Raw genomic sequence first — 288,358 nt, 5'->3', positions numbered from 1 at the left:
TTCTAACAAATTAATAATTTAGAGTAGATGAAGGGCATTATTCATTATAATAGATAAGTGTTACTAATTAGCACTGAAATTATGAGTAACAAATAACACGCGAGGACATCCGAGCCCACCATTTATACAGATATTGCCTACAGTAATCTTTATACATACTAGCATATCTTGTATTTTATAGCTAGCTATAATAGAAGGATATAGAGGTAAATAGATATCAAAAGAGAGATTATAGAGAGAGTTTTCCGAATTAGTGTTTTATAAGGAATATGTCTGATAAGGAGTTAAGGAATCACACAATGATGATTGTCATGCAAGCAGATGGACACTTAGGAGTGCTCAGGTGTACTTGTGGCCTGGGAAAATGTAAGCTTTTGATGTGGGAAATAATGATATTTCTCAGTGCCTCTTTCTGTTCTGTGTTCCTCTTTTCTGTTGCTTCTTTTTCTGCATCAAACACAAAACAACTAAAGGTAGAAAAGATCAACTGTGCTGACAGGGGGTCTATTGTCACGCTGAGTGTTAAGCCCCTGTTTTAATGAAGTGTATGTGTCCTTTATAAGTCTGACAGAAGCACCTATTTATTGGTTTAGTGCAGATCTTTGGGAATGTCTTAGCATATGTTAATGCCCCACAGAAAAAAAATGACTTTCATGTTGGCTATTAGTTACTAAATGACCTGAAATGCCAATACCGGGGGCTAGCATACACATTATTTAGCCATTACAATTAACTGGAGGGGAAACACCTCGATCTGACACAGTTTCTGCTGAGTGTTTTGACAAACTAAAAGTGTATATAAAACAAAGAAAAGCTTGACTGTCTACAGGAAAAACAAAATAAGATCGCAACAAATATGACTATCAGAAACACAAATGATTATATGAGTAAAAACAATTAATAGAATGTCATATAATTACAGACTCACTAGTCACATTTATCATGTTATGAAATAGATGGCGGAAATATAATAGTAATAATAATAATAATAATAATAATAATAATAATTGAAACGACAATAAAAATATCGTCATCACCAACCCCACATGGATTTACCTGAATTTAAATTTATTCAAGATCATAAACATATAGTTAATAATAATAATAATAATAATAATAATAATAATAATAATAATATTAGTAATAATTCTGTTTGTGTCTCCTGAGATTTAGAGATCTTCAATGTTAGTAACTTATTTACATTAATTATATATGGTTGTTATCTACTTATCATTCAACAATACACCTGGTGTGTACGGTCAGGAAACTATTTCCTGACAGTTGCATTTATGTTAGTCAAATTAATTTTAATGCAGCAATATACGCAGATTTTCTTTGATATATTACTGCAATCATTGTTAGATTTCTGCAGAAGGCAAGCGTTAAAATGATATGTACATACGAACATAACATTGTATAACAGTTATGTAGAAATGGAGGGATTAACAGCCACTTATCTTATCTCCATCAGATTAAGAACTAGCATCAACCTTGTACAAACGCTTTCCTCTATAACATTGTAACACTGCAATAGATCAGACACTGCTCGTGTTTAGATAACCAAACTGCAAACACGGACAAGTGCCTTTACAAGAATACACAGTGCACAATCAACAATTACTAATGTGTCAGTGTTTCGTTTCCACTAATTACCTGACCTGTAGTTTATTGTGAATAACGATCACCTGCCTGAATATAAAGTAACCTTAACAAAACATGGGCTATATATAATATCACTACCACATCACTACAATTAAGGGTAACTCTAATTATCCTACAACCACATTCGTCTCCACAAAGATAGCAGCGCATATGTAACCTATTTGCTTTTTATTTTCAATGTTAGCTCTTACACATATTATTTTGCATCATTATACACTCATGAAAATACATTCTGTATTATTAAATAATTATTAGCGTTTTTAAAACGAATAACTAAACATTTATAGTGATGTAATTATTGTAATTGATGCTTGCTTTGTTTATAGTTTGTTTTATTATAGTTATAATAATATTACAACCGGAGTAATTAGAACAATATTGTAACGTCTCGCTATTGTTTCGGAATAGAAATAAAAAAAATAGCTATAAAATAATATCACTTAATAAGATCGTTTAATAACGTTATATTGAATTACTGTATTATTAAGAATTATCTAATAACATCAGTACTAAATAATTATATTGAATGGAATTAGGCTTTGGATAATCGAGAATATATCTTGATAATACACCTCTAGCACAAATAGCATAACACAGCTTGACAATAAAACGAAAGATTCACCATCGAAGGAAACATTATAGTAATTTTGGTTGGAATATATAACTGAGAGAATGACATTTTGAAACCAGGAGGCAGCGGAATAGGACACCCCTGAACTGCTGATAAATTGCCGTCCAGCAACCACTGACAGTGACGGAAGGAGCAAGGATGGGTTTAGGAAGTCCCAGAGATATTACCTGCAAGTTCTCATGTGCTCTGGAGATGGCCAGAGCTTGGCTCCATCTCATCTTCCAAACGTGACTTTCCTTCTACACAGGTCTCCGGCTCTACTCAGAGTGGTCTACACATTAATTATATTTTAAAGTGTAACCCCCACCACAAAGAAACACAATACTGTTTGGTGAGGACGGAGCTGCAAAGAAGCCAGAAGTTTACCATTTGGAAATTTCTGAAATGTAATCTGCATACCTAATTGATTCCCAGAATATCACTTTAAAGCAGAAGATGTGTATCTGCATGATGGATATTACATTAATAGGCACATCCACTCAGGTCTACCAGTCACATATGCTCTTTGAAGATTACACTTCTTATTTAATGCCCACTTCACACATTTAATTCTCTGTTTACCTGCCCCCGTGTACTGTAAAGCAGTTTCTCACATAAATCCACCAAAAATAGTCTCTCATCAACGCATGTTTTCTCTCTCTCTCTCTCTCTCTCTCTCTCTCTCTCTCTCTCTCTCTCTCTCTCTCTCTCTCTTTCTCTTATTCCACCTCTCTTTCTCTCTCTCTCCACCTCTCCTCCCTCTCTCTCTTTTTTTCTCTCTCCACCTCTCCCCCTCTCTCTCTCCCTCTCCCATTCTCCCCCCTCTCCCCTTCACTCTCTTTCTCCCCCATCTCTCTCACTCTCTCTATCTCTCCCCCTCTCTCTCACTCTCTCTATCTCTCCCCCTCTCTCTCACTCTCTTGCTCTCTTTTTCTCTTCTTCCACCTCCCTTTCTCTCTCAGTCTCTCTCACTCTGTCTCACTCTTTCCCCACACTCTCTTTCTCTCTCCTCTCTCCCTCTCTCTCTCTCTCTCTCTCTCTCTCTTTCTCTCTAACTCTCTCTCCCTCTCCCTCTTTCTCTCCCTCTCTCACTTTATATCTCCCTCTTTCTTTCTTTCTTTCTTTCTTTCTTTCTTTCTTTCTTTCTTTCTTTCTTTCTTTCTTTCTTTCTTTCTTTCAATCTCTCTCCCCCTCTCTCTCAATATATGTATGCCTATTATTATATACATTAGTACATAGTAGACACGTGCATAGTTTTCTCATTAGTAAAATCTTGACATTTTTAAATCCTTTTTTATAGCACATTATTGAGTATAACAATACTTCAAAAGAAAATATGAAATATTATTTATTATCTGAATGCAAGTACTGGTATACTTAAGTCTCACTCTAACTCGAGAAAACCCCCAACGTGTGTAATCACAGCTTCTCTGTTCTGAGCCCTCTTACTAAAATCCTGTAATTATCAAACAGATTATTGAGTATAACGCTACTTGCAATCAGATAATAATATTTCAAAGAAAAATTATTTTACAGGGGTATTGTATTGTTAGTAAAGCTAAAACTATTCTACTATACTGTAGAAGAAAAGTTTGAGCTAGAGATTCTCCCCTCTTCTTGTATATAATAAGCACTGATATAATTCTGTGATGGTTGCAATAATTTATGCTACAGCATATATACATTATATATATATATATATATATATATATATATATATATATATATATATATACAAGTTAACCCGTGCATGATACTCATGCATTCTAGTCAAATCAAGCTACTTAAGGTGTTAAAAAGGTTCTTGTCATGCATTTGGGCCTAGCCCAGGCCTCCTCAGGGGAAGAGCATTACTTCCCGACGCAAGCGCCCTTTTTCAACGTGGTTTTGTCCACATGTCACCACCTCATCATTTTTCTCCATCACCTCATCCTTCATCGCCACATCCTTCATCAAGCTACTTAAGGTGTTAAAAACTCCCCAGTGTCACCCCCGGCAACCACCAACCACTCCCAACTGTCACTTCTCCTTCAAGAAATATATAGGTCAGTGTATAACTCTGCCCAGCAGGTGACGCTGCAGCTTGGTGTTTTTTTTTCCACACACGCCACTAGGCATTTATATAGTAGATATATATCTGTGTGTGACATTTACATGAAAGCGACTTTTATACATATCTTTGGTAAATAGAGCACTGTTTATGTATACGTACACAGACATACATTAACGAACGTAAATCCTGATACTGTATTTTGAGTAATATTGGTCTGCACATGCTCAGAAATAGACTATACGACAGTTCATCCAATTTATCCTCAAACATAACGGACTAGGCATTAATATCATCCTGATAAATATATTTCATGTAAAAAAAAATATTTTAATTAATGATTATATTATTAACATGTGGTAATATATTTAGGAATTATGTTTTATCTGCGCATCCTGACGGGACCTTATATATACAGATGCATTGTCTGTATCCTGCAGCGTGTCGAAATGTTCCTTGACATCCTCGTGTTGTTGAATTAGGGCGTACTTGCCTGCTATTTCTGTCCAGTTTTAAAAAGGCAAATTGCTTTTACTTTGCATTCCTTGATGACTCAGGCCCACTTTGTGCAACAATGAGGTAATTATTAACAAGTTGTAACTACTCAGGTGCTGTTCTGATGACCTCATCTATATCTTATCTCTCTTACTGCTCTCCTCCACATAGTGCCCTGTTTTTGTTTTTTTTCCTCAATGGCAGAGTTGAACACTTCTTCCATAAACATACAATAACAACGAAGAAACAGATAACAGGCTAATAAAGAATGAATAAAATGCTATCATAATGCTAAACACAGAAAATATTTTGAAAACGTACATTTTCCTTTCATGATATTTAGATAGAAGTTTAGATACTGTTGAAATATAAAAGAAAATGCCTATACCTCCTGCTTCAGTCTGTATTGATGGCATATAGAGCATAGACCCCATATAGCCATACTTTATGAAATATGATCTGGGGGCTGATTCATTAAGGATCTTAACTTGAGAAACTTCTTATTTCAGTCTCCTGGACAAAACCATGTTACAATGCAAGGGGTGCAAATTAGTATTCTGTTTTGCACATAAGTTAAATACTGACTGTTTTTTCATGTAGCACGCAAATACTTGATAGCTTATTTGTACACTGAAATTTAAAGTTGATATTTGTGTGCTACATGAAAAAACAGTCACTAATTAACTTATGTGCAAAACAGAATGCTAATTTGCACCCCTTGCATTGTAACATGGTTTTGTCCAGGAGACTGAAATAAGAAGTTTCTCAAGTTAAGATCCTTAATGAATCAGGCCCCTGGATACTATACAGCCATATATGTGCCTGTCAACCTTAATTGTACCTATTACAAAATATTTTGGCAAGTTGGAAAGCATAAAGAGTTAAAGTGGCTCTACGGCTGCTATGGAGCGCTGGTGGATTTATTTTTACCTTAACCATTGGGGGCCTGTTTTTGAGGTAGGAGCAAAGAAAAAAAAAAGGTGCAATTTTGCACCTGGGCAAACCATTGTACAACGCTAGGGGTACAGATTAACTTATTATTTTTTTGCACATAAGTAAATACTTGCTACTTGCTCACGTAGCACAAAGATACTTGATAGCTTTATTTTTACACTGAAATTAAAGTTGATCTATGACATGCCGTATCCTAAATATATATTTGTCCCTACATTTTAAATTTACCTGCCCCTCAAATGCAGCATGGTTTGGCCAAGGTGCAAATTTACTCCTTGTTTTTGCTTTGCTCCTAACTCAAAATCAGGCCCTGGATGTGGACCAATCTGCCAGATAGGGGAAAAAAGAATGATTTATGTCCCTGCCAGCAAACTCAATTGTTACAAAGCCACATGATCATAATTTATTTCCAAATAATACATTGACTGTCAGTAATATTTAGTTCCTGTTTATTGTAGCAAACATATTATCAACTGTTACAGAAAAAATATAAGTGTACACTGGCTAAGTGGCATACAAAGCGGGTCATGTAGAGATGAACACAATGTACACTTAACCCATAAGTATAAATTGTGTCCTGTTACTTACTTTGTATTCCAAGCCACACATGTCTTAAGGCAAGAGTGAGTTGGAAAGTGCGAAAAAAATACGTAGAATGATCATCAGTGGGAAACTTACACCAGGGAGAAAACAGCTACTTCCCACTCAGCATAGTGAGTAAAGAGCGCTAATGCAACCTTCCTGCAATATGCATACGCTTGCCCGCTCGCTACCTCCTCCATTTCACCTATCTAAGGATCTCATTTAGAATCGGACATAAAGTCCGTTTAAGAAGTGTAGGAGTGGGAGTGTGCCGTAGCTTGGAAGGGTATTACGAGTTGCAAGCAACCCTAATTGCGTCCCATTCTTAATACCCTATTGAGCTGCGAGCAGTTCCTGCAGCTAGCTAAAGCTTGCGCCACCTAATTCCTTCCGCACAGCTTTAGACCTGTTTTGACGTGTGTTGCTTCTGCGCCTCACTGCGACTAGGATGTATTTACATGGTCACGCCTTCACAATTCCGCGTTCCTCCCATTCTCTCGTAGTGAGTCGCAAGCTGTCGCAAGTGTAAATTGCGTCCAAGATGCAGGCGGATTTGGGGCTTTCTGCACATGCGTGGTAGTGTTTTTTGGTTAGATGCGCCTAAAACGGACTTTGCGTCCGACTCTAAATGAGGTCCTAAGTGTATAGATGTGCACTGTGGAAATACATCTTAGTCTAAGAACAGACTAAGATATAATTTTTTGTACTACACATGCGCTGCTGGGAAAAGCGCCTTTTGCACTTAGAAGCTGGACTTACATCTGACTCTACACCAGTGGCGGATCCAGGTGGGGGGGGGGGGGGGGCGATTGGGGCGATCGCCCCCCCTAGCAGGGGCTTGCTGCCGGCGGCTGCACAGTATGTGCAGGTCCGCTCGGCAGTGACAGGCAGGAACAGTGTGCTGCCCGGCTGCACTGATTTTGTCTTAAACACAATCAGAGCATCCGGGCAGCACACTGTCCCTACCTGTCACTGCTAAACGGATCTGCACATAGTATGCAGCCGCCGGCAGCTTCAGATGTCAAAAAGGGGGCGGGGCCTAAATCGCCCCCCCCCCCCTAGATCACCCCGGGTAGAAGTATTCTCTAGATACGCCCCTGCTCTACACGACCAACAGTATGTCCCTTCATAGACACTCTGTCCCTGTTACTGAAATCCTGTAATTATCACACACATATTGTCCCTGTGTATTGTTTTAATTTAATATGCGTGTGTTATGTGCATCCAGGCTTTTTTCCTCACAACTTAAATACCACTAATTCTAAATGACTTGTATTAATTACTGCTCATTATTAAACACAGGTATCATAATCATAAGTGAGAATAAACCACTACAGGGTTTCACAGTGAGAGCACAAACAAAATTGCTCTTGAGCGTCATAATTATTTTTGCTAATAAAAGGGCCACTGGGTCTTGGTTATCTATACATGTGTTTATGCGCCTATTAGTACTTCACCTCCTATAACTACCATATCATAAACGTGCCAGAGGTATAAATGGAAATGGTTGGGTCCTATAGCCATATCTTGACACCGCCTCTCAAAGCCAATCCCCAGCTTCTCTGTGTCACTAATGTCAGATATTTTCCATGGCAAAGCAAACAAACAACACACTATTTTCCTGAACTAGACATACATTCCTTAATTATCAACAGTAGCTGCCAAATCAGATTGCTGATCGAATAAGTCATTGAAAAGCATAAAGGGGCAATAGTTACATATTTTCCAATGGTTCCCATGACTTGGAAGTTTGGATAATGTTCATTATCTTGTTTTAGGAGTCTGCACCTCAAAATCATCAGAATGCAAAGAAAGTCCTCCACCCAAGGTCATTACAATATAGAAAACACTCTACTACCCTCACTTCATCTCTCTCTTCCCCTCGCTTTATCTTTTTCCTACTCTCGCTTTATCTCTTACCTACACTCGTTTCAGCTCTTTCCTACCCTCGCTTTATCTCTCTCCTACCCTCACTTTATCTATTTCCTACCATTGCTTTATCTCTTTCCTACCCTCGATTTATCTCTTTCCTATCCTCGATTTATCTCTTTCCTACCCTCGATTTATCTCTCTCCTACCCTCGCTCTATCTCTCTCCTACCCTTGATTTATCTCTTTCCTACCCTCGATTTATCTCTTTCCTACCCTCGCTTTATCTCTCTCCTACCCTCGCTTTATCTCTCTCGCCTACCCTCGATTTATCTCTCTCCTACCCTCGATTTATCTCTTTCCTACTCTCGCTTTATCTCTTTCCTACCATCGCTTTATCTCTCTCGTACCCTCGCTTTATCTCTCTCGCCTACCCTCGATTTATCTCTCTCCTACCCTCGATTTATCTCTTTCCTACTCTCGCTTTATCTCTTTCCTACCATCGCTTTATCTCTCTCGTACCCTCGATTTATCTCTTTCCTACCCTCGATTTATCTCTTTCCTACCCTCAATTTATCTCTTTCCTACTCTCACTTTATCACTTTCCTACCCTCGCTTTATCTCTCTCCTACCCTCGCTTTATCTCTCTCCTACCCTCGCTTTATCTCTCTCCTACCCTCGCTTTATCTCTTTCCTACCCTCGATTTATCTCTTTCCTACCCTCGTTTTATCTCTTTCCTACCCTTGATTTATCTCTTTCCTACCCTCAATTTATCTCTTTCCTAATCTCGCTTTATCACTTTCCTACCCTCGCTTTATCTCTCTCCTACCCTCGCTTTATCTCTCTCCTACCCTCACTTTATCTATTTCCTACCATTGCTTTATCTCTTTCCTACCCTCGATTTATCTCTTTCCTATCCTCGATTTATCTCTTTCCTACCCTCAATTTATCTCTTTCCTACTCTCGCTTTATCACTTTCCTACCCTCGCTTTATCTCTCTCCTACCCTCGCTTTATCTCTCTCCTACCCTCGATTTATCTCTTTCCTACCCTCGCTTTATCTTTTTCCTACTCTCGCTTTATCTCTTACCTACACTCTTTTCAGCTCTTTCCTACCTTCGCTTTATCTCTCTCCTACCCTCACTTTATCTCTCTCCTACCCTCGCTTTATCTCTCTCCTACCCTCACTTTATCTATTTCCTACCATTGCTTTATCTCTTTCCTACCCTCGATTTATCTCTTTCCTATCCTCGATTTATCTCTTTCCTACCCTCGATTTATCTCTCTCCTACCCTCGCTCTATCTCTCTCCTACCCTTGATTTATCTCTTTCCTACCCTCGATTTATCTCTTTCCTACCCTCGCTTTATCTCTCTCCTACCCTCGATTTATCTCTTTCCTACCCTCGATTTATCTCTTTCCTACCCTCAATTTATCTCTTTCCTACTCTCGCTTTATCACTTTCCTACCCTCGCTTTATCTCTCTCCTACCCTCGCTTTATCTCTCTCCTACCCTCGCTTTATCTCTCTCCTACCCTTGATTTATCTCTTTCCTACCCTCAATTTATCTCTTTCCTACCCTCGTTTTATCTCTTTCCTACCCTCAATTTATCTCTTTCCTAATCTCGCTTTATCACTTTCCTACCCTCGCTTTATCTCTCTCCTACCCTCGCTTTATCTCTCTCGCCTACCCTCGATTTATCTCTCTCCTACCCTCGATTTATCTCTTTCCTACTCTCGCTTTATCTCTTTCCTACCATCGCTTTATCTCTCTCGTACCCTCGATTTATCTCTTTCCTACCCTCGATTTATCTCTTTCCTACCCTCAATTTATCTCTTTCCTACTCTCACTTTATCACTTTCCTACCCTCGCTTTATCTCTCTCCTACCCTCGCTTTATCTCTCTCCTACCCTCGCTTTATCTCTCTCCTACCCTCGATTTATCTCTTTCCTACCCTCGATTTATCTCTTTCCTACCCTCGTTTTATCTCTTTCCTACCCTTGATTTATCTCTTTCCTACCCTCAATTTATCTCTTTCCTAATCTCGGTTTATCACTTTCCTACCCTCGCTTTATCTCTCTCCTACCCTCGCTTTATCTCTCTCCTACCCTCACTTTATCTATTTCCTACCATTGCTTTATCTCTTTCCTACCCTCGATTTATCTCTTTCCTATCCTCGATTTATCTCTTTCCTACCCTCAATTTATCTCTTTCCTACTCTCGCTTTATAACTTTCCTACCCTCGCTTTATCTCTCTCCTACCCTCGCTTTATCTCTCTCCTACCCTCGCTTTATCTCTCTCCTACCCTCGATTTATCTCTTTCCTACCCTCGATTTATCTCTTTCCTACCCTCGTTTTATCTCTTTCCTACCCTCAATTTATCTCTTTCCTAATCTCGCTTTATCACTTTCCTACCCTCGCTTTATCTCTCTCCTACCCTCACTTTATCTCTCTCCTACCCTCGATTTATCTCTTTCCTACCCTCGCTTTATCTCTATTACACGCTCGATTTATCTCTTTCCTACACTCGCTTTATCTTTTTCCTACTCTCGCTTTATCTCTTACCTACACTCTTTTCAGCTCTTTCCTACCTTCGCTTTATCTCTCTCCTACCCTCACTTTATCTCTCTCCTACCCTCGCTTTATCTCTCTCCTACCCTCAATTTATCTATTTCCTACCCTCGCTTTATCTCTTTCCTACCCTCACTTTATCTCTTTCCTACCCTCGCTTTATCTCTTTCCTACCCTCGCTTTATCTCTTTCCTACCCTCGCTTTATCTCTTTCCTACCCTCGCTTTATCTCTCTCGCCTACCCTCGATTTATCTCTTTCCTACCCTCGCTTTATCTCTATCACACGCTCGATTTATCTCTTTCCTACCCTCGCTTTATCTTTTTCCTACTCTCGCTTTATCTCTTACCTACACTCTTTTCAGCTCTTTCCTACCTTCGCTTTATCTCTCTCCTACCCTCACTTTATCTCTCTCCTACCCTCGCTTTATCTCTCTCCTACCCTCAATTTATCTATTTCCTACCCTTGCTTTATCTCTTTCCTACCCTCACTTTATCTCTTTCCTACCCTCGCTTTATCTCTTTCCTACCCTCGCTTTATCTCTTTCCTACCCTCGCTTTATCTCTCTCGCCTACCCTCGATTTATCTCTCTCCTACCCTCGATTTATCTCTTTCCTACTCTCGCTTTATCTCTTTCCTACCATCGCTTTATCTCTCTCGTACCCTCGATTTATCTATTTCCTACCCTCGATTTATCTCTTTCCTACCCTCAATTTATCTCTTTCCTACTCTCGCTTTATCACTTTCCTACCCTCGCTTTATCTCTCTCCTACCCTCGCTTTATCTCTCTCCTACCCTCGCTTTATCTCTCTCCTACCCTCGATTTATCTCTTTCCTACCCTCAATTTATCTCTTTCCTACCCTCGCTTTATCTCTTTCCTACCCTCGCTTTATCTCTTTCCTACCCTCGCTTTATCTCTTTCCTACCCTCAATTTATCTCTCTCGTACCCTCACTTTATCTCTCTCCTACCCTCGATTTATCTCTTTCCTACCCTCGCTTTATCTCTTTCCTACCCTCGCTTTATCTCTCTCATACCCTCGATTTATCTCTTTCCTACCCTCGCTTTATCTCTTTCCTACCCTCGCTTTATCTCTTTCCTACCCTCGCTTTATCTCTCTCCTACTCTCAATTTATCTCTTTCCTACCCTCGCTTTATCTCTTTCCTACCCTCGCTTTATCTCTTTCCTACCCTCGCTTTATCTCTCTCCTACCCTCAATTTATCTCTTTCCTACCCTCGCTTTATCTCTTTCCTACCCTCGCTTTATCTCTTTCCTACCCTCAATTTATCTCTTTCCTACCCTCGCTTTATCTCTTACCTACCCTCGCTTTATCTCTCTCCTACCCTTGATTTATCTCTTTCCTACCCTCAATTTATCTCTTTCCTACCCTCGTTTTATCTCTTTCCTACCCTCAATTTATCTCTTTCCTAATCTCGCTTTATCACTTTCCTACCCTCGCTTTATCTCTCTCCTACCCTCGCTTTATCTCTCTCGCCTACCCTCGATTTATCTCTCTCCTACCCTCGATTTATCTCTTTCCTACTCTCGCTTTATCTCTTTCCTACCATCGCTTTATCTCTCTCGTACCCTCGATTTATCTCTTTCCTACCCTCGATTTATCTCTTTCCTACCCTCAATTTATCTCTTTCCTACTCTCACTTTATCACTTTCCTACCCTCGCTTTATCTCTCTCCTACCCTCGCTTTATCTCTCTCCTACCCTCGCTTTATCTCTCTCCTACCCTCGATTTATCTCTTTCCTACCCTCGATTTATCTCTTTCCTACCCTCGTTTTATCTCTTTCCTACCCTTGATTTATCTCTTTCCTACCCTCAATTTATCTCTTTCCTAATCTCGGTTTATCACTTTCCTACCCTCGCTTTATCTCTCTCCTACCCTCGCTTTATCTCTCTCCTACCCTCACTTTATCTATTTCCTACCATTGCTTTATCTCTTTCCTACCCTCGATTTATCTCTTTCCTATCCTCGATTTATCTCTTTCCTACCCTCAATTTATCTCTTTCCTACTCTCGCTTTATAACTTTCCTACCCTCGCTTTATCTCTCTCCTACCCTCGCTTTATCTCTCTCCTACCCTCGCTTTATCTCTCTCCTACCCTCGATTTATCTCTTTCCTACCCTCGATTTATCTCTTTCCTACCCTCGTTTTATCTCTTTCCTACCCTCAATTTATCTCTTTCCTAATCTCGCTTTATCACTTTCCTACCCTCGCTTTATCTCTCTCCTACCCTCACTTTATCTCTCTCCTACCCTCGATTTATCTCTTTCCTACCCTCGCTTTATCTCTATCACACGCTCGATTTATCTCTTTCCTACACTCGCTTTATCTTTTTCCTACTCTCGCTTTATCTCTTACCTACACTCTTTTCAGCTCTTTCCTACCTTCGCTTTATCTCTCTCCTACCCTCACTTTATCTCTCTCCTACCCTCGCTTTATCTCTCTCCTACCCTCAATTTATCTATTTCCTACCCTCGCTTTATCTCTTTCCTACCCTCACTTTATCTCTTTCCTACCCTCGCTTTATCTCTTTCCTACCCTCGCTTTATCTCTTTCCTACCCTCGCTTTATCTCTTTCCTACCCTCGCTTTATCTCTCTCGCCTACCCTCGATTTATCTCTTTCCTACCCTCGCTTTATCTCTATCACACGCTCGATTTATCTCTTTCCTACCCTCGCTTTATCTTTTTCCTACTCTCGCTTTATCTCTTACCTACACTCTTTTCAGCTCTTTCCTACCTTCGCTTTATCTCTCTCCTACCCTCACTTTATCTCTCTCCTACCCTCGCTTTATCTCTCTCCTACCCTCAATTTATCTATTTCCTACCCTTGCTTTATCTCTTTCCTACCCTCACTTTATCTCTTTCCTACCCTCGCTTTATCTCTTTCCTACCCTCGCTTTATCTCTTTCCTACCCTCGCTTTATCTCTCTCGCCTACCCTCGATTTATCTCTCTCCTACCCTCGATTTATCTCTTTCCTACTCTCGCTTTATCTCTTTCCTACCATCGCTTTATCTCTCTCGTACCCTCGATTTATCTATTTCCTACCCTCGATTTATCTCTTTCCTACCCTCAATTTATCTCTTTCCTACTCTCGCTTTATCACTTTCCTACCCTCGCTTTATCTCTCTCCTACCCTCGCTTTATCTCTCTCCTACCCTCGCTTTATCTCTCTCCTACCCTCGATTTATCTCTTTCCTACCCTCAATTTATCTCTTTCCTACCCTCGCTTTATCTCTTTCCTACCCTCGCTTTATCTCTTTCCTACCCTCGCTTTATCTCTTTCCTACCCTCAATTTATCTCTCTCGTACCCTCACTTTATCTCTCTCCTACCCTCGATTTATCTCTTTCCTACCCTCGCTTTATCTCTTTCCTACCCTCGCTTTATCTCTCTCATACCCTCGATTTATCTCTTTCCTACCCTCGCTTTATCTCTTTCCTACCCTCGCTTTATCTCTTTCCTACCCTCGCTTTATCTCTCTCCTACTCTCAATTTATCTCTTTCCTACCCTCGCTTTATCTCTTTCCTACCCTCGCTTTATCTCTTTCCTACCCTCGCTTTATCTCTCTCCTACCCTCAATTTATCTCTTTCCTACCCTCGCTTTATCTCTTTCCTACCCTCGCTTTATCTCTTTCCTACCCTCAATTTATCTCTTTCCTACCCTCGCTTTATCTCTTACCTACCCTCGCTTTATCTCTTTCCTACCCTCGCTTTATCTCTTTCCTACCCTCAATTTATCTCTCTCGTACCCTCGATTTATCTCTTTCCTACCCTCAATTTATCTCTTTCCTACCCTCGCTTTATCTCTTTCCTACCCTCGCTTTATCTCTTTCCTACCCTCGCTTTATCTCTCTCCTACTCTCAATTTATCTCTTTCCTACCCTCGCTTTATCTCTTTCCTACCCTCAATTTATCTCTCTCGTACCCTCGATTTTTCTCTTTCCTGCCATCGATTTATCTCTTTCCTACCCTCGCTTTATCTCTCTCCTACCCTCGCTTTATCTCTCTCCTACCCTCAATTTATCTCTTTCCTACCCTCGATTTATCTCTTTCCTACCCTCGCTTTATCTCTTTCCTACCCTCGCTTTATCTCCTTCCTACCCTCGATTTATCTCTTTCCTACCCTCGCTTTATCTCTTTCCTACCCTCGCTTTATCTCCTTCCTACCCTCGATTTATCTCTCTCCTACCCTCGCTTTCTCTCTCTCCTACCCTCGATTTATCTCTCTCCTACCCTCGATTCATCTCTTTCCTACTCTCTCTTTGGGATCTATTTATGACCCTTCGTTTTTTTTACTTGATACTTTTCAATCCTTATCTCCTTTATAAGGATTGAAAAGTAACGGCAATGTATTAAAAAACTTCTCAGGGACACCAGTGCCAATAACCTGCTGTCCCTGAGAAGTGACTCACCTGATCATCGCAGTCTTTTCTCAATTTTGAAGGCTGCTCCTTTTTTTTTTCTTTTTTGCTAGTGCGCATGCACTGACCGAAAACTTGGTGCATGCGCACTAACATCCTGGAAGGCAAACAGTACAATAAGTGACAGGGAGGGATCACATGATCCCTCCACACATGCGCTGTCCAGCTCTGCTCTTCATAGCAGAGCTGGACAGCGCAAAAGTTTTCAGATATGTTATGTTAATAAAAATTTTATTTCTAAACACACCTTTTCTATACACAGATATCTGAATAGACAATATCATCATCATCACCATTTATTTATATAGCGCCACTAATTCCGCAGTGCTGTACAGAGAACTCATTCACATCAGTCCCTGCCCCATTGGAGCTTACAGCCTAAATTTCCTAACACACACACACACAGACATAGAGAAAGACTAGGGTCAATTTAATAGCAGCCAATTAACCTACCAGTATGTTTTTGGAGTGTGGGAGGAAACCGGAGCACCCGGAGGAAACCCACGCAAACATGGGGAGAACATACAAACTCCACACAGATAAGGCCATGGTTGGGAATTGAACTCATGACCCAAGTGCTATGAGGCAGAAGTGCTAACCACTTAGCCACCGTGCTGCCCAATATAACTAAATATGCTACATTTACTGTATTTTATAACTGTATAGATTCTATACGTAATCTTTGTCAGCATGAAGTTTGCCATTTTCTGGGCAGAAATTAATATTCATGAGTATTATAATGAGCCTATGTACTGGTAAGAGCATGCTCAGTGTGCTCCTGAGGATCTTGAGGAAGTTTACATTCAGTTTTCACGACAGACACCTGATTGGCTGGAAAGTTCACAGGAGACTAGTGTCACATGACTTTCAGTCCTCACAAACAGCTAATTTAAGTAATTCCAAAGACATTACTGCAAAAAGTACCTGATACACAGGCAGGGCCACAACTTTATTATTTTTTTTTTCATCAAGAATGGTATTATGTTAATAACTACATTGCAGTTTGGCTTTTACTCTGTACAGTTGATATTAATTTTTTTAAAAAACATTAAAAGGAAGTGCTATTTTGTGCCATTTTCTAGAATGTATTAAAACATTCTCTGCTTACTTCATTTGCCAAAAATAACAGTATAATCTCAACACAAAAGGCCACCGGAATAAATTGTGTATTTATTTTCTAAGGTCCCTCTACACTGAAATAGTCTCCAATGTGACTGTGTCATTTCATCTGTTCTATCCCCAGTTCACATCAGAGAGACAATTATGATTGGAATGAAAAAAACAAAACATTTATTTTACTGTAACTAAATGTGCTGTTACATAGGCATAGCTTTTTAAATATAAAATAGCCATACTTAATTTTCCCTTTGTATTTGTCTAATGTAATTAAAAAGATGAATGTATAATTATATACTTGTTGCAAGACTTTAACTTACTTCTATAAAGTTGTTGCAAAGCTGCCTCCAGAGTTTACCTTGCACTAGAGTGCCACTATTTTTGCATTTTTTTTCTCAAGCTCATTAAGGGAGTGAATACAGTTAGGGCAATTTTGAAATAACACTTTACATTGATAATGTAATTTATAGGGCAGCCCATTAAGTCAATGACTTTCTAAACACCAGACATGTCTGTACTGAGATAGTAACCCTCCTACAAATTGATAATTTTCTTCCAATCAGTGAAGGTTAAGTGGTCCTTGTCCCTAAGGACTCCATACAAATAAGAATCTGACTTTCAGCATCTCTTACTTCTGAGAATGCAGTTTATATGGTCAGACCATATTGGTCTTCATCCCATAATTCTTATTTCTTCCCGCTCAGATGCCGGCTGAGGGGACATGTGCCCCCCAGACTGGTCCTATATTGGACTGCTTTGGGCCAAATGGGTCAGTGTTTTGCTATTTTCTTAAGTGTCCCTAATAGGCCACTGGGACATTTGTGTTTGGCATCCCATACCTCTTCACAATTGGATGCATGCTGCCTATTGTCATATAGATGCAACACTAGTTAAGACTAGAATTATTAATATTAGGTTTCTATATAAACACAAATAATTAATAAATCATTTTTGAATGCAGTTCTTGTGAGACGGGTGATTTTTAATATAGCGCTTACGTAGCATATTTACTTTGTATAGTAATGCAAGCGCCCTGTGTGGATGGACTCCGCTCCCCTATACTGCTCTGGAGAAGCTATAGAGGAGAAGCTATCAGGCCAGTATATATGCTGCAAGGTAAGTGGGCCCTCAGTCAATGACAACTTACTTTTATCAGTGCCCCTGGGTCTTCATTTTTGTGGAACTACAACTAACAGCATGTCCAGTCAGAGGGCTAGCTGAAACTTGTCATTACTAAATAGGTGGAGAGCTATAAGTTACACTGGTATGCAGCAAGCCACATAATACACTTAGGGCCTGATGTTGAGTTGGGTGCAATGTACACTGAAATCACAAGCGTAAGTTGCATCCCCAAAATCCATGTGACTTAGAATACTATGCAAATTGCAGAAACACACCTCTTTATCTGCCTTATGGGTCAGTGTGCATAATACACTTAAGTGTATCAGTCACAACAGCCCTGTAAGGCAGATAAATGAAGAAATAAATGAATCTAAAAAAAATTGTACTCCCCGCATACCCAGCACTAGGGTTAGTAAAGCTGTTTGGGAGGGGGTGCAAAATGTACTTATTTTTTTTTTACTTCTTTTGTTATTATACAACATCTGTTGCACCACCTGAAAGCACCCGCAATAGATACGTCTCCTAGAGACCTATCTGTGGCTGCTCTCAACTCAGCATAGCATGTAAAGAGAGTGAACACACCTTTAAATTGCTAGGATCGCCCACTATCATCATCATCATTTATTTATATAGCGCCACTAATTACACAGCGCTGTACAGAGAACTCATTCACATCAGTCCCTGCCCCATTGGAGCTTACAATCTAAATTCCCTAATATAGACACACACTCACACAGATAGACAGGGAGACTAGGGTCAATTTTGATAGCAGTCAATTAACCTACCAGTATGTTTTTGGAGTGTGGGAGGAAACCGGAGGACCCGGAGGAAACCCACGCAAACACGGGGAGAACATACAAACTCCACACAGATAAGGCCATGGTTGGGAATTGAACTCATGACCCCAGTGCTGTGAGGCAGAAGTGCTAACCACTACGCCACTGTGCTGCCCACAATCTCCCTGTTCCACCTAAGTGCTTTTTGCGCTGATCAGTTGGACTTGCATCCAACTCTATATCAGGCCCTTAAAGTAGAACTGCCATTATATTCACAGTGCCTCAGATCACCTTAAGAGATGGCCCGTTGCTCCTGCACTATGGGGCAGTGAGTGCTGGGTACTCACCACCCAGGGCTAAAATTTCCCAGTCAGCCCCAGCTCCCACTAGAATGGCTCTATATGTGCATGGCATGTACACTTTAAGTTTTATGTTAAAAAGGGATTGATAGGTAGATTGGGGATTCAAACATCTGGACTGTGAAATAGTGATAGCAAAGTTGAGGTTATATATAAACAGCAAGAAGCGATTACATAAATAAACCAGAGTTTATAGCGTCGTATAATACAGCTTTTATTAGATGTAATATTGTTTCTCTTGCTTTAACTGATCTTCCTTCTTCCAAAAAATGGGAAGGTAGAACATTTAAGTTTGGGGTGGAAGACAAACGCCAGAAGAACTGGTAACAAGTGCAAGAAAGTAATCAGAATGAATCCTCTACACATGTTCTATACCTTTGAAACTGGGTATTTTTACTGGTGGAAGTTAGCTATACAATCATAATCATGAGGAATATAAATCAAATGGTTCTAAAAATCTTGAAATTGGTTATAGTATGCAGTAATAATGTGATATGTCTCTGGATCGTTACCACCAATTTAAATGTTGAATGGAGAGGAATATAATAGGTAGTGCACAATAGCCTCATAGACCTCACTGATTGGCTTGTAGTCACTAGATAAAAGATAAATTATCTGCATTAACTTCAATCTATGAAATGCATTTCTTCTATTTATGATGAAGGGAAAAAAATTATTCAATCACATATTGGAAACAAAGGAAAGTGGGTTTTAACATCAAACATTATATTTTACTTCCACATATGAAAATGACATAATTTGGGTTTAGTCCTCTAATTAATTTTTGGCACTTTTTTGAGTTTTGAATGTTGCTGCTCTCTCAGAACATTAATGGGCCTGATTCATTAAGGAATTAGTAAGGCGCAAAAATGAATATGTTTTCTCCTGGACAAAATCATGTTACAATGCAAGGGGTGCAAATTAGTTTATTATTTTGCACATAAAATAAATACTAGCTGATTTTTTCAAGAAGCACACAAATACTGCATAGTTTTATGTGTACACTGAAATTTAAAGTTGATCTAGGACATGCCCTACCCCAACTATAAATCTGCCATAATTTTTTAAATTTACCTCCCCCTCCAATGCAACATGGTTTTGCCCAGGTGCAATGTTACTTATTTTTTTTTTGCTTTACTTTCCTTAATAAATCAGGCCCTAATGAGCCTAGAGATGAGGATAATGGTAATGTAATGATAATGCATAGCAGAAAGCAGTTCATTCAAAGTTTTTCATCCTTATTCCTTATCTATGAAAATGAAAAGTTAGTAAAGAAAATTTCATAAATCGTTATTAATATAAAGCTAAGGGATTAATCAGATTTTTCTATATTCTGGTTCTATTTGATTATGAAATTATAGTCTTCTGTGACCCTTCAATGTGTTTCCTGGTAAACAGAAATTGCAAACAAAGCGAGAAATGGATAAAGTTATTGAGGTGCAACCCAACACTAGTTGTGATTTGGCTAAACCATTAAGGGCATCCTCGTGTTCTTCAAGGGCCACATGTGCGGCCTTCCAACTTTCAAAAGTTGAACGAGAGCACATTTCACGCCTTACTTCTGCTTGTGTCTCATGTGTGTGCCGTCAGGTAATGCCCACAGAGTATGGAAACACAGCACACTACAATCCCCCTCCTTGTGTCCCTTATGTGTGCCATCAGGTAATGCCCACAGAGGACGGAAACACAGCACACTGCAATCCCCCTCCTTGTGTCCCTTATGTGTGCCATCAGGTAATGCCCACAGAGGATGGAAACACAGCACACTACACTCCCTCCTCCTTGTGTCTCATGTGTGTGCCGTCAGGTAATGCCCACAGAGGATGGAAACACAGAACACTGCACTCCCTCCTCCTTGTGTCTCATGTGTGTGCCGTCAGGTAATGCCCACAGAGGATGGAAACACAGCACACTGCACTCCCCCTCCTTGTGTCCCTTATGTGTGCCGTCAGGTAATGCCCACCGAGGATGGAGACACAGCACACTGCACTCCCTCCTCCTTGTGTCTCTTATGTGTGTCATCAGGTGATGCCCACCGAGGATGGAGACACAGCACACTGCACTCTCTCCTCCTCCTTGTGTCCCTTATGTGTGCCATCAGGTAATGCCTACAGAGGATGGAGACACAGCACACTGCACTCTCTCCTCCTCCTTGTGTCCCTTATGTGTGCCGGCCCAGTAATGCCCACAGAGAAAGGAGATGTGTGCTGTGCTGCCCCTCCACAGCCTTATCATCTGCTTTAACAAAGCAGATAATTAGATCAGGATTAACTGGCTGGGGGACCACAGGTGAAGGCCACCCAGGGCTGCCATCAGAAACTCTGGGGCCCAGTACTAATTAATCTGGCAGGGCCCCCAATACATGCCTCCTCCCTCTTCGCCATACATGCACCCCCTCCCCAATCACAGTAAACGTCCCCCTCTCCCATCTCCCCCCCAATCACAATAAATGTCCCCCTCTCCCATCTCCCCCTCCAATCACAGTAAGTGTCCCCTTCTCCTATCCCCCCTCCAATCACAGTAAGTGTTCCCCTCTCCTATCCCCCCTCCAATCACAGTAAGTGTCCCCCTCTCCTATCCTCCCCTCCAATCACAGTAAGTGTTCCCCTCTCCTATCCCCCCCTCCAATCACAGTAGATTGTTCCCCTCTCCTATCCCCGCCCCTCCAATCACAGTAAGTGTCCCCCTCTCCTATCTCCCCTCTCCAATCACAGTAAGTGTTCTCCTCTCCTATCCCCGCCCCTCCAATCACAGTAAGTGTTCCCCTCTCCTATCCCCCCTCCAATCACAGTAAGTGTTCCCTTCTCCTATCCCCCCTCCAATCACAGTAAGTGTTCCTCTCTCCTATCCCCCCCCAATCACAGTAAGTGTTCCCCTCTCCTATCCCTCCCCTTCAATCACAGTAAGTGTCTCCCTCTCCTATCCCTCCCTCCAATCACAGTAAGTGTCTCCCTCTCCTATCCCCCCCTCCAATCACAGTAAGTGTCCCCCTCTCCAATCCCCCCCTCCAATCAAAGTAAGTGTCCCTCTCTTCTATCTCCCTTCTCCAATCACAGTAAGTGTTCCCCTCTCCTATCCCCCCCACTCCAATCACAGTAAGTGTTCCTCTGTTCTATCCCCTCCTCCAATCACAGTAAGTGTTCCCTTCTCCTATCCCTCCCCTCCAATCACAGTAAGTGTCTCCCTCTCCTATCCCCCCCTCCAGTCAGGGCCGTCTCTTCCATTGGGCACGATGGGCAGGTGCCCGGGGGCCCTGCAGGCAAGGGGGGCCCGTCCGAATCCTAAAACAAAAAAAAAAATTTTTTTTTTTCAAATACTTACCCTTCGGTCACATCAGCGGTGATCCGGCTCCCTCCCTGGTCCCTTCTTCCGTTGTGTGCTCGCAGTGAATGCTGGGCGTGATGTCACGCCCAGCATTCACTGCAACCACAGTACGGAAGAAGGCAGAAGAGGCTCAGCAGCGCAGAAAAAAGAAGAGGATCAGACTTAAGGTAAGTTAAGGGGGCCTTTATATATATATATATATATATATATATATATATACAAAATAGATACAAATGGCGCTAGGACAATACACCAGTAAAAAATATATTAATAAAGTCCAATAGCTTGAACTGGTTCCTTCATGTGTCACACTTCCCCTGTGCGGGCGGCTGCCAATCCTCTGAACCAAGCGGTGTAGCAGGAAAAAATCTAAAAAAGATGAAAGAGGAGGCGCACAATAGTGTAGTACAGTATCGTAATGGAGCCAAACAAGAAGCCAAGAAAGGAACCTAATCACCAGAGCAAAGTGAGCCAAAACTTTCCACCATGTGGATATCCACAGTATCTAAGGTGGATAAAAATAACATATATGGTGGGAAATCACACAGAGCCACGCAGTATTCAGGATAGTCCCATTAAGCAAAGTGCAAAAAATAGGGACAAACAAGTCACACCAGTGCAGATGTATGCGTACCAGAAACCAAAAGTTTTATGGCTTATCTGAAGGGATATCCTGTAGACTGCAATGAAGTATTCAATCTTCAGCCATCATGGGTTAACCGATTGGTTACCAGAGGCCCTCGCAAGGAGGTTTGGACTTTGCAGGTCACGGCCCTCTATGCTGACTCCAGGCGAGACGAGCTGGTATCAAAGTGCAAGAGAGTGGTCAAGGTAGCCGGGACTGGTACACTACAGACTGCAAAATGCCAAATATATATATATATGTAAAAAAAAAGTGATTATATATATAATCACGGTTTTTTTTACATACATATATATTTTTTTTACACACACACACACACTATTTATATATATATATATTTATTTTTTTAGGTGCCCGGTACACTGCATTGCCCGGGGCCCATAAAGTAGTTAAGGTGGCCCTGCCTCCAGTCACAGTAAGTGTCCCCCTCTCCTATCCCACCTCCAATCACAGTAAGTGTCCCTCTCTCCTATCTCCCCTCTCCAATCACAGTAAGTGTCCCTCTCTCCTATCTCCCCTCTCCAATCACAGTAAGTGTCCCTCTCTCCTATCTCCCCTCTCCAATCACAGTAAGTGTCCCCCTCTCTTATCCCTCCTCCAATCACAGTAAGTGTCCCCCTCTCTTATCTCCCCCTCGTCTATCAAATTAATGCTCATTTAACTTACCCTCTCCTCCATGATGCAGCTGCTCCTGGTCATGGTTAGGCTGGGAGCGCGTGGTGCAGTGACTTTGTCACTGTGACCAGCGCTTCCAGCCTATTAGAGCAAGGTCCGGTCGGTTACACTAAGGGACTCGGACAGTCTAGGGGGCCTGGACCCCCCTAGTCTGTCCGGGCCTCTCACAGCTGTACCGGCCATGGCGGTCCTGAGGCCACCTGTTAGCCTGGTTGCCCACTAATGGGCTAAACTCTCTAGAAATGTTACACACCAATATTGTGAACAAGAACAGATGGACACAATTCCAAGTTTCAAAATTCCAGACACAGATTTCCCAATCTATTTGACCAGTTCATTTCTGTTTGAACATTACATGATCACTCCCAGTTGAATGTTAAAGTTAACTGAGCAGCTCCTTCCCTTTAGTTGAGCAGATTTTTCAGACGCTCTTACACTGGCAAAAACCAATGGGGATGTGACCGTGTGGACCGTTATGAAGCCTCAAGTTGAGAGCTTGTGGCTTCCTATTGGTCTCCTGGGCCACATCCACCATCTGGTAGACATATTAGGGTAGTTAACACTTTTAACCAGCTGAATAAGCTGGGACCTGTTTCACGGAAGCGCAGGAGCCTCAGGAAAAATAGTTTCAGCGTGCATTTCCTGGGAGAGAGTAGCTCAGTTGAACTTTAATGTATAACTTGGAGTGTTCCTTTAATTGTTCCTTCATATAATCTAAAATAGTAAGAACAGGTACACAGAAATCCAGTAGTTTAGTTTTACAAATGTAAATTCACTAACTAGGCATCAGCCTGGTTAGTTTTGCTAATGAATGAATATGTTGTGCGGAAAGTATTGGTTTTGTGTGTTTGGTATGGATGTCTTGATTAGTAACGTGCTTAGGTTCAATTTACTGTACTGAAATAATCTGAACAATGGGGGTCATTTACTAACATGATCTACAGATCTGGTCACAGCAGCCTTATTCATCTTCTAAAATAGCTGTTTTGCTAAAAATACCGCTCAGTTATAGATACAACATGTCCTATACTTTTAACTGATTAAACATTCTGCTGCCCATGGTAGTGTGCCTGCTTGGGCTCTGTCAAGTTGTGTTGATAGATTATATTTATTTATATCCTTTCAGAGCAAAGAATAGGTCAGCTCCAATTTTCATTAGTATATAAAATATACAGATATGAACATATTTTGTCATTGAATAGTATAGGAAAATAAAACACTACTTGGCAAAATATAATATTATGCATCTCTAAATGTCTATCAATCAGCTAGTTAAATATCTCTGTGTATAGAAACGTGTGCATTTGTACAAAATACTAAGTCATACCGAACTGTCCTGGGTTTAAGAAACATAGACCTGATTCTAGCGGACTGGGTCGCCGTGTTCACAGTCTGAAACGTTGCGAGGTATGTTCAGCTCACGGCCACTCTACACACCTTAATGAATCAGGCCCAGAGTGTAGTTTAATTATATACCCACTTGTAAGATTACAGGGTTGGAGAAGGTGCATATGAAATGGGGCATGACCTGTTTAGCATGGGGCAGTATATCATTTTACTTCCCAAAACTGGACCTATTTTTTAGAGGTCCTCAGAAATGGTGGAACCCGGGCTATGGTCTATACTTACAAGGGAATGCTCCTTTGCACCTTACAGGTAAACTTTATGAACGTCATTTAGAGTCAGACGCAAAGTCCATTTTAGGCGCATCCAACAAAAAAACACTATCACGCATGTGCAGAAAGCACCAAATCCGCCTGCATCTTGGACGCAATTAACACTTGCGACAGCTTGCGACTCAGTACGAGAAAATGGGAGGAACGCGGAATTGTGAAGTCGTAACCATGTAAATAAATCCTAGTCGCAACACACGTCAAAGCAGGGCTAAAGCTGTGTGGCAGGAATTAGGTGGCGCAAGCGGTTAGCTAGCTGCAGGAACTGCTCGCAGCTCGGTAGGGTATTACGAGTGGGACGCAACTGGGGTTGCTTGCCACTCGTAATACCCTACCAAGCTGCGGCACACTCCCACTCCTACACTTCTTAAACGGACTTTGCGTCCGACTCTAAATGAGTTCCTATATGACAAAGTGCATTTCTTAGGGCATTTCATTCCAATATAATAACAACATTTAAACACCCAAAGGGGCACATGATAATAATAATGTCCCCTCACTCTCATGATTAATTTAAGGCATAAATGAGACTGAATCGAACAGTATTTTAGGAGGAAAATAGAAAAGTGTAAATGAATGAACAAGGTGGTATTAAAGTGGTGGTAGGATGGATTAGAAGTGACGATTGTACTTTTTCCATCACGTACATTCTAAATCGGACCAGCAATCTGTGCAGAGCGTTTCTAGAGCCAACAAGCAGAATGTGAGCATGCAAAGGACAAACAGGCATATATTTTGTGGTTAGTAAATGAACAGTAATATATACACAAAAGAACGCAGAATTTAAGGACATAGGACAGTAGTACAGTCCTCGCCGTCGATGACTCATGTACTACTTTTCTGTGGAAGTCCCAATAAAACTTAAGTGAATCACGAGGATAATGTCTCCCCCAAACCTCTATTCTTCATATGTTCAAAAAGGTTTTAACAGAAGCAGCTCTATCTAAGTTCTCCTTTAAGCTGTTAGTCAATATGCCCAGGGAATCTGTTTAGCTTTATGGCAGTGTATTTCTGTCAGATGTGTTTATGGGAAGAAGAAACAGGCCTAAAAGGAACAAAACTTAATCTGTTTGTGGCAAAACTCTGCATAGCTCAGAACCAAACATATTATATTGTTAATGAGATACAGTAAATGAGGCAGGCTCTAGATTTTGCTTTTCTGTTTCCAAGAAAAAAAAAAAATAAGAGCTAAAAAATTTTTGGGAAAAAAAAGAAAAAACATAAGAAGCAAATGACTTTCTTGGCATAAAATTGATAACTTGAGGAGCCTGGTCGCAGTTTGAGAAATGGTTGTAAAATGAGACAAAGGGAAGATAAGTAGTGGACGTTACATAATGGACTGTATCAAATTCTACATCTGGACTGGTCATTTACTTCCAACAATGTTCTTAACTGTAAAGATTACCAGCAGGGATAACTGGGTGTTAATGCTTATAATTTATCATCTGTATCAAATAGAAGGCAGCTGATTAATCAAACTCCTGTCAATGTCCACAGCCACAACGGAGCAGTAGATTTACTATATTCTGGATAGCGGTGACGGGTATAGTATACAAAATGTAGGAAAGCCATTCACTGGTTTACTAAAAGGTCTAGGCTTCGTGCCTCTCCTTTACCTTATAGGCCCATTCTGGTCAGTAAATCCAATTACAGACTCCTTGCATTGTATAGCATACCTACTCAACATTCCAATATTTGGAATCGGAATGGGGGTGTGGCCACTTGATGTGGGGGCGCGGCCAGAGCCATGGTGAGCTGGGCATATCTCACAACATTCCCATTCCTATACACTATGGGCCTCATTTAGAGTCGGACACAAAGTCCATTTCAGGCACATCCTGCACATTTCCACTGATGGGACACACGCAGTAAGCAACAGTTCCCTGCAGTTCCATCTGCTTTTCAGACGCAGCGTACACTGGGACAGCTTGCATCTCAGTACGAGGGAAAGGGTGGAACACGGAGTTATATAGGCGTGACCGTGAATAGTTCAGATACTATGGGTGTCTACCAGCAAAAACTACCCTAGTTGGATCAAGACGCAGACGGAACACACATCAAACAAGACTGAAAAGTGCGGCAGGAATTAGGTGACACAAGTAGTTAGCTAGCTGCAGGAACTGGTCGCAGCTTGGTAAGGTATTATGAGTGGGACGCAACTGAGTTTGCATGCCACTCGTAATACCCTACCAAGCTGCGCACATTCCCACTCCTGCTCTTTCATGTAAGTTTTAGAAGCACATTATGTCCGACTCTAAATGAGGCCCTATGTATGAAAAAGCCGCCTCTCAACTTCTGCCACCCCTAGGCACGGGCCTCTTGTGCCAAAAACTGGTCCTGACAATATTTCTTATCATTGGGATTTGCTTAAACAAACACTATCATGAAAATATTTTTGTGCTCTTCATTTTAAATATAAGACAGCACCTGTAATCAATGTGTCAAAAAATAAATATCATGCTAATGCTTTCCTTGCCGTTTTATTGATTTGGATTGTGTGCCCAGCTCCACCTTCTACCTGGTGATATCTTGTACTCCATCCTCAGTACATGACTCAGGATATTTACACAACTGAATGAGTTAGTTGGTGCTAATACCTCTAACCAGTGTTTTACAGCACAGTGACAAGCCATTGGGCTCATGCAGACAGGCTAGTCCGGCATCACCTTAACATGAGTGAACAGAAAGACTGGATTGTGTATTTTCCACACATTTTCCATATGGTAATGGAACATTGTTGGATGGAAAATGGACAGAGCCCCGTACACGCACTGTAACAGGATGCAGGACTGACGAGTCTGAAAGACTCTTGCCTGCATGTGCCTATAGAGACTAAGAGAAAAATGATCCAGAAATAACAGCTAAAATAACAAAGTGATGTAATGACAGTGATTCCAACAATAAAACAGTAAAATCGAAGACATGTTGAAAAACTTTAGAAAACAGATAACAACTATAACCTCACTTTACAGCATTGAGAGCGGGCACTAGAGGGATTAAACTCTGTTGTGTACATGGATTACTATCATGTTATATCATACATGTAGAAATGATTACCAGGGGGTAAATGTATCAAGCTGAGAGTTTTCTGGCGGGTTTGAAAAGTGGAGATGTTGCCTATAGCAACCAATCAGATTCTAGCTATCACTTTATAGAATGTACTAAATAAATGATCGCTAGAATCTGATTGGTTTTTCAAACCCGCCGGAAAACTCTCAGCTTGATACATTTACCCCCAGGTGTCTTCTTCATAAGCAGGGTAATGTGGAAAATTGTTCTCCAAATTACAGGAAAAGCCTTATCCCATACACAAACACTAAATCTAATTTAATGTGGCAATTATATTTTTCCCAAAAAAATCTCACCCTTGTTGAATGAAGCTCAGCCTATCTATGGTTTGTTCTAACATTTTCAGGCTGCTCTGAACTCTTTTATTTGTGGTTTGAAATCAGGAGTGAAAATACAAGCGGAGACCCCCAGCAGTCAGACTGTTCTATCTGAAACCTGTTTTTCTATGTATCACAGGGCTTGTCAAAGGCTGTGTCAGCGTGCAAACATTGGGTTTATGTACCAATAAAAACCTCTGACTGTTGATGCTTATAAATACCTTGTATCCTGAAATATAATACCCTACAACTGGAAATAAGAAAACCCCCCAATGATAAAATGTACAACTTAGGGCCAAATCCCGGTGGAGGGGATTCCCAATACCAGCTACCTGTGATCCTTGGCAAGTCATCCCGACCAATGGAGGGTAAACTAGACTGTAAGCTCTGAGAAAACTATGCCTAGAGGATTCTGTATAAAATTGTTTAAGTGCTATAAAATAAAATATGTTAGAATTTGTGCAGAATATGACTGATCACACAGTCGAATATAACAATGTATCCACATCATTTCTTCAGTGCATGTGGCAGCTTCTGCTTTCTCCAGGTTATAGAAACTTATTTCAGTTTACTATACAAGCCGGTGGCGTGTGTGTCTGCGCCTATTTCACCGGCATCCAACTTGATAAAAGCAGGAATGCATATCAAGAATATTAACCATAATCTGGCACTTTCTCAGACAGAAGTTGTATTCATTAATCTCTATTTTGCCTTAAGCCATCATGATTTCACCACTTATTCTTCCAAAGCTTTAGAATCAGTTTCCTTAGAGAAGACAGCTTCGGTCAAGGGGAATTTACACAACCTTCATACATCAAACAGCTCCACTGGCTGCATCCAGTTGTAGACAAAGGGAGCAAAGATGTTTTCTTTATGTACAGATGCTGGTTCCAGCATAGAGCAGAACCACAGCTTTGTACTATTTAAAGGAGCAGCATTGCCTTATATGAAAGCAAACTGAGGACAGTGACATTAAATCTAGTTCAAATAGAAAAGAAAGATAACTAGAATTGTTTTTATATTACAGAATGTACTTTATAATACTTCAATGTCTATAAAGCCTTGGACATTTTGTATAAAAAACTTAAAGTTATAATGTGATGTATTGGAAACAGAATCTTATTGGGCTTGATTCATTAAGGATCTTAACTTAAGAAACTTCTTATTTCAGTCTCCTGGACAAAACCATGTTACAATGCAAGGGGAGCAAATTAGTATTCTGTTTTGCACATAACTTAAATACTGACTGATTTTTCATGTAGCACACAAATATCAACTTTAAATGTCAGTGTACTAATAAGCTATCAAGTATTTGTGTGCTACATGAAAAAACAGTCAGTATTTAACTTATGTGCAAAACAGAATACTAATTTGCACCCCTTTCATTGTAAAATGGTTTTGCCCAGGAGACTGAAATAAGAAGTTTCTTAAGTTAAGATCCTTAATGAATCAGGCCCATTATTATTATTATTATTATTATTATTATTATTATTATTATTATTATTTTTATTGTTATTATTATTATTATTATTATTATTATTATTATTATTATTATTATGAGACAGAAAACAAGAGCTTATATTGTTTTTTAAAATCATATATTCCAGAGATTGTCAAACTGTAACTCTCTATTGTAGAACTACAAGTTCCAGCATGCCCTTACAGCCAAATCGTACATAGCAGAGGTTGGCAACCTGTGAGGCTCCAACTGATATGGAACTACAAGCCCATTCCTGTCCTGCCACACAAATAGTATTTATCAGATGTTGTCAGCCAGCTGTTGTGGAGCTGCAGCACTAGTGAGGCATGCTGGGAGTTGTAGTTGTAAAACAGCTGAATAACCGTTGTCCTATACATGATATATATTATGAAAGTTGTATTTTTTACTTTATTATAAAGTTACTAGTTTATTTAAAGTGCAAACAGAACTAGGTACACTTTTCAAAGTTTACGTTTTAAGGTTTGTTTGTTTTTCAAGATATTAACATCAGAGAAAAAAAAGCATAAAATGCTCATCCTTGGCAGGGAAATAGTTAAGTAATCAGTTGATTTTGCATGGCACTTGCAGCAAATCTGGAATCTATGACCAATATACCAAGCTAACCGTAAAACAATGATGCTGCTGTTTCACCTCGCTATATTGCTAATTGATTTTGGTGTAAAAAAAAGTGTTGCTTTTTTTTTTAAACACAACTATGTAAACGATTTCAGGGGATGTTTGTAAATTGAAAAAAGAATCCTAATATTGACCGTCTTTACAACTCACATCACAAGTGACTTATGATGTGTTGCATTAGTTTGCAGGGGCCTGCAGTGGTATCAGCCTAATATATATATTTTTCAGTTTGTTTTTTAAAATCAGCTTTCCTTTAAATTTTGGGTTATACAAATGACTCTATTAGTAAAATATAAAAAGTGTAAAAAGTTTTCCCTTGCCTCAGTGATGTCACTAGCGATAGGTGGCATTCTCATGAACACTGGCTCCGCCTACAAAATGGTTGCCTTTAATGGATCTTATTTATGTAGTGTACAAAGGCGCACCATAAAAAGTCTTGGTTTTCCACCTGTGTGCCTAAAGGGCCCTTCCAGCACACTTCATGGTACATGCCTACTCTCCACTGGTGGGAGACACCTCTGTTAACTAAAAGTGCACCTACAATTGCTGGAAGGTGGAAATATCTAAAGAGATGTATTGTGTAAAATTGTTAATGTCATATGAAAGTCCAGTCTGCTAACTCAACCACTCCTTGGGCCTTTGTTAGATGCAGCACAAAAGTGTTTTTGTAAGTACAAGCGTACACTCACTATCCCTTTATCTCATTTCAATGATTCTGTTGCATAAAATAAAGAGCTTGATAGTCGTCCTTTCTTCTAGAAGTCCCCGTACTTAGAAGTTATGTGACCCTCCCCCATAGAGGACTTCATTGACTGCTGCCTGTATGATCTCATGACCACCAGACCGCCGTTCACTATAAGCTGAGCTATCTGGAAATTTTATTATTAAAATTTGAACTCATTAGTTTAAAGCCATTGTGCATGATTGCACTGAACCAGAGATTGGTCAAGGTCTAGTTCTTCTTAGCTGAGATCTCTCAGTTTACAGGGAGCACCGAGTATTACCATGGCCATGGGCTGATCCTACAGGTCACCCACTGAGTGACAAGATCACATTATAATTTGGTCACATGTGAGTGGCTCCGAATAGATTGGGGCCTGTTAATGTGCCTATAATCTGCATTAACAGACAAGCCCAATAGGATCCACTTGATTTAGATTGGATTATTCTTGGGCCTATTTTGGAACCCCACTCACTGTGATATTGGTTAAAATGACTGATATAGCCATGATACTGACACGGCTCCCAGCTAATATAGTATCTAAAATAGCAGTGGGTCGCTTTGGCTGCCGGCACCCTTTGATTGTCAAAAAAAAAAGTTCTCACACTCACTTGAAAAATATGTTCAGATGTTTATCCGTGGAAAACGAAATACTTCCATGTTTATTATTGCTTAGTGGGGTCACTGTCATCTCACGCTAATATTTTTGGACACAGTTTAGCTAATTACTTATATGATCTACAAATCTAGATGTTAAAAATGATTTTCTGTAAATAATGTAGAGTGATGTCTCACAACCTTTAGGGGTGCAGACACCCTGGGTAAGAACAACTGTACAGCCATGACCAGTGTTGTATAAAAGCTGGTAAATAATGCAGCCAGCTCTGCTTAGAGTCATTATCTGTTTCCTGAAGGTATCCTATCCACAACTGGTCTATGCTTCCTACAAATCATCCTACAGAGCATGTGCAACTCAGAGTCCCCCAGCGCTTTCCCCTCCTGCTTATTTGTTTTTTCTATAGACCAAAATACGCTTATCAAGGCCCAGACTTGGTCAGAAAACACCAAGGTTTTGTGACTGCCGACCTCCCCCAAACTTCTGTTTGAATGTTGGTCTGTTTCTGTGTATGACTTGTTATACTGACTGTACAGCGCTGCAGAGCTTTCTGTGCCTTATTAATAAATCATGATGATGATGACCCCATTGTTCTTCACATACTTACACTGCTGGCAATTCACTTGCCAGCAGAGGTAGAAAAATGTTGACAGTCAGCCCATCACCACCTTCTTATTGAGCATACTATGTGGACAGTTGTATAGACACAGTATATGTAACCCAAGAAAGCAACAAGATATCAGACATTCTAAATGATCCTGCCTGTTGGTGTTGTTAGGGGTGGTGGGGTTTCACTCTAGGGTTCCTCTTTGATGTAAGACTAAAATGACACTTTTTGCAGGCATGTAGGATGGCCGCAGCAGTGTGAACATGATGTTGGCATACATGTGTGTACAGTCTTAGAAACAGCATGACAGATACACATGAATATTTATAGTGACTATATTAATTTCATAATTTACAATTGATTACAAAAAAATATTATCTTGTTTTATATAAGGATGGAGATGGACATCATTGTATCATTGTACAGCAAAATAGTTGGGGCCACCCCTGCCTACAGACCATTAGAGGCTAAAATGGTGCAACAGTGCAGTCACCCATATCAACCAATGAGACATTAATGCTCATTAGTCCAACTTGCACTGAACCAATTAAAACTTAATGCTGGATGCTATGGATTATCTGTACTTTTCTATCATGTTAGTAAATCACCCCCAGAATGAAAGGCTGACAGAGGGCCTGATTCGTTAAGGAAAGTTAAGCAAAAAATTGAGTAAGTTTTCTTACTCAAGTTTTCTGGACAAAACCATATTGCAATGTAAGGGGTGCAAAGGAGGTTATTATTTTGCACAGAAGATAACTACCTTTTCAGGTAGCACCTATATACTTGATAGCTTTATTTGTACACTGAAATTCAAAGTTGATATAGGACATGCCCTACCCTAAATATAAATCTGACATCATATTTTAAATTTACCTACCCATCCAATGCAACATGGTTTTGCCTTACTTACGTACTTTTACTTAACTTTCCTTCATTAATCAGGCCCAGAGTCATAGTCCCCCCAACTAACTACAAGGCAAAAGGTTCAAGTACTTCCAAAGAGTAGACGTGTAACAAATATTTTTTAAAACATACTTTATGTGAAATATAATAACAGGGTATGAACCCTACAGTGTTGTAGGACTTAAGAAACATGTTCCAGACAGCTAACAGGGAGTGTCTGCGTGGAGCCACAGCAGGCAGCGGAGGCGTGACACGGCACACATTTAATAATAGGATTATCAATTTTTCCCCTGTTTACATCATATTCCTTTTTCTTTGTTGCCATCAATTCAGCGGCCAGGTGTGGGCAGGCTCTAGTGTCTTGTGGCAGGATCATATGGCACTGGAAATAAAACAGAGAAAAAAAATCACAATAAAGAAGATGTTGGGATCTATGATCTTAACACATATCTACACATCATTTTTATATTTTCATCTAAGTATTTCCAACCTTGAGTCTTCATCATCATCATTTATTTATATAGCGCCAACATATTCCGTAGCGCTTCACAATTGGGGACAAACATAGTAAACTAATAAACAAACTGGGTAAAACGGACAAAGAGGTGAGAAGGCTCTGCTCGCAAGCTTACAATCTATGGAAGCCAGCGGTATTGGCTTATACAGCTTAATTTCCTATTAAATGCTGATCGGATCTTGACTTCATTCGCTACAGTAAACTGTGCCTTCTGTCTTGGAATAACGCAGACCACAGGCTGATATTGGTAGGATTATCTGGAATTTAAACTGCAGTAGATGCTGACGCTACATGGAGGCAGCCACGTTGTGGTGTGGACCAGTGCTTATATCATGCAGCAGCTCAATAGGAACCAGCAATATCACTGATAACACACCTGTATTCTTATTTCTTTTTGTCACTGGTTACTAGTGAACTGAGCTGCATGCTCAGGAAAGATATCACTCATGGAGAAGCCCATTGTTTCCAAGGGCAGAGACATTCCTATATTCATAAAGGACCCAGGCTGAGCTTCACATCCAAACAATTGTTGCAGCTGACACAAGCGCGTGCACAAGGTATTAAGGTAAAAGTGACACTATGGGGCCAATTAAATCCGGCCGTGTTATTCTAGGAATAACGTGACCTGCGCACTATTACCATTAGTACGGCAATTTTAACGCTGATTTTTGTTTTGCTCGCATCTCTCGGGGCCGTGAGTAAAAATCTGGGTTAAAATTACCATATTAAAGGTAATAGTACTAACGCCGCGTTAATCCTAGACTAACATGACGGAATTGAATCGGCCCCTCTGAATGGAATGTTGTGGGGTAGTGGGCATTCTTTCCTGGTGTTGGAGAGACACTATAGATTTGTCACATAAATTGCTATAATCAATTACAATTTTTTTTTGAAAATTGAGCCAAGACACTGTCTTGAAACCTGGGCCCTGGGCCCCTATGTCTGGCCTAGCAGCCACACTCATTCAAGGAAATTTAATTCAGCAATGTGCATTAGCAGGTAATATAGGAAACTGTTAGAATACATCTATAACTTGCCTTTCTGACACTTTGCTTTCATTTGTAAACCTGTTGCCAATGTCAAATGACAAAACAGCAAAACAGCCAAGCTTGCTTCATTTACAAGGGAAGTCTCAATTTTAAAAAGATACCTTAATAATCTTTCTGTCCCCAGAGAAGTGTTGACAACCGCCAGCAAATTTACTGACCATCTGTAAATAGAAGTCAAATTTCAACCCGTTATACTTCGTTCACACTGCTGCCCTGGCAATATCCCGGGTATATGAACCCGGGTGTTGCTGGGTGACAGAGCCTCCCACCCTGGCAAATTCCCAGATCGACTGAATTCCCGGATCACACTGAACCCGGATCTGTCCGGGTTTCCCTGGCAACATCACAAGAGGAGATTTGATTGGCTCCTCTTGTGATGTTTTTTTTTTTCTAACACTTGTCATTGAGACCCGTTGAAAAACTCGGGTCTCACGGTTCAGACTGGCATCTACCCGGGTCGGGATAGATGCCAGACCTGACCCGGGTTGTCAGGGCTCGTCCTTGCAATAATGGTTTTTGAGGCAGTGTCAACGGGGTATTAGTAAGAAGAAAAGAGAGCTCAGAAAAATCAGTACCCTCTCCATACTTCACAATGCAAATAGTGTCTCTGTAAATGATCAATATTGATTATTCATATTATTCCATATTATATGCTGCAAGGATATTTGTCAAGTGAGACCTGGAATATAAAACTTCATGCAATAAATCTGTCCACCTATATAATCATTGCTGTGTCCTGTACTTCACTGCAGTATTGTAATGGCTGAAACGGCAGAATCCCTGTGTGATGACGAATTCTTTGCTATGGTGGATATATTTGGTACGACTTAAGCAAATATCTCTTTAAAGGTTCTGCAAATATGAACACAGCTCCGGCAGAAATCTAATCCTACCATTATATAATCTACAAGCACAGATTGTCTCTCCCTGCTACACTTCTTACATTACCCCTGTACAAAGCAGTTGCCACAAACAAAGTCGAGATAGTGTTGACTTTTACATAAACATTCAGTAGGAACTGGTACACGAATGAGTAAAGCTACCCGGGGTTGGACATTTATTTCAGTCATTATTGGCCTTTGACAATAGACTTTTAGTTCTGTTGCTGACAAAGAATAGCGATTAAGAAAGAAAAACAGTGCTGTCTGTTGAGTCTATAAAATACCTTCCAGAGCCTGATATTATGAAGAGAGCAATAGAAGTATTTTATTCTCAGTAAGTAAAGATTTTTTTATTTGTACTTTTTTTTATTGTCATTCAGAAGAAAAATGATGGTAAAAAAAATATTTCCAAAGAGAACCACACTGATTTGCATATTTGCTTTCATTAAAAGAAATTTAAAAACATTGTATTTATTTCTCCAGTTGATAACAAGAGAATTTGCAGATTAGTCATTAATTTCTTTACCGTATCACATTGTTTCTAAAGTTTTTTAGAGTTTGGGCACCTGGGTTGAATGTGTCAGGCCTAGGAAAGGGAGAAAGAGTGTCAATCCAGGATTCATATAAGTCTACTAGTATCTTCAGTAAGCCAACAGCTACACTATATGCCGTATTTCCATCATAAGTCAGAAAAATGAATACAACTTTTTTCAAATAATTTTATTATTCGTTGGCTTATATTGATTTAAAAAAACACTGGGTTGAGTTCTCTATATTTATCTAATATTAGTGGGTGAATCCTTTATGGTTGCTTTGTTCAGGTTAAATAGACTATTACTTATAGGCACCAATAAAACACTGTCACCTACTGGTTACATTATCATGAGAAACTGAGGGGTTTTATTATTATTATTATTATTATTATTATTATTATTATTATTATTATATTATTTTAAAAAATATATTTTTACAATTAAAGCATAACATTATATTTAACATGAAGCTTGTCGTACTTAAAAACAAACAAACAAACAACTCAGTACAAATATTTTCCGTACATGACAACCCTAGTCCACTATATCAGACATGAGTCTGTTTTGTGGAGGTTTTCATTTTTGCAATCTCTTTTACAAAAGCATCTATACATTATTGAATAAGGAGTCACAAATACCCTATAGTAAATTAGGCATGTGTATATATCTGAATGTTAATGGTGGAATGTTTTAATTACAGTGCAGGGTAGATATAACACACAACCACAATGCTGGAGGGTTTCCATACCAGAACAATATTGTAGGTCCCCATGCGTACATTTGATGAAATCAATGCTGCTGCTGGACTTAGCGGTGCTGGAGTCATCTCTCTGGGTCCTTCTGGGAAAATCTCTGCAGTCGGCAATGACAATTCCATACAAGAAAGTGAACTGGAAGCTGGAATACTTGGAGATCAATGTAATATTTTTGTAGCTGTATATTTATATACAAGTATGAGATCTAGTATCTGGAATGCTTGGAACACAGGCATTTAGACACAGGCAATTTGTGATTTAGAAAAAAGTGCTTTGTCACAGAGATTTAGTATAATAGGGGTATAAATTGTAGAAAAGTGCAGTGACTAAAAGTCTGTGTAAATCCGCCCCAAGATATTCTATGTATAATATTAGACATCATCATCATCAGCTATTTATATAGTGCTGTACAGAGAACTCACATCAGTCCCTGCCCCATTGGAGATACAGTCTAAATTCCCTAATACCACTTTCATACTGCCGCCCCGGCAATATCCCGGGTAGTTAACCAGGGATATTGCCGGGGCACAGGGCAGTAAAGATAACAAGATTCCCGGGTCGGGCGGGTTCATACTGCACCTGCCCGACCCGGGTTTTAGAAAAAAAAAAGTGTTAAAAAAGATTTTAATAAAAAAAAAATACATAAGAAATGTTTACTTAACTTATTTTCAGCCAGCGGTGTCTCCGGTGCGTTGCCGGCTGTCAGGGGGACCTCTGGGTACTAAAATGACGTCATTTCTAGTCCATTAGAAATGACGTCATTTTAGTACCCAGAGGTCCCCCTGACAGCCGGCAACGCACCGGAGACACCGCTGGCTGAAAATAAGTTAAGTAAACATTTCTTATGTATTTTTTATTAATTAAAATCTTTTTTGTTTACTTAACAATTTTTTTTTTTTACAGTATGAATGGTGAGACCCGGGAATTACACGGGTTGCACCATTCATACTGCAGGCGAGCGGGGTCCAACATGGGAAATACCCCTCGCAAAATCCCGGGTCTAAGTCCCGGGATTTTAGACCCGGGATTTTGTGGTTGGACTATTCATACTGCACCAAGACCCGGGTTTTTCAGCGTGCCTCTGCAAAAACCTGGGATTTTGGTGCAGTATGAATGGGGTATTAGACACACACAGACCGAGAGAGATTGAGATCAATTTAATAGCAGCAGATTAACCTGCCAGTATGTTTTTGGAGTGTAGGAGGAAACCAGAGCACCTGGAGGAAACCCACGCAAACACGGGGAGAACATACAAACTCCTCACAGATAAGGCCATGCTTGGGAATCGAACTCACGGGCCCAGTGCTGTGAGGCAGAAGTGCTAACCACTAAGCCACCATGCTGCATTAACAGCTTTTTTCATTTTAGAACACCATGCTTTAAACATTAAATTCCAACTGAAAATGCCCCCCTGTATTCCACCACACTGCTCACTCCTCATTACCTTCGTCAGTAATGTCCCTGACAGTGACTGTAGTATGAAGGCTTCATCATATCTGTGTGACCCAGGAGCAGCAATTAGTGTTTTATCTCTTAGGTTAGCAGACCCTTCTAGATACTATCTTCTGATCCTGTATATCAAAGTCGTGTCACTGAATATTGTAGAGAATAATAATAATCATATTAGGCAAGAGCTATCTCTGACACAACAGACTCATTACTAGGATACCTATTGTAGATATGATATGTATCTTTCCTCCACATAACTGTATCCATCTGATAAGATTATACTACATAACTTACTTTTTAAGGCTGATGGTCATCTAGCTTCACACGTGTCTGCTTGTTTAAATAATATGTCTTTTTGGATCATCTTTACCTGAAGAAGGGAGAATATCTCTTGAAAGTTTGTTGAAAAAAATGAACTGGTAGTCCAACTAAAAAAGTATCACCAAATAAGTTATTCCATTAATTAATTAATTGTAATGGTATGTTCGCTGTATGTAGTTACTAAGCACAGAAACATTGCCAGCGTATATGTACTATATGGTCACTGATAATTGCTCCTTCCTAGAACCATCTACTATATGAACCTATGACACAGATCTCCTTATAACGATATCTTGCCCAGTATGACTGAGCTGCCTCTTATCCAACTCACAATAAAGAATTTTCCACTCCATTAATTCAGTGTCATTCATGATTTCAAACGCCGCAGCAGGAGCTATATTCTAAATACCAAATCAGATGTTATTGCATCAATTAACAAGGATGGAATTTTGTATGAATTGATGCAAAGCGTTGTTTGCCGACAGCAGATTCAATTATGAGGCTGGTAGGACAAATGTGATTTATATGAAGTGTCTAGTTTGTGTCTATAGCTGGAACTTAAGCAATAGGTCTGGGAATGTCAGTGGCAATGAAAGCATATGATGTAGAAACTCACTTTACGATAATGTCTGATGACATAATCCTGCATAGAAATTGTAAATAAACAGGGAATCTCATCAGGTCCCAGAAGAGTATAAATATAAGCAGATAGGGCCATTAGAAAGGGTGAACAGTATAAAAAAAAATCTACACATATACAGAGAAACAGGAAAGGTGGTCTATTGTGAGCTACAAAGTGTCACTTTTACTAGTACATCAGTCCTCTATGTAATATAAATGTACAGTGACTTGACCTAGTTCTATTAAACAGCAAAAGCCCTATTAACCGCAATAAATGGACATCCCGCCACAGGGCTTTTTTTTTATTAGCCCTATACATCAATGGGTTAGTAATGGTTATAGTACTTGTACCGCAGCAATACCTGTTCTGTAATTGGTGATAACAGATGAAAATCATTTTAAAAATGTGTCATTCTTTTATTAAAACACTTTTTTTTACTCTTTAAAGGTTTTTAAGTATATATATATATTATATTTTGTATCTATTGTTACCTTTTTTTTTATTTATTCTTTAACTAGTGGAACTGAGAGCCCAAATCTAAACAGCTGGCACAGGCGGCAGTCTACAGAGACTGGTCTGATAAAGTGGTAAGTTAACCCTTACCGCCCTGGGCAAGTATGGCCGCGGTCTGATAAACAGGCCCCTCTCTTGCCGTCTGTACTTTTAAACAATTTCATCATTGCTGTATGGCTATGTATTATTTGCAATCACAAGTAGCACCATGAAGTAGTTCAAATTGAAAAACAAAACATTCAGCACTTTTTTTTTTATATACATAACTCATTCTACCCGCTGATTGTAAAACTTATTTTGAGGATTCACTACCATTGCGAAAGTAGATTTTATTACACAGTATGTTTTAATTTTCAATAATCAACCAAAATTCTTAAGATATACGGTAAAGGGATAATTCAAACTAAAAGAGAGGTGAACCATAGTGACTACATTTTAATAATAGAGGTCATGTATGAATGCTGAGTCAGAAGCACCATTGGCTCTTACCTTGTGGTGCAATGTGCCCATTTATATCACAGTTGCACCTATTCTTATTAATATACACAACAAAGTGTTGCTGATTGTTCAAAAGGCATTTTACTTGCTCAATAGGACATGCTTTGCACCTTGGCAAAACCATGTTTCATTGGAGGGGAAGTAAATTAAAAATGTGATGGCAGATTTATAATTGGGGTAGGACATGTCCTAGATCAACTTTAAATTGCAGTGTAAAAAAAAAGCTATCAAGTATTTGTGTGCTACATGAAAAAACAGCCAGTATTTAACTTATGTGCAAAATAATAAACTAATTTGCACCCCTTGCATTGTAACATGGTTATGACCAGGAGAAATTAATCAGATCCGTAGTGTTTGTAATTAGCCCCAAAAATATTTTTAGTGCAAATTCAGAATTACATTTCTAAAACTGTAGAGGTGGAAAGTTGTTCTATTCTAATACAAAACAAGATTATGCACCAAATCTTAACTATGAATTTTAGAATAGTACTCAGTTTAAATTGTTGCCACAGAAGAACCCTCTTCGATTGCATGTAAACATGCTGTTGAAATGGTGACCAGCAGAGGGAGCTCCAGTGTAATATCCATAAAAAGATGCTGAAGTAAGGCTCTCTAATCTGTAGCGTGCAGTGTTTAATTAAATTTGTTTCCTCAATAAGCAGAGAACCAGAAAAAAACATATTCTGACGCAAATAGAGAAACAACATAATATTATATAGGTCTATTGTGTTAGGTCTTGACACAAATATTTATGTACTTGTACATATTTGGGATCTATTATCCCTAATGTTTGGAACATATTGTTTTTCACATTTGTTTTCCAATACACTACAACATATTTAAAAATGAAGCATTTTTTTCTCAAAATTCACCCTGCCATTTCCTTCCTCATGAAATTATTTAACAGAGCACCTTATAGTCATTACACTAAATTATTAGAATACCAGGAAAAAGCCAGTAACAAAGAAGAATGAAGGGCATTCATTTGGTAGTTTGGCAATGCATTCAGAACACTACCCCACGAAGAACCTACGATACCTAGACTAAGGTGGAGACACTGTGTGACACTGAATACACGGTAATGAGTCCATTCGCAGACAGGACACAGAAAGATTATACTTGCCAACTTTTCCTCGTTGGCTTCAGGGAGATCCCGAGGGAGGTGGGCGTGCGGGGGCGGGGCTTGATGAATCGCATAATTTTGACCCCACCCCTCAACGAATGTCACAATTTTGGACAATTACAGCAGGGGGCGGGTCTAAGATGACGCGATATGTGTGTCATTAAGCCCCCGTCACTTATCTATTGCAGGGATAAGAACCGGGAGGTTGCCCTGCTCTCCCAGGAGCCTGGGGGGTCTCCCAGAAATGCGGGAGTCTCCCAGACATTCCAGGAGAGTAGGCAACTATGCGTTAAAGTTAAGCAGCTAATGAATCTCTAGAGACTGAAGTGTCGTTTACATTTCTGTCTCCATTACTGAAGTCATGTTGTCTTACCTGTCAGTCTTTGATTAAATCTTGGTCTCCATGAAAATGGCCACCTTCATAGGCATTGATACATGGACATAGGACACAATTTCTGAACTGTGTCATCATGCCACAGATGGCGAAGCCAACCACGTCTTGTACTGGCTCAGCATCAGGGAGAATGCCAGACTCTTCAGGGAGTGAGAGAGATCACCCCTATTTCAGGGAGTCTCCCTGATATTCAGGGGGATTTGGCAAGTATGACAAAGATTGGCTCACACACACTAGCAGAGGAAAGTAGCTGTTACATTTACATACCCCCCTTTTCTCACACTTACCTTGGTCCAGCCGCTCTGTGTTGTGCGTACCATGTGACACCTTTCTTCAACAGGGATAGGAGGAGGCCACACATAGAGGAAGTGGGTGAACCACAGGAAAATGAAGGGCGTGGACGTTAAGAGGAGGGGCAAGCCTCCAACTACCACCCTGATGGAGTGGAGCCCAGGGTACGTGCCCCCCTTCCCCCCCCCCCCTGCCTTAATCCATCTCTATCTGCCCTGATTGGTTACTACTGCTTTAAATACTTGTGCTTAGATGCACAAAGTAAAGTTGGTCATTGAAGCACTCCAGTCCATAAAGAAAATTCTAAAATCAAGTTTATTGTCTTATTCTTATTAAAGTAGCCTATATTTAGTAATACAAACTTGCTTGTTTTGCTATACAGGTCCATTGAAAGGCACAATTGATTAAAATCAGAAAAGGAAAGAAAAGAAATAAATCTAAATTCACAAACGAACACTTCAGTAGAGCTGGATATAATGTGCTATTGTAGTGAGGATTTTATTGTTATTCAGTCATAAGTGTCCTATTCAGTATTGTTATTATTACAATAAATATTGATTTAATTGAGACTGAAATTGTTGTCCTTTTTCTTTATTAAACCTGTTATATATATATTTAGTTAAAGCACACATACATAATGTCAAAAAAGATTTTGCTTAAACATGTCTGATGTTGTAAGTTGGGGTGTAGCGGTATATCACAGTCAGGGCTGGAGAGTTATCAGTAACCTTAGAATCATTGTGGAGCTAGGGATATAAGCCAAGTTGTTGATTTACATCAGGTATTTCACACTTGTCCAAGGGAATAAATTCTATAGTTATTGTACACGATCTTATATCTCCTTATATATATATATTTCATTTGTTCTATTTATTTATTTTACAATGATTTCTCTGAAATCTCCAATAACAATATTAATAATTGATGCAAACATAAAAAGATGGTATATTTGTCCATTTAGTCTCTGATTCTATTTAGCTAGATCCGCACAAAACTGTTCTATATAAGGGTCAGCCTATTATTGGACCTATAGTGTTCTATGGTATTATTCAAACATTGTGAATGAACAGATAAGGTCATGTACCTTCTCCTGGTGTGTGGTTATATATTTAGCGTGATTCTCCCTTTATTACATTGCTAGCTTCAAATGGACCAAACATACCTGATTCCCTATTAAAGGATTAATCAATATTCAGAGCGGTCTTATTATATTCACGTTGGTACTCTATTCCCTATTAGGTCACAATGTCCCAAATAGTGCTTAATTCCCTATTGCCTGGTATATGGATATGAAAAGCAGTTCCTGTTATTCCAATATGATATATTATTGTATAGTCTGAATCTATCCAACTATAATATGACTATAATTCGTTGGTATCACTGTCCCTTAATGGTATAACTCACAGTAAACCACCATAATGAAAAGTAACTATATGTAAACAGGCATGATATTTACGGCTAAACGCCGCTCGCCGGCTCTGACTTCCAGGTTCACGATGTCATTAATAACATACTACCCGACGTGCTTTTCGCCCTATCAGCTTAGTCATGGGATTCAGAACATGTTGTAGATGAGAGCTTCACCTTTAGCAACTCCCTTTCCCATGGGACCAGATATGTTCACTGGTTGTCTCCAGGACTTAATCTCGAGTAGTGATATCTTAACTTAGGTAGGTGAGCAGCATAGAGGACTTGGTAGTGGAATGCTGAGCAGAGATCTCTATGGCAACAGGGATACAGGATGCACCTGGACTAGATTAAGTAGATATACTGAGTTTCAGTAGGATGTAGTACCAGCCTCCACCACCAGTATAACAACTTGGCAGTATAGAGTAGGTAATGGATGTAATGCCAGTTGCGGCCTGTGTTTTTATGGCGCTGGAGAGCTACACAGTGCAAGGGAATGTGCAGAGGCAAGATTGAACTATAAATCTGGATAGTGAAACACAGCTGACACGGAAAGGTTTAATGACGCAGATAGCAGGCACTACGATCCTATGGGTCTGTGAAGTGGTATCACAGATGATAGGCAGACTTAAACACCAGGCAAAAGGGTCGGTCCAGGCAGCGATTTACGTAGTCGGGGTCACAAGCAATAAGGTTAATCCAGGCAGCAATCAGGGCAGATCAGGACACAGGTAGAGATCAAAGCAGAGTATCGGACAAAAAGCAGAATATACACAGAAACAGGAGCACGGAGAAGCCAGCGTGTGAACGCTATAACCGGCAATGGTTCAGTGATGCTGACAGGTATTTAGAGAAGTAGTAGCCAATCAGGGCTGGTGTCAGATTAAGCTGCAGATAAGTGGAGTTCATGTGATCACACCCAGGATGACATCAACACTGCAGCAGCTATTACCTGTTGTTCCTAACAACTCTAATTCTCACAAAGTGACAAAACCCTGTGGAAATATGAAAACAAGTAAAGGATTCTTGTAATTCATTAGTTAATCATCATCATCAACATTTATTTAGATATAGCCAGCAAATTCCATAGCGCTTCACAATTGGGAACAAACAGGAATAAAACACTACTGGGTAATAAATACACAGAGAGGTAACAGGGCCCTGCTCACAAGCGTACAATCTATGGGACAATGGGAGTTTGATACACAAGGGTAAGTGTTAAATCATATTGCATATTGGTCCAGCTAGAATGTTAAAGTAAAAAGTATTTAGTGGGCTGTATGCTCAGTCACACAGTAATGTTGGTCAAAGGGTTGGTGTCTTGGGTTGACTTTGTATAGGGTGTTAATAGGGTAACCTAGGGAGATTAAGAGGGTTGATGAGGAATACTATAAGCTTCCTTAAAGAGGAGGGTTTTCAGAGAATGCTTGAAGATTTGAAGACTAGAAGTCTTATTTTGCGAGGGAGGGAATTCCACAGAATGAGTGCAGCCCAAAAAAAGTCCTGTATCCGGGAGTGGGAGGATGTGATGAGAGTGGAAGAGAGACGTAGATCTTGTGCAGAACTGAGGTGTCGAGTTGGGAGATATTTTGAGACAAGTGAGGAGATGCATGTTGGTGCAACTTTTGTTGATAGCCTTGTACATTAGTAGAAGAATTTTATATTGGATTCATTGAAAAACAGGCAGCCAATGTAGAGACTGACAGAGTGGCTCAGAAGAAGAAGAACAATTTCCAAGGAAAATCAATCTAACCGCTGCATGCAAAATAGATTGAAGGGGTTTGATTCTGATTTTGGGAAAACTGGTAAGAAGCGAATTTCAATAGTTGATGAGAGAAATGATAAGTGCATGAATTAAACATTTTGTAGTGTCTTGTGTGAGATATGTAAGTATTCTGGAAATGTTGTTTTATTTTTAATAATTTGAAATTTTCAATGGTCAGTCAAAAAAATACAGGCAGCAAAAAGATAATACTGTGTAAAATACACAGTGAAACCACAACAGTTATTGTGATATATCGCATACCAGGGAAACATCAGACAAAAATGACCAGTTTTTACCGTTTTAAAGAGTAATATAAGATGGGTGTAGGAAAAAAAGGGATTTTGGGGGGAGGGTGAGGGCTGGGGACCACAAAGATAAGGACTGTAAGTATTCAGAGGGTAATTAGGGTGTGTTGAGCCTAAGCAGAGAGGGGGGGTGCGTGCCAGGAGGAGTTATGGTCATCGCACATGGGTCAGGTTGAAATACACGGAGGGTTGAGCAGGAAAGGTGCTTTCCACGGCTATCCATGGAGCCCATACCTGATTGAAGACGTGGCCTATATCGTGGAGATAGTACGTAATCTCCTCCATAGCGGCCACATGCCAAATCTGCCTCTTCAAACGGGACGGAGGTGAGGTCTTTTCCATTTAAGGGCTATGAGTGATTTGGCTGCTGTCAGGATGTGAACAGCTAATTTCTTGGAGAATTTGTCCAGGTTTTGGGGAGGGTAACATAAAAGATGGAAATGTTTTTTAGATGTAGGTAACATGATTTAGATATAGAGTTGATGTGGGGAACAAAGGTTAGGCCTGAGTCAAGGATCACACCTAGGCAGCGAGCTTGCAGGGTGGGATTTATGGTCAACAGAAATAGAAATGTCAGGCAGGAGGCTTCTGTTGGTGGGTGAGAATATTATTAATTCTGTTGTTGAAAGATTGAGTTTGAGTTGGCGAGAAGACATCCAAGATGAAATGGCAGAAAGACAGTCAGTAACGCGAGACAACACAGATGGTGAAAGATCAGGAGAGGATAGATAAATTTGTGTATCATCCGCATAGAGATGATACTGAAAGCCAGAGGAGCTTATTAGTTTTCCAAGTGAGCTGGTATAGACAGAGAACAGCAGAGGACCTAGGACTGAGCCTTGTGGTACTGAAACTGATAAAGGAAGCAGAGCAGAGTTGGATCCAGGGGCATTAACACTGAAAAAGCGATTAGATAGGTAGGATGAGAACCAGGATAGGACAGTGCCTTCAAGACCTAGGGATTGTAGCGTTTGCATGAGGAGAGAGTGGTCAACAGTGTCAAATGCAGCAGAGAGATCCAGGAGAATTAGAAGAGAGTAATGTCCTTCAGTTTTTGCTGTGATCAAATCATTGACAACCTTGGTCAGCGCAGTCTCTGTGGAGTGTTGAGAGTGAAAGCCTGACTGAAGAGGATCCAATAGGTTGTTTGCTGTAAGAAAGTGTGTGAGGTGAGTGTAGGCAATTCTCTAAAGAAATTTGGAGAGGCATGGGAGCTGGGAGATGGGACGTTAATTTGAGAGAAAGTTTGGGTCAGAATTTTGTTTTTTCACAATAGGAGTAATCACTGCGTGCTTGTATAATGACGGGAAGTTACCAATAGAGAGAGATAAATTACAGATTCTAGTTAGTGGAGGATTGAGCACATTAGACAGGGTCCTACCAATTTGTGAGGGTATGGGATCAAGAGGACAGGAGGTAAGGTAGGGAGATAACAAGAGAGTAGATAGTTCCTCTTCATTTGTGGGATCAAATAATTTAAGGCTTGAATTATGTCACGATGCCCAAAATGAAAAAGGAGGTGTACTCGTTGATAGGCATGGTAGGGCATGGTAGTGCCAGACTTCTACCTCGGCTGGATTGAGATCACCCACAAAGGGTGGGAGTCTGATACATGGGATAAAGAAGTTAACTTTCCCAGAAGCATGGGACAGAGCTTTCCTCATTGGATGGACAAATATGAAAAGTTACTAATAGGAAGGGGAATTGTATGTTCACTGCCTCTGTGCAACCCGCTTCAGGTGTAAATACTGCTTGTATTGTATATAGCCTCTTCACTCTCGTTCTTCAACCTTCTCATCTGTACACCTGTCTCCAAAGCTACAAACTTGACCCTTGCTCCTCATACAAAGGTGGAAAAATACGTGAGCAGAGATTTATTGAAGGGATCAATATAATTCTATTACATTCTATAAACACATAAAACACTAAACCTAGTGTAGAGTGTAATTGATGGGAAAAAACATGTCATTTGGAAGTGATTTGGTAGTGGCTTTGTGCTAATTAGTTGTTTATTAATGAATAGTCATAGCTCCCAACAGTATCTATTGTAGCAGAACTGAAACAATATGCACATCACAAAACGGGCATAGCTTCTACATGAATTGGGTGACATTTGGGAAGATCTGGGCATGCTGGCAGTGTTCTTAAGAGTCTCCAATGACATTGTACTGTGCCATAGCTCACACAAAAACAAGAGAACTGGAAGTGTTCAGTGCTGAAACAGAAATAATAGGTATAATACTTTGTGTGTTGTGCAAGGTGTTGAAACGATTCAAAGTAGTCACCTGTGAAGTGAGTTCAGACACTGCTAGCTTGAGCAAAGTGATTCCCTTAATTCGACTTTTGGAAAAGCAACTTGAGAAATTAAAGAAGATGAAACAAAGCAATTACGCTAAGTATTGTGGACTTGTAGATCAAGTACTTTAATCGCTTTGCCAGGATCAAAGAGTTATCAACATCTTGAATTCGGATCACTACATTTTGGCGACTATGCTTGATCCTAGGTTTAAGAGCTGTGTCTTCACTTTATTTCCAACTGTCCCAGATCACAAGTGATGCAATGAGCTCCTGGTGAGCAAGTTGACAGCTGAAGTGGTACGTGACACGACGGCACCCCCTCCTTCAGTTTCTCAGGCGACTGCTGCTAGGAAGAAACTAAGCTTTACCAAGAGACCCAGGGATGATGCAGATGATTCAGCAGAACATTTTGATATCTGGTCTGGTCTAAAAGAATTGCCCAATAATTGTTGCACCTCTGCCGTAATGCCACCTGACCCTACTATCAACATCCAAAGAATGGTGGAGGATTATTATTATTATTATTTTTTTGTTAACGGTATAAAAACAACAGTTTAATTAACAAAGAACAACGTTGCTTGCAGAAGTAAGGTAAGCATGGATGTCTAAATAGATGTGTATATGTGTTACCTTCCACTTTGCTGCTGTTTCATCAGTATTGCACAAAGTGTTTGCAGTCTGCACTTTACGTCAAAGGTACCTAACTATATTTAAATTTTTGGGGGATTGGGGTCAATTCAAAGCTCAGAGAGCTGTGAATGTTAATTGCTCTTTTTAGTGCATTGTATGGAACAAGTTCCAATATACTCATATCAGAGTGATCACAGCCAATTTTTGAACACCTGGCGGATTTAACCTTCTTGTCAGGATGAGAGCATAAATCTGATATGCTGAAATAGAATATTGAATGTCAGGACCCAAATAAATCTTTGCATGAATACCTAAATTAACCTGATCCGTCAACTCAGATAAATGTGTGACCAAATGAGCCCAAGAACAGGTAATTGAGTTAGGCAAACCCTTTGTGCAGAGACCAGCTTAAGATATGCAGATCACAGACATCCATTGTATTTGATCATGTATTTCCCTAGCTAATTGACTTTCTTTCAATAGGTAATGTAAACACAAACTAACTCCTGGGTGTAAATTGGAGAACCATATGCCTAGGTGAGATCCTTGTAGACAAAGATAGCGTTTGAAGACTGCCTATAAAGATATATGGAAATATGGGTTTCAAAGGAAAATGTCTACATCGTTCACATTTTGGGAAATCTGGATGCCACTCCGTACTGAGGGGCAAAAACCACACAAGGGTCTTGAAACATAGATACCAACTACACAGGGAACAGCCATAGTCACATGTATTTCAGGATGAGATTGGATATTGTTGTAATTCCATTATGTTTGGTATTTAAATGTGCGGGAGATTATGACCGGTTTATTGAGGAGGGTGTTATTTCTCTGAAATAAATCTGTGAAGAATTACAAACAGGTCAAGACTCTGGGAATATTTGTGAGCAAAGTATAGTGACACCCAGGGGACGTTTCCGCCCCCACATTAGCATTCGCACTGCCCCTGTGAATGCCGTCCCATTTTGAGTTTGCTTTAAAATCTGTGTTCTGAGGGAAAAAACTGTCAGACTTTTGGGGAAATCAAGTTACATTGATAAGCTGTCCATCTTCTTAGCCAAATCCCCTTGGCCAGAATGCAATTCATGTAAGTGCAAATCTGAATGTAATCCTTTTTATTTTAACCTGTTTATGCTTGTTATGTCAAATTTATTAATTGTTATTCATTATTTTTGTTATCTGTATGCCCTGTACTTTTTGTATATTAAATCTATAATTTAATTAGCTGCGTCCTTGATACTCTAAAGAATCCATAGCCCGTTTAGAAGAGAGATTGCTCGACCAGGATGACCCTTGGAATGCCAGTGTGTGATTTGTTGATACATTTGATTAACAAGCTGTGTGCTCGTATTTACATTTGTGTAACAGTCTGGAGGTGTGAAGAGTTAACCCTGTGTGTGCTGGTGTGGGTCTTGTTAGTTTGTGGATAACTAAAAGCCTGTGTGCCAGTGTGGGACAGTATATTGGGGTCCTATTGCCCGTACCCAATAGGTGGTGGCTGAACCTTGAAATGTCTGGGGGTGTGAGAGCACTGTGTTTGGGGGCGATTCCGTAGGTCTAGAACCTGTGTGATAGGTGAGACAGACTGCGGGCTGAAATCGTGTGTGACCTCATACAGCAAACACCCCAAAGTCACGGCAGCTGGGAGCGTGTTTGTGACACTTATGAAGATTGTTTTCAATCATCCTTTCAATTGCTTCTCTCTTGTATGTATGACCACATACTTTGTTTTTTACTGAGTTCACCATCTCCAACTGTGTTATAGGACAATTGAAATTTGCAGTGCTCTGGATGACGGCGATCTCCTCGTCTTCATCATCCAAACCTTAGTCTGCAGGGGCCGGTGACGCACCCATTTGTTTTCTCTGGTCTCTTACCTGTTCTTTAAACTGGACAAATTTATTGTCCTGCCTTAGGGCCTCCTCTGTATTATTCTTCTGAAGCGCAGTGTATGTCTCATGTACAAGCTCTCATAAATCCAGAATGTCATCTGGTGGGTCATGTTTTAACTTAAGTACGGTCCCCTCAACTGCATCTATATATTGGTTTAAATCTCTGTTCATTGCAGCGTATTGCAGCATGATAGATTCCATGCTGCCCACATGTTCCGTGTCACAGTCTATCTGAAGAAGATCTATTGCCACTCCAGTTGTAATATACATTCCTGTGTCTACATAAGTTTGGCAGTTCTTCAGGGATGAGAGGGAGGAATCCACAGAGGAGAAGGAGATTAAAGATGCAGCACAAGCAGACATGGTTTAATGATTACCTGGACACGATGAATCCTCTATGACACCCGCTTTCGGGCTGACACATGCAGCACGCGCTTTGTGGAGGATTATTTTAACAACAGCATAGAAATAGACACGTCAGACAGTTCCTTTACATACTAGGAGGAAAAAAGGCAATTTGGAGACCCGAGTACAAACTTGCTTTGCAATACCTAAGCTGCCCACCCTCCAATGTGTACTCGGAAAGAGTTTTCAGCACAGCCGGGAACCTTGTCAGTGATCGGCGTAGGAGGCTACTTCCTAAAAATGAGGAAAATATGATGTTCATCAAAATGAACTACAAATTCCATGAAGAAGGCCTTTACCCGCAATTACATCAAAAGTACAGAGACTACTGTAATGGTGAATTCCAGGATGAGGACAGAGTGGACTGCAGGTGCTGGGATCTAGCTAAGACAAGGAAGGTAGCTGATGCTGGAAGACTTATTAATATTTTGGGTATAATGGCATGTTGGCAATTTTATGTTTTTCTACATTAAAGTTTCACCTTTATTAAAGATGTCTTTGTTAAAGATTTTATTTTACCTCATTACCTCATTATCACTGGCAAATTAAATCTTACTGGGCACAACAAATTATTTTTCTTTGGACACATAATTAACTTTCATTAATGATGATATTGTTTTCATGGGTTAGAGGCTCAGCCTATCTATACAATACTTATTTTGCTAAGTCACTTAAATGTATTCTAACAGTAATTTAAATGGCTATTTTTACGATGGCAACCTACATTATTTAAAGAAAAATGATGAGAAACAAGGAGCAGTCGGCACCCATGCCCACTTTAGGTCCTTTTGTCTTTCCCTCACATCCGGTCTGAACAGGGTGGGGTTCCACCTTCTACAATCAATTAGAGTATCACACTCTATAAATACATACTTGAATACACTCACATCTAAAATAGACACTAACAATTTTTGGATCTTGAAATTTCATCTTATTATAGACTAATTAAGATTTTGCAAAAAAAATAGTTTAAGTAACAGTTGACTTTTATGACCTTTTAAAATTATTGTAAAAGATCCATAAGGTCTATATTTATGCTGTACAAGTCAATCCTGCTGACGTTGGGTAGATTTAGCAAATTTGACGGCAGACATGTTTCCAAAAAATGCAGACTCTGCGTAGAGATCAGGCTGTTGGATTTCATCATTTTCAGGTACTTCTTAGATACACTCTACTAGTGAGTAAATCTAACCAAAAATTCAGAATACATTGGGAGCTTTGTTTAGATAATAGCCACTAATAAACTTTATTAAATCCACAAATGTGGATATTCCTTTACAATTGACTCAAAGTTCCTCCTAAAAATGTTATAAAAAAAACATGCATTTTCCCCTCTGCCATACATAATGATCTGTTTTACTGTCAAACAGGTGATTTTCCAGCTTTACATGTGCTCAAGTCTAATTTCGACAGCGCTTATGTCACATATGGAGAAAAACGAGCAATTTTACAGCTGACAGCTTATAATGAGCACTTTCATCGCTTTATCTGACAATGTCTGCTCAAATACAGTGGCTTTCATTTGGAGATTGTTGTTACTAAGCACTTTGGACACTTGATGGTTTGAGCGATTGAAGCACTTTTGCGACATCTTCTCCATCTTACAGAAATGATTCCATTGTGAAACGGTTACACTTTGTGCTTTAAATATGAAGTGAAAACCGCCTGTACAGCACCACTCTTCAACCAAATAAGAAAATTATCTTGTTACATTCTAAACTGATTTGTAGGCCATACCTTGTGGACTGTCAAACAAACAATAATGAAATAGGCAACACTGAAAGGAATACAGTAAAATGATACAGACAAGTGATCTCTATACCCGTACTATATGGTCTGTGGTTTTCTCAAAGGACTGAGCGTAAACCACTCATCAAGATGATTAATGTTTTCCAACTACGTTAGTGCCCTCAGTTACACTTACTTTGTATACACCATTTGCTGGATTCCCTGAGATACACAATGCATGCAATGGTCCTATTCAACGCCACTCACCTATTTCATAACATGCCAAGCAGGTGGTGAGGGGCAACGAAACCCGCTAGGCTTGGTAGAAGTACAGACCCATAGGACCATTATAGACATCAGGAAACCCGGTGGATTTGGCAAACAGACTTTACAAGATAATCATTTATATTTTAGCACATTGAATTTTACCAAATCAATGTGTTGTCATCCTTAATTTGAAAGAAGAGTTGAGAGTTGTCTAGGGCGGTGCTGTCCACGAGTCAGGTCTCACCAGCCTGCAAAGTATTAAAACTAAGGATGCACCTTTTACTCAGATTATCAAAACTTGTTGTGGGCATGACAACAATTTCATCCTTCATGTTTAACATGAGTAATCTTTGCATTCCCTTCATACACAAAAAGTTGTACATCATCGATCTAAGGAAGAATTTCCAAGCTTGTTTTAGAAGATATGGGACAACTGAAACCTCTTATTGTCAATTGGCACACCTTTTAAAAAAGATGTCATACTGAAACCATTGCTTATTTTGTAAACATAGTGCTTGCTCAAACCAGCATTTCATGTTAACTTTGTTTTTTACACTTTTCTGCTTTATTCTTTTGCATTTTTTTGTCCTTTCTATGCCTGAAAACAGCACAAAAAAACTGGAAAAAGGTGCTAGCAGAGGGAAGCTTTGTATAAAGGTTATTGGGCCTGATTCATTAAGAATCTTAACTTGAGAAACTTCTTATTTCAGTCTCCCGGACAAAACCATGTTACAATGCAAGAGGTGCAAATTAGTATTCTGTTTTGCACATAAGTTAAATACTGTCTGTTTTTCATGTAGCACACAAATATCAACTTTAAATGTTAGTGTACAAGTAAGCTATCAAGTATGTGTGCTACATGAAAAAACAGTCAGTATTTAAATTATGTGCAAAACAGAATACTAATTTTCACCCCTTGCATTGTAACATGGTTTTGTCCAGGAGACTGAAATAAGAAGTTTCTCAAGTTAAGATCCTTAATGAATCAGGCCCATTATTGTTATGTAGCCACCAAGGGTACTGTGCTATTTATTGGCTTCTATTGCTGATATTTAATTTGATGCAAATGTTTGTAACTGAGAATACTGCATTTGTATGTACAAGTAGAAAGGCAGCTCTTTTACTGGCACACAGCAGTGTGCTGGGGGACTTTTCTCTGTATTTATCCTTTCAAGCACCTGTTATGAACCTATAAATTGATTGAGCGACTTCCAGTTCTGTATTTAATTTGACCTTGTCAGCGAAAGTAACATAACAGCTCTCACTCATACCAATTAATAATAATAATTAGCAAGTCCCATTTTCACTTAATAAATTATTATTTGTACATTTTAAACTGATAAGCGACATTTTACCTATTTGCTGCATTTTTTTTAAGAATATTTACTCTGCTGTGCACCTTAATATCAATAACAGAAAAGAGAATGTAAACCAGCAAGAAACATAGAAGCCATCTTTTTTTTTATTTTTTTTAAAGGTAAATTAAATTTTCAGTTATGGACAAAAAAATGGGCATAAAAAGTGGTGTGGCATCACCATCCAGTATAATAAAATACCTTACATGTATATAAACTGCCACATAGATTCATTTGCACTTTATAAATAACCATTATTATAAATCAATGTTGCTGCTTCTGTACAACACAAAACATTTAAGTATTTACCAAGTGTGTGTAAAGTGCTCATAACATTTAGATACCTGTATCATGAATAAGAAAAATTGGAAAGCGTTTATGTCTTTGAGATCACCTCTGAAATACGCAATGTCGTTTTATGTTTAGTCAATACCCATAATTGTGTTATGTGCTAATAAGTTACAACTGTCTATCACATATTACTGCCCAATATCATCGAACTGCTTTACATATCATACATCCTTTGTAACCCAACCATTAAAGACAAATTGTACTTAAATAAAAAAATTACTCATATGACATCACATTTTTATAGATTCACATAAATATATTTTAGACCTAATCCACTTTTCTTGGGTATACTGTTTACTGCACTAAATTTAACTGCAAAAGAAAACTGCATCCCTAGGAGCTGTACACAATATATATATTAAGGTATGGAAATGCACACACATATTTTTGAACTGTATATAAAATGGTCTTTTTCATATAACATCATCCTGCTTTATTTTAGCTAATAACTTCCTAATATTGCTAATGGGTCAGACTAAGGCAGGGGTAGGCAACCTGCGGCTCTCCAGATGTTTGTAAAACTACAAATCCCAGCATGCCTTGCCACCTATCTGCTGGTTATCTACTGGCAAAGCATGCTGGGGCTTGTAGTTTCACAACACCTGGAGTGTCACAGGTTAGCCAACACTGGACTAAGGGAACTCATATAAACAGAGATCCTGAAGGATGGGTAAAACAATTGCTATAAAATACACATAGTTCACGATTGGGAAACTTTGGGGACTGTCCTATCAGTGGAGTCCTCAAGGGTCCCTCCGTTCTGACCCCCTGCTGCCCTCCCCGGGGTCCGGCCTGTACTTGAACCAACAGATAACCCATGTGACCACCACTGAGAACAGGGCCAGCACGCTGGCCACTGACAGGCAGATTGGTCCTGATGGGGAAGGCGCAGGGACTCCGCTATATCTGTTCACAAAGACCAGGCCGGCAAACAATAGAACCACCATGGCTATGAACGAGAAGATGACACACACGCAGCCTGCAGTCAGCACCGCTCTTTTGCAGCTCTGGCATCTTTCATAGCCTCTGCGGGGCAACGGGGCACTGGCTGGCTGTGGTTGGTTTAAGGCCGAGAACGATCCCTGGCCTCGGCTGGCTGCGGCCGCCGCTGAAGCTGCTTCTTGTCCAGCCTGTAAGGCATAGCGTAGTCCGGCGGCACCATGGAGCACGGCGCCACCTGCTGTGCCGTGCTGGTATTGCAGCCCACGTTGCGAGTGATGGTAGGTGACAGGAGGAAGGATGTCCTGGGGAAATGGGTCATCCTGTCGTACATACAAAGGGAAAGCTTCGGCCACCTTAGTGTTAACAGGTAACGCGTCCACTCTGGAATCCGGTACAACGGTGCGGTGGCGGCATATGGGGCAGGAGAGGCGCCATGGCCTGTCCTCCCTGCGGTGCAGGGTGTTCAGGCACTCTTGGCAGAAAGTGTGCAGACACTCCAGGAGCTTGGGGGCTCTTCTGTCCAGGTCAAAGTAATTATAGCAAATCTTGCACTCATACTCCTCATAGGAAGGAATGAGATCTGAGCTAGAGACTCCACTGGTTTGGTTAATTGCCATGTCACAATCTTAATCTCAAGGCCTGGATACCATCCTTAATATACCATGCTTAGGTCTGGCTCTTCATAAAACAATCCCTCCAAATTCACACTCGCTGAAACAAAGCAGTTTCACCCGTACAATGTATGGATTATGTGCAGCCAAAATATAAGCAGTTCATATTATTTGGAGTGGGCTACACTCAGTTCAGTAGAATGTAAGGCAAGCAGTTTGTTTTTGAGGTCCTGTAACCTGTCCACATATATCTGAGATGTCACTCACAAGACAATGCTCTGGTTATGTCAGTTTTGTCATTTGTAGAATAACAGTAAAATTATTCACCTGGATTGACTTGGAATGTCGGGCAGTATTACGTTAAATATACATCCACGGCAGGCAGTATTACTATACAATGAGTAATATGGATAGATTATCACTGATCAGAATGTAAATTTACTCACAAGAGCTGATATTCCCAGAAGAAAGATAACTGTCACTTATTGAAATGTATTGGCAGCCCCATCCAGCATTATTGAACACACGATTTGAGTGATACTTCACACACAGAAACCAGGCAGCTCTTCAAGACACTGATATGCTCAGAAATTCAGGTTATCAGTGTCCACAGTCGTTGGCAGTTTTTCTCTCCATTCTCCTCCTGTGCTTTCCTTTGTCTCCTCCTTGTGATGCTCTCTTGGAAAGATGATTCTTTTTTTTCCTCTTTTAAATTCATCTCATTCTCTGTGCCACCTCAAGCCTTTGTTGGTTCACCAGCGGCAAAAGCAGGCAATATTTCCTCCACAGGCTCACACTCGCTATATATTCCATTCCTCCAGTAACCGATGTCTTAATAATATTATAACAAAGACAGCAGCTGCTGTCCCTTAGTCTGTCTCTTCTGCGCTTCCTGCTCAGTAATGTGATGTAACGCAGAAGCTTTGTATGCAGGATTCCTCCTGCTAATGTGCAGGATCTGACTGGTCTGGAGGAGAAACAAATAGCAGCATCTTTCACCTTGCTGCCAGCTGGTTTATTTATGTGCAAAGGCAAAGATTTCCTTTACTAGGATGTTTATGTACTGTGCTGTCAATGTACACTGTACGTATGGTGCGTATCACCTGTCATTGGTTGGAAAGGAGCAGAGGGGAAAAACGCCATAGGGTAGAAATTCCAAATTTCCAACATGGATAGCCAGGCCGGGAAATATTTTAATACTATAAATTTTAACCCTGGTAACACCAGAGAAGTCTACCACAGACTGGCATACGGCTAGCTACACCGTAATATACATGTCCACCAGTCATAGAGCAGGTGGACATGTTAAGCACATAGCACTATGTTCAAAGTGACAAGGTATATTATTGATAAAACCCGATAATATCATGGAATTTATTGTGGATTCATGGAGTTCTAATACATTTATTATTCCTAGAGAGATATTTAGTTTGCAGTATCGGTTTCTTTTATTTGCTGAGAAGCTTTGATATCAATTTATGTAATTTTTACATTTTGTGGGGTATTTCCATTTATTTATATAGCGCCAGCAAATTCCGTAGAGCTTTACAATTGGGAACAAACATTTATAAGACAATACTGGGTAATACAGAGAGGTAAGAGGGCCCTGCTTGCAAGCTTACAATTTATGGGACATATGCATTTTTATGGGATTGTAATAAAATGATTTATATTTAGAATTGCTTTGGATGAACTCTCTTTTTATATAAATTTGATCACTAATCACCATGTGTACCTTCCCCTCTGCGCTGTGTGTATTTTTTCTTGTAGGGGAGAATGACACTATCTCCAACACAGCCACGTTAAGAAGTTCCATAGGGTGTAGCCTATTATAATGGCGCCAGATGAAGTTTGTTTTAAGGTATATTATTGAGTCATTTTTTGCTGTACAATTGGGAGCATAATATAGACAACTCATTTTGGAGAGTGACACCATATCCTGGACAGTTACGAAATAAAATAGCTTTACATTGGGAAACATAAAATATTCACAGAGTAAGGGACATACATTATGAAGGATTTAGTAAAACCTTTGGATCACATACTGTGCTTTTTAGTAAATTTTCGGTACAATGTTATAAATCAAAGTAGGTACCGCTAGCAGGACACATTTTAAGAACTTATCTAACTGATCAGTGATAGGTGGCTAAAATTGGCCTCACATATTCCAATGCTGTTTGCAAAAAGATCACATCTGTGGCCACAAACAGGAAAACTGGTTGCCCATATCTAGTCTTTGGTGCTGCTGCACAGTCTGATTGTAAAGGGACCCCTGTACTCGGGGGGAGGGGGGGTCTCCCAAACATTATAATAATGTCCTTATTATTTCTTCTGTTGCCAATATTTATATAATAGAACATTTGCCTCTTTTTTGTTATGGTCCCCATATAGTTTCTGACACTATTTTATGGTAAGGAGAACATCCCTATGGCTGCCAAAAACATCACTCTGCCTGATACATCAAGATGTCACCTCATGGTTACCGCCACTTGTTAGTAAATAGGCCTATAAGGGACATATTTATCATTGGGTGAAAACTTTGCTCATAGAGGTGCGAAGAGAGAATAACAAGTAACACGCTGCACGATGCTTCTGTCGCACTTCGCCGGTAGCTGATAAAAGTTCTATACTAAGTTTTGTTTAACCTACAGACTGCCATGTACTTAAAGTTCCAGACAAAGTTGCTGAATCTGCTATGTACTGGATAGACGACAAATAATCTGACAAGGTAGTAAAGTACATGTTTATAATCACATTTTCTTATATTTTATGTAAATAGAGAGGTGGAATTGTTGAGCCATAGTCACATTAGGCAGTATATCTAGGGGAGTATTAGCTTTAGTAGAGTTACAGCACAAGTTTTCTATGAATTTCTGTTACGTGTACAGCTTGGCAAATGCTTCTAACCTTTGTACAGAAAGTGGTATGTTTGGCGTTTCCTAGCAGCCAGTAACTGTGACTAACTTTGCACTTGCACTGCTTATGGTTTTATTCAAGCCTATCCAACTAATATAACGAGTGGGCCTGCCTTAAATTAAGTAAAAAGTGGTGTAATTAAGCAAGCCTGAAGACAATCCTTTACCATGCAGTCAGTCACAGAACTTACATTAGCACTGCATATGTTCAGCATGATACCATCCTACTAGACTGGCATCCTTCATCGACATGCATGCTGAGTTGTCCACATGAACTGAAATAGCCACACTCACACTTGCTGAAGCTGGCATATTTATTTGCCCTGTACCTGCCCTGTGCTCTCCTGTACAATAACTACTTCTTAAAGCACTAATCCCACATAGCAGGTTTATATTTATTTAAATAGTAAGTTAAGTACCTGCCTTAAGCATGTATTTTTCTTAGCTGTACTCCTACAAATCAGTATCTCCTTTTCAAAATCTCTCTGGAGGGCAAACAATTATGACTGCCAGTACACACACACAGACTCGACTCTCAGCATGTAATATGAAGGCAGAGGGGGAAGAAGCATGAGGGAACATTTTACAGTGCAGTCAGCGCTCAGATGGGTGTCCCAAGCCACTTTGCTCACTACATCATGTGACTGTTTTTGCCATGGTAGTCACATGACACTGGAAACTGTGCAGAATTATAAATCATTAATGGCAACCTGAAGAAAAAAAAACATGGTAATTACAAAGTTTCTTTTTATAGCGTGCTACCATGATTCATGCTAAAAAGCCACATCTCATTTTCATGGGATTGCTGCTTTACTGAGAGAAAATGTATTGCCTGTAATGTGAGATGAGGTTTGCATAAGCTTCAAAATGTTTTTTTTTAATTATCACTTTAATTTTATTATTTGAAAATTAGGTTCAAGTTCACAGTTTTATATCGCAAAATTATCTATACCACACAACAAAAACAAAATTAGAGCCTAGAGAAAACTGTGATCATACCCTTTTGTTAGAAGAAAGCTACTTGCATCCTTATAACATGACTCATGCAGACAATAGTAGCATGGCAATAAATGCACAGTCACTTCTGCTGTAAATCTGAAATCCAATGAAAATTTTGAATCATTGCCCTTATAGCCTTTGTACAAAGGCGAGTGCATTTATTCTTGCACCCACGGAGGGGATAGGCAAAAACCTGCTTAGAGAGCACAGTGTTTCTTCAGTGAATATCTGGCCTTGTCTTTAGCATGTACATGACATGAAAATTTGTGAGATAACCAGATATAAAAGTGACTACCAGGAAGGGAGAAGCCTGGAGTTTATATGCATATAAGGTAGTAATTTATGAAGCACAATACATCCACTCTGCAGTGCAAAAGCAGCGTGCAATTTATTTTGCACAAATACACCTAGATTTTTACCAAGGCGCATAGGTCTACAGAGCAAGATAGCTGTGTTTGCAGAGGAGCAGCAGTTATACAATTCATTTATCCTAGATAGGTAATCAGAAATTGCTTTGACAAGATCCAGAGTATGTACCTATTCATCATCATCATCATCATCATTATTATTAGTTGGCTATGGACAGAGCTTTGGGAGTATGATCTGATTGATATGAAAGTTGGACACTACTTTAGGAAGGTCGGATTAGTTCCCAACATGACTTTGTCTACATCGATGTTTAGAAATGGCCCTTTACACCACAGGGTATGTAATTCTCCCACTCGCTTAGCAGACTAGAGTGCCACGTAAGAGGGACGTCTTGCAAAGGATTCTTACAGCTAACCTTCCACAGGGACAGTAGTGGAACTCGGTCTTGCACTTCTAGGTAATGCCTGGTGGAAGTGAAGTCTGGAGAGTGTCATAGGGGAGAGGACTCAATTCTGAGCGAAGTGCCAGCAGACATCACTGCAGCTGCACAGAGAGGACACCACTTACTTTGGATCGCACCTCTATGAGTTTCGAGCAAAAATGAGTGGAAATTTCAGGCCTGGCTTCACAGCAGAATCTAGTATTGAGCCTTGCGGTACTCCCAACTGATAATGGAAGCGGAGCAGAGGTGGATCCAGAGAAATTAGTACTGAAAGAACGATTAGAAAGGTAAGATGAGAACCAGGATAGGATAGTGTCTTGAAGCCCAAGGAGTCTGCCAGTCTAGGATGGTATCAAGTAGTGTTTGTATGAGAAGAAAGTGTTCAACAGTGTCAAATGCAGCAGAGAGGTCCAGGAGAATTAGAAGAGAGTAATGGCCTGTAGTTTTAGTAGCGATCAAATCTTTGACAACCTTAGTCAACGCAGTCTCTGTGGAGTGTTGAGAATGAAAGCTTGACTGAACCGGATCTAGTAGGTTGTTTGCGGAAAGGAAGCATGAGAGGCAAGTGTAGGCAATTCTCTCTAGAAGCTTGGAGGGGCACGGGGGCGGAGAGATGGGACGGTAATTTGAGAGAGAGTTTGTGTTGTTTCAGAATAGGAGTAATCACTTCATGTTTGTATAATGATGGGAAGATATCAGTAGAGGTAGAATGAACATAGGAGGCAGGGATCTACCAATTTGTGAAAGTATAGGATGAAGAGGACAGGAGATAGAGTAGGAAGATAAGAGTGTAGATGCTTCATCTTCATTTGTGGGATCAAATGAAGAGGGGGTGGGTGCTGGTAAGCAATTGAGCTGATTGCTTTTCGAGGTGGATACCATTGCTAGTCTGATCTTATAAATTTTGTTCTTGAAGTAGGAAGCAAGATCTTAGGCACTGATAGTAGTCAGAGGGTTTGGGGTGGAAGTATTGAGAAGAGATGTAAATTTGTTAAACAGGCGCTTGGGGTTAAGTGTCTGAGCATCATCATCAGCAGCTATTTATATAATGCCACTAATTCCGCAGCGCTGTACAGAGAACTCGCTCACATCAGTCCCTGCCCCATTGGAGCTTACAGTCTAAATTCCATAACATACATAGAGAGAGAGAGAGACTAAGGTCAATTTGATAGCAGCCAATTAACCTACTTGTATGTTTTTGGAGTGTGGGAGGAAACCTGTGCAGGCGGAAGAAACCCACGCAAACATGGGGAGAACATACAAACTACACACAGATAAGGCCATGGTCAGGAATTTAACTCATGACCCCAGTGCTTTGAGGCAGAAGTGCTAACCACTAAGCCACCATGCATGAATGAGAGATTGGAAGTATGTTTATTTTGCAATGCCCAGAGCATTTCAATAGGAGTGATAGATAAAAGTATACATGAAGAAATCATTAGCGGTACAAGATTTACGGCAGTGACGTTCTGCTTTATGGGAAAGTTTTTGAAGATTTTATGTTAGTTTAGTGTGGCACGGCTGACATCGAAGTCGACGTGTAGTAAGAATATTTGCTGGAGCCACTTTATCGAGGGCTGTTGCTAGGGTTTGGTGAAAATAAGGTACTGCCAAATAAGGGGTGGAGAATGTAGAGGTTGGGGAGAGAAGGTGTTGGAGAGAGGTGATAAACTGTTGAAGATTAATAGTTAAGATTTCTGTTGGTATGAGGAGACTTGGGGTAGAGTTTGACAGTGGAAAGATTAAAGTAGTGGGGGGTGAGCCTGTAGCTGATAAGGTGATGATCTGAGAGCGGGAACGGTGTGTTAAGGAAATCAAAAACTGAGCATAGTCTAGAGAAAACAAGGTCAAGGCATTGGCCATCCCAATGAGTAGAGGATTCAACCCAATGGAAGAGGCTAAGGGAGGAGGTTAGAGAGAGTAGGTTGGAAGCAGCATTGGAACGTGTACTAGCAACAGGGATGTTGAAATCATCCAGGATGATGGTGGTGATGTCGGAAGATAAGAAGTGAGAGAGCCATGCAGAGAAATCCTCAATAAATTGTTGGCACAATCCATCATATCCAAAGACGCCTCACAGAGGAAGGCAACGCCCATTTTTATATCTTCAATAATCCAGTAAATAATGTATTTTTCTGCACATCTTTCCGCAAGGTGTCCATCTGTACCCTCAGTGCCCTGGAGACAGAAACTATTGCTACACCCGACTTGATTGTCATTCTCAAGGAAATGTGCAGTTTCTTGAAATGTCACGTTTCTGTTATTGGCACAACTAGACTGAGAGGTGCGGAGTCTAACGCACCCCTGGTGTTCACCAGGGACCCCCGCAAGGACTTGGCTGTGTGAGGTGCACAGGTCGAGGTTTTCACAGTTAGTCACCAGTGTAATGGAGTATACACAGGAGTAGTAGAACAACTGGATACAAGCCAGCAATGGCGAGGTACACAAGGGCTGATACAGAAGAGTGGTCACGGGTAGCTAAAGTCAGGAGCTTTGCGGACAATGAAGTACAGATTCACAAAGCAATGGCCACGAAACAAGCCAGAGGTCAGAATCCAAATAGCAAAACACAGGAACGGAACAGGACACTGGAACGCTGGAGATAGGTGAACCAATACTCTGGCAAGGTACATCTGAAAATGAGGTCCTTAAATAGGAAGTAAGCCCTAATATGGGAGTTATTTTGCTGTCAGCGCAGCTGACCGCCAACGGAGACCAGAACAAAGCGTCCTGCTGCCTAGCAATGTGACGCGGCTGAAATGTGCATGTGCGCGCTGTGAGAGGCAGAATCTGAAAGAGGGTCCCAATGCTAGACAATGGGACTGTAACGCTCCGGTCCCACAGATAGTACCTGTCTCGTTACCTGCAGTCCATTCATCTGGAAACTGCCATGTCCCAGCATCAGACATTCTCCAGTTTATTCATTCAGCTATATTCAGATCTGTGCAGGTGCAAGCCTCTTGCACTTCTGGACCTCCCTCTTTTTCATTGGCTAAGCCAGCGGTTCCCAAAGTGTGCGCCGCGGCTCCCTGGGGTGCCGCGGCGCTGTCACAGGGGTGCCGCGATCCCTAGCAAGGAAAAGAAGAAGAAAAAAAAAAAACTTACCCATCATCCAGCGCCGGATCCTCCTCCTCACTGACTGCCGGGCGTGACGTCATCACGTCCGTTAGCCTCAGTGAGGAGCAGCAGCAGAGAAGACGTCCAGGAAAGCAGGTAAGTAAAGGAAGTGAAGGGGGGCACAGAGAGACACCATGAAAGGACACAGACAGAGACACCATGAAGGGACACAGAGAGAGACACCACGAAGGGAACATAGAGACACACCACGAAGAGGGGCAGAGAGACACCACGAAGAGGGGCAGAGAGACACCACGAAGAGAGGCAGAGAGACACCACGAAGAGGGGCAGAGAGACACCATGAAGGGGGACAGAGAGAGACACCATGAAGGGGGACAGAGAGAGACACCATGAAGGGGGACAGAGAGAGACACCATGAAGGGGGACAGAGAGAGACACCATGAAGGGGGACAGAGAGAGACACCATGAAGGGGACGGAGAGAGACACCATGAAGGGGACGGAGAGAGACACCATGAAGGGGACAGAGAGAGACACCATGAAGGGGACAGAGAGAGACACCATGAAGGGGGACACAGAGACGCTGAAGGGGGACACAGAGAGAGACGCTAAAGGGGGACACAGAGACGCTGAAGGGGGACACCGAGAGAGACGCTGAAGGGGGACACAGAGAGGCTGATGGGGACACAGAGAGACTGAAGGGGGACACAGAGAGGCTGAAGGGGGACACAGAGAGGCTGATGGGGGGACAGAGACGCGCTGAAGGGGGAGACAGAGAGACACTGAAGGAGGAGGGAAGAGAGAGACACTGAAGGAGGGGGACAGAGAGAGACACTGAAGGAGGAGGGAAGAGAGAGACACTGAAGGAGGGGGACAGAGAGAGACACTGAAGGAGGAGGGCAGAGAGAGACACTGAAGGAGGGGGACAGAGAGAGACACTGAAGGAGGGGGACAGAGAGAGACACTGAAGGAGGGGGACAGAGAGAAACACTGAAGGAGGAGGGCAGAGAGACGCTGAAGGAGGGGGACAGAGAGATGCTGAAGGAGGGGGACAGAGAGACGCTGAAGGAGGGGGACAGAGAGACGCTGAAGGAGGAGGGCAGAGAGAGACGCTGAAGGAGGGGGACAGAGACGCTGAAGGAGGGGGACAGAGAGACGCTGAAGGAGGGGGACAGAGAGACGCTGAAGGAGGGGGACAGAGAGACGCTGAAGGAGGAGGGCAGAGAGAGACGCTGAAGGAGGGGGACAGAGACGCTGAAGGAGGGGGACAGAGAGACGCTGAAGGAGCAGGGCAGAGAGAGACACTAAAGGAGGGGGACAGAGAGACGCTGAAGGAGGGGGGTCAGAGTGTGAGCTGATGAAGAGGGACACAGAGTGTGAGATGGCGAAAAGGGGGACACAGGGTGTGAGATGGTGAAGAGGGGGACACAGGGTGTGAGATGGCGAAGACGGGGACACAGGGTGTCAGATTGCGAAGAGGGGGACACAGGGTGTGAGATGGCGAAGGGGATACAGAGTGATATGATAAAGGGGCACAATGTGATGGTGAAGGGGTCTAAATACATCTTACATCATTTTGACCCAACTACTTACACAACGGGACTACCCGGTAATTATTTTTGCTTAGGGGTGCCTTGGAAAAATTATGGTGACTCTAAGGGTGCCTCGAGCTGAGAAAGTTTGGAAACCACTGGGCTAAGCACTTCTGGAGCACTATTTAAACCTCCTGGATTCACCTGTCTGATGCCTGTTCTTCAAGCTCACTTCCTGCAGCCTGTGGTTCTGGATCCTGTTCTCCTTGTGGTTTGCCTGTGTTCCAGTCAGCTCTCAGTTCGTGGCCTGTGCTGAACCATCGCTGCTCCAGTACCTCTCTTACCATCTTCAGTGTACTTCATCGTGACAGCTCCGGTTCTCTCATCGCTACCACTCAGAGCCGCTATGTCACGGGCACTAGGAGTCTTTGCCCAGGATATCACCAGATGATGTACTTACCAGAGTAATATAGCTGGTACTATGGTTCTCTGGTAGCAGGGTGACAACGGAACAGGAGAATCAGCAGATGGTGAGAGAATGCTCAAAGAAAGTCTATGACTAGCAGCAACTGGTAATGAGTAGATGAATGTACACGAGGAACCAGATGGACAAGTAAACGTGAGGAGAGTCAGTGGTCTGCGTACAGCAAGTTGTACCACTGCTATAGTGAGGAGGAATGTCCAGGAGTAGCGAGGAGGTAGTGAGAGTCAGTGGTCTGCGTATAGCAAGTTGTACCACTGTCTATAGTGAAGGAATGGATTCCAGGTGCAAGTAGGTAACGGGGAAGTCAGTGGTCTGCGTATAGCAAGTTGTACCACTGCTTATGTGAGAGGATACTAGAAACTGGTGTCACAGGGAACAGGAGTCAGTGGTCTGCGTCAGCAAGTTGTACCACTGCTATATATATGTGAGGAGGGACACGAGGAGATGAATGTAATGCAGAGGATACACGGGGCACACGGAACTTGATCCCACGATGATATCCACAATACAATAATAACTGACAAGCGCTGCTTGAAGTATACAAAGTCACTAGAGCGATCCAGGTAATAGGACACAAAGTCAATAGTAACAATAGCTTCAGTAGATAGAAGACTCCGGAGATAAACACAACACAGTCCAGACGGATATGCAATACAAAAGCAAAGTCAATGGAAGGTATGCATACCGCGGTTCAGGAGAGCAGGCTGTCAGTGAGACGTGCAGGGATACCTGAACGGCTGAACGCCGGCAGGAGGAGAGACCACTGGAGGATGGAAGCGGTAATCAGGTTGGTGCAGCGCACGGCAGGTAACCAGTATCAACGGAGCAATACTCAGGAAGCAGTAGTAAGTAAAACTGGAAACATGATGAACACGGGAGAGTTGAGGCTGTCTAGTATCCAGCAGAAGTAGCGGAGGGAAGACACGCTGAACACGGGAGAGTAGAAGCAGATAGGAATCAGTGGAGAGCTGACACGATGAACACAGGAGAGTTGAGGCGGACTGGAATCCAGTAGCAGATAGGAATCAGCTGAGTCCAGGCACAATGAACACAGAAGAGTTGAGGCGGACTGGAATCCGGCAGCAGTAGCAGATAGGAATCAGCTGAGTGCAGGCACGATGAACACAGGAGAGTTGAAGTGGTCTGGAAACCACAAACGTAGTAGACGGGAATCAGCTGGAGCTGAATACACGAGGAAACACAGGAACACCTTCAGAGGCTCATGGGGAATGAGACTCCAAGATCAGGCAACCAGGTAATGATCACAGGTGGTTTAAATAGAGAGGGTTGCCTGATCATCCAATCAATAAAAGCAACAGGTACTGAAGGTTTAATAAGGGCTGCACATGCGCAGACCCTCACGATGGCGGACGGCCACGGTTCCTGAACACAGGAGAAATGGCACTCGCAGTCCGGTGAGTGACACGCTATTACACCTGTGACTCATCAGCTGCTATCACGAGTTACCTCTGCTACTCCAGCCTGCTTTCAGTCTCTGGCCGTGTTGAACTATCGCTGCTCCAGTACCTCTATTACCATCTCCAGTGTACTCTATTGTGACAGCTCCAGTTCTCTCATCACTACCGTTCAGAGCTGCTATTTCATCTGGGACTCACCAGCTGTTACTACGAGTTACCTCCACCACTCCAGTCAGCCTTCAGCCTCTGACTGTGTTGAACTATTGCTGCTCCAGTACTTCCATTACCATCTCCAGAGTACTTCATAGTGACAGCCTCTGTCCTCTCGTTGTATACCACAGAACACCTATTCTCCTAGTGACTCATTGGCTGCTGACCATCAGCCTATATTATTGTTGTGCCTGTATTTATACCACTCATCTGTGGACTCCATCGTCTCCATCCACTTCACCTGGCTCCCCCACATCGTTCTGCTGTAAACTCACGGGTCTGCGACCTGCAGACTTGGTGCAGCCAAGACCATACCTCCTTGTGGGGTTTCCTGGTGAAAACCACCTGTCTGTTAGACTCTGCGCCCGTGGGTGGGCTTAGCCATGTTCAGCAGAGCCTAGGGATCAATTTCCTGTAAGCCAAGCGTGACAGTAAGAACAAGCCAAATGTCTGATCCCCCGGTGGAGCCTTTAGCAAGAGACTTGCTACAGCATCTAGTTTCACGCATCGAGTAACAGGATAGCATCCAACAGCAACTGTTACAATGTTTCCAGACTCTGACCGGTCGCATGGACATTCTACAGGCTGCTCAGCCATCTGTTGCTGTCTCTCCTCAAGACCAGCACTCTACTCGGCAGAGTCCATCCTCTTCTCTGAGACTACCTACACCGGCAATATTTGATGGGGACCCCAAACTCTGTTGTGGTTTCATTAACCAATGCTCCATACAGTTTGAACTACAGCCCCAAAATTTTCCTTCCGATAGGTCTAAAATAGCTTACATTATCTCCTTTGTTGTCAGGCCTTGGCATGGGTCTCTCCCCTATGGGAGCGAGATGATCCTTTACTCAGCAACTATTTAGTCTTCTTAGCGACTTTCCGGCGTATCTTTGAAGAGCCCGGACAAGTTTCTTCAGCCTCTGCCAGCATTCTCAGGCTTCGTCAAGGTGCTAACACAGTCGCCCAGTATGTCATTGAATTTCGTACCCTTTCCTCAGAACTGTCCTGGAATAATGACGCTGTCACGGGCACTAGGAGTCTTTACCCAGGGATCACCAGGTGATAGGCTTACCAGAGCAGTATAGGTGGTAATATGGTACTCTGGTAGCAGGGTGATCACGGAACAGGAAATAGCAGATGATGAGATGCTCAGGAAAGTCTATGACTAGCAGCACTGGCAATATGGAGGTAATAATACACGAGGAACTGTATGGACAAAGGACACGTGAAGGTAGTCAGTGGTCTGCGGTAGCAAGTTGTACCACTGCTATAGTGAGGAGGAATGTCCAACAGAAACGAGGAGGTGATGAGAGTCAGCGGTCTGCGGATAGCAAGTTGTACCGCTGTCTGAGTGAAGGAATGGAATCCAAGTGGAGGTATCCGGGGAGTCAGTGGTCTGCGTTAGCAAGTTGTACCACTGCTATGTGAGAGGATACTGGAACAGGTGATACTGGAAACAGAGATCAGTGGTCTGCCACTAGCAAGTTGTACCACTGAAATATATATGTGAGGAGGTGCACGGGGAGAGACTGCAACACAAGATATACACGGGCACCTTAAACTTGATCCATAGTAATATGCACAATATATATATATATATGACTGAACAGCACTGCAATAATAGAAAGTCTCTTGAAGTAATCCGGCACGAGATAACACAGTCAATGATGGCAATAGACTCAGCGGATAGCAAACTCCAGAGGAGAACCGACACAGTCCAGCAAGATATGCAATACACCAGCACAGTCAATGAGAAGTATGCATACCGTGGTTCAGAAGCAGGCAGTCAGACAGGAGTGCAGAGATACCTGAACGGCCGGAGGCCGGCAGGATACAAAGTCCCTGGATGGGTGAAGCGGTGGTCTAGTAGGTGCAGCGCACAGGTAGGTAGACCAGCAGGGAAACAAATATACAGGAATCAGTAGAGCGTGGAACTGGACTCCTGGAGGACCCTGGAGAATGGCGATGGTCTAGCAGAGGGGAAAGTAGAGAGACACGAATCCAATGCTGACAGGCGGGTAGAGACCAGCGGGAACACAGGAAAGCGTGGAGAGCGGATCAGCAGTAGATGGATGAGTAGAGCTGAGGAGTAGCAGCAGCAGGTCTCTGCGGACACACGGAGGTAGCCAATAGCAACCAGCAGGTGCAGTAACGATGGCACACGGGAGAGCAGAGTTGAACTGGAACTGTTGATCACGGAGAGTAGCGGATAGCAATAGTGGCAGCAGTCTCGAGGAAACACGGGAGAGTTGAGATGAACTGAAGACTGAAGCGCACAGAGGCAGCGGATAGGAATCAGCCAAACAGTCACGATGAAACACAGACGAGTTGCAGGTTGAAGACTGTAGTGCACGGAGGCAGCGGATAGGAATCAGCTAACAGTCACGATGAAACACAGACGAGTTGCAGGTTGAAGACTGTAGTGCACGGAGGCAGCGGATAGGAATCAGCTAACAGTCACGATGAAACACAGACGAGTTGCAGGTTGAAGACTGTAGTGCACGGAGGCAGCGGATAGGAATCAGCTAACAGTCACGATGAAACACAGACGAGTTGCAGGTTGAAGACTGTAGTGCACGGAGGCAGCGGATAGGAATCAGCTAACAGTCACGATGATGAACAGGTGAGTGGATGTGGATTAAAGACTGTAGTGCACGGAGGCAGCGGATAGGAATCAGCTAACAGTCCCAATAATACATGGTAGAGTTGAAGTGGTTAGAAGACTGTAGTGCACGGAGGCAGCGGATAGGAATCAGCTCACAGTCACGATGATACACAGAAGGGTAGATGTGGTATGGGAACCACAGTAGTAGAAGTGGTTTGGAAACCACAGAGGTAGAAGTGGTTTGGAAACCACAGGAATCAGCAGCGCTGAATAAACGAGGAAACACCTTCAGAGACTCATGGGGAATGAGACTCCAAGATCAGGCAACGTGGTGTTGACCACAGGTGCTTAATATAGGGAGTGTTGCCTGATCTGCCAATTAAGTTAAAGGAACATACACTGAAGGATTTAGAAAGGGCTGCGCATGCGCAGTCCCTCAGGATGGAGGACGGCCACGGTTCCTAAATGTCCGGGAAGAAGCACTTACAGTCCGGTGAGTGACAGTACCCCCCCTTTTAAAGGTGGGCACAGAACGCCTGGAACCGGGCTTGTCCGGATTTTTGGAATAAAACTTCTTCAGAAGGGCAGGAGCATTAAGATCTTCACCTTTGATCCATGAGCGCTCTTCAGGACCAAAGCCCTTCCAATGAACGAGGAAACGGAGAACTCCTCGCGAAATTTTTGCATCCAATACCTCAGTAATCTCGAAATCTTCCCCCTGATGAACTTGAACTGGCTGAGGTGCTGAAGGAGGAGTCGAGAAACGGTTGATGATGAGAGGTTTGAGCAAGGACACATGGAAGGCATTGGAAATCCGAAGATTCTTAGGAAGAAGAAGTTTAACACATACTGGATTGATTACTTGAATGATCCTATATGGACCAATAAAACGAGGAGCGAATTTCATAGATGGAACCTTCAAACGAATATTTTTGGTAGATAACCAGACACGATCTCCAATTTTTAGTGGTGGAATAGCCCGCCTCTTCTTATCTGCGAAAGACTTATATTTGTTAGATGTCTTCTTTAAACAGGTTTTGACCTGAGACCAGATATTTTTGAAGGTCTGACAAGCAGTCTCCACAGCAGGAACTTGGGTGGGCGGGAGGGCAGGAAATTCCGGAAAAGACGGATGGTGACCGTGAACCACCAGCCCTTGACTTTTTGAAGATGACTCCTGAGATCCATCTTCAACGTCCGATGACGTCACGAACGCCCGACGAGGAGGAAGGCGTTCAGACTGAACCTTATCGCACAGATCCGTAGATGAAGGATCCTGTGGAGGAGGGCCTGGTGGAATAGACGAATGCTGTCTTTTGAATGAAACCACTTGAGAGAGACAACGATGATGACATTCAGCTCCCCAAGATGTAACTTGAGAAGTGCGCCAGTCAATCTGGGGAGAATGACATTGAAGCCATGGAAGGCCTAAGACAATCGGACTTGTCGTAACTAGAAGAATTAAAAACGAAATTTCTTCATGGTGCAGCACACCAATCTGAAGAGTTACTGGAGACGTACTCTGGGTGATGAGACCATTGATGAGACGTGATCCATCCATAGCAGTCACAGTAATCGGTGTTTTCAAAGTAATCACTGGTAGGGACCATTGATTCACTAGGGATTTAGAAATGAAATTTCCTGCTGCTCCAGAATCAATCAGTGCTTGAGACTCAAAGGATTTGGTAGCAAGGGAAATCGTAACATCAAAAGCGCAGGCTTTTAATTTCGTAGAAGATGGAGAGGACTCCAGGAACCCTAACCTTATCTCCCCAGTATTGGTTAGAGCCCGGCATTTCCTGGGACAAGAATTGAGCATATGCGTAGAATCGGCACAATAGATACAAAGTCTATTCTTTATTCTTCGGTCCCTCTCCTCTAAAGTTAATTTGGAGCGACCTATCTCCATGGGTATCACCGGAGATGAAGCTGGGTGAAATTGAGGATTTGAGAGAAGAGGTGTTTTAACCGAAGTTGTTTTCTCAGGTTCTCTTTCACGAAACCTCAGGTCTACACGATGGCAAAGAGAGATCAAATCTTCTAAAGAGGAGAGTAGTTCTTGTGAAGTCAGTGCGTTTTTAATTTTATCGGAAAGCCCCTGCCAGAAGGCGGCGATCAGTGCCTCAGCGTTCCACTGAAGTTCAGAGGCTAATATCCGAAATCGAATGACGTACTGAGCCACAGTGCGAGATCCTTGGCGAAGACGGAGAATGCTGGATGCAGCGGAAATAACACGACCTGGTTCATCGAATACACTTCGGAACGTGGAAATAAATTCGGCACTATCCTGTAACAATGGATCGTTTCTTTCCCACAGAGGGGAAGCCCATGCGAGAGCTTGTCCAGAAAACAATGAAATAAGATAGGCCACTCTGGAACGATGGGTAGAAAAATTTTGAGGTTGGAGCTCAAAATGGACTGAACATTGGTTAAGGAAACCCCTACAAGTTTTGGGGTCCCCGTCGTATTTTGACGGAGTAGGCAGGTGAAGCGTGGAAGCTGTAGACACCTGGGATGGCACTGGGGAAACGGAGGAAAGCACAGGAGCTTCAATATTAGTTGTAACAGTCTGTCCAGATGTTCCTTGGGAGGTTAACGATTGGTAACATTGAAGTAACAGCTGTTGGCGAGCATCCTGTTGCTCCACACGGCTGACCAGATGCTGCAGCATCTCTTTAGCGGTAGGTTCCGTATCTGGGTCTGTCATGGCCTGATCTTACTGTCACGGGCACTAGGAGTCTTTACCCAGGGATCACCAGGTGATAGGCTTACCAGAGCAGTATAGGTGGTAATATGGTACTCTGGTAGCAGGGTGATCACGGAACAGGAAATAGCAGATGATGAGATGCTCAGGAAAGTCTATGACTAGCAGCACTGGCAATATGGAGGTAATAATACACGAGGAACTGTATGGACAAAGGACACGTGAAGGTAGTCAGTGGTCTGCGGTAGCAAGTTGTACCACTGCTATAGTGAGGAGGAATGTCCAACAGAAACGAGGAGGTGATGAGAGTCAGCGGTCTGCGGATAGCAAGTTGTACCGCTGTCTGAGTGAAGGAATGGAATCCAAGTGGAGGTATCCGGGGAGTCAGTGGTCTGCGTTAGCAAGTTGTACCACTGCTATGTGAGAGGATACTGGAACAGGTGATACTGGAAACAGGGATCAGTGGTCTGCCACTAGCAAGTTGTACCACTGAAATATATATGTGAGGAGGTGCACGGGGAGAGACTGCAACACAAGATATACACGGGCACCTTAAACTTGATCCACAGTAATATGCACAATATATATATATATATGACTGAACAGCACTGCAATAATAGAAAGTCTCTTGAAGTAATCCGGCACGAGATAACACAGTCAATGATGGCAATAGACTCAGCGGATAGCAAACTCCAGAGGAGAACCAACACAGTCCAGCAAGATATGCAATACACCAGCACAGTCAATGAGAAGTATGCATACCGTGGTTCAGAAGCAGGCAGTCAGACAGGAGTGCAGAGATACCTGAACGGCCGGAGGCCGGCAGGATACAAAGTCCCTGGATGGGTGAAGCGGTGGTCTAGTAGGTGCAGCGCACAGGTAGGTAGACCAGCAGGGAAACAAATATACAGGAATCAGTAGAGCGTGGAACTGGACTCCTGGAGGACCCTGGAGAATGGCGATGGTCTAGCAGAGGGGAAAGTAGAGAGACACGAATCCAATGCTGACAGGCGGGTAGAGACCAGCGGGAACACAGGAAAGCGTGGAGAGCGGATCAGCAGTAGATGGATGAGTAGAGCTGAGGAGTAGCAGCAGCAGGTCTCTGCGGACACACGGAGGTAGCCAATAGCAACCAGCAGGTGCAGTAACGATGGCACACGGGAGAGCAGAGTTGAACTGGAACTGTTGATCACGGAGAGTAGCGGATAGCAATAGTGGCAGCAGTCTCGAGGAAACACGGGAGAGTTGAGATGAACTGAAGACTGAAGCGCACAGAGGCAGCGGATAGGAATCAGCCAAACAGTCACGATGAAACACAGACGAGTTGCAGGTTGAAGACTGTAGTGCACGGAGGCAGCGGATAGGAATCAGCTAACAGTCACGATGAAACACAGACGAGTTGCAGGTTGAAGACTGTAGTGCACGGAGGCAGCGGATAGGAATCAGCTAACAGTCACGATGAAACACAGACGAGTTGCAGGTTGAAGACTGTAGTGCACGGAGGCAGCGGATAGGAATCAGCTAACAGTCACGATGAAACACAGACGAGTTGCAGGTTGAAGACTGTAGTGCACGGAGGCAGCGGATAGGAATCAGCTAACAGTCCCAATAATACATGGTAGAGTTGAAGTGGTTAGAAGACTGTAGTGCACGGAGGCAGCGGATAGGAATCAGCTCACAGTCACGATGATACACAGAAGGGTAGATGTGGTATGGGAACCACAGTAGTAGAAGTGGTTTGGAAACCACAGAGGTAGAAGTGGTTTGGAAACCACAGGAATCAGCAGCGCTGAATAAACGAGGAAACACCTTCAGAGACTCATGGGGAATGAGACTCCAAGATCAGGCAACGTGGTGTTGACCACAGGTGCTTAATATAGGGAGTGTTGCCTGATCTGCCAATTAAGTTAAAGGAACATACACTGAAGGATTTAGAAAGGGCTGCGCATGCGCAGTCCCTCAGGATGGAGGACGGCCACGGTTCCTAAATGTCCGGGAAGAAGCACTTACAGTCCGGTGAGTGACAGTACCCCCCCTTTTAAAGGTGGGCACAGAACGCCTGGAACCGGGCTTGTCCGGATTTTTGGAATAAAACTTCTTCAGAAGGGCAGGAGCATTAAGATCTTCACCTTTGATCCATGAGCGCTCTTCAGGACCAAAGCCCTTCCAATGAACGAGGAAACGGAGAACTCCTCGCGAAATTTTTGCATCCAATACCTCAGTAATCTCGAAATCTTCCCCCTGATGAACTTGAACTGGCTGAGGTGCTGAAGGAGGAGTCGAGAAACGGTTGATGATGAGAGGTTTGAGCAAGGACACATGGAAGGCATTGGAAATCCGAAGATTCTTAGGAAGAAGAAGTTTAACACATACTGGATTGATTACTTGAATGATCCTATATGGACCAATAAAACGAGGAGCGAATTTCATAGATGGAACCTTCAAACGAATATTTTTGGTAGATAACCAGACACGATCTCCAATTTTTAGTGGTGGAATAGCCCGCCTCTTCTTATCTGCGAAAGACTTATATTTGTTAGATGTCTTCTTTAAACAGGTTTTGACCTGAGACCAGATATTTTTGAAGGTCTGACAAGCAGTCTCCACAGCAGGAACTTGGGTGGGCGGGAGGGCAGGAAATTCCGGAAAAGACGGATGGTGACAGTGAACCACCAGCCCTTGACTTTTTGAAGATGACTCCTGAGATCCATCTTCAACGTCCGATGACGTCACGAACGCCCGACGAGGAGGAAGGCGTTCAGACTGAACCTTATCGCACAGATCCGTAGATGAAGGATCCTGTGGAGGAGGGCCTGGTGGAATAGACGAATGCTGTCTTTTGAATGAAACCACTTGAGAGAGACAACGATGATGACATTCAGCTCCCCAAGATGTAACTTGAGAAGTGCGCCAGTCAATCTGGGGAGAATGACATTGAAGCCATGGAAGGCCTAAGACAATCGGACTTGTCGTAACTGGAAGAATTAAAAACGAAATTTCTTCATGGTGCAGCACACCAATCTGAAGAGTTACTTGAGACGTACTCTGGGTGATGAGACCATTGATGAGACGTGATCCATCCATAGCAGTCACAGTAATCGGTGTTTTCAAAGTAATCACTGGTAGGGACCATTGATTCACTAGGGATTTAGAAATGAAATTTCCTGCTGCTCCAGAATCAATCAGTGCTTGAGACTCAAAGGATTTGGTAGCAAGGGAAATCGTAACATCAAAAGCGCAGGCTTTTAATTTCGTAGAAGATGGAGAGGACTCCAGGAACCCTAACCTTATCTCCCCAGTATTGGTTAGAGCCCGGCATTTCCTGGGACAAGAATTGAGCATATGCGTAGAATCGGCACAATAGATACAAAGTCTATTCTTTATTCTTCGGTCCCTCTCCTCTAAAGTTAATTTGGAGCGACCTATCTCCATGGGTATCACCGGAGATGAAGCTGGGTGAAATTGAGGATTTGAGAGAAGAGGTGTTTTAACCGAAGTTGTTTTCTCAGGTTCTCTTTCACGAAACCTCAGGTCTACACGATGGCAAAGAGAGATCAAATCTTCTAAAGAGGAGAGTAGTTCTTGTGAAGTCAGTGCGTTTTTAATTTTATCGGAAAGCCCCTGCCAGAAGGCGGCGATCAGTGCCTCAGCGTTCCACTGAAGTTCAGAGGCTAATATCCGAAATCGAATGACGTACTGAGCCACAGTGCGAGATCCTTGGCGAAGACGGAGAATGCTGGATGCAGCGGAAATAACACGACCTGGTTCATCGAATACACTTCGGAACGTGGAAATAAATTCGGCACTATCCTGTAACAATGGATCGTTTCTTTCCCACAGAGGGGAAGCCCATGCGAGAGCTTGTCCAGAAAACAATGAAATAAGATAGGCCACTCTGGAACGATGGGTAGAAAAATTTTGAGGTTGGAGCTCAAAATGGACTGAACATTGGTTAAGGAAACCCCTACAAGTTTTGGGGTCCCCGTCGTATTTTGACGGAGTAGGCAGGTGAAGCGTGGAAGCTGTAGACACCTGGGATGGCACTGGGGAAACGGAGGAAAGCACAGGAGCTTCAATATTAGTTGTAACAGTCTGTCCAGATGTTCCTTGGGAGGTTAACGATTGGTAACATTGAAGTAACAGCTGTTGGCGAGCATCCTGTTGCTCCACACGGCTGACCAGATGCTGCAGCATCTCTTTAGCGGTAGGTTCCGTATCTGGGTCTGTCATGGCCTGATCTTACTGTCACGGGCACTAGGAGTCTTTACCCAGGGATCACCAGGTGATAGGCTTACCAGAGCAGTATAGGTGGTAATATGGTACTCTGGTAGCAGGGTGATCACGGAACAGGAAATAGCAGATGATGAGATGCTCAGGAAAGTCTATGACTAGCAGCACTGGCAATATGGAGGTAATAATACACGAGGAACTGTATGGACAAAGGACACGTGAAGGTAGTCAGTGGTCTGCGGTAGCAAGTTGTACCACTGCTATAGTGAGGAGGAATGTCCAACAGAAACGAGGAGGTGATGAGAGTCAGCGGTCTGCGGATAGCAAGTTGTACCGCTGTCTGAGTGAAGGAATGGAATCCAAGTGGAGGTATCCGGGGAGTCAGTGGTCTGCGTTAGCAAGTTGTACCACTGCTATGTGAGAGGATACTGGAACAGGTGATACTGGAAACAGGGATCAGTGGTCTGCCACTAGCAAGTTGTACCACTGAAATATATATGTGAGGAGGTGCACGGGGAGAGACTGCAACACAAGATATACACGGGCACCTTAAACTTGATCCACAGTAATATGCACAATATATATATATATATGACTGAACAGCACTGCAATAATAGAAAGTCTCTTGAAGTAATCCGGCACGAGATAACACAGTCAATGATGGCAATAGACTCAGCGGATAGCAAACTCCAGAGGAGAACCAACACAGTCCAGCAAGATATGCAATACACCAGCACAGTCAATGAGAAGTATGCATACCGTGGTTCAGAAGCAGGCAGTCAGACAGGAGTGCAGAGATACCTGAACGGCCGGAGGCCGGCAGGATACAAAGTCCCTGGATGGGTGAAGCGGTGGTCTAGTAGGTGCAGCGCACAGGTAGGTAGACCAGCAGGGAAACAAATATACAGGAATCAGTAGAGCGTGGAACTGGACTCCTGGAGGACCCTGGAGAATGGCGATGGTCTAGCAGAGGGGAAAGTAGAGAGACACGAATCCAATGCTGACAGGCGGGTAGAGACCAGCGGGAACACAGGAAAGCGTGGAGAGCGGATCAGCAGTAGATGGATGAGTAGAGCTGAGGAGTAGCAGCAGCAGGTCTCTGCGGACACACGGAGGTAGCCAATAGCAACCAGCAGGTGCAGTAACGATGGCACACGGGAGAGCAGAGTTGAACTGGAACTGTTGATCACGGAGAGTAGCGGATAGCAATAGTGGCAGCAGTCTCGAGGAAACACGGGAGAGTTGAGATGAACTGAAGACTGAAGCGCACAGAGGCAGCGGATAGGAATCAGCCAAACAGTCAGGATGAAACACAGACGAGTTGCAGGTTGAAGACTGTAGTGCACGGAGGCAGCGGATAGGAATCAGCTAACAGTCACGATGAAACAGACGAGTTGCAGGTTGAAGACTGTAGTGCACGGAGGCAGCGGATAGGAATCAGCTAACAGTCACGATGAAACACAGACGAGTTGCAGGTTGAAGACTGTAGTGCACGGAGGCAGCGGATAGGAATCAGCTAACAGTCACGATGAAACACAGACGAGTTGCAGGTTGAAGACTGTAGTGCACGGAGGCAGCGGATAGGAATCAGCTAACAGTCACGATGATGAACAGGTGAGTGGATGTGGATTGAAGACTGTAGTGCACGGAGGCAGCGGATAGGAATCAGCTAACAGTCCCAATAATACATGGTAGAGTTGAAGTGGTTAGAAGACTGTAGTCCACGGAGGCAGCGGATAGGAATCAGCTCACAGTCACGATGATGCACAGAAGGGTAGATGTGGTATGGGAACCACAGTAGTAGAAGTGGTTTGGAAACCACAGAGGTAGAAGTGGTTTGGAAACCACAGGAATCAGCAGCGCTGAATAAACGAGGAAACACCTTCAGAGACTCATGGGGAATGAGACTCCAAGATCAGGCAACGTGGTGTTGACCACAGGTGCTTAATATAGGGAGTGTTGCCTGATCTGCCAATTAAGTTAAAGGAACATACACTGAAGGATTTAGAAAGGGCTGCGCATGCGCAGTCCCTCAGGATGGAGGACGGCCACGGTTCCTAAATGTCCGGGAAGAAGCACTTACAGTCCGGTGAGTGACAGTACCCCCCCTTTTAAAGGTGGGCACAGAACGCCTGGAACCGGGCTTGTCCGGATTTTTGGAATAAAACTTCTTCAGAAGGGCAGGAGCATTAAGATCTTCACCTTTGATCCATGAGCGCTCTTCAGGACCAAAGCCCTTCCAATGAACGAGGAAACGGAGAACTCCTCGCGAAATTTTTGCATCCAATACCTCAGTAATCTCGAAATCTTCCTCCTGATGAACTTGAACTGGCTGAGGTGCTGAAGGAGGAGTCGAGAAACGGTTGATGATGAGAGGTTTGAGCAAGGACACATGGAAGGCATTGGAAATCCGAAGATTCTTAGGAAGAAGAAGTTTAACACATACTGGATTGATTACTTGAATGATCCTATATGGACCAATAAAACGAGGAGCGAATTTCATAGATGGAACCTTCAAACGAATATTTTTGGTAGATAACCAGACACGATCTCCAATTTTTAGTGGTGGAATAGCCCGCCTCTTCTTATCTGCGAAAGACTTATATTTGTTAGATGTCTTCTTTAAACAGGTTTTGACCTGAGACCAGATATTTTTGAAGGTCTGACAAGCAGTCTCCACAGCAGGAACTTGGGTGGGCGGGAGGGCAGGAAATTCCGGAAAAGACGGATGGTGACCGTGAACCACCAGCCCTTGACTTTTTGAAGATGACTCCTGAGATCCATCTTCAACGTCCGATGACGTCACGAACGCCCGACGAGGAGGAAGGCGTTCAGACTGAACCTTATCGCACAGATCCGTAGAACATACACTGAAGGATTTAGAAAGGGCTGCGCATGCGCAGTCCCTCAGGATGGAGGACGGCCACGGTTCCTAAATGTCCGGGAAGAAGCACTCACAGTCCGGTGAGTGACAGACGCCTTGGTAGCAGCATTCTGGCAAGGGCTATCGGACAAAATTAAGGACGTACTGGCACCCCAAGAACTTCCTACCTCTCTGGATTCGATAATCTCTCTTTGTAATAAAGTGGACCTTCACTTCCGCGAAAGGTCAGCAGAGAAAGAACATCCTAACTGCTCATCCTTCAAATCCGCTCTTCGTTCCCACTCAACCTCTCCTACTCCTGAAGAGCCTATGCAGATCGGGAGGACCCGCTTAACATCCAAAGAGAGGGATAGGAGACGTCTTAACAAGTTATGTATTTATTGTGGCGAGCCAGGCCACTTTCTGAATTCCTGTCCAAAGAGGCCAGGAAATGCCAGGCCCTAGTCTGTTTCGGGGAGGTCAGACTGGGGACATGTAAATACTTCCCATACTCCGCTTGTTTTCTCACAGTCTCCGTATTATGGAGTTCCTCTGAAGAATTTTCTCAAGCACTAGTGGATTCGGGTGCTGTGGGGAATTTTATTTCCTGGTCTCTAGTATCTCAGTGTTCTATTCCTGTGTTACCCTTAGAGGCACCTGTTACCATCACTGCCATTAATGGGTCTCAACTCCTGGGAAGTATTGTTCGCTACCAAAACTAAACCACTTACTCTCCATATTGGGGTTCTGCATTCGAAAACAATTTCATTCTTTGTTTTGCCGCACTCTACCACTCCCATTATCTTAGGTCTGCCCTGGCTTCGTATACATTCTCCTAGCTTGGATTGGAATACCTCTGAAATTCTGGCCTGGGGATCTCATTGTCGGTCCAACTGCCTAGCTCAAGTCAAGCCAGTTAAGATTCTATCTTCTGCTAACAAAACGTTCTCCCAGGATTACCTCCTCAGTATCAAGACTTCGCGGATGTTTTCGATAAGGTCCAAGCTGAGCTTTTGCCTCCCCACGGCCCTTGGGATTGTCCGATAGAATTGCTCCCGGGGTAGGATCCTCCCAGAGGAAGAGTCTTTCCACTTTCCCAGCCTGAAACCTCAGCCATGTCAGTATATGTCAAAGAAAATCTACAGAGGGGCTTCATCAGGCCGTCTGTCTCTCCAGCCGGAGCGGGCTTCTTTTTTGTCAAAAAAAAAGGACGGTTCTCTCTGCCCCTGTATTGATTACCGAGGTCTCAATGCGGTCACGGTAAAAAATCGGTACCCTTTACCTCTCATCACCGAGTTGTTTGACTGCATCAAAGGGGCCAAAGTCTTCTCGAAACTAGACCTACGAGGGGCCTACAACCTGATCCTCATAAGCTCTGGAGACAAATAGAAGACAGCATTTAATACCTGTAAGGGTCATTACAAGTACTTAGTTATGCCCTTCGGACTTTGTAATGCTCCAGCTGTTTTCCAAAGTTTCATTAATGAGATCTTCAGAGACCTGCTCTATTCTTCTGTGGTCGTCTACCTGGACGACATCCTCATCTTCTCCCAGGATGTTCATTCACATCACCAACATGTCATTGAGGTTCTGTCTAGACTCCGGAAGAACCAACTGTATTGTAAGTTAGAGAAGTGCTCCTTTGAAGCTTCCTCCATGACATTTGTGGGGTATATCATCTCCGGCTCTGGGCTACAGATGGACCCTGAGAAAGTTCGAGCAATCTTTGATTGGCCACGTCCCGCCACCCTCAATGCGGTGCAACGCTTCTTAGGGTTCTCAAACTACTACAGACAATTTATCCAGGGGTATTCCACCATTGTTGCCCATATCACAGCCCTCACGAAAAAAGGGGCCAATACCAAGGATTGGACGGAGGAAGCCTTGGAGGCATTCACATTTCTGAAACGGGCCTTCTCTTCTGCACCCGTCCTCAGACAACCCAATCTCTTGCAACCATTTTTTCTAGAAGTGGACGCCTCTGCTATTGGAGTAGGAGCAGTACCCAGAAGTATCCTCCTAACAAACTTCTTCCTTGTGCCTTTTTCTCTCGCAAGTTTCTACCCGCAGAACGGAATTATACGATTGGAGACAGGGAGCTGTTGGCCATGAAGTTGGCTCTGTCAGAGTGGTGTTATCTTTTGGAGGGGGCTCAGCATGTGGTTACCATATTTACTGACCATAAAAATTTGTTATACCTACAGTCCGCTCAGTGCCTCAACCCTCGCCAGGCCCGTTGGTCACTGTTCTTCTCTCGTTTTAACCTCCGTGTGACCTTCAAGCCAGGTCATCTTAACAAGAGAGCAGATGCACTTTCCAGGGCCTTTGACTCCAGGGAACTCTGACCTGAACTCTGATCTACCTCTCAGTCGTCCTATCTTGGATCCTAAATGTTTGGTAGGACTCACTACGACCAATTCTCCTCCTGGGAAAACATTTGTTCCTGCTTCTCTTCGGAAAAAATTACTCTGCTGGTGTCATGCCTCCAAATTCTCCGGACACTCTGGGTTTCTCAAGATTTATGAGTTGATATTCCGCTCCTATTGGTGGCCTACTATTCGATCAGACGTCAAAGATTTTGTAGCTGCTTGTAACGTATGTGCCCAACACAAAAGTCCTCGTGCGAGTCCTATGGGTCCATTACAACCCTTGTCCATACCCACCAAGCCCTGGACTCATATTAGTATGGACTTCGTTACTGACCTTCCACACAGTAAAGGATGCAATACCATCTGGGTCATTGTGGACCACTTCTCTAAGATGGCCCACTTTGTTCCTCTCACAGGTCTGCCGTCTTCATCAGTCCTCGCTCAACACTTCATAAAAGAAATCTTTCGTCTGCACGGTAGTCCCATGGAAATTGTATCTGACAGAGGGGTTCAATTCACCTCTAAGTTCTGGCATGCCCTCTGTAAATCCCTCCGTCTACAACTCAACTTTTCCACGGCCTTACACCCACAATCCAACAGCCAAACTGAAAGGGTGAATCAGGATCTGGAGTCATTCATCAGGTTATTCTCTTCCGCCTCCCAGGACAATTGGGTTGACCTCCTGCCATGGTCCGAGTTTGCACATAACAATCTCTTCCATGAGTCTTCTGCTTTTTCACCATTCTTTACGGTTACTGGGCTTCATCCTCTGTTTCCCAAATTTTCTCCTCTCCCACCCACCCATGTTCCGGCTGTTGAGGATACCATTCGTGACTTTTCCACCATATGGACTAAAGTGGTTGCAAATCTTAAAAAGTCTTCCTCTCGTTATAAGACATTTGCGGACAAGAGGCGCCGAGCGGTTCCAGCACTCAAGGTGGAAGACAAGGTCTGGCTATCAACTCGGAATATTCCCCTCAAGGTTCCCTCCATGAAATTTGCTCCTCGCTTCATTGGACCCTATAAAATACTCGGGTCATCAACCCAGTGTCCTACAAGCTTCAGCTGCCCGCTTCCCTTCATATTTCCAACTCCTTCCATATTTCTCTTCTCAAACCCCTCATTATCAACAGGTTCTCCATTCCAGTATCCACCTCCACAGTACCCAAATTTTCTCAGCAACAGGAGTTTGAGATCACACAGATCCTGGATTCAAAGATCTCCAGAGGAACCACCAAGTATCTGGTAGATTGGAAGGGCTTTGGTCCAGAAGAGAACGTTCTTGGGTCAACGCTTCTGACATCCATGCTTCAGCTTTGCTCCGAAGATTCCATGCTCAGTTTCCACGGAAGACTTCATCTAAGCGTCCAGTGGCCACTTTTAAAGGGGGGGGGGGGTACTGTAACGCTCCGGTCCCACAGATAGTACCTGTCTCATTACCTGCAGCCCATTCATCTGGAAACTGCCATGTCCCAGCATCAGACATTCTCCAGTTCATTCATTCAGCTATATTCAGATCTGTGCAGGTGCAAGCCTATTGCACTTCAGGACCTCCTCCCTCTTTTTTTTTTTTGGCTAAGCACTTCTGGAGCACTATTTAAACCTCCTGGATTCACCTGTCTGATGCCTGTTCTTCAAGCTCACTTCCTGCAGCCTGTGGTTCTGGTTCCTGTTCTTGTGGTTTCACTGTGTTCCAGTCTGCTCTCAGTTCGTGGTCTGTGCTGAACCATCGCTTTTCCAGTACCTCTGTTAACATCTCCAGTGTACATCATCGTGACAGCTCCGGTTCTGTCATCGCTACCACTCAAAGCCGCTATTACACCTGTGACTCCTCAGCTGCTATCACAAGTTACCTCTGCCACTCCAGCCTGCTCTCAGTCTCTGGCCGTGTTGAACTATCGCTGTTCCAGTACCTCTATTACCATCTCCAGTGTACATCATCGTGACAGCTTCAGTTCTCTCATAACTACCACTCAGAGCCGCTACTACATCTGTGACTCATCAGCTGTTACCACGGGTTACCTCCGCTACTCCAGCCTGCTCTCAGTCTCTGGCCATGTTGAAATATCGCTGCTTCAGTACCTCTATTACCATCTCCAGTGTATTCTATTGTGACCGCTCCAGTTCTCTCATCACTACCGTGCAGAGCTGCTATTTCATCTGGGACTCACCAGCTGTTACTACGAGTTACCTCCACCACTCCAGTCGGCCTTCAGCCTCTGGCTGTGTTGAACTATTGCTGCTCCAGTACTTCCATTACCATCTCCAGAGTACTTCATAGTGACAGCCTCTGTCCTCTCGTTGCATACCACAGAGCACCTATTCTCCTAGTGACTCATTGGCTGCTGATCATCAGCCTATATTATTGTTGTGCCTGTATTTATACCACTCATCTGTGGACTCCATCGTCTCCATCCACTTCACCTGGCTCCCCCACATCGTTCTGCTGTAAACTCACTCACGGGTCCGCGACCTGCAGACTTGGTGCAGCCAAGACCATACCTCCTTGTGGGGGTTCCTGGTGAAAACCACCTGTCTGTTAGACTCCGCGCCCATGGGTGGGCTTAGCCATGTTCAGCAGAGCCTAGGGATCAATTTCCTGTAAGCCAACCGTGACAGGGATGCGAGCAGGATGTAGGACAGGTGACCGTTCCCTGGCACCTAGGAGAAGTACGGGGATGGTGCCTGACATGAAACAACATTACATGTTCCCAATCCATCAGATCTTCCAAAGTTATAGTGGTTCTGGTTGAAACACTGGTGGTGTTTAAACACTGGCTATAGCTGCATCAATTTTTCAGTACTGATCACCATTGGGAAGCTTTCTCTACCTGAAGGTAGACATCCGGTTAAGACTCTTAGATTGGGCTGATGTTTATCAAATACTTTAATAATTTGTTAATAAAGAGTGGCTGGGATGGTTTACTCCATAATGGTGAGATGTGGAGCAATTTCCACAGCTGCTTTGTAAGAGAGATACCTGCAGGAAACTCTTAATACATGCTAAATTCACTTGCTGGTCTTTACTGTGTGTGTCTCGGAAGTGACATCACACCTGTGCTGATATCCTACTGTGCATGCATACACCTTCTCTTTCAATAGAAAAAGTAAGTATGTGCATCATGTCCTGTTTTTTTCATGCTACAATCAGGTATTTATGAGCCATTTTTCCCCCACAACAGTACTGGAACTCCGGGAACACGTAAACCCTTTACTTAAAGCAAAAAAATCTACACCACACTACACAAGCTCCTTACTCAGCTTGAGAGACAGGAATAAATACACCAGTGGAAGGAGTAGTTACATTATATACTTTCAGAGGGGTATTTCTTCCTGTCCCTACTTGGAGTTTACCCACTCATTATGGCTGCCATGGAGGATGAAAAGGAAACAAGATTTAATTTTGTGGAGTCAGATTATTGACATACGATAATGAAGTGAAGAGGATTGCCCTGTTTGCCTCCTCTAGATCCGCCACTGGCATGATTTCATGAGCGTTTTCTTTAACATATCCTCAGGCTTCTAATCCCAAACGCCTTTTTAACACATTGAAATCTCTTCTCAATCCTCCCACCCCAAACCCTCTGTCTACTATCAGTGCCCAGGATCTTGCTTCCTACTTCAAGGACAAGATTGATAAGATCAGACTAGAAATAGTATCCTCTTCCTCGACAAGCAATCAGCTTAATTCCTTCCCAGCACCCTCTGACACCCTCTCTTCATTTGACCCCACAAATAATGAGGAAGTATCTACACTTCTTTTATGTTCCTACTCTACCTTCTGTCCTCTTGATCCTATTCCCTCACAAATTGGTAGAACCTGTCTCCTGTGCTCATTCCACCTCTAACTAAAATCTGTAATCTCTCGCTCGCTACTGCTATCTTTCCATCATTATACAGTACGCAGTGATTATTCCTATTTTGAAAAAACTAAATTCTGACCCAAACTCTCTCTTAAATTATCGTAACATCTCTCAGCTCCCGTGCCCCTCCAAGCTTCTAGAGAAACTTGTCTATATTTGCCTCACATGCTTCTTTTCCGCAAATAACCTATTGGATACTCTTCAGTCTGGCTTTCATTCTCAACATTCCACAGAGACTGCGTTGACTAAGGTTGTCAAAGATTTGATCGCTACTAAAACTAAAGGCCATTACTCTTCTAATTCTCCTGGACCTCTCTGCTGCAATTGACACTGTTGAACACTCTCTTCTCATACAAGCACTACAATCCCTAGGTCTTGAAGGCACTGTCCTATACTGGTTCTCATCCTACCTATCTAATCGCTCTTTCAGTGTTAATTTCTCTGGATCCACTTCTGCTCCGCTTCCTTTATCAGTTGGAGTACCACAAGGCTCAGTCCTATGTCCTCTGCTATTCTCTATCTACACCTCTTTTCTTGGAAAACTAATAATCTCCTTTGGATTTCAGTATCATCTCTATGCGGATGATACCCAAATCTATCTTTCCTCTCCTGATCTTTCACCACCTGTGTTGTCTCGCGTTACTCACTGTCTTTCTGCCATTTCATCTTGGATGTCTTCTCGCCATCTCAAACTCAATCTTTCTAAAACAGAGTTAATAATATTCCCACCCACCAACAAAAGCATACCTGATATTTCTATATCTGTTGACAACATGACCTTAAAACCCACCCCTCAAGCTCGCTGCCTAGGTGTGATCCTTGATTCAGAACTATCTTTTGTTCCCCACATCGACTCTATATCTAAATCATGTTACATACACCTAAAAACATTTCCAGAATACGCACATATCTTACACAAGACACTGCAAAAACCTTAATTCATGCACTTATCATTTCCCGTATTGACTATTTCAATTCCCTCCTTACTGGTCTTTTCCAAAACAGACTCAAACCCCTACAATCTATTTTGCACGCAGCGGCTAGATTGATTTTCTTTGCAAATAGTTATTCCTCTGCTGAATAACTCTGTCTCTGCACTGGTTGTCTATGTTTTACTTAATCAATTATAAAATATTTTTACTAACCTACAAGGCCATCAACAAAGCTGCACCAACATACATCTCCTCACTGGTCTCAAAATATCTCCTAACTGGACAACTCCATTCTGCACAAGATCTGCGTCTCTCATCCACTCTCATCACATCCTCCCATTCCCTTTTTCCGGGCTGCACCCACTCTGGAATTCCCTCCTTCGCACAATAAGACTTTCCTCTTGTCTACAAATTTTCAAGCGTTCTCTAAAAACCCACCTCTTCAGACAAGCTTATAATATTCCTCAACCACCCTCTTAACTTTACTAGATTACCCTATTACCACCTGTTACACAATCCACACAAGACAACAACCCTCTGACAAACATTGCTGGGTGACTGGATCATATAGCATGCTAATCCCTTTTTTTTTTTTTTTTGTACCTTTGCAATCTGGCTGGACTAAAATTCAATATATAGACTTAACCTCATTTATCTAACTCCCATTGACCCATAGATTGTAAGCTTCCGAGCAGGGCCCTCTCATCTCTTCGTCTGTTTTACCCAGTTTGTTTATTACTGTGTTTGTCCCCAATTGTAAAGCCCTACGGAATATGTTGGCGCTATATAAATAAATGATGATGATGATCATTGTATTTTTTTTGTTATCCTTTCATGGGCAGTTTTTCGCATATCTGAAGTGGAAGACAAATGCTTTAGATGCTCAGTTTTGGAAGAAAACCTGTTCTAAGCAAGTTCATAGTTGTAGTAGCAGTGTCATATTGTTATCTATATAAGACCAACTTATTATGTAGCTCTTTACACTTAGAGAAGTCCCTACCAAACAAACATACACACTCAAATCTGTCCAAAGCCAATTTACCTACCAGTGGTAGGCTACTGGGGCACCTAGAGGAAACCCACACAAAAGCATGTAGAACATAAAAACTCCACACATATGGTCATGATTGGAGTCAGACCCATAGCCACAGCTCTGTGTCACCTTATAAGATCATGCCGTATTGTATTAATTTTTTATGATGGACATGATAGTGCTCTGTGGAATATTAAAATGCTGTGATTTTTGTTTTACATCCTTCCCCTTATTATGCTTTTTATTAACCTTTTTTTTTTTTATTTGATTTTTTTTAATGTTCTTTGATCTTCACAATAAAGCTCTGTTGTGGGTTAAGAACAAGTCACCAGTCAACTCACTCACCGAGCCAGGCTGTGGGGAAGCAGACTGGTGAATTGCACTCCACCAGCTGGATGGACATATAAAGTTCCAGGCTATTTCACTTGTCTGCAAAGTCAGCCAATTTCAACGCTAAGGCCTGTAGCCTAGTAGTGGGATTACAGCACTCTGTGCAGAACCGCTGTTGGTAGGTCTCGGTATTTAGGGCAAACCGGTCATGGCTGCTTTCACTTTTCACTTTTCCATAATTACTGGCAAAGAGTACCGCATAGGCTGCCTGACCCTCCCTCCTTTAGGAGAGGGGCAACTGGAATAGCCCAGCAGTTTTGGGCACTCAAATGTGGTCAGTGAAGCATCAATATCATTGCCAGCCTTCATCATAGGAATTAAAGGAGCCATTGAAGCGTGAGCGGAGACAGCTTCTACCTTGTCTCTCAGCCTCCTGGTGTGCAGTACCCTGAAGAGTATGAGTAGACATTCTGTTTGTTTTGTCATCTGCTCAATTTGGTCCTGCTGGAGCTGCTGCTGCTGTACTTCTTGTTCTTGCAGCTCCTTCAATGTACCAGGAACTGCCACATCACAACTCCACGCTATCTCCCATGTCTTCAAGGCAGGAGATGATCCCTCTTCTGATACCAACTTGTAGAGAGTTAACAACAAGTCATCAGCCAAAGTCTTGAGTCGGGGTCAAACAGGAGCTTTATTGTGAGGATCTACAGCATAACACAGCAATACAGGTGAACAGCAAAACCAAAGCAATACAGAAAATTATATATATAGGTTCCTTCAGTGGAGAGGTGTGAAACTTCCACCCTCCCCTGACACCAGCCAAGAAAGTGAAACATAATGCTACCATGACAGGATAGGCTTTTACTGGGGAAAGATCAAACAACAATTAAATGCAGTACTGTAGCGAATGCAACTCTATGAAACCTTACTTCAGTTTTTCTAAAAAGACATGCAGTATTCTTAAATTAGCAGCAATCAATAGAACATGAACATTACACTATAAACAATCAAAAATAAGTTCAAAAGTTCAATCCTTGAGTTAGGTACTTCACTATGGTAATAATCACTGTCCTTCTAATCTGTCTCATTCCTGACCTGCAATTACAAAGAGGAACTTACTAGTTTTTCGATGTCAACTTCCAGCACTCTCCAGTATCAGCCAGGCAGCTCCTTCAGTTTCAGCGCTGTTCAGTAACCAGTCTAGCAGCATTAGACTAGGTGTCGGAGCTAACCAGTTAGGGAGCAAATAATATATAGTGGAGACTATAGTCTTCTAATCTGAATTCCTTCTGGGGTATTAGCCTGGACTGGATAATAGGAATTCAGGATATTTATCACAAGTCTAACGTCCTATATTTGGTCCAGTAACCAGCCTAGTTTAAAAAAAATGAGAATAGGATCGTGCTACCTTAGCACTGTACAGTGACCAGTCTATCAGCCATTCTGTCGGCAGTACCATCTGAATAGTTTAGCAGTATTTAATCTAGTTCTTTTTTATCTAGTAATCAGTTATCAATCTGGAAACATAAAGTCTGAGGTTGGAGTCTGAGAACTAGATCTAAGACGAAACAAAGTTATTTTTAAAGTGGAAATAAGACAATAAGGGTTTATTTATACATAATCAGCATCTAGCCTAAGTGATTGGTAATCCTTATGCAGTGAGGACTGTATTTAAATGTACAAATCCATACTAGGTATTTGGATAAACAGGACATAGCAGTAACTGCACCATAATCTATTAAACATAAACTGGGGACCTGACTATAACTCCACTGGAGCAAAGAGAAATTTGTTGACAATATTGTGTGGAAGTGTAACAAATTAACAGGAATAGGATTAAAAAACAGCCCAATTCATTGAAAAAACAGGCAGGAGAGACAATAAGGAGTAGTGTTTAATTTACATTGTCTTGTCTTTCTGCGCAATGTTCTACTTATGACTTTATATTTCAGTAGTACAGTCATAGCCAAAAGTTTTGAGAATCATCATCATCATCACCATTTATTTATATAGCGCCACTGATTCCGCAGTGCTGTACAGAGAACGCATTCACATCAGTCCCTACCCCATTGGAGCTTACAGTCTAAATTCCCTAACATACACAGACAGACAGATAGAGAGACTAGGCTCAATTTTGATAGCAGCCAATTAACCTACTAGTATGTTTTTGGAGTGTGGGAGGAAACCGGAGCACCCAGAGGAAACCCACGCAAACACGGGGAGAACATACAAACTCCACACAGATAAAGCCATGGTCGGGAATTGAAGTCATGACCCCAGCGCTGTGAGGCAGAAGTATTAACCACCGTGCTGCCCATGAGAATGACACAAGTATTGGTTTCCACAGAGTTTGCTGCCTTAGTGTTTTTAGACCTTTTTGTCAGATGTTGCTATGGTATACTGAAGTAACATTACAAGAATTTCATAAGTGTCAAAGGCTTTTATTGACAATTACATTAAGTCTATGCAAAGAGTCAGTATTTGCAGTGTTGACCCTTCGTTTTGAAGACCTCTGCAATTTGCCCTGGCATGCTGTCAATCAACTTCTGGGCCACATACTGACTGTTGGCCGCCCATTCTTGCCTAATCAATGTTTGAAGTTTGTCAGAATTTGTGGAGTTTTGTTTGTACACCCACCCCTTGAGGATTGACCACAAGTTCTCAATGGGATTAATGTCTGGGGAGTTTCCTGGCCATGGACCCAAAATTTCGATGTTTTGATCCTCAAGCCACTTAGTTATCACTTTTGCCTTATGGCAAGGTGCTCCATGATGCTGGAAAAGGCATTGTTCGTCACCAAACTGTTCTTGGATGGTTGGGAGAAGTTGCTCTTGGAGGATGTTTTGGTACCAATCTTTATTCATGGCTGTGTTCTTGGGCAAAATTGTGAGTGAACCCACTCCCACCAGTGCAGAGCTTACTCGGGAATGGAAGCAGGCAGGTGTGAGTGCATTTTCTCTGATGAATCCCCTTTCAGATTGTTTGGGGCATCTGGAAAAACGCTTGTCCGGAGAAGGAAAGGTGAGCGCTACAATCAGTCCTGTGTTATACCAACAGTAAAGCATCCTGAGACCATCCATGTGTGGGGTTGCTTCTCAGCCAAGGGCGTGGGCTCACTCACACTTTTGCCTAAGAACACAGCCATGAATAAAGAATGGTGCCAACACATCCTCCAAGAGCAACTTCTCTTAACCATCAAAGAGCAGTTTGAAAGAATTTTCATGAGAGCACCTCCAGACAAAAATCTTATTTATAATATCATTCTTCTTGAGATAAATATATATCTAGTGCAGCTTCATCCCACTTCTCTTAAGAAGAGTGATAAAAGGTCTTTTCATGACGCTATACTGAAGATGGAAGTGATAGGCTTGTGAGAGCGATTGGATGGAGTAAAGGAGAGACCAGAGGAGAGTTTAGTGTTGTCCATGGTGATGGAGGAGGGGTTGGAGACTTTGGAAGTAGATGACCTCACTATTAGACATAGGGGGCCTGATGCTGAGCAAAGCAAAAAAGAAAATAGTAAATTTGCTCCAAGACAAACCATATTGCAATGCTTGTTTGACTATATAAAGAGAATAGATGTAACTTTTGAGTGGACCATGTAGTGTGGTGGTAACCAGGCAGATTAGTCTTGGGAAGTTAATGTGGAGTCGGAACTTGATAAGCTTGCCTAAAGAAGCGAGTTTTCAGGGTACACCTGAATTTTGGAGGCTAAAAAAAATCATTGTGCCAGGAAGGAAGTTCCACAAAGTGGATGCAATCTAGAAAAAAAAGTCCTGTAACCAAGCTTGGTGGTAATAAGTGGGGATGAGAGGCGTAGATCTTGGACAGAGCAGAGTAGTTGGGTTGGGAGATATTTTGAAACGTAAAGAGTTTTATGTAGGTGCAGTTTTGTAAATGGCTTTTTATGTTAGTAGAAGTATTTTACATTGTATTCTGTAATATTTAAAATGTATGTATTAACATATAAAGTTTCTGTACTGTTATTAGGCTGTAACACTATGCTTGGCCCTAATTTTAGCCACTACCTCTCTTTCCTGGTGCCGGCACAATATGTTAGATGACTTTCTATGGCCACTGTTGATGGACACCAGCGTCTCTTAACTCCAGTCCATACGCACCTCCAACAGAAATTTAGACGTAGGGCTATGGAAAATATAATTATAAGTGAATGGTGCATGAAGGCTTGAATTTTTTTAACACTTCTCCCCTCTGAGCATTCTGATCCTTCATTACTACTTATGTTTTATGGTGGCTGCATCCCTGACGTTCCCATTCTTAAGCTGTCTCTCCCTTTACATTTTCTTTTACCTATGCTCCTGCACCATCTTCTCCCCTGTTTCTCTCACATATCCCCCATACACAATCTTCTCCTATGTCCCTCTCATAAATCCCCCTGCACCATTGTCTCCTCTGTCCCTCTCACATATCCACCTGCACCATTTTCTCCCCTGTCCCTGTCACATATGCCCCCGCACTATCTTCTCTCCTGTCCATCTCAGAGCACATCTCCGCTGTCTCTCTCACCTATCCCCCTGTGCAATCTTCTCCCCGGTCCCTGTCACATATCCCCTGCAACATCTTTTTCCCTGTCTCTCACATATTCCCCTGCACCATCTTCTCCCCTGTGTCTCTCACCTATCTCCCTGCACCATCTTCTCCCCTGTCTCTCTCACACATCCCTCTGCACCATCTTCTCCCTTTGCCTATGTCACACTCTCGGCAATCCAATCCCCCTGCCCCCCGCAGCTTGTAGCAAATTCCCCCCCACTCCTATGCGCATATCTTTTAAAGCAGGTGCTCCTGAATATTTGTTGACCACATGCAGGGTGACCATCATGTCATGTTCTCCCTCTGTTGGTTTGTCAATTTTTCTTGCAGATGTTGTTGCTGTTGACATCATATTACCATGATGGTCCTGTAAATGTAAGTATTGTTTTTTTTACCTCTAGTTCATTTTGGTCATCAATGTATAAAAGCATAATTATAAGTATGTACTCAAGTTAGGACAATCCTGCCCTGATCCTGTACCATGTATTAGTAAATATATGCAACAAACCCTTGTGCATTTTATCAATACTTTATTTTTCTCAAGTGACAGTGGGGAGCTGGTATATCATTTTTCAAGCACTTGACAGAAATTATAAATTGATTGACCCACTTATACACTTGTATTTAGTGTACAGTATTGTTTAGGAATTTTCTATATATGTTGAGGCCATTTTCATGTTTTAAAATTTTCCTTACCACCTTCTTTTTCACCTGTTGTTTTTTTTTTTCTTTTGCATTTTGACTCATTTTGTAAATGACCTTCAGTGAGTATACACACACCAGGCAGCCATGAGGGGTCCTATGTGGCCCTTTTTGCTTCCTTCCCCTCTCTTCTCCCTCCCTCCCATCCTCCTCACCTCAGCAAATGTTAAGTCCTTCTAGCTGTAGGTGCACCGAGGGGTGGGGTAGGGGTAGCAGGTGAAAAGCATGGGGGTCCTGGCCTGCCTATGCAATGAGAGGAGTCACCAAATTGGTGTGGCCATGCCCCCATCAGGGGCTATGGAAGGGGCCTTAAGAAGTTGCTGTACTGGGGCCTCTCTTGGTGACCCTGGCAGATTGGAGGGTTAATAGTGTAGCTACTAGCTATACGTGGTGTGGACTTTTATCATACAAATATAGATAATAAGAACAGTAGGTACACATTATTATTTAAATATAATTCTTAGATAAATCACATGAAAGAATGCATACTTGCAAACATTTGTAAAAATTTTTGCATGTATGGGATGTAAACACTGTATGCTGATATAGAATGCTTACACCTGTCTAACAAATAATCACTACGGAACATGCTAATAATAACATTCTAGAGAATTTTAAATAATTACCTTTTTTTAAAAAAAATTGTACCATTTATCATAGCTACTCAGAACTGTATTTGACAATCCAAACAAGATAAGTAGCACTTGGGAGTTGGATAATATTTTTTAAAAAAATATACAAATATTAATAGATACAAATGTTCAAAACCTGGAAGTTAGCAACTATGAACACTTTGAAGGTCTGCCCCATAGCATCATGTTCATCTTATCTGAAAAACACCAGGCAGTATCATCAATAGGACAAAGTGCATATTTACACTTTGTCAAAGAGTGGATACAACACACAGGAGGACAGAGGTCTCCTCCCTGTGATGTTAGTAATCTTTTGTTTAATGCATCATCCAAGTAAAATACAATTAATGAGTTGTGATGACAGCTTTGTGTAATAATCTAGAGATTATCTGCCAACCCATTGTTTACAACACCTATGGTAATGTATTATAGGTCATTTCTTGCAAGGGACAAAAACAATAGATATTGTCTATTGTTACATGGCTCTATGGCACCTGTCTGTAACTATAATTGTGTCAGCATAGAGTTTCTCCTTACAAATCTTGAGCACACTGGTGCCTATATTGTCTCCTAAGTTATTTGCTTTTCAGTCATTTCTGAGTCCAAGGTAAGTGATGATTTGTTTTTAAAAACATTTTAAACAAACCAAAAGTGACAAGAGTGAAGGACAGTGGCGGATCCAGAGGGGCGATCGGGGCATTGGTCCCCCTAGCAGCAGAAAGCCTACCTTTAAAATAGGTCCCAGCCGCTGATCAAAATGGGAGGGGGTGGGGCCAATCGTGAGCGGAAGGCGGGGCTAAATGCGGGCCAGCCAATCAGAGTGGTCCCAGAGCAGATCAAAACGGGAGGGGCATGGCCAATCGCGAGCGGAAGGCGGGGCTAAATGCGAGCCAGCCAGAGTAAAGGAGGGGGCGTGATTATGCAAAATCGCCCCCCCCCCCCTAAACATAAAGTCTAGGTCGCCCCTGGTGAAAGAGCGGATTGGGAACTTAAAGTGGCCTGACAAAAAATTCTGAAAGTGGCCTCATGTAGGCGGGACCAAAACAACTGTAGGCGGGGCCGACACAAAGTAGGTTCTGTTAGCACACCTTTTGCCCTAGATAGAATTGTGATAAGTGGGGCCAATGCCTGCGGTGGTGATAACAGAACAGGTATTGCAGTGGCACAAGTAACCCCACAATGCTTCCCCATGCAAAAGTTATCTTCCCGCCGCACACAAAGGGGGAACAGAGGTACACACACCAAGGGGGAAACAGATGTACACAAATAAAGGGGGGAACAGAGGTGCACACACAAATGGGGGGACAGAGGTACACACACACAAAGGGGGGAACAGAGATGCACACACACAAAGAGGGGAACAGAGGTACACACACACAAAGGGGGGAACAGAGATGCACACACACAAAGAGGGGAACAGAGGTACACACACACAAAGGGGAGAACAGAGATGCACACACACAAAGGGGAACAGAGGTACACACACACAAAGGGGGAAATGGATGCAGATAAACATAGGAGGGAACAGAGTTATACACACACAAAAGGGGGGAAAAGAGATGCACACATACAAAGACAGCTAGATAAAAAGGTATACATGCAAAGTTGAAGTCAGACTAACACGGGGGACGGGGGGGGGGGACGGGTATAGGCAGAGTTGCAGATTAAATAAGCAATGTAACATTACTATGCAAGGAGCCTGCACACTTCTTGATCACAGCTGGGCTTGCCAGATAGGTAAGACTAAAGAAAATGTAAATACTATTATGGAGGTGGGGTATGTTTGCATTGATTAGACAAGCCCTAATGAAGCAATATGCTCTTTATTGCTTGTTCATACATGTGAAGACGGATACTGCACAACACAAAAACATCTGATAATATTCATGGTGAACACTATTAGAAGCTTAATAGCCAAGCAGACATTTCTGAGAGCAAATGAAGAAGTTTGTAAATGGAGATCTTACTACAGGCCAATAGTGACAGAAAGAGAACTAAGACACTACTAGAGCAGTTAGCAGTTTAAAAAAAATATATAAATAAAAGCACAATAAACTATGCAGGCTCAATATTGCAATAAGGAAGGTGCCATACTGTATATCTACATAGTACTGGCTCAGTAGTGTCTGAGGTGGAAGTCGGACTATTAGCGGTGGTTATAATATGTCAGGAGCCAAAACTAGTCCCTGTGGATGATTAGCTGAGGTATAAAGCAATTTGTAAAGGTTCTGGTATTTTGAAAAATCCAGGTGGTCAGATTCTTCCACAAATAGACATAACTTAGCGCTTTTCAATGGTGTCCGTTTTATGCAGTTCTCATGCAGCCAATTGCAGAGATGTCTTTATTTTATTTAAAAAGCAAAACTGACGCATTTCTCCATTTATTCTGATGGTTTCATCAGCAGATGACTATCACACTATCCTCTGTAGTTGTTATTTGAAGTCCAGGGTTCTAATCACAGCACAACTTTCATTAGTCCATATCTGAGGTTTAATAAAACAGGTTTCATCGCTTCTGAGTTTGGAACTAAAAGTTAGAGGGGATTTCATTTGGCCGTGACACTGCCGAAAGTAACGCGGCTGGCGCACTATTACCGATATTACAGTAATAGTGCGCGTAATTACCGTTAAAACAGTAATTTCAATGCCAGCTTTTTGCTCGCAGCTCCATGAGACGCAAGCAGAAAGCAGGGTTGAAAATACCGTATTACCGGTAATAGGTTTAGCGCAAAAGGTTTTCTTGTTCACCATATGGCAAATCAAAATTATTGATTAAATAGCTCATGTATATCAAAGATAAATAACATTTTGGAATGCATTGTAGCATTCTCTTGGAGGCATAATATAGTCAACTTACAAATTAAACCCATATTGTACCACAAACTTGTGGAGATATTGGAGTAACTCCCTGGCGTATCTCATGTCATAATTTATATATAAATGTGTTTTATGCAGACTGCTTGATGCAAGTGATATTTATAGGATATTTAATCGACAAGCCATAATCGCTATTTTAATCCCCTATTAACCCACAGACCTGCAGTGTGTATTACTACGTCCAGTGTATCACGCACAGCCAACACAAACATCAATGCAAGATACATAATGTAAAATAGTGACAACATAGAATGAAAGAGGGACTTGGTGCGGCACCCGATTTGCACAGGACAGTCATGATTTTCAGGGGCAGAGGTGGACATGTACCTGTTGGAAAAGGGTATTGGTCTTTATATAATTGGGTGTGATTTAGTTGAACCTCGCCCGAGATTCAGGGGAAGCAGGAACTCTCCCAAGATTCATCAGAAAGAAAAGAAACCTTCTGCTACAGCTATCTGACCATTCTTAACATAAAAGAAGGCACAATGCAATTTTCACTTATGAGAGTAATGATGATTTCTTGTTTAGAGGGGAAGGAATGATTATTAATTATGTTACGGGGGTTAAATTATTTCATAAATTAATTACTGGGGCAAATTTCATTAATGATTATATGTAAGGGAAAATGTTTTTTATTTTATTATACTGGCATACTACTTCATTACCAGTGGCAGTATGGGCACAAGTGCATGCTGCCACTTGTAGTGCCTCATTTGTGAACTTTAAATGATGTCCCCATTTGGAAATATTATAAGTATTGGCACATCATAAAAAAGCGATTATTGTCCCACTGAGCCTGATCAGCACAGGGTTGAATTCCCTATAGGAATTGGGGCCACAAAAATTGTTTAGCTCCCACCCAGTGACAACATGGTGAATAGCACTGGGGGGGTCATCCACATGCTGAATGGCACTGGGGTTCATTCAAATCTTCAGTGGGGTCTGGAAAATTATGTAAAAGTTAATAAAAAGTTAATAAAACATTAGTTAAGCACATGGAACTACAAGTCTCAGCAAGCCCCATCAGCCATTAACTGCTTATACATGATGTTGCTTATAGGGTACTTATGATTATACAAATATATTAAAACATACATCTATGATGCAAGCCTTGTGATGCATAAAATGTGACTAAACAGTAACAAAATATTCTGATCATTGCACCCTGTGATATAGATGATCCTCACATCACCTACTATAGTAGCTCACTGTCCTGCACAGCAATAAAGGCATAATAGGTTGGTCTTATCATTGCAGATAGCATTAAGGAGACAGTTGTTACATTACTGTTGAATGTGTGAAGTGTGCTGCTGCTTGAATGGAGTTGGCAGTGAAAGTGTTACTGCTGCAGCCTCAGTTGTAAGGTGTGTGCAGGCACTAGGACCGCCCTGCACACCTGTTTCCCACGGTTTATACTCTGCTGTATCTATGCTGATCAAAGGGTAAAGGAGTGGACTGGATCTGTGCTGTTCCCACTTATACAGTTTCAATTACACATATCATGGCCCTGCATCTACTGAGAACTCTGCAGGATCCTCAGCTGGTGGCCCAATTCCAGAGGTCCTGTGGCCTGACCCTACAGCCAAAGGGTGAGGCTAATGGGGCAGCTGCAGGGCATGTGTCTGTACAGAGCTTCCAGGAGGGCTGGGGGAAGACAGCAGGGGGCAAGGGTGTTCCCCAGGAAAACGGCCACAAGAACTGTAGCAATGGATCATATTCAAATGGAACACATAAGCAGGTAATAAGATTACCTTAAACTTTATTCAAAGTAATAATAACATGGTTTAACTTTCAGGGACATGGTTATGTAAATATTAGGAATATCCCAAGCTTCCTCATTACTCATATTAGACTACTAGTTTGTACCATGCTCTGTCTTATTACATTGTCATTGTACTGGTTCTGTGTAATATGACACACATTATATCTTACCTTAAGGTGTGTTGTGGAGTCAAATTAAGTCAAGTGTCTTTTTGTGGCTTGAGTGTATTATGGTTTCCTGTGGCTTATTTGTATGTGACACTGTTGACAGAGTTGCAATTAAGAAAATATGACAATGTATTAAACAAAAGCACAGTTTGTTCCTATTGTTTCAAAATCAGTGACACACATCAGTGATTTTGAGATTGTGATCCCCTTTCATATAATTATTCTGCTTCCTTTTGTAGATGCTGTTTCTAATTTAATTCCTGGGTGTATTTTCATATAATATTACCAAATGCTTGTAACACAACCCCCTTTTATTCATGTCATTTGTACCACTGTAAAAGGGACTGTGACACAATATTTACATTTATTAGTAAATGATTGAAAAACACACCTAATAGAGAAGAAATGTAGCATGGAAAGTGGACAACGAATGGGGGCAGGGGGCACCTACCTGCAGTCTGGTCTCATAGGGGGGATATCTTGGGCTGGCTCACTGAGCCACCTGCATATTTCTTACCTTTAAAATGTTCCTAATAGGCTGCTGAGCCAAGTTTCTGCCCCCAAGCTAAAATTTGCCAGCCAGACCCTTATAGGACTTCTTTAATAACATTGTGAAACTTACTGTATAACTCCTAGCAACCTAATGTTAACTTTCATTCACAAAACTGTGCACGTTCCTGGTGGATGTCTGTGCAGATAGACTGAGAGGAGGCAAATATGGCAAAAAGAGTAGAAATGTGCCATTCGCCTTCATACATAGGCCCCATTATTTGGTAACTCGTCATTAAACATACAGTATTATGCTCGGGATCACTGTCCCATTTGGCCACATAAGTGGTCGGCCAAGTTGGGGGTGATGCAGCCATTCTGCAGCTAGGCACATTATCTGGATCACTTCTGGCTTTCGCTTGGACCCACAGCATTCATCTTCTAACCAGTTTTCCAACATATCTGGTAATATTCTGATTTAGTTCTGTGGGATTATTATCAGGCATCTCGCTTGTTTTGCGGTTACACCTTTTGCTGCAATATCCGGCAAATTAACCCATATGTTATCTGCCTCCCAGGTTCAGTCTATTCAGTATGTACTAATGTACTAATTTCCAGTTTGAATGACACTGTCATTCAAATTATTTATGGTTGTTTATCTAACTATTGTTAACTAAACAATAACTAACTATTGTCATACTGTCATTAGTTACTGTACCTGTGAAATGCATCAGAACAACAGAGTCAATGTGGAAGCCGTGTAAACAGCCAAAATATGGACTAAGGCAGAGGCGGATTATGGAAGAATTTTATTTAAAGCTATAGTAAATGATGTACTTCTTCAAACAGTAGTGGCATAAAAAATAAAGGACATAATTGACTACAAATTTACTTGATGAGTGCTTGGTACTCCTGCTAAATCGTGTTGGGAGTACCATCCACTTGGAACAAGAGTATCTTCCTGGGTGTAGAAAAGGTAGCGATGTATGTGTCAGAGCTATAGAATTGTAAGGTTCATTTATGGAGATCACAATTTACAGGCACATTTTATGTTTGCGCATACATATGTTCACACCATGGAACAGTGAGAACGTAGATTTTGTATCTCTAATCATTGCAGAGATGGAAATCTATTATGATCGCTATTTACCATTACATGTTCATTGGGGCAGAGTGAGCTCCACTCCCCAGGCTGGCAGCAGTAAGAGGACTCTTACAGCTTCACCAGCCAATCTGCAGAGCCTCTCTGTCACCCGGCTTTTCTGGTTTTGCCGGTGAAAGGGATTATTTCCCAATAATAAATAGACCCCACAATGTGGGACACTATTCATAATTATCACATTTGTCCGGTCCCCATTATTAATTAAAACGTTACTTTTTTTTCCTCCCAAAATACTGCTGTTCACCCTTATTCGTGTTTCATATAATTCCTAATAGTAAGGGGTGCTATCATTATTCCAAGTACATTAGCTTACATCGTCATTATGTATCTGTGCATACAGGGCTTAGGTTGGGCACATACTACAGGTTTTTCACCCGATTATCGGGCCAATCGCATGATAAACGAATGTTTGACCCGATATTGCATTAGTGTGTACGCTCCAACAATTAACTATTATCGTTCCTAAGCACATCGTATCCTTTGATTTTTAAACTGGACTAAAAATCTCATTCAACGATGGAATTATATTGTTCTAATTCTGAAGTGTGTATACACTCAAGACCAGCAGTGTAGGCAGATCTCTATAGAGTTTACAGAGTCGCCATCTTTTCAGCAGATGGTTATGACAGATGAAGATCACAGATCTGATGGTAAATCTTGTAAAACATCAATAGTGTGTACACATGAATCTGCATGCTGATCGAGACTTTCAATTAAAATTGTTAACAATATCCCATCGGGGGAAATTTAGTGCACACTGAAAACCAATGCTTTCATTGCACTTTAACTAAGTCATGTAAGTCTTTGGTTCTTTCTTGAAAGCCCTGTGGAACACATAAAATCAGGAACAGCTTCATGTATGTGCAGTTCCACCCTGACAGCTCATTTAAATACCTTGGGCCTGATTCATTAAGGATCTTAAATGAAGAGGTATCTTATTTCATTCTGCTGGACAAAACCATGTTACAATGCAAGGGGTGCAAACTAGTTTTCTGTTTTGCACATAAGTTAAATACTGACTGTCATGTGGCACAAAATACTTGATAGCTTATTTGTACTAGGGATGAGCGCACTCGGATTTATGAAATCCGAGCCCACCCGAACGTTGCCGATCCGAGTCGGATCCGAGACAGATCCGGGTATTGGCGCCAAATTCAAATCTGAAACTGAGGCTCTGACTCATAATCCCGTTGTCGGATCTCGCGATACTCTGATCCTATAAATTCCCCGCTAGTCGCCGCCATCTTCACTCGGGCATTGATCAGGGTAGAGGGAGGGTGTGTTAGGTGGTCCTCTGTCCTGGTAGATCTCGTGCTGTGCTGTTTAGTTCTGTGCTGTGCTGTTTAGTTCTGTGCTGTGCTGTGCTGTGCTGTGCTGTGTTCTGCAGTATCAGTCCAGTGGTGCCGTGTGCTGTGCTCTGTCCTTCTGAGGTCAGTGGTGCTGCTGGGTCCAGTGCTGTGTCCTGTTCAGTCCAGTGGTGCTGTGTCCTGTGCTCTGTGCTTCTAAGGGCATAGTTATTTCCCCAATATTCCCCTGTGTTTAAAAAAATAAAAAAAAGTTATTTAAAAAAATACCAAAAACTAATTTAATTTTTTTTAATTACCACAAAATTTGCACAATCAATCCTGCAGTATAAGCCCATTGGTACTGCAATATTACCAAGTTCACACATTCAGCAGTAAAAGTCCAGTGGTACTGCAATATTACAAAGTTTACACATTCTGCAGTATCAGTCCAGTGGTGCTGTGTCCTGTGCTCTGTCCTGCTGAGTTCCGTAGTGCTGCTGGGTCCTGTGCCGTGTCCTGTTCAGTCCAGTGGTGCTGTGTCCTGTGCTCTGTGCTTCTAAGGGCATAGTTATTTCCCCATTATTCCCAAGTTTTTAAAAAATAAAAAAAAAGTAAAAAAAAAATTACAATTAAAAATTAAAAAAAAAAATATATAATTATAACCAAATTTGCAAAACCAATCCAGCAGTATAAGTCCATTGGTACTGCAATATTACAAAGTTCACACATTCTGCAGTATCAGTCCAGTGGTGCTGTGTCCTGTGCTCTGTCCTGCTGAGTTCCGTAGTGCTGCTGGGTCCTGTGCCGTGTCCTGTTCAGTCCAGTGGTGCTGTGTCCTGTGCTCTGTGCTTCTAAGGGCATAGTTATTTCCCCATTATTCCCAAGTTTTTAAAAAATAAAAAAAAAGTAAAAAAAAATAAAAAATATATAATAATTATAACCAAATTTGCAAAACCAATCCAGCAGTATAAGTCCATTGGTACTGCAATATTACAAAGTTCACACATTCTGCAGTATCAGTCCAGTGGTGCTGTGTCCTGTGCTCTGTCCTGCTGAGTTCCGTAGTGCTGCTGGGTCCTGTGCCGTGTCCTGTTCAGTCCAGTGGTGCTGTGTCCTGTGCTCTGTGCTTCTAAGGGCATAGTTATTTCCCCATTATTCCCAAGTTTTTAAAAAATAAAAAAAAAGTAAAAAAAAATAAAAATTTTTAAAAAAATAAAATATATAATAATTATAACCAAATTTGCAAAACCAATACAGCAGTATAAGTCCATTGGTACTGCAATATTACCAAGTTCACACATTCTGCAGTATCTTGTGCTACATATAATGGAGACCAAAAATTTGGAGGATAAAGTAGGGAAAGATCAAGACCCACTTCCTCCTAATGCTGAAGCTGCTGCCACTAGTCATGACATAGACGATGAAATGCCATCAACGTCGTCTTCCAAGCCCGATGCCCAATCTCGTAGTACCGGGCATGTAAAATCCAAAAAGCCCAAGTTAAGAAAAAGTAGCAAAAAGAGAAACTTAAAATCATCTGAGGAGAAACGTAAAGTTGCCAATATGCCATTTACGACACGGAGTGGCAAGGAACGGCTTAGGCCCTGGCCCGTGTTCATGACTAGTGGTTCAGCTTCACCCACGGATCTTAGCCCTCCTCCTCCTCCCCCCCCTACAAAAAATTGAAGAGAGTTATGCTGTCAGCAACAAAACAGCAAACAACTCTGCCTTTTAAAGAGAAATTATCACAAATCCACAAGGCGAGTCCAAGGATGTTGGTGGTTGTCAAGCCTGACCTTCCCATCACTGTACGGGAAGAGGTGGCTCGGGAGGAGGCTATTGATGATGTAGCTGGCGCTGTGGAGGAACTTGATGATGAGGATGGTGATGTGGTTATTGTAAATGAGGCACCAGGGGGGGAAACAGCTGATGTCCATGGGATGAAAAAGCCCATCGTCATGCCTGGTCAGAAGACCAAAAAATGCACCTCTTCGGTCTGGAGTTATTTTTATCCAAATCCAGACAACCAATGTATGGCCATATGTAGCTTATGTAAAGCTCAAATAAGCAGGGGTAAGGATCTTGCCCACCTAGGAACATCCTCCCTTATACGTCACCTGAATAACCTTCATAGTTCAGTGGTTAGTTCAGGAACTGGGGCTAGGACCCTCATCGGTACAGGGACACCTAAATCCCGTGGTCCAGTTGGATACACACCAGCAACACCCTCCTCATCAACTTCCTCCACAATCTCCATCAGATTCAGTCCTGCAGCCCAAGTCAGCAGCCAGACTGAGTCCTCCTCAATACGGGATTCATCCGAGGAATCCTGCAGCGGTACGCCTACTACTGCCACTGCTGCTGTTGCTGCTGTTAGTCGGTCATCTTCCCAGAGGGGAAGTCGTAAGACCGCTAAGTCTTTCACAAAACAATTGACCGTCCAACAGTCGTTTGCCATGACCACAAAATACGATAGTAGTCACCCATTGCAAAGCGTATAACTGCGGCTGTAACTGCAATGTTGGTGTTAGACGTGCGCCCGGTGTCCGCCATCAGTGGAGTGGGATTTAGAGGGTTGATGGAGGTATTGTGTCCCCGGTACCAAATCCCGTCGAGATTCCACTTCACTAGGCAGGCGATACCAAAAATGTACAGAGAAGTACGATCAAGTGTCCTCAGTGCTCTAAAAAATGCGGTTGTACCCACTGTCCACTTAACCACGGACATGTGGACAAGTGGTTCTGGGCAAACGAAGGACTATATGACTGTGACAGCCCACTGGGTAGATGCATCCCCTTCCGCAGCAACAGCAACAGCTGCATCAGTAGCAGCAACTACAAAATGGCGGCTCGTGCAAAGGCAGGCAACATTGTGTATTACAGGCTTTAATAAGAGGCACAACGCTGACAACATATTAGAGAAAATGAGGGAAATTATCTCCCAGTGGCTTACCCCACTTAGACTCTCATGGGGATTTGTGGTGTCAGACAATGCCAGTAACATTGTGCGGGCATTAAATATGGGCAATTTCCAGCACGTCCCATGTTTTGCCCACACCATTAATTTGGTGGTGCAGCATTACCTCAAGAGTGACAGGGGTGTGCAGGAGATGCTTGCGGTGGCGCGCAAAATTGCTGGACACTTTCGGCATTCAGCCAGTGCCTACCGCAGACTAGAGGCACATCAAAAAAGCATGAACCTGCCCTGCCATCACCTCAAACAAGAGGTTGTGACGCGCTGGAACTCCACCCTCTATATGCTGCAGAGGATGGAGGAGCAGCAAAAGGCCATTCAGGCCTACACAGCCACCTACGACATAGGCAAAGGAGTGGGGATGCGCCTCAGTCAAGCGCAGTGGAGACTGATTTCCGTGTTGTGCAAGGTTCTGCAGCCATTTGAACTTGCCACACGAGAAGTCAGTTCCGACACTGCCAGCTTGAGTCAGGTCATTCCCCTGATCAGGCTGTTGCAGAAGCAGCTGGAGAAAGTGAGGGAGGAGCTGGTAAGCCATTGCGATTACACCAAGCATGTAGCTCTTGTGGATGTAGCCCTTCGTACGCTTTGCCAGGATCCGAGGGTGGTCACTCTTTTAAAGTCAGAGGAATACATTCTGGCCACCGTGCTCGATCCTCGGTTTAAAGCGTATGTTGTGTCTCTGTTTCCGGCGGACACAAGTCTACAGCGGTGCAAAGACCTGCTGGTCAGGAGATTGTCCTCTGAAGAGGACCGTGACATGCCAACAGCTCCACCCTCATTTTCTTCCACATCTATGGCTGCGAGGAAAAAGCTCAGTTTTCCCAAAAGAGGCACTGGCGGGGATGCTGATAACATCTGGTCCGGACTGAAGGACCTGCCAACCATTGCAGACATGTCTACTCTCGCTGCATTGGATGCTGTCACAATAGAAAAAATTATGGATGATTACTTTGCTGACACCATCCAAGTAGACATGTCAGACAGTCCATATTGTTACTGGCAGGAAAAAAAGGCAGTTTGGAAGCCCCTGTACAAACTGGCTCTATTTTACCTGAGTTGTCCCCCCTCCAGTGTGTACTCGGAAAGAGTTTTTAGTGCAGCGGGGAACCTGGTCAGTGAGCGGCGAAGGAGGTTGCTTCCTCAGAACGTTGAAAAAATGATGTTTATAAAAATGAATAATCAATTCCTCAATGAAGTACAGCACTGCCCTCCAGATACTACAGAGGGACCTGTGGTTGTGGAGTCCAGCGGGGACGAATTGATAATGTGTGATGAGGAGGAAGTACACACTGTAGGGGGAGAGGAATCAGAGGTTGAGGATGAGGACGACATCTTGCCTCAGTAGAGCCTGTTTAGTCTGTACAGGGAGAGATGAATAGCTTTTTTGGTGTGGGGGCCCAAACAAACCAATCATTTCAGCCAAAGTTGTTTGGTAGGCCCTGTCGCTGAAATGATTGGTTTGTTAAAGTGTGCATGTCCTATTTCAACAACATAAGGGTGGGTGTGAGGGCCCAAGGACAATTCCATCTTGGACCTTTTTTTTTTGCATTATATGACCAATCAACAGTCGTTTGCCATGTTCAAAAATTAAAACCAAATTTAAAAAAATTCAAGAAATTAAACCAAAAGTAAAATGCCGTGTCATAATTTAAAACAAGAGGTATTGACGTGCTCTAAAACTACTGTATTGTTGTTTATATTTTATAAACACTACACTTGAAAGCTTGAGTCTTTCAATAAAAAAGTAACTGTCCATTGCACGAATATTTGCAACAGGGACAATTTTAGGGTTAAGAAAGTCAACTAATAACACTTCGACGCTGTCTGTCTTTATAAACACTACACTTGGAAGTTGGAGGAGGTATTGTGGCCCCGGCACCAAATTGTGTACCGGGGCCACCACACTACGCAGTCCATACCCTTTTTTGGTGGAATTCTGACACGTGGAGGGTTTTTTAATTATATTGTGGCCTCGGTACCAAATTGTGTACCGGGGCCACCACACTACGCAGTCAAGATAGATAGATGCGTATCATAGATAAAGTACATTCAGTGGTGTGGGGCAAATTGAAAAATATTCAAAATGCACTGACATTATCAAAAACAAGAGGTTGTCACACGCTAAAACTCCAACATGTATATGATGGAGAGGATGGAGGAGCAGCCGTATGTGTAGTGTAATGCAGACCTGTTGAAGGTTTTTTATATATTTTATTGTGGTGCCCAGTGCCCACTCCTCTAGGCAGTCCAGGTACATTTATTGGTGCGATTCATAAAAGTTCAGGGTTTTTAATATATATTGTGGTGACCCACTCCTCTACGCAGTCCAGGTACATTTATTGGTGCGAATCATACAAGTTGATGGTTTTCTTATTATATATATTGTGGTGACCCACTCCTCTACGCAGTCCAGGTACATTTATTGGTGCGAATCATACAAGTTGATGGTTTTCTTATTATATATATTGTGGTGACCCACTCCTCTACGCAGTCCAGGTACATTTATTGGTGCGAATCATAAAAGTTCAGGGTTTTTAATATATATTGTGGTGACCCACTCCTCTACGCAGTCCAGGTACATTTATTGGTGCGAATCTAACAAGTTGATGGTTTTCTTATTATATATATTGTGGTGAACCACTCCTCTACGCAGTCCAGGTACATTTATTGGTGCGATTCATAAAAGTTCAGGGTTTTTAATATATTGTGGTGACCCACTCCTCTACGCAGTCCAGGTACATTTATTGTTGCGATTCATAAAAGTTCAGGGTTTTTAATATATTGTGGTGACCCACTCCTCTACGCAGTCCAGGTACATTTATTGGTGCGATTCATAAAAGTTCAGGGTTTTTAATATATATTGTGGTGACCCACTCCTCTACGCAGTCCAGAAAGATACCTTGTTGCAACGTTTTGGACTAATAACTATATTGTGAGGTGTTCAGAATACACTGTAAATTAGTGGAAATGCTTGTTATTGAATGTTATTGAGGTTAATAATAGCCTAGGAGTGAAAATAAGCCCAAAAACTTGTTTTTCAAACTTTTTATGTTTTTTTCAAAAAAAATCCGAATCCAAAACCTTAAATCCGAACCGAGACCTTTCGTCAAGTGTTTTGCGAGACAAATCCGAACCCCAAAAATAACGAAAATCCGGATCCAAAACACAAAACACGAGACCTCAAAAGTCGCCGGTGCACATCCCTAATTTGTACACTGAAATGTACAAGTTGATATTTGTGTGCTATATGAAAAAACAGTCAGAATTTAACTTATGTGCAAAACAGAAAACTAATTTGCACCCCTTGCATTGTAACATGGTTTTGTCCAGCAGACTGAAATAAAATACATCTTCATTTAAGACTATTAGCCCTCTGGAATAGCCAAGGACCAGTGCTGGGCTCATCCATCTTACTGTGCAAAATTCTAATGTGTAGTTTCTTAGAAATATGTGTGCAGTCCAAAAACAGACATTTGTGACATGACCCTCTGCTCCTCTGTCCCACAAATTCCCATTGCAGTAGCACCCCTAATAAAGGACACCGTACTGAGCAGTGGAGAGAATATGGCAATCTTATTTATTTTCCATCATATCCTTAAGGGGAGGGGCGTACTGGAGAACTAAGCTCCCCCATATCTCCCTCTCTCGACTGAGTGTTTAACGGACTGGGATACCAGCAGGGCCTAGTCTAAGGCACGCCCCTGTGGACATGCCACCATCATAAGACCATGTCCCCTGTCAGATGCCAGATACCCAATGTTGGGAGGTATGATGACACTCCATGTGTCTGTGATGTGTGCTGTACGGAGGAGATGTGAGATTATATTGCAGAATGGACTCCAGTCCCTTTGTGTGCTATATATTCTGGTCCTCCAGAATGGGTGTCTGGTCAAAGCATGGTGAAAGCATACTTGCCTTCCCTCCCTGAAACATCAGGGTGCCCCACGAATTTTGGGGAGTTCTTCCAGACCCCCATGAGGTCAGCCCTTTCTCCTTGATCCCACCCACGTCCTATTGAAGTGGGTGGGATGGGGGTTCAATGACGCAATTTGCAGTGAATTGCTTCCTTTTGGCCCCTGTGGCATAATGCAACAATCATGATTTGCAGCGCTACGCCCCCCTGCACTTGCCAATTGACCTCCCCTCCAGTTGCCAAGTGTGACTGGATCACTATTAAATAACTTTTGGTAAAAATATTTAAAGGAAATAGCGCAGGGCGCATATTTATATAATTGCATAGGCACTTATTTTTTTGTATTGTATATATTCTGAGATAGGGAATCGTTATTTCTGAGACCAGGGTAGAGACTGGTCTTTCCTGTTTTCACCTTACTGAAGGATATGCCTTATTTGTGATGCATATATCTGATACAATAGGCCTTTGTGGATGGAGGTCTTGTGTGTATTGGGATGTATTTAGTATGGCAGTGTCATTGTTTAGGATTTGTAAGGTTGCTAGTGGAAACCTCCAAATAGGCATATGTGCAAGGGAGTCTGATAGCAGGAAGTGCTAACCAAGTTTTGTGATGAAGTGTCATGCCTGCTCTGGCCAAAGGCCCAGCAGGGGGTCGTTACTGTGTGGCCTTTTGTCCAGAGTGATTTTCATAGATAAGTGTAAATTTTGTTAGTCTTGAAATGCATGTAAATCCATGTTTGTGTAAATAGAGTATATCCTGATTCTAAATTAGACTATTTATGAACTGTATAAAAGATGAGCTGTGTGAGCATGTAAGTGTTCTTCTGATTCTCATCTGACTTAAATCACTGGTACCACTAACCAGTGTTCGCAAATAAACCATCTTGCTTCAAAGACCTGCTTAAAAACATCTTCAATATCGTTGTATTCCTGTGATCTACAGATTAGACCCTAAACCTAATCCGTTCTCCGGCTGTCTCTGAGGTTTTGGACCCAAGTGTTTACAGTACCATCGCTCTGTTTGCTACCGCAGCTCTGGTCAGTGTGATAGGCCATGGGGGACCCATTCACAGCAACCCGGATCCATAGTAAGAGGTCCGGAGTAACCAGCCCAGGTACACCAGTAACGAGACACGCTAGCAGCATCGGTGACACAGAAGGAATGTGGTTCTGAGTGCCATAGAAGGAGCTCAGTGGTGGCAGCAGGCCCCTCCCACTGTGCAAGGAGGGGCATATTCGTAATAATGAAAGGGAATGATGGCAAAGTAAGCCCAGCCGGTTCCCAGCAACAATAGACAGGGTGGCATAGGCGGTCCATCCATATGGGTTATAGCTGTAATTTGTCCCTTTGTGTGCTTTGAGCACAAAAAAGTTTGAAAACCTATCCTGTATATGCTGTAGATTTGGTCCCTGCACTTGTTCCACTCAGATCAGTATAAGCACTGCGTTTAGAATGCAGGAGGATCTGAGCACCTCCACATTTTGTGTAGAGGGGTTGCTAGGAAACAAGGAGACATCATTATGACATAATAGAATATAATTTCCTTGAGATGTAGGAAATGGATCTCCACAACACTAATACAATTAGATCCAACGTACTCGGTATCTAATAGCACCATATAATGAGTATAAACTATTATTTAATATAGATAACATTATAGCACTAAATATATTCGGTGTATAGGAGAGTTTAATCCGACTTCTCCCCAGTTTAAAGGCTCTCCCAGAAAAACAAAGAAAAATAGAATTAAGGCAATTAATTAATTAATTAAAGTAGGAAAAAAATTACTAAAACAGGAAAAAATTCCATCGTTCCCTAACCTCCTGCCCACCTTGATAAAGACACAGTTGTTTTCTGTGAGTGTATCAGCCAAACTTCTACAAATGGTGCCAGCCCTCTTAATATATGTACTTCTCCCTTTCATACTGACAGGACTATTTATCAAAGGGGATAAGAAAAACCTTTGTACCTAGTTATTACGTAACCATATCAAATCTAGTATAAAGTACCTATATATAATCCTTCCGAATCCCTCCGCTTGTTGTCTTCAGGAAAGTTATACTCCTCCTCTTGCTATGCTCAGGTAGTGTTACACCTGGGCCTTAACACGCTCCATCCAAAATCATGAACTTTACAGATATCTGTTTTTTTTTTCTTGTGAACAAAGTATTTAATTACATATAGCTCCCAATAGAGCTTTATGAAAACTCTTCCATAGAGCTCTTGTGTATAACTATGGATGGACTACAATGCACTCTCTTACAGGGGAAAAGAGTACATTAGTGATATTACCACAGTCAGGTTGAAAAGGAGAGTAAGAGTGAAGGTAGAGATTCACGTGATAAGCAGGGATCCAATGGTATTCTGGGCTGCAGAGCGATACACATGTAGTAAATTAGTTCAGAATCTTTCCAACTTTTATATACTACCCTCCTGGGCCATCATTATACAAAACGCTTCATTATGCCCCACCCAGGGCCATCTTAACAACATTATAAATCCCCCTTAACTTACGTTTCAATCGCCCTGTTCTTCGAGTCGAATCCTCTTCTGTTCTTCGTCGCCGTTCTGCACTTGCAGTGAATGTCATCACGCCCGACATTCACTGCGAGCGCAGCAAGAAAGAGGGGACCAGGATCACCACCTGACCTGAACGGTCAGGTGACCGCAAAAGAAAAGTTTTGTTTGGTTTTTTTCTATAGGATTCCTGCCTCGGTCCCCTTTGTCCGCTTGTCCTGCCCATCGTGCCCAGTCGGAAAGACGGACCTGGCCCCACCTGCACCCAGCAGGGTACATGCTCTTCTGGGTGACTCCCCAAACTTCAACAGTCTCTAGGACATTCTGGGAGAGTAGGTAAGTATAACTGAAGATAACAACAAGAAGCATAGCTAGCTCAGGACATACGTTGCACCCATCAACAGATCTGCTCAGATATTGCTACTATGCAGGCACATTGTGAGATTAATTCATATTATACTTAGATTACTTAGTAAACAGATTGTGTATGTGATAGACTTTGCATAATTCAGAGATTTTAGTCCATTTTTATTTATGCAATGCGTCTCTTGTGTTTATCGTGATACATGGAAGAATTGTCTGAGCTTTTAAACTGTTAAATGTAGACGGCTACAGATCAATATTTTTTGGTCTCCTCTGTGTCTGGCACATGGTAACCTTGCCACAGGGCAACTAAAATTCTCTGAGTTCCACTACAAATTGCGGCCAATCAAACAAATGAGGATAGTGTTTGATGAATAAGGCTGCACAATCAAATACTTATCAGCAAGGACATTCTATGCTTATTACCAGAAATGGTGTGTGACAGAGACTGAATAGCTCACACTCCTCTAGAAGTGCTGGCAGACAGCTCACAAATTAATCACATGTTCAGCTCTTTCTCTCTGTGAAATCGGTTGCATCTCACAAGCAATTGTGAATTCCATCTGGATGTTCCATGGTCTTTGGATCAAACACAAGCGGTTACCACGATATCCACTGATAGAAATGTCTGGATGACATTTGAGCACATAATTTTTTTTTTACATTTTTATGTTTAGATGAAAAATGACTGTAATTGCATTTAATACTACTGCTGGGCGGCATTACCCAGCTTGTTTTACCAGCTTGTCTGTCATGTACTGTCTTGAACACCAACATTCTTCCTGGTTGTCTGGAATGTGAATGTGATAAACCCATCTTTCTGGTTTGACCATGAAAACATTTCCCCATTGTGTAAGCCGTCTAGGTGTGTATCTTCTTGTATACAAATGTAATATTTTAATTTTCTGTTAGAAGAAACGTCTTCACCTAAAACCTGTATTTAAACATAAAATATTATTACTATACTATAAAATAATATTGCTGCTTGCAATAGTCCTAAATATATATGTGTGTGTGTGTGTGTATATATATATATATATATATATATATATATATATATATATATATATATATATACACACACACACATATATATTTAGGACTATTGCAAGCAGCAATATTATTTTATATATATTACACACACACACATTCCCGTGTTTTAACAGGACCTGTGATGTCTGGTATGTTACATTTGCTGTGCTGAGTGCAAGTTATTGTATTAATAACCATTTTAGAATGGGGGAAGCCCAGTATCTCTCTCCTTCAACAAGTAAGATATTTAATGTAGGATATATTACTGCAGTGTATAAGTGCCTCTGTACATTATTGATGTCCCTGTGAACATGGTTGAAGTATGTAACACTGTTGTAGGCCCGGCCCTAGAGGAAAGCCCTACCTCCCAGGGCCTCACAGGGCTCTCCGGTCTGACAGTATATTCAGGCTATAACTTGGCTCAGAAGTTACTGATAATTAAAGACATTCTCAAAAAAAATGATGTCATAGTGGAATCTGAGTTTCCCACATTCCCAACTTGAAAGATAGCATGCAGGTCACACACACCCTTCCCCATATCTGCATTCCTGATGACTTTTAAGAACTTGCAAAGGAGAGTGGGGGGTGCCTGCATGCTGTCTTTCTTGTAAGACCAAAGCTGAGAAACTGTGCCTTAGGCTGTCCTTATTTACTCCACATCCCTCAACTGTGTATCTGACAGAAAGCAACTACGTTGTATTATTCTAATGTACACTAAGAAAACTGAAGGGCAGGGAAAAGATATTGTACCAGGTAATTACCAATCAAATGCTGTCATTTTCCTAATGGTGTCTAGAAAACAAAAGAAAATTTGTAGTTGTTAGTGACCGTATATTATTCATTGTGCACCAGTTTTATACTCTCAACATTTCATTTGGCCAAAGTGGGACACAAATAGATTTATGTTGACACATTTTTACTTTGCGTTTGTAGACATGACGCACAACTTGACAGTCTTTCAAACACACAGAACCACAAAACACGTTTTACAATACATAGCTACAGATACTATAGATCCATGCAAGTCATTGCATAAGACTAAAACGGGGTACTGTTTGGATGAAGGGACTGTCCCTAAAATAATGGATATTTGTGGAGTACAGGTGCATGTAAAGGCTGTGTAACAGTCTGTTTCATGTGTGTACAGATTTAATTGGCTGATCTGGCAAGTTCTGCACTGTAAATTGATGTTTACAGTCATACAGAAAAAGACACCGGTAATTTACAGTGTGGGAGCCTGGAAGGATAATTAAGCTTCATGTAAATGGCATGGTGGAGCAAATGTGGAACACAAAAATTGTATTGCTGGAACTCTACATCTCTATAAAACTGTCTGTTCCACTGCGAATTTTCACAGCCGTTTCGCTCGTCTCTGGTGGGGTGGAAATGCAGGAGACAGTGGTCTCAATCCCTGCTCCCTACCCCAAAACACAGTGTTTAAAGTGAGAGTGATTCCATAATGCCAACACCAGAGCTGCCAAGAGGAAATTTAGGCCCTTGTACAGCAACTTTTTGGGGCCCTTCCATAGCCTCCAAAGGGCCACACCAGATTGGTGGCACCCCCCCTCTCCACCTTTTATGTGCTCCTGGTCAATACTACTTATCTTCATGTGTCTCAGTGGCATGGCCTATTAGAGATGGTGCTCTAAGTGGTATGGGGTTTGGCGGCATCCCATACCGCCATTTCTCCCACTGATCTGACTGATTGGTACCTGTGTGTGTGTGTGTGTGTGTGTGTGTGTGTGCTCCTATTGCTATACAATCTGCGAGTTGCTGCAACCCCTCCTCCCCCTGGATAAGACAAGCGCTGTGGATATGTCTAAGCTACACCCAACTACATTGCAGCTACAAACCAGATCAGACGCACTCTTCCGCAGGGGCCTCGGCCACCAGCTCTTGGCACCGCTGCTACCCTGGTGTCCATGGGGCTTACTTGACTCCAAATTGCCTCCAAAGAATGCGCAGCTTCCTCGGGTCCTCTCCTACAGTGCTGCTAGTCTGCTTTTACCTCTCATGTGGTGACTGATGCCAGTGGGGTCCATGAGTGGCAGAGGGACCTGCCACACCGAGTATGTGACTGTAGGGGCGTGCAGACAAGCACAGTGTGGCTAAGTAACAAGATTATCAGGAAGTCAATATTATTATTATTTTATGTCATCTCTGGCTATACAGTATATGAAACAACATTTGCTATGCTTAATACATGAACCACTTTGTTTAATACATCCCACATGTAGGGTTATTTATGAACGGCAAACTGTGTCCACCTGCAATGCTTATTCATGTGCCCCAGCTCTGCAGTCTTCTCTATTGTCTCATTCTCCTCCTTCCTATCCCTTCACATCCCACCTGCCCATTATCCCTACCCCAGTCATCCATCACCCCATTATTCCACCCTCCTACAACTTGAACCATTTAGCCTGGACCACCGAGCCTAATGTTACATCTGCCCCTATTATCTCCCATCCTCCTCCATACTCTCCACAATGTAAGATCTCACCATCAGGGCAGTATACCCATGTCTGTTCACACTGATGTCTGTTTTGTAGTCCCTTTCATGTTTCTGTATGCCATGTGATTTTGTTCTGTTCATTTTATCCAAACCTTTATTATGCTGCCTAACTGTACCCATGTTATTATGTTTGCTCTTTTCATGTGTTTTATATGTATGATTATGGCAGGCGCTACATAATCTGTGGCACTATACAAATAAATGCTCGTCCCCCTGCATCTGGTTGCTGATACTTCTGATTGGCCGACCTTCGGGTGAGGAGTATATGGCCTCTACCAGTGCTCCAGCGTTCCAGTGTGCTAACTCTTATTGTCTTTGGTTCCTGACTTCGGCTATTCTCCTGACTGTCTTTTGGATTGTCACTGGCTTGAATTCCTCCAGGTGATCTTGACCCTTGGTTTGTAAAGTCGCTCCCCTCCTATTCTGACTCGGTACTGTTTCTGTCCACTCGGTTCTGACCCAGATTGCCTGACCACTCTTCATCTGCTTCACTGGTGGCTGTTCTGGAGAACCACGACCTGCGTGTCCCTTGTGGCTAAATACAAACTTCCTTGCAGGGATCCCTGGTGATGACCAGGGGTGCGTTAGACTCCGCGCCTCCAGTTTCAGCAGCGCAAATACCAGCAAGTTGTCATCACCTTACATTAAGTGTGACAGTTATGTGGGAACAGGGGGGGGGGGTTGTTCTAAAGATAATTTCAAACTTAAATTTCATGCACACTTTCCTTACCGCCACTTCTAAATTTCCACTTCGACCACTGACTACAATAGTATTGTGACCTCACCAGTAATGGTCTCAGCATGGTGAGGTTGGGGTGAGGTCTTATTTGTCTCAATTGGAATCTTTGGAAGGTATGTAGTACAAAGAAAATAGTCAGTTTGAGAGAGGTTCCAATTGCAGCAATAAGTTAATGGTATGTGTGTTTTCCATAGTTCTATTTTCATTCATTCTTTTCATTGTAGCACTTTTTATTTCTGCGATATCTGTGGGAATTCTTCCTTCACCAGCACTTTTTTAAAAGCTGTGTATTTATATCTTGCGGACATGATGTAGGTTGGTGCTTTTAGAATTAAGCATTAAAATAGATGTCATGCATATGTTAAAGTTGCACTTTTGTCTTGACAATGATGGATGGAGGCTGCATATTATGTGATGCCATAATCTGTGTGCATTTTGAGCGAAGATTTCCTCAACCCTTCTTCAGTCCTTTTGAGTCTGGTATTTATTTTTTGCAAGTCTGTTCTTGTATATGAAAAAAATTGTAATTACATTGTACTTTAGAAAATTCTACAACCCTATATAAATAACTGGTAAAAAATAGTTCCGATTGAAAAGAGTAGTACTATAGAGAATATAATACATATAGTTGCCTACTCTCCCAGGGTTGTCCGGGAGACTCCTGGAATAATGGGAGGCCACCTGGACTCCTGAGAAGGTAGGTTAACTTCCTAGGTCCTAATGGTGCCTCCTGAACTGCTGGTAGGCACAATGTCGGCACTCGCATGGCTGGTGTGGGGAAGAGAGAGAAAGTGGTGAGAAGGGTTGGGGGACAAGGAGAGATGTGAGAGGGACCTGGTCCTATGTATATGTGTGTGTGTTCCACCTGGTGCTGCTGGTCTAGGAAAGTTTTGATGGAGATAGCCACACTTTTGTATCCCCATTGCATAGATGGGTATATACTGCTTTTCTTTAGTTATTACCCAATGCTGTTCCTTTAGTTATTACCCAAACCTGTGTTCTCGGCTCACCGCCCATCTCTGTCATGGGTTTGGGAGATAAGCCCCATGGCTGCCCTATGTTGCATTTGTGGTGCCTTTGGACCTGCCGTTAATACAGGACCCACACCTGCTACCCTCTCATCATATTCCCTGCTTCTTGCTATGCCTAATAATTGCGCACATAACCATGCTGTAGACGGACCCATTTGGCCATTTGTTAAAACCACATTCCCTGACCTTTCTTGTACACTTATTGCCCTTTCCTGTGAGCGATACCTTTAGTGTTACAGCAGGAAGCATATTCATTGGGACTCTCAAGAAGGACATGACTAATGGTTTTTGGTTTACATTAAAATAAATCATTTCTCCTTGAATATCTGCTGCATTTCCTGTTCCAGCTCGAGGTTTAACGTCTGCTGCCATTTGTCAAACACAATCGCCTACTACCCAATGCTGTGCCAGCAATGCAAACAGTTCTTCTTTAAATGTATCCGTGGTGCTACCTGACCCTCAGTCTCACTCCTGTGCCATGTGATGACCCTGCTGAAGGGAACATAAGCCCTCTGTCCATTGTAGCCAACATTGTCCAGCTCCTAATTTCTCTTTCTCCAAACATGATGACAAGTAGGAAATGTTTCAACCATTGCTGGATACTTCCTTGACTGTGAGGAAAAAAAAGGCAGCCAATAATAACATGCCAAGTACTATTGCATATTACTTAACCCTCTTTTTCCAGTGACACTTGCTACCCGCGTATTATTTGGCAAACCTGATGTCCACCTGCTAGCAATTGAAGCATCCTCAGGTCACCATCTTGCTTTTGGCTTGGCCATCCTTGCCTGTCGCCTTCATAATCTGCCCCCTGCACCCCTGACCAGTTGCCATAAACACCTTCACCTTATTTTTACCTCCTGTCCTGCTCTTTCCTTGCCTATTATCCAACAAGGATGGGCTCTGGGCCTTCTGCCTATTTTCATAATCTTATATCCTCGAAGCTTCAGTTGATGCAGACCTCCTCCCTTGGGATGACCTCTCCCTATCATCTCTAATGGTTTCTTCTACTCAATCGCCAAAGATTCCAGCCCTGACTAGTTCAAAGAAAGTTTAAACAAACTTGGGGATTTGCTTCCTCCACTTATGCCCTCTGTTATTACTGGAAAAAAGAGGTGGATGTGAGTACGTCCTTTGACTTTATATCCCCCTGACGTGATACTGCTCAATCCTACTTTCCTCTTCTTCCCCTTTGGCACCTATGCCAGTCCCATAATATCTCAACTATTCCCCTTGAGGAAAAATGTCGCTGTTCCTCCTCCTGAGCCAGCAAGACTTCCCCCTGCTCACCTAGCGACAGTGGGATGAATGACAGACACCCTGCTGCGGTCATGACCCACTGGCTGATTCCTATTGGCTGCTTTAAAGAACAACTAACAATGTGGGGGAGGGGGTTGTTGTTGTGCTGTTGTGTTGTTTTGTTTTACCCCTCTTCAACCCACCTCCCTGCAATTGGTAAAACTGAGGAATTCCACCCTCCCGCTTGCTAACTTAACCGTGGTGACACCCGGCCTGCTCTATTCTGCAGATGGCACCTTCTGAATGTATCAAGGAAGCTGATTGGCTGAATCCACATTATATATCATAAAGCGTGTTTGCCAACCCGCCTACTAGAAACTAGAACTCAATATACATATCATTGCTACAAAGTATTTCTGTTTACTTCCATGTCAAGTATTAGAGAGAGCGAGGTTATAATCTTTATTTAGAAGTAGATTGCCTTATTTCTAGAGATGGGCGGGTCCAGTTCCCCGAGAACCGAACCCACCCGAACTTTGCCTATCCGAGTACCGAGCTGAGTATCTCGGTACTATCCCGCCTGCTCCGAATCCAAATCGAGGCCGAGCATCATCGTGACGTCATCGGGGCTCGGTTCTCGCGATACTTCAAGATTATAAATACACGCCTCCACAGCAATCCATCGCCATTTGACAGAGGGAGAGAGCAGGGTGTAGTCACAGGCTGATTAGAGCAGGGACAGAGAATCCAATATTCTTATTGCAATTGCTGTAACAAAAATCGCTAGAGAGGAGGATAGAGGTTTATTTTTATTTTTTTTTATATTTGGCACTCCCCAGTGCTTTTGGGGTGTCATCGTCCCCCCTCCCCCCCTAATTGTGCATAAATATTTCTGGCTGTCAAAAGTCATATTTGTCAGCAGTATCTTACCAAATATTTTTTACCACTACAAGTGCTTTGCGCTCAGAATGAATTCAAAGCAGTCCACATATGATCAGAATGAGCAAGCAGGTTCTGTCAACAGTCCTGATGTTGGTGTTCCCAGTACGTCATCTGGGCAAGGCGATGTCAAACTACACAGTGTTTCTAAATCAGTCCAAAAAACAAAAACCCCCCAAAAATTTACTGTGTTGAAGTGGAAAAGAAGTGTTACTGAGCAAAAGTTAAGTGCCGATAAAAAAAAAATTGCCAACATGCCATTCTACACACGCAGTGGCAAAGAGAGAATGAGGCCTTCACCTTTGGCTATTAGTGGCAGATCCCAAAAAGTTACCGAGCCTACAATTGGTGCACAACTACTGTTACGCGTCAAAGCCGAGCCGCAAGATAACAGTAAGGCATTAGAGGATAATGTTTGCTCTGATTCACAAATGACACCAATCCCTGTGGAGAGTCCATCCACCAGTGGTATGTCTAATCGTGAGCATTCTATTAGTGTACCCATAAAGATGGACCCTTTCAGCAGTCCTGCTGATGTGTGCCTGAACAGCCCGAGTGTAGCCGGTGATACACAAATTGAGGATGCCACTTTGGAATTAGAAAAGGATGAGGGGGAGATTTGTGGAGGTGACGAGGGCACTAATGAGGATGTTGATGATTATGAGGCAGACAGATACCAAATTGCCTCTCTCAATTTCTATTTATATTCTAGATTATATAACGACTGAATAGTTTTCTATTTTACTCCTAGTTGAGAGGGGATCTGATGCAGACAGATACCAAGCTGCCTTTGTCCATTTCTTTGTATATTCGAATTTCTAGTTCCACAGTGTGTGCAGGCTGCTTTTTTATATTCAACTACAAGTGGAGGGCGGGAGGGGCATAGATAGCCAACAAACTACCGTGGTCCATTTAATTTTACTTTCTAGTTCCACAGTCTGCAGGCTGCTTTTTTAGTTTTATTCAACTACAAGTGGAGGGTGTAATATACACCCAAAGACGATGGCTACATTGCCAATAATCAAAGATGGAGGAGGTAGACAACCAGATTTGTCTGTATAATTTGCAGGCAAGTGTTTGAATTAAGGACGGCCTACCAGGGATTAAACTGTTTTTTTCATAATTTATCATCTTTAGAATTACCTCACTTATCTAAGAAACTGGTGGAGCACTAAATTATTATTATTATTTTAGACCCCAAAAAATTATTTTTTTTCAAAAATAGCAAAACAAAACCAAAACGAAAACCAAAACACGCAAGGGCGGTTCTGCAAAACCAAAACGCGAAGGTAATCCAGATCCAAAACCAAAACACGGGGTTCAGTGACCATCTCTACTTATTTCATACTTGTCTACTGACCCGGGAAAGGCCCCCGCTCATTTCACTAGGGAAGTGGGCAGGGGACTTTTGCATATATATTTCCACTCATGGTGCCATTTGCTGCGATCATGTGCCCTCCATCATGGCCACACCCTTTGCTGTGCAATCGGAGCATTGCACAGTCACAGAAGGAGCCGTGATGATGCGAGTCGCGTCACCACGACCCCCGCACTTGCTTTATTTTTATTTGTTAAAGTTTGGTTACACATTTGAACATGCATCGTTTTGCACAGACCACTTCTTATCTATTAATGTTTACTTTGACTCTCCAACTGAACAGCACCCTCTACTGGCTGTAGCATGAAAACATATAGAAGCTGCTGCGGTGCAACTCGAAGGCAAAATATGCCTGACCATACTTCATTGCTTGTTAATTAGACCCTGGCAGACACATCTAGTGAGGTATACACAAAATGAACATGTAAATCTGTGATTTTGGTATTTATATGTCTGTATTACATAAAGCTATGCTTATTAGTAGTGTGTTCCTTGGCAGAAATGAAATTGGAATCCTTACCTACCTCTTATCATGGCCGTCATTTAGATTTTGCACTGCTTTTATGTCTTTCCTTTGCTGATGCTTCCCATCTAAGGCTAGAGACATATGATGGGGCCTGTGTGAAGGTCCAGCAACATAAAGCAGGATGGTGCTTTCAAGCAGCTTTTGCAAATGTATGTTTCACACACAACATTTATGTGGTTATACTAATGCTCTCAACGAGTGGAAGTATATTTGCAGATGCTTGAAAGCACCATAGTGATTCATGCTGCTGTATCATGGAACAGGCTGTGGAAGTTTTGTGGAGGCTGAGTACATGCCCCTTGGAAGGGCTAAGCACCATGGGCGGAAGTATGGGTGAGACCCATCAGATGCACGCCAGGGTTCCAGCAATTAATGACTCATGGCTTTCGTAAAGTTTGCCTTTTTACTCAGGAGTTAGAAATCCAGCTGAGTTTGCTCAAAGTGCTCATGGGTAATAAAAAAAAAAAAGTCATACATTGTCTCTGGCTATAATGGTCATTTCATTTACACAGCGTTTGATAAAGCTACTTGATCACTGTAAGGCTATACTAATACATATTGGGGATTTAATTATAATTTAATGTTCTACCACAGCATTGTGACTGTCCTGCTTTAATACAGACGAGTTAATCGGCAACAAGGACAGTTTTGGAGTTGGGACATTTCAAACATGACTGTCAATGAGCTAATCCTTTATCTAGACATAATATATCTCTGAACTACTGTATGCTACATTCATTCTGTTCCATTAAATCACATCTGTCATCTCAAGTATAAGATAACAGTGCAATTATCAGGCTGACTTCAACATGTTCTTGTAGTCCAATCCCTTCTGGCATAGCATCCTCTTAATTAACTCCTTCTTTACCACATGACTCAATGGGAAAAAAACACTAAACTCTCATTAGCCTTTAGTCATCTGTAACATTATTAAAGACTTTATTTCCTGGATGCTGCTGATGTCTTATGTTACAGTTTACTGCATGTACTTGAGTGAATACACAGTCTTTGTCAGATCCTATAGCACTGCATATTTCTTGGAAATTACTATAACCATGAATAAACGAGAGAGGTCTATTATTTAGACCAGGACTGCCCAAGTGGTGGCCTATGGGCTGGAAATAGCCCTTCAATGTTTTTCATGGCCCCCACTATTCCTGACAACATCCACTGACCCTACTGTATAACATCAATTATTTGTATAGCGTCTGCGAGCACATAATTGTAACATACAGTATATGGAACACTGGAGGATACCTCATCCGGTAAAGGCCACATTCAATATGGCACAGAAATAATAATAATTTTAATTGACTGAGCAATTGTCATGCTCCACACAAACTGCTAGAGACCACTAACCCCAATTCAACTGGAAAAATTATGAGAAGCTACTTGTAGCATTTAAAAACTCTATATAGTGGCTTTTCAGGAATTGTCTTAACGGTTATTTGCCTTTATGTCATGATGATCGTAATGTGACAGTGTTATTGTTGAAGACCTTGAGTTGCTCATCAATGTAATCTAAAATAATCATAGTAATTTATAACTTCTTTTCCACGCTGTGCTGGTTTAACTGGCAAGGCAAAATAGGAGCTCACGTTTTGCCATGTTATTCCAACAACACAATAATGGCAACTATTACAGGGGACCATATGTGCCCCAAAGCCAAGCATGGCTGACGCGTTCCACTGCTGCATCCACAAACCTCATACACCGCACATCTGAACAGTATTGGTTCTCCCTTATGTAAGTTTAAATGTTGCCAATAATATGAAATTTGCTTTTAGTCATGGACACTGAGACATGTACAATCATGGCCAAAAGTTTTGGGAATGGCACAAATATTATTTTGTTCGTCCTCTATGAACCATGGTTACTTGTAAGGAAACACGTGCAGTCGTCATTGCTTTGCAGAAAAAGGTCTTCACAGGCAAGGATATCGCTGCTAGTAAAATTACACCTAAATCAACAATTTATCGGATCATCCAGAACATCAAGGAGAAAGGTTCAATAGTTGTGAAGAAGGCTTCAGGGCGCCCAAGAACGTCCAGCAAGTGCCAGGAACATCTCGTAAAGTTGATTCAGCTTGCTCAGGAGTGGCAGCAGGCAGGTGTGAGTGCATCTGCATGCACAGTAAGGCAAAGACCTTTTTTTTTTTTTTTTTGCATCAATATTTTTATTAAAGTTTTCCAAGGGTATATGGGGTACAAAAAGAAGGGGGGAAAGGAAATACAGACAGGGAAAAACGTATGGGAAATCCCCACGCAGGGGGAGGAGGATCACTGAATTAAGATAAGGCGCACACAGTAATAACGGTATACATTTTAAAATAGAAAAATGTAGCAAGGCATCTCAACCTACATTTTGGCGTTCTGGAGGCGTCTCCACCATAAATAGACTAGCAGGGGAATATCCTGAGGAGACCCAGGGCCGTCCGTCATGTACACGTGCCACCTAAACCACTTCATGATGGGAGCTGATGCAGATGAGGCATAGGGCGTGTCTGTTGTTTCCATCTCAAAGCTGTATTGTATCTTTGAGATGATGCGAGCAGTGGTAGGGGGGGGTCTGAGACCTCCAATTTTTTGCTATTGCTGCTCTAGCAGCAATCAAAATGTGACCCAATATGTAGAGATCGTGCTTTGGAATAGAAGTCTGGTAGATGTGGAGGAGAGCTAGAGCTGGGTCTGGGGCAACAGGAGTCTTCAAAACTGAAGAAATCAAAGCAAATACCTCGCTCCACAATGGCTGGATCACTGGACATAACCAGAATACATGGAAGATATCTGCTATTTGGGCACATTGACACCAGCACAATTTTGATTGGCTTGGCCAGAACCTGTGTAGCCGTTCCGGGGTAAGGTATAACCTGTTGAGAAGTTTAATCTGCATCTCGGTATGATTAATACATTTAGACATACGGTGGGAAGTTACATAAATTCTTTCTCATTGTCGCTCAGTGAGCACTAACTTCACATCCGTCTCCCACTGGGTTTGTGCAGGTGTTTTAGCTGGGGGGATCAGGGAGTAAATGTAATGGTACCAGAATGTTATTCCGCCTCTCCCACTACCCTTCGTCAATCTATCAATGACAGGTGTTGGGAGTGAAATAAGAGAGTAGGGGGTCCTAGAGACAGTTCTGACCCAGTGATTGATTTGCAAGTACCTATATGTCTCTGAGGATGGCAAACTATAACGAGCTTGGAGCTGATCAAAGGGAAGAAAAAGGTCTTGGGCAAAATCCGACATGGAGGAAATCCCTCTAGCTTTCCAAGCAGCAAGATTTAGGTCTGGGATAAACTGACCCACTGCCTGTAGAGAGAGATTACGAGATGGGAGAACAAAGTTTGGATGCAGCCCTATAACTCTATCCCACACCTGCATGGCATCCGAAATGGACCGTAGCCTGCATACAACAGATGGACGGACCGGCCTGGGTGTCCAAAGAAGGTCCAGCAGTGGGTAGCTGGGGCACAAGGCTCTCTCCAAGTCCACCCATGGCTTAGAGGTGGGGGGGAGCACCCAATCCCGCAGATGGCTCAATATGCACGCTTCTTGATAGCTAGATAGGTTAGGAAGCATCAGCCACCCACGTTGTTTAGATAGGGCCATACGTTTATGGGAGAGGAGGGGGCGTTTCTGCCGCCACACATAGGACATCATTAACGTATGGAAGCGGGCCATCAATCGCCTGGGTACAATATAGGGAATAGCACGAAAAATATACATCAGTTTGGGTAATAACATCATTTTAAAAACAGCTATGCGACCCAGCCAAGAGACCTCGAAGTTAAGACAATTCTTAGCTAGGGAGGAAAGATGCAAAAAAATTGGAGTGAAGTTAGTTTCAAATACTGTAGACAGGGTAGGGGGAATGTAGATGCCCAAATACGGCAGAGAATCCTTTACCCAGGCAAACGGAAATTTCTTTTGCAAAGATGATAATGAGGATTGCGGTATATTAATAGGTAAGGCCTCAGATTTAGTCATATTTAATTTATATAATGAAGCTGAGCTGTAGTCATCTAGGATACGCTTCAGGGCTGGCAACGAGGTCTCCGGGCTGGTGACAAATAGAAATACGTCATCTGCAAATAGACATAGCTTATGTGTATAGGAGTGAAATGTGATGCCTGGGAAACGAGAAGCATGTCATAGTGTGTGCTAAAGGCTCTATGGCCATAACAAACATCAGAGGAGAAAGGGGACATCCCTGTCTTGTTCCATTAGTGATAGGGAAGGGAGAGGATAGGAAACCGTTGCTAAATACTCTTGCAGAAGGGCCTTGATACAAAGCTAATATGGAGTGTAAGATGTTACCCTGAAACCCAAATTTAAGTAAAACTTCTTTCATATAGAGCCAGTGGAGCCTGTTGAACGCCTTCTCTACATCCAGCGGAAGCATTGAGGCGAAGACTTTTAAAGGCTGGCCTGGTGTTAAGGAGGCCAGCAAAGGAGCCACTTCTCTTCCTGAAAAAACATCAGGGACAGACTGATATTCTACAAAAGGTATATGGATTGGACTGCTGAGGATTGGGGTACAGTAAATTTTTCTGACAAATCCCCTTTCAGATTGTTTGGGGCATCTGGAAAAACACTTGTCCAGAGAAGGAAAGGTGAGCGCTACTATCAGTTCTGTGTCATGCCAACAGCAAAGCATCCTGTGATCATTCATATGTGGGGTTCCTTCTCAGCCAAGGGAGTGGGCTCACTCACAATTTTGGCTAAGAACACAGCCATGAATAAAAAATGGTACCAAAACATCCTCCACAAGCAACTTCTCCAAACCATCCAAGAACAGTTTGGCGACATACAACATCATCATCATCATTTATATAGCGCCAACATTTTCCGTAGCGCTTTACAATTGAGGTCGAACATAATAAACTAATAAACAAACTGGGTAAAACAGACAAAGAGGTGAGAAGGCCCTCCTTGCAAGCTTACAATCTATGGGTCAATGGGAGTTTGACACATGAGGCTAAGTCTATATTTTGCATTTCGGCCCAGCCAGACTGCAAAGGTAAAAGTGACTCATAAGCTAAATGATCCTGTCACACAATAATATTGGCCAGGGGGTAGTTGTCTTGTGTGAAATTGTGTAACATGGTAATGGAGTAATGTAGTGAGGTTAAGAGGGTGGTTAAGGGAATATTATAAGCTTGTCTGAAGAGGTGGGTTTTCAGAGAATGATTGAAAGTTTGTAGAGCAGAGGAGAGTCTTATTGTGCGACGGAGAGAATTCCATAGAGTGGGTGCAGCCCGAAAAAAATAAATTAAAAAAAATCCTGTAACATGGAATGTAATGAGGGTGGATGACAGACGCAGATCTTATGCAGAACGGAGTTGCCGAGTTGGAAAATATTTTGAGAGATGTATGTTGGTGCAGCTTTGTTGATGGCTTTGTAGGTTTAGTAAAAGTATTTTATATTGGATTCTGTATAAAACAGGCAACCGGTGTAGAGACATGCAGAGTGATTCAGCAGAGGAATAACGATTTGCAAGGAAAATCAATTTTGCCGATGTGTGCAAAATAGATTGTAGGGTTTGAGTCTGTTTTGAGGAAGACCAGTAAGGAGGGAATTGCAGTAGTCAATGCGGGAGATAAGTGCATGAATTAAGGTTTTTGCAGTGTCTTGTGTGAGAAATGTGCGAATTCTGGAAATGGTTTTTATATGTATGTAACATGATTTAGATATAGTCAATGTGGGGAACAAAGGATAGGTGTGAGTCGAGGATTAAACCTTGGCAGCGAGCTTGTGGGGTGGGATTTATGGTCATGTTATCAACAGAGATAGAAATGTTAGGTATGTTTGTTGGTGTGTGTGGGAATATTATTAATTCTGTTTTAGAAAGATTAAGTTTAAGTTGGCGAGAGGACATCCAAGATGAAATGGCAGAAAGACTCGGTTACACGGGACAACACAGATGTCGAGAGATCAGGAGAGGATAGATAAATTTGGGTATCATCCGCATAGAGATGATGCTGAAATTCAAAGGAACTTATTAGATTTCCAAGAGAAGCGGTATAGAGAACACCAGAGAACCTAGCACTGAGCCTTGTGGTACTCCAACTGATAAAAAAGGCAGAGCAGAGGAGGCCCCAGAGAAATTAACAGTGAAAGAGCAATTAGAAAGATAGGATGAGAACCAGGATAGAACAGTGTCTTGAAGACCTAGGGATTGCAGCGTTTGTATGAGAAGAGAGTGGTCAACAGTGTCAAATGCAGCAGAGAGATCCAGCACAATTAGAAGAGAGTAATGGCGTTTAGTTTTAGCAGTGATCAGATCATTGACAACCTTAGTCAACGCAGTCTCTGTGGAGTGTTAAGAATGAAAGCCAGACTGAAGACGATCCAGCAGGTTGTTTGCGGAAAGGAACCGTGTGAGGCGAGTGTAGGCAAGTCTCTCTAGAAGCTTGGAGGGGCACGAGAGCTGAGAGATGGGACGGTAATTTGCCTTTTCAGGCATGATGGAGCACCTTGGCATAAGGCAAAAATGATAACTAAGTGGCTCGGGGATCAAAACATCGAAATTTTGGGTCCCTGGCCAGGAAACTCCCCACACCTTAATCCCATTGAGAACTTGTGGTAAATTGTCAAGAGGCGGGTGGACAAACAAAACCCACATTCTGACACACCCCCAAGCATTGATTAGGCAGGAATGGACGGCCATCAGTCAGTATGTGGCCCATAAGTTGATTGACAGTATGCCAGCGCAAATAGCAGAGATCTTCAAAAAAAAAGGGTCAACACTGCAAATATTGACTCTTTGCATAAACTTAATGTAATTGTCAATAAAAGCCTATGACACTTATGAAATGCTTGTAATTTTATTTCAGTATACCAGAGCAGCATCTGACAAAAAGGTCTAAAAACACTGAAGCAGCAAACTTTGTGAAAACCAATACTTGTACAGTCATGGCCAAAAGTTTTGAGAATGACACGTGTCGGGGTAAACAGACAGAAGGTTGTGAAAACTTAGTTATTTCAGTCCAGGCTCTTAATGTAATGTCATGAATGTGATGATTGGCACATAAAGGTCTTAGAGGGGCCGAGAGTCCTATATAGACATCATAAAATCTTAACACAGAGTAGGAATAATAGGAGACAAAGAGGTACAATAAGCAACAAGAGACAAGTTATTCTTATTCAAGGATGATACCCAGATTGTGAGCTTGAGGGGTAGGGTTTATTGTCTTCTTGTCAACAGAAATGTATATGTCGGGTATCTTATGTTGACTGGTGATAAGCTTATAAGCTCAGTTTTTTTTTTTTTTTTTAAAGATTTTTTTGTTTGGGGTGGTGAGAGGACATTCAATAATGACTTTATATTAAATAATAATTACTTTCAGTAAAGCAGGCCAACACAGAGGGCGAAAAATCTGACGAGGATAGATACATTGTGATGTCATCCACATTGAGGAGATATAGAGATCCAAAAGATCTTATTGGTTTTCTAAGAGAAGTAGTATAGATAGAGAGGGCCTATGACTGATCCCTGCTGAACTCCAACTGATGGACTAAGCGGAGAACAGGTGGATCCAGAGAAATTAAAACTGATGGGAAGAATGAGAACCATGATCTTGAGAAGATATAACATATCTATTATGTCACAGTCATTCACAATGATTTCAGTGACCACCGAGGTCTAAAAAAAATCTAACTGACCATTGACTTTACACTTGCTGGATGATACATACTAACATTTACCCTGTATCTTGTGAACATTTTGTGGTGTTGAGCTGTCGTAATATCATTATCATCATCAGATATTAGCGCCACCGATTCCGCAGCGCTGTACAGAGAACTCACTCACATCAGTCCCTGCCCCATTGGAGCTTACAGTCTAGGGTCAATTTTGATAGCAGCCAATTAACCTAGTATGATTTTGGAGTGTGGGAGGAAACCGGAGCACCCGGAGGAAACCCACGCAAACATGGGGAGAACATACAAACTCCACACAGATAAGGCCCTGGTCAGGAATTGAACTTATGACCCCAGCACTGTGAGGCAGAAGTGCTAATCACTTAGCCACCATGCTGCCTTATTTTGGATATACTCTGGTCTACCCGAGTGAGTTAAATCCCACAGAGGGTAACTGCCATCCCAGCTAAGGGTGGTATCCTCACACATCCATGCACAATGCTTTTCTGTACTCTTATATGAAAACCCAGAACCCATTTCAATGGTGCCATTTAGAGAGCAGACTTTTGAACTTGAGATCGGAGCAGACTGAGGGCTGTCGCACGTCTTTGGCTATCGGTTTCAATGGTAGGTTTTCCAGCCTCTACAATTATTGCTCACTGACCAGCGACTTTCCTTCATAATATAAATTAGACCCATAACAGAAACATGTCAATAAAAGTAATATGTCCCGTTTTAGTCTTATCACATGTGCAGATGTGTTCATATAAATTGCTAGATCTGCTATGCTGTATAATGTGAAGTTGTTTTTTCAATTGCTATTTTAATAACTGCAATCTGTACCCTAAGTACAGTACATGTATTACCATATACAGCCACTAGGGGTGTAAAACTATGCCATGCGTTTTGAAGTGTATGTGAGATATTTAGTTTGCAGTTACTGAATAATAATAAAATAATGTGTGTGAAGTCAGTAAACCACTAAACAGAGAGTTTGTTTTCACTGTTCTTTTGGCGTTATGCAAAAACAAGCATAGTTTTAAATATCATTAGTTTTGCTCTGACAAAGACTAGCTTTATCAGCCGGACAGTGGTATGGCTATTGGACCAGTCATGCTAACATTAACTATTCTGCTGCCCTTTCCACATATTTCCTTCTTATCTTTTAATGTCTCAAGCTGAAACCGAGACTTCCTGCCCATTTGCTCAGCAATTTCGATATAGTCCACTCTGGAAGAGGAAGGATTTAATGTGCCAGCAGCTGACACTGTGTTTCCTGGGTTAATATGGCCTGTTTTAAAGCATTAAGGATGCCTATTAATTCCAGAGCATCACATGTCACTAGCAACTTAGAAAGGGTACAAGGGCCACAGCCATCAATGACAATGTCATGGATACCGGTCATTATTGAATCAATATTTACTAGAACAATTTTAACCCTTCCTTTTCCAGATTAGCCCATCTTCAGCCATGGTGACAATGTTATCTGTGTGTTCTAAATATATTGACAGTTATTTCATTGATAGTTATTATTATTGTTGTTTTATATAGCGCCAATCATATTACGCAGTTGTTGATATCAAACCCTGCCCAATGGTAGATTGCAATCTACATACTCTTAAACACACACAAACTAGGGACCATTTTGTCTGCACACAATTAACCTACCAGTATGTTTCTGGACTGTGGGAGGAAACTGGAGCACCCGTAGGAAACACATGCAAACATGGGGAGTTGGATTTACTGTATAGTATTCTTGTGATGTCATGAAAATTAGTACCAGACCTAGTGACGTTGGAGAGTCAAGTAATCTAGTGGCTGGATAAAGGCCAGGTTATTATGTTCTAAAAAAGAACAGTAAAAAAAAAAAATTTCAATGTTAGTGAGCAGCGTGGTGGCTAAGTGATTAGCACTTTTGCCTTACAGCACTGGGGTCATGAGTTCGATTCCTGACCATGGCCTTATCTGTGTGGAGTTTGTATGTTCTCCCCCTGTTAACGTGGGTTTACTCCGGGTGCTCCGGTTTCCTCCCACACTCCAAAAACATACTGGTAGGTTAATTGGCTGCTAACAAATTGACCCAAGTCTGTGTGTGTCTGTTAGGGAATTTAAATTGCAAGCTCTAATGGGACAGGGACTGATGTGAGGGAGTTCTCTGTACAGTGCTGCGGAATTAGTGGCGCTATATAAATAAATGTTGATGATTTCAATGTCATAAATAGCATAAAGAAAGCAAACCACTTATTTTCATACATATATCTAATTGCTTTACTACCAATATTATATTTCATATTACAGGACATTATACAGTTGGAATGTTGCTATCCATTAGTCCTGTTGCTGGGCATCACTACTGGGGCATAATTACTACTGCTAGCATATTACTGGCCATTACTACTACTGTGTTTATTACTGCGAACAATATTTAGCAATATTACTACTATGTTACTCCATCCGATGATATTGATATACCCATATGTTATGCTATGCATGTAATGTAAAGGAAATGCTATTTGTAGTAGTGAATCTGGCACCTGATTGGACAAGAGCCCTAGCCAATCTAATAAGGTGCTGCAATTAGATTAGTCTTCCCCAATGAAAAGCTGTTTGCAGTAATCCTGTACACAATTAGCTGTAATCAGTTAATAATGAGGATCCTGAACCTCCAACACTGCACTATATGCGGGGCTGGATTAAGACACTGTAGACCCCTGGGCTAGGGGTACTGTGAGGCCCCCATTTGTCAAGCGATTTATGCTTAATCCAATATTATTGGGGTCTCCCCAGTAATCCATTTACACATATTAAACTATATATTTTTTTTCTTATCTTTTAGCCTTTTTGTTATTCATGATCTACCCCACCCAGGGCCGGACTGGGACTTAAAATCAGCCATGGCATTTACAGAGCACAGGCCCACCTGCTGTGGGCTCCATGCACGACATTGTTGCACGTGATGTGACGTCGCTGGTGCAGTGCAACATGAAGCACCGGCACAAACTTATGTATGGTCTATTGACCACATGATCATTTCCCTTGTTCTGCAAAGCACCTGGAGCACAAGGGAAATGCATAAAACACACTCTTATAATACATCAATAACCCCCCACATTACAGCAACCAGCATCACTCCCCACATTACAGCAACCAACATGACCCCCCACATTACAGCAACCAACATGACCCCCCACATTACAGCAACCAGCATCACTCCCCACATTACAGTAACCAGCATCACTCCCCACATTACAGCAACCAGCATCACTCCCCACATTACAGCAACCAGCATCACTCCCCACATTACAGCAACCAGCATCACTCCCCACATTACAGCATCCGGCATCACTCCCCACATTACAGCATCCGGCATCACCCCCCACATTACAGCATCCGGCATCACCCCCCACATTACAGCATCCGGCATCACCCCCCACATTACAGCATCCGGCATCACCCCCCACATTACAGCATCCGGCATCACCCCCCACATTACAGCAACCAGCATCACCCCCCACATTACAGCAACCAGCATCACCCCCCACATTACAGCAACCAGCATCACCCCCCCACATTACAGCAACCAGCATCACCCCCCCATATTACAGCAACCAGCATCACCCCCCACATTACAGCAACCAGCATCACCCCCCACATTACAGCAACCAACATGACCCCCCACATTACAGCAACCAACATGACCCCCCACATTACAGCAACCAACATGACCCCCCACATTACAGCAACCAACATGACCCCCCACATTACAGCAACCAACATGACCCCCCACATTACAGCAACCAACATGACCCCCCACATTACAGCAACCAACATGACCCCCCACATTACAGCAACCAACATGACCCCCCACATTACAGCAACCAACATGACCCCCCACATTACAGCAACCAGCATCGACCCCCACATTACAGCATCACCATCACCCCCCACATTACAGCATCCAGCATCACCCCCCACATTACAGCATCCAGCATCACCCCCCACATTACAGCATCCAGCATCACCCCCCACATTACAGCATCCAGCATCACCCCCCACATTACAGCGTCCAGCATCACCCCCCACATTACAGCGTCCAGCATCACCCCCCACATTACAGCGTCCAGCATCACCCCCACATTACAGCGTCCAGCATCACCCCCCACATTACAGCGTCCAGCATCACCCCCCACATTACAGCGTCCAGCATCACCCCCCACATTACAGCGTCCAGCATCACCCCCCACATTACAGCGTCCAGCATCACCCCCCACATTACAGCGTCCAGCATCACCCCCCACATTACAGCAACCAGCATGACCCCCCCCACATTACAGCGTCCAGCATCACCCCCCACATTACAGCGTCCAGCATCACCCCCCACATTACAGCAACCAGCATGACCCCCCCACATTACAGCAACCAGCATCACCCGACCCCCCCACATTACAGCAACCAGCATGACCCCCCACATTACAGCAACCAGCATCACCCCCCACATTACAGCAACCAGCATCACCCCCCACATTACAGCAACCAGCATCGACCCCCCACATTACAGCAACCAGCATCGACCCCCCCCCCCCCACATTACAGCAACCAGCATGACCCCCCACATTACAGCAATACCCTCTCCTACTTATTAGCAATACTAATCCCCAAACACTACAACATAATCACCACCCTCACACTACAGCAATACCACCAATTATACGGGCACCACTGTAGGGAACCAATGTTCTGCTTTTTTCAAATCTCCCACCTGTTACATGACATGAAATAACTGTACAAGACTTTGAAATGGATTTTGCTGAATCCTCTGAAATGGATTTGGCTACATCCCGAACCCAATATGAACCCTCTCAAAGGAAAAAAAACTTCTTGCCTGTATGTTTTGTTTTTCTTTAATATCCTTTCAAAAGATGCATAGATGTATGGGACAGCATGATATAGCACATCATCTCCTATAGATTGTAAGCTTTCCTCTCTATCTGTCTGTATTAGCCAGTATTGTCTTATTAATGTTTCTTCCCAATTGTTAAGCGCTACGGAATTTGCTGGCGCTATATAAATAAATGATGATGATGATCCCTAACAATAGACCTATGCAACATACCAGTCACCTTCCGAATCTCCATATTGCGCTCCCAATGTTCAGAGATCATTCAGGAATGAGCCAGTGCTCACTGGCCATGCATGAAGTTGGAAGCAATGTGAAGGTACTGGGAAGAAGTACTGCTGTTGGGGTCATACTGGCCTGTGAGTACTTAGCTCTAATAGTTCCCAATAAATTCATGATGCAGTCACAGCGGCGGTGATTATTATTATTATCGTGGATTTGTAAGGCGCCACAGTGCTCCGCAGCGGCGTACAGTAGAGAAAACAGGGTATACATAAAACAGGGACATACAAGGTAGACAAAACAAATGCAGACTTAAAAACAAAGGGTATGAAGGACCCTGCTCATTAGAGAGCTTACATTCTAAAGGGAAGAGGGCACAGCTGTGAAACGAGGAGTAAATGTGTCTGAGTGGAGATTGGGATAGTCATGAGGGTGCATTAGTGTGCATAGTGTTATCAAGGATAAGGTCACCTCTAAAAAAGAGATGGGTTTTCAAAGAGCATCTAAAGATTTGAAGGCTGTAGGAACGTCTGATTGAGCGTAGTAGGGAATTCCAGAAGTGGGGAGCAGCACGGGAGAAGTCTTATAGGCAGAAATGAGAGGTGGTCACCAGAGACGAGAAAAGGCACAGGTCAGAGGTAGATTTAAAAGGGCGAAAGAGAGTATTTTCATATGAGATTTCAGATGTATGCAGGGTTAGTGTTGTTGTTGTTGAGGGCTTTGTAGGTAAGGGTGAGTATATTGAATTTGACTCTGGATGACACAGGAAGCCAGTGTATGGATTTGCAAAGTGGTGCACCAGATGTGGAGCGCTGAGAGAGGAAGATCAGTCTTGCAGCAGCATTTGGGATGGATTGAAGTGTGGATATATGGGTGTCAGGAATGCCAGATAGCAGGAGGTTGCAATAGTCAAGACAGGATATGTTGAGAGAATGGATAAGAGTTTTGGTAGCATGTTGAGTAAGAAAAGGGTGTATTCTGGAAATGCTTTTAAGGTGGAGTCAACAAGACTGGGAGAGAGTCTGGATGTGAGGAATAAAGCAGAGCGTGGAGTCAGTGTGACACCGAGGCAACGAGCTTGGGAGACTGAGGAAATTGTGGTTTTATTGACAGTGAGGGAGATTTGTGGGCAGGTGGTGACTCCGGCAGGAGGGAAAATAATAAGCTCTGTTTTGGCCATGGTGAGCTTTAGGTAGCATTGGGACATCCATGTGGAGATGGCAGAAAGACAGTTGATACACGAGATGGTACAGAAGGAGAGAAGTCAGGGGAAGAGATATAGATTTGGGTGTCATCAGCGTAGAGGTGGTATTGGAGGCTGAAGGAGTGAATTAGTGCACCAAGAGAACAGGTGTACAATGAAAAAAGTAAAGAGAAGTGAATTGAAGGTGGCAAAGATTTGAAGAATGTTTGTCTGGCAATTGAAAGGGTAGTGCTGTAAGATGAAAGGATGAATTTATAGTGGAGGAAATTGGGATAGGAACGAGATTTCCTCCAGTGGCTCTCTGCACTTTTGCAGGTAGCGGGTCCGTTTGTTGTGCTATGGTTGGGGTTTGTATCATCGGAGACTATATGTAGTAGCTGGAGCTGCATTCTAGGGATGAAGTGAGGTTTTTTTTTTTATAGAAAGAGACAGCCTGATTAGGACAGGACAATGCAGTCATTTAAGAAAATAGTTGTTTTAGTGAAAATGAGAAATGGATTGGGTTAAGATTACTTAGGTTTCGTTGTGTACGTGTGTATTTGGGTGCAGGGGGAAGGGCATGAGGTAAGGTGAGGCTGAAGGAAAGGAGGTTGTGGTAGGAGAGTGGGAAGGCTGAATTGGAGAAACTAGAGATGGAACAGTAGCAGGAGATGACAAGGTCAAGAGAGTACCCATCACACGTGATGACAAGTGCTACAGTTCCGCTGTCAGTAAACTGCACCAATTCTTAGATCATTTGGATCTGTGCACAGATTCAGTTTGGTGTTGGAGAAGCCAAAGCCAAATCCTTTTAAGAATGTCTGGATTTCTTCAGAACTCCAAACCAAATCCACTATTCGTCACAATATGAAATTCAGGAATATCTTGCCTTCAGTTTTCTATGATATTGATAAATTTATAATTGTTATTTTTTTGTATTACTTGCAGGAGCAGGCCAGGAAGTACGAGGTGCAAAACTACTCACTGTATTACCTTTTCCGATTTGCTGCTGCTCTGGGACAAGAAGTATTTTACATCACATTCCTACCTTTCATTTTTTGGAACCTTGATTCTTTTATCGCTAGGCGGATGATTTTTGTATGGTGTGTGAGTATCGCCATTATTTATTTAATCTCCCCATCTTGAATTGTAGTTTTCTTTTAAGGAAAATTGGAACTCCACAGGGAACATTTTAAAATTTTAAATGGAAATTGTGGCTTATTTCTGAACAGTAATTACATGTATAAGTAGCAAGAGCTGACCTAGCTTACATGATAAAGGTTAAGAATGATTCTCATTATACAGCTAATGGTAACGGACTATCATGTGGACAGATAAAGTGGTACACATCATTTTCATCACAGAGAAGGTGTTTTGGCACCCAAGGCAAAGATAAACTGCACACAATCTCTAGGACTCCACAAATATATGGTCCCATAACTTAAATGTTATCCTTCTATGTATTCTGATGCCCTTAGATGAATCCATGGATACACATGGGACCCTCCATGTCGAGGTAAAATAGAATTGCAGATTGTTTTCTGGTCTGTTACTTTTCTGTTTGGTTCTTAGTAATGTCCGAGAATGATAATAATATACGGCACATTCATACAGTGTGTTTAAATAATACCTGTAGCTTCTCTGCTTCATTTCTCATTCCTTCACCTTAGTTGCTGCAGGCAGAGGTTACACTGCCCACAATATGTACCGCATTAATAGAGTATCTTATAATAGCACTTATATTTTTATACGTAATGACTGCAAACTAGCCTGTACTGCTAATGAATTAATAAATTAAATCCGTTATATAAAATAGGCATCATTGTGCTTTTTTTTTATTGAGTCCCTACCACTAGCCCTATAAGCTGACATTCATCAGGCTTTCTCTTCGTAATAGAGAATTACTTTCTTGCTTTTTATACCAAGTACCTGAATTAGGTGGGTGAAGGGAAGGAGGGTATATATCAAAGGGGGTTTGGCCAGGCACCCTGATATCACCTGGAAAAATACAAAATAGGCCAGTATATCCTTAACACAAATGCATATAATGTGACCAATAGGCAACCACAATATCCATAAGAGTAGTCCTAACACCACCCTGGTATCCAACACCTCTTGTGTATAAGGTGTCTCAGAGAAATGCTAGTCACAAGTTGTGATTCTACCACTCATTGCTGCTCCACATTGCCACGTGAATAAGGAGACAAACTGGGTAAGATCCAGCTGTTTGGCGCTCGGGCAGAGTAAACGTATATCTTCCGACGTCACTGAGACCTGTGGTCGGGAGATGTCTGCCCGATATCGCTATATGTTTGGCCCACAAAACACAAACCTGCTACACAGTAGAGATTTGTATTTCTCTCCTTTTTAAAAATGCTTAATAAACAAAAATACTAAAAAAAAATTTGCGTCTTGTGACCTATATAAAAGCAGTCACCCTGGAGGATTGTGGATGTATGTGTATAAATAATGCACAGCTGAGCTTTTAAATGCTGCCTATACTAGTGTGTTACTTCACATTTAAAAACACAGTAAGGTCAGGGCCGTCTTTCCCATTGGGCACAATGGGCAGGTGCCCGGGGGCCCTGCAGCCCAGGGGGGCCAGGCGGAGGCAGCAAAAAAAAAAAAACCTGGAAAAGAAAAAAAAAGACAATACTTACCTTGCGGTCAGCTGGCGATCCGGCTCCCTCCATGGTCTCCTCCTCCTCCGTACGGCGCTCGCTGTGCATGTCGGGCGTGACGTCATCACGCCCGCCCGACATCCATTGCGGAGCGCGACGCAGGAGGAGACCAGGAAGGGAGCCGGATCGCCAGCTGACCGCAAGGTAAGTATTGTCTTTTTTTTTTTCTTTTTTTTTTTTTTCCAGGTTTTTTTTTTTTTTTTTGCTGCCTCCGACGGGCCCCCCTGGGCTGCAGGGCCCATATATATAATCATTTTTTAAAAAAATTGTGTGTATATATAGGGGCCCCGGTGCACTGCTGTGCCCGGGGGCCCAAGATGTTCTTAAGAGGGCCCTGAGTAAGGTATGTATGTGTGTAAATTTATTTGTGGATAGTTTAAAGAGCCCACTGTGGGAAATTACATCTAACAATACAACGGTCCACAGGTTATATTGAGAGTGATATGATATAATTGAGACACACAGGGGAAATGTGGACATGTCCACTTGTACTTTGTGTGTTTATTGAAGTTCTCTTATTACTAATACAGCTGGTTGTGATAACATCATGTTACACTGTTTATTGTTATCTTGAGCTATAGAGAATGACCATATCAAAGTACAATATTTGACTCCTGAACGTGACACATTGTTTTTAGGTAATTTAGATATATTATAAACACGATGAAAATGTGCACACAATAGAGGTAATTAATAAAATTGAAAACATTTGCTGTGTGGTACAAAAGCCGCTTTGGAGCTCCTGTGTGCTTTAATTTGTGCAAGTGCGTCGATTTCTTCCAAAGTGTGTGGTTTTACAGAGCAAGATGGCAGTGTTTGCAAAAGAGCAGAAGTTTATTAGATCAATAGTATTGTAATGAGAATGGGGGTGGAGATGGCCCGTTTTCGAAGCATTCCTTGATGTTTTAGAATGCATGGCCTTTCCATTACAAAATGATTGTGGTTTATGTGCACTGTCCATCCGACATTGCAGGTCTTTTATAAATAACATATAAATGGCAGTCAACATTATATAGCACAGCAGACTTTACTATTTGTTACAGTATGTGGCCCAGGGCTTTCAAATTGAGCCACATACTATATTTTGCTCAGTCCCATGTGGCTAGCTTTATACACTGTACTAGTGAGGCAGGAGATCCGTAACATAAGGGGGGAGACACCCAGGAATGGTCTCTTTCAGGTGAAGCTTGCACAGACTGACGTTTGGGAAGGATGGGAGGTCCTAGTGATAAGTCTGTGGGGGGGGGATTGGCCACATCCAATGAATCATCGTAGCCCCATCTTCTGCGGTGCAGTGCTGTGATTTCCTGCGTCAGCCAGGATGAAGTGATTCACTTTGAATTGTGTCATCAAGCCCCACCCACTTCACTAGGGAAGTAAGCGGGATGTGGGAGCTTCAGGTGTAGAGTTCTCCATACATGAGAATAAGTTATTATTTTATGAGTTTAGTCCCACCTCAGAAATATGTGCATAATTTTCCTCTCAAATCACATTTGAAGCAAGGCTGCACTAACACTACAGTCTGATTTCTGTGTCTTCTAATCAGCTGAGACAGTCTGTAGCTGTCTTGGTATGTTGTAGATGAGTATTTTTCAAAAACAAAATATATTATAATGTGCACATGATTTGTGCAAGTCATGCATATGTGTATGAATAATAACATTCTTCTAATCTATGTACAGCGGGATCATCTGTATGTTGTTATTGCAGTACACAGTGATCTGGCTCTGAACTCTGTTACTTCCTATGTTTCCCCCTCTGTAGACAGACTTATTTTTAGTGACTTCGTCAGCCCAGAGTCTTCTCTGGTTTTGTTGCCATAGAAACGGCTGTCAGAGGTACCGGAGACACAGCCGAAGGCGTCTTCCTATATTCTCTGTGCAGGGAATGTGCTATTCTTCCTATTATCACTATGATCATCATATCAGCTAAAGGTAAAGATAAAAGTAAACAAACGCAACAATATTTTCTGAATTTATATACATACTGCATGCACAGTAATACCACGTGGGAATTTTAGCATAAGCTGCACTTGTGACCACTGCACCAGGAGTGGTGGCCCAGAGGCATGCAAACACAACTGGTCTACAGTAAGGGTACACGTACCTTTTAGTCTTGTCAGTACGCGGCTGAATTCTCTAGAGGAATTGGGCCCGCATTATTATTGCAGGCCCTTCTTCAAGGATGAGTGGCGCTGGGGCTCTTCCCAATCAAACTGACCAGTGTGGATTGGGATAATGAGTTAAAATTAGTAAAACATTAGTTTACTACGTGAAACTATAAGTGCCACTAAGCCCATGAGTTGCTTGGGAAGCTAAAAGCACCAGCCTGCCCTGGCAGTTAGGGCCTGCTGGTACCTGTAGTTTCAAACAAGCACACTGACCAAGTTAAAAAAAATAAACACCAAAACCCTCATTCCCATCTTTTTGCACTCCTAAATAGGATCCACTTTTCTTTCTTCCTGTACTAATCCAAGGGTTAAATTTTTTAAAAAACTGTGTTGAAAGACACAGGATTGGCACATAGCGGATCCGCTCTAACATTAATGCGGCCTCATCATAACTCTTTTAAAGTTACATTCTTTTAAATTACTACTTCATTTACAATGTATTTGTATATATGATATCAATACTTCCTTGTAAACAAGGTCACAGGATCTTCTGTTAAGGATCAGGATGTGAAGGTTCTTCTTGTTGCAGGCACCGTACAACTGATAGGTATGGATTCCTCAAGCTAATCCCGGCCCGTTGAAGGACTGCCCTTGACCCTTGTGCATTATGATGACAAAACAAAGCATGATGGGGGAAATGATGGCACTTGAACTTGAAACACATTGCCCCTTGGCACAAATTATTAGTCTGGTGGCCTCTCTGGTACGGGGTTTAAATCCTGACACATGCAGTCAGGTTCTGATGCAGAGTTGTAGGATGTTGAGGTTCAATATGTCTTCTGGAAGTACGTTAAACATTTTAAGACATGCATACATACATACAGAAATGACTGGGCCATTGAAATTAATGGGAAGAGCTCTGTATAGGCCTACAAATGTTGGGTTTTCTCACTCCTTTCACAGCTTTTGAGGCAAAATTGACTGTGAATTTATTTTTGGTAATTTTAAATAGTAATTTACAAAATAGATCTTTCACCGATTTATTGTTTTATAATTCACACTGCAGAAATCAGTCTTTTTTTGTGTCTATTTACTTATTTTGCCAGATATTTGGAAACCTGGTGCTGTATATGGCTATCTCTCTTTTATATACTCTATTTCACAATAGTCATGCAAATCGCTTAAAACTAGTGATTTAACTCACAATTTAGGGAACTCAAGCTTCAGTCTCGGATGACTGGCCGTAGTGTCTAATTACTTCTTATATCTTTGTTCTGCAAGGCCCCAGGGACACACCGCTGTGCCTGTACTACATCTGTACAGCTGGGCACGGCTGCCCACAGGTGTGGATCGGGGGGGGGACATGTGGGGTGGGTGGCCCATGGCTTCTTACTACTGCAAAAAAATGCATTAAGTCATTTGTGAAACAATGGGCTACGTTCTAACCTGCCGGATGTTTTACTATAACCACATGAAAACATTATAGTTCTAATCTTAATTTTATCATGAAATCATATTTTTTTCAAATTCTTTCAAGAGAATAAAAAATGGTCATGGCCCTATAATTGTTTTGGGTGGCCCTACATCTGGTCACTGAGGCGCACCTTTTACAACCATGTAGTGAAACGGTCTTATATGCTGAACCGATATGTTGTCGTCTTGTTCTCTTCAAGGCCACCAAGTGCTGGCAGCTTTCCATCAGTCGGCTAAAAAATAGAAACCAACCCAGATCAGCACCAGCTGGAAACATATCTCCAAGTGATACTTTTTGTTCTGCAGTGAAAATCCAATACATGCTCCGTGATATACAGCTATTATTGAGAAAACAAAAAATGATGTGTGCGGGATATCAGGATGCTTCCTGTATTGCCCTGGATCTTGTGGTTGACCAGTTTTGGAGACCTTCAGAAATTTGGAATTGGAAACAGAGTCAACTATGTGATCTGAAGTTTGCTTGGGTCATAAAATATATCTTATGTTTCCTTTCAGACTCCACACAAGTTCAACCTATCATAGAAACCTAAGTTTAATCATGGTCAAATAAGTGTGAATTTATTGAAGCAAAATGTTAACTTCGTTTTTTTAAAAACCCCAGCAGAAATTAATTTTTCCAAACTTAACCAAAAATCTCACTTATTCTGGAGACCCACTTTTTGAGATTACTTTTAAAAAACTTATGATCATCATCAACCTTTATTAAAACCCAGCAAATGCCGTAGCGCTTTACAATTGTTGAAAGTAGTAACTTTTTTTTTTTTGCTTTGTGTACAATTGGAACATTTTGTGAATTTACTCCTATAGACTGCCACTATGTATCTCAGTTGGACAATACTCTTAAGTGGTATCCATATATAACAACATATGTGGGACAAAAATGACTCTGATACGCAATAGACAAAATTAATAATTCTTAGAGCGCCCCAATACAATCACAGCAGCCCTACCGCACCAAATAGGATGACCACTAATCCATATATAATAAACAAGAGGTTTGATAGTTGGCGCTAGATTCTGTCACATGGAGTCATATAATATTAATATTCACCATGAGTGACATACAACCTCCATATAAGTCCAAGCTAGAAATATGATCATCTTCTTTCTTTTCTCTCTCTGAACTTTTGTACCTCCGAATACAGAGTAATGGTTCCACATAAAAAGAAAATAATCACATATAGTAAAGTACATATAATAAGCATTTTTCAACTGTAGATACTGCCACCTTGTGAAAACACCAAATTCCTAATATATACACCCAATGATTGTGAACAGATGGCGAACCTTCTTTAGTCCCCAATGGTAATATGCATTTATTAGTAGATGAAACTCAGCCGTAATACATGATCTTTAGGAATAAATACAATATAGAAAACGGAGGCAAACCTGGGTAGGTTACCTTTTTTTTTTTTTTTTTCTCCCCAATAACGTCCATTCACATATTATTAAAAATTCACATTAAACCTTACGAACGTATACAGCCCCTCATTAAGGTGTTTAATACAGCCAATATTCCTACCATATTGTCTCTTATGTAGAGCATATAACAAAAAATAGAGTATAGTTGTTTCACGTTCCAGCCAGACTGTATATGTAACTCTTCCAGAAAGTAGATAGAAAAGAAAGGCAGTCCAATAAATACATCTCCCAATCACCAACACGTTTTGATCTTTAAACAGATCTTTATCAAGGTAAAGGATGTATCAGATAAGTGCTGATATGTATAATACACGTTCTCCAATGAAAAACATTCATTTTTAATACACATTCTATACATAATAACAATGCAATCCATATCATTGTTCAATTACATCATTAATTAAGATTATTGATGTTGAAAACAAATAATTGGATGAAGTAATTTTAAATTGATATCTGTTATAGTTTCCCGTACGATTGCAATTCGTACGCATCGGCATACAAATGTTAAATACGCAATCACATAGGAAAACACAGTAAATACACTTACATTCACACTTACATTTGTAAATAGTTCACTTTTAATATAGTTTCCAATTCACATTTTTTTTATTATTCATGTACAGGGCCGGATTAAGGGAATGGAGGCCCCTGGGCTAAGGGGGCCTCCATTCCCCAGTGAGGGTCCCCCCCCCCCCCCCGTGATCTGAGCTGACCCGCCCCCAAGGCACTTAGCTCCTCCTCCTGCAGTCCTTCTCCGGCGTGCTGTATGCTCTTTACTGAGATCTCGTGAGAGTGAGACTCACGAGATCTCCTCCGTAAGGAGACTACAGCGCGCCGGGGAAGGACCTAAGTGAAAGTGCTCAGCAGCATTGATCGGGCCGGGGGCGCCCCCGTCTCTGACCGATCAACACTGCTGGTGAGCACTTAAAAGGGCCCCCTGGATGCCCGAGGCCCCTGGGCTGTAGCCCAGTTAGCCCTATGGTTAATCCGGCCCTGTTCATTTAAAAGAATTTAGAGATTCATAACACAATGGTAAACATACAATATTTATATTTATGATTCTTGTTCTAAGAAATGTATTGTGTTTGGTCTTATATTAGTCCACATTTCAACAGCAGGAATCCGGTATCATCAGATAAGCAATCACACATTGCGATTGCAAGTTATGATTAGTATAAGATAAATACTCAAAAATACTCTGTTATTAGGTTATTTTTGGCAGTTCCCTGAGGCAAGACGCGTACACAGCTGTTGGAGTGGAGAAGCATCGTTTGAACTGATTTATGCCTGCATTGTACTGGACTATCTTAAAACCTGAACCAATGAAGAATTATCTTAGAGTTATCTTTGTGTACATTGTGACCTCATCACTGTTTTTTTTCCCAACTCAAACTGTATAAAAAGTCACTGGACAGTATCAGTCTCTCTCACCACACGTACTTCAGGATTGATTAGCTGTTACTGGATCCAGAGCGCAGGGTATCGATCTACTTTCTTTTATTTTGCTATTAAATCTCTTTGTGTTTTGGAACCACGCTATTCGCATCGGACAATCTTTATTAGTGACGATGGTTACAGATATTACATTGCATACACATTGGCCATAAATATAAATAAATTTACAGATATACATACATGATCCATATATAGTTATCATGGCAACAGTTTATGCCTAGAATCTCTATATATCAAACTTGTACAGATCTTGCGCAAACATTCATTCTCTCATTCTTACTTCCTTGAATATCAGTGATTGCTAAATTATATTTTAATTCCAACTTAAACATTTCATGTTACCCCACATTGCCATGGCAACGTAACAACAACGTCAACTTCCGTTTCCAGAAATAGGCAAACCACATGATCCCCTATACTCACATGAAGCTACTATTAGCGTCCTCTAATCTCGGTTGCCAGGACGCACATATTATGTCATCTATATAACCCTTATAAGGCAAACGTGTAAACAATATACTAGAAACCCGTCATCCTAAACAGTATTAAAGCACTAAGGTAGCAAGATTATTACAATCCTCATCCACTAATGGATTAGCAATATATAACTTAACTTATGTGAAAACTGGATAGAGTAATGTATATTATCAATATGATATACTTTCTTCTATTAACAATCCCACTATAGGAATCAACAAGGAGGTTCTGATTCTTCATATTGTAGGCCAACAATAGATTTCCCTAGCAATCTAATATCTACATCAGCCTCTATTTTCAATAAAGAATCACACAATCCATATTATGACATCTATATTGGTCACTCCTATTATAATAAAAAAATAGTTCCTAGAATTATTCACATGAAGCCATATCAATCAATATACATTGTATTAAGCATATTTTCCATCTTCAATAAAAAAAGATTTTCGATAAGTTGGAACAATACCAATATTAGTTGTCAAATTCTTCTAAATATTTCATAATCATTTGCTCACATGAGGCACGGTCTCATTCCTCCAAAAACCACTTCAGCACGAAATCCCTGTTTAAGCCCTGTGGTATCAAAGTCTTCATATTGTGTATATATATATTTAATCTCTGTTTTCGAAAAACTAGCAGTAATATTCCTTGTTCTCCTTCACTAATTTCACTGCACAAAAATATGCTACCCATCAGTGGAACAATTATGATGTTCTTAAAAATGTGCAGAGACAGAATTGTTGGGGAAACCTTTTTTTTATGTTTCTAATATGTTCACCTAGGCGTATTTTAAGCAGATGGATGGTTTTCCCCACATATTGTTTTTCACATTTACAGTCCAGGACATACACTACATTTATAGAATAGCAGGTACTGAATTCCTTCACTGTATAGTTACATCCATCTCCAAATTACCTCCACAATATTAGATGTATCACTCTTTAGTAATCTACAACCGATACATAGTCCACACCTGTAGAATCCCTAACTAAAGGCCTCCCAAGCCTCTCGGCAGGGTTGTAGTTACTAAATCATCACATAAATTACTGGTGTGTGTGTATATATGTATGTATGTGTAATATATATATATATATATATATATATATCTCTATATAATATAAAAGCCTAGCGGCGTGTGTTAGTCTGTGTGTGAAAAAAAAAAAAACAAGCTGCAGCGCCACCTGCTGGGCGGAGTTATACACTGACCTACTAAATTCTTAGCATTATCTAATATATAAAAGTAAAAGCCTAGCGCCGTGTGTTAGTGTGTGTGTGGAAAAAACTATTTTCTCAGAAAGGGCTCATCCAATTGACCTGAAATTTGGTATACTGACATTATTTGACAAAAAAATTAGAATAGTGAAGTCAGTTAACTTCCATCATCCCCCCCTTCCCCCCGTGGGAGGGGTAGTAAAGGCTAAATTTACGAGTTGCGGGCTCAAACTCATTTTCGTGAGGTAATTTTACCTCATGAACACACATTAAAAAGGGCTCTGGCGTCGGGAAGTAACGCTCTTCCCCTGAGGAGGCCTGGGCTAGGCCCAAATGCATGACAAGAACCTTTTTGAAGACCTTAAGTAGCTTGATTTGACTAGAATGCATGAGTATCATGCACGGGTTAACTTGTGTGTGTGTGTGTGTGTGTGTGTGTGTGTATGTATGTATGTGTGTGTGTGTGTATGTATATATATATATATATATATATATATATATATATATATATATATATATATATATATATATATATATATATATAATATAGCACTATATTTAGAAATAAACGCTACACTTGATGGATTCTTTTTACCTTTATTACTTCCGTCTCTGTTCAACAAGGTGTCTCTATGAAGGCTCCTCGGCTCGATCATGGTACAAAGGCTAAGCAAGAGAAAGAAGATCATATTTCTAGCTTGGATTTATATGGAGGTTGTATGTCGCTCATAGTGAATATTAATATTATTTGAGTCCATGTGACAAAATTCAGCGCCAACTATTAAACCTCTTTTGTTTATTATTTGTTCTATATGGATTAGTGGTAATCCTATTTGGGGCGGTAAGGCTACTGTGATTGTATTGGGGCGCTGTGAGAATTATTAATTTTGTTTATCATCCACTGTGTCCCGTTTTTGGAGTTGCATCAATGCTGTCATATAGATAAGCTATAATAGAAATAGTAGAGGAAACTTTTGATTGTAGTTATGATCCAATTAATATCATTGATGAGGATCTCAAAGGTGTCATGAAAAAATCTCGAAACCGCCATATTAAAGGAAATCGGAATATGGTGATAAGTGGTCACCCTCTAGCAATGTGTAGTTGACTAATCTTAGTGCTTTATTATGAATACTGTTAGGATGACTGGTTTCTGATGACCTGTGTGTTATTGTTTACATGTTTGCCTTATAAGGGTAATATAGATGATGCAATATGCGCGTCCTGGCAACGGTGTATTATAAATATCTGCACATATTTGATATATCCTTTACATTGATAAAGATGAAACAATTATTCTTGAATTGCTGTTATATGCTCTACAGAGAAGAAAATCTGGTAAGAATATTGGCTGTATGATACGCAATAACCTGATTGGAATTGATCCGATCATTGTTCAGAATATGGTCAGAAGATGACCGCTGTTGGACTGTGCATGTGATAATCTTCCAGACTGTGGTGGATCATACCGTAAGTGATCCGGTCCTTCGGGCCAAATGGCTGGATTTCTACCAATTTGGACGTCTGCCGAATGGGCTGGTATAAAGTATGAGGTTGCATTCAGCTATGAATTGCTGAATTTATGTCTTTCAGATTGTCATGTACATTGGTCAAGCCTCTAAAGATCTCTTAAAGTGGCCTCGTCCTTCCTCCCCTCCGGTGGTGAAGCTGGAAACCAGAGTAGAAGCTGAATATGGCATGCCGTCCACACATGCCATCGCCGCCACGGCAATATCCTTTACCTTCCTGCTGGCCTCCACGGGGCGCTACCAGGTAGGACATGGTCTCTACTGCTCAGACTTGTTATACACAAAGCTTTGCCTTGTATATTGTATCATTAAAAGGCAGATGCAGCTAATTAATCAGTTTCTTTTCACTCTGCCTCTGAATATGTTCAGAAAAACCATATGCAAATAAGTATATTCTGCTTATTTAGAGAAAGTAAAGTGGAATATAAGCCATCGACTTTTAGGGAAAAACAACCCAGTGGCTAAACCAATTAATTCCACTTCCCCTTTTCTATTTTTATGTCTTTAATCTCCCTCTTCGGAACCATCATTTTAAAAATGAGGCCTCCTCCCTCCCCATAGCTGCATGCTGGATCCCTTCCATTAGGATCGATCTTCTGTAATTGGTTGGGGGACCCCTGGGAAAAACAGGTACAGTAGAACAGGATAGTCAGTACAATGCACAATGGACCATTGTTAACCCCCCCCCCCCCCACTGTATAATGACATAACCTCATTCCAGCAATGTAAATTTATATTTGAAAGACTTAGTGCCAATGGTTACTCCATTGAGATTTTTAGATGTCTTTCCATTTCCTGGAATGTGTGTGATAAGTAATAAGATCGGATAGGAGGGGAACACAAATAAAGCACCAGAGTCTCTACATGGGCCATTTGGACACAGAAGACCGGGTCCTATTCTGCTGGCACAAGGAAGGAGGGATTCGTTTTTTAAAAAGGACAGTTAGACAATTGGAAAAGTATGCTGCTCTGGCTAATATGCACGTCCAGAAGAACAGTGGATGCACCTTTGCACAGATTGATCAACTTCTAGCAGTCTCTAGTTATTTCACCATCTGATTGTTGTCACCTCATACATAACAATTGTGATCTGGAGCAAACACAAAGTAAGAGATTGAGTTGAATGGATAGATTACTATACATATACTTGTATTTAACTGTCTTCTCGTCTCTCTTGCAGTTTCCATTTGTGCTCGGATTTGTGGCTGCTCTTTGCCTTTCCACACTCGTGTCCCTCAGCCGGCTCTATACAGGGATGCACACGGTGCTGGTGAGCTGTTTTTCAATACGTGGGTAGCACAATAACTGTTACAGTTATCTGATGCAATAGATATAATATAGATAGATGTATGCGAGAGAGAAGGAGAGATAGATACATGGATAAATATGGATTACAAGTTTACCTAGAGTTTAAATAAACAAAATCTGTTCCTTAACTCACAGAGCCGCACTAATATAGACAGACACACAGACTCACATTTACACAGATGGAAAAACAGACTTACATTTACACAGACGAGCACAACAGACTCTAACAGCATAGCTGCACGGGTCAACCTGAATGGCAATGTTGGTCAATCTTAAGCTCCTGTATCCAGGGAATGGCTAACAATGGGGAAGATGGATGTGTGTAAATCAGGTGGACAGAAGGGGAATGGCAGTCACTGTGGTCATGTTAAGTACCGTATTTGCCGGCGTATAAGACGACCCCCAACATTTCCACTCAAAATTATAGAGTTTGTTATATACTCGCCGTATAAGACTACCCCCTCTTCCACACACCTTCCACACACACACTGTATTAAATCACTGGCCCCCACACACACTGCATGAAGTCACTGGCCCCCACACACACACTGCATGAAGTCACTGGCCCCCACACACACACTGCATGAAGTCACTGGCCCCCACACACACTGCATTAAGTCACTGGCCCCCACACACACACTGCATGAAGTCACTGGCCCCCACACACACTGCATTAAGTCACTGGCCCCCACACACACACTGCATGAAGTCACTGGCCCCCACACACACTGCATTAAGTCACTGGCCCCCACACACACTGCATTAAGTCACTGGCCCCCACACACACACTGCATGAAGTCACTGGCCCCCACACACACTGCATTAAGTCACTGGCCCCCACACACACTGCATTAAGTCACTGGCCCCCACACACACTGCATTAAGTCACTGGCCCCCACACACACTGCATTAAGTCACTGGCCCCCACACACACTGCATGAAGTCACTGGCCCCCACACACACTGCATTAAGTCACTGGCTCCCACACACACACTGCATGAAGTCACTGGCCCCCACACACACTCATATATGCTGATCACACACTCTGCATTGACATGACATAACATAAAACAAACATAACATAACACATACTAATAACACTTACCTTCTTCTGCTGTCACTCTCCTCTGTCCCCCTCCTGTCACTCTCATCTGTCCCTCTCTCCCTCTCTCACTTTGCCCCCTCTGCCGCGCCCCAGCCATAAAAAAAAAAACAGAAACACTTACCAATCCGCGCGGCGCCGGGACCCAGCATCCTCCTCTCTCACGCAGCCTGTCACTGATATATGACAGGCTGCGTGAGAGAGGAGGATGCTGGGTCCCGGCGCCGCGCGGATTGGTAAGTGTTTCTGTTTGGGTTTTTTTATGGCTGGCCCGCGGCACCCCTGAGACCCCTGAGTTTGGCACCCGGCGTATAAGACGACCCCCCCACTTGGAGGCATGTTTTTCAGGTCAAAAAAGTCGTCTTATACGCCGGCAAATACGGTACCCCTCATGCTACTGCTCCTCAGTTAGTCATAAGACAGAGCGCATCCCCATTATCCAAATCGCTGACACGGAGGAACGGCAACAAGTAGCGTGCTGAGTATCATCACATGACTGATACCCCCCTCCTCTACCCACCTGCTCAAAGAGTTAGGAAAGGGCTGAGGAGAGGAAGAGTGAATGAGAGTAAATGAGCTACATAGTGGGTGATGAGGGAGTGGAAGGATGAATGCAGGAAGGATGAATACAGGAAGGGTAAATTTTAGAGAGAGTGGTGGATGAATTGCAGGATAGTGAATTTCTGGAGATGGAGAGAGGGAAACATGAATTACAGCTGAGTGTAAGTGAGCAGCACAGTGGCCTAGTGGTTAGCACTTCTGCCTCAGCACTGGGGTCATGAGTTAGATTCCCGACCATGGCCTTATCTGTGTGGAGTTTGTATGTTCTCCCCGTGTTTGCGTGGGTTTCCTCCGGGTGCTCCGGTTTCCTCCCACACTCCAAAAAAACATACTGGTAGGTTATTTGGCTGCAATCCAAAATTGACCCTAGTCTCTCCCTCTCAGTCTGTCTGTCTGTCTGTGTGTGAGTGTCTATAGTAGGGCATTTAGACTGTAAGCTCCAATGGGGCAGGGACTGATGTGAATGTGTTCTCTGTACAGCGCTGCGGAATTAGTGGCGCTATAGAAATAAATAATGATGATGATGATGATGATGATGAAGTGAGCACAAATGAACTGCAGGGGAGAAGGCTCTGGGGTAGAAATTACAGGGGAAGAGAAGGGTGGTGGAAGAAAAATAGGCAAAAGGCTGTGATGGGAAAGTGAATTGAGGGGAGGGTGACATGAGGGTATAACCTACCAGGGGGGTGAATTGAGGGGAGGGTGACATGAGGGTATAACCTACCAGGGGGGTGAATTGAGGGGAGGGTGAGATGAGGGTATAACCTACCAGGGGGGTGAATTGAGGGGAGGGTGACATGAGGGTATAACCTACCAGGGGGGTGAATTGAGGGGAGGGTGACATGAGGGTATAACCTACCAGGGGGGTGAATTGAGGGGAGGGTGACATGAGGGTATAACCTACCAGGGGATAAATTACAGTGCAGCGTGGCAGGAATTGAATGACAAGGGAAAGAATGTGCAGAAAGTGTGTTGTATATGTTGAGAGCACACTGAGAACAGATGTTGAAGCCGTACTTCAGCCTATATACAGACATGACACACATTTCCAATAAGACACCACAGCAATAGTATTAATCAAGTGCCACCAATATATAGTTAGTTACAGTGTTTCTGGAAACACTTTAGCATTAGCATAACTTCATTGTATGTTCTTCGTACCTAAATACAATTCTGATACCTATTTTACAGCACTTAGAGTAGTCACACCTTTTGACATGTTTCACATTTTATTTCCATACTTCATGGTGTCCTAATGGTTTTACTGCTGCTGGTCAAGACAACTCTGTCAAATACAAAGACTCTTTTTTCTGCTTATCATTTGTAATGAGTTAAGATGTTCTAATACTCCATGGGCGCACCTGTGGCTGCAGGTACAGCTGTGAGACGGTTTGGGTGAGTCTCTGCCAGCTGTACCCATCTGGACCCTACAGTTTTTAGCCATTCTTCTTTTGCAAACTTGCCTGAATTTACTCAGGTTCGTGTGGACTGTTAGTAAACAACAATTTTTAAATCGGTCTACAAATTCTTTATGGGAATGAGGTCTGGGCTTTAACTTGACCACTCCAGATTTGTTTTCTTTGGTATTTAAGCCACTGTGTAGCTTTGCTGTGGGCTTTATGTCATTGCCTTGCTGGACTCTATAACATACCTCCATATAGAATTCCAAAAGCAGGACAAATAAGCTGTGGCCCCAATGTGGGCAAACTCCGCCCACAAATGGGCAATTTCCCCTCAAACCCCACCCACTTTCCTTTTAAAACCCACTACTTTTGTGGTTTGCAAATTGGGATGTCCCTCCCAAATCGGGCCCATTGGGAGATATGCTATGGATCCCCCAAAATTCTAGGCCTCTTGCAGACTGGATATTTTCCTACAAAATGTATCTATATCTTTCCCTTGATTTTGATCGGTTTTCCAGTCCCTGAGGCATCTTCATAGCATTAAGTTACCAGCACCGTGCTTCATTGTAGGGAGAGAGTTCTTGAGAAAATGCAGTTTTAGCCTTGTGCATAACATAGCACCTAGTATTAAAGCTCCTTTACCTTGGCCTGGGAAAGACAATTCTTATATTCTAACTACAGCACTTATTTTACTCCCTGTTTATCACTGCACTTTTTATTTGGTCTTTTTCACAGAGGGAGATTGCAAACACCCATGTTGGCTCTGATCCAAGGGGCTGAGGTGTGGCCCTGAGCTTCCCACCAGGGGCGGGCTGGGCCGGGAGACAGCGGACCCCGGGCCGATCAGACTTACCGCTGTTAGGGCCGGATGCAATATCGCCTGTTTTTACCGGCGGCCGCATCAATGACGCGGCCGTATCGCGTGTCACGTGATGCGGCCGTCTGTGCGCCTCCCGGGCTGAAATCTGCCAGCCCGCGCCTGCTTCCCACCCCCTTAAACCTGCTGACATCCTCTCCTTTCTGGCGGGGAAGCTTTGGAGGAACCAAGGGCAAAAGGGACCCCCCTGTAGCCTAGTGTAAAAGACCCTTAAGGGACCTTATGGTTCCAGGGAGTTGAGGATAGAGGGGCCCTTACTCTTTAGAGCGGGGCCTGAAGCTGCCACACCCCCTGTGCACTTTTTGGCACTAAGGGTCTCCCATATGCTTTCTGGTAAACGCTCTACACACACGTTTATGTGTGTTTTTGCCAATTTCCCAAAGGGCAGATTTGTGAAAAGCCCAGTTGTTAAAATTTTATGCCATCTCTGCTGGACTTGACAGTCCTTTGGGGCATTTTAACTGTGTTTGAAATGTTCTATCCTTCCCTTGATTTGGTGCTTCTCTGTAAGCTTTTATCTGACTTTCTTCGTGATAAGGCTCTCATTTGGAAATGCATTAGCCAAGTTTGGGAATTATCATAAACCAGTGTCCTTTTATATTTAAATCCGTTGAAACACTTTCACTGTACACAGGTGGACTCTAGTCAAACAGTTATGTGATCTCTGAAGACAACCGATTGCACCTATGTTTATTTAGATGTCTTAGCAAAATAAAGGTGTGAATACCTATGTAATCAATTTGGTATTCTTTGGTATTTGCAATTAACAAAGAAAAATATTTTAGTTGTTTCTTTCTTTATTTGACATCATAGAATATTTTGTATACATCAGTGGTAAGAATACCAAAATAAATAAATTTTGGTTCCATAATTTTATAAACAAATTGTGAAAAATACCAAACGGTGAATTACTTTTTATATATCGGTGATACGCAACCAGATATACTTCAGGGGCCGCATAGAGGACCCTCTAACCTTCAAAAGGGCCACCCAGTACCCTTAATTAAGTTGAAACAATACATTTAATCAAAGAAAGACCTATCTGTAATAACATATCAGTGGACATTTTAAATAAGTGTCACAAGCTGTAACAGCCAAATCTGAAAATAAAGCAGGAAGGAGCTGGGGGCCACAGATGAAAGCTCAGAGGGCCCATCACTGGTGTATATATATAGTGCAGAATATATTTTTGGTCCATGATTGGAATGTACATATCTGCAAAAGCAAATCTCACCTCAAAGTACTACCGACTATAACAGATAGACTAGTCCCTTAATTAATGTTCTCTCACCTGAAATACTAAATTGAGGATCAAACCAACAGATGACAGTAAAGGGGCATAATGCATGGTTGCCTTTTTTTCATGACATTTGTTGATCTCTGCCTGCTCTTCTGTTTACCCTATAAAATGTACATTGACTGCGCCTCACTGAGTGTGGTGGACAGGTACTGGTTACCTGATAAGAATCTAGATCTTGTACATGTTTCACTAATGATCTCATCCCCTACATGTGACACAAATGTAGGTGGAATGTGTAAACTTTTTTCCTTGCAACTTGTAGTCCGTTATTTTAATGAGTACAATATTCTTATCTCTGGGAGAAAAATTGCTGTGTGTTTACCGGTATTTAGTCTTATTACAAATACACAGAGATAGTTTTAATAATATCAGAACAAGCATTCAGTGTTAGGCCTTAATGAATAATGCATCATTTTGCAGTCAAAACTTTTTAAACATGATTTTGTCATTCATACTCTTTGGTGTTAAATGAGATTGACCTATTAAGCCAGGCCAGAACCATCTTTCTTAAGATGTATAACGACTGTCTCTCTACATTCTTGACCTTATTGCTTTTCTTCTGAAAGCTCATGAGCTGACTCACTAACTTAGAGAATATTCCTCCTCCATATCTCAATACTTCTTTAGTTTGACTTGTGCATTTCCATTAAAAGCCCTGGGCAAGAGAAGGACATAATTAGTGCACCATTGGTTTTTCAATGGAAATGATTACCTAGAGAGGAACAATAGCATTCATTGGTTCCTTCACAGCAGGCGTTCTGGGTAATATAGTACAAGGCAGTGATTTGCTGCCTCTTCCAGCAGGGAATGGATTAAACTTCAGAGAGACGCACATTACCATAGAGTGCGTGGCTACCAGGCAATTGGAGATTTGTCAATAAGTCTTGAAAGTATGTTGAATCATTTTTTTTTTTCTTTTAAAGGGAATCACATGAAGGTCTCATGGGATCGTTTTCATTTCACCTTTGAAGTTCCTTTGGGAATGTCTTCTAGAATTACAATTTTTATCATAGTCAGCTACATGAACTGCCAAAGAAGAAGTTCAGGGAGAGTTGTCAGGAGTTTCAGTGAAATCCGTTTTGTATCTAAAGTTTAGAACAAAGGTCTACATAGAAGTAGACGGCTGTCACATAAACTTTGTTTGTAATAATTAAACCTATTGCTTTCTAGATTCTGCTGTGCTGTTTGAAAGCTAAGAAGTTCCCAATACTGAGCAAATTCTTTATTTGTATTATCAGTCAGCATTGACTAAAATGTTCCTGAAAAAGAGACTTCTACATTTGAGAGTAAAATGAAATCATTCTTAGCAGTTATGATATATCTGATAACAGGCAATAGATATTTTAAATTGAAATTTGAAAAGCAACAAAAACATAAAAAGTTAATATTTGGTAATGTAATACATATAGGATCGATCAGAATGCACCCTAATGCAGGCACTGAAAAGAAGATTGCTAGTAAAAGGGTAATTTTTAAATGTAAATGAGCATATTTTAGGCATAGTGTTCTAATTTTATAAAACTCTCTTCTCCTGAAGTTTCTAACATTCTAGATAGTAGATCCCATATCTGTTCTACACACATTATATATAGGCATGTAACGTAGGAACTACAGAAATCATTATAAACATGAAACTGTTTTTGGTACAAGGACTCCATTTAATATCGAAATGTTTTTTTTTTTCTATTGTCAACAGGATGTTATTTGTGGAGCTCTGTTCGCCCTGTTATTTTTAGCAATGACTTTTCCGTCGTGGGATTCAATTGATCATCTGCTTCTGACAAACCCAATATGTCCGGTAGTTGCCGTTATTTCTGGTTTCCTGCTCAGCTACAATTACCCAAAGCTGGATCACTACAGCACTACCCGAGCAGACACCACAGTCATATTGGGGGTGGGAGCTGGAACCTCTATAGGCGTCTGGGTGACCCATTACATAGGATTGACTTATGTACCCTCCGGTGTTTTTCCACTCCGTATCCCACTGATAACCTCCGACATGCTGCTCAAGCACCTCTTGAGGTTTGGTCTGGGGGTCTCACACCTGGTTATAACACGTTTTATTGTTAAAACACTGTCTCTCAAAGCTCTTGGTTCATGGTACAATGTTTCAACACAAAGTCGGACGGTTAGACAAAGACTGGAAATTGAGGTACCCTATAAATTTGTTACTTACACATCTATGGGTATTGTTGCTATAGCATTTGTTCCTTGGCTTTATCATGTGTTGGGTTTATAAGTGTTCTCAATGCAGCAGAAGTGGAAGACCAATGACCGCTAAGTCTAACTTAATGCAAGGTGTCCACTCCCAATCCTAAAACAATGTCCAAGAGAATACGAGTATTATGGAGAGAACCCTAAGAGACCATAATGATAAATGGACCTAAATCGTTGTCTGCTTTCAACCAATTTAAAAGACTTTCACACTGAGTAAATGGAATTATGAAATAAACATTTCTATTTTTTTTTTCTTCCTCCTGGACTCGAACATTAAAGTTAAACTTTAATATCATGATCTCATAGAGATATAAAGCAGTTTTTTCTGGAAAGCACAGCTTCAGCCCACACCCTACAGGGTGTGTAGTGTGCTTGCACAGTGTCTGTTTACAGCGTATTTACTGCACTGGGTGGTTTTTTTTTTATTACTGGTTTGTCTGTTGCTGTGTAGTTTACATATAAAATGAGGACATAATGGATGATTTATTAAGCAGTTGCAGAGTAATAGTATTCATGCATCCCTAATAAGTCCCCAGGTCTGATTGAATGTGCACAAACGAGCAGATAAACCAGTCCTTGGATGATAATAAAACGCTGTTAGGAAACATACACATGAACCAGAGGGTGAGATTGTATGCCCGAGACCTAACTGCTGGCAATTACATATTATTACACTGTGAACTCAATCAATGATCACTGTAATTACCAGTGAATTGATAGGTTAACTATTTATTGACTGGGGCCATAAAATGGCAGTGTCCACGCTGTGTAGGAGGCCTGGGCCTCTGAGCCGATTCAGCTGCTGGTTCTGTTTTTCATCTATGTCTGAGATTATTCATAACATCAGTTAAGCCTCATGTAACAAGACCATGAAGTCCATCCAGTACATGAACAATAGAACATGATCGCAGAGAAGAACCTACAGATCGGTCTGTGTTTTGGTTATTTATTTTTTTCCTTATTCATCTGTCTTAACAGGAATGTTTGTCCCGCAGAGTCTTGAATTATTTTGCTGTATGTCTCCACCTCAATTATTTCATGGATCTAATACTCTTTCTGTAAAATAAAATATTGTAATTTTCCATTTCTATTCTTCCTCCCCTGTCTTTGTTCAAGCTGTATGTAAGAATATGGTTCTGTAGGTCCCATTTTTGTATGCTGGAATATATGGAGAAATATAGGTGGCACCGTATCTGGATAAATACACAGGTTGCATGCCTATGGCCAAACCGCAGCCATGTACCATGTGGAATACATGTGTTGAGATTTCCATGGCCGGTCTGATGGTCCAACCGTAACTGCTCAGCGTTCACCATGCCATACTTTACTAATTACTGGATCTCATTTTTCTTATTACCAGTCTCTACACACCAACAAATGCTATATGTAAATTGTGAATATAATTTCTACAAATATATTTCTAAATATGCATTTTCCCCCAGTGTGTGTGGGGGCAAGTAATAAAAACATATTTATAAGGGGAAGTTGGAAACAAAATGAGTAACACCATGACATTTTATATTTTGTGTGCACTGTTGCAATTTTCCAATATTTTTTCCCAAAATAATTATGATGGCCTGGGCAGTTACATTAGTTTACAATCAGATCATGAGTATGTATTCTGCTTTACACCTCGGACACCGTGTGTGCGGAGACAATGTATAGGGAAAACCACTGCAGGGAGCCTGAACCAGGAACAAACACACATCACATACACACATCCATAAGTTGTTTGGAGTCATGCGTTCTTGATATCCCTAGTGTCTGATAGATTAGCTACACCAACTTCTGTGTAGGTAGTGAGTACACTATAAGGGGAACATCTAGCATCCATGTGTGTACCTGCAGTCAATAATATTATAGCAAAGTGTATATACAGGACGTCATAAGCAGTCATTTCAAATTATATATTTCCTGGTCTTTTCATCCCTAAAAGACCTGGTAAAAACACGAAACCAGGGACAAAAACCTATAATAGAAACACTGGTTACAAAGTGCCTTTTCATAATGAATCAATTGTATCCTAGGTTTATTGACCCCTGATTAGTTACTGTAGATAAGAACATATAATGCCAAGTTCAGTGACCCCCCCATATAAAAGGCTGCAGACTCATCTCCTGATATGGTTGGAGTGTAAACACAGATTCCTGTTCAGACATAAATCTACAACTGGACCGCACTATAAGAAATGTAGTTTATTATGATTTGCCTCATGTCTTTTACAGAAATAATTACACAAGTACTTTTCCCCTTGCCCTAGATCAGAGTTTTCCAACCCCCTATAACAGCAAATATCACTTAATCTGGCTCAAATTACCCCAAAACAACTCATATCTTTAAATATGAAAAACCAGTTAAATTGAGATGTTTTTAACAAGATTTACTAATGCATGGAGCAGTTGTTGAGTGTAAAGAAAACAGGCTCATGTGCCTCTCCTGGGTTTTATATTCAGCAGGTTGAGAAACTGATCTAGATCTCTTATAATGTCTAGATGCGCTGCCAGTTGGTGATCTGATCCATTCATGCAGGACCTTCAGAGAACTTTAAAAAGGTTTATCAATACAGTTGTTTGACAACATACACATGGTATAGAAAGTAAATGATTCCAGCAGCAGGACACTACCTACATATTTGATGAACCAGTCGGCCACATTGCATAGGTATGTGTAAGGCCAAACTGGACAGATCCATTGGAGACCCATTCAGCTAACGTGCAGCCTGTTTACAATAAAACAATATTATTAGATTGCATTCCCCCAATGTCCATGGCACGATAAGGATGAAGTACTCAGCTGCTCATGACACATACAGCGAAGTTTTGCTATACTGAGTGCTACACACAGACACATGGAATCTGTGACTGCAGGTGAGTTGGGACGTACCAGGGACACATGGAAAGTACCTTTGTGTATGAATACATAATCTCTATCCTATCAAAGATTACCTACAGCTGGCTGTAACCAAGGAACACAGAGAATGGGTTATGACAAGGACTGCAGCTAGTCTTGGAATCCCTATGTAAAGCATTAAATGTTGTATACCTATTTGTTTAAAATACAACTTATTTGTGATAGCATTTGTAATACGAGGTTCACCTGTGTAACACAGTTGTAAGGTGGACGCTCCGTGAGAATAAACTGAAGAGCACATATAGGTCAGAACCTGGTGTTATAATTACTCTGCCTTGCAGAACAACACAGACTTAATCTCATCCTTGATATAACCCAGAGCATGAAGTGACAGGCAGGTGTTAGGTGAATTAGTAATGGTTTTCAATGCATCTCAGGCTAACTACATCCCATATCTGAGAATGACACCTCTGCAATTCTGCAGAGCATTTTAAAATATTACCCCCCCCACCATTTGTCTCTATTAATAGAGACATTCTCATGGTAGATGCTCCATCACAAGAACGGCTCCACGTTTATTTCCAGCGCTGAGCAGGGCATGGTCAGATCAAACTTTGTGATGACGTCTGGGTGTAGGACACCCAGTTTTCCTATGGTCTTGCCCTCAGCCAGGATTTCCGCACAGCGACCAGGAAAGAAAGCTGGGTCTGAAAAAAAGATATTGTCATTGTATTAAAAGCATCAGTCAAGCTTCATAGAGAGCGAAAATGGTGGTAATTAAACAAGTTGTAACAGGGGCTTAGAACAAAGACACTAGTGTAAAAACTCTTCATTTTTAGAAGATACCTGGAAAATTAAAAGAAGAAAAAAAAAAAAAAAAGGGTATTATAAAAATTAAATAAATAATAATAATAATAATAATAAAAAAATGTACTAGTAAAAGGTATCGCAGACATTTTAGAATGTGACAACTTTTTGGAGATGGTGTTATTTTGTTGTTGACATTTCCCAAATTATTTTTTTTCTTTTACAGACACCCATTGTTTTCTTATTAACAATTCATCTATCTATATATTCCTGACACAGGACAAAACGTTCTCAGTACTTAGTCAACACATATATAGTACAGGAGACTTTAAAGATGATAAGTTAATGAACTATTTTTAACATGAAATATAAGTGCTTTCTCCACTTTGAGAAAATTACAGGATGACAACACCCCATTCAGGGTTGTGCTATCTGCTTTACATTATTAGCAGCCTGGGTAGCACTGGCGACCAAGGACTACAGAGTAATGTGCTTGTCTATCATGGTACACAAACAGCCCAATATGACATCACTCTATGGTTACAAGAAATCACAGAACAAAAACAAGTGTAATAATAAATGACATTATTTATTATGCCGTATGGCACACCACTGCTCACAAGCTGACGCCACATAATGCTGTCATTTATTTTTTTTGCGTTTACTTTGAAAAGGACTGAAATCTGTGCATCTAGTATACAGGAGACAATAGCTGTGAAATGGGCTTAGGACTCTCCTGCAATAAAAGGTTTAGGATAATACCATTTTAGCCAGTGGCTCCCTTGTCTTAAGACTCTATACTGACAATTAAGTCATTGTTCTAATTACACAAGAAAAATATACATTGTCTCAGTTATTGCGCAGATGATACTACTGAGGGGGAAAGTTTTAAGTCATTATCCCAAATTAGTTGCTACACAATCCAATACCTTGATTAAGAGATCTATGATGCTTGTTAGTTGCAATACATCTAATGTTAATATATCTATAAAATCCTGGAAATAATATATGTATAAACAGCATGTTCTGATGTCATCACTTCAGTGTTCATTAGGAGAAAACATGTGTTTTATAAGTAGAGATAGTCACTGACCCCCGTGTTTTGTTTTTGTTTTTGGATCTGGATTACCTTCGTGTTTTGGTTTTGCAAAACCGCCATTGTGTGTTTTGGTTTTGTTTTGCCATTTTTTAAAAAAATACAATGTTTTTGGTCTAAAATAACCTAATTTAGTGCTCAACAAGTTTCTTGGATAAGTGAGGTAATTCTAAAGCTAATAAATTATCCAAAAAACAGTTTAATCCCTGGTAGGCCATCCTTAATGCGAACACTTGCCTGCAAATTATACAGACAAACCTGGTTGTCTACCTCTTCCATCTTTGATTATTTGCAATGTAGCCATCGTCTTTGGGTGTATATTACACCCTCCACTTGTAGTTGAATCGAAAAAAACAGCCTGCATAGACTGTGGAATTAGAAAGTAAAAATAAATGGACCAAGGTAGTTTGGCATCTGTCTGCATCGGACCCCCTCTACACTAGGAGTAAAATAGAAAACTATTCAGCCGTTAGAGTCTAGAATATAAATAGAAATTGAGAAAGGCAATTTGGTATCTGTCTGCATCATAATCATCAACATCATCAATAGTGCCCTCATCACCTCCACAAATCTCCCCCTCATCCTCTTCTAATTCCAAAGTGGCATCCTCAATTGGTGTATCACCGGCTACACTAGGGCTGTTCAGGCACACATCAGCAAAACTGCTGAAAGGACCCTTCTTTATGGGTACACTGTCACTAACAGAATGCTCATGATTAGACATACCACTGGTGGATGGACTCTCCACAGGGATTGGTGTCATTTGTGAATCAGAGCAAACATTATCCTCTAATGCCTTACTGTTATCTTGCAGCTCGGCTTTAACGTGTAACAGTAGTTGTGCACCACTAGTAGGCTCGGTAACATTTTTGGATCTGCCACTAATAGAGAAAGGCGAAGGCCTCATTCTCTCTTTGCCACTGCGTGTGTAGAATGGCATGTTGGCAATTTTATTTTTTTAATTGGCAGTTAACTTTTCCTCAGTTACACTTCGTTTTCGGTTCAACACAGTAAATTTTTTTTTGGTGTGTGTTTTTTGGGCTGATTTCAAAAGACGGTGTAGTTTGACATCGCCTTTCCCAGATGACGTACTGGGAACACTACCATCAGGACTGGTGACAGAACCTGGTTGCTCATTCTGCTCATATATGGACGGCTTTGAATCCATTCTGAGCCCAAAGCACTTGTAGTGCTACAAATTGTTTTAGATACTGCTGACAAATATGACTTTTGACAGCCAGAAATATTTATGCACAATTATGGGGGACACCCAAAAAGCACTGGGGAGTGCCAAATATTGAAAAAAAAAACAAACTCTATCCTCCTCTCTTCTCTAGCGATTTTTGTTAGCACAATTGGAATCAGAATATTGTATTCTCTGTCCCTGCACTAATCAGCCTGTGACTACACCCTGCTCTCTCCCTCTGTCAAGTGGCGATGGATTGCTGTGGAGGCATGTATTTATAATCTTTAAGTATCGCGAGAACCGAGCCCCGAGATCCAACGACGTCACAATGACGTTCGGCCTCGATTTGGATTCCGAGCAGGCGGGAGAGTACCGAGCCTGCTCGACTCGGTACTCAGATACCCAAAGTTCGGGTGGGTTCGGTTCTCGGGGAAGCGAGCCCGCCCATCTCTAATTATAAGGAATAACGCTCCCCCTACTGTCAATAATTACTATTTGAAGTCATCTCAGATAACACAGGAGACTGAGCATAGTAATGCAATAAGACAACACTTACAAGAACAAGCTATAGATCAGATATAAATGTACAAATACCCCACAGGGAACGTCACAGTAGAAATAAAATGTGCTTGGATTACAGTGCACTGTGTGCAATAACGGCTTTCTAGGTGAGAAAAGTGGAATATAAAAGCTTTTAGGGTATATATCTATCAAATCTCAGTATTTAATACAAATTATGTAAAAACAGAGAGAATAAACTCCTCCATTGTTTAGCCTAAGGATCTATTTTTCATAATGATAAATATGAATAAATCTTTGAGCGCATTATCGCTCACTCTCCAGCGTTGCCCCATCTTAGCTGGGACACACTAGGCCAGGATCATAAAGGGGGGCTGAAATCATTACAAAGCCAGCTGAGCAGCAAACTTTCCTGAAGGGCGTAGTGTGTTAGGGCTTAGCATTACACACCCTGAAAACATGAAAATAGCGCAAGATAAACACTTTTCCCATGTTGGTCAATCCTGGAGTAGGAAAGGAGCAGTGAGGAGACATTTATGAACTCTATGCTGACAATTCTTATAAACCCGGTACAGGGATTTTTTTTGCAGTTTAGTTTTCATAAATATGCCCCAATGATCTGCACCCATTTTCCCGACTCCCTTTCTTAAAGATGTAACCTGATCTGAAATAAATAGAATTCTGTGAAGGTGAAGGTTCCAGCATCCGGACAGATCTGGTTATTTCCGTTAGTTGCCGCAAAAAATCTGCTGCATAGATAAAATTGTGTCCACCAAACCTAAGCTTAACTGTTGTTGTATCCAACAACAACATTAAACAGATAAGCCAGTAGAATAGAACTTCGTGTATGTAGTTAGAGTTCCCCTTTAAATGTTTTATTTGCCTCAATTATTTTACTCAGGTCAGGGTCCTGCGATGGAAAAACATATCTGAAAAATGATTTGACAGTCGTCTCTCTCCTGTATAATTACTTCCCCAGTAGCCGGATTCTCTGTACAGTGACAGCTGCTTATCACAGACTGTATGAACTAGCCGTGTATGAACAGATGTGAAGTTCAGCAGCCACGACAAGAGGATAGACACCCACTCCCCTAAAGCCATATATATCACCTTATTTTCCAAGGTCCACTGGGCTGTGAATAATCACATAATTACAGCTTCTCCAGCCAGCCCTATGACTTATATATTTGGAAAGATAGGCCCCCTTAACCCATTCATGTCAGGGGCTTGAAACGCACTACACTGCTGTTACGGTCAGGGCATGAATAGGGCTAGAAGCAAGTGTCATTTGTATCCACTAATCTTTATCACATTTTATGGCTAATTAAATATCAAAGAGATTACCCTTATTATCCACTGCAATAATGCATTTCAGTTTCTTTTTTGCATGAGCTTTAAGATGAAAACAGGGAATAGAAAAAAAACCTTTAAAAAGGTAATATTATAGGCTTAAACATACCTATAATTTGATAGGATGTGCGGAAGTGAAGGCTTACAGGCAGCAATTGAGAAGCAGATTTAAAGACTAAAATCTAAGAAACACTTAAATGCACTTTCATCTGCAGCTCAGTCCCACTTGTAACATTTGAAAGCTGCATTTTGTGTTTGATCCGCAGTCACTATATAAAGAGCTTCATCCCGTCTGGGCTATTGTAGATGTTCACTTTATGGCCTGCTCTGTGTAAATAGGGTATAAATGTGTTTACCAAAAAAACCCTGGTGAACAATAAAAGAATTGCAGCAACAATATTACATTCTCACCAGACATAAAGCATCACATGACTCCACTCCCGCCCCCTGCCTGAATTTACCCAATGTCCATAACTGATCAGGTGTTCTGCGCACAGCAACGAGAGAGGTAATGAAACGGGTACTTTACCTATATAACTGATCGAGGATGCCAGTTTTGCCTCCATTAGAGCTCTCCACTGCTCATAAAGGCCCAGCCATTTGGGCTACAACTAAAGTCAGTAAAAGGCAGTGTAGGTGCTTTTCATGTGATGACATTGATAAGTCAGTTCCATGTTTAAAGGAGTAGTAGTGTAGTTGCTTGTATTTTAAAGTAGAGACAAATTAACAAATATTGAGAAAGGCAGAGGAGGACCAATACACTGTTATAGAACGAGGACAGCAGTTAGTGAGGGCAACTCTGTGTTCTACCTCCCACAGATATAAAACATTTGTAAAGGCAGCGGGACATTACAGGGTGGGCATTACATGGCAGTGCCAGGCTGTCACCACACCAAGGACAGGGATGTTTACAACATCTACTGATCGTCATCTTCGGTCGGTTGCTAAACCCAGGAAGTGTAACGATCACCACTGTTACCATCTCTGTTCCTCCTTTGATGATCTCCCTGCCTCCTTGGTGGCAGCAGCCGCCCCCAAACACGGGCAACAAGTGTCCTGGCTCTTGCTCCAGCAGCGGGCATGACACTAAGAAAAATACTCGGCACACAGCTACTCCAAGCTGGCGACAACCTTCTCTAGTAGTAGAAGAAGCAGGTTCAGGTAAGATAAATGGTGAAGGGCAGTTATGGTTGTGAACAGATGACCATTTTAAGCTTTCTACAATGACTAGTTCACGTTTCACCTCCTCACCCCATCTCTCCTCACTCCAATCTAACCACCGGTAGCTGCAATTGTTACTCCGCTACTGTATGTATAAAGTGTTCCCCACACCTCTTAGAGTTCATTTGGACAGGGCCGTCTGTACCATCTCACTGCAAGTAATTTGTGATACACACAATGTACAGCGCTGCGTAATATGTCAGAACAGTTGTCGTCCTAGTTACAGAAGGTTGTAGATGAGTGGGTTTGTATTAAACCGGTTTAATCAGAGTACTCTGACTTAAAACACCAAAACATAGGCCAGATTGTAGCTATTTGTGCCTCAGGGTACTCATCACTCATCGCTATTTTTTCGGTGGTGTCTAGTGTGTCGGGGTTATTTGAGCCAGGAAAATGACTACCACTGGCCCAGATGCAATGGGACAACACATACATTCAGATGACGGCCATCATCCAACCACATTATCCACCCGTCCCAATGGACAGAGGAAAGATTAAGATGTTGGTATTGGTAAACATTTAGGGCCCACACATGCTGGGACCCACCTGACCCGTAATATCACAGTGTATGGGGCACCTTTACTATGGAATATGTTTCCTGTATTGTCCTCAAAGTAAGACAGGATGACCGGGGGCATGAAAATGTAAAAGTCAGAATTCTGCTGCAAAGTTCACTCACCCAAGCACAATATTCTTTAAATAAAATGAAACACGACAAATAATTTGTCTCTGAAATGCTGGTGCTGAGTTTCGGGTATACTACAAAATGTTAAAACACAGCCTCACCCTCCTTTACCACCGTAGCCCTAGGACAGTAAAAAAGTCACAATGCAAAGTGGGAAAATTGTAAATAACCCCAAATTGCATCCACTAGACCAGTGATGGGCAACCGGACGCACTTCAGGGGCGGCATGGTACGACCCTCTGTCCTTCAAACGAGCCGCACATTGCCCTTAATCTCATAATGAGTTAAAACAACACATTTAATTAAAGAAACAGACAACTATCTGTAATAACATAACAGCGAGCATGTTAAACAAGTGTTACGCGCTATAACAAACAAATCTGACAATAAAGCAGAAAGCTGAGGGCCGCAGGTGAAGGCTCGGAGGGCCACATGTTGCCCTAGATTGTAATCTCTCACACACAGGGCTTTTGGTGTGTAGTTGTAGAAAATGCCTGTGCACCTTTAATGATGTGTAGAACATTGTGTAACATGGTGCTGCTTTATAAATACTGGATAATATATTTTCACTTATAAATATGCTACGATGATCATGCAAAATTGTTGGCCCTTGTTTAACAACACTCCCACTGATATATAATATACAAGTGTGAGTGTTTGTTTTCCCCCATTGAATCTCCCACCCTCCTCCTGACTAGCAGAACCATCTCTGAGACCCCCTGCGGTGCGGGAAATACCCCAGAGCTTTATCTGCCTTGTGGGATGGTCGGTGATACCTGAGAAACATTCAAATGTAAAGAATAATCACAATAATTAACAATTACAAGATACATACAATAAGACATTTGGGGGAAAAAGATCCATTACCTACAGATAACATATTATTGATATGTTCACATGCATGGTAGTTTTATATTTACATAGTTAAGTGACTATAATGTTCTGTATTGTTCCATTATCACATTCTATTATTAGAGTATATGACGTGGATTTGTAATGTGATCAATCAACAACAACCTATAATAACAATTCCAGAGTATAACAATTCATCTACCATAATTAAGGAATTTAAGTGTAACAACCATAAACTATAACCATACCGTATAATTATAACATGATGTAAGAGAGGGGAGTAAGAGAAGGTGTATGGATTGTACACAGCAGGGAGATGGGTGGGGAATTACAGAAGAACAAGAGTTGTATTAATGTAACGTACAATACAGATCAAAGGCCTTGATTACACCAGAGACCCCACAGGGAGCTGGTAATAATGACCCATCAAACTGTACCTACAATGTGTTAGCACAGGATGAGTCCCCCGCTGTGCCTACAGAACGGAGTGGCTTAAACCTCAATTACTTTCCTATTCTTAGTTTCACTAGCTTTTCTTAATTATTATTTAAAGCATTCTCTGCATTTCATGCCCACTTAAAACCTAGGAATACACAGAGATCCTCCAGTGTGGGTCAGCAGTTACAGGTGCAGCTAGTGTAATTGTGCCTGCTGGCTCCTGTACATTGCGATACGCTTAATGTACCAGTGGGTGCCACCCAGCCTATAGCTGTGCTGGTGGGTACAACATAGACACTTGTGTGTCAACAGGTGCAAACATCTAATACACCTGTTCACAGATAATTGTCCAAATTAAGTTCAGAGAACGAAACGAACACGATTTCCCCACCCTTAAGTCTCTGTGTTAAATATATTATTTATTTTTGTAAACGACAACATAGAATCAGTATTTTATCCTCAAAAGGTATCATTAGGCTAGGGCTACTCAGGCAATTTTCAGCCTCTGCAATTACATCTCATGAGATTAATCGCCAAAGAAAGCACCATGCGACTTCACGCAATTAATATCATGACAATAACTGTGTAAAGGGAGAAATGAAAAAAAATACAACTTTATTTATAAGCAGTAATATTTCATCCCATTAAGCTCTATGGAGGAATTTTCACTGGCTCAAGTTCATGAGAACTCAAAAGGGGGTATTCAATTGTCAGCGAGTTGTTTTGTTTGAGCGTGTTAAGTCTTTTTAACGCTGTTTTTTTTTATCATTTTTGAGCGGGTTAACTTTACCCGCAATCCAATTCCATTTTTAACGCTACGTTTTTTTCCATGAAACGGTCCTCTCGCGCTCCAGTAGAAGGTCTGTCGAAAGTATAGGGTGTCTGAGAGGCAGCTGCGTTAAAAGCTATTCAATTGTTTTTTAACGCGGGGGGTAAAACAGGCAAATATGCTGTTTTATCTCGCAACTCCTTGAGGTGTGTTAAAAATGAAAAACCTCTGAAAAGTATTTGAAATCATGTAAATATGTTGAAAAAAAGTTAAACTCATGTTCATCACTGATGCCTAACTTGTGTAAGTTGATTTTCTTGTGAAAAAATATTGAAATAAAAAAAACAAAATCAAAAAATCAAAACGAAAACCACTAATTATATTTATGTATGTTTTTTGGTACAAATATGAATGTAGTAATGTGTTTTGACATGGTATAGATGATTGTATGGTACAAAATAGTGCAATAAAAAAATATGCTAAAAAAAAGTACAGTAATGTAGATATTATCAATGTGTAATGCAATCTAATGTATGCAAAACCTTTTTTTTGTGTTATACATGACAGCGTTAAAACTCCCCTTCACTCCTCTAAAATCTCGCAAACACAATTTTTAATGCGCAGGGGGGACAGCTTTCCCTCTATTTCAATTGAATTGTACGAGTTTTCCCGCTGCGCTAACTCAAAACGGTGGCTAATGTTGGCAAAAACCGGCGGGAGATTTTTTTTTTTTTTTAACACGGCAGGGAAAACAAAATCTCGCTAACATTTGAATAACCCCCAAATAGTACAATTAGGTGATTGAAGGTGATCATCACAACACAACAAGATTAAAAAGAAATTGATTGTTTAAACAAACAACATAGGAGGCTATGAGTTACACTATGACCGATCTCCGTTATGAGATTAATCTCGGAGACTGCACAACTAGAAATTGTCTGTGTAGCCTAGGACATATATTTATTATTTAAGTTGTATCCCTTTAGAGAGTTGCTCTATCCTGCCACACATCATCCACACCAGCAAGGAGAGGCTCTGAGGTGCACATGGAAGTTGGACAATTTGTAGTATATTAATTCATACACAGTTCTGTCTTGGACTAAAAGTAATTGTACAACTTTTATTATACAGACATGCACATAAAATTATAGGTCGTAAGCGAAACTGGTGACACATTGTTATCCATTTGCAGCGGCTCTATACCGCATGTTACACATGTCTGTTGACAAATCAACCAGTCAGATTATAAACTAGGGGCTAGATTTACTAAGCTGCGGGTTTGAAAAAGTGGGGATGTTGCCTATAGCAACCAATCAGATCTCAGCTTTCATTTATTTAGTACTATCTACAAAATGACAGCTAGAATCTGATTGGTTGCTATAGGCAACATCCCCACTTTTTCAAACCCACAGCTTAGTAAATCTAGCCCTAGGTGTGGATTAGGAGCCTTTGAGACCAGGTGCGTTTATATAGCGCACCTACAGACACCATGCAATCTTATTATAAACTAGAACACTAATTCACCATAAATATCACTGTAGCTTAACATTATAAGATCAGATTTGAGGCTTAATTTCTGTTGCCCTGGTTGTATAAGGCAGATGAGCGAATATATAATTAACAACAGATAATTCCAGGCAGCAGCTCACACAGCTTGGGCTACAATTACAAGTCCTGTAAATCTAGCACTGAGACATCACAATTTCACTGTGATAATTTTTCACAGCTCCTGCCCAGAGAGAGGAGCAGAGGTCATGACCTGGGTCAGGTGCACACTCCCTAAGTGTGTTACAGGACAGAAGGTGCGTGAAAAACTGAATCACACACACATATGTTTGCAGCACAACATATGTGGCTAAATTGTGCTAATCTACAGAGTAACAAGTTCTAAAAGATTTCAAGACCAGCTAACTTCACTCAAATTCCAGCACATATTTCTTTATCTTTATCACTGTCTCATTAGCTCTTTTAAGTTAAGCAGAGTTTTTAGAAAATGTGTTACACGTGCCCGCCGCTGCGCCCCTCAGTCCTGCACACTCCGGCTGGCAGGAATTTGTCTGTGGACTATCAACAGTCTATCTTATGTGGTTATTAAAGCCAGTAGATCTGTTTTGTTAAAAAGATGTCAAATCATTTCTTCCAACTCTTACAGTCTAAGGCAAGGGGAGAGAATAAAGAGGTGTCTCAGAGGGGCACTCAAGGGTACATGGAAAAGTATTACTATATATGTTTCACTCAGGGGATTCTCTACATTTATGAGAAATGGGCTTCATATTTATGGACCTATTTTGGATATACCTAGTGCAGTTGTGATTTTTCCTTTTCTAACTCATAGGGGGGAATTCAATTCTGCTGCGAGTAACGTGGCGCTAAATCTATTACCAGTAATACAGTAATTTTAAGCTTGCTTTCTGCTTTCGGTTCCCTTGGCCGCGCGCAAAAAGCCGGCGTTGAAATTACCACATTAAAGGTAATTACGCGCACTATTACCGTAACGCCGGTAATAGCATGCAGGCCGTGTTACTTTTTACAGTAACGCGACCAATTGAATTCCCCCGTTATAGTCTGCCAGGACCAATGCTTATTCTATACTCTTAATGCTCTTACTGTAAAGAACACTTTTCACAGCTGGAGAGTGAATTCCAAACACAAAGTTAACCTTGTGTCTTTTAATGTATTTTTGTTTGTTTTTTCTTAAAAAAAGTGATCAGATCTCCCTCTTAACATTAGTCAATCTTCATAACCAAGACCATACCAATTATTTTATACACCTTTTTCTGCCCTTCTTCTTTCAGCACCAATTGACAAAAACAATGTTCTGGAACGGTATAGTATATAGTCAAGATAAGGCCTCACCACTTCCTTATAAAAGGACAAAATAAAAATGTTCTGACTGATCCACATTGGCACTACGTCCTGTTGCCAATTATATGGTCTACAAATGTTACCAAATTTACTTATCAAAATCACAATTACAATGTAATGTGTATGCAAGTCTTAAAACCCCACATGCATATTTTTACATGTATGATCATTAAACCTCACCTGCCATTTTGTTGCTCAATTTTACAGGGTCAAGGCTCCTTAGCATGGAAGATAGTTTATATAAAACTCTAGAACGCTAATTAGGCATTATTCACAAAACCAAAACCTTCCTTTTCATGCCAACTTTCGTGATTTATACACAAATGATAAAAAAAAAAAACCCAAAAAAAAACCCAAAAAAAACCCCCACTTGCTCTCCAGACAGAACCCTGGGGAATAAAGCCTACAACGTTAGACCAATAAGAGTACCCTATATTGATAACTAGTCTCTGAATTCAATTTTCTATCCAGCAAATGTGATATTCTACTGATCAAAAGCACCCATCACTGGAGTCTCCGACACTGATTTATAAAGACAAAGAACAGTCCCTTACCTGAAGCAGCTTTGATCCAGTATCCTCTCTCTGTGCCAGGACACACTGCTAATAGCTGCATGATGCGGTCCAGAAGGCCATGTATCACCTCAAAGCCTGGGTTCTTGTTGTAGTATACAGCACACAGGTGCCGGTGGTTCCGTGCTCCGACATCTTATGGGACAAGCAGAAGAGCAGAAGCATTCTTGGTCACAGTGGGTCTACTAAGGTAGTTATCTATACATTGGTCAGATATCTGATCAAACAACATGAAAGAAACAAGTCAATTCTAAGTTATATGTTATTTTTAGGACTCCCCTCCAATTAGTTTTAGACAGGTGAACGGAGGACAGACAGTATTCAGGCACCTTCATATGTGCTGAGCAGCCCGTCAAGACACACAGGTGCTAAACCAAGACCCTCCGTGCATCTAATGTGCTTTGAGTGCCACTGGGTATTGCCAATAGCCTCAAATAACCAGCCCTAGGGTACATGTACCAGACCTTCTAAAAAGCAAAAGTGTAGTTGATGCCCATAGCAACCAATAATATTCTAGCTATCAATTTCTAGAATGTACTAGATAAATAAGAGCTAGAATTTGATTGGTTGCTATGGGCAGCAAGCTCCACTTTTCTTTTTTAGAAGGTATTGTATTGCTTCATTTCCCCCCCAAAAAATAAATATTTAGTAAATATAAACAAAACAAGAATGCAACCTAATGATTCAAATATCTATAAAAACTAGTAGATCACCTGTTTGACGTTAACGATAAGAATGTTTGAACAACTCATCTCTAATATATGAGATTACTATTGTATAGGATGGTGGAATAGTGGTTTGTACTTCTGCCTCACAGCACTGGGGTCATGAGTTCAATTCCTGACCATGACCTTATCTGTGAGGAGTTTGTATGTTCTCCCCGTGTTTGTGTGGGCTTCCTCCTACACTCCAAAGACTACTAGTAGGTTAATTGGCTGTGTGTGTGTGTTGTGTGGTGTGTGTTTGTTCGTTAAGAAATTTAGACTGTAAGCTTCAATGGGGCAGGGATCCATTTGAGCAAGTTCTCTGTACAGCACTGTGAAATTAGTGGCGCTATATAAATATATGATGATGATAATAGGACTACCTATAGCAGCGAAAGGGCATATAGTAGATCTGTATCTAAATTACAAGTTCATGACATACAATTGTAAAAGAAATTGCTGCATCATGCAATACACAAGTAAAATTCCACAAAGATGTAGAAACTTTAACTTGTATTTTTATTTTATGTCCTGTGGTTCATTAGCTTAGTACAAGCAACTTTCCTTTCAGTGCTCAGGGGCCCAGCACTGTACTTAATATGTATGTCTTGTTTAGCTTTCCATTATGTTTGGAGTAGAGATAACAATTCCCCTCCTCACGTTGTGTATTAAAAAAGAAAAAGGAAGATTAAGATCATCTCGATTCAAATACAAGATAATGATTTTTATTTCTTTTTTTATTAATGGATTGATGAACGAGGGTTTAGGGAGTTTTTATTTTAAGATAGACTAGTATGCAAATGTTTGCAATCACTAATAAATATATTTTTTTTTTTATCAAAGTACCATTAAAATGACCTGAAATTATAGTCAATACACTGCCAAAGTCTTTCCTGTTAACGATTCCTTGAGCTGTGTAAATCTCTCACCTTACCAGCCCCAGAACAGCCCCGTACCATTACATTTCCTCCCCCATGCTTGACGGAAGGCACCAAGCACTCCTCCAGTATGCTTTTATTTCCTCTACGCCTCACATGTTCTCCTCTTCAAGCCAAACACCTCAAACGTAGACTCATTAGTCCATAATATGCTTTTTCAGTCATCCACAGTCCAATGTCTGTGTTCTTTTGCCTATTTCAACCTTTTTATTGTATTTATTTTTTTATGCCAGTTTCAAATATTCTTTGTAACTCAGCTTATTAGGCCAGCATCATGGATTCAACTTTTTACTCCCACTGCCGCTGGTATTTGGTGTGTACTATTTAAGGAAGACACCAACTCAGGTCTCTAATGTACTCATCCTATTGTGCAGTTGGGTATCTGGGCCTCCGCTTCTTGGTCTATCCTGGACAGATCCAGTTTGCCCTATTCCTTCAGGACAGTAGTGGACACCTGTGTATGAAATCTTCAGTTTCTTGGCAATATGACCCTTAATTTCTCAAAGCATCAATAACGGAGGTGTTTTTTGAGAAAGCTGTTTTGTTTTGCCCATTTTTGAACCCAGAATTAGGACACTAAAGTAACGGCTGCTTAAAATGGGGCTTTGCAGTCATATGTGAACTACAAATTCTAAATCAGCTATTTCAAGTAGTAGTAGTCATTGCAACATGAATGTTTTACCTACATTTATTTTAATCAACTTAATGGTACCTTGATAAAAAAAAAAGTATCAATTCTTTCAATAACAAGCAATTGCTTAGTGATTCAAAACAATTACATGTTAGTGTAAGTTTATCCAATGTGTTTTATATACATTTCATTACAATTAAAACTGTAATGTTGTTATGGACCCTTTATTATACTGGAATCCCCTGAGGTGGAATAGTTACCTCTACCAGGGTCCCAATATTCCTCATTGCCTCTGAGCCCACAAACCAGAGATAACAGGAAGTTCCACTGCTTTTCAGTGCAGGGCTAATAGTCTTTAGAAAGGGGTGGTAAAACTTAGGGCTGGGCTGGGGCAGGGGGGGCATCTGCCCCTTGGGCTGGTCCCATAGTGGACTACCTTGGGCTTGGTCACCTGCTTTTTTTCCCCCTTTAAAATGTTCCTAATAGGCTTGTGAGCCGCATCTTTCCCCCTGGGCTAAAGTTTGCCAGCCCTCCCTCCCCTGGTAACAGGCAAAGCTGACCCCTGCTGTCTATTTAGGTGCAGTGGCCTTTTTTTAATTTATTTTTAGTTTATGGTGCTTATGTCAGTAATTTAAAAAGCCCATTCATTTTAATGGGGTTTCTGCATATGTAGCACATAAGTTGTAATAAAGGTGCTATTGCAACGAGTGGAAAACGCTTTGTGCCGCTTGCGTCCTGGATGCATTTCAACCATGGGTATATCACCTATAAAACACCTGGGCGAACACATGGCGCTTATATACTTTACAACACAACACTAGAGAGGGAGTATCCGGCTTTAGGGACCCACAGTGAATATACATAAAGAACACTCAACACAAGTGAGTACAGAGGGAAAGCAGAGAACAGCATGACAAGTAGCAATCAGGAAGATTAAGATGAAAATAACAGGAGAAAGGCGTAAACGGTAGAAGAACATGATAAGGGAAATCCCAAATCAGCTGCAGATTTGGTCTTTGTAGGAGTAAGGAAAAAAATTGGGAACAGACGGGAGAGAGCCACAATCCAGCTGCACATTGTAAAGCTTCAAACGTTCTCTATCTGTAGCGCACTCTGCATGTCCGGAGGATGGAGGCCCAAACCTCTTTATCTGTTCTTATAGCAACCCCTGCAGTGAACAGCAATTACTCACACGCACCACATCCATACATGAAACACATTAAGAAGAGACATGTACACAGTTTACAGATTTTCTTTTTTGTTTAGTCTGATAAAAGCATGGTTATACTTGTACATCACTGAAACAACATGGTGGACCAAGCATACAGTGATTACATGCCTAGAGCAGAAAATAATTACTTCTATAAGGTATTGCCTAACCAGTACCTGGCTGCCCGGCAGCCCAGTATCCACAGAGGTAACCTGATCACCTATCAAGAGTGCCAAACGGCAACCATATCTCGTAGCAGAAAACTACATGGGGCTGCCCCTTGTGAGGGACCCAGATTACAAGAGAGCAGACGCTGGGATTATGGAAAAGAGGAGCAGATAAAAGCATTGTGAGAGACTGTCATGTGTGTCTAACTCCACAAGCTCAGTGACCAACCAAAAGCCCAGAGAGGTGGAGGCTGGCATCTCTACCAGCCAAGGAGCATACATCTGTGGTTTGTTTTTCTTGAGCTCACATTCAGTAATTTTTTGGATGTGCGCTATATGTGTATTTTTAAGATGCGATACTGTTTATATATAAATTTTATCTCATATACCTTTCAGCATCGTCTTTGGTATGATTATATTTTGACCAGTTGCAGCGCTGTAATTTTTTCCTTTGTTTCTAAAGAGCATACAGACAATGCAATTGGATAAAACATGGAATTCACTTTCTGCTCATCATGAAGGGATGGAAGCTGATAGGCTAAAGGAACACAAGCAATCCACCAACTGTGTACTAGCTATAATGTCACATGTAACATGTCAGGAAAGTAGTAAAAGGAGAGAGACTCGCTTCTTTCCAAGACAGTGGTGGTGGTGATTGTTACGGACGTGCCGGCCTAGGATCAAGTCTGGAACACGGAGATAGCGGTAAAAGGAATTTCCATATAACAACTAACAGTGAGAAGTGGATGTTTATGAATCAGCGGTGTTTCTACAGGAGAGATTTACATTCTGGCGGTTTATTGATTACCCCCTAGTAAGGGGCCAGGACTGGAAGAGTATTTATGCCAATAAGACACTTTTATATATTTAAGAAATCTTATATACGTGTCCCTCTAGTAAACATTAGAGCGCTTGTCAGTTCCTCGTTTTTTCTTTTGTTTGATGAGCAGAAGGAGAGAGGCTATAAGGACAGATCAAGCAGAAAGGTTAAATATACACTTAGTATTCCATGTATGTACCATTGTAAAGTCATTGGAACAGGGTCATATTATTTGAATGTCACGATATGTAACGTTTCCTCAATGTACAGCAGTGTGTAATATCGTGGCCCTAAGTGAAAGATAATACGAAAGTATAAAGTAAGGTTATATCGCCGGGAAATTTTAAATAGTGAGACATAATAGCAGTTTTCAATGCCAGATTTATTTATTATTATACAACCCAAGAATGGATATTAGTTTTGCTAAATTGATAATTGACCAGACCAAACAACAGTAACAGTTTCAATGAATACTGAACATCAGAGTGCTGTTCAAGAGAGGGGCAGGTATAACAAGTCTGTTGAATGAATTGTAATATAGGAGGTGCATATGACACCACAATATACCTTCGCCAGATTGCATGAGCTCAAATCAGTACTGTGGAACTCTCAGTCTGTCCCGGTCCTCATCAACATAATGGCACAAGTGGATAGGTCCCTGCTGCCTCCCACGAGATCACCTCACGGATCCCCAGCTTCAGTGAACATTTCCATGATCCGATTGGCTACAGGTTGTTCTATCCCCCGCTCACTTCAAAACTGATGAACATTGAACACGATATAGATATAGAGATTATATATATATATATATATATATATATATATATATATATATATATATATATATATATATATATATATATATATCTACTATATAAATGCCTAGTGGCGTGTGTGAAAAAAAAAAACAAGCTGCAGCGCCACCTGCTGGGCAGAGTTATACACTGACCTATATATTTCTTGAAGGAGAAGTGACAGTTGGGAGTGGTTGGTGGTTGCCGGGGGTGACAGTGGGGAGTTTTTAACACCTTAAGTAGCTTGATGAAGGATGTGACAATGAAGATGAAGGATGAGGTGATGGAGAAAAATGATGGAGGTGGTGACATGTGGACAAAACCACGTTAAAAAAGGGTGCTTGCGTCGGGAAGTAACGCTCTTCCCCTGAGGAGGCCTGGGCTAGGCCCAAATGCATGACAAGAACCTTTTTAACACCTTAAGTAGCTTGATTTGACTAGAATGCATGAGTATCATGCATGGGTTAACATGTATGTATGTAATATATATATATATATATATTTTATATGGGGTTTGAGCAGAGGGGAAAAAACATTTTGTTCCTAAATTTTCAATAATACAGGCATGGAATTAATGGATATTAAGGTCAATAAAAAAAAACTGTGGCACTGGGTAGAGAATGTAATCAATTATACGTATATGGTGCCACAAAATGCATGACTACAAACAAAGTAGATGATTTTGTAGCTGGAGATATACACACACTCATACGTGTGACAGAAGATTACGTGCAGTAATATTTGGGCTTAGCCACTGTGCTAGTGATGTAAGAAGCAGAATTACTTGTAGGTAATAATAATAACAAGCAAATACAAGAAAAAAAAACACCAAATAATGGTGAATCTCTTACAAGTGGGCTAGGGCCACCATTTTTATTTAGTAACACTGCTTTTACTACTTGCCAGCTACTTGGGTTTTTGTTTTTAAAAAACTGTTCATCACCACCAAATTTTTACATTTCAAAATTGGCCTTTTGTAAAACAGTTGAAAAGGGAAAGCACACGCTTATACATGTTCAACGATTTCTGCCTCAGAGAAGAGAGTTACAGCAATGCAAAAGTGGAAAAGGCAGAGGAAGGGGTTACAATTTTATTGAAAGACCAAAACAAAAGTTCTGGTGCAAACAAAGGAAGCACCAAAAACCAGGATTCAATTCTGAATTTTAGCTGGAGATTTGGATCGTAAGTCAATTAAATGATTTCAAAACAAGTTGAAAAATCCAAGCTGAATTGAAGAACTTTATTACCCACAGAGCAAAGCAACATGTTACACAACGACAGCTGGATGGTGCCCAGCCGCACTCGTACAACTGAACCCTGTGCATCAGAGTTTCAAAACTAGGTTAAACCTCATCATCATTTATTTATGAGGTGCCACAGATTCTGCAACGCCGTACAGTCAGCAATATACAAACAGAACATAAAACAAATACATTTTGGAGCAGGAGACAAACCGTAGCAGAAGACACAGTTTAGAACATAAAGAGACCTATACAAGAGGACAGGAGATGGGAGGTAGAGAGAGCCCTGTTCATAAGAGCTAACATTCTAGGGGGCGAAGAAGTAACGAGAGACAATGGGGGTGGTGAGAAGTGAGTGGAATGGGCAGGTGGAGCGTGCAGAGGGAGTTGTCTTAGGACAGAACGAGTTAGGCAAGCAGTAAGAGGTAAGTGTTGCGGGAGCGCTTGAAAGACTGGAGTTTAGGGTCGAGCCCGGTGAGGAGGGGCAGGGAGTTCAAAAGGTGGGGAGCATGCAGGTGAAATCCTGTAGGCGGATGTGTGAGGTGGTGATAGGACAAGAGGGAAGATGAAGGTCATTGGCTGAACGGAGTGAGCACATTGGGTAGTATTTCTTGACTATAAACATGAACAACAAAGATTTTTTCAAAAATGACAATACGCAGTCACACCCCAATATAAAGCACATAAAACTTATATGGAAAAGTAAAATGAATTCAAAACATAAAACAATATAAGTATTGTATAACTGTTCACCATTGCAGGATATAGCATGCTTGGGTCTATATAAATAAAACGGCAATACACTTGGTTAGTTGAAAAACTAAATTCACAAAAATAAACAATGTGAGCCATGTATGTTGGACAAGTGCTACGCTGTGCAGTATACCTATATAAGCACAATAGCCTATTCTTGTGGGTCTGCATATACTCAGGTGGAGTCCCTTTTGAGCAAGTTCATGCTGCATCTGCACATCCAATACACACATTCATGCCTGGAGAGCAAAAAGGCGTTTGTGACGTTTTCAGCAGGTCAGAAATCACACGCGTGAATATTACAAAGTTGAGTTTTAGAAAGGTTTCCATTTTACACATCTGACTGGAGAAAACAGACCCTTACCAACTAATATTATATTATTTCTGGGTGCGACCATTTGTCATTTTGTGTATTGAAGTATCTTAAAAAAAGTAAACCAAAATAAAGTCTTTTAAAAACTAAAAAAAAAAAGGGGACATTTTGGAAGTAAAGAGAGATGTAGATTTGGGTGCAAAAGAGGGACCCGTCACTCCAAATAAGAGAGACACAAGTATTTTGGATGAAGTTAATAATCTGATGCTTTAATGTATTCAGGAGGATTTCTTATCCAAATAAACTACTATAGGATGGAGGGCTTTAATCAGAATTAAGACAATACCGGAGTTCTGGATAAAATTACTCTAAATAAATTCAAAAATAACGAAGAATATCAGCAACTTCCCAATCCCCATCACTAGGGGCACACTAGAAATTCATTCCTTATTTACTTTTTAGATCACCAAGTAAGACGGGTCATTAAGGCTTGGTAAACACTACAGGTTTTTCAGCCAATCATTGGGCCAAACACCCGATAAATGACCACTCAGCCACATAGCGTGTTAATGTGTTTAATCACACGTTAAGCGACAGTTGTTCCAAATTACCGATCGCCGTTTCATTTGATTGGTCGTATTGTTTAAAGATCTCGTTCCAACATCCTTCCGATCCTGCAGTGTGTATGCACTAATGGATCAGGATCTCCATAGGGTTTACAGAGTCATGATCTTTGCAGACGACAGTTATGACAGAGGAAGAGCAGAGATCTGAGGGTAAATCTTTTAGAACATGTATAGTGTGTACACATAAATCTGCATGCTGATCGGGACTTTATTTTTCTAGCCATTAGTAAAAGTGTTGGGGAAGCCAAGATGAGTGAATGTGTAATTGTAATAGCTCATTTACACGAAATGTCTATTCTGTAAATGCAAAAAGTTGCAAGACATGTCGCAGGTTTAGTGTGTAACGGAGGGAAAAGAAATATGAAACAAATCCCTTGACAGCTCTACAGATGTAATAACAAAAGACGAGATCACATCTCCAATACCAAGGGAGCTGCTGGTGAAGGAGGACAACATAACTTGTACTAGGTCCTTCTCATGGATACCTCTAGCGCTTACATTATCTTGCCCCCTGCTGGTCAACAATAGAAAGCTCAGGTCAGCTATAGAAAATGCAGCTATTTTTAAAATTCACAGTTCAGATATTTGATGGGATAATTTGCTCATTAGAATTTATACGTAAAATTACAACTGGAAAATGAAAATAAATTAATAAATAAAAAAGAAAACTGAAATAAAAAAGCAATTCAGAAAATGTACAAAATGCTGCAGCAGGACAAAACCAGAGATGTGAGAATAGAATCTGAAAGTCAGGGCAGTGTGAATGAACTGGACAGTACCGCCACCTATCTACCGCTAAAGGCACAGCAAGGGAATAATGTGCAGAAAAGCAGTAGCTGTGGAGTGTTGTACTGTGTAAGCCATTGCTAGAAGCAAGAAAAATGGAATACAAAATGAAAATCTTTATGCCTAATTAAATAGATTCTATTTGCAAGCTTTGGTGAATATTTAGAGCTGTTCATTGGTATGGTATAATAAGGAAACCGAAGTGTGACATTTATGCAAGACAATGTAGATACAATCTATATCTGTGTAACAGTTACTCTTTTGCATATGTGTCAGGTTGATGGCTTTGTGATCTAACACTGTACATGTGTGTGTATAAATGTGACTTTATACAATATCTGATAGAGAGGCCTGAGCACTCCTGAAAGCTTGCAACTAAAATCTAATCAGCCAGCCAAAACAATCAGTGTAGAATGAATCAATCTGTATTCATATTATGCAGCACAAGTATATGGATACAGACATGTACATAGGTGTCTGTACGACTCCAGTTTGTAGCTGCACTTCCTTTCGATAACCTCTGGCCTGCAGTATAAGAGGCCCTGCCTAGAGATCAATGGATATCGATGCTTCCTAGCTAGAGAAATCACTGTGCGGATGAGCCCCTTTTGTTGGTATCTGCTGTGCAACGCCTGAGTCTCATTCTCAGCTGGACAGATGGAAATGCCTGTCTGCTAGAGATCTAAACTGCTCAGCTTTCTACGGATACGAAACACAATTATCCCCAACTTGGTAACTGCATGTATTGCATAAATATCTAGCCAATTTGGTATGGTCCGGTACTTACCTCGAGAAGAATCCTTCGTTACCACATCCGAGATCTCAAACAGTTTTATGGGAAGAGGCATTTTGCGGTTGGCAGCAATGGTCTTCAGCAAGCCGGGCAGTAAGGTTGTGCGAGCCACCTGATCAATGGGAGTACAAGTTCAGCAGCACAGACACAAATAACCGGACAGACCAGGTGAAAGTCGTAGGGGTCGCCCACACGTTTTCTCAAGACCAATAACACATGAGGCTTGGACGCTATAGGGGAGAAAAGGACGCCAACCACGCATTTAATGGCTGTGTGGACAGTAAAGGCTGCTCCAGCATAGAGATCAATGGACCTCTATGTTGTGCCATATCCCAGTGGTTCTGAGTCACTGAAGCCCCAGGTGTGAAAGTGTAACCTCATCTGGCTGCTGAGTGTCAGCACACATTGTGTGACTATATGTGGGGTTATACAGAAAGTGGTGGAGGAATAACCAGTGTATATTGTTAAGGTTTGCTTGGTCTTTAAGTGTACTTATGATTTGAGTTTTATTTGCCACAATGATTTAACATTAAATGTGACAACAAGAGTTTTACAAGGTAGGTGTCACTAGGTGTGTAAGAACATAAAAATGGTTGTGAACCAATGGTCTACAAGATATAAAAGATAAATACCATGTGAGGGAAGTCATAATTCAGTTCAAAAGTGTGTGTGTGTGTGTGTGTGTGTGTGTGTGTGTGTTAGGGAATCTCTGTACAGATCTGCCTAATATGATTGTGCTATATACAATAAACATTAATAATAACTGTATAAAGATGACATGCTTGTCCCACACTTTACATGTCATTATTTTCTTAGTGGAGCACTTCACAGAGGAGACACTTGTCAGCTTGTGAGTGACATTACCTGCCTGGGTACCTGGCTTTCTATGTCTCACCTGTACTCAGTAACAACTTAGAACCCTGATTTATCATGTGATTCACATACATAAGATTCACACATCTTGGTTCTCATAGAGGAAATAAAATAATCACTCATGTCTGTGTTCAGCAAAGGAAAGGATGCTCCTAAGATGACTGACCTGGAATTCCGCTGTCTTTGGATTTGCTATGTGTGCTGCATTAGTGGAGGAGACAGGGATACCCAGTTTATCAGCAATATCTTCAACCGAGCACTGCAGGTACAAACACATGAGGAGAAAGTGTCATCAGACGGGCTGACGTCAGACTACATCCGCCTCCCGACCAGTCTGACGACAGAACCCGCACATACCAAGGCGAAGGTCAGGGCTTCCGTGAATCCAGCTGCGGACAGGTCCTGACGCAACAATTCTGTCAGCTTATTTATTGGAAACTAAAGAGACAAGAGAAAAAAACACTAAGGGCACTGTTCAGTGTAAATAGGAGAATGCACAGACCAGAGTAGCATCATATATTATTGTTATATACATATATATTTATTGAATTTTCAAGGGTAGAAAACACAAACAAAACAAAAAGAACCTTTACAACCCCCTCAAAAAAAAATAACCACAAATAAAACCACATTCCAAAGGTAAATTTATAGAACATATTGAATGTAAAAGCTCAACTAACGCAAGTGATGGCAAATATGTAACAATACGGAGGTATAAGTATCACAATGCAATACTGGGTACTGAGGTAAATACAAATCACATACTAGAACAGTCAAATACCACATCCTGATTAAATATTTACATGGGGAAAAGTGTGGGAACAATAGAGACAGCAACACATACCTTGACATAATCCACCGGGACCATACCTCATAATACTTAGGCATGGAATTCCTGGCCGTGTGAATATGACTTTCAATACCAACAGAGTAATTTACTAAGGCAACCTAACCGCCAACAATGGGGTCGTTAGCAGCCATCCATATTCTAGCTATAGTAACCATGGCCAGGGTTAGTAACTATAGTACATACTGAGAGGATGCTCTACCCAAGAAAAGATTAAGAGCCCCAAATAGGCAAATCCTCAGGGAAACTAAAGGGACCCTAATCCCTGTCGACTGTATATACGTGCCAACCACTGCAATAGTTTCTTTTAATCCACTGCAATTACTGAGCTCTGCGTTTGAATTTTACACATAAGCAACTACTAACGGAAATTAAACAACATATCTGCAAAGAGCATATGACTGAAGAACAAGTCCGGAAGATACACAGCCACAGGCCTGCGGAGCAAACACACAGACATAGGGAGCATGACGACATAAAACTGCAACTGTCCATGTACACAGGAAACAGCATAAATTATCATGTACAAACGGCACTGACAGCAGGGGAGCAAAAATGTTACCCCTTCTAATTGGAGGATGTGTGTGCCTGGATATTCCTCACTGAATGCAGTATGGGTGCAGAAATATCCAAAATAAAAGAAATAGTGTAAAGAGCACTCCCTAAAAATCAGAATTTTATTTATATTTATTATGACAATAACCAAGGAGCCTAATGAAAAAGGTACTTTGTCTGCTCATCTACTAAGTGAAGCCATGTACCAATGTATGTCATTGGTAGGTGTGGTCTATGTAATGACAGCCATGACCGATTAACGATGAAACCAGGAATATTTCTACAACATTACAAAGGTCTAATTAATACGGCAGTCAATAGTAGGCACAGCGAGCTGCCCATCAATGTACAACTGTGTAATGTGAATTGTCACTGTTTGCTGGTATGTCGCCAAATGGGATTTGCTTACGACAGATATAGAAAAAAAAATGCAACATCTGTATAGAATTAGTCATAGATTAAGGGGCATTTATTTTAAAAAAAAGTTCATTAAGAACATAGCAGCAGCAGGAAAAGCCTGAGTCTCTAATAACAATGCTATATAAAATCATTTTATATTATAAACAACAAAAGGTATATGACTTGTCGGCTGATTTAAGTGGGGGACTGTCATCATCATCATCATTTATTTATATAGCGCCACTAATTCCGCAGCGCTGTACTGAGAACTCATTCACATCAGTCCCTGCCCCATTGGGGCTTACAGTCTAAATTCCCTTATATACACACGCACTCACACACAGACAGAGAGGGAGAGACTAGGGTCAATTTTGATAGCAGCCAATTACCTTCCAATACCCTTTTTGGTTCCAATTCAGGAGTGCTTGCAGCTACTCTAAAATATGCTTTTATGGGGTAAAACGCATCATGAACAAACCCCCAATCAATCTAGTTATCGTGTGATAAAACAGCAAACATAATAATTATGTGAATGCAGTACCTTTGAAACGAGTCCTTGGAAGCCATGGTTCTCAGATGCCCCTTACAATACTGAGATCCTTAAACAGAGTGCCCACGGCACATCTACGAGGGTGGCACACCTACGAGGGTGGCACACCAAAGAGGTGTCACTCACCTGGTTAGCGATGGTGTATGTTTTAGGGATGGTCATCGGGATGTTGTTGAAACCGAAGGCTACAGCTGCGTCCTCTACAATGTCACAGGCATGAATGATGTCTGATCTGGTTGGAGGAATCTCAATCTCGATTTGTTCTTTATCTTCCAGTACATGCGATTTCAGACACATCCGGGTAAGTAGTTTGGCCAAGTTATCTGGTGTTTCCCTGATGACAGAGAAGGAATCCGTGATGTCACTTTACATACACACTGCTCTTTACAGAGCGTGTAGTCATGCATGAACACAACGTGCATTTACCCCTCTCTGAGCAGTACCAGGAGCACCTAATGATTATGATGGCAGGTTGGAATTAGTAATAAAGTAACTGTAACCTTATTTATTTGCTGAAAGTTAATAAGACCCCCAACAGCAGTTCATCCACAACTGGGGCGCAGTTACTTTACAGACTCAAATTTCCAAGCCAAACAGGGAAATATGTTCAGCAATGACTGTCCAACTGGGCAAATACAGGCATCATTTTACTATAGATTGAATAGTTGCATAATCATTATTACACTTTTTAAACATTTAAAACAAAAACAAAAACCTATCCACCACTTACGAAACATCACCATCAATGGAAAAAAGAAAATCCGGTCGGCTTGTAGACAAAGCTTCAAATTATACTACAATAGAATGCAATATATCATCATCATCATTTGTTTATATAGCGCCAACATATTTCGTAGCGCTTTACAATTGGGGACAAACATAATAAACTAATAAACAAAGTGGGTAAAACAGAGAAAGAGCTAAGAAGGCCGCTGCTCGCAAGCTTACAATCTATATATAACCCTGTTTAGGAAGTAACAATGCACAACAGCGACACTCAGTGCTCATATAGTTATGGTAAATAGCAGAAGGCTTGTTTAACATAAAAAAGCAGAGACATTTGCGTGAAACTGCTGTAAAACCTATAAAAAATATATTATTATTAGCCTTTACTTATAGGAGACAGACATAACACCATACAGGGTAGATACAGTACCGAACATTAAACAAATACTACCAAGACTTCAAACACTCCAAACATAGCTTATATATATTTCAACGCATTAGTAATAGAAGACAAACTGTTAGAACCTAATTTATTCATTGAAAGAGTGGTGTACATGGCGGTGTATACGATGGTATGTCATACCGCCTTCATTGTAACAGATTGCGTTTCCCATTACATTTTCCATACTGCCACTTCTAGATTTCCACTGCATTAAAGTGAAAAACAAACACCTACTTAAGGGCTGAAGTAATTACCTCAAGATGACACCAGGGTTCAAAGGTCAACCTCATACTGAGCAATAATTCTCTTTTCAGTAGTGTTTGATTCAGCTGATAGCTTCATCCCATCAGATTAGCTCACAAGACACATTGCCCCACTGACACTATATTCTCCCTTTAGACAGTGATTACTACACAAGAAATGTCACAACTCCTAAATATAGTTACAGTGCACAACCTTTACACACATAGGGGAATTCTGAAGTCTGATGGAAGTCTTTTCTGTGTCTTCAATCTTGTTACAGACTTATGAACGTGCTTTTATACAACGCCTGTTATATGAATCAAGGACGTACTTCACTTTCTGTGAATTCTAAATTTAGGAAAGAGCATCGAGAACTTGCCATCATTTTATCAGTAGATGCTGAGATTTGAAAAATTAAAAAACAATGAAATAAACCCCAAATGGTACTTCTGATCTGTTAAAAATATAAACAAGCTGCTGTGTTTATAGATTGCCAATCCTAAGAATAATGTCACAATAAATCAAATGTTAAGCTCAGAGAGCTAATTTAACCCTTTATTTTAGCAGAGCAATACAAATGAATACATAAATAAATGTTCATCTCACAAGGAAATTCATGTATTAAATAAAATGCAATATATCAAAAATAAACCAATAACCTGGTATCAAATCTTGTGCACTTCACAAATAGAACTCCGTCCAATCATTCATAGATATATTCACCAGAGTGTGTAGGAAAGATTGTTCATATTATTTTAAGATTAAAAGGGCCACAAGCATATATTCACTATTAAACACAGTCTGTGAATCCACCAAAGAATATATACAAATTGTCCCCAATTATTCATTTAGGAACTTTTGACCACAGGTCTCTGTTAATTGTAGGGAAAATATGTAGGTAGAATCCAAGGTCTATAAGCTCTTCCAATGAAGAACGTGTCACAGAGCATTCCATACTCAGACGTTCACACTCTACATCTGAGAAGCTGAATGATGGAAGATCAATATATACCAAGAAATGATTCCTCTCTCCTTCCTCTTAATCTAAAACCCTTGCTCTTTTCTGTATTTTTGGTATAACCAAAACTTTAGAAAGGTTTTGGTGTGTTAATGGATCGCAGTGAATAGATATTGTACCGCGGGAACACCTTTGGGAAGTTCATAAGCGTTGATATTTTTGAGATACTGTTTTTTTATTTAATAAATATATTTCCCTGTGAGGTGAGTGTTTGTACATGTATTCATTTATAGTGATCGGCTAAGATAAATGACAAATCCTTGCTGTGAGTTTAACACTTTAGATGTTGAGTCTTGATGCTCTCAATAGAACAGAGGATGAATTAAAGCCAAGGGTTCAAGACCAGGGTCTAATAAAAATATCTCTATACCAGCAATAACGCTCACAACAAAGTCAGGGGCAAAATTTGTGACTTCTTCAAAGGCCCAAATAACTTTTACTTCTCTTACCTGATCCCAATTTTACTGTTCATTTTCTCAGCAGAGAGAGTTTCTTTCCTGTATGCAAGCTCCTGAAATGTAAACACAGTGTTCTAAAATAGTGTGTGTGTTAACATGTATGAGAATGATAAGAATAGCAAAATAATAATAATAATAATAATAACAATAATAATACACAGAGAAACAGACAGAAAGCGGAAAGAAAATGTGAGAGAACCAGAGATTTGGAAATAACCCTAATAGTATACAAAGGAAAAAATATTCAAAGAAACGGACGCAGAGATGGGACACAACCAAAATGCCATTAAATCCCTGATGTCCATTTAAACAATCACTTTAGGATTTGACATGAGCATTATAAAAAAATATCAGAACTGATGTAATTTTAAACATTCCATGTAACAGAAGATCAATATACAGCCTAAAATACCCAATAAATAAAAAGTGTAATCTGAATGGAGAGAGTGAGCGTAAACGCTGAACCACAGGATCCCATGTTGTTGGGAATTTAGTCAGGACTAAGGGGTATATTTACTAAACTGCGGGTTTTAAAAAGTGGAGATGTTGCCTATAGCAACCAATCAGATTCTGGTTATCATTTAGTATATTCTACAAAATGACAGCTAGAATCTGATTAGTTGCCATAGGCAACATCTCCACTTTTTAAAACCCGCAGTTTAGTAAAACTAAGGCTTATTTTCGAAAGGGAAAACCTGCACCGTAAATAGGCTTGTTATAGACACCATGCCCCGATCTGCGCACCAATGCACCTGGTGTTATAGGTAAGCACATGGATTTGCAGCCAAGATGGTATTGGTGTAAAATGTTTGCCCTGTGTGATGGGACAAGTTGGGGAACCAGCAGCACAGCTGGCAGAGTGTAGATTATGTACATGAGCGTGTCACATATAACATGATTACATTCCTGCGCTGCTATGAACATTTTATATTGGCGCATTTCTGCTTCTATAGCGTAAGGCTGATGAGGACACAGGAGGTGGAACAATCTTACAATAGGTCCCAAAATATTACATTTCAGGTTATTATTTCTTACTGGGTAGAAATAACTCTTTCCATCCGGGTAAATAACTTCAGCCGCCTCAACGCTGAAAAATAAAGATATACATATTAATTGCAAGTAGCTGTTTTCTCCATCACTGTGGTTTCCTCTGATGACAAATGAAAGTCAGGACAAGTTGTGCTGGGCAGTACGGCAATATACCCACCAGAGATCTATGCTGCACTTTAACACAGTCTGTACTGTAACACCATGTCCTATATAATGCAGTATGAGCGTTGAAATAAAACCCAGCAGCATGCTTTATACATCTACAATCAAATTATATGTAAGAGTGCTAAAAAACAATGTCTCATAAAAGGTTAGACATTCCAATGTCAATACAGTTTTAATGAGTGTCTAGATAAGGTGAACCTTTAACAGTTATTTTTTTGTTCTAAATGAAATCACTAATTTATTGAGATAAAATAAAGTTTGGGGTGAGCACTGTGTTGTCTATAGCAGCTCTTCCTGTCCTGGCATGGGAGACACTCCGATACTGCGTACAGCGGTGACAGAGAAGCCGAGACCAATGATATGGTCAGATCAAAGACCTGCCCCTCTTCCTGAGATAAAGGAGTATGCAAACTAGGCGACCATACAATATAAAGAAAATGGATCCACTGAAGTCACTTAATGAATAGCATTAATGGGAATGACTTATTCTTGGGGCACTGGTATTTATTATACAAGAGGAACCAATCCATCAGTGAAAGTGATAAATGAGTCATTTACAGGGGACTTACATCAGTTCTACACTTATTTTCAGTGAGAGCTGTCATTGAGATTGCTGTGAACAGGAACGTTGAATCATTAATCCAAAACAATGACTTGGGATGTGGGATGGACTTTAAGTAGAAATATGGCACCATGCATTGAGCTACTTTTAAATGATTTTCCGAGCATACAGAGCTGCCCACATTGAAGGAAATGTAATATTGTGCATTTTGTCTACAACTGTTTGTTTGTTTATTGAACATTTAGTTTCATTTTAATAATAGTCTGGAAAAAAAATATTTTTGACCTGGAGCTATGAGGGAATTTTTGAAAAGTAAATGAAGCATACTCAGGGACAGTAGTCACAGGCAAGGAGAATGAGAGCCATGCACTGACTGCTGAGTCAAGCAACAGCAGCAATAATATGTGTAAAAGACAAGTGTATAAGACTTCAGCTCTCATTGTCCCCAATAATAACCATTCCACAGGCAATGGTGTGGAAAAGGAGGTGTTGCCCATAACAACCAATTAGATTCTGACTATCATTTTTCTAGCAAACTTAATGAAAATAAAAGCAAACATCCTATTGGCTGCTGCAAGCAACACAACATTTTCTTCACAGCACATGTAGAACAATTTTCATAAAGGTTTCCAAATTAATACACAGGACCTGTGGCAGAAGTCAAACTAATGGTCATTCCTTACATCAGCAACTCATTCAAATTTTACTCACGTGAATGGCTCTTTGCAGTATTCACTGAACATAGTGACCATAACATCCAAGACTATTTTCACCTGCACAATATAGAAAGTCAAATTAATAATCAACACACGGAAATAATTTAAAACTTGTTACAAACATGGGTACATGACCATGTGTGATCTCCATCACCTTTGTCAGATCTGTAGCTGTACACTCTATGAACACATTGCGGGTTTTCAAGCTGATTTTTGTGTGATCCCCTTAAGAGAAAAGAAACAACAAATCAGAATTACACATAACAATAAAGTTTATGTTCTCAACATTTCTCAAACCCCCCGAGCTCGCCATCACAGTGACAGCTAATTATCAGTACATCTCAGTGAATGTAGTAGTGTTTGACAATAACTACAACCCTATCATTCCTATTCATCTTCAGAATAGCAAAGGGGCATCAGAGCTGCCTGTACTTATTAGCCATTCAGAAAAAGAGAAGATAAAAGCCAGAGAACCATCCTAGTAGCAGATAAACAAGCTGTATAGATGGAATTAGGTTATATGATAAATGGCCAGTCCATACAATCAGCTTTCATTAAACACTATCCAAAATTCAGTCCTTACCGTTGATAATTGGTGGCATGGAGAGCAGTACCCCATTACTGTCATAGATCACAGGATACACTGGTTTATCCTCAATGATGTGCAAAAAATGCTTGAGATGGCTGTCAGTCTGCGGACAATAAAATCATATTAATGGATGATCCAGTATATGAGAGAGGAGCAGACAATAGGCCATCATCATGTACGTCATATTATTAATATCTCTAATAGGACATAATTGCTATTCTGGAGATAAACTGTGATTGAAGATAATAAAAGAAAAAAAAAAAGTATTGTACAATTTGTGCTAAATGCTCATGGAATTAAATAAAAACAGCTCTGCACAAAGGAGCTTGCCACTCGCCTTATTAATACCCTATCACCACCAGCAGGGCAGTCAGATAAACTGATGAGTTTTCAGGCTATCTAGTCCTTAGTCATAGCAGTGATAACCGGAGATGTTTTGGAGCACACAGTTCTTTGTCATATGTATCTATGCCCAAGGACCATACAGTCCGAATAAAATCTGTTATCCGACTCCGCTGGTGGTGATGTTCATCATCATCATCACCATTTATTTATATAGCGCCACTGATTCCGCAGCGCTGTACAGAGAACTCATTCACATCAGTCCCTGCCCCATTGGAGCTTACAGTCTAAATTCCCTAACATACACACACACAGACAGAGAGAGAGAGACTAGGGTCAATTTTGATAGCAGCCAATTAACCTACTAGTATGTTTTTTAGGATGTTTTTATAATACAAGAGAGTGACTTGCATCTATGCGCTGGACCAGAAAAGGCTTGTTTGAGGAATACCTCAATATTATAAGTTTATATTATTTTATAAATAACGCTGGATTGCCCTATACTCGGACCCATCAAAGGATGAAAGTCGAGAGTCTACCGCCAACATATATTCCACGGTTATAAGTGAGCTCAGAGACTGAGCAGTATTTCAGTCTTCACCAGTCATACTTCTTCAGCTGTCCGATTTCCCGTTCCTGTGCTTCTTCAGATGTACAATTTCCCAACTGTACGTAGAATTCCACATTGGTCAAAATATATAAAGTGTGGTTGCACATTAAAGACAAGTACGCACCCTGTACAAGTCCATTAACTCTGGGGCCGTATACTCTTTTTTTTGGTTCAGTGGCTTGAACTGTATGCTTGATGGTGGCTTTGCAGTGTAGATAAATGGTCCGGTGATTGTGTCGAGATCATGGGTGCCAATTGCCACCAGTGTCCTTCGCCTGTAAGACAAACACTCCGATAGAACAATGCTGCAAAGTGTCCCCCACAGATGTGTAATTTAGAGGGGTGGAATAATAGAGAAATTGCTACGAAGGCCATGCATGCATCAGTTTGTCATTTCTGCACAATCACAATAAATAAACAACGGAACCACTTAATTACATTCTGATACCTGCATACGTTGTGGTGAAGTTTTTCTTGCAGATCAATGAAGTTCTCGTATCGATCCTGTGTGAAGGTTATGTTCCGGAGCACAGCAGCCACTGCATAGGGACGTACCTGCACCGTCTAACACACACAACAGCAAACATCACTCTAAGCTCATTATTGTTTTCTTATTAACCTTTATTTATATAGCACCAATAGATTATGCAGAGCTCTACAGAGAATATTTATTCATTGACATCAGTCCTTGGCCCAGTGGAACTTACAGACTCTACACACAAATATACATTTATAAAACAATAACCTACCAGTATGTTGTTGGACACATATAACACAGATATATAGTCGGATATATGTGATGTTAGATAACACCAGCATGCAGGAGATTATTTACAAAGTGCACAATCTTCAACTCGACTTGTACATATACAACGGAATAATGCCACAGCTTTATATTTAAAAGAGCAACAAGGTTAAGTTGTTACTGTTTTCTTCCCAGCCCACCAGTGAGAGCACAAGTCACTAGAATGGTCTGCCACAATCAGAGATAGATCTCACCTCCTCTGTGATGAACAGTCTTTGTAGCTGATTGTCAGTGGGAGTAATGCGGTTATATCTAGGGGCACTTATCCTGAAAGCAGAAAGCATAACATTAATATATAGATCTCTCAAGAGAAAATTCCCAGCTGAATTATTTCTCTTTTTGGTAACACAGTTATACATATATAACAATGTAAAGTAACAATCCTACACTACTCCTTATTTATACCACCTGGTGTTTGAGGTACAAAAAGAGGATTTTTTTTACTTATCAAAATATCCATTTCTCTTTGTCCATTGGGGGACACTGCGATACATTGGGGTATAGTAGGTGGAATTGGAGATAGGGCACTTTAAATATTAAACTGAAGGACAGCACCTCCCCTACTATGCCCCTCCTATTGGAGTGCTCTTCAATTTCATAAGGAAGCCCTGAAGAGACAATATAGAACATAACCAACCAACAGTCAGAACAAGGTGAGGGCACGCAGTGTCCTCCGATGAACTCAGAGAAATGGATTTTATTATGAATAAATAATCCTCTTTTCTCTGTCATGCCATTGAGGACACTGCGATACATTGGGGGCATAACAAAGCTTCCCTTAAGGGAGGGATTGCTCTGAAACAACTAGGAATGACACTACGAAACCAAAGCATCCTGGGATGCAAAACATGATAACCAACAAAAAGCGGAAAGCAGTGTGGACCAACGACCACACAGTAACCCTGAATAACCGAGTTGCTCGAAGCAACTCAGGCGTCACCCAGAAAACACCAACTGCCCCTAGTAGAGGAAGAATGGATCCGATTGGCACAGGTCTAGCCCCACAAGGAAGCCCTACAAACAGTGATAGTATCTAAGGACAATAGAGTGCGCATGAGACAGCCACCCACCCACGCATGTGCACATCACACCGAAAGAAAAGGGTAAGTTAGATAACAAAGCCGTATGGTCCAGAAAGCATTCTAGAGCCCGGAACACAATCCGAAGAAGCAAAGAATCAGCATAAAATGGAGACCAAGGAGAATGATGGAAGAACAATCTCCCAGGTTCCCAACAGAGAATTGCACCGTTCACACCAGTGGTGTACAGACTTCCAGTGGACCACTTAGTCTTGGAAGTCTCCTATACATTCTGGTGATATGGCTGCCCAAGCTGTCCTCTCCGGTAGAGGAGATCTGCTACAGCAGCGTGTGCAAACAACCAGAGGACAAGTTAGTCTAGGAAGTCTCTTTCTCAGACCTGTAGATGAAATATAAAGACACAGAGCAGGGATACTGTCCACAGGACTATTAGCATTACATTTTGCACCAGTATAATACAGCACAGACTTTCCAGCAGACCCATTAGTCTTAGACGTCCCTTTCTCAGCCATAGTAGTAAAGTTAAAGTAAAAATATTACCAGAGAGAGGCGGAAAGCAATATATTTTTAGTAAACACAGAAGCTGTAAAATACAGGCAAACTGGTCACTGACACCTATATTAGTAATTATAATGATATAGAAATATAGGTGTGCTGACTCACACTACAGACGAATAACAAGGTACAGAGGACTATAACGTTAAACCAGACAGTATAAAGCCTTGAAGGTCTTTACAAATGTCACAAACCGGAGAAGCGCAACAGGATAGAAAATGGCGTCTCCGCTGAGGAAGCACGCCAAGGGGAAGGAGGAGAAAGACCTTCCCTTCCTACTCACCACTAGGGAGGAACAGGATGGTTCACCATTCCTCCTGAGTGAGCGCAGCAACAGCTATACTCGCTCATTCAACAGAGATCTGCTGTGGCTGCTTGGTCCCGGGAGAGTTGTTCTCGGCACTTGCAGAACTGCTCCTTGCCAAGGGGGACCCGACCACGGCGTTACCGACACTTTTGACAGCCTATTCACCGGATGTGAGCACAAACATTTCGCACAGCATCTCTGTGCAGCGGCTGACAGCTGCCGACAAGATCCTGCACAGAGTGTAGGGGACGGCTGCAGTGTGTTGGGGGTGAGGGAAGCCCACAGGTCACTCACCCCAGCTCAGGGACCCAGAGTGGAGGAAGGCTGCAGGCTATCCACTCCTTGGGAGGCATCACTGAGCCCAACACTAACAGAAAGAAAATAAATCAACAAAGTAAATGCAAGAAAAGTGAAAATAAAATAAAAGTCAAAATCCAAAATTCAAGGCAAGAGCCCTAAAAGCATGCCCTAGTCCAAAATCACATAAAATAAGAAGGAGAGGTGTAGTAGGGGAGGAGCTGTCCTTCAGTTTAAAGTGCCCTTGCTCCAATTCTACCTACAATACCCCAATGTATCGCAGTGTCCCCCAATGGCATGACAGAGAAAGTAATGTGAAATTGCAGTATCAATATATTATATATCACCCCTTTTATAAAGTCACCCTTGTCGAAAAGTCAGTTTTGGATGGTATTTTAAGATGGCAACATAACAATGGAGCTGTATATAAAAATAATTTAAATCCTACTTAAGATGTACCCATCATATCACTACAATACTTAGTGTATACAAAATCATGTATAATATATCATATTGTTCTGATATTTTCCCTGCAGCTGAATTATATTTCATCAGTGTTCTGTCACATACATGGTATGATAATCCACCAGGCATTCCAGGGGGTGTATTTACTAAACTGTGGGTTTGAAAAAGTGGAGACGTTGCCTATAGCAACCAATCAGATTCTAGCTGTCATTTTGTAGAATGTACTAAATAAATGATAACCAGAATCTGATTGGTTGCTATAGGCAATCAACCCGCAGTTTAATAAATATACCCCCAAGTCTTCTATGATACCTGGCGGGATCAGGTGAAGATGAGGAAGGTCTGCAGACTGCTTACATCACTTGAATGACAGATGAAGTTTCTGTACACTCTCCCCAATTTGGACTGTGTTATGTGCTAATTTCTAACTCTCTGTCAGTCCTACAAGTCTTATAGGGAGAAGGCTCCTAGTATTGTTCCATACAAAAAGTTTGGTCTGGGTGAAAATACAGAGAGATTGATGCAGTAATACTCCAGTCTGCATAACGCATCTTGCGTCAAATCGCTCTGCGCATGCAGAAAAGTGGCAGCACACATATGTATATATGCAGCTTTCTAATATTCTGGCACCTGGAGAGGAGGTCTGGGGAAGCCAAAGGGTGTTCTAACATAGTCAGAATACAGTAAACATGTATTTGTGCAATTTCGAACAGATGCAGATTGGGACACAGACGATATATACATCCGCACGCCCAAGTCGCAAATAGCGGATGACGGTTGCGAGCAATAGTGAACCGCTTGCGATTGGTTGTTTGCATGTCTAAGAAAATGTATTTTATTTTTTTTATTGTATACGGCAGGTGGCTGTGTTTCCTGTATTAGAGGTTTTTGAGAATGTCTAATAGCGAATATGTATTTAGCAAGAAAAAAAACAAAAACAAATTGGTTATAAATATGAGCTTATGCACAGACCTGCATGTATCTTGCGATAGTTCCAGCTTTGCATATGTCCACAATTGCAGCTTTTTAAGTGAATGCAATTTGTGCCTGCGATTTTGGACACCACTGTGCATAAGCCCCAACGTCAGTATTTACGTTATTCAGACGAGTGAGAGCAATTTGTATTTCACACCAAGTTTTATATGAGAACAGTGTACTAGATTTACCAGTCTGTGAATGGGAAGGGGAGTAACGTACATAACTTTAATATAACGTGAACTACACCGTTTTAAAATTAGCATTCAAAATAAAAAATGCATATATTGTATATGTGCCATCGTATATTGTTTGTGTTTTGATGATTAGTCCACATCTGACTGCCTGAATTATTTCATTTATAGCTGGAAAACAACTTTGTATTGGCTGTAAGGATGAATATAGATGTTTCCATCTTATAGAGACAGCAATATATAAATGGACATGACATGTAAAGACAGTACCTTTCTTTAAAGACTTGCAGCCCACGCACCAGCCCCTCCAGACACAGGAGATCATAACGGTTGGCGGGCACATCAATCTTGAAGAGGATAACATCCGATGCCTCATCTGCTTTTAGATCACCTTTCTCTTTGCTGATGATTTCTCTCTCTGAAGTCTTCAATGGAACAATGACATACAAGTTACATTAATACCTTGTCCTGCCCTGGACATAATTTAGCATACTTGAAATCATTCTTATTAGTTTATTGCTAGGTTGACCAATAACAGTAATCAAACACGTATACAAAGTGCTAGAAAATAAAATAGCATGCACATATTTCTAGAGCACAATTACTGGCAAAAAATAAGACCTTCTAAATCTTATAATCATATTATCTACTTCTCAATCTGTCTATAATATGGTGATGGATTGCCAAACTCAGTTCTCCCCTCCAGACTAAATAGATATGCCTCAGTTTCCTTAAAATGTTATTGCCCAGTAGAGGAAAGTATACAAAGTTTACATGTAACTAACCATCATTATTAACATACACCACACAAGGCACGTTTGTCTGAAATGAGTGTAATTCTGTTGGTACACCACAGTATTGCAGAACTATAAAGTAGTCTCCTCATCATTGGCATGTGTATGGCAGTAAGGAATGGATGCACTTCAGAACATCGGTCACATAATTATCTTCCCACAAATAAAGAACAGTTAAAAATTTGTGTAAGTAATGAAAAATGATATGGTAGCGCTGAGGAGTCAAGGACAGGGATGTCTAGAAGATCTATGAATTACCATCTCAGTTCAGCTTCATTACTGTACAGTGTGTTCAACTGTCATTGCTGTCCCACCTTTGGTGATCTCCCCTGCTTCCTTGGTGGCAGCAGCTGTCCCCAAAAATTAAGAACAAATGTCCTGACTCTGTTTCCAGCAGCGAGTATGATACTAAAGGAGACATACCAGACACACAGCTACCCCAAGCTATGACCACAAGAGTACCCCCAGTAGCATGAACAAGGAACTTCTCTGGAACCAGAAGATGAAAAAGGGTTCTGTTCCCGTGAATGGAAAAGGACAGATGTAGATGACAGATGACTCATGGTGACTGATTCATGTTTGTGTCTCTGGATTCTTCTGTTTCTCTTCCTTACAACCATACCACGGCTAGCTGTACAGAGATGACAGTCACCAATGACGGTTTTATTATTGGCGGCTGATAATGCTGCTGGCTAACAATAGCCACATAAGTTTTCACCACCAGCAGCTACAATTGTTATTCCACTAACTTATGTATCAAATGCTCCGCGCACGTCTTAGATTGTAAGCTACTTTCAGCATCTTTAGCCTCTGATTCATGTCATTGTATGTAATTTGTTTGTGTTATGATCCCTTCCATGTAGAGTTGTGGAATATGTCAGTGCTCTAGGAATAAAAGGTAAACTTTAAACTTGTTGCTTGTAGAAATTGTCCTACTGTTTTAGGATATACAAATGTTACTTTTATTTGTGTGCTTTATTTATAGTTATGTTTATTGTGGCTTTCAAATAAAACACAATGCCCTCTATAGCATCACATCGCAGTGTCCGTCACAGAAAGGCCAGTGCCACTAATTCTTTTATAACTTTCAGAGTATCAAAACATGGACACACTACATAAAGTGTCAATTTAGTAACATGAGAGGCACTTTAGTTTATTTTAACATTAATAAAGAAGTTTACAAGTACTGATACTTACAATCTCATCTAACTCTAGACCAAATTGAAAGCAGAGCTCATCAAATTCTTCATCAGCTAGAAAGAAAGAGAGAAAGTGCATTTATTATCTTCCCACAATAAACATAGGCAGCCTGGAAAATGATGCAACTACTTATGAACGCATGTTAGGGCACAAATGATTCCATAGTGAAATTCAGCCATAAACCTTTGATAACATAAAGGCCCCGTCCGTCCAGCAAGAAGTGACAGTGACAGGTACTCACTGTAGGTCCGGCCCAGGGCCTGGTAGAGCAGATCTCTCTTCACTGTGACAGTCGGCATGGTTCAGCTGCAGCACCGGCACCGGCAGGACCTCAGAGCTGAGAGTAAGCCTTCCCCGCACACTGCGGTGTCCACGGCGCCTGAATTACTGGAAATTCCTCCATGGCTTTCATTCGTCCTGTTTCATATATCGTACATTAACTAGCAGGTATTCTATGCTAAAATTTCGCTTTGCAAAATAAGAACTGATACATATTACACAAGTTTATGTTTAATACCCATGTGGGCATAGTGCAGGGCAGCCGCATACTCTTTACTATGAATTGCATCACATTTGTAGCTACTAAAGATCAGACCTTCACCGCAGCCAATAAGATGAGAGAATTCAGCACTCAGACAATTGTTGACAGAAGTTAGGTCGAGGCTTGGAACGCAAAGGTAGAAGAGCCCCGTCAGGAAGGGTCTCTGGGGGTCGGGGCGAAGCTTTATATTGGGGGGTGTGGCGTGCGGCCCCGGCTGATGCTGCCTGTAGTATTTACAGAACAGCTGGAGAGAGACCACGTTGTATGGCAGCAGTACCTTACACTGTTATGTTAGGATATATTTTGGGATTAATGTTTCACAAATCACAATTTTCGGAGCAATTTATAATTTGATTAACTGAGGCTGTTTATTGCAGCAATAAAAAATTACCCTTCAACTATATTTTTTATCTGTGAGCAATCCCTGAAATTCAGGAGCCTTCCAGGAGAGTAGGCAAGTATGGTGTTAGATACGGCACATTTACCTCTATCTTCTGAGATACGAAGCTCTGATACCAGCTACCGAGTCCAATTAACATCGGACCTCCTAATTGCCCTACTGTGACCAACTACATAGGGTAGGTCCACTGGACGTCCTGCCTTGGCTCAACGGGTAAACCCACTATCCCTGTGCACTAACACACTAGTGGGCACATCTATCGGATGTGCTGGCGCGGCACTTGGCTATGCAAGTGTGTGGCTAGCTGCCTCCTTATATATCTCTTCACTATTGTGTGAAAATGCTGCCTGTGCTGTGCATAGAGTTAATTGTTCAGATCTCTTGTTTCCCAATACAACTGTTGGAGTGCCTGCCTTATCATGACTGTAATTTACAGCATTGACGAACAGGGGAGGGCTGGCAAACTTTGGCCAGGGGGACAAAACTCTGCTCAGCAGCCTTTTAGGAACATTTGAAAGTAAAATACGTGCAGGTAGCCCAGTGACCCAGCCCAAAGTAGCCCACTAAGGGGGTATATGCCCCAGCTTGCCCCTGTTAACGAACACTGTACCACTGCATATGATAGTTTCCGAGCTCCACCAGGTGGCAACTGAGAGGTACTAGAAACTCCAATTTCTCAGCCCTTTCACACTGTTCTTGTAAAATACAAGTTGTGTCCAGTTACTCCTACCTACAGCCATTCCTTCCAGCCCGAGTGGTTGACAACCACCAAAACACCAAGTGCTCTTCACATTAATCCACTGAGTGGCTTGCTTACTCCTGTGCACAGCTACCACATCTCCACCCCAATGGTTTCCCGGTGGAGTGTTCCTGCCTCAACCCTTTCCTTCCAAATTACGTCCCACACTAGTCTATTTTTAGCCTAAGACGCTGGTTTCACAGTGAGTGGACTATTGTTCATGGACACAGAGTTTCCCTATAAGAGTTAGACACAAGGCTAGCCATGCATAAGGCATGACTGGTTGTGGACCCTCCATCCATGTTGCCCTAATCACTCATCCAACTAACCTGTCAGATGAACGACTTTGAGTATGCTTTATCAACCCATCACTAAATATTTCTTGCTTGTTTACACAGCTGGTAGCTCAGACAAACTCACTCACTGTAACTGACTTCACCAGCCACCTTCAGAATGACCCCTACAAAAACAAAAGCTACCACATCAGCAACCTCCTGTCCATTCCTTCAAAGCCCAAACCCCTAAGCGGTCAGAAACATCCAGAGACACAACATCTACCTCTACCTCTGACATGCATGTCCCAGACCAGAGTAAAGAATAAATGGACACTCCAGACCTGGATGGCCCCGTCACGTTTAAGATTATGCAAAGCATGTTATCTAATTTTTAAGATTGAGCTGCTGATGGACATAAGATCGTCAATTAAAATTCAGCAAGGTGTCGCAGACCTGGTGTCATGAATCCAGAGTTTGGAGTAGACCTCGAAGCACCGCTCTAGATAGACTTACCCCCAGAGAGGTGCGGAGTCTAACGGTAGAGAGGTATTCACCAGGGATCCACGCAAGGGAATATGGACTTAGCTGCTCTCTAGTCGCAGGTCGTTGTCCTCTAAGGGGGATTAGAGCATAGTGAGATGGATCCGTGGATAGGAGCAGGACTGCTGGACGATCAATACAGAGGTTCATGTGAACGGTGAATAGCTGAGAACAGGACTTATTATGAGACACGAGGTTCCTGCAACAATACCACAGCTCTTGATCATGGACCAGGTAACACAGGATACCAACTGAGAGGTGATGAACTGCAGAGAACTGATGCACTGAGATTCCTGGAAAGCGAATAGCTTGAGCATGGTACCGATCATAAGGCACAAAGTTCTTGCAATAATACCACAGGTCTTGATCGTGAAACAAGTAACACAGGATACCGATGTGCAGACGAGAGCCAGAGAGAACAGTGTCCTAACAGGTAAGGAGACCTGAATATCTGGTACCTTAGTAGAGAAGCAGGTGCTTTAAATAGAGCTGACAAGCAATTAGCCAATCAAGAGAATGCAGTGAGTTTTGAATAGACCAGGTGTGGCATGCTCAGTTCAGACCAGCAAGTGAATGCAGGGAGTGAGAACCAAAGGAAACAGGTAAGAACAGTGACCAGAATGAAAGGTAGCTGGTGCAATGTGTGACACCTGGGGGGTGGGAGAAGTCATATTGAAGATAAAATGAACTAGTAGCCTCCCACAACAATCTCATCACTGAACATGAAAGGTTAGAAAAGAAAGTCCACACGCTACAGGATAAGATTGCTGACATGGAAGACAGGTCTAGACGGAATTACATCAAGATCCAGGGCATTTCGGATTCAGTCATGCCGACTGAATTGCTCTCTTTCGTCACTGACCTGTTCTATAAAGTATTGCCTGAGGTGCCTGAACAAGATTTAGGGCTAGATTTACTAAGCTGCGGGTTTGAAAAAGTGGGGATGTTGCCTATAGCGACCAATCAGATTCTAGCTGTCATTTTGTAGAAAGTACTAAATAAATGAAAGCTAGAATCTGATTGGTTGCTATAGGCAACATCCCCACTTTTTCAAACCCTCAGCTTAGTAAATATACCCCTTAGTTATAGATCGTATCCACAGGTTCCCCAGGCCTAGGTCTAGGTCTGAGGATCTGGAGGATTTTCAAGACATGCTCTTGAAAATCCACTTTCTTCAAGTTACGGAGCGTATATTGCGGGCCGCTAGGCTGAAAGATAATGCTAAATTCCTTCATAATCTTCAAATATTTCAGAATTTCTCATGGACTACGATTAATAAGTGTAGATCCTTTTAAGCAATCACTAAAGCACTGCAAGAACAAGAGATCCTCTACAGATGGGGGTTCCCATTTAAATGAATCATCCGGAACAACAACACCATCAACATCATCTCTTCAGTGGAGGACGGAGTGGCCCTACTGAAATCATAGGATGTTCCTGTTTAAGAGATAACCCATACCTCTAGACCACGCCTCCGACATGATTGGTCAAAATAAGTCTGAGGTCGAACTATTCTATGTACAGGTATACAAGATCCTTGCGGGGCGTGTTCTGCCCATCATGTGGGCACCGCAAGCACGCCCCCTGGAGCCCGCATCTTGTGCACACACACCCACTTTTTCCTTGGCACGCCCCCGCAGAGGCCCAACCGTTGAAGCTGGAGCCGGGCAGACGGCCGCCTCTCTGGGGTGATTATACCTTGCGCGCCGCTGAATATAGCTGAATTCCCAGCCCTGAAGCTCACTGTTGACAGACTTTATGGAAGCTTATGCACATTGTCTATGCTGATTTGCCAACACTTCACAGGTCTCTCTCATTGGTAGTAAACTCTATTTCAACACCACTAGTTTCAACCAAGTTTAGTCCTGTCATTCTACCAGCTTTCTTTTTCAGGTGTTGCAGGACGTGAGAGGTTGTAGATTTTCTCTGCCAGACACATAAGAGACTATTGCTTACGGTTTATGGTTTCTCATTGAAGTGTTTAAGGTATTACATTTTACACGTGCTATTTTCTCACTGTTGTGATGTGCTTAGATGTGCAACGTTTCCCCCTTGTTATCCATAGTTGAGCAGTACACCATAATTTACTGGATTGACATAGGTGAGACGGGCCCTAGTTACCTACATTGCTGGTTCCCTACCCTACCAGCAAATGTTCTAACCCAATGCTTTGTGTTATTTCAGTTATTTCTTCCCTATTTTCACCTTTACAACCCCACCACCACAGAACACCCCAGCTCCCACAACATTCATCACCTTTGGCCTCCTCCCTACTGGCATTACCGGGAGGCATTGAACTTAAGCTTAGACATTCCCTGCACCTCGTACACCTGTATAAATGGTTATATTTCTCTCTCAAAATGCTAGAGGCCTACACTCCCCAAACAAACAAAGGCTGGAACTGACCTCTTTCCTCAAATCCAAGGCTGACGTAGTCGCCATACAAGATACTAATTTTCTGGTCTCTGCCCCCTCTCTCCTCCGGGACCGTCATAATCCAGTGTGTTATACTGCTAGTGGACCCCTCAAGTGCAATGGGGGTTACCATATTAATTAGTTTCTTTTGCATATGAAATTGACGAAAGGTGATAGCAAAGCTGGTTCATCCTTTTGGTATAGCTTCTCCTTCCTCTCTGCTCCCCAGCATAAAACTAAAGTACAGTTGCAATGAGAAGCAGACCTACCTCTCCAACAACTAGTGGGAAGCTGTCTTCTTGTACTTCTACCATATGTCCAAATATGTGATACAATTAGTAGGCTGTACCTCACTCCAGTCAGACTCCATAAGATGTGGCCCTCACAGTCGAAGTTTTGCTGGCGCCAATGTAATGTAGTAGGTGACTTGGTACATATTTCCTGAGGCTGTCCACTTATTCAACCGCTTTGGTTGTCTCCACTAATGAAATGATTTAACTGGCATGTCTATGTTACTGAGGGAGAGGAGGCCCCTCTTGCTTGCCCCAACCCCATGTCACAACTTCACAAGCCTTTACTTACAGAGTCTCCCCAATCAACTCAGATCCCTGGGTGTGAGTGGGTATGTTGCCCTCTTTGTTGGAGAAACTCCCTCTATTTTTGGAAAAGTGGTGATACGCTATTGTTGTGGTCCTACCCCACTAAGTCCCCCCCCCTCCTCTTTTACTCTGATCCTCCCTTACACCCCCCCCCCCATTTTTTTGCTTTCTGTATTCCTTCATTTTTTGAAAATCAACAAAAATACTATTTAAGTTAAATATCTATATATATCACCAGGGGCAGCTGTGTGTTATAAATCAAACAGGAATACAAGGTGCGCCCAAAAAGATAATATGTTTAATTAGAAATAAAGATAAAATTAAAAACAACTGAACTCACATGTACATTATAATATAATCATAGCATGTACCAATGTAGTGGCATAAATGACATCCTATAGGTGAATACAAAGATGACTGAATGCTATAACAATATAGGTGTCTGGCCAGTACACCAAAAAAACAGAATCTGGATATATTCGGAGAACCACAGCTGTGTATGGTATATAACGGGAAAGATCTCACCCTATAATAGAATGTGCCTGTAGTGAGGAGGTATAATATCTCCTAATCCATATACAGCAATCGTGTTATCCAGGACATATTCATGTATAGTCACTTGATACAATACCCGGATTGTTGACAGTGATATGCCCTGTCACTAAAGTACGTAATCTCCAGATTACGCACTTTTTGACTTCTGGAGTCCGTCGCAAAGACACCACAAGAGACCTGACGGTGTTTGAGTCGTTGTGCTCCATAACAAATTGTACCACTCCTTTACTCTATAGCATATATAAATTGCTTATAGAGAATCCCTTTAGCTCTACCTACGTGTACAAGGGATTGGGAGAGGGATTTAGGAACCCTGGTCAGAGAATCTTATTGGCCAACTATCTTCAAGACAACTCATGCCTGTTTCGTCAGTGTTTCTATTATAGAGGCGCAGTATAAGGTTTTCACCAGGTTGAATAGATGCCCTGCCTATTTAGCGAAATCTACCATGGGTTTCCTGACTCCTGCTGGAGATGTAACCGTGCTCTCAGTACCCCACTACACATCTGGCGGAACTGTGTCATGCTTTATTCCTTTTGGAATCAGGTCATTGCCACCTCTAGAGATATCCTGGGAGACACAGTGGCAGATAGTCCTTCTTTATGGCTTCTTATTAAAACGAGTGTTCCCTTATGCCGGTTTAAAAAAATCCCTTCTGAAATATATTCACTCAGCAGTCAAAGCAGTGATCTCAGTCCATTAGAGATCTTCCACCAACCTTGCAGGAGTGGTTCAGGAGCTTGGAATTCTATAGGACAATGAACGAATTGATCCTATCCACTGCTGATAAATTATTCTGACTTTTATTGCAGTGCACCAAAAAGTGACATCACCTGTGTTGTCCCACTACTTACAAAGAGACTTTGTAGTCCCATGTGTACGGACCCTCTGGTCATTTACACCCATGCCCATCAACTAGTCAGGGCTTGAGAAGGAGGTGCACTGTGTAACATTTGCACCCCACACTACACACAGTGACAGGGGGTTACATATATATCCTATAAAAAACAAATTACCTCAAAATGTAAAGTCACAAGTGCGCATAATGATATTGACCTATATTTTCCAAGAAGAAAGGCCTTCCATTGCACCATTCTAGCACTGCTGCTTGGTGTAACAGTCCTAAAGACAGGAGGGGTACTGGACCGTCTTCCCAGGAGCTGATGTTACCTGTGGGAAGGGAGCCGCAAATGAGGGGATGGGCTAGGGATGTAAAAGTCTTGGCCAAGGCTCCGGAAAAACTCTGTCTACGCAGTGTACTGTGTGAGTTCCACTCTGTCTACGCAGTGTACTGTGTGAGTTCCACTCTGTCTACGCAGTGTACTGTGTGAGTTCCACTCTGTCTACGCAGTGTACTGTGTGAGTTCCACTCTGTCTACGCAGTGTACTGTGTGAGTTCCACTCTGTCTACGCAGTGTACTGTGTGAGTTCCACTCTGTCTACGCAGTGTACTGTGTGAGTTCCACTCTGTCTACGCAGTGTACTGTGTGAGTTCCACTCTGTCTACGCAGTGTACTGTGTGAGTTCCACTCTGTCTACGCAGTGTACTGTGTGAGTTCCACTCTGTCTACGCAGTGTACTGTGTGAGTTCCACTCTGTCTACGCAGTGTACTGTGTGAGTTCCACTCTGTCTACGCAGTGTACTGTGTGAGTTCCACTCTGTCTACGCAGTGTACTGTGTGAGTTCCACTCTGTCTACGCAGTGTACTGTGTGAGTTCCACTCTGTCTACGCAGTGTACTGTGTGAGTTCCACTCTGTCTACGCAGTGTACTGTGTGAGTTCCACTCTGTCTATGCAGTGTACTGTGTGAGTTCCACTCTGTCTATGCAGTGTACTGTGTGAGTTCCACTCTGTCTACGCAGTGTACTGTGTGAGTTCCACTCTGTCTATGCAGTGTACTGTGTGAGTTCCACTTCAAATGTTTTAGTTTTTCTCTATTGCTGCACACATCAGGTTATACCCGTCATCCTCTTATTCTATCATCCAGTTTGTATCATCTTGTATCCATCGAGTGATGACATTGGTGTGTTCCACCTCCTGTGGCCTTTCCTTTCCTCTCCTGCCAGATTGTTGACCTTGTTGCTGGGTGAATTCTGAACTCTACTGGGTGGGAGCAGGTGTCTCCAATGGATTCTCTACCACATTACAAAAGCCCTCCTCAATGAAGGCAGATGGCTGTATAATAAAAAATACAAATTCAAATAGTTAGAATTGATAAAAATAGATGCATGTATTGATTTAACATTACAACAATCTTTATTTTTCAGTTTCCATCAAAGGTAGAGAGATGGCAAGTTATCGCAGAAGAATTTCCCAAACTTTGGCAGTGCCATAGATGGCAAACATGGCAGAATTGTGCCACCATCTAAAACTGGTTCCTATTTTTACAATTACAAGAGATTCTTCAGAATTATCCTGATAAACATAGTGGATACAAAATATGAATTTATCTTCGTGGACATTGTAAAAAATGGAAAAGTGTAGGATAATGGGGCACAGGAACTTCCATGACAAACAATGCACTGACTTTGCCAACATGTAACCCAAAATAACGTAGGTCTTAATTTTGTATTTGTGGCTGATGAAGCATTTGCACTACAAGCTCATATTTTAAAACCTTACCCCCAAAAAGCACTAACACCTGAAAGGAGGATACTCAATTACCGATTATCAAGAACAAGGCGAGTAGTAGAGAATGCTTTCATTATATTAAGTAACAGATTGAGGATTTTTCATACTGTCATTAATCTTCGCCTTGACACAATAGACAAGGTGATGATGGCATGTTGTGTCCTACACAACTATCTTGGGTGTAAAAGCCCCAGTGTGCGCAGCACAGCTTCTGCTTTGGAGCATGGATTATGTTGAGGAAGTGGTTGGATTGACACCATTGGAGTCTTCTCAAATAAGAAATGTCAGCGAAAAGGCCAAGTTAAACATGGAGGAGTAATTGCAATATTTTGTGAGGGTGCCGTTTCATGACAGAATAACATGTTATAATGTATGTACATTGACATTCCATGTTATATTGAAATATACATTTGTATCAATAAATGAATATTTAAAACATTCATGATTTTGTTTGTTTACTCACCGTGCCACTTGCCGGTATGTCTTTAGTTCCTGGAGGAACAGATGAGCAACTGGACACCCCCTGGGGCAATTTGCCAGTGGACACTCTGGCAATTTCTTGGTCAGCTATGAAGCGCAGGAGGTCAAAATTCCACAACTTTGGTACATAGACATCTTCAGCCCCTACCACAGATCTTTTTGAAGCCTCCAACTTATTGAGTTTTTTTAAGGAACGCAGTCCGCATGTTTTGGATCTTCCCTCTGACACAATCTGCATTTGCCTCTGGATAATGAGGAAGAGTGACTGACCATATCCTCATAGCCTTCATCCTCTTCTGCCTGTTGGAGTAGTCCTTGGACTTGCTTTGCCACAAGCAGGGATGTGGTCTATAAGCCTCAATAAAATACTTCATGTTCTTCTACATTCTTGTGAGAAGACATGATGAAATTTCTGATAAAATATGAAACATATTGTAATATTTTATGGTAAATAATAGTAATAGGACATTTCCTATCGTAGCAATAAGCAGCAATAGAAATTTAATTAATTTAATTTTTAATTTTAGCACTTCCCAGCATATGCCTAATTCTAACCACATAACCTGAATAGACACTTTAAATGGTTTTTTTTAGGCACCATAAGCTATGCAATATCATTTAAACTACAGTTGTACTAGTATAGGCAACTGGCAAGTGTGGCTAACACATTTTTGGATACCCTGTAAATCATCCTCTTGCTAACTTTGTTGGTTTATGGTTTTGTGAAAGCAATGAATAGATTACCTGTGCTTGTCACTGCTACTATCCAGGCTGGCTCAACTCACCACAGGAAAAACAAACCTTGGAGACCACCTCTCACAGCGCCTTCTTCCAAACTGAAGATATCTATAGCCTCTACTACAGTGCATGACTGGAAGGAGGATAATACCTGCCCAAATGAAGGACTAATGTGGTAAGACAGAAGAAACAGTATCTGGGTCTCCATAAAATTGAGATCACTCATTGACTCCACTACAGTTTCGTTTTCAGGATACTTACTGGAGCCTGTCAGATATTGTGCTCTTATTATTCTCACATTCAGGGTTAGATTTACTAAGCTGCGGGTTTGCAAAAGTGGGGATGTTGCCTATAGCAACCAATCAGATTCTAGCTTTCATTTATTTAGTACCTTCTACAAAATGATAGCTAGAATCTGATTGGTTGCTATAGGCAACATCCCCACTTTTTCAAACCCGCAGCTTAGTAAATCTAGCCCTCAGTCAGCTTTAGATGATCACATAAGCAAATTATAAATCTCTTCTCTTCAATGTTGTCAATGACAACTATAGTCCTGGTATTAATCCTATAGAGACATGTTTAGAAATGTAGAAGCCTTTCAGCGTTAACAGCTGCTGGAATCACTAATGTTCCGGACTGATTGCTATTTAATTCAGCCTCACGCTGACCAAGGCTTAAACAACAGACAGAAGCACTGCCTAATATAATAGTGTTGTGCATCTCAATATAGTTATCACGTATCTCACTGGTTTAGTTCCATTTTGAGCCTTGTATACATGGATTTCCCATGGTTACTCCTATCTGTTGTACAGTCTGGCGTTCCTCTATCCTTGCCAAGCATTCTGCACATGCGCAACCCCGGGAACCTTTTTAACCTCTGCTCCACGGGTCCTCCTCCTTTCTATGGGGGTCAGTTCATCAGGTCTCCTACCTGATAGGAAGCATCTCCCCTGACTCCCATCCGTGCTCATACTTACGTTTGTTCCTGTCTTTGGGAGTTAGACCGTTCCTTCATCGGCTGCATCAGTCCTGTTCCAGAGTTATAACACCTGTGTGGATCTCAGTGCTTTTGCTCTCCACAGTTCATCGATTCACAGCATTACCCGTTCGGCTTATTCCAAGGAATAAGCTGAACCTACTTCCTTGTATATATATACATATGTATATATATATACAAACACACACACACATATATATATATATATATATATATATATATATATATATATATATATATATATATATATATAATGGACACCATCTCCAGTTTATAAGCAGAGATGCTGTGGATGCTATGTTGACCCTGGTGGCCTATTGTGGATTCCTCCCTTCTTTAACAGATGCCAGAGGGAAGCCAAGAATCGTTGTTCTTAGCGCATCTCGGAAGAGAACTTTTGAACCATAGTCATCAACCACGAATTCCGTGTTACCAGCATAATAATAATCTATTCCTTTATTTGTCTATTTTTACCTTTTTTTCTCATGCAATCTTGTTATGATAGATAAAGAACTAATTTATAGATTATTACCCCACGGATACAATGGTATTTATAAAATATTAAAAAATACATTTATATAAGAACATTTAAATGGCTCTTTCAAACTAAATCTGGCCATACATGTTAAAATCCCATCTTAAGATCAACTATGATCAGAATTTATTATGATCAGAATTTGTTAATTACAATGAGATGTCGATGTCTGTAGAAAGTGATACTAGTATCTGGCATGGTGGAAAATCTTTACATGAGGTGGTCATCAAGTTTTCTTTTGTCCTGATTTACAATATAGACTGATTGGTTGATTATTATTCTAATGGTTTGATGTCAATGGGAGCCCATACACTTTGCAACGTCAATCAAATTTAGTGTGAATAGGGCAATTGGACAGATAAAATAGCCAGGTCAATGGCCACAAATAGAATGTTTATAACCCATCAATCTCAAACACTATAGGGTTGTACTAAATGCATTATCACAGAAAAGGATGATCAGGATGATTGCCTGCAGTTACATTTTCTGCCATTAGATGGCACTAACTTTTCTCTTTCACCTGATACTTTCAATAAAGGAAAAGCAACTCTATTACATGTTAATAAATTGTAAATTGAAAATAATTATAAATAATTTTAATAAAGTATGAACTCCACTTTAACATACATTCCTGTTGATAAAAAATAACATAATAAAATGTAATAATTACAAATAAATTTACATGCATTGATTTATTCAAGCAAAACAGCTCTATATTTTTTGTTTATGTGAAATGAAGGCCTTTTAAGCATATATATGTACATTGTGGAGTGTTTTCTATATGTTTCCAGTGGGAAGGTGGCTATATATTTTTTATTTACGTGGGATGATCATGTTTTAAGCATAGATATGAAAACCTGAGACTTTTTTTCTATGTGTTTCCCATGGGAAGACGGCTATATCATCATCTATTTATATAGCGCCACTAATTCCGCAGTGCTTTACAGAGAACTCACCCACATAAGTCCCTGCCTCATTGGAGCTTACAGTCTAAATTCCCTAACACACACACACACACACACACACACAGACTAGGATCATTTTTTTGAAAGCAGCCAATTAACCTATTAGTATGTTTTTGGATTGTGGGAGGAAACAGGAGCACCCAGAGGAAACCCACGCAAACACGGGGAGTACATACAATCTCCACACAGATAAGGCCCTGGTCGGGAACAGAACTCATGACCCCAGTGCTGTGAGGCAGAAGCGCTAACCACTAAGCCACCGTATTACGCATGGGCAGCACGGTGGCCTAGTGGTTAGCACTTCTGCCTCACAGCACTGGGGTCATGAGTTCGATTCCCGACCATGGCCTTATCTGTGTGGAATTTGTATGCTCTCCCTGTGTTTGCGTGGGTTTCCGCCGGGTGCTCCGGTTTCCTCCCACAAAAAAACATACTGGTAGGTTAATTGGCTACTATCAAAATTGACCCTAGTCTCTCCCTGTCTGTCTCCCTCTCTGTCTGTGAGTGTGTGTCTTAGGGAATTTAGACTGTAAGCTCCAATGGGGCAGGGACTGATGTGAATGAGTTCTCTGTACAGCGCTGCGGAATTAGTGGCGCTATATAAATAAATGATGATGATGATGGGAGTATTTTTGATGCGTTTCCAGTGGGAAGATGGCTGTATCTTCTTTATTTACGTGGGATGATCATGTTTTAAGCATAGATATGTATACTGTGGACTGTTTTTGATGGGCCTGATTCATTACGGCACACAGATCTCAAGGTCTGTGGCCTGTTGAATTTGGGCACAGGGCTGCTGTAATACACAGGCGCAGTTGGTACGTATCTGTCAGCGTCTGTTGAGTCGGTGGTTCGGACGGCTCTTTACTTTGTAAGAAATAGATTTAAAAAAAAAAACAAGCTTGGGGTTCCCCCCTCCTAATGATATTAAACCTAGTGCATACTTGCCAAGTTTTTGATGTCCCCCTCCGGGAAGCGTGGGAAAGATGTTCCTCTCTGACAGCGTGGGATATCCCCATACAGGATAAATAGACCTTGCGTCGGTTTATATTTCATTCTGCGGCAGATGGTTTTAAATAAAAGACCACAGTGCAGCCATTGTAAATAGCTTCTTGTCCTTTTAAGACGGATTCTGCTAATATATATATATATATATATATATATATATATATGTATATATATGTATATATATATATATATATATATATATATATATATATATATGTATGTATGTATATATATATATATATGTATGTATGTATATATATATATATATATATATATATATATATATATATATATATATGAGCATAGCATTTGATCATGTTAGGACTGACCAGATTGGGAAGACTTTGACGTTAGTTGGTCAGCTTAACACATATTGCAATATGTGGAACTAACATTCCCTGCTTTTAATATAGAACAGTATTTAGTACAGGATTAATTATGTGTTTGGAGAGTGCAGAGTATCCCTGTTTTTTATGTATACACACATACATATATATATATATATATATATATATATATATATATATATATATATATATATATATATATATATATACACATATATAGATAATGTAAGTGTTCACAGAGTTTTTAGTTTATTCTGATTTATAGTTAAGAGCTTTATGTTTCTTGTAGTCTGCAGAATTCTGACTCCCAGTATTGTGGGGGTGAACTGCATGTAATCATCCTGATCATCCCTTTCTGTGATCATCCTTTTACTACATCCCTACACTATATTCCGTCTGTAGCATAGTAGTGTCAAAAGTAATTCTGATTTTACTGACATCTAGGAATCGTCCTACTGGAGGAATGATGTGAGAGTTGACAACCCTGTTACTGCTCACACCCAGACTCCAAACTTCCAGCTAGATGCTTGCACAATATTCACTTTAGAATGGCCTCTCTGTTGGATGGCATTTAGTGAATGGCCTCTTCTATTGCACAACGATTAGAAATTGCAGATTCCAACATCACGAGATGATAACGCCAGTAACTGCAAAGTTATGCAACAGGATATTCTGCCTTCATGAAAAGTTGGTAACAAATTATTCAGTTTCCTTGACAACCGCTTATTTAAAAATATCAAAATAAGCATTTTGTTGCCCATAAAATTGAGAAATATTGTAGGTGGTGCAATGCCCTGGGCGGTGCAGGAGGGGTTAAGATTTGCATCAGCTGGGTGTCCGAGCACCTCCCCCGGTGTCTAATGTCAGTGCAGCTGAGCAGCCTAACCAGTGCTAAGGAGAGTATATCCCACCCGGGCAAGGAAGTGCAACAGAGTTTGGAAGTTTTCACTGGGGCACTAGGTGACCTCCAGGTGTCAGAGCCACACTGACAAGTACAGGGATCGCAGTACTGATGAGGAGGTGAGTGTTGGACGTCTTAATGCCATGTGAGCTAATGACTAAAGCAAGTTCTCCCATACGTGTGATCTCAATACTTGGACCTGTTTACCATGACATTTCTGCATATTACTGTATAGTTAGATTTTCCTAACAAAACTTCTGGCCACAGATGTGTTGTCCCCCAGTGTGATTTCCCCAATGTGACACTATCTGCCCTTATCCCACGTGCATACAATACAACTGAGACTAGAATATTGTACTGCATGATATTTGCAAGATTCAATGAAACACAGATTACACTTTATCTGAGACTTGTAACTAACTTTATCATAACTCTTAAATGGACCTAAATCCCGCTGACCCCCTCTTTAATTCCAAATAGTCCCTGTTTTTGATCCGATATTTAGATCTGCATTGATTCTCTTAATGACTTTCTAAAGTTTCAGATTGGATTGAAAATATATAGTAGTGATTGTGTGCTGGTAATTGTTACTGTGGCTCTTCAGCTGCTTTTGAACTGCAAGTCTCAGCGTGCCCTGGCCAGAGCCGTAACTTAAAATTTTAGCGCCTGGGGCGAGAAAGACAAATGCCGCCCCCTAGCTCTCAATTTTAACCAAATGAACCTAAAATATGCCTAAATTGCGCCCCCCCCTTCAGCGTTGTGCCCTGGGCGGTCGCCCCTATCGCACAGCCCTAGTTACGGCCCTGGCCCTGGCTATTCCTGCCTGGCCAGTTGGAGCTCCACATGCTGCCCACACCTGCTGGACACTAATGGAACTTTTATCCTAAAACAAAATCTTAACTAAAAGTAGTGTTTAAATGTTGTTTTTCTCTAAATAGATGTATTGTATGTTGTATATACGTTTTTATGATTAATCTGTAAATAACAAATTGCAGACTACAATGTAAACAATGGGCCAACATGCACAAACATGGCTATTTACAATACATATTGGGTTTGTCTATGGGTGTGGCGGCATTTCAAAATCTAAAAATAGTTCTTTATTTTAAAGAGTAACTAAAGTAAAACAGTAGTGTTTTAATGTGTTAAAAACTATGGGGATGACGCAGAGTTACTTGCAAAATGTGAGTAAGATGGTCTTTACAAAGCAGAGCTGTCCCATCCGCAGCATATGCGCCTAGTTTACAACAAGTCCTCATCGCCGAGTATTTGCACTTGCCCTATAGCAGGTGCAAAATATACACCTGCTAACATGCGTAGCTGTGTGTTTCTGCAGGTCTGCATGAGCCACATTCATGTGACCATGCCTTCAATGTACTGGGCCAACGTTAGAACACTGCTTCCTGCCTCTACCAGACTCGGATGACTGTGTCGGATACACTGTGCTTCATAAGCACATTTTCTTGCTTTATGAGCATGTCCAGAGTGATTTCAAGATACGCTACACAAATTGGCATAATTTTTCCCCAATGGGGATTGTTTAGTTTCTGCTATTTTGTATCAATTTTGCCCCTTTTACTTCTGCCTCTGTACTTTCTTTTTATGTATTTTTTGTGTATAAATTTCCTTTGCAGTCTTTGTGCTGTTGCTGTACCTCAATTCACTATTCCTTGTCCCAATTCTTTCTCTGCAATCATGCTCACGTTCTTAATTATTTTAACTCCAATTGTTTTTGAGGAGTGGGGAACAGATGTGGACATTTTATGGAGAAATTGTATGAAATAGGCTATAACCCAATTTTTATTAGTTTACTTTGATTCTATTTTTGTACTGTGACTTAAAACGTTTATTTCATTAATATTTATTTTATAAAAATAACTTGGGAAAAAATAAGTGCAATAACTTAACTTTGGCTGCTGTTACTCTAACACTGAGGGTGTTGTTGTGAGTGAGCTGCTTTGGAGTACAGACCATGTAGATTTTATATCTGTCAATGAGCGGTTATAAGATGAGCTGTTTCTCAATAGAATATTGGTATAATAAACGTGACATAGCACACTTGCTGTCCACATAGGCGGCAGCATTGAAATACACAATAACAGGAACACAAGAAAACTATTTTTTTCCCATGCCACATATTTAATTGTGGTCTGTGTATTTCCCTTCTGGTTTGCATCTTGGTATACTGTGGTATGAAGAACAATTGGGTCCAGTGTGTACAGTATTTGTTATACAGCACATGTAGTTGCTTGTTATCATGTAACTAAGGAGATATATATATATTTACTTTTGCGCTGTTCCATGCAAGCGCACGTCACTCTAGTCTGTCAGTTTTGCAATAATTAACCCTTTCTTGCTCCAGTGCACTGCAGAAAACGTTGAGCTAATGCTGGCCACAAGAGGTGATAATACCATCTAAATTATTTCTGCTAGTGTGGACCTAAAGCAATCAGCATGTCCTGCAAAATCTGATCCAAGTCAATCAGATGATTCTTTGTCATACCTGATAACCAGTGGGAAGATGACCATTATATTCCTGGATATCGGGTCATTTACTGACCACACTAACAGGCTCCTATGTGGTCTAGTAGCTCAGGCTGCACAGGAATAGAGGCATCCTAGCCATGGCCATACAGTAAGCAGATCCTGTGGCTGCCTCTTGAGCCATCTGAAAGTATTTGGTAGTCTGGTAGGTTGTGTGAAGTCTGTCTAGTCGCTATTCAATAAAAATTCGAATAGTGTGGTTCCAACTCACAAAGTGATTTAATAGCAAAAAGTAAAAGAGTAACAATTAATAAAATAAGTACAGCTGATTACATACGCAGGCGCTCTAGATCCAGCATACAGTCATTCAATCCTGAAGTCTGCGGTCAAGAAGACTGTATGATAGTCCCAGAGCTCAGTTTATATACAGTTGGTGTTATATTGAAAATAGTAGAAATGGCACGTTTCCATTGGTTCAGGCTTCTGGTCAGTCTGGTATAATGCAGGACATAGGTCAGTTCAAATGATGTCCTCTTAAGGGTGGGGGTCAGCTCTCCAACAGCTGCATACGTATCTTCCTGCCGAAAAGCTGGTTCAAAATGGTCTATTTGCATTACACACGTTATATCATTCTGATCTTTAATTCCCTATCATCCATAACTTGCATACGCAAGGTGCGATCTCTTGGCCGATGGGAATGGATGTCTGAGGAGAAATAGGGGATTAGATTGATACCAAACATGATATGTTACCTGTATCCTTAGATCTCACTAAAGTGCATTTAACATTATTATATTTAACTATAAACTCTAATAAATTTGGTTATAAACGACTGTGTGTTGGAACTATTTTAAGGTGAACTATTTAGAAGTGAATGTGTAAGTGTACATGAGTGTAGAAGTGTTTGCATGTGTTGTGGTTAAATATGCCCTTCCACACCGTAGCGTACTATTCGCATACTTTCAGACAAAGACAACCAGATTGATGGATATTAATTTGAAACGACTACGTCCAATTATTTGACTTCGACAGCTGATTGACAGGTACTTCTGAAAGATTGATATCATGATGAGTTCAGGTAGATAGATGTGAAAACTGGCATTTTGTGGCTACTTAGAATTAGAACTGAGCATTAAGAAATTCTAACGACTTAGAACGAAGACTGCTGCTGGTCTTGCATGGTCTTCATAGTCATTCAATTGTACTTTTTTCTCTCCAGGGTTCTGGTGAACTACGGTTTTCTGTACAAGAACACATAGCTGGAATGATGGTGGAATTTGCACCTCTTAATATTCCCCTGAATCGGAGGCTGCAGACAGCAGCTGTGTTTCAATGGGTTTTCTCATTCTTGTTACTAGGTAAGACCTTTCTTAAATCCCATATAGACACACTTGGGGACATTTGTTGCAATCTCTGCACAGCTAACTGGCCACTAATCAGAGTCTGACATTTTTCTGTTGCAGTTTAGAAAATGAAAGCATTCATCTGATTGGCTGCAATAGGCATCACCATCGTTTTACTTTGCACTGGTTTTCATAATTGTCCACCATAATAATTCCATATTCCTGCGGTGCTGTGTATAAATAGCACCACAAAACGGCAGATGCACAATGCTACAGCCTGTTAGACCGGAACCTGTTGTAAATGACAACCAGGAGGACCGGTGGTTGGACCAGGAACCATTGTGTCCTTCCTGTGGAAGGAAATCCCCATGACGTTGTCATGTGACGTCACAGGGATCTCCATACAGAGAAGAAAGGTCCTGATAAATGCATGGGAGGCCTAATCAGCCATCTCATACCAAGTGTCACTAACAGATTAGTGATAAATGGATCTATTAGTAATGACTGTACTAATCACTATTCATTCCAGTTTAATTTTAATATATTAGCATTAGACCTAATAGTGTTGAAAATAGGGGAAAACGTATATGTTGGATCTTCATATGAGAGAGAGCTAAGTTATTACATTTAGGGGTATATTTACTAAAACTGCTAGTTTAAAAAAGTGGAGATGTTGCCTATAGCAGCCAATCAGACTCTAGTTATTTATTTAGTACATTCTACAGAATGACAGCTAGAATCTGATTGGTTGCTATAGGCAACATCTCCTCTTTTTCAAACCCGCAGTTTAGTAAATATACCCCTTAGGGCAGTGTTGGCTAACCCGTGAAACTACAAGTCCCAGTATACCCTTCCAGCAATTAGCTGCTATATATATTGGCAAAACATGCTGGGACTTGTAGTTTCACAACTCTTGGAGTGTCACAGGTTAGCAAACACTGCCCTAGGGTCATTTCCTGGGGTGATGCTAATCTAGAATTTAAGGATTTTTTTTTTTCTCTTTGCCCATTTTCCCTATCCAATGCCCATAAAATAAAAATATTTAATTCAATATGCTGCTAAATGAAAACTTTTTTTTCTCTTTGGGGTGGGGGGGGGGGGGGGGAGTTGTTTAGTTAAACTTAAACTTAAAAATAACATAAAATATGAAATGAATGTACCCAATGCAGCAAGTAGGGGTTAAGTAACAATTAAAATATCAGTCAAGAACAGAAGCAGATGGCAGGATACACAAGCATGAACATGGATTCCTTCTAAAGAAGAGGCCATGCCATTTAGGATGAGACTTTATAAAGTACACAAGGACACTTCCAGCCTCACCTTTATCCCACATTCACAATAACCCTCCCTGAAGTTAATAGGTGGCACAATCTGTTGTGCTTGTTAATCATTTTACACACCACATCTTATCAATTCATAAGCTGTGTGTTAGGTTAGTGCTTGAAATACTAATAGAAAGTTCTACCTGTCAGCAGTAGTTTGTGAGTTATTGACCAGATAGATTTAACTCCGCAGCGCTAAGGGAAATAGAGATGCAGGTTTTGATGGTAATAAGTGTCTGGAGTGTGCAAGATAGACAGCATCATTAGTAAGAAGAAAAAATCTTATTCACCACGTCCCTTTTTGTCCCACACAGTTGTTCTGGCTAGAACATTATTAACACAAACAATAGTTATACTGATGTTTAAGACAAGTGGTGAGATATGATCAGCGTAAATAATGATTAGAATATAAATAACCGATAATGCAATATATAAAGAAATAAAATATTGGATAACAAAAATAATAATTGGGTGAAAGCGAAGTGTGTCTTTTAAACATCCTGAATGGAAACGTTGATGAACCCGTTATAGTTGCTATATTCAAAATTTTCTTTTTTTTTTTTTTTCTCCTTTTTAACGCTAGCTGTAAGTAACTGTGCATTGAAACGTATTAGTAAATATATCCAATAATATGTAAGTAGCGAGGGTTATGTTAGAAGTGAATGTTTGCGTCTCAGGGCAGCAAGCCTCAGTTTATCATAAGATATTGACACAGAGGTATAATGATTAAAGAGATGGGCGGAGATAAAATTCCGCGCAATGTGTCTCCGGAACGTGCATGGAGACGCAATGTGCCGCAATCTCCACTCCGTTTTGAACAGAGATTCCTTACCGTAATAGCCAGCAATGTACATAGCCGGACATTGCATGTTCGACAGCACCTCGTGACCCATTGGGGCACACTTAATATTCGCAAAAAATAGAAAATAGTTTTCAATCCTTATCGCTTTGATTAGGATTGAACTATTTCTCAAATTTATTAAAAAAAAAAAAAAAAACAACACAGGAACAGCAGTTCCGATAAACTGCTGTCCCTGTGAACAAAAACAACTTGCTTACCATTCCATCTTCGTAATGCGATCCTGGGTGGCTTCTTCGTTCCTCCTGTCAAATCCTGTGCGCATGCGCCAATTGATAAATCTGGCATGCACACAGACATCCAAACAGCACTGGCCCGAAGGACCTGGGTCATGTGACAGGGCTGCACATGCACTGTTAAGCTCTGCTTTTCGAAGGAGAGCTTTACAGCGCGGAAAACTACCAGAAATGGTAATGTATGCCAGCCTGAGCTGGTGTACATTACCACATGTGTAAAAGTTTTTACAAAACTTGGTAAATTGCGGTACAGAGCAGTCCCCATAGACATCTATTGGGACTGCTATGTATTTCGAAAAAAAATGCAAAGCAGCAGATATCTATGATATCTGCTGCAATACAACAATAATAAATTTGAACAGTACTTAGATTTGCAGTAAAATATTATTGATAAATAGGCCACATTGAATCTTCAAAATAGAGTATGAAATTAACTTTGGCGGTAGGTTATCAAGAACCAGTGCAAGAAATCCCTGACAATTCACTTAAACGTTACAAGATCTCTAGTGGGAGGTTAGCAGGGTGCTTGTATAGAAGTCCACTGGAGAGACTTCAAAGTACTCACAGTGAGACTAGAGTTTCTTCTGAGAATCAGATTACGCTATTTAAGTGAACAATATGTGATCATTATATACAGTGGTAGTTAGTGGAAGCTGTACTGCATAGTAAAGATTACTCCATTGTTTGTTTTCTTCAATGCTTCCAAAATGTGTGTGTATATAAATAGAAATATAAATGCAATGAACTTAGTAAATAATCAGTGGTGATGTTTACCGATTGACAAACTTTGCTTTTAGGTTTAAATTTCCACTAAATCATAACAACTTGTCAGATATTTGCTTTCATTTTATATCTTGCACTTGGAGGAAATAGCTAATTACTGGTTGGTTGCTATGATTTAGTGAAAATGTGTCCTTAAACGCAATGTTAATGGTAATTAATAACAGTCAATGTCCAGCAATAACCTTTTGAATGAAACGATCCTCACACAAGGTGTCCTGTTCTTTCACTTGCAAGAAGATGCAGGCAATATAGTTTCCATAATTAGCTAGTTCTTGTATTTCTATATATGCACATTTCCATCTAGATCATACTGTTGTAGTCAAAAATATTGGCACCCTTGCACTTTTTTGACAAGAGGGCTAGAAGTTTATGGACAGCCCTGATAAAGACAGATCTGCATTAGAGTATATTATGAATGCAGGGCCTGTCAGTTGGTGACATGTGTTCTTCAATCGTATGATGATGGGATTGTAAAGAAATTAAAACTTTCAGAAACAAGACAAATTGATGTGTTTAAAGCCAACCTAACATATAGTCCCCCAACTGCACTAGACACAATTTAATGTGCACTGTCCTCATTTTTATTTTTATGATTTATCTGGAGAGTCGTAGACAGTTTGTACAGAAGTGATTTCGCTACATTCTATGCTGGTGGCTGCCACAAACAGTAGACCAGTCCATATAAAGCACCACCAGAGTTGTTGGTTAGAAACTCTCCCCCAACCTCTAACTGTATCACTTCCTTCAATACTGTATATGAAGTACTGTACTTTCTAATCATCATTATTCTGTAAACTTACAGCTCCCAGAGAAAGGTCTTTCTCCAAAGGTAGGACCTAAACATACAGCGTTTTCACAGTACTTTCCTGAATACAACACAAATAATTTGTGATTAGTGTCCCTCTCCCCCCCAAACATACATTTTTGTAGATCGGGGAGCCTTTAAATGTTCTCGCACAGGCATCTACTCTATATATGTACAGTCTCCACCGTCCTCTTATCTGTATCAGTCCCTGATAGGGGTCTGCTTTGATAGTAACATTTGTGTACAACTTACTGCAATTCAATCCGTCCAATATAACAACATTGCGTCTCCTTATATACTTATGTCAAGTACATTATATTCATCTATGGTTTTACATTTTGTTACTGTATTACAAATATTGTACTCAAGTAGCGAGCCTTTATGTGCATACATGTGTAGAAAATTCAAGGTGTTGGGGAAAAAAATAAAATAAATATATGATTATTTATTTAAAAATAAAGGGGTGTTTTATTCTGCACACCCCATAACAGTAGTAATGGTTCTTTACACTCTTACAAGTAAAGTGGAGTAGCTGATAAGAAAAATTTAAAATAAATTAGAGAATATCTCTAAATGCATTTATTGTTTGGCTTTAGACTGTCTTAGTAAATCGTCACTACTATTTATTTGTTAAGTTTTGGAGTGCTACGAACTGCACTGTGCAGAAACCTCATTCTGCCCTGTGACTCCTCTCCCATTCTCTTCTCCCCTCTGTAGCACAATGCTGTGTGGGGATATTCCTCATGTTGGTTCTTGCCAGATTCTGGCTTGTGATAGCTCTCTATGTGCTCTGGCTCTACCTTGACTGGGAGACCCCACAGACTGGAGGTCGCAGGTGGGAATGGGTACAGAATTGGACAGTGTGGAAGTATTTCAAGGATTATTTTCCAATCAAGGTAAATTGAGCACAGAGAAAGTATAGGCAACACATTTTATATTAATGTCTGTATAAAAAAGTAACCAAAATAATTATGGATTAAAATACCCTATATATTTGTTGGAGGGGGGGGGGGGGTATTTGTGGTCTTAAATATTTTATTCTGAACCCTATGGGATTATTTTTGTAATCTGTATAAACTAGAGACCTTGACGTTATTCTTCTACTAGCCTAATTGGGCAACTGCATTTTTCTTACCTGAAACAGGTTCTTTTGACTCCAGTTGTATCATATCGTTCTAGCGGAGTCTTACTACAGCTGGATAGAACATTTTTGGCTAACTTGTGACACTTCAGGTGTTGTGAAACTACAAGTCCCAGGATACCCTTCCAGCAATAAAGCATGCCGGGACTTGTAGTTTCACAAACACCTGGAGTGTCACAGCTTAGCCAACACTGGGCTAGAAGAAGCTCATGGTCCAGTAATCCATCAAATGACTGTTGCTGGCAACACCCACAGTTCAAGTATCACATTTAAACACATGAGTATAGAAAAGCATAATGTTAGGTAGATTGTGTACCAGTTTAATTCATCCATTCATGGGAGGAAATTTTATTTAATTGTTTTTGTTTGCTTCATCCTCATGTGTTATTCAGTATAAAACTGGAAATATTATTTGTGAGGGATATTATGTAAGCCAATAGTCTGCCAATAAAATTAGTTAAAAGCATTTTTGTTAACACTAATAAAATTGATGCAATTTGCCTGTGTGTGATTTCATAGAGAAAATATAGTGTTGCATTTGGAAAAAAATATCTGCATTATTTTGCATAACTAAAAACAAAGGTATTTTAAAACAAAGATGAATGTGCATAACAACTAGTATTTTTTTTTAATATGATTAAAGATGCAGTTTGTTTAAAACCCATTGTGTTGGAACTTCTGTTCTTTTAGTAATTGGTCCCTTTTCTGCTATTTTTCCAGCTTATTAAGACGACTGACTTAGATCCTCGGTACAATTATCTCATGGGATTCCACCCTCATGGTGTTCTTGTTGCCGGAGCCTTTGGCAATTTTTGCACCAACCACACAGGGTTTAAGGAGCTTTTTCCAGGCTTGACCCCTCACCTGCACATTCTCCCATTCTGGTTCCGCTGCCCTTTCTTTCGGGAGTATGCCATGTGTATGGGTGAGTAAAAGGAATTTGATGTTATGTATATGGGTAGATGTTTTTGGATTGCAGCTGAAACAACAAATTCTACAAGCTCTGCTACTTTATTAAATTGTTTAAAGCAAATTACCTTAAATATTTTTCTACTTGCTGTACCATTCACCTCCATGCAGTGAGGGCAGGTATTTCATATGTTGAACCAATACTCATGAAAATACAATGCTGCCTAAATTCAGGGAATTTTGTCAGAATTGGCTCAATCTTTACATGCTGATTTTGCCTTACCGTTCCACAGATTGCCGTTACGTACTGTGTGTGTGATTTCACATCTTGCAGAATTTTGTAGTCTATGAATAACGCGTGAGTGGCAATGGTAAATTCATTCTGTGGCGCGGTGTGGTTGGCGTAGGACTGGGCCAACTTCTGTTGGCAAAACAAACAAAATTTTGCAGCCATATGTGGAATGAAGCAAATATTTCATGGTTTTGAAAATGTTGCTGATCTCGGCCACCTGATGCTGGGACGTGATGTAAATCAGTAGATAACTGACTAAGATTAATCTTGCCGATTTGATTCCATTGTCTTCCTTCCCAACATATTTTTCCCATCTGTTGCTGCAGAGATAGAAATTTAAGTAGATTTTTTTTTTTTGGCACACAAAGTATTGATTTACCAGGTCCAATCAAATTAAATAGTTCTACAGGTATAATACATTACATCAAAAATCACACAATGTGTTCTTTAATTTGTTAAAAACAACAAATTGATTAACCATTCTCAAATCTGTAGTAAATAGAATTACCTCTCGCTATGAGGACTTAAGGCATGGTAGAGACTTTCCAAAACACAATATTCAAAATGAAGATGAAGGAACATCTCAAACAAGTCAGAAACATGATTATAGTGAGACACCAGTCTGAGGAAGGGTACCAGACTATTACAAAAGCATTGGACGTCCCTTGGAAGTGGAAAAAGTATACTGACTAGTATGTGGATTTGTGTCTTTTGTGTCCTGTTTACAGGTCTGGTGTGCTCTTCCAAGAAAAGTGTGACGCATGTACTAAGCAGAGAGGAGGGTGGAAATGCTGCGATTATAGTGATTGGGGGAGCCGAGGAATCGTTGGATGCGCACCCAGGAAATTTAACCCTTCATATCCTTAACAGGAAAGGATTCATCAAAGTGGCTTTGAAGCGAGGGTGGGTCACATATTGGTGACGAGTGGTGTATTACATATCATATGCAAATAGCTGATGACCCAGAAATAGGGAAATACTTGCAGTTACTTGGTAAAAATGTCACATACAGAAATATTAACCAAATATCTCCCCCTACTGTTAATGTGAGGAGCTTTGTTCAAAAATGAAAACTAAAATGACTGTAGAGAATGACCAGGGTAATTTGCTTTCGTCTTTTTAGCCATGGTACTCCAAATTCCGGAAGACTAACTTTCCTGGAAAACTATTTACCTTGAGCATTCCACATAGATCCCATACTTGTATTTGTGCCATGCTGAAAAATATATTGGGTTGTATTGTTTTTCAGTTGTAGCTTGGTGGAATTGGCACTTGGTACCTATTTACTGTTTCTGGTCCACAGTATAAACCATTGTAGTCTGAGCCCTTTCTACCTATTTAGGTAGCTAGGATGGGGCATCATATGTAGCTGATTGAACAGTAGTCATGGCCAACCCATTTGGTTGTTGCATACTGAACATATCTGCAGAGCTGGAAGTTTAAATCTTATGCCCAGTCCCATAGACACCATAGAGATGAGCAGGAGGTGACAAGGGATCATGGGCGAATAGCAGGGTTTTTCCAAAGATAACCAATCCCTTTCAACCTCCTGTGAGTATCACCAGTGAGCATTGAGGACAGTGGACTATAGGCTTCATGTAATTCAATAATTTTTTTTGCTGTACAAGATTACTAAAAAAAAAATAAATTTTTTTTATTACAAAACCTTATTAGGAAGACAGGGACAGTTTTAGGGCACGGTTGAGAGACCATTTATCGTGGTCCCCAGCATCAGATGGGGCTCTGGACAAAAACACACTAGTGCCTGCATAAAGTTCATTGTATAAGAACTTTTTTTAAATTTGTATTTATTTTTGTGTAATCAATGATGGGGCTCTATATCACAAAAATGAATAAAACAAAATAAAAAAGTCTATTATTGTCTTGATAGAATGAAGGAAACAATTGTATTCAACATTCCCAACCACAGCATTTCACCACAGTCCCAACTTTATATGTGAGAGTTGGGTACAGACTTCTTAACACATTGACTTGTCTCGCTTGAGTCCCTTGTTTCTATCCACAGCCCTGTGAGGTGGTTTCTTTATATGACGTTATAATTTCACTGCTGTATAACTCTGAACCCATCCCAGTGTCATTGTTGACCATCTTTTATTTTAGCTCTCCCTCTCCATGGCCACCAGTAATGGATGGTCACCTGATTACATTAATATCCAGTGACTGACTATTACTTTCTCTCCAAGAAGTGAACACATACTGTGCAGAGTCTTAAAGCTGTTTGCAGATCATTTCTTGCACCCATAATAGATCAATAAAAAAAAAATATGCAATTACTCTTCACATTCAATTACCTTTCAGTAGCAGCTGTTCCCCAATATTGCTCCTGCTTCTAAAGTCTTGGAGCTACCTTGATGCTGTTTTGTTTTCTGCCTGATACTGTATGCCCTCTGTTTTGTATGTTCAATGAGCTACAAATGGGGCACAACAGTCGTTTTATAGGTGGCATTCGATCTTCGGATGTGCTGTTGTCATGCTTTGAATACTTAGTGGGTAGAACATGTACAACTGGCCACCTGGGTGTATGCCTGTCTGCTGGAAGCACACTGTGATTTGAGAACTGGCAACGCTTCAAAGCCGTAAGAGCAGAACTAGTTTACTCAGTGCAGTCAGCCCCTTTTTAAAGGGTATCCCTGTAAATGTGAAATATACAAAAGTGAAAACTCCTCACATGTCACTTTGGAAATAAAAAAAAATGTATAGGCACAGTCAGGTTCCCTAAAACACCAAAAATAAATAAATAAAACTCTGTATTGCGTTGTATAACTACTTATTAACATTTTGGTTTTGCTGCTCTCTTCCAGTGCCCATTTGGTGCCAGTGTTTTCCTTCGGTGAGAATGAGCTGTTCCTTCAGGTATCTAACCCAAAAGGGTCTCTGCTACGTACTATCCAAGAGAGGCTACAGAGAGTGATGGGCTTTGCTCTACCCCTCTTTCATGCACGTGGGATCTTCCAGTACAGCTTTGGACTAATGCCTTTCAGGATGCCCATCCACACCGTAGGTAGGAGAAAAAATAAAATGACTTAACAGTTGAAATAAGGCTTGCTTAGAAAATGGTAAAATCACTTGGCTTTAATTATTAATACTTTAAATACTTAGTGGGTTAGTGGTTAGAGCGTTGCTTTAGAGGTTGTACACCTTGCCCCCTTAGTGTCGCACCTTATCCAATGCCTTCGGCCAGGGCAACAGCAGTTCTTTAAAAATGGCTGCTGGATGGCAATGTTTCTAAGAAGAGACCTAGTTTACTGAAATTGAACTGCCCCTTCTAAAAGGTATCCAGGTAAATAAAATTATCATAGGTGAAAACTCCTGCAATGGAGCGGTCACCTTGGAAAATTTTTTAAAAAAAATTGTATAAGCACAACCAGGTGGTTTTAGATATGGGAAGAACATGTGGCTTTTTTTTTTTTTTTGTTTTGTTTTTTTGTCCCCAACAGGAATAACAAGTTTAAGAATAAAGCTTTATTTTAGGTACAATAGTGCAAAGCTGCAACACAAATGCGATGTCTTGCACTTACTTTTGTGCAAATGCACCTGGCTTTGTGGGTATGCAGTTGAATTTGCTGCAGCGGTGGATCCATGGGGGGGATAGGCGGCCATGCACTGTGTACATGTACCTGTCGGCTGAGAGGTAGACAGAAAATCCTGCCTGGTCCTTCTGATTGTGTTCTCAACACAATCGGAGTGGCCAGGCAGCATCCTCTGCCGACAGACATGTACATAGTGTAGCCAGATCCTGCAAGGAAGGAAAAAGGGGGCAGGCTCTAAATTGTCACCCCTCCCCGAACTAAAAAAACAAACAAAAAAAAAAAAGATAACTAGATCCACCCACGATTTTCTGGCCACATCTGCTGAATTCACTGTCCAAGAGGCGTTGGGCAGATGAAGGGCGCTCTTTGCTGATGCAGTTTAGGTGCATGAGGTGCTTTGTTGGAGGTTGCACAGCCCCTTTCTCCCTGACAGTATTTTAGGAGAAACATGTAAACCAGTAAAGGTGGTCCTGAAGTGTAAGTAGGTTGGACTTTGAAGTGACGTCTCGTCCGCCCATCCTGACGTCTTCAGGTGCATCCTCAGTGTCCGGTTTTATGTCCACTGGGCCTATAGATGGTAAAAGTCAGAATATGTTATTGCCATATATACAAGTATCATACAATATAATAAAATCACAACTAGGTACATATTAATCAGTAGCTTAGAGTCCGTACACTTAGGCTACATATACACTTTTTTATCGCATGTTAAAACACAAGTAAAAGTGCAAATAAACCACACTGTATTTATGTATGCATTTGAGAAGCGTTTTATATGCAGTTACAAATGCATCACTCTACATTTTTGAAATCTGTGTCTGACAAAGCAGGAAGTTATCTGGTTTGTACCAAGTGCATGTGGAAATTCATATGTAAATGCTTTTTAACTGCACACCATTGCATTTACAATGTCTCATTGAGATTATTGTTTGGTAAGTTTTCAACTACGTGTACACTCATCAGATGTACTGAAAAGGGATTATTTTGTATGCTATTCTCTTATCATTGAATTTGATGTATTTTTCAATGGTTTCCACCTATTGTTAGCATTTTGTTGTATATGCTACATGAGTGGCTTTCAATAAAGTTATTTTACAAAAAAAATAATCAAACAGAGCATGGTAACAAAGGGATTTTGTGTCAGAGCTGAAATAACTAGCAAGGGGATTTGAAATTCCCGCCTTACTGGTCACATGATTGCAGTGCCGAGAGCCGCGCACCTGGAATTCTGGTAGCGGGACAGGGAGCATGGAACGTGTGAGTCCCTTACATATACTAAGTATTAGAGGAGGTTGGCAAGCAGAACTAATGGTAATAAGTAGGGCGCGAAAAAATTATTTAAGCAATACTTCTCCTGGAAGGATAGCTGTAAGTGGAAGAGAGCCATGGCTCACAGAAATGTAAACATTTAGACATGACACGATGTGGGTAGACCATGACCTCAATCATGCAGCTTACATAGGCTAATGCAGAGGGTTATGGCAGGTAATTAGACTTATATTTGGAGGCTTTTATTTGAAGGGCATCTGTGGTTCTATAACTCGCCAACATACACTACGGTGCAGATCAGTAAGGGTCCTAGCTACTTGTGGGTGCCTGGAAAACTGCTAACAACAAGAAAATTGTCTGGGAAGAAACGCTCAACAAAATATTATTATAGGGAATAAACTTTATTAAAGTCCTTAAAGTGCAGAAACCCCTTAAGGAGCAAACTTGTGTATGACTGAGCCAGTAAATAGATCTGTGCCTGGATGGGCTTATTCTGCACAAGGGGTTTTACAGAGTTGTCTTATCCGTAACCTGGTGTACTCAGCCACCAGACATTCATCAACTAAGTGTCAGCGACGCACTGCCATGGTACTAAGTTGCTATCTTTAAAAGTTGCTTAGGAGGTTGAAAATTATATATCTTTCATTGCTGTATGGCAAGTGTACAGGACAGGTTTGCCATCCTAGGGGACTGAAATGCTTTGTATATACTGGCTCATGGTCCCAGTGTTGCCACTGCAAGTTTGAAAGCAATAGACATATATTGCTGTTTCTGTACCTTGCTGTTTCTGTACCTTTTACCCTTCTGACCATTGTCCAAAACAGACCACTCCAGTACTCCCATAGTATGGGAAGTAATAACAGCGTTGCCTATTAGGGGTATGATACCCCTAATAGGCAACGTTGTTGTTATTTCCTTCATTATATACAGTTTAATCTTTGGCAGGATAGGTAATTCTTCCACCCGTTTGCTGTGTAAATATATAACTGGACATAACCTACTGTTTGGAGGTATTTGAAGACCAGGAATTGGGAAATCCTGGTGTAAATGTTGTGGGATGTCTTCTGGGGGTTGTGATTGAGGGAGGAGAGGAACGCTAAATATATCTCTAATTAGTTTCACTCTGCTTTATACTGCAGAGATACAAACTAGTGTATTTAACCTTCATTTCTAATCAGGGGCAGGTGGGCATCAGCCCCCCGGGTTGGTCCCATAGTGGGCCACCTGCATTTTTTCCCTTTGAGATAGGCTGCTGAGTCGATTTGTCAGCTCTTTCCCCCCCCCCTGCTCCTAATAGATTACAATGTAAATAATTGAATTTTAATTGTTTTTATCTCCAGGCTTGGTGTATATGTGTAGACGTGGCGGCTATTTCTGCCTGTAACCAGACACTGCATTTGCCGATCAACTCCCTAAAAATCCAAGCAAGGCACAAATGTATGGTTAATAACAAAGAGGTTGTGACAATCATTCTTTACAACAAGAATAAGCATAACAAACGTATTCCTGCAGAAATATAACAAAATGGTACATACACTTGTGCTCCCGTTTATGCTTCTAAGGAAGTCATGTGATTGATTCCTTGTTAATGGAGAGATAATATTCTCTATATGTTCATCATTCTCATCATCATATCAAAATGGAAACATAGAAAAATATAAGAAAAAAAAGAAGAAACATAGCGTAATACAGTCTGTACTGGTAAAATCATAAAATCATTTTCTATGTTCATTTTGATATGATGATGAGAATGATGAACATATAGAGAATATTATCTCTCCATTAACAAGGAATCAATCACATGACTTCCTTAGAAGCATAAACGGGAGCGCAAGTGTATGTACCATTTTGTTATATTTGTAGATATTGTGGAGTTGGTGTGGAAATTCTAAGCACATACACAGCAGCAGACCAGAGTGAAGCGCCCGATAAGATCAATTCACATTACACAGTGTTCCTGCAGAAGCCTCCACGGTGTATAGCAGAGGAACATTATTACAATACGCTGTCCTGTAATTCTGTTATCCTGAGTTTTATAAGGAAGTAATTCAATGTTCACTAGAGGGCACCATAGTTCTGGGATGATCATTCCAGTTTACATCTTAATAAAAAAAGCTGATAAAGTCTATTACACAGATGGAAATGGGCAACTGAGGCCTAGGGACTTGCTGTCATGTGAAAAGCATTTCCCTTGTCAGCCCTGGTGTATAATACCACCTTCATATTATACCTATTGCTGTCTGAGAAAAACTTGCTAGAACTTGAGTTGTCCTTATCCAAAAAAAAAAAGGAAAAACCTGCTTTCCAAATAACTGGCCAAAAATTGCAAATGCCTTTACACTCCAGAGACTTGCATCTGCCCCCCCGATAAGTAAAATACAATTTCTGCAAATTGTAGTAGACATATTTAGTAATAGTGAATGGGTACAATAGGGCATGTATGGTGGTCCGGTGGGGAGGGCGGATGTCCGAGCGCCCAAAACGCAGCAGGGGAAAAGGGCCCCTGTTCTTGTGCGCCGGGCACTCATTTTACTGTAAGGGAAAAATACGGGAGGGGCATCTCCACAAGGTGAGAACACCATTGGAACAGCCCTCGCCGCGGCTATACTCACAGAAGCGAGTCTACGACGGCGACTTCCTCTATCCCTTCTGCTCCAGAGGTTCACTCGTCGGGGGTCTTACAGAAACCTTGTCTGACGACCAATGTCTGTAAAACAAGGGAGGCAAAGACACACAGAACAATCCCTTCCCCAACACCCCAGGTATTTGCCAAATCCCGAGGGACCACTACGAGACACACCGTACCTTTCTTCTCCTCGTGCGGAATACTCACACGTCCACGACCATCCCGAGTCCACTGGGCCTCTGTCGCTCCACAGGCCTCCTCCCACGGCCCAAGCCACGGCTGTTAAGCCCGCCTTGTCCTGGGGCTCAGGAGTTTAGGTGCCCATCCGGACGGATAGAGGGGCGTTGTAAGCCACTCTCAGAACTTATCCACTTAGCTATCCAGGAACCAAGTGTGCCCTACACTACCCAGATACCAAGCGTCTCACTCACTTCGAGGCCTGCGCCTCTCTACACTGCTATGCTCTCAAGGGCCTGCTGCTATTCCTCACTGGTGCCTAAAGCCCAGACTAGCCCAAAGGCCTCGCGCCCTACTACAGCTTCCTTTTGGGCCTTGTGCCCAAACACTAGCAACGGGGCCTTGTGCCCCCCCTGTTTCTAACTATGGGGCCTTGAGCCCAAAAACGGTCACTACATAACCCTATCCACGGCCGGGTCTTATGCCAACCTAGTGCAGCATAGGACTAGTGCCCAGAACATGCCCACGGGCCTTATGCCTGACCTAACTGAGTATCTTTATACTCGCCTGCTTCGCGCAGGAATCTCCACTTGCCTCGCCGTCTTCGGGTCTTCCAGACTCTCTAGCCAGCAGCGCCTCTTCTCCGTCGCTGCAAGCCCTGATTGACTCGCGATGGCGCAAAAAGGTCAAATGGCTGGATCAGTGGCCGGACAGGTGAGCCAATCCTGGCTCGCCTGTCTGGCCACTGATTGGCCAGCAACGTGAAGTGTGCCCTGACTGGCTCGCTTGCCCACTGCCACCGGGACCTGCAAGTAAAGAGAGAGAATACTCACCGCTGAAACGCCGGATTGGTGAGTAACTTCCTTCTTCGCCCTCTTCACGGGCACAGCAGCTGCAGGGCCCCTCTCCACAGTCCCTTTATAGGCCCCTTCTGGAATATGATCCTTTGCATCTTTAAGATCCATCCCCAAATTGATGTTTGAAGGAGCCCCTGCTTGACTTTCCTCTACTGGTCAATGGTTAAATATAACAAAAAGATTCATCAAGTACTTCCATAATCTGCCGGTTTCCTGGATTACATTTCAGTTCTCATCGTCCTATAACAAAATGTTCAGCAGTTCAAATTGAGAATTTGTTTGTACAGTTGTACAAGTAGATTGCTTTACCCTTTGTACAACACACCTAAGATGATACAATAATCCATTTTAAGTGTTTGATGTGGTGTTTATTTGTTTTAAACAGTTGGCAAACCCATCCCAGTGCTGCAGACGTCGAACCCTACGCAAGAAGAAATTGATGAGCTTCATAAGAAGTACTTAAATTCTCTGCAGGAGCTGTTTGAGGATAACAAGGAGAATTATGGTGTCCCAGAACACAAATCTCTCATCTTTACATGATGTCCGTACAACAGGGCCACTAGTAGGCAGAAAACCATTAGGATCTATTTGTGCCATACTTCGTACTGTTGTAAACAAACCATGCTTAGATTTACCTGTACCATTGGTTATATCTTATATCCTTTATTTGTAAATGAAAATGTGATGCACATTCCAGTGCTCATGAAGGAGAGTCTATATCCCATATGTTATGTTCAGAAATGGAAAATATTTCATACTGTAGTTGCTGGCTGGCTTAGCATCATGGGAAGTGTAGTTCACTAGTGGATTTGCCAACGTTATCTCTGTACTATTGTGTATGTTTGCTTTCTTTCCCCCCTTCCATCTGTTCTATATGTAACCACTATCAAAGATGTTATAAGTATTCCCTGATAACTAAATGCATCTAATGATAAAATTATTCAGATGCTACTGAGATATGTTTGCCAGTGTAATTCATCACACACACATATATATATATATATATATATATGTAATTATAGTAACAGTTAGATGCACTAGTTACATTATTTAAAGCTCCATTGCCACATGGAGCTAATTATCCCATCTCGAGAACATTGTAGGCTGTACTGTGCAGCCATTTTTCCCGGGCCTCCATTGTATTTGAAAAAGCCATGGCAGAAAATATCGGAGTGGAAGTGAGTAGGAGGACCAATCAGAAGTTGCAATGTGATTGCAGCTTCTGATTGGTCCTCCATCTCTGACCCCCATTCTACATCTGTTATAAAGTGAAGAAAGATAATGTTCACCAAGTGGTATTGCAGTTTTAAAAGTGGTATTGATAAGTCACATGTACATCTAAATGTTTCAGGGGACTTATGAGAATTGTAAGCCTTTTTTCCTATGTTTGTCAAAATTCCTATCTGTAAAATGATCAGAAAGAATCACAATAGAACCATTCTACGTAGCTCTTATCTAAACTGATTAAAGTTGATAAAACAAAATGTATGGCAATTTTTCCAAATACATTCATGTGGATAAAAAAATGTGTTCTCAGTTGCTAGAGGTACAGGAACTGCCACGTGTCATGTGTTCCACGCTGGGATGGGCATTGTCACAACTGCATGTTACTTATAACTTGAATAGTTGTGTAAAATTCTGCAGCTATCTGCACACAAATAATGCTACAGATGTGTAAACGTTGCAGTGTTTCCTTGGGAGTAGTTCTCCCTCAGACACGTGTGCATTCTGTAATGACAAAGGAATGTTCTCTGTTTGGAAATGTCAGGAATCCCTGTGGAGAATTAGTTACTGTATGCTGGAAAACCATTCACTTTCCATATGTAACAATACACCTCCATCACATCTGTCACTTCCAGTGGGATATAAATTAGATTTCAAACAATGCAACCTATTTGTACAAGTAGTTTGTTAGTTAGTTTTTTTTATATTAAAATTGCATTTTGCGACTCGATTATTGTATAAAAGGAAATTATACTGTACATTGGCTCCCTCCATAATTTGTGTAGTTTGCGTCTATTCATGAACAGTTATATATTAACGTATTGAAATATAATAAAAATGTATTTCTCAGGTTATAGAAATTCTTGTACGGTATGTAGATCTGTCTGGGTATTATGAATGGAACTCTTCCCCTGACTACCCTGTGGTATAATGTAGATTATATACAGCAACATTCCTAACAGATTTATTCTTGCGCTAGGATATGGTAGAGGTAGTGCCACTATGAGATTACCCTGTTATTAAGGGGTGTATTTATCAAAACTAATGAACAGTGAAGGTGTTGTCCATAACATCCAATCACATTCTAGCTGTCATTTATCTAGTACAGTGAGGACATATCTCCCAACATTTAGAATCCCTTAAGTTTGACAAAATAAGCTCCGTTCCCTGTTCCGACCAAACGCCGCCCACAAATTAAAAAATTTGAACAAAACCCGACCAACTTCCCTGTTCAGCTCTCACTCTTTTTGCTGTCTGCAAATTAGGATGTCCCTCCAAAAGCGGGACCATTGGGCAGTATGGTGAGGGGCAACAGACAGTCCTACATGCCCTCATCTCCAGCCCCAGCTTCTTTATTGTCAGATTTGTTTGTTATAGCATGTAATACCTGGTGATATGTTATTACAGATAGGTGTCTTTTTCTTCGATTAAATGTATTGTGTTAATACTGAGATAAAAGGTAAAGTGCAGCCCTTTTTCAGCCAATGCGACCCTGAAGCATATCCGGTTACCTATAACCGATCTAGAATATTAGTGGTGGGCAACAGACGGCCCTCTGGCTGCTGGTGGCCCCCCAGCTGGCTGCTTCTGATCCTCTCTGCTAAATGAGCAGCTTCTGGTGTCACGTAATCTGCTCACGTGGCACATCCGGAGAGCACACTGCACTCCTCCTTCCTCTGTGCAGCCCTTTACAAGGCTGGAGGGCCACACGTGTGGCCCTCCTGCTAAGCCAAGCTGCCCATCACTGTAGTACATTTTAAAATATGAAAGCAAAGATCTGATTGTTTGCTATGGGCAACACATCAAATTTTACTTTTCATCACTTTTGATAAATCTACCCCCCAGAACTGGGGAAAAAACTGAGCCCAAAATACACCAGAGAAGGCGTGGCTCGATTTTCCCTACTTAATTGCTGGTTTTCCTTTATTGGGAGAGCAGGTTCCCATACACAGAACAGAGCCGGAGACTGCAGGAAATGCACTCTGATCTGTTATATAGATTTGTAAATAAAGCTGGTTTTAGCTGTAACATTAGAATCTACATGTGTGTGGTCTTTTAGTGTTTTTCATTTTTAAAGGCCAGCACCAGCTAGAGTAATCGTCATCATTTATTTATATAGCACCACTAATTATCCTGCATGAAGGTGTCAAGACCTAAGGGCTATAGAAAGTGTTTACACCTTTTCACATTTTATTTTTGTATTGAAATTGATATATTTAGAAATTCTTATATACACAATACTTTGTGTAACCCGATGGCAACAATGTGCTGCTTGTCACTGGAGAACTACAACTCCCAACATGCTTTAGGGGAGAAGAGGAGGAAGGAGATGACATGAGCCAGGACGGTTGAGTATGCAGGGCTCAGTTGTTGACATTTGATGTGAGGGTAATGGAATAAGGATGAGCGGACTCGGATTCCTGGAATCCGAGCCCCCCCGAACAGCGCGGATCCGAGCACTGCCCGGGTATTCCCGCCGATTCCGAAACTTAAAACGAGGCTCTGAGTCATAATCCCGCTGTCGGATCTCGTGATACTCTGAACCTTTAAATTCCCCGCTTGCCGCCGCCATCTTCACTCGGGCATTGATCAGGGAAGAGGGAGGGTGTGTTAGGTGGTCCTCTGTCCTGCTATTTCTCGTGCTGTGCTGTGCTCTGTCCTTGCTGAGTCCAGTGGTGCATCAGTCCAGTGCTCTGTCCTTGCTGAGTCCAGTGGTGCATCAGTCCAGTGCTCTGTCCTGGCTGAGTCCAGTGTTGCATCAGTCCAGTGCTCTGTCCTTGCTGAGTCCAGTGGTGCATCAGTCCAGTGCTTTGTCCTTGCTGAGTTTAATTTGTACAGGGAGAGATGAATAGCTTTTTTTTGTGTGGGGGCCCAAACAAACCAATCACTTCAGCCACATTTTTTAATACTTTAATTGTATATGTAGTTCCCAAAAAGAGGAACTGCCACTTCTATTTAATACTTTAATTGTATATGTAGTTCCCAAAAAGAGGAACTGCCATTTCTATTACTACTTTCTTTCTTTCTGTATTTCAAAAAAAGAGGAACTGCCATTTCTATTACTACTTTCTTTCTTTCTGTATTTCCAAAAAAGAGGAACTGCCATTTCTATTGCTACGTTTTTGTTTTTTTGTAGCTACAAAAAAAAATAACTGCGGCCTTAACTGCTATGTTGGTGTAAGACGTGCATCTGGTGTCCGCCATCTGTGCAGTGTTATTCAGACCAGTTGAGGGTTTTATATTGTGGCCCCGGTACCAAATTGGGTACCGGGGCCACTACACTACGCAGTCCAGATAGCTACCTCGGTCCAACGATTTGGACTAAAAACAATATTGTGAAGTGTGAGGTGTTCCAAATACACTGGAAATTAGTGGAAATGATTGTTATTGAATGTTATTGAGGTTAATAATAGCGTAGGAGTGAAAAACAAACAAAAAACTAGATTTTAGCACTTTTTATGCTTTTTTTAAAAATAAATCAGAACCCAAAACCCTAAATCAGAACCAAAACCTTTCGTCAGGTGTTTTGGCAAAACAAACCAGAACCCAAAACCCAAAACATTAAAAGTGCCCGGTGCACACACTTAGAATGGAATATGTGCAGTGTCCGTGAAGACAGAAGCTTTGTATTGTGTATAGTGATACAAATAGTTGTGAACAGCGCCTACTAACTATACTGACAGAAGTATACAAAGGCCAGTGATAAAATCAGATTACCCAGGAGTAATATAACTGATATGAAGTGGGTAACGTTACATCAATAAGATGAAGAGCAATGTATATATTTACAGTCAGATAAGCTGACAGTTTTCATTTAAACACTACAACATGTATATATAAAATTCTGAGTATATTTAATTCGGTATCGCACAAGTTCACCTTATCATTGACAGGACTGAGTTAGTCACAATGGTTTTATAGAGTTTGGTGTGGAACAATTTGACTGGCCTGCACAGAGCTCTGACCTCCACCCCCTTGAATGACTGTTGGGTGGCTTGGAATGCAGACTGTGAGCCAGGACTTATCGTCCATTATCAGTGATTCACCTCACTAATGTTCTTGTGGCTGAATGGATGCGAATTCCTGCAGTCATTTTAGAAAATCTAGTGGAAAGTCCTCCCAGAAGAGTGGAGGCTGTTCTAGCACTAAAGGAGTGATCAACTTCATACTAATGCCCAGGGTTGTGGAATGAGATTTTCAACAAGCACATATGGATACTTTTGTGCAATGTAGTGTATAATGTCACTCTTTACTGTTATAAAATGTCAATGTAGAATTTTGGGCAAGCGCTTTGCATGTCATAATAATTCCTTTTGCCATTTGCAGTGCGCTTCCTACCATATTTAACAGTGTGCTCATTAACGGTTTTCCGTCAGATTAATACGTTGATTTTGCAGCTAACCGCAGAAAAGTTTAGTTTTGCCTTGTACTCTGGTGGCTTGCTAGTTTGTTACTGACAATCGCACTGTAAACACTTAAAACAAAAGTTTAAGTGGAAGGTGTGCTGTCCTTGTTGAACAGATATGTGCTCCCCTAAGCAACTGTCTAAAGATTTTTGAAGTAATATAAAGACTTGTAGAACCATTAAAGCTAGCTCTGCTGCAGACTATTGTTTATTGTTACCAACCCCTATTAGCAAAAAGTTGATCAAAGTGGTGGACTGTGATGTCCTACAATCGGGGCCGGTGCTAGGGTCCACGGCGCCCTAGGCATTTTTAAAAAAACGCCGTGCCCCCCCCCGCGCAAAAATCACCGCCCCCCCCCCCCCCACAAAAATCACTGCCCTCCTCCCCTTACCTTGTCTCACCACCGCCGCCTCTCTGCTCCGTCTCCTCCCCTCCACTCACTGACACTAGTAAGTGGAGGGGAGGAGACGGAGCAGAGAGGCGGCGGTGGTGACCAAATAGCCTCTCCCCCCCCCCCCCCCCCCTGTGCATCTGAATGCTGTGCGGCGGCCGTGACAGGTATGGTCAGCGGTCGCCGCACAGTTTTAAAGTAATTTTCATTCTGGAGGGCGCCCTCCAGAGCCCGGCGCCCTAGGCAAGTGCCTAACCTTGCCTAATGGGAGCGCCGGGCCTGCCTACAATGGGATTAATGAACGTCTGCTGTGTTTAGGAAAAAATGCTCCCTCCGCAAATATCACAAATAGCTTTAGTTTTGGTAATTTCCTGGGACATTTACATATATTTGAATGCTATTGGTAGATATGAACCAACTTATATTTTAGCTTAGAGGTCCTTTAAAAGACTAGAAAGGTTATAAAAAAACATAGCAAACCTTTCCATCTAACAACTGTTAAACTCAGGACACTATATGCTTCTGTGTCTTATCTGCTACTAAAGATTGTTTAATAAGGTGCAAAACTGCCACCTACAGTGCTAGTGATGTTTTGAGATCATATGTCTATATTTGAATCCATTTATTTTTACAGAGATGTGTGTGGCTATGTAAGGAAAGACGGTGCCATTGGCAGTGGAAAATTAGTTATGCAGATATATGCAAAAATGAGATTGATTCACAGAACATGATTATTTAAATGAGGCTGGGGAAGAAGCGCGTGTCAGGGGCATCCCCTGTTTAGCAGGGGCTGCGGAGCATTTGTCTCGCAGATAAAAGACATTCTACATGTTGTCAGAGCAATTGAAACCTCAGCATATACATGCAGTGGGACATCCTTTGCACCTTCCAGGTGAACTTCATTCAGGTAGAACCGCTTCTAGGAACATTGCAAACAATAAAACTTTGAAACAAACAAAAGTGATATGGAATAAATTCTAATGTCCCCTCACTGTCATAATTAAGACATAGATGTGGATATGCACATTTCCCGCTGGACTTGCAGATATATAAATGGTCACACTGAGCATTTTTGCAGTTTAAAAATTTTCTATCTATGTAAAGTGAACCAGTTGGCCCATTTTACATAGATAGCAATGTTTACACTTGTGCATGTTCTACGTTCCATAAATTACCTTCACTGAACTATTTTTTTTCTATAACCTCAGTACAAGTCATTGTGTAAAGAGGAGTTCTACATTTTGTATTATGTATTATGTCTACAGCCATAATCATTTTTAAAGATAACTTTTAAAGAGATTTTGATCATAAGAGAAATAGAGTTTTAGGACAGAGTAGTTTTAGCTTATTCCCTTTTGTGACACCATTGACAGGGGGAGGGCTGGCAAATTTTAGCCGGGAGGAGAAGACTCGACTCAGCAGCCTATCAGGAACATTTTGAAGGAAAAAAAAATGCAGGTGACCTAGCCCAAGGCAGATGTCCCCCTGCCCCCGCAGTCCAGCCAGCCCCTTAACTCTATTAAGTGCCTGTCTCCAGTCTCTTACGGTGGAGCAGCCTTCAGGAGATGTGACAATATTATATAATTCCCCTGACAATTACTAATCTTGATAACCATAGTTATTTGACCTGAATCCTCAGCATGTACCTGCAAAATGTTTCTATAGATCTTCATTTACTATGTTGAGTATTTATATTCTGGTAAAGCACTTGTCAGTATAGCACTGTGGCCTTTGTTTGCTGCTAAGTCTTCTTGCCATGCAGGAGTTAATGCTGCCCTGATCCTGCTGCATCTCAGCATCCCATGAGTTTCAGGGATAAAAAAAAAAGAAAAGACTCCAACCAACCAGAAAGCAGAAGGAGCAGCAAATCAGGATCCGTCTTGCATCTTGTATGTGTGAATGTGTGTGTGTGGGTACCAGACAGCTCCATCTGCCCTGATATGCTGAGCTCAAGCCCATGCTTGTGATACCGTCTGTTTGCAGCTGTGAATGACCCATGTCAATGACAGACTCAGAGGGCTGAAGTCTAGTGTCTCCCCCTTCTGGGGGAAGGTAGGTGTCTGTGTGTGTGTATTATGTGAGGAGGACAAATTAATCTCTTTTTATGGGAATGTGGCCTGTGAATGAATAGATTATAGTATCGAGCACAACTGGATTACTTAACAATAATTTTTTCTATTTAAATATTGTATGTTGTGATTAAGGTGGATCATTTAGGTACTGAAATTACTGCAACTTTAGTACATAGAATAACACAGCCTCTATAGTACGTTTTGTCACAAATTACTTTAGTAGCTTTCTGGGCCTAGTTCAAAATTAGAAATTGCAGCCTCCCCTCCCCTACAAGTTCTGCTTCATTTCTAAAACCAGCAGACAGCACAGGACAGCTCCATACAGCATATAGTGTCATATTCTGGGCAGAAAAAACATTTTGGTCCTTAGTGTACCCACAGCAATGAAGATCTATGTAATAACTTGATGAAAATACAATAAATGAACTGTGACTCATAGGAACTAAACATACTGTGTATAAGCTTTCACCAGGCTTGCACAAGTTAGACTTCTAAAGGTTATGCCTGGTTGCTATGGATTAATTTAGAACACATTTTCCTTATCCCCCCCCCCCTCCCCATGTTATTTAAATAAACTCTCTTGCATGCCTCACAGCTGTGCCTTTTGGAGCTAAATAGTGTGATGGAAAAAAATAAATATTTTTTAAAAAAGTCTCAGGGCCATTAAGTCACAAAGATGAGCATATTGTTCAGAGCTAAGCACGTTGTTGGAAAGCAGAGTCGGATTTAGACCTCATGGGGCCCTAGGCAAGAAACTGGTTTGCCCCCCCCCTCAAAAAAATCCATAGCCCCTAACACACACAATACAAATACACTGGCCCCACACACACACACACACACACACACACAATACAAATACGCTGGCCCCTCACACACTATACAAATACACTGGCCCCACACACACACACTATAAATACAATGCCTGCCCAGACACAGAATATGTACATAATATAACAATTTTACTTCTCTTTCTATTGCCTTTTTCTCTTCTGTTCTGTTTTCTTCTTCCTTTTATGTTGCGCTGCCACTGCTCTCCCGTCACGCCCAACATTCAGTGGGAGTGAGGAGGAGACTGCCGGGGCCGCCGTGCGATCAGGTGACTGTTTTTTGTTTGTTTTTTTCTTTAGTAAATCGGCCCTGGTTTTGTTTTGTTTTTTACTATGCTGGCGGACAGAGGGGGATGGCAGGCGGAGGAGAGCACCCCTCCTCCTTGCCTATCCCGCTCACCGTCGGCTCTTTGGGGGCCCCTGGGGGCCGCTAGGCCCTAGGCAGTTGTCTAAGTTGCCTAGAGGTAAATCCGGCCCTGTTGGAAAGTACTGCAAGTGTTCATGGGAAACAGTGTGGCTAAGCTAAATATCATGTGGTATAATTAAGGGAGATGCTAGTATGATAATGAACGTGAACAAGAGTTTAAATGACATTAAAGAGCTAGTAAATATAAAAAATATTCCTTCCTAACCAGTTACCCCCTACTCCACTCATGCAGGGTTACATTCAGAACATAGTTTCTCAACAGCTTGCCCCATCGTCAGCTCATCAGCCGTCATCCTTCATTGCATCTCCTTTTCCAGTCTGTAAGCTGGGGACATTGATGTTGCAGGACTCCTGTATATCCAGTGGTGAAATCATGTGGAGTCGATTTAAAGTTCTATATCTGCATAGAGCAGTAATGTGCAATAGGTGGTCCAACGTATAGTGTGCTATATAGAATGCAATAGATTTGTTTTATGATCATGTCCAGTGTACATATCATGTTGGGTAGGTGTTGAGTTCTGTGTCTGTATAGAGTGTAGTAGATTTATATTAGGATCCTGTCATGTTGGCATGAGCACAGGGGTAGATTAAGGGTTCAGTCGCCCTAGGCCAGGCCTGTCCAACCTGCGGCCCTCCAGGTGTTGTGAAACTACAAGCCCCAGCATGCTTTGCTGGTAGACAACCAGTTGATAGCTGGAAGGGCATGCTGGGACTTGTAGTTTCACAACATCTGGAGGGCCGCAGGTTGGACAGGCCTGCCCTAGGCTAATATACCCGTTGCGCCCCCTCGCCTTCTATGCCAGGCTAATATGTAGTTGGTACAAACAAACTCTTCCTTAATTTAAAATTCAGCTTCCTTCACCAACCCTTCCCCACCAATGATTATGTTCACGTGTGTTCGAAACTCACCTCAACTTAGCTTCTTGAAAGGGTCACAGCAATCTTTGTCACTCATTTCATTTTCATTAAAATCAGATCTGTATAGCGGAACAGAGACATGAACAAGCGCTACTTAGGGTGACAATATGAAAGGGGGGGACTGTCACGCCTGCGCCATTCACCATCCTTGTCTCTCCTATTCGCTTATCCACACATGCCCGCCCCAGGGGTGGCACATTCTCTTTACCATGGGAATACGTTAAGATTAAAACCTTACTACATTTTTATTTCATGATGTCTTTTTACTTTAGAGAACAACTATTCTCTTATATTTTAAAATGAATTTCAATTTACATCTCTTCCTGTCACAATGTTTCACCCTCCCCAAAAGCCTAGCACCCTAGGTTGCAGCCTAATGGATAATTAGGCCCTGCATGAGCAACATGTATCACGCCTGAGGATCTGTCTGTACCCAGATTGAGTGGTGTCTCTGGAGTTAGGCTGGTGACTAGGTACACAAAGTTGGGTGGCCTAATTATGTTCCTTTGCATGTATTACTATTATCCTTCATTTGTTAGACGCCTTTAAGATTTCCACAGTACAAACAGTAGACTATACAGGGTGAAACAGTACTGAACAATAAACAAATAATACCAAGACTCCAGAAACTCCAGACATAGCTATTGCAGTGAAGATGAAGCAGAAGAACAGGTATAGAGACAGGAGGGAAGATGGCCCTGCTCATAAGAGCTTACATCCTGAGGGAGGGTAAACAGGTATCAGGCATAGAAGGGAGTCAGTTAAGGGAATATAGCATGGGAGAAGTTGAGAGGGGCCAGGAGAAGAGAGGAACACAGGTTAGGGGACAGACAGATGGAGTGAGGGAGGTCGTTCCAGTGAAGAGGGGCCACACGGGAGAAATCTTGGATTCTGGAGCGGGATGAGGTGATCAGAGTGGAGGAGAGGCGACTGTCATTGGCTGAGCGCAGGGATCGGGTGGGAGTGTAAATGGAGAGGAGATTAAAGATATAGGGAGCAGTAGAGTCGGAGAGTGCCTTGTAGGTGATGGTGAAGAGTTTGAAAAGGATTCTGTAGGGGAATGGGAGCCAGTGTAAGGCAAAGCAGAGAGGGGAAGCAGAAGAGGAGCAGTGTGAAAGGAAGAGGACTCTGGCAGCCACGTTGAGTATAGAACGAAGGAGGGGTGAGATGGGAGTGGGGGAGGTCAGTAAGGAGAAGGTTGCAGTAATCAAGACGGGAGATGAGTGCATGAATGATAGTTTTGGTGGCATCCTGAGAGAGGAAGGGCCGGATGCGGGCAATGTTGCGTATTTGAAAGTGACAGTCTTGGGCAAGGAATTAAATGTGGGGGGCAAAAGAGAGAGGAGTCAAGGATGACACCCAGGCAGCAGAGTTGGGTGACAGAGGAGATGATGGTGGTGTTAACCGTGATAGAGAGGTAAAGGTGGGGTGAGAATCTAGGAGGAGGAAAGACAATGAGTTCAGTTTTAGAAATGTTAATTTTGAGAAAGCGCTCGGACATCCAGGACGTTATGGCGGAGAGGCAGTCAGATACACGAGAGAGGAGGGTGAAGGAAAGATCAGGAGAAGAGATGTAGAGTTGAATGTCATCAGCATAAAGGTGATACTGAAGACCAAAGGAGGAGATGAGAGCAGCAAGGGAGGTAGTATAGAGCAAGTAGAGGGCCGAGAACAGAGCCCTGAAGCACTCCTACAGGGAGAGGGTGGAGGAAGAACCAGACATGGATACAGAGAAGGAGCAGTAAGCAAGGTATGAGGTGAACCAGGCGAGAAAAGAGCCAGAGAGGCCGAGAGAGAGAAGGATTTGCAACAGGAGGGGGTGGTCCACAGTGTCAAAGGCCGCAGAGAGGCTGAGGCAGATTAGTAGGGAGAAATGATCCCTGGATTTAGCTGATAGAAGATCATGTAAATGAAGGACTGGTACAGGTGGTGATAGACTAGCAGAGGAGACCAGGCAGTACCTGGATTGGTGAACCAGAATGCTGGAGCCAAAATGCAGACTGTGCAATCTTAGCAGTTTGTAGCCTTTTCTTTTGGTTTAGCTAAGAACCAGGTTGGCATTTAAAAATACAATGTTGTACTGACCACAAGTAAGGGCTCCAGGATGTCCTTTTATACTAGTTGTTGTTTCCTGATTGGAGACTGCAGTCAGCTGGGCTGAAGCAGCACCCTGAGTTGCTGAGATGGGTCAGGTGACTATGTCCAATATGGCAGCTCCCAGGAACTAGTTTTGGAGGGAAACGTGGAGTGGAGACTGCTATCCCCTGATTGGCTGCGAGGAATCATGTGACTGAATCCAAGATGGCAGCGCTCATATACTGATTATTGAGGCATTAATGAGCCTGAGGACCACAGGGACAGCTTGGAAAGACAGTGGAGAGGTAAGTGATGGGACCTGAGAGCCTGGTGTGTGACAACATGGATGCAAACAAAATGGAGTCAGTGCAAGGAACATAATGCTGTTTTGTAACACATGAGGTGAGTTGCACCTGCTCTGTATTGGAGTGGACTTGTAAGTAACTGTTTCGTCCCTGTGACACACAAACTGCACAAAGATATAAACACACTGGTGATCATGTATAAAGCGCAAAATCTAATTCCCAAGTGCATCTATCTTTCTGGCAAACTGCATATGTGTGCGGATGCAAGATGCAGCATTTGTGGAGCAGCAGAGGATTCCACAGACAGAAGAGGATTTAGGTGGAGTGAGGGCTTTCTTTACAAAGTATGGTGTAGGTACACCAGTGCACCTACTTTTTGCAGAAAAATGTATAAATGTAATAAATATGGAGTAAAATCAGTGTAATGAGATAAAGATATATTTGTAGGGGCATCCACTGCTTGCGGAGGGGTACATGGCCATTTTCACACTACAAAAGGACTTGAATTATGTATCAATTTAAAGCTTGGTCTTCATACTTTAATGGGAGCTATTTGAGCCTCTTAGTTGCACTTCAGCAGAGAAAACACATTTGTAGAGCTCTCTAAGCAACGTAATAAAGCTTTACACAGACAGAACTGCTATATATAACAAGAACAATCCTAATGTGGCTCAGTGCAGAGTAGACAATCTAGTCTCAGCAATGAGGTCTGATTATGTGACTGATAATGGTGGTTTGTACAATAAGATGTGCGCATTGTGCCTGACAATATGCTCTGTTCAATTTGGTTTATGTGACATGTTTCTCAATGGAGTATACGCAAAGTGTCTGACAATGGGATTTGTGCTCTTTGTCTGGCAATTGGTTGTTTACATTATGACTGGCAATAGGTTGTGCTCAGTGTAATTGGTACTAAGGTCTATGCAATGTGGTGGCAATGGCACCTGATTATGTGAGTAACAAAGGGTGCTGTGTAATTGGATTTGTTTGATGTGACTGGCAATGAAGTCTGTGTAAAGTTGCCTATACACTTTGATTGGAATGGGGTGTGTACGATGTGCCTGCCAATGGGCTCTGTCTATTGATGTTATCTATGGGATCTGTACAATGTGGTTGGCTGGCAATGGGATCTGTGCAATGTGGCTTGCAATGTAATCTACATAAAATAGATATTATCATAATGAAATGTTTTGGAGACTACTGATATGTTTTTGAATACATTTAGAAACCAGACTCGAAAGAGGGATATGCTTGAAGCAGAGAAGGTGACAGCAGTACAGGCCTATCAGAGAGTGGATACAGAGGACTGTATGGATTTTGAAGTAGAAAAAGGGGTCTTCCTAAAATGTTATGCTGGCATACTGGAGACTTAGAGGCAAATGTTTGATGTAACCAAGGGCAACCATATGACCCATGAGGAGATAATCAGCCTCAGCGATTCATGATGAGTGATAAGATAGGTTGATGGAGCCACAACTTAAACCAAGGCAGATGGAATGGACCATCTCTAACTCTAGTGTGCACCAAAGGTAAAGAACTGGGTGCTGGACTGGAAACCTTCCACATTGGAATAAGCTGTCCAGTTAGAAAATCAGCATTTGGCTGTCTGGCTACAGTAACAGAAGAGCTGTGTAAGCAGGGGAACAATCCCCTTCTGCTCCCCCCCCCCCCCCCCCCCTCATAGTCTGGTGTGCTTGGGCTGACCAATGGAGGATAGCAAACAGACAGATCCCATTCCAATGGAGTGTGGCAAGAAAGTGAACTACCCAGTTCAGGGGGTCACTTGTGCTGGACTGCCACAAAATGTGGGGTTGCCTGCATCCCGTCCAAATGGGACTCAGTAACTGGAATAAGAATCCTCATCGATCGTGGTTCTGTGTAACAAGACTGCACTGCCGCAGTCAAGGTGGCATGTAAGGAGCAAACTGAAGTACCCATAACTAGTTTATTTATGGCCTGGGGAGTCCGCTAGGAGGCCAGGAATGTGCCAGTCATGGATGGTCTCCCAATAGATACAGTCCTCTATGGCTTGATGTAACTCGAATGTTTGTTTGCTTGACAAATATTGTTCTGACTCTACAGGGGTGCATACCTCTGCTCAATGTGGCCCACACCCATATATTTACTCATCTTTGGGTTTGATATAGTACAGACCCACCTTTATCATTCAGTCCTATAGTCCATTACTTAACCCCCGAGGACACAAGGAACTTGATGACAGTCTAGGCACAGTCTTGTCCAGTGAGCATGCACTGGGATAGGCCTTGGGGTAAAGTCTTGGAAAAGCTGCTAAAGTAGATAACATATACTCTACATAACCCTAAATATCACTGTATATTTCTAGTTAATGTGCATAACTCACTGATTGCTGAAAACACCTAGGGATAGTGTTCTTTTCTCAAACTATTTACTTCTTTTCAGCAAGAACTGAACTGGGACAAGATCTCCAGGGATGGTGAGGATTCCGTACTGTGGAAATCTAATGTGGATCTCTACATATACAGATATGTGACCAAAAACACCAACTGCCTACCACATGGATTCCCTCCCGAAGGTGAGAGCTTGAAGGAGACTGCATTGTAGGTTTGGGTTATGTCAGTTTTATGCATGAATGATATGTGGTTGTCGGCTAAAGCAGAACAGCAACTATCACCATTGTTGAGATCACGCAACATAATAACTTTTGGAAGGATGAAGAATTAAATATAGATTTTATTTTTTAAATGTACAACTATCAAAAAAAAAATGGCTCCATCCTCAGCATGGATAAATATACCAATGTGCGATTCTGCCAAATCTTGACAATATTGCCAGCTAGACTTAAGGAAGCAATTGAATTAAAGGCAGGTTTGTCTTTAATCAGATCGCCGTTTTAAATCTGTATGGGAATATTGATAGATATCAGGAATTTGCCACACATTGATACGTTTACCACCAGGTGTCTTTACATCCATAGGGATTAGTCTTTAATACCGCTTTCATACTGCCGCCCCGGCAATATCCCGGGTTTTTCAAGCCGGGTTTTTGCCGGGGCTCGGAGCGTCCCAGCTCAGAAACACCATTCATACTGCAGCTCGGACCCGGGAATTTCCCGGGTTGACCCCATTCATACTGCACAAGTCTGTGCCCTGGCAATTTGTGGGAGTCATCACCAGAGCAGTTTTCATCTTCATCTTCCACGGGCTCCCACCGATGACATCATCCTCCAGAGACAGGCAGACAGCCAATCAGCTTGTTTTCTGTGCAACCCGGGTTGAAAAACCCGGGTTGCACCATTCATAGTGCAGGCAACCCGGGTTCGACCCGGGAATTACCCCTCGATAAATCCTGGGTTGAAGACCCGGGTTTTTAGACTTGTACCATTCATACTGCACCAAGACCCGGGTCGTTTGAGCTCGCCCCGGCAAAAACCCGGGATTTTGGTGCAGTATGAATAGGGTATAAGTGTATCTATCCACACAGATTTGACTTATATTTGGTGGCAGGTGCACCCTTGCATATGTAATACCTTATTCCAACACTTTCCAAGAGAAAAATTGCTCATGTGAAAAAATATTACGTGAAACAGAAATGCAGAATAAACTGCTGTGCCTGCGTTGTCCGTTCTGTTTACTGTACACTTCAATTATAAGGCTCCATTCATCAATATACTTAATATCCTATACTCCAGGTTTTTTTTATATTAAATGATGGTGCTTCCAATATCAGAATAGCTATTAGAATCTACAAGCTTTCCAGGAAACAATGCAGATTGATGTTAATGTTTATGATACAGCTGCTTAGGAAGTTTTGGACAATATTTCTTGACATGGGGTAAATTCCTGGTACCTGTAACTCTACTAGCAGGGGTGACCATAAAAACAAAAGTTGTTACACAAAATATACTATGAGTAAAAGCCATAGTATTTTGTCCAAAAACTATTCTTATTAGACTTTTCCATAATGACAAATAAGCATATACAATGCAATGTATGTGTCACAAAAATATTATAACAAAACAAATGTGAATATAAAATACATTTGTGTCAATAAACTGTGTGATGCCTGTTTGCCCAGTCCGGTAAATATAACCAGCAATAACTGAACCTTTGCCCCAGACAACATTCTAACGCTTTTAAACATTCATAGAAAAGAAATTCTACCAAACAAATTATATTATTATGACACACCAGAGATTATACAACATTATAAAATCATGCCATGTGCAAGCTGAAAGCTTTTTTGCAGGGAGGTGCTTGGTATGTGTTGGCACCGTGTTTGTGTGTGGTGACCAAGTGTCAAATTGTTTCTATCCTACCCATGGAACCATTATGATAGCCGACTTGCCATCATGCTTAATCTAGGAATATCCAGTAACATCTACTGGGATAGAATCACTCACTTTTTTTAGGTATGCTATAATTGATATCATTGTTGTTTTTCCTGCAGTCCATGTGTGGATTTTACAGGTTGGGAATAATCTGGTATCATAAACCACAGTTTTATAAGTCTGGTTACAGTTCTACAAAGGGATATGATTGGTTGCTGTAGGTTATAGAACATTATAGCTTTTTGTTTTCTTCATTGGCAAAGCAACAACATGTCTCACATTTACTTTATGTATATTTTATTAATAATATTTATCTGGACCTTATAGCGAGAAGAGAGGGGAAAACACAGCATTACATACCTGGAACTCTTGGAGATTCTTATCGTTTTGCAGTGCATATTGTCTTTTCTGTTACTAGGTATGTATGATAAGTATGCGTTCTAGCGGTGAAGTTTGTCTATTTTATTTGTTAGATTAACTTCAATAGTATTTTTATTATTAATTTTTCAAAGATTATGGGGTACAGAAAGTAGAAAGGGATGGGGGTAAGGAAAGGACACAAAAATAAAAGGGGGAAAGGGTTGAAGGGGTACATAGTGGGGGGCAGGGGCGGATTAGGAACTTAAAGTGGCCCTGGAAAAAATTCTTGAAGTGGCCTCATGTGGGCGGGTCAAAATCAACTGTGGGTGGGGCCAACACAAAAGTAGGCGGGATTTAAAACTACTAGAATTCGGTTGTAGTAACATTTAGGAAAACCTATATGTGATGACTTAAGACACAGTGGGTCATTTCTAAAGCAAAGCAGGGAAAAAGCTGCCAGTCCTGTGCTATAAAAATACACGAAATCTCTTACATTATCTGAGACTGATTTATGCCTCTGTGCTCAAACTTCTTTAGTTGCCTACTAACACATTCTTCCAAAATTCCCTTCATAGAAACATATCTGACTTTGTTTAATAAGTTTAACTATTACGAAACATGTTGGCAGAATCCTATTTGATCAGTCTGCCAGAGCAGCACATGAGCACCGCACCGCACTGTTGCATCTTTCCCTGACATCATGAGCTGTAACTACCAGCCAAATCTCTCTCTTTAATATTTAAAAATGTGTACTGTGTGTTTCAAAAAATGCATCAAAAATAATCCTTCTAATAAATGGCTATCAAGTGCGATCACCAGAAATGTAAAATGCTTCAAGCATCTGCAAGAAAACACTTCTTTGGTAACAATTATGTATGAGCCCTAAATGTGCCCTGTGATTGGTGGTGTTTTGATTTAATAACAGTGCAGGGAGGGTTGGCAGACAATGGCATAAGTGAAGGGGAGAGCTATTCCAAGGGTTTGCTGGTGATATAGTAAGTTTAAAGGAGGCAGGATTAATTATATTGTCAGTACAATGGGGGCTGGCCATATGTTCAGCAAAGTGATCTGAGAATGGGACCAATGCAAGGTAGAAGGAGGCAATGGAATCAAGGCGAGAACCACTAAAGTATCGCTAGAGCTGGAATAAGGCTCCGGAGGGCCCGGGGCACTTAAGACAGGGGGGGTTATTATATATGACAAGTAAACAGGCAAAACTGTGTGCACTACTGTTAGGTACACGCAGCTCTGCCTTCACAAGTAGTACAGTGTGAAGCGGGGCATACATCTCAATTGTCCTTTCAGTAGGACCAAATCCTAAGCGAGACGGTCACCGAAATTCTGGACTGTCCCACCAGATTCAGGACAGTTGGCAGACTGTCCTCCTCTCTCCTACCTGTTCTTGTCACTGTCGCCACCTGTGGCTGTTGGATCATTTGCTGCTTGTCTGGATTCTGGAATGTTGGCGGCCCTACATGGAAAAAAAAATGGGTACACGAAATTTAGAAAACTCCAACCATCCCTGACATTTAATCAATAGCACCCACATTTAATAATTAGGCCTGTTTCCCTCCCTCCAAACAGCCCCAGCAATAAATTAATAGCATTTACATTTAATATAACCACTTTCCAAAAACATCACGGCATTACATAATTAATATTCACATTTAAATAATAAATAGCTCTCCTTCCCAAACTCAGCCCTACATTCAATTAATAGCCCCAAACCATCCCAGCATTAAATTAAAGGTCCCTTCACTCCATATTAATTTAATAGGCCCAGTATTAAATGAAATTATCCCACCAATAAATTAAATTGCCCCACCATCACCCCACAAATATTAGCACCCATTAAATAATTAGACCCAACATAAACTCCGCCATTAAATTAATACCCTATCTCCCACCCATGAACTATTAAGACAGCCCCCTCCCTTCCCTCTTATCACACAATATATTAAGACCCTCCCATTCCAACCTTTAGCAGCCCCCCCTCCTATCCTACATACCCTTTAGTAGCCCCCCCCCTCCTATCCTACATACCCTGTAGCAGCCCTCACTCCTATCCTACATACCCTTTAGTAGCCCCCCTCCTCTCCTACATACTCTTTAGTAGCCCACACACACACACACACACACACTTTAGCAGTGATACACACACACACTTTAGCAGAGACACACACTTTAGCAGTGATACACACACACACTTTAGCAGTGACACACACTTTAGCAGAGAGAGAGAGACACATACACACTTTATAGCAGGGACACACACACTTTAGCAGAGAGACACATTTTAGCAGAGAGAGAGACACATACACCATACTTACCAACTCCGAAATTCGGTTCAGTCTCCCGGGCTCCCGGGCTCGTTGGCATTTCTCCGCATCCTGGATTTCACAGAGAATCGCGTGACGCGATTCTCGGTGATTGACGCCATTTTGGAGGGCGGGAGGGGGCGGGACGAGGCCAATCGCGTCATTTTGGCCCTGCCCCCGCGGCATAAATTACGCCCCCTCCCGCCCTCCAGTCACGCCCCCTCTCCCGGAAACTTGTTTCCGAGAGTTGGCAAGTATGACATACACACTTTATAGCAGAGACACACACACTTTAGCAGTGACACACACTTTAGCAGAGAGAGAGACACATACACACACACACTTTATAGCAGAGACATACACTTTATCAGACATACACTTACCTTGTTCCTTCTGCAGACTCCCCTCACTGCACACATGGGACGGCAGCTGTCATGTGACATGTCCCATGTGACCTGTGCCACAGAGGGGGGGGGGGGGGGAGAGGGGAGAGTCCATTCTCCGTGGCCACATTAAGGTAGGTGGCTGGTCCCGGAGGAGGGGCCAGCTACCTAGTACCACACTGCCTTTCCCCCTCCCCCACCGTCCCCTGGGGGGGGGGGGGGGGGGCGCTACACATATTTTTTTTATTTTATTTTTTTAAATAACTCCTAAAAAGACACTAGTTGGCCTCCTGAGGTCGTCTGCCTCCCGGGGTTTTTCCCGGTAGGTTACATTGCCAATCAGCCCCTGGTGGGGGGGAACACATTAAACAATTCTGCTGTTAAACCATATTGAACACATGAGGGAGGGAACCCAATAGGTTCCCTTCCAATTCGTGAAAGTTACGCTGGTCGAATGGTCACCAGGGAACTACTAATAGGAACCTTGGGGAACTTCGCTAAGTGTAGGAGATGCAGGTAGTAAATCAGAGTCTATTCGATTTGGACACGCTCCCTCTCCGTCCGTAACATACACATGCCAGCTGAACCACTTCATTATCGGGGACGAGGTGGCAGTGGAATAGGGCATCCCCTCTGTCTCCATTTCAAAGCTGAATTGCACCTTGGCCACTACTTTCGATATCAAGGGTATCTGTGGTGACTTCCAACCTTGAGCTAAGGAGGCTCTTGCAGCAATCAGAATATGACTAAAGACATATTTTTATGTGTAAGATTAGATCACCTTAAACTATTGCCTGGAATGAGAATTGATACACACAAGTCTAAATAAGTAAAAATGCTAAACCATACTTGCCGAGACTGCCGGAATTAGACTGCCAAAGGTTGGCAAGTATGTGCTAAACTTTTCAGCAGTGTACTTGCATTCTCTCATCAATGCCCAATGCTAAAACTCACCTGGACAAGGAACCAGGAGTGAATTTTCATATTCTTATTTATATTCACAGATAAAGCTGCTGACTTCAATGGCACAATAGTTAATCTAAAAAAAGAAAAGCATAATTTTCAGTAATATAATGTGCAGAGAGGCAGAAGCTGGTATAGCCCATAGACTGTAACTTGCGTATCAACTGAAAAAAAGCCCAGGCCTGACACTTGGTTAACTCTGAAGAAAAGGATAAGAAAACTCCAGTAAGGAGAAGTAATGTAGCTAGATGCCCCTTATGTAGTCTGCACTCACTGTATAACCAGACCTCAGCCTCATTCTGTTCTACACACTTGGCGGTTGAAGCTTCATTGCACAGAGACCATATTGCACAGAGATCCCCCAGTTACAGAGACACTCTACCCAATTGTACAGAGCAATTCCTCGTATTACACAGAGGTGCTCCCCACTTAACATCTTAACACTCATTGCAACTCCACCCCCTCACTCATACCACATCGACATAAGATATGAAAACTTTTACAGGTACCCACCATACCCCATTGTACAGTGACCCTCCCCTTTTGCAGAGACCCCTCCAACACCCCCCAACCTGACAGCATTTAAATACCAGTGAAGTGCCAGTGGTGTGGTGACAGGCAAAGAGGAGGTGTCACAAATATGTCTGGAACCTATACTTTCACATGTAAGAATATAGGATTCCTGTAAAGGTCCCCTGATCCTTCAGGGCTACAAATGTTACACTACATTTAAAGAGAGTTGACAGTCCTATACTTTCAGGGCACAGTAACTTCTACACCTCATAATTCTAATTCCTTGTCGTATACAAGAGGGCTGTATATTTTATCATTCTTTTTTAATGTCTTGAACAAGGGCAAATCATTAGTTTTTATCTCCATTAAAGGACCACAAAGCCTAAAGTACAAGTTGATCCAGAAACAAAAAACATCTTGCAATATTCACAATGTGTGTAAGATCCCATGTCATATAAACCCTTCAGATATCAGGTATTGAGGGTATGCAGAAAACCACCCCCACTATGTATAAGCTATTATGTGACACATGCAGCTATTTTGGCATTGTCACCAGTATTATGGAAAGCATATGGATCTGTGTTGCAAGAAGATGGCATCAGCAGGGACAGTTGGCATCTTCAGATTAGAGGAGCCAGGCAGTTTGCAGACTTCCTTACTAAATGTGAGCTGGGTGCGCTCAAGCGCCTCAAATTGAGCACACGTACAAACACATGAGATTCAAAGGGTGGAGAAGGTGAATCATGGGGGCATTCCCTGGTATGGAGCCTTTCACACCATGCCAAAGGCCTGCTTTCTTTATGGGTCCTCAGGAGGGGCCATTTTCATTTTTTCAAAGTGCATCTATCAAAGTTACAAATTGTTAAAGTTTAATACTCTAGGCGTATTTCCACTTCTGTTCATATGATCCTAGTAATGACTTCTATTGGATACTCAGGTCCCGTTTGTGCTTTCCTAACCATCTGGCTGGTGTACAGCCACCTTTGGCCCCTGTTTGCCATCTACAGCATCTGGTTGATCTCTGATTGGAAAACACCAGAGAGAGGTATGTAGTAAAATGTGCAGCATGTTTTATACTAACTATCATAAGAGAGAACTCCAACCAGGGGAAACTTTCCCCCTTCTGTAGTAAGTCTGCTGTGGCAGTCACCCAAGTGTTAATCACATTTAATGTCATGCCTGGCTCACCAATAGAATGCAGAGAGCTGAGGTTCCGATGTTGGATCACACCTAATGCCACACCCACCTTTATCTACCAAAATGTAAACCCAGGAAAATCTAGATTCCTGGTAGGTAATTATGATGATTGGAGACATAGTGTTTAAGGTGGGGGAAGCCTTGCTTTCCACTAGTTCAGGGAAAGAAGATTGTGTGGAAAGTGTTTCCTGGTTGTTTTCAATTAATCCCAAAATATAAACAGGTGAATTGTGCAGCTGGAACGGTATAGCTCACTTGGAGGCAGAGGTCTTGTTTGATGTTGAGACTACAGAGATATTGAGATTGAATACCCATTAGTAAAAGTAAGGGCTGTATAATTATCCGTTGCTATTACAAAAGTTATCAATGTGGTTTTCATTCCCACTTTCTTCTAGTAAAAACTACCATAAAACGGCCAGGCTGATAGCTAACATCAGCTCCACACAGTGGAGGCAGTTATTGGTTGGGGCGAGTGCAGCAACATTTACAACAATGCAGCCTGTCATTATAGCATTTTGTTCCTCTGTCTTTTCACTGTGTGGTGAAAATTGTTCACTTTAATAAGCTGGCATTTATTTTCAGCCTTTAAAGACACCTCAGACGGAAACTGGTATTTTTATTTGCCTACAGGACCACTCTGCCTGAAATACAAGTTGATGTATGTAAAAGTGCTATATTTAAAATTCAGGGCTCAAAGAGAGAGAGGTTAGGTATTCAGGTGTCCGTTTGCAGAGCAAGACTGCAGACAGCGTTACACATTTGTACAGCAGTGCACCTAGCTTGAAGATATACAGGTGCAGGAAATGTTTAGGGCAGAGTTTCCCAAACCCAGTCCTCAGGGCTCCCTAACAGTGCAGGTTTTCCATATCTCCTTGCTGGAGCACAGGTATATTCATTACTGACTGACACATTGTAACAGACCCACAGGTGGTCCTAATTATGTCACAGAAAACCTGCACTGTTAGGGAGTCCTGAGGACTGGGTTTGGGAAACCCTGGTTTAGGGTGTAACAAAGTAAAAAGTATATGGTGTGATTTAACTTACATATTTTGAGGGGGTTTGGATGCATTTTTTTCACAGCTATCAGCAGCTGACAGGGTGTGTTAGCAGTTGCCTAGGGGCCCCACAAACATAGGGGCCCAATAGGCTTGTCATCTTTTCAGAATATTATTCCAGGAGGTTTTTTCTGAACTCTCAAACCCTCTTTATTAAAACATTTACATGGACTAATCACCTCAGTATCAGCTGTTATCTGTACAAGCAATCTTGCTGTTGTGAATACACATCTTGACCTTGACGAAAACAACGTACACATACTAATTGTCCTTAAGTGGGTGAGAGGTTGTGTAGGTAGGGCCCCAGTGCACTGCTTTGCCCGGAGGCCTATAATGCTGTTAAGTTGGCCCTGGTGAGACTGATCAAACAGAGTTTCTGAAGAGACCTCCTCTCTAAAGATCAAGTGGGAGTGTCACCTGTCCATCAAACTAGTGGGGAGCGTAAAGTATTTAAGCCTGAGTTGTCCATTATGCAGATAGACCGGTGCCAAACAAGTTGGCCGGTGACTAGGGATCGCGATAAAATGTTGTGTAATATTGTGTTCTGAACTACTTTGCCATTCTGATAATAAAAGTGCAAAGTAAAAGCAGGAAGTTTTTGTGTGTGTGTGTTATTGGAGGGTGCTTGTGCAACAAGTGGTGTCAGGAGTGGGATGCTTAGGGAGGCAAGTTTCAACATCCAAACCCGCATAGAAATTAAAATGGAGGAAGTTTTAAGAGACCTTGTGAATGTGACCGCTGCACAGCAAGAGCAGCAGGTGCTACGAGTTTCAGAGGCACAGGACACAATACTTGAATAAAGATAAACACACAAAATTTAGCGCTGGGCTTATAAGCTCTAAACCCAAAATATAATTTTTTTAAAAATCGCAGCTGTAAATTAGAACCTTGCTGAATGTCCTAACACAAACCAAAAGTAAAAACTGGAGGAAAATTCAGTGCTGACAAAACCCAGTAATAGTATTAGAAGAATATAAAAAAAAGTATGGTAATGAAAATTTAATTGATATAGAAGTAAAAATATGTAAATTGAATGGAGATATAAATACAATAAATAAATACCTCACTCATGATTGTCTCTAAAGATTCACTACGGCAGAACAAATAAGAGTAGAGCGGTTCTCTTAACAAATATATAAATGTAATATAATCACTATATCCTGGGTTCCCAAAGTGTGCGCCGCTGCTCCCAGGGGTGCCGCGGCATTGTCACATGGGTGCCGTGGCCAGGGGACAAAAAAAACCCCCAACAACTCACCAATCTGACAGGGACCCAGCATCCTCCTCCCTCCTCGCTTCTCATTGAATGTCGGGCGTTACGTCATCACGCCCGACATTCAGTGACAAGCGGCAGGAGAGAGGATGCTGGGTCCCAGGCACTGCCGAATTGGTAAGAAGAAAGAAGAAAAGACGGAAGAAATAGAAGAAAGAAGGTCAACTATGGTAAGTAAAGAAATGGAGGGGAATAGTGATAGGAAACAGCAATGGAGGGGCAAAAGAATGAAGGAGGGGGCACAGAGAGCGTGGATGCTGTAGAGGGAGCGCAGAGTGTGGATGCTGTAGAGGGGGCGCAGAGAGTGAGGATGCTGTAGAGGGGCGCAGAGAGTGTGGATGCTGTAGAGGGGGCGCAGAGAGTGTGGATGCTGTAGAGGGGGCGCAGAGAGTGTGGATGCTGTAGAGGGGGCGCAGAGAGTGTGGATGCTGTAGAGGGGGCGCAGAGAGTGTGGATGCTGTAGAGGGGGCGCAGAGAGTGTGGATGCTGTAGAGGGGGCGCAGAGAGTGTGGATGCTGTAGAGGGGGCGCAGAGAGTGTGGATGCTGTAGAGGGGGCGCAGAGAGTGTGGATGCTGTAGAGGGGGCGCAGAGAGTGTGGATGCTGTAGAGGGGGCGCAGAGAGTGTGGAAGCTGTAGAGGGGGCGCAGAGAGTGTGGAAGCTGTAGAGGGGGCGCAGACAGTGTGGAAGCTGTAGAGGGGGCGCAGAGAGTGTGGACGCTGTAGAGGGGGCGCAGAGAGTGTGGACGCTGTAGAGGGGGCGCAGAGAGTGTGGACGCTGTAGAGGGGGCGCAGAGAGTGTGGACGCTGCAGAGGGGGCACAGAGTGAGTTAGCTGTAAATTATTCTTTGACAGAAATGTAATTGAAAAAAATATATAAAAATATTATTTTCCCTTTGGATTTATGTGTATGTTTGCATACAACTAAATAAGTATTTCTATGGAGACTCTAAGGTTGCCGAGAACTGCAAAAGTTTGGGAACCACTGCACTATATGGATATATACTGTAGTTGTACAAATAAGACACAAATACCAGCACTACATATTAGCAGAATCTATATATACAGCAATATTGTTATTAGTAGATCTGCAGAGTTCTTTTATTCTTTTAGCAAATTTTTCGGGACTCCTGTTCATTCATATAATGTCTGGTGTGCACGGCTGAACTAGTGTGCATGGTTGAGTTGTGTTCAGCTTCTGAACTCTTCGGTAGTTTAGCCTTCTGGTCCTAGTTGTGTATCATTTTTAATTATCATATACTTTAGGCTGTACGTTAATCTTTGTTTATATCCATATAGTAATTATATTAAATTACTAGAACATATTACAATAATAATAATTAAATTTCAATAACAATAGTTGTCACATTGCAATCAACGTGACAACTAGTTGTTTAACAAGCTAGAGCATGTTTCTGCAGTTTATTGTTTTTATTTTCAGTTAATCATTTACTCACCTCTGTGTTTGAATCCACAACTAACTTCAGAACTAGGAGACTGAAATCCTTTCCATTTGATAAGGATTTGTAAGTGCCCTCAATGAATGCAGGAATCCAATATTTTTTTTTTACAATATATTCATTGTGTCCACAAGCTTTTACAGGTGCTGGAGTGGACAGTTGGAAAGGAAGGAATTTTGCAGGTTTCATTTATGAGATATGAAAGACCGGGTGAATTATATGCATTGTACTAGGTAACTGTAATTTGGCAATGGAAAGCAAGGGTTTTGCTAGTATCACAAAAGGTCCAATGTCAGCTAGCTTGTCTTCCTAAATTAAATATCTTGTGGAGAGTCAAACTTTTTCTCCTACCAAGAGGGACGGAGCCTGTCACATCCGTTGATCAGCATGGTACTTATATTTTCTCTGGGCTCGACCAATGTTGTTTTTTAGTTGGTACCATAAATTATGTAACTTTTGGTGTAAGTCTTTGACCATAGGAACGTCCTCTTTAGTGTTGATGCTTGGAATGAGTTGAGTGGGATATCCATAGGTGGCGAAGGATGGGCTTATTTAAGTTGAGGAATGATTTGCATTATTCTAAGTAAGCTTGGCCATGGGCAGAAGCTCATCCCAGTCATTCTGTTGAAAACTGGTGAAAATTCGTAGGTATTCGTAGGTAAGTTCTCCTTATGATTTTGAATAGCCTTAAGATGTATGTGCACCATTTCTTTATCAACAGGACCTGAAACAATATGAGAACCATCAATAGTTTAGGGTATGGTAATATATTTAGTCCTGATAGGAATGTTGTGAAATTTAACTAGACTCTAAGCAATATAATTACTCATGGAGCTGAAATCAACTAAGGCCACACTTTTGATGTGATTATCCTTGAAGATTAAATCTAATTGGAGGGATATATAGCAGTGGGGACTAGATTTGGTAAGGTTAAACTGTTTGATAATAACGGTAAGAGAAAGATCAACCCCGATTCCCCCTCTTTAAAGAGTTGGGGTCTGGGAGTTCACAGAAGGCCGCGGGGTTCTACCCCGAATCAGACATTCTGCCAAGAAATGCTTTAGCCTGGCGCAATAAAGACATAGATTGAACGCTCTTCTTCTTGTCCTTTCCTAAGGGGGGAGTGGTCCTCTAACACTCCCTACCTGCATTGGCTCAGGTTCAGATTGTTTGAGTTTAGTAGCAAAGGGTTGGAAAGAAGTGGCAGAGGGGTGAATACTGGGTGAGGAAATTGGGTCCTACACTTTTATGTCAGACGTTCTTTGAGACAGTTGTCAATAGTCATGCATCTGTCCATACATTTCTTGAGACCTAGAAGAGGATCTGTATGATCCAGCTTGTCTTTAATATCATGGTTAAGTCCATTGCGATATTTATATTTTTTGGCTGCCATGTTCCAGTCAGTAAATGGTATAATGTAAGACTGACCGTGAGCCTTACCGGAGGTTAGATAAGATAGATTCAGTAGGGTTTGCCTTATGAGGGTCGTCAAATATTTTATTAAAATAATCAGAAATAATGCAATAGAGTCCAGCATAGGGTGTTCTTGTTCCAGAAGAGAAGTGGCTCAGGCTTAATAAGGATTAGTCCCACTGCATCTAGAAAACTAAACAACACAGTGCCATAAAGGAACAATACTGTCACGGAGTGTTTTGGGCTGAAGGTCACCTGCAGGTATTGGCGCTGCTAAACAAAGAGGTGCGGAGTCTAACACACCTCTGGTCTTCATTAGGGACCCCCACAAGGGTCCCCTGAGATAGTAACCAGCGAGGATCCTAATGGCTGGAATATACGCTCGTCAGAGAGGAGTTCCTGATGAAGCTGGCTGAGGAGTGATTCGGGAGGCTGCTGAGACGATGGTTCCAGGAAAGGAGTTTCTGGTACAGATACAGAAAATTGTGAGGACTAATCTTTTACAATAATAGAGCCACAGTCTAGAGTCCCGGTCAGATTGGCCTATGGTAATATGACGAAGGTGTAGCTCTAAGCCAAGTCCAAATGTTCATAGCTAAATAGGTACAATATATAGCAGCAGTCTAGTAGGGAGACTTCCCAGGGGTTAAAGCTGTAGCAAGTCCAGTTGTCCAGAGCCAAGTCAGTAAACAGTCTAGCAATATCAGTAATCAAGGTTTCAAGGGGTTAACCAACAGCAAGTCCACTTGTCCAGAGCCGGGTCGGTACACAGTTTAGCAAAGTTAGTAAGAAGGGTACCAAAGGAGCAAGTCCAATTATTCAGAACCAAGTCTGTACATGGTATAGCAAGTCAGTAAGGTTCCAAGGGGTTAAACAATGGCAAAAAGTCCAAAAGCAAGGTCCAAACATAGAAGTCCGTATCCGATACAGAGGCTGGATGTTAACACAAGTACCTAGCAATGCCTGCATGACAGAGGGTCCCTTTTATATTGCCTTTAGGTGCTCCTTGTTGACCTCAGTAGGAACTTTCAGCATGAATGGCAATGAATGGAAGGTTCTGCCCATGCGCAGAACCTCTGTCAAATTGTTGCTAGGCGATGCAGGAAGCCAGATGCGACTTCCAACAGAGGAGAGTCTGGGCAACACAGGTGAAGCCTGTAGTGGTGCGCAAACCGTAGGACATGCCGCTACTGTAGTCCCCTTTGGCAGTGACACAAATATTGGGCAACTTTATTTTTACGCTGCTATTTAGAGCTGAGCTAGGACACATAGATTGACAAGCTAGCACATTTACTATTGGATATATGTTTGGGAAGTTGATGGGTCAATAAACATAATAAGAGGACCATCGGTGGAAGTGAAAGAAGGAGACAGACCCTGCAGTAAAATTTTGTTTATTGAATCTATCTTCCACCGATCTTATGGCACTGACCTAACTATGATACATTTAAGAAATATTAGTACCTAGTACTGAACTTAGTTCCTTTAGCATACATGGGTGTATGCCATTGGTCCACATATTTTATCTATCCTGACCTGCACCTTGTTCTTTGTTAGACAAGTTAAAGCTATTTCCACATAACTTATTTCTTGGCAATATTTCCTTCCTTGTGAGTACAGATGACTAAAAAAACATATTCAAAAGATCAACTTCCTCTATCTTATACAATTCTATCTCTAAGTTGTAGTGGCCAAGGATATTATGTTTTCTTTCCATTTCTCTTTATGTAGTTTATATAACATTTTAGTATCGCATTCCCTATTTTGTTCAAACATCCACTATTTACACAATTTCAATGTTTCTCTGCCAAGACTTTAACCACTGTATCAGCAGTGGCGGATCCAGGGGGGCGATCGGGGCAATCGCCCCCCCCTAGCAGGGGCTTGCTGCCGGCGGCTGCACACTGTGCAGGTCCGCACAGCATTGACAATGTGCTGCCCGGCTGCTCTGATTGTGACACAATCAGAGCAGCCAGGCAGCACATTGTCACTGCCGAGCGGACCTGCACATACTGTGCAGCCACCGGCAGCGTTTAAAAGCAGGAAGGGGGCGGGGCCTAAATTACCCCCCCCCTAAATCGCCCGGGGTAGAAAATCTTTCTAGATCCGCCCCTGTGTATCAGTGCATTGTTCTTAGCAAGTAGTCTGTGGAGAAGAAACTCCGTATTAAAATAGGCAAAGAGCTGCAGTGCTCACAGATTCATATTACCCTATAGTACATGGCAATTCCTCATCTGCATATTGAACAGTCTTGCTATCATATTGGAAATAAGTGGCTGATCCAGCCTTTGACAGACTGGTCCGCCATCTCTATTTTGCCTTGGCATCGGGCCAATGTCAGTACCTCGTCTAATTGGGGATTGCACAAGGAATATGAACCACCTTGTGTGGGAAACAAATGAAAGGGATGTTTAGACGGGACTATATTGTTTTTAACAGCCACTTGTCTGTGGTAATCTGCTGCCACTCTGCAAATGACTGAGTGTTTTTCTGATGAAGGGGATATATGGGTGAACTTACCATAACTGTTGTTCCATGTATTAGGGACTGATCCTCTGGTGGCATCGTGGGATCTGTGCCCAAAGCTTCCTCTCTGGGCTCTACTTATGGCTTGGAAGTCTTGGGTCAGACCTGTGGCTCTTAAATCCTACCCTTTGAAGAAAGGGCCTCCTAAATAGATTATGTGCTTTTTTGAGGTCTGAGATGGATTTTTGGGCTTTATGACGTGCCTTGACCTATAAATTGAGGTCCAAAAAGTTTTACATCTGTCAGATTTGGGAACTCTAGGGATTTGGGGGCAAGATCTGTTACAACTTCTCTGGTCAGACACCTAGACCTGTGAGTTTTGGTGATGTAATTGAATGATTGGCCTGTTATGAGGGTTGCTCAGCTAGTGGCCGTAAGAAGGGCTAGCTTCAATGCCACTAGAGAATCCAGAGAACACTTACTCTCATTCTCTCTCTGACTTGTCTAACATGAATAGAAGGGGCCCAGCTGCATCCTTTATTTTGTATGGGATTTTAATAAGTGTCAGTCTGTGGGGTTGCTTTGTGCATTCCTCAGATCTATGTGTGAGTATTCTTTTTCTTCACAATTAACTAATTCAACTTGCTTTTAATTCCCACATTAATCTTACAGGAGAATTTTTACTTTTTTCTGTCAAAATATTACTTAAAAATAGTCAAACTGAAATTTCGTCAATACAGACAAATTCTTATGTACCGACAATGAGATTGGGTGAATTTTGAGATAGTCATCAGCTGCAGACACTGTATAGAGATCACCACCGTTTCTCAGTCTAATCCAGCGGATCCCAAACTTTCTCAGTTCGAGGCACCCTTAGGGTCTCCATAATTTTTTCAAGGCACCCTTAAGCCAAAATAATTACTAAGTAGTCCCCCGCCTTGCTTACCACCAACCCTGTCCGTGGCACCCCTGTGAGATCGCATAGGCACCCCAGGGAGCCACGGCACACAGTTTGGGAACCACTGGTCTAATCTGTTTCTGGTCTAATTCTAACTTTTAAATGATCTGCCAAAAGTTGGACATGATTCAAAAGCCGACCACCCATTTCTGTTTACTCTTAGACACCAACTCGCCTATTCGGAGAACAAAATAAAAAAAGCTAGGTAAATGTAAACTTAGACTAACACAGCTAGAAGGATGAAAAACATACAGTCTGTAAGGCTGAAAACACGATCCTCAAAAAATCTAAAAAATTCGGGCACCTAGAATCCAGTACTGGACCTTATTTACAGCATAGTTCAGGCCACCATACTCTGTTAAAATCGAGTATCATGAATATGGGATAATGAATAAGTTACAAGAAAAATTATCCTCCCTTAGCTGTGACATTCATATTTATTACTATGATTATTGCAGTAACAACAGAGTGCATATGAGGTAACAATATTGCATAAGAATATGAACTGATAATAGCCTATTATCAAATAAAGAGACTAAAGACACACAATGGATTTTAATACACTTTATTTGTTATACACTACTTGTTTTATTATTTCGCTGGTTTATAACAATGTTTTGACAGTCACATGGTATTGTTTTAGAAACTTATTAAAGGGTAAATTTAAATATATAGTATATGTCTAGCAGTCTCCCACTTTGTCTTTGAGGATGTCTGTGAATTAAATTATGGTGGGAGCACCTCCTGATTATAATGAGATCATTCAAAATATCAGAAGCTGTGAAGATATGGAGAACTTAGGGCATCAATACTATGTGATTAATATATTATTTCATTTCTGGTGCGGTTATATTTTTTTACACATGAGATTCTAACCCAGTCCACAGCTGCATCAAAGGACGTATACTGCACATGACTTTGCTCTTTTTCAATTACGTCATTCACAGACACGTTATGAATAAGACAAAATTGGACAAAATTTCCCCCCTTCGATTCTACTATCATCAGCATTTATTTATTTATACAGCGCCACCAATTCTGCAGCCAGTTAACCTACCAGCATGTTTTTTGGCCTGTGGGAGGAAACCGGAGCACCGGGAGGAAACCCACGCAAACACAGGGAGAACATACAAACTCCACACAGATAAAGCCATGGTCAGGGATTGAACTCATGACCCACACGTTGCAAGGCAGAAATGCATTACCAACATGACTCATTTCCACAATAATGTAGGATATTTATTTATTTTTCAATTATAATCATTTGTGTTTAAATATACCTCTGACACCAGTTATTTTTTTTCACACCAGATTATTTTAATTAGACTACTTGTGTAAAAAACAGGCAGATTACTATACAATAGAAATTACAGGTCTGCCTCTACTACATAAAGTCAAAGTGGGAACCACATTTGGCTGAAAAGCCAAAGCTGTAAATTAGGAGAGATGAGTGTGCAATAATATGAACAATCATTTTGTCTTTGAGTCACGCTCTTTACTTGGTTATCCTCAGGGACTTTCTGGGCTGGTGTGAAATTATGTACAGGACAGTGCAGGAGGTTGGTAAATCATGAAGAATTCTGCTGATCCTTCATTCTAGCTTTAGGAAGAAGGATTGCTTCAAAGCCAACAGATTACAAACACAGTTCATTAATGCAAGCCCTCTTGGGGTGATGCCAGGTAATCTTCCTGGACAGGAACAGGAGTCAGAATAAAAAGCTAGGAGACACAGATTAGCTGTCATACAAATACACCTGTCTACACTATAGCTGTTAAATATATATTCTAGAGTTTTCCTCTCATTGATAGCAGACTATGTAAAAGGCTGGATTCTCAAGACTGTGGACATAAATAATATCTTATTGGCTACAGAAGTATGCCATCTTCAGTGCTATCCGGAATGTTCTGGTCTTGGAGCACCGTGCCTAAAATAGAACATACAAAATTACTTAAAATCGTACCTTTTCATTTTCAACGCTGCCTCTGGCATCCCGCTCCTTATAAACTGGTCTGGCAGTGCTCCTCACAGTGATTGCTGAAGGAGGGACCTGGTAATCGTGTCTGTGTGCTTGACATTGTCACCAAGCAGCGGTAATTACCATGTTTTCATGACTTCTGGGTAATGGCTTTAGGATTAACATATCCCATACCTGTATGTTAAGTAGAGATACTCACTGACACCCGTGAACTGGTCTTGGTTTTTGATCTAGATTAGCTTCGTGTTTTGGTTTTGGCAAACCCGCCCTCGTGTGGTTTTAGTTTTGGATTTTTTAGAAAAAATCCTAAAATATGCTAAAATCACATAATTTCGCTCTTGTTTTTGTTCCTACATTTTTATTAACCTAACAACACTAATTTCAAGTCATTTGCACCTCACAGATCACAATATTATTTTCATACACTTTTGGACAAATACTGCAGCAACCTGGCTGGATGGTAAGCGACAGAGCAATGACACAAACACACGGCAGTTCCTAGCACATCTAGGACACATTGGCACACAGCAGTGGCAGAAAAGAAAAATGGTGTAAGATAGAATTGTCCTTGGGCCCTCCCTCCCTCCCACCCACCATTATGTTGGATCTTAAAAAGGAATCCAAAAATCGAAAGATCCGACGACGTAACAATGACGTTTTGCCTCGTTTTCAAATCCGAGAAAGCGCGTAAGTGTCGGTACTCGGATCTGCTAAGTTCGGGTATGTTCGGTTCTCGGGGAACCGAGCCTGAGCATCTCTAATTTTAAGTAACCTACACAAGCACATATTTTCTAAACCGGAGCAATTCTAGGGAAAATCAAAGGAAGCTACAAATTATCAAGAATAAAGAATACAGTTGAATGTTTGCTGCCAGTAAACATGCATTGTACTTCTATATTTGCAGTTAAAACATGACTCTGATATATTAGCCAACACTATGAATCATAGATACCAACCACCCTAGTGTGTTACTGTATGCTGTATAATTTGTATTTGCAGTGTTTTGATCAAGGTTGCCTACTCTACCGGAATGTACGTGAGACTCCCAAAATATTGTGAGATTTCCCGGAGTCTGGGGAGGTAGGCTAACCTCTAGGATAGTTGTTGTGCCATCTGTGTGAGAGAAGTCATGACCTGAAGTCACAAATTTAATGCAATCTTGCTATATGCTTCAGCTCTGCTGCACTATACAGCCTCTGATGGTATGACACCCATACACAAAACCCATCTAGCAGCATGCTGCACACAGTACTATAGGTTCCACCTGGTGACGCTAAACACACCCACTTAGGCGGGCCAGGACACACCCTTTTGGTGTTACTTGCACAATCTCTCTGAAATTATTTTTCAAAAGTAGACAAGCATGGTGTAGTTGAATCACGGTACAGTTATGACGAAAGAAGACGAGGGAAGAAGTAGGTTATATACTATATATTCTATAGGTGTTTATGTTTTTCATTTGGACTTTAACCATCATTCTCTTGTATTACAGGTGGAAGAAGATCAGTTTGGATGAGTAGATGGACTGTCTGGAAATATTTAAGAGATTATTTCCCCATAAAGGTTTGTGGGAATATATGAAGGTGGGGGGGGGGTGTTTGTATAGCAGATTAGTATATTTTCTTCTACAACACTATGCAAACATTTTGGTATATAAACATAAGTAATTTTGTGAAAGTCTCTTTCAATAATCCTTAAACAGATAATAACTTAAAATATTTGAGTAGATTGACCATTCTTTAGCTCTTTTTTTAATCGTTACATTTCCTATCTTTTACTAATCATATGATTTAGTAGACCATATGAACTCTTTAATCATATTATGCTCACACTTCAGTGGGCCTCGGTTATAAAGTGATGCACACCCCAAAACACCTAGATTTTGCATCAGTGCACCAGGATGATCTGTCCAGCGCACGTCAAAGTGCACGCCTGCTTTCTGCTTTCAGACGATGCTACTACAAACTAGAAGTGCGCCTATATATGCAAAAGGGCGAAAAATCTCCAGCGGCATACTGGACCTGATTCATGTTCAGACACAAGTCTGTTTGCATGCTGTATCTTTAGTGAAATAGCTCTACCCATGCTCAGAAACTGACCTTACGCCAATGAATGCAATTCATGTCCGAACACAAAAGGCACTTATGGGCTGTCTACGACTTTAAGGGTGGAATGGGGATGGGAAGGACGTGCCGACGCAGATGTGGCCGATTCAAGTCCTAAATTTCTCTTGCGTACGCTTGTTTCAGTTTTCAGTTGTTTCATATTTACCCTCTACAGGGCAGATGTAAGTGCCGACTTAGTCATGACACAGCATAGTGTGCCATTAGCTAGCACAGAACATGTGTATGCAAGTAAGATAGACTATAAAAATGCATAGTATGTAAAGTAAGCATCAAGAACATCTGGATTTATTATTTAAAGTAAAAACAAATATATATATATATACACAAGTTAACCCGTGCATGATACTCATGCATTCTAGTCAAATCAAGCTACTTAAGGTGTTAAAAAGGTTCTTGTCATGCATTTGGGCCATAGCCCAGGCCTCAACCACCAACCAATCTCCACTGTCACCCCCGGCAACCACCAACCACTCCCAACTGTCACTTCTCCTTCAAGAAATATATATATTTTTTTTTTAAATCTTTATAAACACGTTTAACAATTAACAAATTAAAAACATCTTAGTATACCAAATTTCAGCCCTTTCTGAATTTTTTTCCCCACACACACTAAGAATTTAGTAGGTCCGTGTATAACTCCGCCCAGCAGGTGGTGCTGCAGCTTGGTTTTATTTTTTACACACACACACACACAGACTAACACACGCCACTAAGCATTTATATTATAGATAATATAGATTTAAACCAACCATATTTTTTATTAATGATTATACTGTCAGGGTGGTTGTTCTATATTATTATACACATTTTTTGGTTAGTGTTCTGATTTGACCTTATATTGCACATGTGCTTAACATATGAGTACTTCTACCCAGAAGGAAATCGCAACACACATCGAGATCTGCATGGATATGAATGCGGTCGGAACTATGCACACGTTCCATGCTCTTTTTTTTTTAAACTGCAACTTGCACCCAGGTTGTGTCAAAACATGAATCGGGCCCACTGTGTATAAATCACATCCATCACTGATCTTACTATAGTTTTCTCCTAAAATGCAACTCTGTTTAGTTCATTTATGGCTTACATTGGTTAGAGGCAGAGATCCTGATAAAGTGACCTGATGGGGGTACTAGACTACTGGAAATGATAAACCAAGGTTTAGTGGTAGCAAAAGAGCAACCTATTTAGAAATGGAAATGCACTGAGATGTTGATGTATTGGAGGCCAGCAGGCAAGTGACTTCAGCTGGGTAGAGGGAAACGTGGGCTGCGTGCAGCCAATAATGGCGATGGGGGAGAGTCCACTTAGTCCCTGGTTGTCAGGAAGCCATTCTAGAATGGGACAATAACATCTTCAATTGATATCGATAGTCTTAATAAAAAAGTTGCAGCACAAAATGGGAATGTATAGAATATGTTCTGTTTTCTCTTTCAGCTCCATAAAGATACAGATCTAGACCCAAAACACAATTATATCTTTGGATACCATCCTCATGGAATCATGAGCTTGGGAGCATTCTGTAATTTCGGCACAGACAGTACAGGATTTTCCCACATGTTCCCCAACATAAAGCCACATTTGACGACATTAGCAGGAAATTTTAAGGTGCCTTTATACCGAGATTACCTACTGGCTGCAGGTAAAAAGATTCATTTCAGCTCATTAAGAGTGCAGTGCTCAAAATTTGATTTCAGTGCTGTCTGATCAGTTCTGTCTAGCAGTGATCGCGTATCTCCAAAAATCATTTCACATCATATCTCATTCCAGTGGAACTAGCATATATCATATAATTGTGCCTACTACCAGCAAATCCTTTCTAAACAGTCCTGCTGGAGTAGATGGAATAGTGCAAAATGCAGCTGGTGGCTATGGAATAAATAAGCATGTAAAATAAATAAGCGGTAAATTGTGTAGAGATATATATTTATTTTCTGTGGGAATAAATGGATTTGCAGCACTTTCCACAACTTGGACGTCATATTATTTATTATGTATTAGTCATATTATTTTTAGTTTTAGAAGTTGAATTGCTGGTTATATCATACCATGTTGTCTGAATAAAATACGCATACAATGTTACTAGCGCAATGTATGTGCACATAACACACATTTAGGTGATAGAACTGCGGTTATAGTTGAGCTTTTAGAACCAGCCTAACAGAGATCTTCGCCTTAAGCAGCCGCCTTTCCTGTAGAACGGATATTGTTCACAGGTACTCGGATGCCCCCAGGACTTAAGCTCAAATGTAGTAGAAGCTTATCTAAACTGCCGCAGTGCAGGGAGAAGGTAACAGGTAGGTGTCGGGTACAGACCGGAGGTTGTGGGTAACAAGCAAACAGGATAGTCAAAGGACAGGCAAACGGTCAGGGCAGGCTGCATACACGGATAGTCCAAATACAAGCAAAGGTCAAGGGCCACAGGAGCTCAAGCAGGATCCAAAGTCAAGCAAAAGGGTCACAACAGGAGATCAATCAGAATACAGAAGTACACAGGAGCAGAGAGCTGGTCAGCAAATGTGAATACACAGGACGCTATAACTAAGCCCTCCCTGCCTAATATACACAGAATGGCCAATCAGAAAGCAGGGGACCAGCAGGTATAATCAGCCTCAGAAGGCTGTTAACTAATTTTCAATGCCGGGACGCGGCGCCTAAATAAGAAAGCGTCCCGACCGTTGCCTTCGCACAGTCCAGGGCAAATACCGGACAACCCGGTCGTCAAAGAGATGGCTGGGACGCGTCAGCCAGGCACAGTGAGTCGCGGCGGCTTGAGGCACCGCCGAGGCTCGTAACAGTTTTCCAGGATACTGTTTTAAAAAATTCTTCGAAAAGTTGTTCAGCATGCAGGCGCCACCGAGGAACCCAAGAGTGTTCTGGGCCACAGTCCTTCTAATGTACCAAGAAATTAGTTTGTCCCTGGACTTTCTTGGAGTCGAGGATCTTCTCCACAATATATCCATGGCATCCATGCACGTTGACTGGCTGAGGTTTAGGTGATTCATGAATCTTAAACTTGCTGGACGAGACAGCAGAGAACAATGAAACGTATTAGGGATTCTCAATAAAGGTGGAAGTTTTAGCCTAAAGGCAACAGAATTGACTTTTTTGACTATAGAGAAGTGTTCAATGAACCTAGGTCCAAGTTTTTTGCAGAGTTGTTTGAGCCTAATATTCCATGTTTTTGATCTGCAAATTTTTTTTATGGAAAGGAGGCCTGGAGCAAAGTGGAATGGACCTTCTTCCAAATAATTCTGAGGCGAGAGGCTGTTGGATGTACACCAGGAAGACCAGGAGGCCTGATTGCGGAAAGAGCAATTAGCCCTGGGATGAAAGCCGAAATTGCAACAGAATGGAGACATGCGGGTGAAAGAATGACAGGAATTATAATGGGCGAATTCAGTCTACAGATGTAAGGAAGACTAATTGTTATGACATTTGGAGGTGGAGAATCAAACAAATTGTTCTATCGACTGATTACCTCTTTCTGTCTGACCATTAGACTGTGGATTATAGGCAGATAAGTTGATGTTGATGCCAAGGTGTGTGCAGAAAGATATCCAACATTGAGCGATGTATTGAGAACCACAGTCAGAAACAATATCTTCAGGCAGACCGTGGAGGCGAAAGATATAGCGGATGAACAGTGATGCCAATGTTTGAGCATTCAGTAGCCCTGCCAAAGGAATCAAGTGGGCCATCTTGCTAAACCGATCTAGCACCACCAAGATGGTATTGTGACCGGATGACTAAGGTATATCCACTATGAAGTCCATTGAAAGATGTGACCAAGGTTTGGTTGGAGTGGGCATAGGCATAAGTTGCTCCGACGGATAGCTTCTGGCGGACCTATTTCTGGCACAATCCTCACAAGGGAGAATGAAATCTTTGACATCGAAGGGCAATTCAGGATTCGGATGTTTTAGCACAGGAGCAGTGGCAAATGCTGACTTCAGGGTTTTGAAGGAAGCTATTGCATCAGAGGTCCAGTTATCGGTATCTGCCCCTTTTCGGATTAAGGCAGTAAAAGGAGCTACAAGGTCTGAGAAGGGACGGATAAATTTCCAGAAATAATTTGCAAAGCCCAGAAAGTTTTGGATGGCCTTCAGATTGGTTGTGTGTACCCATTCTAAGATTGCTTGGACCTTGCTAGGATCCATTAAGAACCCATCTGGAGAGATGATAGACCCTAAAAATGAGACTTTCTGTACCTCGAATTCACACTTCTCCAGCTTGTCGAAAAGATGATGCTTCCGGAGCTTTAAGAGGACCTGTTTTACATGAAAGTGGTCTGATCCAAGGATGAAGAATAGATCAGGATGTCATCCAGATATACCACGATGAAGCGCACTAAGAATTCTCGAAGAACATCATTGCTTAGATCCTGAAAGACTGCGGGTGCATTACTTAAACCAAAGGGCATGATCAAATGCGGTCCCTGATGCATACAACTTAAACACTGAGGCACCTCTGAGCTGATCGAAAAGGACTGATATAAGCGGAAGCGGGTAGGTATTTTTTATGGTGATTTTATTTAATCCACAGAAATCTATGCAGGGTTGAAGAGTTCCGTCCTTTTTAGAAACAAAGAAGAATCCAGCTCCTACAAGGGGCTTAGAAAGCCTAATAAAGCCCTTTCTGTGATTTTCCTTAATATAATCCTCCATGGCCAGAGTGTCTGGTACAGAGAGAGAATATAATCTTCCTTTAGGGAGTTTAGAACCAGGAACTAGGTCAATTGCACAATCATAGTTGCGATGTGGAGGTAGCGTGTCAGTCGTCTGTTTGGAGAATACATTTCGACTTTCATGGTATGGTAAAGGCAGCTGATCTGGCAGGGACTGGAGCAACCGGATGGGCAAAGACAAGCAAGATGAGAACCAAGCAGGATCCCAGTGAACAATCTCTCCCTTGCTCTAATCGATAACTGGATTGTGGGGCTGGAGCCAGGGATGTCCCAGGATAACAGGAACAGTAGGACAATTAATAAGATAGAACGACAAAGTCTCTGAATGTAGGGCCCCCACAGCGAGTTGTAACAGAGGTGTCCGAGAATGTATCTTTCCGCCATGTAGAGGACCACCATCCAGGCCACAGATAGTGATTGGCGACTCAAGCTTGACGACAGGAATCCTCAAGAAACGGGTGAATTCAACATCCAGAAAGTTTCCAACACCATCACTGTCTAGTAAGGCATAAACAGAAGTGGATTGTACATCAAAGGAAATCACCGCAGGAACCAGAAGTGCATTTTTGGAAGATATTATCTACAGACCTAGACAAACCTCTTCTACAATCTCTAAGCCTGCAGCCTGCTCTTTTCCTGGCTTGTCGGGAAAGCTTTAGAGAAGATGGCCCTTGTTGCCACAATATAGACAAAGGCCCAAGGTATGCCTCCTTGTTCTTTCCTCCAAAGAGAGACAATAAGCACCTAGCTGCATGGGTTCCATGGCATCCATGGAAGGAGGGTACAAGGAAAACAGTGTACCAGAGGAGGGTGCTTTCTTCTCAGCTCTTCTCTCTTTAATGCATCTATCAAGCTTTATAGCAAGTTGCAGAAGACCTTCTAGCGAAGTAGGTGAAGGGTATTGAACCAAAGCATCCTTTATTTTATCTGATAACCCTAAACGGAATTGACTGCGTAATGCTGGGGCGTTCCAGTTGCTGCCAGTGGACCACCGTCAGAACTCGACAGAGTATTCAGCAGTACGGCGACCTTGCTTAAGCGATCTCAGGTGTGACTCAGCGAAAACACCTGGTCTGGATCATCACATAAAAAACCTAGCGCTATGTAGAATGCAAGAACAATTCGTAGGGAGGGACTGTCAGGAGGCAAGCAGAAGGCCCAGGTCGGAGAGTCTCCCTGAAGGAGGGAAATTACAATTCCTACCCTCTGCTGCTCAGAACCAGAAGAAGAGGGACGCAGGCGAAAGTATAATTTACAACTTTCTTTAAAATTCCGTAGCAAAGTTCTGTTCCCAGAGAAGCGATCAGGGAGATTTAATTTGGACTCCACAGCCTGCGCCAAGGTGGCCTGTGAAGATTGCCATGCCTCCTCTTGGATAGATAACCGTTGGGAGAGTTCTTGGACTACTTGGGACAGCGTCTGAATTTGACCTGTCAAGATCTGGGCTGTATAGTCCAAATACAAGCAAAGGTCAAGGGGCACATGAGTTCAAGCAGGATCCGAAGTCAAGCAAAAGGGTTACAACAGGAGATCAATCAGAATACAGAAGTACACAGGAGCAGAGAGCTGGTCTGCAAATGTGGATACACGGGACGCTATGACCTAATATACACAGAATGGGCAATCAGAAAGCAGGGGAACAGCAGGTATAATCAGCCTCAGAAGGGTGTTAACTAATTTTCAATGCTGGGATGGGGCGTATGAACAAGAATTCGTCCCGACTGTTGCCTTCGCAATAACCGGGGCGAATACCAGAAGTGATATCCCGGTCGTCATAGAGAAAGCCGGTATGCGTTAGCCAGGCACAGTAAGTTGCAGCGGCTTGAGGCACCACCGGGGCTCGTAAAAATTAGAGTTATATTTTTATTTTTTAAACTGCGGGTTTGAAAAAGTGGAGATGTTGCCTATAGCAACCAATCAGATTCTAGCTGTTCTTTTGTAGAATGTACTAAATAAATAACTAGAATCTGACTGGTTGCTACAGACAACATCTCCACTTTTTCAAGCCCGCAGTTTTGTAAATATACCTCTTAGTGTGAATGCGCCATATGTATAATGTGTATTTTCCAACTTTAAAAATACCTTATTAAATGTACCGTAGATAGTAGTTGCATTAACACCAAACCAGAAGAGATAGTCTTTTGTAGTCTGACAACTAACCTTGACATAAGCCCTGTTATTTTACAATACATATAGATGATGCATATGCAAGTCCCTTTTTACTTTGCAGTGGGGAGGCAGATACAGCTGTGGAGGAAAAGACAGGAGTATTTGAATAAAGGCAACTTATTTCTGGTATGTCCCTATTGATTCTTATTGCAGGAATGTGCTCAGTGACACACTCATCCATAGACTACCTTCTGTCCTGTCACGGCTCCGGCAATGCAGTAGTAATTGTTGTGGGTGGAGCAGCAGAGGCATTGAACTGCACCAGGAATAAGCATATACTGACCTTAAAGAAACGAAAGGGGTTTATCAGGAAAGCCCTCACTAATGGGTAGGTAATTATTTGCTAATTAACCCCCCTTCCCTGGAAGGGTAGGTAATTAAATTAGAAAACCCACCTCTTCAGGGCTGGACTTAGATTTTTTTGGTGCTGAAACCTTGTGCCCCGACCAACAACAGTAGCCCATACTGCCAACAAATGTGTGCTCAGCCTAGAAAAATTACTCTTTCAGAACGTGGCACCAAGTGTACATATACAAATGTTATCTTATTCTTTTAAATATTGTCACTGATAACATTCTAACAAATAACACTTAAAGGTGACATTCATCAACATTTATTTATATAGTGCCAGCAAATTCACAGGGGATCAGAGAGCTGCTGTCTTGTGCGAACTGTGTAACGGATGGTAATAGGGTAATGTAGTGAGGTTAAGAGGGTGGTTGAGGAATATTATAAGCTTGTCTGAAGAGGTAGGTGTTCAGAGAACGCTTGAAGGTTTGAAGACTAAAGGAAAGTCTTATTGTGCCAGGGAGAGAATTCCACAAAGTGGGTAAAGCCCAAAATAAGTCCTGTAACCGGGAAAGGGAGCATGTGATGAGGTGATGAGTGGATGAGAGACGCAGATCTTGTGCAGAACGGAGGTGTCGAGTTGGGAGATATTTTGAGACAAATGTGGAGATGTATGTTGGTGCAGTTTTGTTGATGGCTTTGTAGGTTAGTAGAAGTATTTTATATTGGATTTGGTGAAAAACAGACAACCAATGTATAGACTGACAGAGTGGCTCAGTAGAGGAAGCTCAATTTGCAAGGAAAATCTCTAGCCATTGCATGTAAAATAGTTTTTAGGGGTGAGAGTCTGATACGGGAACGACCAGTTAGGAGGGAATTGCAATAGTCAATGCTGGAGATGATGCATGAATTAAAGTTTTTGCAGTGTCTTGTGTAAGATATGTACGTATTCTGGAATTTTTGTTTAGATGTATTTAATATGATTTGGATATAGAGTCGATGTGGGGAACAGAGGATAGTTCTAACAGTGAAAGTAACACTGAAAGAGCGATTTAGAAAGGTAGGATGAGAACTAGGATAGGACAGTGTCTAGAAGGCCTAGGAACTGTAGCGCTTATATAAGGAGAGAGTGGTCAATAGTGTCAAATGCAGCAGAGAGATCCAGCAATTAGAAGAGCGTAAAGGCCTTTAATTTTAGCTGTGATCAGATCATTGACAACCTTGGTCAACACATTCTCTGTGGAGTGTTGAGAACGAAATCCTGACTGAAGAGGATCCAATAGGTTGTGTGAGGAAAGAAAGCATGTGAGGCAAGTGTTGACAATTCTCTTGAGAAGCTTGGAGGGGCATGCGAGCTGAGAGATGGGACAATAATGTGAGGATATAGGTTTAAGTGGACAGATGGTAGAGTAGATACTTCATCTTAATTTGTGGGATCAAATGAAGAGAGGGTGTCACAGGGTGCCGGGAAGAAATTGTGTTGGTTGTTTGTCGAGAAAGATAATATTTCATTTTGGATCTTATCAATCTTGTCCTTGATGTAGGAGGCAAGATTCTGGGCACTGATGGTAGTCGGAGGGTTTGGGGTGGGAGGGTTGAGAAAGAGATTTAAGTTTGTTCGAGGCATTTGGGGTTAGAAGCCTGAGCAGAGATGAGAGATTGGAAGTATGTCTGTTTAGCGGTGTCCATAGCCTTTTGATAGAAGTGGTAGATAGAAGTATATAAGAGGAAATCATTAGAGCTATGAGATTTACGCCAGTGACGTTCTGCTTTGTGAGAAAGTGTTTGAAGATTTTGTGGTACTTTAGTGTGCCATGGCTGCGTGCGTTCTAACTTAGTCCGAGTACAGTAAGAATGTGTTTGTGCAATTGCTAGTAGATGCAATCTGGGGTACAGAAGCACAAGTGCCAGTAAAGCCATATTGTTTGTGGGTGAGGGCAAGTACAAATAACAGATGATGGTCACCAGCAATAGCACAATGCCTGTGATTTGCTGTTTTAGAATGCCCCGCTGACACTGACAGGTGCTATCTTTGTTACATATGTATATAAACGGGGGGGGGGGGTTTAAGCACATTTTTAAAGGCATGCCAGGGTGGAGTTTCTCCTGTATTGGAGAGGCTTTTGAATTTTTATTGATGTCTAATAGTGAGTTTTTGTATTTTCCAAACAAAACAAGTGGTTATAAACATGGACGTAAGGGAATGTAACCTGTGCTACTGGGGCCGACCTGCACGTGTCTAGTGATAGTTGCAACTTTGCATATTCCTGTAATTGCGACTTTCTTAGAGAACAGAATTTGTATCTGCAATTTGGGGCATAATCAGGGCCGGTGCTAGGGTCCACGGCGCCCTAGGCATTTTTAAAAAAGCGGCGCCCCCCCCCCCCCCCCCCCGCAAAAATCGACGCCCCCCCCCCACAAAAATCGCCTCCCCCCCGCAAAAATCGCCTCCCTCCTCCCCTTACCTTATCTCACCACCGCCGCCTCTCTGCTCCGTCTCCTCCCCTCCACTCACTGACACTAGTAAGTGGAGGGGAGGAGACGGAGCAGAGAGGCGGCGGTGGTGACAAAATAGCCTCTCCTCCCCCCCCCCCCCCGCCCCCCCCCCCCCTCCCCGTCCATCTGAATGCTGTGCGGCGGCCGTGACAGGTATGGTCAGCGGTCGCCGCACAGTTTTAAAGTATTTTAGAATTCTGTGGCGCCCTCCAGAGCCCGGCGCCCTAGGCAAGTGCCTAACCTTGCCTAATGGGAGCGCCGGGCCTGGGCATAATGGCGTCTAACGCAGAATCATGCCCTGTGCGTGCAAATCCACTCTGTTTCTATTACAGCGACAAGGCCTTTACTGTATGAGATCTCTTGCAGCACACACTTGTGTAGCTAGGCTCAGGCTACCAATGTTAATGACCACACTATCAATATACTGGTGTTCTCTTTAATGCAGGTAGCTGACGGCAATCTTATGAGGTTTTGTTATGATAGTAAAAGAATAAATTTATTTCACAGTGCATCTTTGGTACCAGTGTATTCATTTGGGGAGAATGAAGTATTTCAACAGTATCACTTTGAACCTGGGAGTTGGAAAAGGAACCTCCAGGAATTGTTCCAGCAGTGGGTTGGTTTTGCTCCCTGCATCTTCTTTGGACAAGGGATCTTCTCCAGTTCTTCCAAAGGAATAATGCCCATACGGAAAGCTATCAACACCGTGGGTTAGTGCCACCTTATTACGCCACTGTCCATGTTATCTATATTTTAGTTGTCTAGGTCAAAGACATTGTATAATAAAATTGTTAATTTTATGATTATTGCAAAACAATTTTGTTATACTTGTAAATTCTGCTGTTTATAAGACATGTCCTCCAAGACAATATATTCCTACTCTTGTGTCTGACCTTTATTGGTCAATCCTCAGTCAGTTATTGTCCTACGTCCTGCATATAGCTTTCTTCTAGTTTCCTTGCCTCACCTTTTTTTCCTCGTGTTCCTTTTTTCTTCCATAACGAATGCAGTAACCCCAAATATTGCCCCCCCCCCCCCCTCCACCATTAACTCTTTCTCTCTCTTTTAAAGGAACTATAATCTTAATATTTAGTGGGCAGCCTCTATGGTCCTTAATACTCCCTTCCTTTTTTCTCTCCCTGACGGCCCCTCTAAACAAATGTCTGCTAAGAAAGTAAAGCGCTTTTTTATCCAGTATGGAGGTGGAATCAGGAGTTGAAACATGTTTAACAGTGATTTGGACTAAAGTCAATGTTTTGGAGTTCCAGTATCATTATCCCACTATAGTTCTCCTTCAATAGAGCATTGTGATTTCCATAGTATGTCCATTACTACCTTTCCAAAATGTGATGTTGCTCTCATTAAAGTGTATAAGTATGTATTGCAGGAATGCAAATTTCAGTTTACTAAATAGCTGTAAAGGATCGTCAAGACCAAACACGTTTCTCCGCCCTGCTCTTGTAAAGAATCACTAAACCTAAAGTGTGAATTGTGTTATAGAAACGTGTGACTGGTAACATTCACAAATACATATGGAGACCTAAACATTAAACCTATTTCTGATAAGACTAGGATCATGGTCATATCACTTCTCCATAGGCATTATGTACTTCCTGTCTGTAAGTGAACAATAAGCTGCAGGGTGCCTAAAACTTCTGCACAAAAGACACCACCCCCTTCCTTCCTTCCTTGAGTCACATAAAGTGATCACTTAATATTACCATAATGGTGTTTCGGGTGAGCACTCTATCTAGGACTGAAAACGCAGAAGTAAAATCTTACCATTTGACAGGTATGCAGACAACACCTCCCACCAGGTTTGTCTTCAACAAACTCTCCAATATGGTCGTTTCACAAGATCTGGACTATGGATATCTATCACTTTGGTAATTAGACCAAGGAGCTTCCGCCTTCTCGCACCACTGGCAACGTAGTATCTACTCTTTGAAAAGGCCCAAATACTACCCCTTCTGGTCAAACACTTCAGTAAGACAATTACAGTCCTTCAGTCCTTGCTTTCTAAATACTTTGCTCCCCCAATATAGCAACACTATGGGGGCTGCAAGGGTTAGGACTTGGGTTAGAACTTGGACTCTATATAGTTTACCTAACATGAACCAGAACTCAGAATTAACCTGGAGCTAGACCAACCATAGCTAGACAGAAACCAATCCCATAAATCTGAGGCCAGGCACTATGACCAGCATTTACAAATAAACTCTCAATATGCAAAGTAAAGTAACAATTATATCTAACCAAGATTTGATTTTCTATATATATATATATATATATATATATATATATATATATATATATATAATGTTTTGAATTTACCTGATATATGTTTAGTGTTTTAAATTATTTTAAATGTGTTTGCCTAAACACAGCAAAAGTCTCATGATACATATTGTGGTTAATTCCTTTAGCACATCCTGTCATTAATTATAGATGCACATTGCTTGTGAAAGTAGTCTGGGTGAATCACAAGGTGTGTCTTCTGGGGATAGAATCTTCATATTAAGCAACAGCTCACTGTAGTGAATATTCTCAGATGAATATCTCTCCTTCTTTCCAGTTGGAAAACCCATCCCTGTACCTAGGATGAAGAACCCTTCTGAGCAGCAGGTGGACGCTTATCATGCTTTGTATGTTAACTGTCTACAAGAACTATTTAATACCTACAAGGAGCGCTTTGGTCTACAAAAAAGTGACTCTCTGGTGCTGGTATGAGGACATGGTTGAAATGAATCATTGGATCAAATGCCAAAACAATGATGACAACATGCTGTTATTTCCTTGACCATTGGAGGAATCTGACAATACAGAATGTGTAGATTTTCTTCAAAAGAGATATTGGATGACTAGAGCGAGGAATATTGTTGTGTTTTGGGGACTCTGTTACAACAAAGAGTAACATCATGAGAAAATAGCTCTATAGCTTTCAGTGCAAAGCAATATACTTTCAACTGACTAATAACAAGTCTTCCAGGGAAGGGGGTTAATTAAATCAGTGTTCTGATTCTACTGCCAATTGACAATTGTTTGTCTGATGAGGGCATATAATATAATCAACCCAGACATAAAGAATGAATGTGTTGTGTTTATTGTGCTGTTTACATTTTTCTAATAGGACCAATTGTCAAATAAAATGGTTTAGTAAGGGATGTCAACAATGCCAACCTTACTTCTTATGTATTGACAATATGCTAAAGAAAATGCTATTCTTTTCTTCCCAGAATGAAATTGCAGTAATTTGAAGTAAAACAAAGACGTATAAAAACAACTATAACCTGCTAAATGTATATTCTCGAGTCCGTCCATGGCAGCAGTCTCTAATGGGTTAATCCCCCTCACTTGTTAAAGCTAGACAGGAGTTTACAATAGAACTATATAAGGCCATCATTTCCTTCTTCCACTGTCTTCTGACTCTTTCCCAGCATTACATATTACATATAGAGAAAATAAAATTATACACTTGTGCTTTGTAAAAGTAAAATAACAATAACCGTGCGAAAACTGATCAGGTTATAGACTAGGCTGCCATGGAGGGTCTCAAGGAAATACAATTAGCAGGTAATGATTGTTGCATTTCACCTTCTTTCCTTCATGGTACAGCAGTCTATACCCAATTAGTTAAACTTAGTCCTGGGTTTCTTTCCAAATTTCGTCTTTACTGAAGCTGCTACGTCAATTCTAAAACGTTTATCGAATGTATGCAGAGAACTCCACCCTGAAGCTTAACATAACTCTTCTGATGTAGCTTCAGCTTTCCCTGCCCTTGAGGAGGCTCTGGCCCATTTAGAGTAGGTCTTCAAAATACTTGATGACTCTCTCGTCTTGACTTTATATGCTGTTACAATGCAATTTATTACCCATATTGCTAGAGTGTCCTTGCTTGGGGGTTGTCCCTTACAAGTACCTTCTGAAAAATAAACCATTTGTTCATTTGCTTAAGAGTCTTGGTTCTATCCAAATAAATTGTCAGCGCTGTAACTAAATCCATTCTTTAGGGTTCTTTGCATCATGGAAAAAGAAAGGGAGGACCAATTCCTGATTTATGTCAGGAATTTAAAATCCAGTTAGGTAATAACTGAGGATTAGGTCTTAACAAAACTTTATCCTTAAATATGTTTAAATATACCTCTTGGCACAATAGAGCTGAAGGTTCCAATCCTCTTAGCTGAAGTAATTTCCACTAGAAAAAGTATTTTGAGCCATATAAGGGAAACTTCCTGGATGGGCTCATAGGAACCCTCCATTAGAGGAGATCCCAAGGAGCGATCAATGGTCTCATTGGGGTATAATATGTTTAACCACCTGAAGGATTCTAACTATAAACTTATCCTGTGCTAAATTCAATTCTAGGAAGAAGCTCCGTTCAGAAACCTGAATGATCTGGTCCATCTTGTAAGAATTTCAGTATTAAACTTGTCTATGCAGATCTGGGACATTTTCCAAGATGCCAAAAATATATTTTTTTTCTTAATCCGGTTATAACAGATAGATGTGATGGGATTTATTAGATTTTAGAAGTGCATTAATAACTGCTTATTACTCAAATTTACCCTTTCAATTTCCACACCTTTAGACACAGATTCTGGCATGTGGGTGAATTACCGGATTTTGGTCTGGCCTGACAGTAAATGGAAGGGGCTATACAGCCATATTTAGCATATGAACCAGTAGCCAGAAAGGTAACGCTTCAACCACTTCTGCTTTCCTCTTGATTTTCTCTAGAAGTTTTGGAACTGAGCAAAGTAGGGAAGACATACCTCAGTGTGACTTCCCAAGGCCCTGTATGCACATCTTTTCTCTACTGCTTAAACACACTACCTTTCATTTATTCTTGTGGCCAAAACCTCTATATGGGACTGCCCAAATTTGTTTACTATAAACTGAAACTACTGGATGCAGTTCCCCTTCCTCTGCATGTAACTTTTTCCTGCTCAGGATATCTGCTCTCATATTTTATTCCCCAGCTACAAAAATTGCAAAGATTGGACCTGATTCATGTTCAAATGCAACCAGCATGCAACTTACCTCTAAATAAATAGCATGATTCCTGTGCATAGTTCTGACCGTTTCAAAGCCAACCGTATCTCAAGATACATTTCCATTTGAATTTAGATGGAAGTATGCTCTGCCTAAACATTATTTGCCATATGTTAATAGAGAAAACAGATTTCAGTATACACACAAGCATATGTACAATATATGGTCACATCAAAATGCATACAACAAAAATTATATTTTAAAATAAATGAACAACTCTAAACAGTATAATCATTAATTCAAGTATGGATTTTTAAAATGTTTTAATTACATAAACCAGGATGTTCTTAGTATGTATTGTACATATAATGCATTTTTAGTCTATCTTGCATACAGTTGTTCTGGGCTAGCTAGTGGCATGCTAGTTCTTAATCTAAAGACTAGGCCGTGTCAGTCATCACTATCAGTCGGCACTTACACCTGTCCTGTAGCTGGTGCAAATGATATTGTTGAAACAAGTGTTCTTATGAGAAACCCAGGACTTGAATAGGTTATATCTGCATTGGACTCTTACTGTACATTGCCCACATTCATCTGCCCATTCCCTGCTTTGTATCACCCATCAAGTCGTAGGCAGACGTAAGTGTCATTTGTGTTCAGACAGGAATATGCAATTGCGTTCATTGGCGTACGGTACAGCATACATCTGAACTTGTGTTCACACATAAATCGGGCCCATTGAGGGTATTCTTTCTGCCCACAGGAACATTTTTTTTCTACATTTTTAATCATTGCAAATCTTGCTGGTTTATAAGTGACACCACTGTCCTGTTGTCTGAGCACATTTGAAGAGGACTGTCGGAAATCTGAAAATGAGAAACTTGAATTCCAGGCTATACTGGAATTTGCTGGCGCTATATAAATAAATGATGATGATGGTACTGCCCTAGACTGTAGCAGATTTGAGTGGAGCTATCTGGTGTTCCTGCTTCACCTTCCGTGTACTACTGTTCCCTCTAAACATGCCCCCAAGTCATCCTGCTTGCAAGTGTCTTCATAAAGTGGATCTAGGTTCCCCTGAATCGTTACTTGCTCCTGGTGAACGCCACCATCTCTGTGATCATTTTCGCCATTGCCGACAGGTGAATGCAGCTGTTGAGATGGCCTTCGTTCTTTTTGTATTCCAAAATGACACTTTACCAAATATCCCTCATGTGGAGCTGAGCTCAAGGCTGTACTCTGATCACTGATGAAAAAAGAAATCGCAGGCACAGCAATGGCGACAAAGAGGGATAAGGAAGGATGGTCACTAGGCTGCCCGATGCAAGTGACATGAAGAAAAGGGGGGTGCGGACAATGACGTCCATCCTATTTTATTACACCTGAGCAGTGCAGGCAGCCACTCAGGGAAAGGAGGGGGCAAGACAGGAGGCAGGACAAAGTGAGGGTAGTTAAAGGAGAGGGGGAAGGAAGTTTATTATACATAGTTTTTCAGTCTTGCAAGGACTGCAACCCTCGGGACCTCCAAGAATTTTAAATTAACAGAGGAAAACCTCAACGCTCTACGGCATCAGCCCTGGGGATGGTAAATATGAATTCATACATTCAAAAGAAAGATAAAGAAATGTTAAATGATGAACTTTAAAAAAACAAAAACAACTCTAAAATAATTAATTTTATTTTGATAAATTTAACATTGTGTGTCTTTTTTTATGCTGCAAAATAAATACCTTAAAATAAGTAAAATAAGGAAGTCTGCACCATACAGCTAAAACCTCACTAGAAGCTAGTGGGCCCCGGGGTGGATGCGGTAAGGAATAGACTTGTGCAGGTGGAACCACAGAAAAACAGTTTGTTCATACAGGGAAGCGTAGCTGTCGGTTGTGAGCGGGACATTTGCCAAAACACACCAGGAAGGAAACTGAGAAGGGTAATTTTGTTGATCTATTTACATTAACTGAGGTGGGACTCAAGGAAAAAGAGAGGGAGCAGCGCAAGCACATGTGTACTCTGGTTGTTACATGGAGGTATTCCCAGGCAGTGCAATGTGTATGGTAAAGTACACAAACTTTATTCATTCAGTTTACAGAGAATATGGTGGGGTCAGTATGGTGGAGATATAATGAGGCTTTTAGATATAATGAGGCTTTTACAAGGGCAAAGGCCCATACGTTTCAGAGTACGGGATACATATTTGGCTAAGATCACAGTGGTGCATCAGTGGTAAGGAATGGTGCAGCGATAAGGTTTGGAGCAGGGAGACCAGTAAAGGTGAGCAGGATGCTAGAGTGACTCACTAGGTATTCAAAAAGGAAGAAGCCGAGTTGTTGCATTTGTTGCAGGCAGATTTTTTATGGAAGGTTTTAGGATTTCTGTTACAAGAAGCATCCCCTCAAGGGGGTTTCACAGGAATTTGAAGTCAATGAACAGACAATCTGCAATAGTCAGGGATAAGATTGTCAAGGAGCTGATGTTGGACCAAATGGCTGGCCCATTCCAGGAACCTCCCATTTAGAATTTAGTCATTTCGCCTCTGGGGCTGGTTCCTAAGAAGATAGCAGAAAATTTTAGGCTGATCCAGCACTTATCTTACAGGACAGGGACATCGGTTAGCGATGCACAGGACAGGAAGTAGTGATTAGTCCAATATTAATCTTTTGTCAGGGCTGTAAAAATGGCAAAATTAGACATCGAGTGCCATTTGGATGTTGCCGCTGCACCCTGACAGCTTTAGGTTGATGGGTTTTTCAGTCTGATGGGTATTATTTCATAGACAAGGGTTTGCCTATGACCTGTTCTGTATCATGTGCATTTTTTTAAAGCCATTATCTTCTTTTTGCAGTGGTGTTTTGAATCAAGCACAGGACGCAAATCAGTGGTGCATGATTTTTTTTGGTGGCAGGGCCAACGGAGTCAGGTCAGTGTAAGTATTGGGTGTTTGAGTTGGAGAATGTGCTTAAGTATTTTGAGTATTGGAGCTCTAGGGTCAGACATGACAGGGGCAGGCATTGATAGGGTGAGAAATAAAGTGAAACCTGTTATTGCCAAGTTTATTACCTCCCGTGCCAGCAGCAGAAGCAAAAATTGTAGTTCAATTGTGCAGGTTTTTAGAGGAGTGATGGGGTGCACCTTTAAGTTGTTGCACTTGATATGTTTAACAATATGCAGGAGGCGCTTAGGAGGTTGTTGTTACAGGAGGTCGTAGCGGTGGGGGGCTTCGGTCCCCATGGACAGGGTCATGAGGACCTTGCTTGGCGGAAAAGCTGCGAGCAAGGCATAGAAAGGGGGGAGCCGGCAGGGCCGGGCAGTATCACCCCGGGACGACGTCCGCACGCCTGTTTCCAGCTTCAATGGTTGTGCCAATATGGGCGGAGTGCCAGGTTTCAGCAATTGGAGGATGATTTATGCCAAGGGACTGGTCTCAAGAGGACGTTGTTGCGGTGCCTACATGTTAATAGGCAGAACATGCCCTATTTTTCCAGATGAAACCGGAAAAGGTGATATATTTTATTAGCCTTGCACGCCGCTTGTCTGCCAAGTTTGGAAGTGTTTAGTAAAGCTATGAGCAAAATAATTTTGCTAAATACTTGTCTGACTTTATTATCTCACTGCGTAGGACGCCGGTTGGTCGGCCTATATCCCTTATACCCAGTACAGAAACAGAAAAAACGAGCACTAAATGTGTCCACCTAGGGTAATAAAACCTCAATAACACATATAGAAATAAACTTACAAATACAATTTTTCCCTATAAATTCACAAGCACTAAAAAGAAGGAAAGTAGTTAAATATGGATGAGCTGATCATTAGAAAATTGAATGCATAGTAATGCTGCAAACTACACATGATTATTGTGCTGAACAGTAAAGGGTTGAACACATACTTATGTTTCAAAAGGCAACATCAAGACCAGATATATATATAATGATTCCGAAACAAGATGCTCTTTTCAGCTTATGGCAAACTATCCCATAGAAAATAAATTCTCCAACAAACAGGACTCTAAGGGATATATTTACTAAACTACGGGTTTGGAAAAGTGGAGATATTGCCTATAGCAACCAATCAGATTGTATGTTTCATTTATTTAGTGCATTTTACAAAATAACAGCTAGAATGTGATTGGTTGCTATAGGCAACAACTCCACTTTTTCAAACCAGAAGTTTAGTAAATATACCCCAAAAAAACGCACTCCATGGGGTAAATGTATCAAGCAGAGAGTTTTCCGGCGGGTTTGAAAAACCAATCAGATTCTAGCTATCATTTATTTAGTAAATTCTACAAAATGACAGCTAGAATCTGATTGGTTGCTATGGGCAACATCTCCACTTTTCAAACCCGAAGGAAAACTCTCAGCTTGATACATTTACCCCCATGTGTATAATGGAATCGGCAGCTGACTGGCTATTTAGGTCACGGTGCAAGAATGAATGATATGTTGGTATGTTAGTGTTAGTTATTTCCCAGTCTTGGACCCAAGATAATTGTCCACTATAAAGCTTGAAACACAATAAAGTGTTAGTTATAAAACTGTAAAATACATAACACACTATGTAATGCAAACCATGTATTTCTCTTTACATAATTGTAAGCAGTGGTCTATTGATAATTTTAAGCATTGGAGCTGACTTTACAATGCCATGTCGGATAGTTAACCACTGAAGATGCATGTGCTGACATGCCTTACAACTGCTTTACCCATAAAGAAAACATCTCCATTTTTGACAGGTTCCTCACTAAAGCAAAAGGCATTGAAGTAGGTGGGGTACATGAAAAGCCTAAACTGCCCACAATTTCAAGGAAAGAGACATGGTGACTTGTGCACCAGGATTGCTTGAAAACTACATACCCTGGGAAGATGGTAAGTAAAGGCCACAGCAAATCACTTCATTCTTCCACCCCCACAGCAAAATGCCGCTATTACATCATTGTAGTGAGGAGCCAAAATGATGCAGTTCGGTAAAAATCACGTCATCAAGGTCTCCGTCCCACCCACTTCACTAGGTGGGGTGCAGGAGGACAGCTTGCGCTCACAGGAGTCCAGGAGATGCCTCCGGAATTCTCCTGGGCATTCTGGAATAGTGAGCAGGTATAGTTCAAATATAAATCAATCGTATGAACAATAACATACTACTGATAATCAGTAATGAACAAAGATAATTCAAGTAAAATAACTATTGGTAATAAAACAATCTGGTTACAAAGGATTCATTCAAAAAAAAATCCAACTAGTACCAGAAACTCAAGTGGAGGCAGAGGGAAAGTTCAAAAATTACTCTTTATTGTGAAAAACGCAGACCAGGGGGTAAATGTATCAAGCTCAGAGTTTTCTGGCGGGTTTGAAAAGTGGAGATGTTGCCTATAGCAACCAGTCAGATTCTAGCTATCATTTTGTAAAATGCACTAAATAAATGATAGCTAGATTCTGATTGGTTTTTCAAACCCGCCGGAAAACTGTCAGCTTGATACATTTACTCCCAGATCAGCAAAATTCTACTGACAGAAGACTTCAGAACAAAGCAGTAGATATCCGATAATAGCACAAACCAGATGCAAGAGCAAACAACATGGTCAGACTGACATACCACCCAAATGTTCCAGTTCAGGAATGGAAGCTGAGATCAAGGAACAAAGAAATCAGCATAGTCAAAATCCAAAGCTGAGTCAATGCTGAGGTACCCATCAACCAGGTGGGTACCTGGCTAAATTATTCTTTTAAAAGAAAAAAATATATTCTTCTTCAAGCAAAAAAGTTTGATCCACAATACTTAACTACAAGAGTGTAGCAAAAAATTTTTTTTTTTATTATTATTGCAGTACCGTGTTAGCCAGAAAAGTCTATGTGATGTTAAATACTTTCATGTCAAAAAAGACAAAAGTATTATAAGAGTGATACCTTTATTGGCTAACCCCCAAAAATATAGCAAATATAATATTTTTTTTTAGTTAGCCAATAAAGGTATCACTCCTATAATACTTTTATGTTTTTTGACATGAAAGTATTTAACATCACATAAATTACATGAGCTAAGATATCTTAGAAGCCAGGTTTAATCCTGTAAAGTACACTGGGTTTTAAAAACCATGATAAAATCTTCCATGCAAATGTACCAATGTTTGTTAAAGACGTGTTCCACTTTTTATGTTATTGACTATGTAATAAAAAGATGGTTGTTCTCAAGATAGTTTATAATGTATTCTCTGTGACAAAGTTTGAGTTCTCTAATAGTTGCTTCAATCAAAAAGCCTTTGTTAAAGTTCAAACACCATAAAACTATATGTATCAAGACATATTGCCAATTATAATTTCAGTATGTGCATTAATGTCAGATCTAAATTGTTATTAGTTTAAGGAACTTAATATTGGGCACTACACTGAGGAAGCCCCAAGATGAAGTGTGTTGGTCTGAGATACAGCTGGTGATCTAGCATCTGATATATACTGATATATACTGCTGAGCTTGGCATATCTCATACCTCATTATTGTATGTGGGAACCAAACCTACCAGGGTGTGCATGTATAATTGCCAGAAATTAGTGCAATTACTTCTGATTGCGTTATAATAGAAATGGTTTCATGTGTAGCATTTGCATATCCTCAGTCTTTCGTTAATCCAACCTGTCCTACTGCACAATTAATGATCTGCTTTCTTGATCTGTATATTTTATTAATAATTGGACTCTGATTGCCACCTACTATATTTTACCTAGATGTATGAGTGTTAATGCATTGTTTATTTCATTAGTAAATATTAGCATGTATGATTTATGGTGCTAGGA

The 288,358-nt window shown here is 41.4% G+C and overlaps 5 protein-coding genes and 2 long non-coding RNA genes across 18 annotated transcripts; 4 read left to right on the top strand and 3 right to left on the bottom strand.

The window, feature by feature from the left end:
- Window positions 1-33,387: 33,387 nt before the first annotated feature.
- LOC142142689 (uncharacterized) lies at window positions 33,388-38,817 on the bottom strand. 2 transcript variants are annotated; one of them, XR_012689281.1, is made up of 6 exons: window positions 38,751-38,817; window positions 38,452-38,599; window positions 37,001-37,157; window positions 36,246-36,305; window positions 34,940-34,999; window positions 33,388-33,654 (listed from the first exon to the last, which is right to left on the bottom strand). It is a non-coding gene; the product is annotated as an uncharacterized LOC142142689 (long non-coding RNA). The 2 variants fall into 2 exon arrangements; XR_012689282.1 differs by having other exon boundaries at window positions 37,001-37,104.
- Window positions 38,818-39,887: 1,070 nt separating this feature from the next.
- Window positions 39,888-42,774, top strand: LOC142142688 (uncharacterized). Its single transcript, XR_012689280.1, has 3 exons — window positions 39,888-39,986; window positions 42,268-42,382; window positions 42,601-42,774. It is a non-coding gene; the product is annotated as an uncharacterized LOC142142688 (long non-coding RNA).
- An 11,583-nt stretch (window positions 42,775-54,357) lies between these two features.
- On the bottom strand, window positions 54,358-57,245 carry RNF228 (ring finger protein 228). The gene has a single exon (XM_075201865.1). The coding sequence runs from the start codon at window positions 56,178-56,180 to the stop codon at window positions 55,365-55,367; it is 816 nt and encodes a 271-aa protein (XP_075057966.1). The 5' UTR covers window positions 56,181-57,245; the 3' UTR covers window positions 54,358-55,364.
- Window positions 57,246-57,980: 735 nt separating this feature from the next.
- Window positions 57,981-157,534, top strand: SGPP2 (sphingosine-1-phosphate phosphatase 2). 6 transcript variants are annotated; one of them, XM_075201861.1, is made up of 5 exons: window positions 57,981-58,035; window positions 136,241-136,399; window positions 147,743-147,922; window positions 148,859-148,948; window positions 155,926-157,534. In XM_075201861.1, the coding sequence occupies exons 1-5, from the start codon at window positions 58,009-58,011 to the stop codon at window positions 156,466-156,468; spliced, it is 999 nt and encodes a 332-aa protein (XP_075057962.1). In that variant the 5' UTR covers window positions 57,981-58,008; the 3' UTR covers window positions 156,469-157,534. The 6 variants fall into 6 exon arrangements, with proteins under 6 accessions (XP_075057962.1, XP_075057963.1, XP_075057960.1 ...); XM_075201862.1 differs by lacking the exon at window positions 57,981-58,035 and adding an exon at window positions 88,948-89,276; XM_075201859.1 differs by lacking the exon at window positions 57,981-58,035 and adding an exon at window positions 98,743-99,048.
- A 1,092-nt stretch (window positions 157,535-158,626) lies between these two features.
- On the bottom strand, window positions 158,627-198,647 carry FARSB (phenylalanyl-tRNA synthetase subunit beta). Of its 2 annotated transcripts, XM_075201856.1 has the most exons (17): window positions 198,451-198,640; window positions 198,207-198,262; window positions 196,486-196,640; window positions 192,577-192,649; window positions 192,026-192,141; window positions 191,702-191,852; window positions 190,620-190,728; window positions 190,191-190,261; window positions 190,032-190,093; window positions 188,579-188,630; window positions 187,535-187,596; window positions 184,783-184,990; window positions 182,663-182,743; window positions 182,472-182,564; window positions 181,427-181,544; window positions 171,639-171,791; window positions 158,627-160,003 (listed from the first exon to the last, which is right to left on the bottom strand). In XM_075201856.1, the coding sequence occupies exons 1-17, from the start codon at window positions 198,506-198,508 to the stop codon at window positions 159,852-159,854; spliced, it is 1,770 nt and encodes a 589-aa protein (XP_075057957.1). In that variant the 5' UTR covers window positions 198,509-198,640; the 3' UTR covers window positions 158,627-159,851. The 2 variants fall into 2 exon arrangements, with proteins under 2 accessions (XP_075057957.1, XP_075057959.1); XM_075201858.1 differs by lacking the exons at window positions 158,627-160,003; window positions 171,639-171,791 and adding an exon at window positions 178,147-180,367 and having other exon boundaries at window positions 198,451-198,647.
- Window positions 198,648-212,824: 14,177 nt separating this feature from the next.
- MOGAT1 (monoacylglycerol O-acyltransferase 1) lies at window positions 212,825-233,014 on the top strand. The gene is made up of 7 exons (XM_075201855.1): window positions 212,825-212,995; window positions 216,580-216,718; window positions 221,426-221,604; window positions 222,570-222,774; window positions 223,779-223,953; window positions 225,873-226,072; window positions 231,916-233,014. Exons 2-7 carry the CDS (start codon window positions 216,625-216,627, stop codon window positions 232,068-232,070), a joined length of 1,008 nt encoding a protein of 335 aa, XP_075057956.1. The 5' UTR covers window positions 212,825-212,995; window positions 216,580-216,624; the 3' UTR covers window positions 232,071-233,014.
- Window positions 233,015-239,443: 6,429 nt separating this feature from the next.
- On the top strand, window positions 239,444-279,748 carry LOC142143741 (diacylglycerol O-acyltransferase 2-like). Of its 5 annotated transcripts, XM_075201850.1 has the most exons (10): window positions 239,497-239,603; window positions 245,402-245,705; window positions 246,598-246,730; window positions 248,813-248,903; window positions 253,960-254,067; window positions 266,311-266,381; window positions 268,382-268,586; window positions 273,954-274,128; window positions 277,092-277,294; window positions 279,160-279,748. In XM_075201850.1, exons 3-10 carry the CDS (start codon window positions 246,713-246,715, stop codon window positions 279,312-279,314), a joined length of 1,026 nt encoding a protein of 341 aa, XP_075057951.1. In that variant the 5' UTR covers window positions 239,497-239,603; window positions 245,402-245,705; window positions 246,598-246,712; the 3' UTR covers window positions 279,315-279,748. The 5 variants fall into 5 exon arrangements, with proteins under 5 accessions (XP_075057953.1, XP_075057951.1, XP_075057955.1 ...); XM_075201854.1 differs by lacking the exon at window positions 253,960-254,067; XM_075201851.1 differs by lacking the exon at window positions 245,402-245,705 and having other exon boundaries at window positions 239,499-239,603; window positions 246,602-246,730.
- The last annotated feature ends 8,610 nt before the right edge of the window (window positions 279,749-288,358 follow it).

The sequence above is a fragment of the Mixophyes fleayi genome, chromosome 3 (genome assembly GCF_038048845.1).
Source record: "Mixophyes fleayi isolate aMixFle1 chromosome 3, aMixFle1.hap1, whole genome shotgun sequence".
In the NCBI taxonomy this organism is placed as follows: Eukaryota; Metazoa; Chordata; class Amphibia; order Anura; family Limnodynastidae; genus Mixophyes; species Mixophyes fleayi.
Note: the sequence above shows the minus strand (reverse complement) of the source record. Positions and strands in the feature narration are given on the sequence as shown.

Excerpts from the sequence above, each read along its gene's own strand:
- RNF228 (XM_075201865.1), bottom strand. The coding sequence starts at position 56,180 with ATGGCAATTAACCAAACCAGTGGAGTCTCTAGCTCAGATCTCATTCCT.
- SGPP2 (XM_075201859.1), top strand. The coding sequence starts at position 98,812 with ATGGCCCTGCATCTACTGAGAACTCTGCAGGATCCTCAGCTGGTGGCC. Across the intron at positions 99,049-136,240 it reads CAAATGGAACACATAAGCAG|GAGCAGGCCAGGAAGTACGA; the intron begins GTAATAAGATTA and ends TATTACTTGCAG. Across the intron at positions 136,400-147,742 it reads GGATGATTTTTGTATGGTGT|ATTGTCATGTACATTGGTCA; the intron begins GTGAGTATCGCC and ends TATGTCTTTCAG.
- FARSB (XM_075201856.1), bottom strand. The coding sequence starts at position 198,508 with ATGCCGACTGTCACAGTGAAGAGAGATCTGCTCTACCAGGCCCTGGGC. Across the intron at positions 187,597-188,578 it reads GAAAGAGTTATTTCTACCCA|GAGCTTGCATACAGGAAAGA; the intron begins GTAAGAAATAAT and ends TTTACATTTCAG. Across the intron at positions 182,565-182,662 it reads AAGCCCTGACCTTCGCCTTG|TGCTCGGTTGAAGATATTGC; the intron begins GTATGTGCGGGT and ends TTGTACCTGCAG.
- MOGAT1 (XM_075201855.1), top strand. The coding sequence starts at position 216,625 with ATGATGGTGGAATTTGCACCTCTTAATATTCCCCTGAATCGGAGGCTG. Across the intron at positions 221,605-222,569 it reads AGGATTATTTTCCAATCAAG|CTTATTAAGACGACTGACTT; the intron begins GTAAATTGAGCA and ends CTATTTTTCCAG. Across the intron at positions 223,954-225,872 it reads AAAGTGGCTTTGAAGCGAGG|TGCCCATTTGGTGCCAGTGT; the intron begins GTGGGTCACATA and ends GCTCTCTTCCAG.
- LOC142143741 (XM_075201850.1), top strand. Across the intron at positions 248,904-253,959 it reads ATTGTCTTTTCTGTTACTAG|GTCCCGTTTGTGCTTTCCTA; the intron begins GTATGTATGATA and ends TTGGATACTCAG. Across the intron at positions 254,068-266,310 it reads TTGGAAAACACCAGAGAGAG|GTGGAAGAAGATCAGTTTGG; the intron begins GTATGTAGTAAA and ends CTTGTATTACAG.